The sequence below is a fragment of the Cryptomeria japonica genome, chromosome 10 (assembly GCF_030272615.1).
Source record: "Cryptomeria japonica chromosome 10, Sugi_1.0, whole genome shotgun sequence".
Taxonomy (NCBI): domain Eukaryota; kingdom Viridiplantae; phylum Streptophyta; class Pinopsida; order Cupressales; family Cupressaceae; genus Cryptomeria; species Cryptomeria japonica.
Window position 1 is genome coordinate 364,189,936 of NC_081414.1, and position 288,358 is coordinate 364,478,293.

Here is a 288,358-nt window from a genome sequence, read left to right on the forward strand (position 1 = left end):
GTGTTATGCATAGGTGATTTAGTGTTACACTAAAGACTATATGTTTACGCATTAGTTTGCATTGTAACGCATGAGTAATAACTATTTCACATTCACTTTAAGTGTATTGCATTCACCTTAAATGTCACACATACTTTATAATTGTCATGCATTCATTGTAAAGAATTGTTTTCTTGTCATGCGTATAATGAATTTTCATCGCGTTGTATGATATTTGACATTTTCGTCATTTTTACTATGCAGGAGAATATTGGAGTGCTATATTACCGATAGAGTAGACCCAGTATGATGCATGGTGGGCCAGACATAGGCTTGTTCCACCGACTGAACCAATGGTTCCTATCACACCTCAATAGATACGTCATCTGAAACACTAGAGGAGGGTTGATAGGGAGGAGAGGTGGGGAGATGACGAAGGAGATGAGGACAGAGGAGGAGATGAGGAGGGTGGTGTTGATGAGGAGGGTGATGAGGATATAAACATCGGTGGAGACATCGAGTCTAGCAGTAGTGGAGACGATGATGATTCTACATCAGGATCATCGAGTAGCAAGGATGGGGATGATGATGATATGCTTGAGTTAGAGGATGCACCAGCTGCAGAGGGTGGTGGGGATAGAGGACAAGGTGGTGAAGATGATGATCTACAAATTCTCAAAGCATAGATTCTGAGTCTAGATGATGAGGTGGTGAGACTAAGGGAGAGACGAGGTGTTGAGCGGGATCTATTTTGTAGGGATTATGGTGCACTAGAGAGAGAGAGGGATCATCTCCAGAGGGAGATATGATATTGTGAGGCGGATGTAGTTGGTTCAAGCCACTTATGACCATAATTTTGCTCTGGGTATAGATGCATGCTCACACTCAGACAGACTTTACTACGTTGCACAAGAGGCCTTATATTATAGACAACTCTATCATGGTTATGTACCTAAGGCACAAAGAGATCCTAGCTTTAGTGAGTTTAGAGGCCATTCAGGTTCTAGTAGGTCTACTTCACAGAGGACCAGTAGTGGCGGTGTCATGGGTCCACCTCGGACATCTTTGGGACATCCCAGAATAGGATCTAGCAGGCAGGAGACAGAGGCAGTGTGGGTTAAGACATTGAGACCATGTTATCTGAGCCTTTAGGCCTTTTATGATGATTGTATTCTGACACATTACCATTTTTGAGTTATATATATGATATGTAGTTTTTTGGCGGTGATCTATTATGCTTTGTGTTCTATGTATGATGTATGATTCTATGTGTTATGTGATCCATGTCTATATGATTTATGAATGATGTCTATGAATGCAATGATTAATGCAACACTTTCTATATGTTTTGGATGTAATGATTAATGCTATGTAATTTAGACTATATGATGAATACAATATATATTATAGCAAATTTCCTAAAATGAATGCAATGAATGCAATCTATATTATATGTAATATTATTTGAATGTAATGAATGTAATTTAAACTATATGAATATGATTTGAATGAACAAATGAATGCAATTTGTTTTTATTTGATAATGTCATGGTATTGCTTTATTTCTTTTAACTTAGATATATCTTGAAGAAATGTTAGTAAGATGAAGGAGAGAATAGATTGATGAAAGAATAATGTTAGATGATAGAAAATTATTTTAGAAAGAGATGATAAGAAAAGAATCAGCAGACTAAAAAAATAAGAAAATGAGATGAAATGAGAATGATTGATTCACGAACTTGTGTCATTATTTACTGTGCAATACATATTCATCACTGAGCCTTATTATGGAACAATGGAACTTAGCACATCAGGGTATAAGGAACCAAGAAGTAAAGATATCTCATTGAAGAAAGAAACACGTAGCAGACAAGGAGTGAATCCTTCATTCTGGGAATTACGCTAGGGTTCAAGGTATGTGTGGCATTCACAAGCTGAATGCTCCTATCACAGACACCCACTAGAGCAATTGCCCCAGAACTTCATTGGTTCACACCACAAACAACAAACAAAGAAAATGATAATGCCCATAATGGATCCTCTAGTCACTTGTGGACATCCTTGAGTAGCATAGGAACATGATTTATCGCCAAATGACAAAAGATAAAGACTAACTAGGACAAAATTCAGCAGCCATATCGATTTGTATCTTTGTTTTGATTTCTTGATGTGATAGTTGATAATGTCTGATCTCAAAAAGTTGCAGACCTTGTTTAAGACTGATCTATCTGATTTTGAGTGTATCCATCTCTATTTAAGACAAGATAATGATCACTTGATATGGATATTGATACGATTGATAAGACAGTTTAATCAATTGATTGCGGATGTTTGACTAGATAGTTGGTATCATTTGTTAACTTCATGCGAAGCGTTTGCTGGAAATTTACTAGGGTGTTTGATTCTTGCGAGACCTTTTATTGCAAGTTTTTTGGTTGATTTTTTTTTTTTTTGATTGTTTACTTCTTTTTTCAAAGCTTTTTTGATGTTTTGTGTTTTTTTTCAAGATTATATTTGAATATTTTTGGTTGATTTTTTCAAGACTTTATTTGAATGTTTTTGGTTGATTTTTTGTTTTTTCAATGTTTTTGAATTTTTTTAGGACACTATCTGAATGTTTTTGGCATTTTTTCAGGATCGTATTTGATTTTTATGATTTTTTTGTTTTTTCAATGTTTTTTGGATTTTTGAAAGATTTTCCAATGTTTTTGAATTTTTGTGTTTTCCCAATGTTTTTGGTATTTTTTTAGGACTTTGTATGATTTTTAGGATTTTTTCAACTATGCCCCTAGTATGCAAACCTATATGACATGATGATCTGCAGAATGCATGTGGAGACAATGAATTTTTGACATGACTTATGCTAATGCAATATGCATAATGAAGATGCATTTCCTATTCGAACAAGGATGACTGTGTTTGTTTAGCATTTTGTAATACACCAATTGAATTAGAGGTACAAAACATTTCATAGATAAGTGGTCAATCGATCCTTAAGGTTCCTTGGAACATACAAATTAACACACTTAGTGACTAGGATTTACAAATGGAGATGCAAAAAACTTCCCCATTGGTTCTTGAAACTTTGATCTTCTTTTGCCCATGTGTGTGCAAATGAGTTAATTCCCACTCTTGTGTTCACTAAAAATCCTTAGCATCATATATGACTAGCTACATGGATTATTCTAACTTCAAAAGCATCCCGAATAGAGCCTCCCTGCCAGCAAGCTTTTAGAGCTCCGACGAGGTTATAAACTACTCCATTACAAGCAGGCGTCCATAGCCTTGATGGAGTTACTCACATGTTCCCATAGTCAAGCTTTTTGTCGCACTTTCATGCATGATATTTTAGTTATATATCATTTCTCTTTTGCCTTGAGATGGATATTTGGCTAGCACTTTTCCTTTTTTATTTTCTTGCCTTGACTTGTAAGTAATGAAACCTCCTTGGGTGTGACAATTACAACGACGTTGAAGTAGAATTTTATATTTTTCACTAGTCATATGATCAACTAGGTGTCTCGAATGAATTAGAGATTTTGTTAGTATTTGAGATATAACAATTGATAGATTTTGGGTTAACAAGTCTCAAATAGTGAAATCACTACCCAACCATAAGTAAAGCATCGACATAGGGTAATGTTGAAAATGAATGACCTTAAGACCTCAAAGACTTCATGTACAAATATCTAAGAAAGGAGATGACCCTTCTTTCTCTTGAATGCAAATAGATGATAAAATTGGACAGATGCCTTTTTTTATTAATGCTTTATATGTAAATGCATAAACTATATGCCATGAAATTTGTGAATATGATGTGCTTGGAAAGAAACTATGTGATGTAGTGTTTTGAATAAAATGAGATGCAATGCGGAAAGAAAAACCTAAACTAACCCAACCCTTAGATATAATATCGTTTAAGGTGCATGTTGTTCATACGGTTAGGGAGTGGATCTTGTGAGATTTTGCAAAGATCAAGAGGCAATGGAAAGAACAAATAAGAGAGACAAAATATATGATAGAAATAAATTGTATTCTATCAAGATGAAAATACTGATCAACTAGATCATCAATCGATACATACAATGAATATGAGCCTGCTTATATAGGCAAGGCTATATGGATATGTGAGCACACAAACATGACATGTGGCTCAATAAGAAACAAGGGTAGGTAGGAAATAGATGTGGGTAGGTAGGAGAAACAATATAATAGTCCACATGAGGTGGATCACCCACTGAATGTGGAGTGTAACAACAAGATCACACCATAAAAGGTGGAAATTCTCCTACACACACTATCCCAATGTGACACAAACACCCAAGTGTCTCATACCCAAACTACTATGAAATGCATTTCCTAAGTAAACTTAAGTAAGGTGTAATAATATCCAAGATGAATAATTATTTACACTGACACCCCCCCTTAAGTGCAACTTAGGGGAATGCACTTAAGTCTACAATGCAACTAAGCAATGCAAGATGGGTCCTGGCTATGAGGCCATGTTAGGTACCCATGTACAAATGCAAATGCATGAAAACCAATGCAAGGAAATCTCTCACAAAGTGGGCAAAGAGAGAAAAACCCAATGGGAAAAAACCCTCCCCCAAAAGAGAGATGAAAACTAGATACAAAGAACTCTCATAGAAGTATGTGAAGGACAAAACCCCATGTGAGGAAAAAGTCCCCCCCATATGAGAGAAGAAGAAAAGAGACTAGGAAGCCCCCCCTCAATGTGGAATATGCACCAATTATAGAAGCTCGATGTATGAAGAAACTGCTCCACAAACGTTGAACAATATTCCTCCCCTTAGGAAGAAACAAAACCAAAGGTGTATCCATGAAGTCTCCCCAATCATGAAGGGAAGATGTATGAAGAAAACCCATGATGAAAGGAATCTTTGAAAACTGCTCAAGTGTCCCCATGTAGATGTTGAAAGATACCCCCTCCAAAGGTGGTAAACTATGCCACACTACTGAAAAAGGCACTCCAAGATCTAGTGGAGATGAATGTAGAACAATAATCAAAGATTCATATGTCTCCTCAAAAGATAAAGAGACCTCCTCCAAGTGTTGTACAAAAGTATCCACAATCTTGTCAACCTCTAAAGATTGATCATGTAGAGAATGCACAAGAGGGTCAGAGTGATCCCTCGCAACAATCAAATAAGGATCATCTTCATCAAAGAGAAGATGAATATCATCAATGGTGTCTCCCAAATCTACAATGTAGGAGTCCACAAACAAATCTGCAATGTCTGTCAAGTAGGCATCCCAATCAACTGAAGCTGGAAGACATTAAAAATCCTACTGCACTGAATCATAAGAAGGCAAAACTATCGCACTAGCTACATCATCAGGTGCAATAGGTGGTGTGATATCAATAGAAGGAGATGAAATGCAAGGCTCAAGAATGGGGCCACATGTGAGAATTCCCAAGTTCAAATTCCCAAAGTTCTCCTCAAAATCTAAATCATCAACATAGGAAGAACCAACCTTATCAATAGGACCAAAATCTGAAAAAGAGTACAACCGAGATGCATGATCAACCACCCCAGTCGCAATGATAGCTCCACTCTCCAAATATCTAATGATAACTAAATCAAGTGTGAACTCCACAATTTTCCTAGTTACCCCATGTGATTTGATAGATGGAAAGAAGATTATTTGTCAAGTGGGGTACACACAACACATCATTGAAGGAGTTAACCCCAATGGCAATAGATCCTTTCCTAATCACATCCATGTATGTATGATTGCCCATCAAAATCTGCAGCATGTGGCAAGACTCAAATGTAGAAAACATAGACTGCGAAGATGCCATATGATGAGAAGCCCCTGAATTTAGAAGACATCTCCCTGAATCGTGACTTGTAGTAGCACAAAGAGCTTGTCCCTTTCCTTTATCTATCCCAAAAGAGTGATCCTTTCCTTTATCCTTGGAAGAAGAAGGCGATGTAGACATTCTAGAAGGTAGGTTGATTCTGTTCTTCTCGAGAAGATTCTTCAACTCATCAATATCCTTCTTGTAACAATAATGTTCATCATGTCCTGACTTCTTGCAATATCCACAAAACAAATTGTCCTTATATGATTTCCTCTTAGGTGAGAATGGTGAATCACCTTGTTGTGGAGAGGAAGATTGTGCTCCATCTTGTTGTGGTTTAGACTTAGGTTGCTTTTGATTCTTGCCTTTTCCTTGATTACTTTGATTTCCTTTGTTAGCCACCAAAGCTTGTGACTTTGAAGATTTGAGAATCCCCATCGTGGTCAACTTAGATTGCTCAAGTATCAACATCTCCGTGAATGACTCAAGTGAGGGAGAAGTGTATGAGGAACCTTGAGCTAACCTATGGGTGTGAAAGCTAGATACAAAGGTTGCATACTCTGAAGGAAGTTTGTCCAACAAGTTATAAACCAATTGAGCATCCTTTTTGTCAATTCCATAATCCTTTAGATTTGCTCTTAGCTTAGTTGCTTTTGTGACATAATCTTGGATTGTATCAAAATCCTTGGGATCCAAAGTTGTGAGTTCACTATCAAACTTGTAGCCCTTAATCTCATCAACTTGACCATAAAATTTCTTTAAAATATCCCAAGCCTCTTTAATTGTAGTACACTTATCAATGTGAAAAATGAGGTCATCTGATACATACTTTCTAAGAGTTCCAAGTGCCATAACATTCTTAGTAAGCCATTCAATTTGAGCATTAGGATCAACCTTAAGATCAGGTGGTGTTGTAATTGTTTCATTTACATAATGAATGAGTCATTTTTCTATTAGTTTACTCCATGCCTTAATTTTCCATGATGCATAATTATGAGGAGTTAAAAGTGGAAATTTAGGAAAACCCATAGCCCCAAAATAAAAAAACACAAAGATAGAGAGAGGCACAATCACACAAGACACCCCCCCAAAATACTCAATCAAGAAATCCCCCCAAAATGGTGATTTTGGCACTTTATACTTAGTGTGTATACAATGGGCCACTTGAAAAACAAGGCAAAGTGGACTTCTGATTTCAATTTACAACTTCTCAAAATGAGATATAAGAGACTTCAACAAATACTACTAGTGATCTAAACTGAGATCCAAGCAAAATGCCAGTACCAAATATGCCAAAAATGGCAAAATACTGAAAATACAATTTCTACTTAAATTCACTGCAAACAAATGGTAGATTATGACAGTAGATGAAAAAATATACACAAAAAAAAAATGGCACCTGAAAAGGAGTCCAAATGAGCCCAAATGAAGCCTCCAAAGTTGTAAAAATTGAGATTTTAGGATTTTTGAAAAACCTGTATCTGAAAATCAGAAACCTCCTACACCACTGTACATATCACGAAATTATACCCCAAAACAAAAAAAAATTGCTCGAAAAAACAAGTTCGGATGAGTGAGATATCGCTATTTGAAAATTGCCTGCAAAACTATAATTTCTGGAAAATTTCCGCTGCAGCGTCAAACTTCAAATGCCTCTAGATTGGGCCTCCGAAGTCCAATTTGGATGAAACAAAAGGCAAAACTGAATTTCTTGGACCTCCTAAATCCAATGGTGACCTCAAATTTGACCCATCAAGCTTCAATAATAACATGCAATAGAAAGTTCCAAAATACACAATACCAAATAGCATCAATTTCTCTCAATTAGCAAACCAATGACACTCTAATGGCTCTGATACCATGTGAGATTTTGCCAAGATCAAGAGGCAATGGAAAGCACAAATAAGAGAGACAAAATATATGATAGAAATAAACTGTATTCTATCAAGATGAAAATACTGATCAACTGGATCATCAATCGATACATACAATGAATATGAGCCTGCTTATATAGGCAAGGCTATATGGATATGTGAGCACACAAACATGACATGTGGCTCAATAAGAAACAAGGGTAGGTAGGAAATATATGTGGGTAGGTATGAGAAATAATATAATAGTCCACATGAGGTGGATCACCCACTAAATGTGGAGTGTAACAACAAGATCACACCATAAAAGGTGGAAATTCTCCTAACACACTATCCCAATGTGGCACAAACACCCAAGTGTCTCATACCCAAACTACTATGAAATGCATTTCCTAAGTAGACTTAAGTAAGGTGTAATAATATCCAAGTTGAATAATTATTTACACCAATATATCTCCCTCCACGGTAGCCAAATTATATGCTCCATTTCTTATGAACCTTGTTATGATAAAAAGGACCTAGCCAGTTAGGTTCAAACTTCCCTAGCTTTTCACATTCTACTAGGTTCCTTTGGTTCTCCTTGAGAAGTAGATAACTAGATCTTCCACTTCAAAATTTCTTGGTCATACTCGCTTATTGTAACTCCTTCTCAGTCTGTTCTGGTAACCTTGCAAGTGATTTAAAGCATTTTTTCTCTTTTCATCGAGCATTTCAAGCTCTTGTAACCTCACAACTTGATAGTCTTCCTTTGATATGATGTGTTTTAACAAGACTCTTAAAGATGGTAGTTCTATTTCAATAGGTAATATTTCTTGCTTTTGTACAATAGACCAATGAATAGGGCATTTCTCCTGTAGGTGTGTGTACCCCTTTTCTATAAGCCCAAAGAGCGAGATTTAACTAGAGATATCAATCTCATCATGTGTCAGTGACAACTTTCTTTAGGATCTTTAATATTATCTTATTTGTTGCCTCGACTTGTCCATTACTTTGCGCATAATAAGGTGTTACAAATCTTTGTTGTATTTGGAATTGTTCACACAATTCTCTCATTTCTTAATTCTTGAACAGATTTCCATTGTCAATAACTATGCACATTGGAATCCTGTACCGACAAATGATGTAGTTAAGCATGAATTTTGCTATTTGCTTACCCATGGTGTATGTTAGAGGGATTGCCTCTACCCATTTAGTAAAATACTCAGTAGTCATTAAGATGAATTTGTGTCCATTGGAAGAAGTAGGATTAACTTTACCAACAAGATCTAACCCCCATTGTGAAAATGGCCAGGGTGATGTGATAGGTTGTAGATCCTATGTTGGTGCATGAATGAGGTCTCCATGCACTTGACATTGTCTACACTTTTGTACATATTTATAGGCATCTTTTTACATAGTAGGCCAATATTATCCATTTCTTAATAATTTCTTTGATACTATCAGGCCACTTGGATGTGCACCACAAATTCCATCATGTAGCTCTTTTAAGGCAAGTTGTGCTTCGTCAACATCAAGACATCAGAGAAGTGTTTCATCAAGGCTCTTTCTGTACAATGTGTCAGCAATAATAGTGTGTCTGGATGCCTGACAAATAAGAGTCTTCTTTTGATTTCTTGATAGATCAGGAGATATATAATGATTATGTAAGTATGTGTATATATCATTATAGTATGGGGATTCGGGACCCACAATTGCACATACATATTTTGATGAGGGAATCTCATATGTTGGTACCATCAATTGTTCTACAATAAAATTGAACTGAGTTTCATTAATGGGCATCTCTAGGAGAGACCCTACTATAGCCATGGCATTTGTTGCCTTGTTCTACATTCTTGGAATATCTTCAAAAGTGATGTTACTGAAGTGTTCTTTGCAATCTTCTACCATTTGTTTATAAGGCATCAGTTTATCATCTTTTGTGTTATAGTCATTATTGACTTGGTTGACAATCAATTGTGAGTCACCATACAGTTGTAGTTCTTTTATCCTCTATTGCATAGCGGTACGAAGTCCTATGATGAGAGCTTCATATTCAGCTATATTGTTTGTACAAAGAAAATTGATTCTAAATGACTTCGGGATAGAATCACATTGAGGGGTGATAAAAATAATCTCAGATCCTACTTCATGATTTGTGTAAGATCCATCAAAGTATAATTTCCAAGTGGTGGATGTTGTTAATGTAAACACAAATTCATCAAGAAAATCCACTAGTAGCATGTGACTGTCTTGCAAGGGAGATTCTTCTAATCTATCCACTATAATCTGCCCTTTGATGGCTTTTTGTCCACATACTCTATGTCAAACTCGCTTAAAAATCATGACCCACTTGGCCAATCTTCCAGTTAATGTTGCTCCACTCAACAAATATTTGAGTGGATCAAAGTGTGCTATGAGTTGAACTTTGTGACTTAGCATATAGTGTCTAAGCTTCTGAGATGCGAAGATCATTGCTAGACATGCTCGTTCTATAGGAGTGTAACTAAGCTCATATCCAATTAGGGTTCTACTTATATAGTAGATTGCTCTTTCCTTTCCTTTATCATCATGTTATGCCAAAAGGGCTCCCAAAGATGAGTTTGTTGCTAATATATAGTAAGAAGGGCTTTCCTTGAGTAGGTGGAACTAATATTGGAGTATTCAGAATATAATCTTTAAAATCTTGAAAAGCTTCTTGGCACTTTTTTGTCCATTTGAAGGCGATTCCTTTTCTAAGTAAATGCTTAAATGGATGACATTTATCTGCTAGTTGTGCTATGAACCTTCTTATAGACTGTAATCTTCCTTGCAACCCTCTTAATTGCTTGAGTGTTGATGGAGGTTGCATATCCATGATCGCTTTGACCTTTGCTGGATCTACCTCAATTTCTCAGTTAGAAACAATAAAGCTTGGAATTTTGCCCGTTGTTACATTGAACACACACTTTTTGGGGTTTAATCTGACATTGTATTGTTATAATCGATCAAATATCTTAGCAAGGACTTCAAGGTGACCTTCCCTTGTTTGTGATTTAGCTAGCAGATCATCAACATATTCTTCCATGATATTATGGATCATGGCATGAAATAATGTTGTCATAACCCTTTGATATGTTGCCCCAGCGTTCTTAAGACCAAATGGCATGACGTTCCAGCAGTATGTTCCCCATGGACAGGTAAATGTCATCTTGTGTTGATCTTCTGGTGCAATCCTGATCCAGTTGTATCCCAAGAAACCATCCATTAATGAAAGCATTTCATTCCTAGCAGTTAAGTCAATTATCATGTCTATGTTAGGTAATGGGAAATCATTTGTAGGACATGCCTTGTTTAGATCTCGAAATTCTATGCAGATTCTTATGCCCCCAGTGGGCTTAGTCATGGGTACCTAATTGGATATCCACTCTGAATAATCAATAGGTCTAATGAAGCCCACATCCAGAAGTTTTTGGAGTTCCACTTTTACCAATAATGCAATATATGAATGCATCTTTCTGAGTTTTTGTTTGTACGGTTTGATTCCTGGTAGCAATGGTAAGTGATGTAATACCAATTTTGGATCTAGACCTAGCACATCTGCATAGGACCAATCAAAATTGATCAAATGTTGTATGAAGAACCATATGAACGTGTCCTTTTTTTCCTGATTTAATGATTTTGTTAGTGGATATTATCTATAACTTCTCCTTCTGCTATATTGACTTCTTCAATCTTTTCCATGAGTAATACTAAATTCTCTTATTCAATAGGGAGGTTATCTAACTTGCTTCTGCCATTGTTATCACTTTCATTTGTATCTTCTGACACAGAGGCACTTGTCTCTCCAAATTATGTTGTTCTATCCAATTCTATAGCAAATCCTACCTTATGATCACACCGTGGAAACCCTTCTCTGACACCAAGGAATTTTGCAATAGCTTCATCATTCTCAAACCAGTGTAGAGTTGGTGTTTCTTCTCGCCCCCAATCAATTAAATGTGAATGCATAAGGGGTAAGTCATTGTTTCCTTTTGTTGTAAAAGACTCTGACAACATGCATACCTAGTTATTTTGAACATGTTTTACTGAATTTAAATGACATGGTGTATCCTCATAGGCAATGTCATCATCAATGGGTGTTTGGTTGTCATCTGTCGTGTCTATTTCTTGTGGGTTGCCATCATGGTTAGATAGGAATTCATAGTCGTGAGAATCTGTCACACTTTCTATGTAGGTTCCACTTTCTGAGGTTGTGTCACTTATCTCCTCTTGTTCTTGTAACTAAATTTGTTCTTGATTTATGGACCTCCTTTGTGTGGTGGATACCCTTCTCAAGCCTAGTATAAGTTGTTGCAGTCTTTCTTCATCTAACTCGTTTGGTAGAGCTTGTGTTGTTTCCCTTGGCAAAAGTATTGACATATGTTGGCATATGTGCAGAGTTTGATGACATGATGATATTGTATGTTGTCATTGATGTCAATATACTGAAGTATGAACCAGTATATTCAAGTAAGCAAACTGGCAAGAGAACCGGTATGATGATGTGAAATAGTAAATGTGAAAAAGTGAAGTGGTATGTTTGTTCAAAGTGAACCGGTATGTAGGAATGTGAACCGGTATATGGAAAGTTTTATATCGGGGTTTCATTTGGTATGACTACCGGTTGGTAGTCTCAACTTCAGGGTTTCCAGTTGATGCATTTTAAGCCTATGTGATTTGACTAATGACATTCTGTGAAGGGTTTGCATTGAGATGAAGGTTAGATCGTGTTGCCACATTAGCCTTATGCATGTGAAGAATTTTCTTGAAGATCTTGCATAAAGAAGATTGATCCTATCTACCTCGGGAATGTGTGAAGTCTCAGTAAACGGTGGAGAGCACATGATGGGTTATCAGCCTCTAGAAGCGGCAAAGAACAAGCGATGGAGAACATCTTGAGATTTGTTCAAGACTATTTTACTCAATGCAATGTGTTTTGAACAGTCAGGATTGGACCGAATGTATTGAGAACCTAAATTGTTAGGGTTTAGGGTTTATGCTACCGACCTATCTGTTTCCCATAAGGTCGATGACGATTTGCATTGTGAATTTGTTAGAAAATGCTATGTATGTATCCAAGTGAAGAGATACTTGATTCTTTCCAAGCCGGAGAAGTGTGTTGATACCTGCAGAGTGTGATTGCAAAAGCAAATGAGCAAAAAGTGGATCTATCATGGCATTGTGTGTTGTTATCATATCAGTGTATTACCTGATTGCTTCTAATCATTTCAATAGTTGGAAAATCCCTTAACTGGGTAGCTTTAGCAAGCTTTTATGTAAATCCTTTAACAAGGTGACTCAACTCAATGAGTCTTCAAATCCTCTTGCGAGGCAACCTTTAATAGGGTTCTAACCTTTAACCAGGTATTTAGCTATCCCTTAATCGGGTGATCCCTAGCAGGATCGGTTCCTAGTAGAACCTATTGTAAAAGTCTTTAATCAGACTAGGCTCCTAATAGAGTGGACTTCAGAAGAGTTCAAAGAACAACTTGTGGGTATTCATCCCCACCGTGGTTTTTCCCAGTTGGGTTTCCACATGAAAAATCAGTGTGTCATGTGTGGTGTTTTTCATGTGATGGTTTACTGTTTTATGTTAAGTGGTAATGCAAGTTGATTCAATGATCATAATTATTTTTGGTGTATTACTTGCTTAAGCTTTTGGGTGAAGTTGTGATAAGGTATTAGGTCTTGAATTGATCTAGGTGTTACCGGTTTGTGTTTTTCGCAGTCATATTGTGTTTTACCGGTAGTACCCTGTTTTAGATCGGTGATACTATTTACCAGCTAGTTCACTCTTTGCAGTCAAAATGGTTTGAGAAAGTTTTTGTCTATACTGATTCACCCCTCCCTCTCTCGGTATCTGTTGAGTACTTACTTTTCATCATTATTCATCAATTGGTATCAGAGCATCCTCTAGGTCCTCTATGTTGTAAGCTTGACCGCTTGAGGAAAAGATCCTATTCTAATGATGAAGAGGGAATGTCCTAAGTTTAATAGAGACAACTTTAAGATATGGAAGGACAAAATGAAAATATACATTAAAAGCATGGGTGCTCAACACTAGAGCTATGTTGAGAATACTTATGTTGTCCCTACCGGTACTCTCACCGATGATCAAAGAAGAGAAATTCAGGAGAATGGGCAAGTAATGGAAGCTCTTATCAATAGCCTATCTAATGTTGAGTTTATATATGTTTAGGATAAAGACAATCCCAAAGATGTATAGGATACTCTAGAGTATATCTATGGCAGTGATGAGCATGTAAATAAGGCTAAGGAAGAAAGCCTTATAGGAAAGTTTGAAGATATGTGAATGGTTGAAGGAGAGACCATTCAACAATATGGGATAAGGATTAAAACTATTGTTGGAGACATCAAGAGTGCAGGAGGCACAATGGATGATTCCACCATTGTTAGCAAAGTTTTGAGAACCTTATTACCGGTCTATACAATAAGGGTTGCCGCTATTCGGGAGTTGAGATCTATTGACAAGACAAAGGTGCCCCTTGATTCTAAAATTGCTAAGTTGACCTCTTATGAGCTAAACAGTTATGATGGTAGTGTTCAGAAGACTGATTCAGCCTTTAAAGTATCTATTGCACTATCCAGAAAGGGTAAATAAGTTAGTACCAGTTGTGAACCTAGACAAACCAGAGATATGGATGATAAAGAAATCCTGATGGAATTTGAAGCTCTTCTTGCCAAGAGGCTTCCTAAGGGAACTGGTAAATACTAAGGTAAGCTCCCTTTGAAATGATTTTCTTACAATAGAATTGGACACATTGTTGTTAACTGTCCTAATGGTGATAATAAGGACAAATCAGAGAGGTTCAAAAATTTCAAAGGAGGAAACAGGAGAAGTTGTCTTGTTGCAGTTGATGAAGGTGTCACTGATGATGAATCAAAAGATGAAGAAAGTGAAGACATAGTATTCCTAGCTGTCAAGGAAGATGTGTCAGACAAGAAGGCTCTTGTGTCCCGCTTTGATACTTCTAATGAATGGATTATTGACAGTGGTTGTTCTCACCATATGACTGGTGACCGAAGAAAGTTTCTATCTCTGGAAGAATATGACGGAGGTGTAGTCCGATTTGGTAATGATGCACCTTGTATGGTAAAAGGAAGAGGGTCCATCTCTCTAAATGGAAAAAGCAGTGCTGATAATGTGTATTGGGCAGAAGGTCTCGGGCATAACCTTCTGAGTGTTGCTCAGCTGAATGATAATGGACTCACTTTGGAATTCAAAGATGGAGTATGCAAAATCAAAGGAAAGAATGGTGAACTAATGGCCACCGGTATGCAGACCAAAGGTAACCTATTTCAGTTAAATACAAATATTAGTCAATGTCTAATGGCTAAGTTTGATCACAGTTGGATATGGCATAGGAGACTCTGCCATGTTAATTTTGATAACATTGTGAAGGCTGGTAAGATCAAGGCAATCAGAGGATTGCCTCTGCTAAACAAACTAGAGAATCCTCTATGCAGAGAATGCCAACTGGGGAAAATGTCTTCCTCAACCTTCAAAGGTAAATCTTTCGCAGCAGGTAATTTACTTGATCTTGTGCATACAGATTTGTGTGGTCCTATGAAAACTAGGAGTATTCAAGGAGATAGGTACTTTATGATTCTTACTGATGATTGCTCAAGAATGATGTGGGTCACATTCTTGAAAGACAAGTTTGAAGCTTTTGGAAATTTCAAAGCCTTCAAAGCACTGGTTGAAAAAGAAAGTGGGAAGAGAATCAAATGCCTTAGAACTGACCAAGGATGTGAGTTCACTTCTAGTGAGTTCGATAAGTATTGTGAAGAAAATGGCATCAAGAGGCAACTGTCTGCCCCCCGGACCCCATAGCATAATGGCCTAGAAGAAAGGAACAACCAAACTGTAGTTGAAGCAATCAGAACCATGTTGATTCAAGGAAAGGTTGCTCACACTTTTTGGAGAGAAGCGGTGAGCACTGCAGTTTACACAATGAACCGAGTACTCATCAAGAAAGGTAAGGATAAAACACCTTATGAGTATTGGATCGGTAAGACTCCTGTAGTAAGATACTTTAGAGTGTTTGGTAGCAAGTGTTATATCAAGAGGAGTGATCACCAGAGCAAGTTTGATGCAAAATGTGATGAGGGAATATTCCTAGGGCATTCCACCAAGAGCAAAGTTCTCAAGTGTTTCAACAATAGGAGTCAAAGAATTATTGAAAGTATCAATGTTAGAGTTGATGAAACCTATGAAAAACCAAAGGAAACCGACAGTGAGCAAGTGGTAGATGAACTAGTTGTAACCTTCTAGGAACTGGTTCCAAAACAACATAGTACTAGTAACAGTGCTCTTACACCGGTAGATGCTAATACTGATGAAGATGAGGATGAAGAAGAAAAGCAAGAGGAGACAACTAAGATCATTCCTAGGTATGTAAAGTTGAATCATGATCCAAAGCAGATCATAGGAGATAAGGATGTGGGAATTCTTACAAGAAGACAGGTCAGAGAAAACTCTTGCATGATCTCTAAATTTGAGCCTAAATCATTTAAAGAGGCACATAAAGATGAAGATTGGATCAAGGCAATGGAAGAGGAACTTGACCAGATAGAAAAGAATGGTACATGGTCTTTGGTACCCAGACCTGAGCATAAAAATGTCATTGGCACCAAATGGCTTTTCAGAAATAAGCTGAATGAAGATGGCACAGTGGTAAGAAACAAAGCCAGACTAGTGTGTAAGGGATATGCTCAATAAGAAGGAGAAGACTATGAAGAAACCTTTGCTCTAGTAGCTAGATTGGAAGGAGTTCGATTGCTTCTTGCATATGTAGCCTTCAAGGGATTCAAAGTATATCAAATGGATGTAAAATCTGCATTTCTGAATGGAATACTTGAAGAGGAAATGTATATAGAGCAACCAGATGGGTTTGCCCTATCAGAAGACAATGACATGGTGTGTAGGCTACATAAAGCCTTGTATAGATTGAAGCAAGCACCTAGAGCATGGTATGAACGTTTAAACTCCCATCTTGTGAAGATTGGATTTGAAAGAACAAGTGAAGATAGCAATATCTATCTAAAGTCAGAAGGAGATCAGATTCTAATCTGTGAAGTATTTGTTGATGACATAATTTTTGGTGGAGATGACAAGATGAGTTATACATTTGTAGATGAGATGAAGAAGGAATTTGAAATGTCACTAATTGGAGAGATTAAGTTCTTCATTGGACTACAGATTCAACAAATGAAAGATGGTATCTTTATCACTCAGTCCAAGTATGTCAAAGAGGTGTTGAAAACCTTTGGCATGGAAGACAGCAAACCGGTTGGTACACTTATGGTGACCGGTTGTAAATTGTCAAAAGAAGATGACTCGGTGTTGGTTAATGAGAAAGATTACCAATCAATGATTGGTAAGCTGCACTATGTAGTACACAGAAGACCAGACATTGCACATGTAGTGGGCATTACTGCTCATTTCCAGAAAAGTCCAAGAGAATCCCACTTGGTAGCAGTCAAGCGGATTCTTAGATACCTGAAGGGAACTGTAGACTATGGATTGTGGTATCCATACAGTAATGATTTCCATCTCAAAGTGTTTACAGATGTCAATTGGGCTGGTAATGTGGATGATCAGAAGAGCACAACCAGTGGTGCATTCTTTCTTGGTGGTAGACTAGTCTCATGAATGAGTAAGAAGCAGAGTTGTATCTCTCAGTCTACCACAAAAGCAGAATATGTAGCAGCATTTATGAACTACACTCAGACAATTTGGATGAAGCATGTTTTAATTGGTTTTAAAGTCCCTGTATCTAAACCGGTAAGTATATTTTGTGACAACACAAGTGCAATCAATATTTCCAAGAATTCGGTTTTGCATGCTAGAACCAAGCACTTCGAGCTCAAGTATCACTTCTTGAGGGAGAAGGTTCAAAACAAAGAAGTGGTATTGGAACATGTTTCTAGCAAGGAGAAGTTAGCAGACATATTCACCAAGCCTCTACCGAAGGCTACATTTACCTATTTAAGAGGTGAATTAGGGGTGCTTCCCCTTCAAGAGGTGAACTAAAGGTATGTGCTCCACATCAGTCAGGTATTGCATTAACAAATGTTTTTCAGGATTAGTGTGTTGAAGGATGCTACTCCTTAGGGGAAGTAGCATAGTGGACCATAGTTGTTTGTGCCTCCACTTTGGCATTGTTGTCAAAGGGGGAGAAGATGTGAAGTGGAGAAGATATCTACAGTATTGGGGAGAAGATGTGATGTAGAGAGATATCTTTGTGCCATCAATGCCAAAGGGGGAGATTGTTGGTATATGTGCAGAGTTTGATGACATGATGATATTGTATGTTGTCATTGATGTCAATATGCTAAAGTATGAACCGATATATTCAAGTAAGCAAACTGGCAAGAGAACTGGTATGATGATGTGAACCGGTATATGTGAAAAATTGAAGCGGTATGTTTGTTCAAAGTGAACTGGTATGTTGGAATGTGAACCGATATATGGAAAGTTTTATATCGGGGTTTCATTTGGTATGACTACCAGTTGGTAGTCATAGCTTCAGGGTTTCCGATTGATGCATTTTAAGCCTGTGTGATTTGACCAACGACATTCTGTGATGGGTTTGCATTGAGATGAAGATTAGATCATGTTTCCACGTCAGCCTTGTGCGCGTGAAGAATTTTCTTGAAGGTCTTGCATAAAGAAGACTGATCCTATCTACCTCAAGAATGTGTGAAGTCTCGGTAAATGGTGGAGAGCGTGTGATGGGTTATCAGCCTCTAGAAGTGACAAAGAACGAGCGATGGAGAATGTCTTGAGATCTATTCAAGACTATTTTACTCAATGCAATGTGTTTTGAATAGTCGGGATTGGACCGACTGTATTGATAACCTAAATGTTTAGGGTTTAGGGTTTATGCTACCAACCTATCTGTTTCTTATAAGGTCAATGATGATTTGCATTGTGAAGTTGTTGGCAAATGCTATGTATGTATCCAAGTGAAGAGATACTTGATTCTTGCCAGACCAGAGAAGTGTGTTGATACCTGTAGAGTGTGATTATAGAAGCAAAGGAGCTAAAAGTGGATCTGCCTTGGCATTGTGTGTTGTTATCAGATCAATGTATTACCTGTTGACTTCTAATCATTTCAGTAGTTGGAAAATCCCTTAACCGAGTAGCTTTAACAGGATTTTGTGTAAATCCTTTAACAGGGTGACTCAACTCAATGAGTTCTTCAAATCCTCTTGCGAGGTAACCTTTAACAGGGTTCTAACCTTTAACCAGGTATTTAGCCATCCCTTAACCGGGTGATCCCTAGCAGGATCGCTTCCTAGTGGAACCTATTGTAAAAGTCTTGAATCAAACTAGGCTCCTAACAGAGCGGACTTCATAAGAGTTCAAAGAACAGCTTGTGGGTATTCATCCCCACCATGGTTTTTTCCAGTTGGGTTTCCACGTGAAAAATCATTGTGTCATGTGTGATGTTTTTCATGTGATGGTTTAGTGTTTTATGTTAAGCGGTAATGCAAGTTGATTCAATGATCAGAAGTATTTCTGGTGTATTACTTGCTTAAGCTTTTGGGTGAAGTTGTGATAAGGTATTAGGTCTTGAATTGATCTAGGTGTTACCGCTTTGTGTTTTTCGTAGTCATACTGTGTTTTACCGGTAGTACCCTATTTTAGATTGGTGATATTATTTACCAGCTAGTTCAGTCTTTGTAGTCAAAATGGTTTGAGAAAGTTTTTGTCTATATTGATTCACCCCCCCCCCCTCTCAATATCTATTGAGTACTTACTTTTCATCATTATTCATCAACATAATCCAAGGATTAGAGTCATTTGTCGGTGCTAATCCCATTTTTGTTATCACATTTGCTTGTGCAGATATTTCAAGTACTATATTGTTAAATGATTATGTATTAGTTTCTTGTAGAAGACGCCTCATATCTTCACCATCTAATTCCATACTAGGATATGTTGGTGCTTTTTTGCTTCTCTGAGATGAAAGGGGAAATACCCATTTTGATAACTGATACTGAGGTATGTACTCTGACGGTAGCCTAGGTTTATTCAATATATCTAGTGTATGTTGTCTTTCCTCTATTATCTTTGGTACGTGTTTATATCCTAACCCTTGATTCTTTGGGTTTTCGTGAGGTAGAACAGGTTCCAATCTTCCTTGTTACTGTAGTCCCAAGCCTATGGCACCATCATACCCATGTTTTTGTAGCATTTTGAAACCATTCCCATACTGATCCAAAGGTAATCTAGGTATTGTCATGTCATCGTCTTCTCTATATATCCATTGATTGACATCTTCATTTAAGGATTCTTCCTGTAATAATGATTGAGCATGAATTTGAGTACTTTACTATCTCTTTTCCTTTATCTTGTTCCATCACAGTGTTCTGAGGTTTCCTAAAAGACTTAGGAGAAAGAGATAATTGTTTGACATTTGAGGTACTTGAAATGGAGTATTCCCCACAACCAACATCCTTAATCTATAAAGAATACGTTGTTGGTGTATCTTTTTGTGCTTCTATGATTGTCAATGAATCTATGTGTAGTGAGCGGTGTTGCTTGATTAATCGATACCTAGTTATCCACACTTGCCTTTAAGTGATTACAGTGTTGAAATGGGTTTGGATCACCATGGATGGTGATTTCAATGCCATTGTATGGAAACTTAACACATTGGTGGAATGTTGATGGTATGACCTGCATGGCATGAATCCATGGGCGGCCTAAGACCATGTTATACCCTAGTTCTCTATCCAACACTTGAAAGGTAACCTTTGTTGTGATAGGTCCTATTTATACTAGTTGTGTGACTACACCTTTTGAAGGGCATTCATCATCATCATATGCTTTATTATTTATTTTCTTTGAAGGATCAATGTGAAGTTAAGAATAACCCAATGCCTTGACTAGCTTTAGTGTATAGATGTTAAGAGTGGCTCCTCCATCTATAAGTACTCTTGTGACTTTCTTCTTATGTATGTAAGCTTCTAGATGTAGTGGATCATTATGGAAAAGTCTATCATTAGGAACATCTCATTCCATGAAAGAAATACGGGTAGCATTAGCCAGTTTCCCTACCATGGATTGGAAAGCATTTTCATCTATATCTTTGTCGACTACTGAATCTTGAAGTGCTTTATCTAGGATAGCTCTGTGATTTGGTGATATATGCAACAACTCAAAGAGTGATATCTGTGCTAGGATTTTCTTTAGTTGCTCAACCACATTATAGTTCCCTACTACTGGTGATTGATTTGATGGTACTCCTTGCAAGGTTACTTTTGATTTGCAGGTAACTATTGCACAATCTCTATCTCTTAGATTTATTATGATAGTAGCCACTGTATTATCTCTTGTGAGGGAAATTTCATCAACACATGTTATGTTATCAAGGTTTATTTCATATCCCATCCTATATTCATCATGTGCAAGTTAGACATCCATGATTTGTGCTATAATTTCATCTTCAAATCATCCTGAATAAAGTGGTTCTTCCTACCCCCAGTCCATAAGACAAATATTCTCGTCTTTATCATATTTTGGTGCTTCTGACATCATGCAAACTTGGTTATCATAGTTATTAGTCCCTTGATTTTGCTCATCATCATCAAGTTCTTCTTGTGAATCAACATTTAGTACATCTCCTGAGCTAATAGCATGAATGGTATAGTCATATGAGAATTTTGTGTAGTTGGCAGCGTTGTCTTATGTTCTTGATGTTGATGCCTTACCTTTGTCATGTTTGACAAAAGGATCCTTAAAGATGGTGTGATTTGTGTTTGCTGAAGTTTTGTTGGTATCAACTGTGATGTCACCTTGATCTATCAGGTCCTGAATTAAGTTCTTCAACTTATAACAACTTGCAGTCTTATGACCTTTTGTACAATGATAGTCACAAAAATTGTTATCATTCCACCATGTAGGTTTGAAAGGACCCTATTCATATACTCTAACCTCTGAAAAGTGATCATATTTTTCTGTATTAATTTCTTTAACGTTGATTCAATAGGCTCACCCAGTGGTGTGTAGTTCCTTCTTGGAGCATTCATCCTCAAGAACCTTGTGTTTGTAGCTTGTGCAGCATTTGCGTTTATTGAAAGTGTGTTATTTTTTGTATGTGGACTTTTATTCTGACTAGATGATTGAATTAGTCTTTGTAAAGATACAATCGGTTGAGCTTTGTTCACTGTATGGGTGTCTACCACACCATCATTGGTCACATTCTTATTTCTTGACCAAAACTTAGATTTATCATTGTTGGTGTTGTTTGTAGAATTTCCATACTGTATGATACCTTGTTCTACAATTCCCTTCTCACACTTTAAGGCCTTTTCAGTGATTTGTTAAAATGTGGTCAAACATTGCATTTGTATCAGGCACTTAATCTTTGGGATTAAGTTTTCTGAAAACATGTCAACTTGCACAGTTTTCAGGAATAATAGTCTTGCATCCTTTGTAGAGAGATCTCCATCTTTGTAAGAAGGATGCAAATGTTTCATTTTCATATTGTTTTGGAGCACATAGATCCATTAATGTAACTGGGGTATCAATGTTATGTGAGAAGATAGCAATGAATTGTTTAGCTAGTTCACCCCATGATGTGATCGTTGGTGGGAGATGTGAAAACCACTCCAAGGCAGAACCTCCAAGACTTTTTGGGAACATTCTCATTAGATAAGTGCCTTTAGTTTCAACCTTTATACATGCAATGAAAAATTATGTAAAGTGATCTCTACGATCACCTTTCCCTCGATATCTGTCAAATTTTGGTGTTTCAAAATGTGGAGGGAAAACATGCATGTATATTGTATGATCAAAGGGATAAGGATGTAAGTCCTGCATTGTATAGCTCTTTTTGTCATTACTAGTTTGCATAGTTGTCGTCTGTTGTTATAGGTTCTATATTTGTTGGGTTAAAAAAAAATTTTGAGTTAGTGGTATACCTTGTGCGTGTATATTTCCCACAAAAGGATTTGTGGTAGTATAAATAGGAGGTTGTTGGAATGTACCATAACTATAATTCTACATGTTATGGATTTTGCTGGGTACTATGAAATAAGTGAATTGTGAACCCATGTTTGATTGCGTTGTACTAATTGTATTAGCGGAACCTGGGTTTATGTTTCGAAGACTGTATGTATAACCTATTGAGTAGGAAATCGGAGGTTGAGTCGCACTTGTTGTATGATAAATATGTGAGTCTTGTGTTTGACTTGGTGTTGAAACACTTGACATTACTGGTGTAGTTTCAGAGGCTATGGTAGCATGTGTTTATGCACTAACGTTCATTGTTGAGGACGATGCACTCTATTGAGAACTTGTGTTTGACACCAAATTTGCTTGGGTTAATGATGTTGATGCATTTTGGGAGGAACTTGAAGTCATAGCTTGTGTTTGTGTTACATTTGGTAGTTGATTGCTATTTTGACCTAAAGTAATCCCTGGTGGCAAGATCATTGTGACATCAAAACCTTGAGGTAACTTGGCACCATTTTGCAATAACAAAGAAAGATATATATCCCTATTATTGTTTACAAGAGCGTTTAGAATCATAAGGACATGTGGGTCATGTTAAGATGATTCAGTTTCCTCACATGTTAAGTTTTGTTGTAGCTCGTGTATTGTCGGCATGACATAGGGATTTGACTGTTGAGAGTTTTGACTGCTTGACATGTCCATGATCCAAGAAGGATTAATTGGTGGGTCGTTGTTTGGGTCCATTTTACTCTTTGTCTTTTGTGACCTTGTGATGGGCATTTAAGACTTCTATATGAGGACACTTTAGGACCTAATGAAAGATGATGACAGACCTTGATTATGAATGCAATACTCTAGACCAAAAAGTGAGGTATGCAACACTAGACCTAACGCTCTACTGGGGATTTGGACATGGAACTTGTTGAGTACTTTGAGATTTTTGCAATGCAAGTTTTTCAAGTTCTTGTCTAAGAAGTTCTGCAACAATCTCTCTGTCAATTCTACGGGCAATCTTATACTCTCTATCTAGCTCAAACTCGACTCCTATGTACTGAGGTGCACTTGTCTTTAATTTCCAAGCCAAGTTATCTAAACCGTCAATGATTTCTCATTGACCGTCGTTTGGCACTAGATTAGGTTGCTCAGAGGGTAGCAAACCATCACCTGGTAGACCCATTAGGACACATGTTATGGCATTCTAGGATGAGTATGCAAATGACGATGAACTAAGACAAACATGTATGAGGTCTAAACAAGGACTAATATGAAGATTATCATGACACTAAAATGAACTAGGAGGTTAATGGGAAACAAATAAGGACTTATGAGAAGATTACAATAATGTCAATTATAATGAGGATGATAATGAGGACTATGCAAATTCGAAGGACGTAAAATAAGGACTATAATGAGGATGACAATGAGGACTATGCTAGGGACTATGCAAGGACTAAGAACTCTAAGAACACCTATGGTCACAAGTATGTAAAATTTTGGACTATTGGATTTGTCAAATGTTTCAAGGTATCTGTTTCAAATAACTCTATTTGTAAGACAAGTCTATTTTTTCAATTATGAGAACATTGTCTAAAGATAAGTATAGCTCAATGAACTGTGTTCTGACAAACTCTAAGAATTCATATATACACAAGGATGGACTTGAAATAGGCCAAATACTGACTCAATACTAGTTTAGCACAACGATACTCATAAAAACACAAAAAGACAATCTTAGGCTGGAAAGTGGAAAACATTCAAAGAGACCCTTACAATACAATACAAAAACAAGATGAACAGCTAGAGAGTCTGGCAGTATTGGCTCCACTCAACGACACACACTTCTCGGGCATGCCAGTCTCTCTTACCCTGAAGATCTGAAGATCTTATCACCGAGGTATTTCTATCTGATAATGCAAGGTACATGAAGTGTATCTATGGGGTACGATCTGCACTCTTGGAATCAATGAATGTGGGATTTGGGCTACTAAGTTGGTTCTTATTGTAAGTTTCCGGGGATCCCGATCCAACGATGGATTCTCAGAGCAATCCACTTAAGGATTTAGTTAAGCTTATTGGTGCAAGGAAGGCCCCCACATATGTCGAATTCACTCAACACTTTAGCCGCTTGACCAATATGTTTATATAGTGACTCAAAAAACCCGCTCGAGAGTACGCTATGAGAGATGATATCCCCAATGTATCCCAATTCGAAGTACCTCTATGGGATGATGAAATCCCCAGTCAAAGATACCCCTCACTACTGAAAAGAAAAAAATGAGTGTCGTTAACACTTTTCTCTTGCACCTAGGTCCACAAAAGCCAAGGGAGAGGATAGCGTGTGTTAACAGTAGGACCACTCCAAACAAAGAGAAAGTGATCGAGATTCCTTCCTTAAGATATAGCAATGTGCTATTTATTCTATTCATAAGCCAGATTCACGTCAATTTTAAAGCCCAAACTGAGGTGTTAGATCCGCATGTGCATGTCTATTTTAAAACACCAAATTGAAGTGTGAGATCATGCATGTCAATTTTAAACCCAAGATCAATTTTAAGCACCAAGTTGAAGTGTGAGAGCATGCATGTCAATTTTAACTAGATTTGTTTTAAGCACCAAGCTTAAGTGTGAAAGCATGCATGCCAATTTTAACCAGATTTGTTTTAAGCACCAAATTGAAGTGTGAAAGCATGCATGTCAATTTTAACCACATTTGTTTTAAGCACCAAGCTAAAGTGTGAAAGCATGCATGTCAATTTTAAACCCAAAATCCAAAAGTGATTTAACCCTAAAGGATCCTGCAATCAAATTGTTAGTGGTTTCCAAAATAATCTGGGATGATCAAGCCTTCTCTGTAATTTCGCCACACGCTGCAAACAAGGAATCGGTTAACCAGAAAACACATTAAAAAACTAGAAAATAGAAAGCCAAACTACCTATTGAACGAATGTGTGATTCTAACAGAGTGAATGCGTAATACTATCTATAAGATTTTGTTATGATGATTGACAAAATGCATGAAACTAATAGAGCGAATGTGTGAAACTGTCAAAGCGAATGCGTGACAGATAAACAAACAATTTTTTATTAAAAAACCAGAAAGCCTAAACTTCACCAGAAACCTACAAAATAGACTGTGAGGCCCTCGTCAGATCTCTCATCAATCATCCTATATTAAGCAAGTCATATTTCACTCTGTATGATAGAACTAGGTTGTTGTATCTGTCAATAGCTAGTTGGTCCTCTAGGTCTTGTATCCTTTTTTCTGCCTTTATAATTCGATGATAACGTCTAGCTTGCCTCCTTTGTTCTGATGTTCTTCGAGCACCTGAAATCTTAAATTTTACCTTATGTGTCATAAGATGTTATATTGAAAGCATCATATAGGGATAAAAAATCTTCAAATTTACAAAATTTAGACAGAACAAAGGATTGAAAATCAGGAAAACGAAACAAACAAAATGCCTAAATATGAATGGTGAATGCGTAATTATATCTAGGTGAATGCGTGAAGGTATCAACACAAATGTGTGACCCTGACAGGTCAAATGCATAATGTTGTCTTTGTGTGATGATGTTTACATGATTGCGTGATGTTTGTTTCTACTTTTGAAATCCGTACAAAACCCGCAAAAATTTTTAAAATCCATACAATCTACAAAAATCACACAGAAAATACAGAGGGTTAATTAGCTGTTGATTCACGTCGGGTTCACCAAAATGTTGTATATAAAATTAATGATTATTCAATTAGAATCAAAGGGAAATCACGAATCCCTATATAATCAAAGAATCCTAAATAAACCAATGAAATAATCCAAAGAAAAGTAATAGGAATATAAAATATTCAATTAAGACTCCCTATTCCATGACTGCATATGGCTTCCATTGTTCTTCTCTTCTTTGTGGTATTATGGCTCTCAGATATTATGCTAGCAACCTACAAATGACATAAAGATTCGAAGTTTGTGATTATTGAAAATGGAGATTGAATGCTCAATTTATATATTCTTGGAGAGGATTGATTGAGAGGTGGGACATATTGATTAAGAGATGGAACTCAAGTGAGCTCACATGCTGATTGATAGTTAAATTGATGATTTGGAGGTGGAATAGAATTGATTGAATAGTTAATTGAGTTAACTAATTGATAAAAAAGCTGATTGAAAGAATGAAAAAGAATGATTGGAGAATGATTGATGGACGATAAAGAAAACTTTATTTAGAATAAGCCAAGTGGAAGATAGAAAAAAAAAAATGATTGGAGAGAATTAAAGAAATTATGTAATTAATCAATTAAGTGAAAAGATCAATTAAATTAGATGGAATAGTTAACTGATTGAAAACATTTTGGGAAAAAGCAAAGTGAAAGATATAAATAGGAATTGAAAAGATAATGATTTAATTAATTAATTTAGCGTGTGCTTGCACTTTGACTTTGATTTTCAATTTAATCTTTGCATGAGATTTAATTCAAATATTGAATTTATTTTAAATTCAATTTGTCATTTGAATATATTTAGAACTTTGACTTTGATATTCAATTTGATTTTTGAAATCATGCACATATATTTGAAATTAGAAGAAACTAATTAGCTAATTAAATAATTTAAAGGAACTATTTAACTATTTAGAAATTGAATTTAATTAGATAATAAATATTATTTAAATTAAAGGAATTAAATCATAATAAATTAAATAATAAATATTTAATTAATATTTAGAAGAGGGTTAATGATTAAATGATTAGAAGATAGAATTTGAAAATATAATTTATTTAAATAATAAAGATTATTTACATTGAAGGATTAATAACCATAATTAATTAAATAATAAATATTTAATTAGCATTAAAAATTGGTTTAAATGATTAAACGATGATAGAATTGAAATTGGAATAATTAGTAAGATGATGAAGAAATATGAAATTAGAAGAATAAGATTAATTAATAAAAGAACTAAAGAATTATTTAACTAATTGGACTAATAATTAGCACATGATCAATGAGACATTTTTAGGTGTCTACATATTGAAGATGGAAAAAGGTACAAAAATGGTAGATCACATCAGCAAGTTTCACTCTCTCCTAAATCAGCTAGTTGTGATTAATGAGAAAGTAAAAGATGATGATGCTAAAGTAATACTTTTGAATAGTTTGCCTAAAAATATGTTGGAATGTTGTTCACATTAAGCAAGGTAACCATTAGTCTTGAAGGGGTAATATCTACTCTAGTTGACCATAATGAAGACTTAGAATTTGAAGAGGTCTTATTTGTACATAACAAAGCAAGAAAAGGCAAGTACAAATCCAAGCATATTCCTTCAAAAGGAAAAATCAGGTGCTTCTATTGTAATGAAATAGGACATGTAATTTTGAATTGTAAGAAGAGGGCACAAGATCTACTAAATGATAAACTGGATCATCACGCTTCCTTAGCTAAAGAAACTGATTGGGAAAATCATGACAATGATGAAGATCTATCATGTCCTACTGATGAAGAATACATGTTTTAGATAAATTCAAATATTAGAGGTAGGAGGTAACAAAGGAAAGAGGACACTCAACATCCTCTCGTCACTCACCAATGATAGGGTCGCTTATCAACTTTGGTGGCATTTCATTTTATTTTATTTTTTGGTGAAAGGAAAAAGCCTGTATATATATTTATATTAATATAAAAAGTAGTTACAGAACATTCATATTCATGGCTCTTGATTAGCCAAAATATCATTCAACTGTTCGTGTAAACCCAACAATATGCTCCTAAGCATGTACTAAAATGTAAACATGGATATACAATCTTTATCAAAATTGCCCGAATCTGTAAGAACAAAATAAGCTAGTACTATTAACGAGCCAAAAATTTCATTTTCTACATTGTTGCTACTCCTCCATTTCATCTCATTCAATTTCATTTTCTCCTTGATCCTCCTCGGGATTATCTTGTGCATGTCCATGATTGTGAGGAAGATTGTTTGGCAACTGTTGAGAAGAACCGAGGCTACTTGGAACCCCTGCACCCAAATGCATGGGAAATGCCTGAGCAGGTGTTCCTGGGGCAAAGGCATTATCTAGCTAATTATGCCTGATTGGAACAGGGGCGAGTGAAGGCTCATCATGTTCATGCTCCAAAAGAACCAGCATGGCCCTCACTTTAACTGAAATCTTCTCTTTTGATTCTTCACCCACCACATGACGATGGTGGAGTAGCGCAAACTTAAGCACCCTGAAATTTTATAATTCAAAACAATCCTTAATTGTAATGTGTGTTTCTATTTTGTATGTTTCTAATAATTGAAATTTTTACATAATGAGGGAAAAAATGTTTTGTCTCCAGTTGCAGTGAAAATTTCCTCTGTTGTTGGAGATTGAGTGGCATGATCATTAACAATTGCTATGTGTGGGTTATTTTCTTACGTAACCCGTTAGTGTAAAATATTGTAGTGAACAAAAGCACTAGTGTAATCCAGTTCATGGATCTTGAAAGGGTTTGTGGGAGGATCCAGAAAACCACATGAGGTGAACAGATGAGTGGGTTCCTATTCATGTCCATGTTTGTGGTAAACTTGTGTGAAAACCATGGAAGGTTGATGGGAGATGCCTTTCATTTTGAATCAATATCATAAGCCACAAGAGTTGGGCTTACTATAGATAAAGGCTATGAGTTTTTATCATACTCACACTAAGAGGGGGAATGTTGGGAATCAGTGTTCACATTGGACACATAAAAATAATAAGTTGTGAGGTTTGTTGAATAAATGATACAAATATATTGAGTTGTTAAAATAATTCAATATATTTAGATAATTTGTTGTAAGAGTTTCCTATATTCAGGAGATTAAACTCCTATATATATGTAATGTACTTGAGAGAAAAATGAAGACCATATTGATTATGTTTAATTTATTTGCAACTTCTTTGTTTATGTCCACCCATATGCTTAATAAATCTTGTATCTTGGCTAAAAAAAACTAGAACTCAATATCCTTATCTATAAAATAGTTTCTTGTTGCATCTAGGTGATATGGATGAAATATAATTTGAAGGAAACAAAATAGAGTTTGATGAACCGATTTTTATTCTTTGTGGTGACACAAGTGCTATAAACATTTCAAATAATTTGGTAATGCATTCAAGGACAAAACATATTTCAAATAAGTTTCATTTCTTAAGAGAGAATGTTGCATATAAAGTGAACTTAGAATATGCTAAGAGAAAAGAGAAAATTGCTAACATCTTTACAAAACCTCTTCCAAAGGAGGCATTTGAGTATCTCAGATAGAAGTTAGGAGTGGCAACTTGCTCCTCTTGATTCAAGAGGAAGCCCAAGTTAATGGGGAGTGTTGACTCCCTGCTATAAGCAATCTTGGTGGTTTTCTGGAGAGATTAAGTACTCAAATAGAGGGATCAAGAGCAATAGAATTTGTGTGTTGTCATTTGACATTGATGCCAAAGGGGGAGATAGAAAGCCAAAATTTTGTATTTTTAAAGAAAAGAGGTTTCTGAGTTAAGGAAGCCAAAAATGCTCAGAAGCCTTTTAACAATAGAAATGGATATATCTCATAGGGGGAGCCTTTGAAAAGCTTGGATTGTTTTGGTGTGTTGCTCTCAAGTTTGTGTTGGCAAACATTTGTTGTTCACCATCAATGACAAAGGGGGAGATTATTGAACATTATTTTGTCATTGATGTCAAAGAAGTCAATGATTATTAAATGCAAGTGTACTTGATTTGAAGTGTCTAATAGCTAGAACAAATTTAGTTACTTCAAAGAAGTAATGTCTAAGAATTTAAATTTCAGAAGGATAGTAACAAGATATGTGGATAGCTCTCTTGCAAAATTTTAATAATATCATCATACATCTATTCCAATTGTTGAAAGTGATCCAAAAATATTTGTGATATGTCTTTCAGGTCTGTTAATCAGACACTGTGTATCCAATGACAACTTTTATGGTACCACATTCTACTATAGTGATGTTTTATGGCCTCTAATTTGGAGGTAAAGTTGTGTTGTGTATGATGTTTTAGATTCTAGAGTGTACAAGCTAAGATTCAACCTACAATAAGAGATAAGTAATAAAATGATCATTGTGATAGTTCATAGTCTATAATGATATTTTGAATGTATGTATCAGAGTATTTTATTGTGCACATATTGCATGAAGTGTGTGGATGTTCATTGGGCTAGTTGAGTATGTGTTGAAACAAAGCATAACACGTCCTTAGTCCTACAAAAATGTTTGGGCTTTAGTACATAGTCGACTACACACTTGATTGGTGGTTTTGCATGTGGTCAACTTGTGGATATTTTTAAATATCTTATAATTCTAATCAATATTGGAATTCATACATACATTATTGATTAGATTCATTCCTTTGTGGTTGATACAGAAGTATGTGGGCGATGATGCTGAATGAGTAGCAAGATAAAAGTGGCAAAACTTGTGTAAACTGTCTACTTAGTTATTATTATGTGCAATTTAATTTAAAGATCTTATGTATAGTGTGAGAATGTTCTTAAGTTGATTAGATTGGGAAGTAGTTGAGTATTCATCCTTAAAGGTTTGCATTACATATATCTTGTATATTCTAATTGAGATTGGTGTCTCACATGATGAGTTGGTGCTTAGATATTGGATTAGGGGATTGGTAAAAGATTGAAAATTACACTACGCTCTCCATATAATTTTGCGTATGAAGCATTTTTGCATACTTTGTTTCATTTCAAAAGTTTCAATGAAACAAACAATATATACATGATCTTGTATATCAAAATACTAATCTAGCTCAATCACGAAAGCTCAAATGTAATGATCTATCCTAAATACACTCAATAAAGACATGAAACTGAAACATTCAAAAGTAAATACTATGCAAACCATATGCAGATCTGAATGCTTCTTTCATGCGGCTCCATTGTCCTTCTTTCTTCTCCAAATAGTTTTGTTGTGGATCTCACCTACTAGTGCATGATCATGATTGAAAGCAAGTAGACAAGATTATTGCTCAAGAGTACTCGAAGCGTGATTGATTAGAAATTCGATAGTCTGATTATTCTCATTATTATTAGATTGGGATTGAAGAAATTCATCCAATTTATAGAAAAATTGGAGAGATGATCAAATTAGCATGATAGTGATTCGAATGGAAATTCAAATCAAGAATAGCAAAATTATGACATGCGTATGACAAATTGCTATGCAAAGATTTATGACAATTTATGACAATTTATGACAAACTTCTATGTCAAAAAAATTGATTGATTGTCAATTATGACAAATTATGACAAATTTCTATGTCATTCCCATGAATTTAGGAGAAAAATAGGAGAGAATGAAATTAAGAATTTAGAAAATTTAGAAAATTAGAAAAAGAAGAATTAAGAAATTAGGAATTAAGAAATTGATGAAAATTAGAAATTAGGCATTAGTGAATTAATTAATAAATTTTCATTTATTAATCAATTCACAAAAAGAGGAATAATTAGCCAATTAAATGAACATTTAATTGCGATGAAAAGACTTAGGATAAATAAATAAATTATAAATGACAAACAAGGTTAAATGATTAAATCATGAAACCCTAGAAGATGAATTAGCCATGCAAGAATGACAATTAGGTCTTGACAAAAGATAATTAATGCCCATTCGATTTGATCATAATTTTGAATTGATAAATGACCAATGTGATAAAAGATTTGATTGATAAATGCACCAATTGACGAGGAACAATGACTAATTGATCCAAATTGACATAATTGAGACAGACAACGATCAATGACAAATCGATCGCAAAATGACAAGATCGACAACAGGACAAGAATCGATGATAAAATATATTGCAAGATGACAGGATTGAAAAATGACCACGATCGATGACAAATCAATCGCAAAATGACAAGATCGAACATGACAACGACCGATGACAAATCGATCACAAAATGACAAGATTGAAAATGATAAAGATTGATGGCAAATCGATAAGATTGATAAGAGGACAAAACCCTAATTAAGATTGACAATGTCCAAAATGATGACAAATGAGCACGCACATTGATGCGACAAGATAAGATCGATCAAAATCATGATTGGAGAGTGTTGTCGACAAGACCAAATTTGAGAGTGAGATGAATGAAGAATGTAGAAGAATGACTCGATGCTTGCAAATGATAAAGACCAAGTGCGAATCATAGGAGAAATGTTAATGCGACGCAAAAACCTAAAATGAGGCAATGCGCAAATGTTAAAGTATGACTCCGCAAGCGTTGACCATTTTTAGGTGTCTACATTTTGCCCCTCTTTGAGAAAATGCGATTTTAAGCATTGTTTCAAAGAACAATAATGAAAATGCCCCAGAAAATAATAATGACACATGCATGCCCCCTCGAGGAATTGGCCGGAAACATGCAAAAAAGAGGCCAATTGATCGATAAAAATGATAGAAAATGATAGGAGCAAACAGACTGACAATCAGATATCGGATGCATGAAGGACAAGCAATATAAGATGCAAAAGACCGCAACCAACATAAGATGGAGAGGGTGCACGTCCATCTATGCACTGACAAAGATCTATAAATGAGACCAAGAGATTGAAAATTTCTCATTTGCACTAGACAAAAAGAGATTGAAAATTGCTCATTTGCACTAGACAAAAAGGAGGATTTGTTGCTCTGGACAAGGACACTTGCAGAGAGATGGCGAACATTCCAATGGTGAATCACCTCGAGGAATGTGTATGCACATTCATATGACCGGACGACGTAGGAGCAGCAGTATGTATCTCAAAAACCCATGTTTTCAATTTGATGAATTTTGATTGCTTGCGAGACATTGCGGGGCCCACAGAGGATGCAGAAACTGACTTCTGCGCTTGTGTAGGGTGAATCCTGCGCTTGTGTAGGGTCTTCTACGCTTGTGTAGGGAGACACAGGTGCAGGTTACCTAACACAGGCACAAGTTCCTTGACACAGGCGCAATTGTGCAATGCAAACCCTAATTTTGGTCAAAATGACATGCAAAGGATCCGAAAGGGGGGATAAGGGTAGGATAGGTCAGATTAGATGAAAAACACCCTAATTGGACCTGAAAATGAGGAAATACAAACCGTAGGAGCAAACCCTAAAACTGACAAAAATATGCCCCAATTGTGATGCAAAGTCGACAGTATCCACTGATCACGCGGGAGAACCGACCTGACTGCTTCATGCTACGACATAGACTCAAGAGCACAGACAGAGATACATTAGCAGAACTTGGGATATACTATGTCACATTCATTCCCGAGATTAGGGAAAACACAGGACTGCTTACCGCATTGGCTGAGCGATGGCATTCAGAGACCTCCTCATTCCATCTGGTGACTGGAGAGGCGACGGTGACACTAGAGGATGTATGGCGGATCCTCCACATTCTAATACATGGAGAGATGATAGAATACGACCCAGTGATAGGGAGAGATGCATTGTACAGATTGTTTGAGTGCGATGCAGATGATTTGGATATTGTCGAGAGGGAGATTAGCTGGGAGACCATGGCATCAGAGTACGATCAACGATATGTAGTGATAGTCCTGGTCATAGCATGTCTACTAATAGGAGATAGACGAGGACATGGATTCCCTATTTAATGGGGAAGAGTGCTAGAGCAGATGGAGACAGAGGGGACAGTGTATGCATGGGGACCATGTGTACTGGCTATGTTGTATTTTCAGTTGCATCAGATAGCATATCAGGGAGTTCAGACTTTGAGCTATGGAGTCACATTGTTACAGGTATGGGCATTTGAGCACATAGCCATATGTCGATCGATTACAGAGAGACAGGTAGTACCACATTGACCATATGTGTACTGCTATGGGGAAGCACTGAGACAGGGTCCTTTTGGATACATTTTATATTGGCGACACGAGCTAGACAGACTGAGAGAGTTCACATGGAGGCCATATCATGATTGCCCTGGATGGTCAGATGATAGTGATGAGCTACCGTATTGTAGACAGGAGAGGTACTTGATTAGGAAACCAGTGAATCACCAGAGAGTGATTGAGATGTACCTACCAGAGAGAGTTAGATGACAGTTTGGAGAGAGGCAGGATGTACCTAGGAGGACTGCACACTTTGCCCGATCACACAGAGAGACGAGTCAATGGGGGAGTATGATCCCGCCACACATAGCATATGCTAACTTCTCACAGCTATAGCAAAGACAGTGGGATTGGAGATCAGATGTGGTGGATGTCGGGATGACAGAGGAATATGAGAGATGGTTTGCACGACGACGACTAGTGCCATTGACAGATCCGGACATTCCAGTACCTAGGCGATAGGAGGACTTCCCACTCACTAGAGAGGAGGAGGGAGATGATGAGGATGAGGAGGATGAGGGTGGTGATGAGGATGAGGGGGATGAGGATGAGGATGATGAGGGTGGGGAGCAGGAGGCATTACAGGACATACCCATAGAGCCAGAGATAGCTAGGACAGAGGAGATGGAGATATTCAGGGCTACCATAGCGAGTCAACAAGATCACATTGTGACTTTAGAGAGAGAACATGAGCAGTTCAGAGCAGAGATAGCTAGACTCACAGCAGCTTGGGATACAACAGTAGCACAGGCACAGTGAGAAGGACAGAGAGTCACTGAGTATATTGGGTCGATTCGGGATGCCAATGTACGGGAGCTAGCGCAGATGTTAGTAGAGACCGGAGAGGAGATACGCCATTGGAGGACACTATATGAGAGTCCAGTTCCACCAGAGTAGAGAGCACCTTCATATCGGGCACGATCGAGGACAGAGAGTAGGGCACGCTCTCGAAGGTCATTGAGCAGCATGGGGGTGAGTGGACCTATGAGACCACCACAGCCAGGACCAGGAGGGACATCATCTGTGAGACATTGCAAGGATGAGGAGGACAGAGGGAGCACCCAGTGACACAGGCACGTGCTCCTTAGGACAAACAATGGACATTATGTAGTTTGACATTTTGTAGTCAGCCTGCGGCCCATACTTAGGACAGACAGTCCAATTTTGTACTCCGATATTTTTTTGATATATGATATGATGGGATGCAATGTGTTATGACTTATGTTTTTTTCCATGTATGGATGACTTATGCATTGTTTATGTACCATTGTGGAACATGTATGGATGTATTTTTTTATGTGTTTTTGATGCATTTATAATATGAAATGGATAAAATTTTTGATGCTATGCTTGATGTAATGCAAATGTACTAACCAAATGGATGCAGGATGCAGCATATGTGTTTGGAGATCGGAGCACTAGACTGAACTGACTATCTGAACGGATAGAAGAAATGTTAGTAAGAAGAAAATGAAATAGAGGACAGTTAGAGATGAAGAAAAACTTGCTTTCAGTAATGCACTTTGTAGGTGAGAACCTTTATTTTAATGTAGCAAAACGGATGCGTAGCATCATGGCATTGAAGGCCAGAGCTGAAATGCAACCCCTTTTGCAAAAGACAGACACATCACAGACAAACAACAATCACAACAAAAAAGAAAGGGACCATGAACCATCCCGGTCACTCTAAATCACTCAGTGACATCATCGAGCAACATAGGAACATGATCGAAGCCAAAGATAAATCAGTAAAAAAAAAGATAAGATGCACAAATTCCAATAAATCAAACAAACACCTTGATCTTCGTTGTCAAAAGTTGAAAGTGTTGATAGGACGATCATGCTGTCTGGTTTCAGGACATGCGATACCCCATCTAAGACAGGACACAGTCTGGTTTCGAGTATACCACACCCTATATAAGACCCATGATAGTAGAGACAAGGACAAATGACTTTGAGGTTGATTGATATGACAAGTTTGATCAGGTTGAATGTTTGGTTTAATTGAAAATTTTCATCTGTTCATGCATGATTTCATTAAAGCACAGTGTTGGATTGCGAGTCGTTGGATTTATACTCAGTGAGTTGTCTATGCACAGAGAAGTTATTTATTTTGTTGCTTTGCCTTTCGAGGTTTTACAATTTTATTTTTTTTGTTCGTTTTTTCAAGACTTTATATGACTTTTTTGGATTATTTCAGGACGTTATTTGATTTTTATGATATTTTTTCAGGACATTTTTAAATTTTTATGATATTTTATTCAGGACATTTTTAAAATTTTATGAGATTTTTTTCAGGACATTTTTAAAATTTTATGAGATTTTTTTAGGACATTTATAAATACAAAAGTTCCAGTGATCGATCATGACAAGGGGAACACACCCAATGTGCATCTAAAAGACATACATAGACCGGGACCAAAACATATGTACAAGAAACTGGGGTATGCAAGACAATGATGTTGACCAATAACAGGCCTGGAATAGAACATTGGGTTAAGACTAAGATAGACATGATAAACCGGCCGAGAAAAAGCATAGCTTAGAGGTCATGACAGATGACGGAGCAATGATATCATTTTACACATGGCGCCTGTTTGCCAGGTTTTCACCAAGGTACCTGCCCAAAGCGCCTGTTTGCCAGGTTTTCACTAGAGGGTGAATCATTTTTTCTTTACTTTTGTTTTTTGCTTTTTTCTCTTTTTGCTTTTTTGTATTTTTTTTGTATTTTTTGCTTTTTCAATTTTTTTGTATTTTTTCAGGATCATACTTGAAGAAATGCTGATAGAAAATTATGCCCAGTACTTGCGAAGATGCATGTTGTTGACAGGATCAGACAAAGGTTCACCTTCTGGAGTGGCAAGCTGATATGCCCTCGAGCCATAGGCTGCAGTCACTATGAAAGGCCCAACCCAATTAGGTTCAAACTTACCTTTGATGATGTCACTAGACTGTGCGTTCTTAGGGTTTGCCTTTAAAACTAGGTCTCCCACTTCGAAGTGTCGCCCTTTGACCTTTTTATTATAAGAGTGACGGAGATGGTTTTGATATGCTTGCAAATGTGTCAGGGTTGCCTGACGTTTCTCATCTAACATCTCAAGCTGGTGCAACTAAGAGACTCTGTGCGTCTCATCATCAATCAGATGTTGCAAGGAAACACGCAAGGAAGGAATCTCCACCTCCAAAGGTAAAATGGCTTCCGCACCATACACCAAGGAATAAGGTGTTGCACCAGTAGGTGTGCGGATAGAAGTGCGATAGGCCCATAGTGCTGGATTCAACTGGACATGCCAATCTCAACTAGCATCATTGACAACCTTCTTCAGGATCTTGATAATGGTTTTATTTGACGCTTCGGCTTGACCATTCCCCTATGTATAGTATGGACTGGAGAAACGGTGTTGAATATGAAAATTTTCACAAAGCTCTTTAACATCTTTATTCTTGAAAGGATGACCATTATCTATGACTATGGCAAGGGGAACCCCACACCGGCATATGATATAATTCAGCAAGAATTTTGAAATTTGGACACCAGTGATATAGGTCATGGGGATAGCCTCGATCCATTTTGTAAAATATTTTGTGGCTGTAATGATGAACTTGTGTCCATTTGTAGATGTTGGGTGAATCTTGCCAATAAGATCCAATCCCCATTGAGAAAAGGGCCATGGAGATATGATAGAATGAAGCTCTTGGGCTGGTGCATGAATGTAGTTTCCATGAATCTGGCATTTGTAGCACTTCTTAACAAAATCATGAACATCTTTTTCCAAAGTAGGCCAATAATACCCAGCACGAATCAACTTTTTGGCTAAGCTTAGACCATTGAAATGGCCCCCACATATACCATCGTGAACCTCGTGTAAAGTCATTTGTGCTTCGTCAGAATCCAAACACCTGAGGAGGGTATGGTCAAAGGAACGATGGTAAAGGGTGTCGACGATGATGACATATTTGGCTGTCTGTCGGATAAAGGCTCGACGTTGGTTAGCGGAAAGGTTGGGTGGTAAGGTTTGGGATTTCAAATATTGATATATGTCATTGTACCACGGGGAGTTGGGACCAACAAGAACGCACATCACATCTGTTGTCGGAATGTCAAAAGAAGGAACCAGCAATTGTTCAACTAAAAATTCACATTTGTCCAAATTGTTTGGCATATTTAGCATGGAAGCAATTGTAGCCATTGCATCTGCCGACTTGTTTTGCATCCTTGGAACTTGACTGAAATGGATAGCCGTGAATTTGGTCTTGAAGAAATCTACCATGTGCTTATAGGGAATAAGTTTTTCATCTTTTGTTTCGTAGTCATCATTGACTTGACGGATGACTAATTGAGAATCTCCATAAACTTGCAAATGCTTGATGTTCCAGTGGACTGCTACTTGGAGTCTTGTGACCAGTGCTTCATACTCTGCAATGTTATTGGTAAGTGGAAAGTTATTCTATAGGACTTTGGAATAGCATCACCTTGAGGGGTGACAAACAAGATACCTGCTCCGGACCCGAACTTGGTATGGGACCCATCAAAGTATAACTTCCAATCATTAGAGGATGTGAGAGCAAAGACTGATTCATCTGAAAAATCGGTCAACATGGGATGATCATCAAAAATAGGAGCCTCTGCAAGTTGATCTGCTATGACTTGTCCTTTTATCGCCTTTCCCTCCATATACTCAATGTCAAATTCACTGAGAATCATGACCCATTTTGCTAGGCGACCCGTCAAAGCTGCTCGGCTAAGCAAATATTTTAAGGGGTCAATTTTTGCAACCAACAATGTTTGGTGGCTTAGCATATAATGTCGGAGTTTCTGCGTTGCAAATACCACTGCTAAGCATGCCCTTTCAATAGTTGAATAATTTAGCTCATAGCCTACCAGTGTCCGGTTGATATAGTAAATGGCTCGCTCTTTGTTGTTCTCATCTTGTTGGGCCAAGAGAACTCCTAATGTCGTTTCAATTGCAGAAATATACAATAAAAATGGCTTTCCTTCTATTGGAGGCATTAGAATAGGTGGTGACAGCAAATATTCTTTGAGAGATTGAAAGGCTGATTGACATTGCTCAGTCCATTTGAAAGCGACACCTTTATGCAATAGATGCTGGAATGGATGACATTTGTTGGCCAACTGAGCTATGAAGTAGTGGATTGATTGGAGCTTTCCTTGCAGACTTCTTAATTGTCGGAGGTTTGAAGGTGGAGGCATATCCATTATTGCTTTGACCTTGGCAGGGTCAACCTTAATGCCTCGGTGAGAAACAATGTATCCTAGTAATTTGCCAGCTATGACACCAAAGACACACTTCTTTGGATTGAGCCTGATTTTGTAGGTCTCCATTCGGTCAAAGATTGGGCCCAAGATGGCTAGATGACTATCTCTGGTGATAGATTTGCATAACAAGTCATCAACATAGTCCTCCATCAAAGTATGCATGAAATCATGAAAAATTGTCGTCATTGCTCTTTGATATGTTGCGCCTGCATTTTTAAGACCGAAGGGCATCACATTCCAACAGTAGGTACCCCAAGCACAGGTGAATGCTGTCTTATGCTAATCTTCAAGAGCAATGCGAGTTTGGTTATAGTCGGAGAAACCATCCATCAATGAAAGCATCTCATATCCAGCCATCATGTCCACTATAATGTCTATGTTTGGCAATGGAAAATCATCATATTCCTGATGCCCCCAGTTACTTTGCTAACTGGTACTAAATTTGAAATCCAGTTTGCATAATCAATGGGTCTGATGAAGCCCAAAAGAGCTACCTGAGGATGCATCTTTCTAAGTTTCTGTTTGACAGGTTTGGCATTTGCTTTTAATGTCAAATGATGAAGGACTAATTCTAGATCGAGGCCAGGCATATCTGCATAGGACCATGCAAAGCTGATCTTCTTCTCAAGAAAGAAATTGACAAAATCTACCTTTTCCTGTTGTGATAGAGAAGCAGCGAAATGAATGACCTTAGGGTTGTCAGGTGTACCCAAATTGATTTCCTCAGTCATTTCCACAAGCAATGTTGATTTGTCCTGACTTGATAGGGGTATGTCCACTCTTCCACCTTTGGGCGCCTCAGAGAGGTTTTCACCCACAGGTACGTCTTTTATTTTTACTTTTGTATGATCAGAGAGTGCCTTACGATTTTCACTCAAAGATCTATTCTTTTGATTTTTTACTGTTTCTTTTCTTTTTTCATTTTGATGACTGGAAGAGGGAGTTGACTCCCCAAAATATGCTATGGAATCCAGGTCAATAGCAAATCCTACCTTATGATCACCTTGTGGCATGCCTTCCTATAGTCCAAGGAATTCTGCAATTGCTTTGTCATTTTGAAAACAGTCCAATGTGAGTGGTTCTTGTTGGTCGTATAGGATAAGCTAGGGATAAATGAGGGGCATGTCATCATCGATTGTAAGGAGAGAGAGGGCTGATATGGTAAAAATGTGAACATCTATGGTGTCACTATCCAAACTGCTTGTATCGGATTCGAAGCTTGGATCCCAAAATGACTCTATCCAAGCATGAGGACATGTTTTAGGAAGAGGAGTTATTTCATGTTTGTCTTCCATAGGCAACTTATCAGGGTCAATGAAGATATTATCGAGGGCATAGGAGGTAGAAGAAAAAGAACTCCACTCCCATTCATTAGAATCAGTTTCGGGTCGGGTATCCTCAGGTGTTATTTCATCATCAGAATCACGCCCTTTTCGACACGTGGGCACTTTGGTAGATGTGGATCCAATTCATAACGGTACAAAACCTAACCCTAAAGTTGGAGGTCGCCTCTTAGGTATAACAGGTTCTAGCCTTCCATTGTTGTTTAGGCCTAAGCCACTGCAACCATCATATCCTTTCTTTTGTAGCGTAGTAAATCCTTTGCCGTAGCGTTCCACTAGCAGCGTGACAGGTGGGGTCTCAGTTGGATCTCTGTAAAGCCAATCTATGACATCATCATCTACAGTTTCTTTGTCAAGTTCACCCCATCTTGTAAATGTAGTGGGAGGTTGATATTGAATAATGACCTTAGGTTCTTTTTGCAATAAATGCAGTTTTCCATATGATTTTGGCGATATTGGTAAATTCCTGATGAGGAATGTTTGATCCATTGAATATTCTCCACATCCTTGGTCCTGTATCTTCAATTTCCCTTTGACAACATCTAACAATTCATTAGGATCCACATAGCTATGTGACTTGGCCTCTCTATTAACTGGGACTTGCTGTTGAGGGGTATCCTTTAGAGTAGCACAAAATTGAAATGGATTAGGATCTCCTGGAATTGTTATCTCAGTTCCATTGTAAGGATGTTTTAAACATTGATGATAGGTGGATGGAACTGCTTTCATTGCATGGATCCATGGATGGCCAAGGATCATATTATAAGGGAGGTCAAGGTCTAGGACCTGCAGGAAAGTGTTTTCTGTCACTGGACCAACTCTGATAGGTAATGTAATTATCCCTTTGGATGGGCGCTCAACATCATCATATGCTTTAATTGTTATTCTTTTGGAAGCATCAATGTCATTTTCTGTATATCCGAGGCCAATGACCACTCTTAATGTACAAATATTAAGACCTGCTCCGCCATCTATCAAGACTCGTCAGATTTTGCAATTATGGACAAATACTTCAAGGTGCAAAGGATCATTATGAGGGAGCTTATTAGGTGAGATATCATTATCAGAAAATGCGACATTTTGGGAAACAGCTAGATGTCTAATCCGGGCTTGAAACTGGTCAACATCAATATCTGTCGGGACAGTGGACTCAATTAAAGCTTTATCCAGGACTGCACGATGCATGGGAGACATTTTCAACAACTCAAGGATTGATATTTGTGCAGGTGTCTTTCCTAGATGATCCAAAAGATTATACTGACTTGCAGGATTTGGTTTGGGAGGAGCTGCAGGAGCTCCTTTCAAGACTATTTTGGATCGACGAGTGGTGACCACGTAAGAAGGATCTTGTTCCTTTATTTTCAGGGTGGAAACATACTCATTTGACACACGAAAACAATTAATGACATTGTTATAACCGGTATTTGCATAATTGGCCGTTTGAGCAGAGTTGGAAGAAGACGCTTTACCCTTGTCATGATTAAGCAAAGGAGTCTTGAAAATAGTATGATCAGTGTTAGAGGTCGAATGGGGTGGATCTACCTCAATTACTCCTTGCTTTAATAAATCTTGAATCATATGTTTCAATTGAAAACATGATGTAGTTTTATGTCCTTTAGACCAATGATACTCACAGTATGCATTGTCATTCCACCAATGCGGTTTTACCGCTAGTTCTGCCTTGATATCTGGTAGCTTAATAAATTTTGCTTGTATCAATTGTCTCATTACTGATTCAATAGGCTCTCCCAATGGCATAAATTGTCAAGGAGGCCCATCCCGCGATCAGAAGGGTTTGCGTTGTTGGTTTTGTTGTTGGCCTTGTTGTTGATTATATTGTTGAGTATGCTATTGTTGAGAATGTTGTTAGTATTGTGGCTGTTGAGTAACATTGCTCATTGGTGCTTGATTTTGTTCCATTGTTGACATATTAGGAACACTCAATTTCTTGATTGTGAATGGGGGTTGATTTGCATTCACCGCTCTTGCATCAACAACTCCATCATTAGTGACATTCTTGTTTTTATACCAAAATCTGTTTGTCCCCTGAATAATTTGTGTTGTCACTATCTTTATTGAGCTTGATAATTCCTTTAGCTACAAGAGTCGTTTCAATGCTCATTCCTTTCTTAATGAGTTTCTTAATAGTACTGGGACTTTTCAATTTTAACTCATACATCATTTCTGGGACCAGATTTTGGATAAACAGATTCACTTGTTGTTCTTCAGGTATATCGAGAGAAGCACGACTATACAAGCTTCGCCATCATTGCAAAAAAGTCACTAATGGTTCACCTTGCTTTTGCTTGGTATTGCATAAATCTAACATAGTCACGTCACTATCGATATTGAAGGCGAAATGAGATAAAAACTTTTGAGCCAATTCCGACCAAGTCTTTATATTTCCTGGCAGATGTGAATACCAATCCATGGCTTATCCCATGAGACTTTGGGCAAATAATCGCATTAAATATGTCTCCTCATAGCTCACTTCAGTACATGCCGCGAAAAATGCTCGAATGTGATCTTTTGGATTGCCATTTCCTTTATATTTCTCAAAATTAGGTGCCTCAAAATGCTTAGGGAATGGAGGCATGTATACGCTCTTGTCAAATGGATTAGGACATAAATCTTGATCTGTATACAACTTCTTTGTTCCTTTAGTTTCTAATGCATCAACTTTTCGTTGCAACTTCTCAAGTTGTTGCGCAATTGTATCAGATTTTAAAGGTCCATCGTTAATCCCAGTGGGTAGTCTTTGTTGATACATCGTGTTTCCAATCGGTTGTTGATATTCTGAAATGGCCGTTTTTGGTGTCTCTAGCATATAAACTTCTTGGTACATCTCTTGTTGTTGCGGTTGTGCTATGCCTTGATATCGACCTTGTTGTTGTGCTTCTTGTAGCTTGGGTTGATATTGCAATTGAGTATGTGGTTGATATTGCATAGGCGCCAATTGCGGTTGTGAAGTAGGATAGCTTGTTTTCCTTGGCACATATTGAGGCACATGTTGTTGATGCTGACGAATCAGAATTTGCTGCCTTTGTGCCAATTGTTGTCGCGGTGTATATCCCATCATTTGTAAAAAACTTTGTTTAGGTGGTTTTCATTGCTTCTCCTTAGGATGGGGTATGGCACTTGCATTAACTTGTTGTGTTGTTTGTCCAATCCATTGTGATGGTTGCAAGTTTGCATTAACTTGTAAGGGTGCCGAAGGCGCTGCAATTTGTTGTCGAATGTGAAATTGTTGTTGTTGCACATTGCTAGTTTGCACATTCGATTGTACCTTTTGTGTATTACTCAATTGTTGCAACAATTGTTGTTGGTGCAAACCACTATCCGTAGCTCTTTGTGTTGCCATTATCGAAGGATTTGTCGCAATAGTGTTTGGCAAATATATTGAACTTAATGGGACATAAGAACTTTGTTGCATCATGGAATTGCTTTGGACATTAGTGATATCAGGCATTCCAGTTGTGAAGCTTTCCTGCATCTTAGATTTTAATCCAACTTTATGCATGTAAGGAACCACTTCTTATTGAGGGACAGCTGTGAATACTTGCGTGTTCTTCATTTGATCTTGTGTTACAGGTGTTGTGTTGAATAATGGATTATTTATTGTCTCAAATGGTGACTTTTGAGGAATAGTCACTGTCAATGCCTTTGAAGCATGTTTGCTCATCAAGGTAGGTTGAGTTGCTTGTTGTGCATTTTCTTCATTTGGATGCGGAGAGAAACTTAACAACTCACCGCCTTGTTGTTCTTGCACATTGATTTGTTCACTTGAAGAGGTCACATTACTCATCATGTTAAGATACTTTTGTGGAAACATCTTAAAGACCTTGTTCAAGAACTTATCCATCTTTTTTGTTATCTTTGGATCTTGAAGGAACATGTCAACATCATCAGAAGTGTTAGAATTGGATGAAGAATCTGGTTGGACATTTGGATTCATTTCTTGTTGGATGCCTTGATCTGAACCAAATCCTTGCGAAAGAGTTTGTTCTTCATATAATGTTTGAGTTTGAATGTCATGTTGCAAGTTTGGTTGATTCCAATTGAAAGGTGCACTTCCTCTGGGAGTTGGTGGGACACTCCCATGTCCTGGTTTCATAGATACAAATACTGGTTCATATAATGGAGGTGGCCCAAGTCGAACCATTCCATATGGTGGTAAAGATGTATTTGATGAACCTTCAATTTGCATTGTTTGACTAGTTTGAAACTACGAATTTGCTATGTTGTCCATGGGTTGATATATTGGTTCGCCCATCTTTTTAGATTTTGATCTTGTCTCAACAGGCATGTCACTTATGCAAATGCAATATTTTTGGAATTTTTCAAAGACAATATATGGTATGCAACTAAATGCCAACTAAATAAATGAAGATGCAATCTATGTTTTTGGTTGTTTTTCAAGATTTTGACAAACTTTTGAAATGCAAATCTAAAAAGAGACCCTTAGGAAATTGAAATGATGTCTAGACCTCAAAGGACAAAAGGACCAAGTGACAAAAGGACAAAATGACAATGTCTCCCCTATATGCTTGGATACTAAGCTAGGTTTGACCAAATGACAATAATGACAAAAGGAGAAAAGGTTTGATAAGGTCTAGACTTCCTAACAATGACTTAGGGTTTATCAAAGATTTGGATTACTCAAGTATGAAAAAACCTAATTTTTGACAATATATGCAAAGGGACAATTACTATGCAAATGACCCTAATATGATATGATAATGACCTAAGCTTGACGAAGAGACCTAGGGTATGCAAATGCAAATGTATGACAATGTCAACCTAAGACAAAACCTAAGGTTGAATTATGAAATGGTGTTACTCTAATGCAAGAGGACACATGAAAATGGATGACTCTTATTGATATGCAAAGGAGTATGACCTAGGTGAAACTTAACCTTGGTAATTGACAATGACTTTGCAAAATGCAAACCTAGGATGAACCTAAATCTAAGTGACATGAATGTTGAGACAAGATTTCGAACAATGTTTGACAACCATGTTTGAAGATGCGTTTTGAACCTTGTTGAATGAAATGTTCTTGTGTTTTAACCTTGTTTTGAACCAATTTCTCTTGTTTTTGAAATGAGATGCAATTCAACTTTTGACAAGCAAAGAAGACAAGATATTTCAACTTAGACTCAATACAATCATGCTCATTCACACATTTCTTATGGTAGGCAAGGACATTAGGTACTTGAGAGGTAGACTTGTTATGGGATTCAAGGAGAATACATAGATGCTTGACCCCATGGGCTCCCCTCCACGACACTCACTTCTTAGGGCAGCCAAGCATCAGTCCCCATGGAAATCTCCCCATGGCGAACTTAGTATCTCTTCCAAGTATCCGAACTTGTCCTTCTCAAGCAACTAGAAGGATTTTTGGCCCCTAAATACAAGGTGTTTAGTAAGGATTTCTGTTAAGCGTTACTCCTTGATGTCACGCAAGCATGATTGAGACATTAAGCCCATCAAGATACCAAACAAATGTAGTCGCGCAAGCACGATTTAGACCATGAGGCCCTACTTAGATGTTGATATGAGAAAGAGTTCAAGGGTCATCACTTCCCAAGTAACTACAATTCCCACGTAACCCTTCCTTCAAATCTTTCGCCCATCAGGTATTTGTTTATAGTGAGTTAGAATGCCAAGGTATTCTAGCTGTACTCACTTTGGGTCGTTCCCTTCTCATGATTGTCACTTGCTTGCAAAAGCAAATGGTTGGGAAGGCAGGCCCTCTAAAGGTGACACACAATCAAAAACATGAGCATGGTATTGAAGATCTGGATTTCTGATCACCCTAGGAAGGATGAGAGCATACTCTCCTACTCCAATGTCAAACTCAACAATCAAGGCAAACATACATTCATTCCATCCTATTTAGAAATCACTAGGTGCCTAAATATTAATTGCAAACACAAAGTTTAGTTGTAGTCCAAGGCAACCTGCAAAAACCCAAGTCAGAAGTTTGATATGTTTGGTCTTTGACTAGCGAACCTGCAAACAATTCATTAGTAGTTTGTGAAATAATTCTTTGTCAAGTGTTTCCCTACAAAGCTACCAACAATGTTAGAGAATCAAGAGAAATGAATCACCATCAAAATTAATCCATAAAAGTTGTGATTCTTTGTCCTCTTAGATTAATCTATGTGAAATTTATCAAATTTACCACCCTAGATTAATCTAGATAAACTTTGCATAAATGCATGATTAATTTGCCAAGCTAAATTAATCTAGATGAAGGTTGCATGATTTTGTTTTTAAAAATTTTGACCATTTACAGCAGCATAATTAAAAATGTCATAACTTCCACAATATTTATCCAAATCACAAACCATAAGATGATCTGGAAAGGTAAAAACGTGATCTAATATACCCAGAAATCATTTATTTTAATTATGCATGAAATATTTTACGTGATCAATTGATTATGACTATCTATTTTTTAGAAGAAAAATCTGCAATTTCTCCACAAAAAATCTGCAACTTCACAAAACATTCAAAAAAATATTAGATCCAAGCATGTTCACGTCGGGTTCACCAATTAATGTAGCATAGGAAATTGGAAATCATCACAAACAATATCAAAATACTAATCTAGCTCAATCACGAAAGCTCAAATGCAATGATCTATCCTAAACACACTCAATAAAGACATGAAAAGGAAACATTCAAAAGTAAATACTATGCAAACCATATGCAGATCTGAATGCTTCCTTCATGCGGCTCCATTGTCCTTCTTTCTTCTCCAAATAGTTTTGTTGTGGATCTCACCTACTAGTGCATGATCATGATTGAAAGCAAGTAGACAAGATTATTGCTCAAGAGTACTCGAAGCGTGATTGATTAGAAATTCGATAGTCTGATTATTCTCATTATTATTAGATTGGGATTGAAGAAATTCATCCAATTTATAGAAAAATTGGAGAGATGATCAAATTAGCATGATAGTGATTCGAATGGAAATTCAAATCAAGAATAGCAAAATTATGACATGTGTATGACAAATTGCTATGCAAGGATTTATGACAATTTATGACAATTTATGACAAACTTCTATGTCAAAAAAATTGATTGATTGTCAATTATGACAAATTATGACAAATTTCTATGTCATTCCCATGAATTTAGGAGAAAAATAGGAGAGAATGAAATTGAGAATTTAGAAAATTTAGAAAATTAGAAAAAGAAGAATTAAGAAATTAGGAATTAAGAAATTGATGAAAATTAGAAATTAGGCATTAGTGAATTAATTAATAATTTTTCATTTATTAATCAATTCACAAAAAGAGGAATAATTAGCCAATTGAATGAACATTTAATTGCAATGAAAAGACTTAGGATAAATAAATAAATTATAAATGACAAACAAGGTTAAATGATTAAATCATGAAACCCTAGAAGATGAATTAGCCATGCAAGAATGACAATTAGGTCTTGACAAAAGATAATTAATGCCCATTCGATTTGATCATAATTTTGAATTGATAAATGACCAATGTGATAAAAGATTTGATTGATAAATGCACCAATTGACGAGGAACAATGACTAATTGATCCAAATTGACATAATTGAGATAGACAACGATCGATGACAAATCGATCGCAAAATGACAAGATCGACAATAGGACAAGAATCGATGATAAAATATATTGCAAGACGACAAGATTGAAAAATGACCACGATCGATGACAAATCAATCGCAAAATGACAAGATCGAACATGACAACGACCGATGACAAATCGATCGCAAAATGACAAGATTGAAAATGATAAAGATTGATGACAAATCGATAAGATTGATAAGAGGACAAAACCCTAATTAAGATTGACAATGTCCAAAATGATGACAAATGAGCACGCACATTGATGTGACAAGATAAGATCGATCAAAATCATGATTGGAGAGTGTTGTCGACAAGACCAAATTTTAGAGTGAGATGAATGAAGAATGTAGAAGAATGACTCGATGCTCGCAAATGATAAAGACCAAGTGCGAATCATAAGAGAAATGTTAATGCGACGCAAACACCTAAAATGAGGCAATGCGCAAATGTTAAAGTATGACTCTGCAAGCGTTGACCATTTTTAGGTGTCTACAAGAAGTAGTTGAGTATTCATCCTTAAAGGTTTGCATTACATATATCTTGTATATTCTAATTGAGATTGGTGTCTCACATGATGAGTTGGTGCTTAGATATTGGATTAGGGGATTGGTAAAAGATTGAAAATTACACTACGCTCTCCATAGAATTTTGTGTATGAAGCATTTTTGCATACTTTGTTTCATTTCAAAAGTTTCAATGAAACAAACAATATATACATGATCTTGTGATTAGTAGTATATTTAGTTTTCAAGTTTGGTTTTAATTTTAGTTTAATTCGCATAAAGCATGGGCAGCCATCAAATATTAGTTTAGAGACTCGACAATTGCACACACATAAAAACTAAGTAAATATCGTACACTTATAAAGTTATCATGCTTAAGTACACATGTTTCGAGTCTTTTATGCTTCAATTTCAAATGGGGGTTTAATTTAAAGGTTTCAAATTCAAATGCACATTTAATTACAAGGATTAAATAGATTCATAAGACATTGAATGCTAGGGATTTAACATTTTGACATTAATTATTTTAGATATTTCAAATTAAAATGGTATTTAGTTTTAGATGTTCTGATTAATTAAGAAAAACAAGTTTTCAAGACCTGAAACCTTTAACATGGGAAATTAAGATAAGTCATAAAAGAGTCTAGAGCATAGAAACCACTTACAAAAAGACTGGCAAAAAGGTCAGCAAACCAAAAAGACAGCAAAAGAAAGAAACAATAAATAAACTAGGAAGGCTCTACACAGTTATAGTCTTCAGAAGGTCCTCCGGCTTTTTCACCAACTGGTCATAGGTGGCCGCAACAACTTTGAGATCATCCAGGTCCTTATTAGGCTTCTTTTCTTTCTTTTTACCTCTGGTTCTATTTCTAGGTCCTTGAGCATCTCCTGTGCCTTCAGTGTCAGGGTCAATATACTGGGTGTCCTTCTTCTCGTCCAATTTGCTAATGAGAGTTTTAGTATTGCAAGCGGAAACCTTCAGGATGTCTAAATTTTGCTCTGCAATACTCTTGAGGCAATCCTCAATTTTGTTGACTTTACTGATAGTGCCCGATATAGTTTGATCCATAACGTCATGTTGCCCCCATATTTGGCCTGCATAAAATTTTAACTTCAAGTCGATCTCAATGTCGAGTAAAGGTCCAATGAGTGTTTACGCATAGGTAATGAGCACGTTATCCAAGGTCCTTGCTAGTCAAAATCTGAAAAAATGGAAGAATTTTGAGAATTACCATGAATTGAGGAAAACCAGTTGACAATTAGGATCTAAACATCTTTTTGTATCACATGTCCAACTTTCACCTGAACCCAGTTCATACTTTGTCGTATTTTAAACTTTCAATTTTTGGTGTTTATTGCTCCCAAATGATTAAAATATCTCATTTAAGGTTTCGTCATGTGGCGTAAATAATTGTGTGGATCTATTTCCCTACTATTGACGTGTGTTTCAAATTTCAGGACCTAACTCCCTACCGTTTGAAAGTTATGCCATTTTTTTCCTAGCCAAAGTAATAAATTTAAAATATTTTAATTATTTTTCAAATAATAATTTAATATTTTAAATTACTTTAATATGTCTGGTCATTTGCGATAAAAAGATGTTTAAAAATATTGATTGCATTCTTCCTTGATTCCTCTCAGTGACCAATGGTTTCCAAGATATACTCGATTGTTCGTTGAAGCGAAAGGTTAGAAATGCTCAAAAATTGAGCATTCTTAACCTCATTTTTCAACCTTTTGTCAAAAAGGTTAGAAATGCTCACTTTTTAAGCATTTCTAACCTGTATTTCTAACCTATCACAAAAAGGTTAGGAATGCTAAAAAATTGAGCATTTCTAACCTTGTTTCTTAACCTTGCGGGTCCCACTTTGTCAAGAGGTTAGAAATGCTCAAAAATTGAGCATTCTTAACCTCCTCCATAAGAGTTTAAAAAAAATGCTTGTAAGAAGATTATGGACATTCATCAAAGAATACAACGGATAGATGAGGTTATTCAGATGTTGTGGTTGCCACTGCTCTGGAAGACATGATTGGAAATTGTGAGGCATGGCAAAGGTTAGAACTGCTCGGGTAGACATAAATGCAAACCGTGGAAGCACAGACAATGCACGTAGATTGCCCCAAAGTGATATCATTTCATTGAATGCATTAATTGCAGAATATATGAATAATTTAAATGGCTTTATAAACTCCCAAAAAAGTGTGATTGCTGGGCATGAAGACATATTCCATAGCCTTTGCTGACATTCTCCCAGCAGTGAGAAGTATAGATTATTGACAGCTATCAAAGTGTTGTAAAAGGGAGATTTATGGTCACATATTATAGTTGGAAATGTTTTGCTTGATTCGTATGACAAATGTGGAAGGCAAGACAAGGCATGAGACTTGTTTGATAAAATGACTCAAAAAGAGAATGTGCACAGAATATACACAGGAATGCATTTCAGCTGTTTGACAGAATTCTTCAAAGAAATGTGGTCTCATGAAATGCACCCATGACAACGCATCTCAATCGTTTGATAGAATTCCTCAACACGCACGTGAACAGTTTGACTTAATCCCTCAAAGAAATGTGGTCTCATGAAATGCGATGGCTGTTAGATGTCACGTGGGCATAGGGAGAGCACAGGCAATGCACATGAACTGGCTTGTAGAGTGCTCCAAAGAATGCCATGTTTGTGGCAAGGGTGCGCAATGATGGAAGAACAGACAACGCACGTGAACGGTTTGACAAGATTCCTTAATGAAATGTGGTCTCGTGGCATGTCATGGTGTAAAGCCAAATTTTGCAGCCCTTTGCTAGCATTCTTCCTGCCATGCCAAAATGTAAGGAATGAGAAAATTCTTGTATTTGACGTCATCCCAAATGGAAGTCTTTCATGATCGACTGCACAAATATAGAGAGAATTCATCATCTCCATTGTCATGGTTATCTCAAGTGAACATTGCACTTCGGATTGCAATAGCTTTGCATCACCTGCATGTAGATGTTAAGCCCCCTATGTTGCACCACAATGTCAAATCTGCCAATGTTCTGCTTGTAGATGACAGCCATGCCAAACTTGTAGATTTTGGCCCGCCAAAACTGGGCCGTAGAGATGGTTGGGGTGAACCAACCCTAGTTAAGGGTAGCTATGGTATTGTCGGAGATGATAACAAATCGCAAAGCCATGAAAGATTTTGAGACCCTTGCGGAGTGGAGTGAAGATTATAGATTGAGCCAAGACATGCAAGTTGTGATGAACGCTAAGATTGATTTGGATGAATTTTAGCTAATAATAGGGATATCGAATGCCTTCCTGAATAAGAATGAAGAGTGCAGAACCTTAATGAAATATATTTTTAGAACCTTATCTTGTAAAACTTCAATTTCAACAAGATCGTATGCAACAAACTATGTCGTATATGGCTACAAATGCAAGTGCAGTTGACAGATGTAAGGCCGAATTCCACAACCTTTAAATGTAGATTCATCAAAGCATAAATATAGAGGGATTTTGTCAGGTGTTGTCATTGCAATTGCTCAGGAAGACGTGATTGCAAACCGTGGATATTGTGGAAGCTTAGATACGACAAATGAACCATTTGATAAAATGGCTCGAGAACATGTCATCCCAAGAAATGCGATGGTTGGAAGGTTGTTATGAAATAGAAAATGTATGAATTTCCCTCGAAGCATAAAAATATGTAGGATATATGGTTGATGTTGTAGGGTTATCCTCATTTGGGTTGAAATACATGCAAAATGTGGAAGCAAAAACTAAATTCCTCCAAGAGACATCTTGTAGAATTAAATGAAATAACCGCAGAGTGAGCAAGGCTCTATAACTCCAAATGGCAAGATGATGACAATTTCAGATGAAGCAAATGAAGATAGAGGCCACCTCGACAAAATTGACAAACGAATTATTTCTTCAATGTAATGGGTTTGATGTTATTTTTATAAAAAGTAACTTATGTTGTTGATTGTAACCAAAGGTTAGAAAGTTGACTTCTTTTGCACATAAAAGTGTAGGTTACTAACTCATTGAGATTTACGCATAAAAGAGTTAGTTGTTAACCTAGGATTAGAGTTAGTTACTAAGGTGGTTATTCTGGGAAGTCTATAAATACAAGGCTATTTGTAATGTTAAAAAGGGAGAACTTTTTACAGGGGGGAGACTTTTTACAGAGGAGGAAAACTCTGCAGGAATTCCAGGAGAAACTTGTAATGACATTTTCATTTGCACTATGTATAGAAAGGATTTTGGACTTGTATATTTCCAAAAGGATAATGAAGAATACGTCTTAGTTTGTATGTTATAAATGTATTCATGTGTTATTATTGCCAATTTCTCGTATGTCAAATTGGTAGTCTTTTTATGCATATGTGATTTGTACAATTGATGTGATGATGCACAAGCAACCTTTGGTATTTCAATTTGAATGTGTCGAAGTATCTTATCTCTGTGTATGTTGAGATTTGTCATTCTTCTTTGTCGTCATCTCATGGCTAAGCATATTATGTTACAAACTCCCCTTGTAATTTGTTGCGAATGTTGAGAAATCACAGTTGATGGTTGTATGTCTATTGTTGGGGTTTCTATCTTTATTTCCTTTTAGTTCTATGCTTTCTCCTTTATGTACTTTCAGGTTAAAAGTACACGAAAATCCTAAACACCCCTATCATATGAGGGAGTTGCCCCTCTCAAACGTAGAGGAAGATCATGTTTCACAGAATGATCTCTCCAACTATTGGAACATTTGTCACTGCTCATCGGGCAAATAGGGTCAGTTTCAGGTAAACGACCGCAATGACAAATCTGTTTACCAACACATTAGCAAGAGTATTCCTCTCGAGCAAATCTTTCTCTATTTTCTCAAATATGGGGTTGAAGGAGTCTCTTATTTTATCAGCTTTTGTAATAGTATTTTTCAGATCCTCAATATATTCAGCCATAGTCTTCCCTTCCCCAGTGTTGATAGTTTCCAGAATCTAAATTCTGTGGTTGAGCTTTTTGTTGACATCCACAACTTTCTTGTAACTAGTTATTAACCACTCCATGGTATCCATAAAAACCTTTCATGCCCTTAGGAGGAGGGTTCGGGGGAAGATCAATCTTACCAGAGTTGTCTTGTTCCTTTTTTGGAGTGTCACCAATAGTAACTGTGTCATCAACCCTATGAACCTCTCCAGTGGTCACCTTCTCCAAGTTCTGTTAAGATTCCAAAATCTTTTCCTGCTTATGAGCCTCCACCTCCTTCACATTCTCCACCTTTCTCTTATGCTTGTTTCTTGTCTGAGTATGGACTTTAGTTTTCTTTTTCAGAGAACCTTGGGGTTTCTCCTTCTCTGAGTCTTCAGAGAACTCCTCCTCCTCCTCCGAGGATCTAATCTGGAGGATTTTGCCTTTAGGTTTTTTGCCCTTTGAGGAAGAAGGTCTGGTTTGCATATATTTCCTCTTCTTACCAATTTCAAATTTTGAGTCATCCAAACTCTCCTCAGAGTCACTCGTTGGGTCACTATTGGAACCCTCGTCCACAGAAAAAATAGAGTCTGACCCATCCTCCTCAAACTCAATAGAGGGTTGTGGGCGAGCAATCTGATTAGCCTTGAGATGGTCGTAAATAAGAACCATTAGGCCTTGATGCATGGCAGTGTCCCCCACAGGGTTCTCTTTATAGGCCTTAATGGTGGCATTCATATAGCATAACCGAAAATAAGGAAAATTAACCTTCTCATCATGCCTAAAATGATTTAGCAAAACAAAATGGTAGCCGTATACTTTAGTAAATCTACCATCCAATGTAATATAGCGCATTATAACAAAGAGGACCTCCTGCCATGGTTTAACAAAATCCCTAGGGGGATAGCAAGTTTTACTTAGCTTCACCAAGAATTTTTTCTCCTTGTCAGTTTCAGGATATCTATCAATGGCCTCCTTACTCACTTTTCTGTCTCTATAGAAGTTTCTTCCTTCCCTTCGGAGACCCGTGGCTTGGGCGATAAGATCTTCATCTATGACAACAGACTGGTCTCCCATCTTCAAAGTGCCCTTTCTCCAGTTTTTGCAGAAGAAACTGGTGACCGTGCCATCCCGTCCATGGAGTCTCTCCATGAATTTCGAAAACCCTCCCTTCTGCAAAATATTCCAGACCTCCTCTTTCTGCTTCCATTCCTTGCAACTGCTAGGTTCGTATCGACGTCTGTTTTCGCTATTCAAAGTAGAAAAATGAAACTTGTAGAGAGTTTTAGACAAAAAGTTTCTCGGAGCTACCAAATTTACCCAGAAAGCATGGGAAGTGATAGAATGAGTATTATAATAAATGATGCTGACATTATTATAATAACTCATAGTACTCCATTTAGTACGTTTCATTATTGTTTTGTCCATAAAAAATCTTTGGAGTGCTACTATATCGGTCCTTAAAAATGATTAGTTTGACATCCTCAAGGAGTCCTTGTTCTCTCGTCCACGTAATCATTTCATCTTTATTGACCGCCGCGTTGGCTGCCTAGTCAGGAGACCCATTGGCTTCACGGTAGATATGGGATATGTAACTTTTTTCAAAAGTTCTAATAAGGTCTCTAGCAACTTTTATAATATTATTGATTGACCATGAGGGCTTAGAGGTCCCCTTGAGACATTTTATTATGTTGTTTGAATCCCCTTCAATCCATATGAAGGGGCAATTCCATCTTCTAGCAAGGAGAATACCTTGGAGAGCTGCCATTGCTTCTTCTTTGTGGTTTGTTTGACTCCCTATTGGGACCACAATCATTTCCTTGCATATACCTTCATCATCTCTAAGAATAGCTCCACAACGTACAGGGCTCAGATTACCTTTTGCAACACCATCAAAATTGACTATGAACCAACCATAAGGGGGAGTTTGCCATCTTGCTTCAAGTCTTTTGTTCTGCTTGGGGTCAGAGCTACCAACATTCTTCAAATTCCAAGAACATAAAATATTAGCTTCCAGAGTAGTTTTAGATGTTTGATATTTATAGAGCCTTCAACTTTAGAGGTTTACGATTTAGCAAGTAATTTATTTTTAATGTTCTAAAGTTAGATGGTATTTAATTTTTGGGCTTTTCAAATTGAGATGGTGTTCTATTTTAGGTATTTTAAATTTAACGAGTGTTTAATTTTAAGGGTTTCAAATTTAAATCAAATTTAAATGACATTTAGTTTTAGTGCTTTTAAATTTAAAGAGTAGTTTACTTTAGCGGTTTCAAATTTAAATGGTCTTTAATTTTTAGAGGTCTTCAATTCAAATGACCTATTTAGTTTAGGGTTTCAGATAATATTAGTTTTATAGAATTTAGGCTAGGATGATATTTATTTTTAGAGGTTTCAAATTTAAATGATTTTCTATTTGGGGATATATATTTAGTAAGCTTTCAACTATACATTATACCTTTGAACTCCTTGTCCCCATTCACGCCTCTTGTACAACACTTATTTGTTATCCATACGACTCGTTGATCTATCCTTGTCCCTCAAATATATTATGCATACTCCATATCTCTTATAGGATATACTTTCATATCTATTCTTCAAAGTTTATATCTTACATGACATCTACGTGTTTACATGCTTACTAATTACATGTCATTTATCTATTTTTATATGTTCATGTATAACATTTCAAATACTCCAACTTGCTCATCATCCCCATTATAGGCAATTTTTAGGGGCTTCTTAGTGTATCTTCTTACATCTTCTTTTGTAATTACATCTTTCTATATTATCTTATGTTTATCCCATGATGATATAAATGACATTTTTACATGATTATTGAGCTTATGTGACCATATCATTTTACAACTTACTTTTCTCCCTCTCCAATTCCTCACAATGTTTGCTTGCAACCAATTAGAGGGGGCATGCAATGTAACTTTATTTTGGTTATAATGACTCATTCATTACTCTACATTGATCACTTTTGATCATGGTTTCTCTTTCACAACTCTAAATTGATCACTTTTGGCTACAACAACTCATTCACCAACCCTATGTTTATGATGGCTCCATCACAACCCTACAATTTTGGATATTCTACAATGGCTCATTCACAACCCTACATCTATGATAAATCCTTCGCAATCCTAAATATATGATGGATCCCTTATAACTCTACATATAAGATGATGCCTTTGTGGACTTCTATTTTTATCTTCCTAGAAAAGTGATTTGATCACAATTGTACAACCATATTTTACAATTTCATATCATTTGTTGACATGGTTAAGTAGTTGCTTATGATTTTTATTAAATGTTTATTGATAATGGAATTTCATGCTCGTCGGTTTGAAGATTGAGCTATCATTACATGGAACATATGTAAATAATCATTTATGTTCATATCCTTTTTTATATTTGCTTGCCATTTACTTTCATATTGATTGCTTATGCATTTTAATGTGAATGATTGATAGTAGTTTACACATAAGTTGAAGTGGGGATAAAATTTAAGGGGTTAAAAGTGCACCCCTTACACTTTTTTCTCCATTCACATTAGATTCACTTTGATCCATTGTCCCAATAAATGGTCTAGTGTACAAATCAAAAAAATAGGTGTGAAAGTTGGCAATAAACCTAAAAGTGAGCTAAACTTGATTCTTTATACACTAGGGATTGAGATATAATCTTCACATTTCCTATTTATTGACTTGAATAAAATCCTCATTTTAAGACTTCAATTGAACAAAAAACATGTTGTATTGACACTTAAATTCCAAGATCAAAATTTTATAATGCATCTAAATTGACTCACCTTCAATTAACCCAACCTTGCCAACTCATGTGCAAAATATTTAAATTATCTTGTTAGGGTGTTATAGACAAGAACAAAATCCTAGTTCATTTAGATCATTTAATATGACTCCCTATTGAGCACTTAAAAAATCATTATTTGATCACAAAGGCATACATCAACATTTACATTCATATTTAGACATTTACATTTTACTTGACATGTCTACAAACTTGTTAGAAATTATTAACAAAGGGTCTAAATAGGTGTAAGATGGGAAGCTACTTGACCTCCCAATACTAGCATAACAAGATTTATGATGCTCTTTAGTACCACCCTACCCAGATTATCAAAGGCAAATATATTTTTTAAAAAATATTCAAGAAGTTCAAAAGCATAAACTTGAAAAATCATGATCAAGTTCAAGACTATAATTGCTCATGTCAAAATCATGATCAAGATTAATCTAAAAAGAAAAATGATTACTATTATAATTTATTAAGACTTAACATACACAAATCTTGTTCCGCACAGGTAGATGAGTTGGCTTGGGTTGTGGGTTTGCTCCCCACAGGGCTCTCAGATTTAAGAGGGGAGACTCCTTGCGGGTTAAAGAATTGAATTAACCAGAAAATGTGATCTACACCAAAATATTCCTCATTATTCTTAAAACTAAATATCTTTGTTCTTTTTATTATTTAAATATTTATATAAAATTTAAATTAATTATTTAAATTAATTAATAAACTTAATTATTTAAAAATGTTCTTTTATTCCTGTTTTGTAAGATACAGTTGCATAATTTCATGAATAATTATGCACAACAATCTCATAATCATAAAAATAAAAAATCGAAAAAGACTTCTTCAAAGGTTATTCATCATTTTTCTTAGTTGTCCATAAAATTTCCTAAAACTAACTGGCTACCCAAAATCATTTATTTTTTAACATTTGATAAAATTTCTGGTTGTCAATTTGAAACTGTAGAGGACGAAGCTCTCCGATGTGCATTAGTTTTGAAATAGCCGTGGAAGTTTTGCTCTGGTTGTCAATTTGAAACTCTAGAGGACGAAGCTTTACAATGTGCATCAGTTTTGAAATACCTGTGGAAGTTTCGTGTTTTCATTAACGGGTAAGCTTCACAACTTAGAGGCGCTGCAAACTGCAAAATTTAATCCGAAGACCTCCACGATGAAGTTCAAAATCGAAAATCTGACAGTCTACTTCCCTTACGAGCACATATACCCAGAGCAACACCAGTACATGGTGGAACTGAAACGAGCACTGGACGCGAAAGGCCACTGCCTCTTAGAAATGCCGACTGGTACAGGCAAAACTATAACCCTCCTCTCCCTTATCACCAGCTACCAATTATCCGACCCCTCTGTTGGGAAACTCATTTACTGTACACGCACAGTCCATGAAATGGAGAAAGTTCTTGCAGAACTACGCTTATTGAATGATTACCAGCAAAAAGAAATTGGAAGCGCAGCCAAAACTCTGGCCCTCGGCCTCAGTTCCAGAAAAAACCTCTGCCTTAATGAAATGGTCCAGAGCGCAAGTTCCAGAGAGAGCGTTGATGCGGGTGAGTCGGGATGGTTTAACTACCAAACTTCTTTTTTTCTTATAAGGCAAAAACTAGGATATTCATTCATAAAGATCTTCCGAATTTGAAATTGAACATTTCCCTAAAATTCAACAGAATAATAAATCCCAGATACTAAGTTTCTGTAGCAATTTAATACCTTTGCAAATGCTCTTTCTTATACAATCTTTAAGCTTTTGTCAACGGCTAAGGACAAATGTTTCTACGCAGTTTATTCAATAGGGCTTGGGCAAGGATATCTTTTCTGTAAGAAGCTTTTCAAGTGAAACGCACAGGATCTAAAAATATGATGTTTTTATTCGCCATTTGAAAATGAAGAAATGCCCACATATCTACAAAATAAGTTTCTTTTCAGGTTTTAAAGTTTGTAGAATTAAACATTTGCCAAAACCCTTATAGATGAACTGGATAGAAACTTTAGACCTAGCTGTAATATTTCTTTTATTTAAAAAAATGCCAAATTTTAATGCGAAAGATGTAAGATTTTGAAGGGATATTTTTGGATTATGATCCAACATAAGAAATTGAGAATCCAGCACCGAAGAAGATCAGGGAAGGTTTCTAAATATAATATTTTGTGCTTCAGGTTGCAGAAAACTTACAGCTTCTTGGGTTAGAGCTCTAGCGGTTGAAAATCCTAATATCGAAACGTGTCAATTTTATGAAAATTATGACAAGCAAGGGACTGAAGCAATTTTGCCCCCTGGGGTTTATACACTTCATGACCTAAGAAACTTTGGTAGGGCGAAAGGCTGGTGCCCTTATTTTTTGGCACGGCATATGATCCAGTTTGCAAATATTGTTGTTTATAATTATCAGTATTTGCTTGATCCCAAGGTATCTGGGATTATATCAAGGGAAATGCAGAAAGAGTGTATTGTGGTGTTTGATGAGGCACACAATATTGATAATGTTTGTATTGAGGCACTCAGCGTGAATATCAGGGAGCAAACTCTCACTGGAGCTACTAGGAATGTTAATAAGATGGCTGAGATTGTTGATAGGTATGTTGATTCTCTACAGGTTTCCTCAATTTACAAGGTTTCATTATGTTTAAAGTTGTTTTTTATATTCAATGTTAAATTTTAAATTCAGGGAAAGCATTTCATTTCTTTTTTTTTTCTGAAGTTTTTAAACCGAGGGAAAGTAGTGGACTATTTACAGCATAACGCTAGCAGGGAACCAAACATATATTTAGGTTAGCTATCATACCGATTCCAACAGTTATGATTTAATCATTTCCATTCAAATCATCAAGTCAGTTTTACTCTTATAGACTTATTATCAACAGGACGTTCCATTTTCTTATGGTGAGCTGATATTGGGTTTGTTCTGTATAGCTTACCTCCACAAATAATTATTCTGAAGGAGAAATTGTTTCTGACTGAAGAAGCCTGGTATAAACTGTTTTAGGTCATTGAGTCTACTCTCAGAAGTTAAGGGCGCCCTACCATCATGCATACTGTGCAATTCACTGAAAAACAAGGATGATCAATCTACCAGATGGCAGAGGACTTCAATCTTTGACCTTGCCTCTGGTAGATGTTCATTTTCTTAAATATAAGAAAAAGCTGTTTGTTTTAAAAAGTGTGTGATTTTCTTTTTTGTCTCCATTTAGTTTACCCAGCAGAGTAATGTCAAATGGATAACGAAAGATAATCATCTGTTTTAGAGTTATTTGAAACTTGATTATTTGCAAAATAATTAGTTAGAAATTTCTTTAGTATTTTCAACTGGGAAAGGGAATTAGCTGTCATAAGTTCATAACATAATTTGAGGGCTTGAATGAATGAATGAGTTTTAGTGACGTCCACGAGACTATCAGTCTATGGGACCAAGAGAAGCATTGTTAACAATTTTGAGGTTCTTTTCATTGTCAGCTCTTCTGTTGTGGATCTTGATCAAGAAGCCAGTAGTATTGTGAAGCCTAGCCTCTTCAAATAGCTCCTACAGACTGCACCCCTTCAAATCGTCCCCATGCTGACTATGAATATCCTCATATGCTGCACACTCAATGATGAAGTGCCATTCAGTTTCTACAGCGCCTTTATTGCAGAATAGACAAGTTCTTTCCTCCCATTCCTCCTTAGGGACTGTCCATCTACCCGTCTCACATCTAAGATGATAGGACCTGGTTTTGATCTGAGCAACAAGAAGTCTAGCTTTTCCCTTAATTGGCGCCCTTAGGTAGTCTTTTTCATCATGCTCGCCAAAAGGGTTAAACTATTTCATATAATGTGCTTTTTTTCGCTAACCTGCTTTGTCCACATGGCAGTTCTAAATTTTTTAAACACAAACTTTTTTATCTCATCATTATTATTTGGACAATCTTGCAACTTGATGTCCCACTTGCTGATCCATTTGTTCTGTGTCATCCTAGTCTTCTTCCTCTGTTTTAGTTCCTCCTCAACATCCTTTTTGGGCCAGCGCTGCTCATCCATGTTTTTAACTTTTTTTAAATAACCTATCAAGCAAACTATAGCTGAGGCCTCCAGTGAGAACATTCCCACTTTAGCTAGAATAATCTCATAAGGAACAATTGACTTGACCTTGAGACTACTAATGATTATATGCTTTTGGATTCTTTCTACTTGTCTCCATTTGTGGTTTGACGTGCTACTTCCCCAAATCTCACAACCATAAAGAACAACTGGCATAACCAGCAAACCAAAGAGGGTTTTCTTGGTTTTCCAGTCCCATAATTCTTCTTTCCTACATCTGTTTTGCAAGAGATAAGAGGCCTTCCAACCTCCTTGAATCCTTTTTGATCTGCAAGTCTCCCAGCTGAGCTTATTGTGGAAATCAATTCCCAAGTACTTGTATTCCTCCGCCTTCTCCAATGGGTAACCCTCAAACATGAAGGTAATTTGCTGTTTCTTTCTTTTCAAAGAGAAGATCATGACTTTAGTCTTGCTGGTATTGACTTGGATTCTGACCTCTAGGCAAAAAAGTTCAAGTGCCTTCAAGTTTTCCTTCAAACCATTCATAGTTTTCGCGATTAGGATGAGATCATCACTGTATAACAGCAGCTTCACAACATACCCTGCAAGCTGAATGCCTTCCCCAGTAGACTTATTTAGCCACTCTTCAAGTTTATCAATATAAAGGCCAAATAAGGTGGGGGAAAGAGGACACCCCTGTTTAACTCCAATGTCGCTGCTAAAGCATTCAGACATTCCTTCCCTTGTTCTGATTTTAGCTGTAACTTGATCATAAAGTTTGAAAAAAATGCCCTGTGGGTATCTGTGCTTGTTTTAGGATTGCAGTAAGGGGACATACATAGACTTTTCTGTTGTCTATTATGTATAATGTTTTTGTTACATGGTATATAATTGATGCTATTTTGTTGCTTGCTATCATATATGTAAAGAAGTTTGGACGTCTCAAGACATTCTTTCTTTGGATGCTTCATCTTACTTGCTGTAATTGATTAGGAAGGTTCAAGGCCTCAGATGCAGATAGACTGCGAAGAGAATATAACAGGCTCGTGGAAGGATTAGCACAAAGAGATGATTTGCCTAGTATGTACAACATTTGCTCTAAATAATATTTTGAGATTTAAGAATTCTAAATCTTAACAATATTTTTGACATTCTAATGATTCTTGAATTGTAAAAGTGGTTTTTTACCAGAGTAATGCAATAAAATTACTATGTAGGAGATCTTGTTGGAGAATTGCTTTGCCAATGTTCTGAAAATGTACTGATGTCTAACTTGGATATTTGAACAATTCGCACAAATGGGAATGTCCATTTTTGGTTGATCCATGCTCATATCTTTTTGTGATTACATTTTCAAAATCCTTTTTGGCCTTTTCAAAATACATATAAATCTTGCTCCAAGTGAGAAAAAATATATTGAATCTGAGCACAAACTTTGAGATCTAGAAGTGTACTAGTGCAAATAGGTTAGATCATTGGACATTTCTTACTCTCTGCTACAAATATGACATTTCTCTCTCAATGAAAATAGACATCTAGGAATGTATTTTTGCTTATCAGTTCTCTTCTAATTCCATTTCTTGGTGTTATGTTGTATTAATTTGTTGAATGTACTTGTTGTGCAGTCTCAGACACATGGATTTCAAATCCTATTCTTCCAGATGATATAGTAAGAGAAGCTGTGCCAGGGAATATCAGACGAGCTGAACATTTTTTATCAGTTTTAAAAAGGCTAGTTCAATACCTAAAGATCCGGCTAAGAACTGAGGATGTAGAAACTGAAGGGACACCTCAGTTTGTTGCTAATGTTACTACACAAGCTGGCATAGACCAAAAAATGTTGAAATTCTGCTATGATCGTTTACATTCTCTTATAGTAACTCTGGAAATAACTGACACAGATGAATTTCTGCCAATTCAAACTGTGTGTGACTTTGCCACATTAGTAGGGACATATAGCCGTGGATTTTCTATTATTATTGAGCCTTTTGATGAGAGAATGCCAGAAGTTCCTGATCCTATTTTGCAGGTATTCTAAAATGCACTTGGCATGTTGAATATAGATTATTCTTCTATTGCCATCACTATAAATTAATACTTGGGTCTTGTGGTGAATTCGAACTCAGTAGATTCTTATATGGTTGAAGCATTGTCTTTGATGTTCTTGTGGTAATGCAGCTTAGTTGCCTTGATGCTTCTCTGGCAATAAAACCAGTGTTTCAACGATTTCAATCTGTGATAATAACATCAGGGACTCTCAGTCCCATTGATCTCTACCCTCGTCTTCTCAATTTCAATCCAGTTATTTCTCAGGCCTTTACAATGTCGTTGACTAGAGATTGCTTATGTCCAATGGTGCTTACACGTGGCAGGTTTGTACAAAATTATTTATATTTTTTTTGTAATAACTGACACATGTATTTTTCCTTACTTTTCGATGTGACTGCATCTGAGAGAAATAGAATTTGTTTTTTGATTTTGGATAAATGTTGGCCCTTAAGATGTTTGCATCTAAAATGTAACATTTGATTCAGGCTAAAATCTTAATGTTCTGCACTTTTCATGATATGCGGCCCCTGCCATCATAATCATATATTTTATCTTGTGATTCCAGGAAAATAAAGGGTACTAATAACTGCATTTTTAAAAGCATGAAACAGAACAGCCGTGCTTTTAGGATATAAATTCCAAAGCTCCATGTATTTTTCCCATTTATATGTTCAAACAAAAATTTATCAATTTTTTCTCATTGATTTGTTCAAAGATAAGTTAAACATTTTACTGGTGCTTAATGTGGTTTAAAAATTGACGAGCAAGCCTAGTGACAGTTTTAATGAGTGTTTTGCTGCCACATGGTCAACAATCTGTAGTGTTACTTTAAGTTTTGGGTATGGGGAAAGTTTTCAGGGATGGTGATTTCTTTTTCTGGATTTTAGAGGTGGTGGGGGGCACCAATTATATAATATATAAAAATTAATACTTGAAGTTTTATTGCAAAAATAGTAAAAGAAGTTGAAATTTATTATGCAAACAATATGAGTTAATACATTGAAATTTATAAAGTTTGTCAATTCGCTAATCAACTAACCCAAATATTTGTATTATTCATCATGTTTATACATAGCACAATGGCTAATCTAATTCATTGTCTGATGTAAATGCCATGGTGAACTCCCCATTGTGGGAACTTTTTAACTCCTGCAACTAGACCCCAACCAATCTTGTATGCACAACTTAATTATATCAATCTGCGTTAGCTCCTTTGGCTTTACATCGCACTGTGCTTTTGGCTCTTCTTGCAACCAATCATCACAAATATCCACAATGGCCAAACTGTCTGTGACATAATATGGAAGAGGGTGAGGTTTGGTCAAAATTTTGTCTTTTCTTATTAGTTATTATAGTGGAGGACTCCCACAACAACCATTTATCATTCCTTCTAATATCCTCTTTCAAAAAATCAAGTAACATGGGACTTTTTGTGGAATGAACAGCTCTACAGACACGAGGAAGAAAATGGTTGCAAACTCTTGGTTTAGTGTGCTTGTTATTTGTGTCCATACATCCACTAGCCAAATATCACATGCACAGCAGCCATTGAAGGGTCCCATTTAGGAAAGAATCTTGTATCAAATGGCAAAGCATTCCACAATGCATCTATCAAATAAGAGAACATACAAAGTTTGCTGCAATAATGCTTCATTCATTGGCTTTACATTTTAAGAGATGATATGACTCTAGCTTGGATTGTCACATTGGTTACAATCATTCATTGGCTATATTTACTTGTTCAGTGATTGGGGCTCCATGTATATTTAACAAAATCGTTGCATCTTTTATGACTGGTACCAAAAACCTAACTGGAATTATAAAATCACTATGCTTCTTGAAGCTTTAAGGGATTGTACACCAGTCTTGAATTACCTGATATATGTCGTTTTTATTTGCTTGTAGCTCGGGAGTCCACTGATCCATTCTTTTATTATTTTATTTATAATTAAGGTCTGGGTACCTGAGCATTCTCCTAAATGCTAAACTCAAGACTTCCAATATTCCATCCCCAATTCTAGAGTATCCTATGTGCCATCGGTGCATGTTTACGCACATCGTTTTGTTAGGTCAGGAAAATACCTTTGGTTTCACAACAACTTGATTTAGACCATAGTTCGAAAACTCGGATTTGGACTTGACTTGGCAGCTTAAAATTTTGACTTAGACTCGAGACTTGGCACAAAACTCAACAAAAATAAAAAAACCTTATGATTACTCAAGAAAAGAAATTAATACATTTAGAGAACATAAAAGCCTCATCTAATTGACAATTCTTTATAATTCTAACATTACACGTCATATGATCCTCAAACTCTCGAAATTTGAAATTTCATAGTTTCAAATGTATAACAGCATTATAAATTTATAATTGTTTACAATTACATATATGTCAAAATGAAAAAAACAACCAAATGCAATCTACATCTTCCTCTTTCCTCTCCTATTGTAACTTAATTTTTCAGGCCTTGAACTAGAAGGTAAGTCGGTATCAAAACAATGATAGATTGTTTTTTTCAAAGTGTCTTTGTTTTCCTCCATTGCATCTGCATCTGCTGCTTTTATCTCCAATTTTGCTATATCTTCATTAATAAGGAGGACATCATCTTGTTCACTGACAATCCATTCACTATAAGGATCATTCTCATCCAAGTCGATGGAATCATGGGAAGTGCCCTCATCTTTCTAGTTTGAAGGCAAAGGTTGTACCAAATGAAGATAGGCTCATTGAGGTGCTCTTGGGTCAACCTGTTTCTCTTCTTTGTGTGAATGCTCTCAAATAGGCTCCAATTGCGTTCACACTTAGAAGCACTATAGGGCTGGGACAAACTACAAATGGCTAGCCTTTGAAGATTTGGCGTGGCAGCACCACAATTCTTCCACCATAAATCTACAAATAAACATTTGAAAAATATAAGAACTAAGTAAAAATTATAAGAATCAAGTTTCTAATTTCTACTTCTAGTATCGAACTAATTTTTTTTTCTAGTTGATTTTATCTCCTTTTAATTGCTTGAGTTGAAGAAAAGAGTCTCCCTCTGCACCCTTCAAGACCTTGAATAGATGGATGAAATATAATAAGTTAATTATTATGTATGTAAAATGGATGTTTCTAGAGAATCGACATTGCCTCACAAATAAGATATAGTAAATCAAAATTAGTAAATCTCACTTCCAACTCATCAATAACTGTATCTCTTATCCCAACATTTGGCACTATCTTATCAATGCATGTAATAACATCTGCCATGACCTCGTCATCAACCTTAAATGTATCAAAGAAGTAGAATTTTGGGTTCAGGTAGTAGGCCAAGGCATATGTCGGCTGATGGAGTTGGTTTGTTCATCTATGATCAATGATGTGCCAAATGATTTTTTTGGTTTCCACCATAGTACTGCAAAATGGTGTCTTTGGCCTTATCCATGGCCACATAAAGGAAATCCATCGACATGCTGTCTCCATCCACCATACCAAGAACCTTGATCAAAGGTTCAGTCACCTTAAAAAATTGAAAACAAATTTGAAATTATTACCAAATCAACCACTCAAAAAAAATAGCAAATAGATTATTTTGTATAAAGTTTATGTTTGTATTTGTTACTTACCCTGATTAAATCCTCTTCATTTTTGATGAATAAGTCATCAAAAACTATTTTTGCAGTCTTTTCCCCTTCATCATTTTTGAAAAATTGAGACTCCAACCAAGCATTAGGCACAAACATTTGCTTGAGATGAGGAATTGAGGCAAGAATGCTTTGCAAAGGGAGGAAATGGCTAGCAAATTGCTTACCATTTGTGTGTTTTCTCATCAAAGATAGGACCCAATTATTGTTATAGATAAATTTGGTAACCTATTGAGCATCTTCAACCATACTTTTGACCCACCTATCTTCTCAATGTCCTCTAACAACAAATTCAAGCAATGTGCAACACAAGGAGTCTAAGAAATATTATGATGCCTCTGCATGATAAGTCTCCTTATGCTGTTATGTTGTTCATGATTAGTTTGACATCATTCTCAATCCCAACCTCTTGGACCACCCCATAAAATAGATTGAACATAGTCTCAACATTTTTGACTTTATGCGAGGCATCTATAAACTTGAAGAACACCAATGTGTGTGCCATTAGGAGCATTAAGGAGAGTTGTATTTTGTCCATCTGATAAGATGCTACAACATGTTCTGCCATACTTTCTTTTGATCATCAACCACAAGTCATGTATTTTTATGGCTTCCTCTAGCAATGGCCCACTCAATTCTTTAGCTGTTGGAGTTTTAAACCCCTTACTCGTAACTGTCAATGCATTCACCAACCTTTCCCAATATGGGCTGCTCGCCACATTGAAGGGTAAACTGTTATATTACCAAAAGTTTTCTGCCATCCCAGCTTCATGGTGTTTTTCTTTATTCCAAGTGATACCTTCAAGTAAGGGTTGTGCTTCTCGAACATTGCGTGGAACAAAGAGATTCAGTGATGATGATGGAATCTGGCTAGAAGTGGAAAGAGAATCCTCATGAATCACCAATAGATGAATGTCTATGTTCCACTATATTTTGAGGACAGGGATGGGGGGATGCGTTTCGAGGACAACAGTCTGAGGGCCATTTTTTGGGGACGGCAGTTTGAGGGCCATTTTTTGGGGGATGGCAATGCGCGCGCGCGCGGGTGTGTGTGTGTGTGTGTGTGTGTGTGTGTGAGAGAGAGAGAGAGAGAGAGAGAGAGAGAGAGAGAGAGAGAGAGAGAGAGAGAGAGAGAGAGAGAGTATCAAATTTTCTATGAGTTGATGAAGAGAGAGAGTATCAAATTTTCTATGAGTTGATGAAAAACAATATAACATGACATTTGACAATGATAAAATGATGTGGAAGTTTTCTTCCTCCAAGATCAACATTTGGGTTTTTGTCCAAACTTGATGAGAGAGATAAGGGTTTTCGTCCTTCAATCCCTTAATGAACTTTAGTCCACCTTTGGAGGGTTTTCTACTCCAAAACTTAACAAGATTTGGGTTTTCATCCAAACTTGATAAGGAGAAATAAGGGTTTTCATCCTCCTTATTTGCAAGTCACTTCCTCAAATTCAAGACTGATTGCTTGATGAATTGATAGATTTATTGCTGATTGCTTGATTTGATCTTTTGTTGATTGATAGATTGCTTGATTTCTTGATGGATTGACAAGTGATGCTGAGTTGATGCTTGAATGATTCTCTTCTCAAATGAAATGATCTCCCCTTTATACCTTATGTTTAAGGGAGCCACTACTCTTCACCACTATAGCCTTTGTAAGAGTTAAACCTTTCATGATTAATCACTGCCATTTGGTAGAGTCACAATTTAATTTTTAATTAAATGCTTTTTATAGGGATTTCTGCCCACGATAAATTCTTTCATTTAATCAATTAGCTTCCTTTATTGAATCGCTGCCATCTTCATTTCAAACGCCTAGGTTATGAGTTTAAGGGTTGCGATCTTTAATGTTTGGCAGGGGCATGGCATTCCATGCAGTATCTTTCTTACCACTCATTTGTGTTGGAGTTGAGTTGACATTGCCATTTTAAGTTTAACATGGAAAAAAATCAGTAGGGTTTTGCAATAAATCAGCAACAAGAAAAATGATAAGCATTCATTTAAAAAAAGTAGAATCCAAATGGAAGCTTGAAGTGTTAAGAAATAAGAGATGAGTGGAATGGAAGAAATTTTGACAACGTTTCTCCTAATTTGTCAAGTCTTTTTGATATTCAAATCAAGAAAACAAAAAAAAAGGAAATAATAGTTACTTGTTTGACGATTTGATCAATTTCAATCCTGAAAAATCCTCTTCTCAATTCGTCTCCTTGCTAGATCGATGTTTAGGTTGGTGAAATGGACAAATAAGAGCTAAAAATGGAAAAAAATGATGTTTTTTGACTTCATAGTCAGTTTGGACGTTTTTTTTGTACGGTGAGAGTCTGAGCTCAAGACTTGAGAGTCCAAGCCTAAGACTTGGCCGAATACTCAGCCAGTCTTGGCAAGACTTGGCTTGTGAGCTTGGTTGACTCATTTCAGCCTGCCAAAAGACCCACAAGTTTGGTGAGTTTTGCGGAGTACTCGGTGAGTTTTCTAGCTATGATTTGGACAATGTTTTCTATAGTTTCCGAATGGGGGGTGTTGGGATGGGTTTTAGGGACTATTTTAAGATGGTGGGGGAATGGCAATACAAATCGTGTAATATTCAAAAAACCAATTATAAGAAAGGGCAAAAAAGTTTTGCAATTTATCTTCTTTAATGTAAATGGCAAACACAATCAATTGAACCAATATTATGTTGAAAATTTTGAATTTCAGTAAATTATTATTTGAATATCATGATCACAATTTTAAACTTTCAAGTACAATGGGCCAATGATTTAGGGAACTAATCATCTACTCTCAATGTTATGGCTCACTAAAATTATTTGACCTATTCAGCCAAAGCTCATGTTGTTAGACACCAACCAAACTTATTTGCGCAACCTGATCCTTATCAATTTGCGCTGGTTTCTTTTGGTCTAATCCCATTGTGTTGTTGGACTTTCCTTTTATGCAAGTGTCTTTTGGTCCATGAGATGCAAATCACCATGTACGTACACAAGCTTTTCCACTCTCCTTGAGCTAAGCTTGTTCCTTTTGATAGAGTAGGTGAAGATATATGTGGACTACTTCCTCTTAGCAATAAAGGAACTACAAATTTGTGAGAATAGGTGACAACTAGTGTGGTTATTAGTGATGAAGGTCCATGCAAATGCCACCATGGTCTCCCTATCCAACCTTTTGTAATGTCCCCACTTTGAAATATAATTTAATAACAAATAATAATAATAAAATTAAAATACAAAGAATAAAAATAAAAATAAAATTAAAACATAAAAGAATATAATTAAAATTTAATTAAGTTAATGAATGGTCAAAAGATATGGAATGAAAAGTTGTGACTCCCTCAAACACGAGATATAAAAGGGAGAAGAGAACCTCATTTGAGGGGGGGGATAATTTGGGAATCAGAAGTGCATATCTGACTTAGATAAGAAGTGCAGATCTGATCATGCAAGGTTGTGTCCCTTTCAAAGGGCAGATATAATGAAGAGTTGCCCTCTTTCAAAGGGTGCTAATGGTGGAAAGGGTGTGTCTCTTGCCAAAGGGTATACAGGATGAAGAGGTGTGACCTCTCCCTCACATCGAGAGATATGAAGTAAAGGAATTAAATCACCTGGTGACATCACCATCAATTGGATCAGATCAGATCAGAACTGTTATTAAGTTACAGGCAGTAACATCCTTGTTCTTGGTGGTATACATGGGGATGTGCTTAATAAGTATGCTTAATATATGAAACCTGATAATCTTTTTATGCAGAATTTAATAGTAATATTAATATAGACTGCAATATTAATGACAGTCATACTTTATTTCACAGCGAGATATTGACATATTTACAGTCCCAAGCTCTTGACCAATTCTGATTCTTTCTCCCGAGGAGTGGTGTGATGCTGTTAGGGAGAGGTGGAGTAAAACCATCTCATGATAGATGAGCCCCAAGGGTGAACTCATGATCCTGAAATCTGGGCTGCAGGCCTCAAGGGTGAATGGATTGAGGTTCCGGTAATCTGGGCTGCATTAGGGAGATGGTATCATCGTGCCCTAGACAAGCAAATCTCCCATCCAAGATTATAAATTAGAAGGGGATTAAGATTAGGCTCGAATAAGGACAATGCCTAACTATACTATTAACAACCCTAATCATTAATTCGTAATTACTATAACATGGTAGCTAGTAATTTATGTTTCCCTTTGGGAATTGACAGCCTATAAATAGGGAACGTTACACCTTTCCTCATCCACATGGCTCTTGAGTGTGACAAATTTGGTCCACTCATGATAAATAATTGTGGATTCCTCTACATTGTAAATTTTTTGAATTGCATTTGTGAAGCCTCTCTTCACCTCGCCATTTGCCATATGGACAACTCTAGCATGCCTTTGCATATACCTCTTCAGGTTCAGTGCACAAAGGAGTGTTGAGCTTCTCTCACCTCTATTAAATGATGGGTTGATTGTGCTCTCTCAAAACTATGGGTCACATTTTTCTATGATGACTTTCATTTGGCTAAGCATGCTATCAATGCACTCATATACCTCCCCAAGGATTGAAGCTATAAAGTCCTTGTATCTAGTCATCGTGAAAATTGAGGATATGATGGAGGTGATGTATTTTACATCAAACCAAAAAGTGTTACTCTTCACCATTTTCTTCACCTTCCTTTTCTTTGTCTTGGACTCGGCCCATAGATTCCATTCCTGAGTCATGATGATTAGTTATATGGGCTCTTGCAATTGAATCATCCTCTCCAAGAGAATGAAGCATGATGCATATTTGCTCGACATGGGTTTAAGAAATTCATTCTCGGAGAAAGACCAAAATAGTGCATTTGATGTGTGGTGGTGATTGTAGATAAATATTTGCACATTTGCCACATCAATACAGCTTGTTCAATCCAATCAATTTTGATCATGTCTTTAGTGCAATTTTAATGTATTGCCAACAACAAGAGGTCCAAACAATATGTTTGTAGGTAGCTTCAATTGACTTACTGACTACAGTACACATATGCCGCATTTTCCAAGTCTTACACCACGTTCTCAGGGTCAACATCATCAATAAAATCTCTAAGGATTTGAAACTAAAACTTTGCATTCTTGCAGTGCCTTGAACAATCAATAGCTCTAAGTAAGGACCCTTTAAATGTCACCATAATATTAATTAGTAGATACTACCTAATGTTTGTCCATCTATCCATAATAATATTGCATTCTTTTGAGACCCATGTGGCCTTCATTTCTTCCATAACGTATCTTAGAATAGTCACCATCCATGATAGTGGTCCTCAATTTTTGGGCAGCACATATGAGGGCCATGCTCTTGCCACATTAGGCTTGAGCATATTATAACAAGCAAAGCATGCAACATGGAATGGCATGCCATTAACAAAGAAAAGTTTGCCGATGCCATCATCTGCCTCATCTTTGGCTTGCATGTTGACCAACTTAGCCATTGGGTTGGGATTTTGAGTTGAACTTGTGATACTATGTCATCCTCGAGGCTCTACTCCACGTGACACAAAATGAGGAATCAATTGATCTCAAGAAGTATCGGTAACCCTTGGTGTCAAAGTAACATTTGTTGTGGAACTAGATTGCTCAACACGAAACAATTTTGTTAACTTTTCTTTTAGTTTTAATGACAAACTAATACATGTTCGAAGCCCTTTGCTAGTGATTCGAAGAAGATTCACATTCATTCTAGTAATGCTTCAATTGGATTCAACGACACAAAAATGACATTCCATAGTTGAGCTCTCCTTGCATTGGTATATTTGTTTGACTTTATCAATGTAGCAAATTGTTGTAAAGGATCCTTCTTATCAAATGGATCCAAGGCAAAGTCTTCCAACAACTTGGAAAGGGAAAATATATGTGCTCCCAATTGAACTAGTTTGAGGGCTTGTCATGGGGAAGAATCTACCTCTCCTTTTTTCTCTTTTTGGAATAAAGATGATTGCCACTTTTTCAATTTCCAATAAAGGATTTTCCAAATCATCAACAAGAATACTTTGGTCTTTCACCTCTTCCACTTTCTCAATAATTGAGTAGGCTCTTGCAAGAACACCTCTCATTCCTATTTCATTCCTATTATCTGTAGGGAAGAGGAGGTACTTGATTCTACTGGTGCTCCCCATTGACCCAATGGTTATCAGATTTGAAATCCATCCTGTGTAGCTGGTTTTCATTCTTCATTTTGTCTAGTTGTCTACTATAAAAAAAATGATACCATCAATGCATTGTAGGTGAACCCTGTTATGTTTTTAACAATCATCCACTATGTGTGCTATATATTTTTAGCAAAAGGGTAGGGATGGCTCAATTCCTTCTTGAGCTTGCGAAGAGTTGGTGGTGAAAAACATTCCAGTGTTATACTTTTGTAGTTGCCACCTTCAAAGAGGAGGAATATTTTGCCTACAAAAGCTCTTGTACTAACAACCTATCTTCACTCTCTCTGATTAGAGTACCTAATATTGAGCCACTGTAGACAAAATGCTCATGACATTTTGTTGCTTATATTCCCAATCTGAATTTTTTGATTCCCATCCTTCTCATCATCACTTATGCACTTAGAAATCATAATGATATTACAAGAAATAAAATGTACTGTTTCAGTTTACTATGTAAATGTCATGCCCCATCCTTGATCATCATATTCTTTTTTAATCAAAGAATATAACCTAATTATAGCGATTAAAATATTGTTAACTGTTTATTTATTAATTTAATATTTAATTTGAATATTCATTATGTACAAATGAAATAAATGTAGCAATCACTATTAATTAATTTATATTTTATTATTATTAACTAATTTTTATTTATTAATGAATGTTTGCTTGATATTATTATTAATTAATATTTATTAAGGAATGCTTGTCTGATATTAATATCAATTAATTAATATTTATTAAATGAATTTCATGTTTTGAAGAAATTAATAATATAAAAAAAGGGTCCCACGTAAGGGCAGCAACTCCTTGGAAAAGTCAGCCCCCTTTAAATAGTGACGACTCTTCCTTGAGTTACCACCCTCCCTTACTCCTATAAAGCATCGAGAGGGAGGATAGAAAGGGGGGAAAGGAAAAAAGAAGAAGATAAAAGAAGTATCGGAGAAATAGTGGGAGGAAAAGACACCCACTGTGGAAGTTCCCAGACCACCGCAGAAGCTGTAAGTTGCATTTTAGCCATAAAGAAAGGCAGCAGGTATGAGTACGATGTGCTGTTCACTCAATAATGTTTCTGCAATATGCATTACTATCCAGCAACATCTAAATTAACTTTAATCATGCTCACAGCAATACTGTCAAAATAATATAGGTTCAGCATTATAATGTCTGGGTGTGATCATATTCTGAAAGCAATGAACATCTAATCGAGGCTATAATAATATAAAAAGAGTCTACGTACAATCTACTAAAACATATTAATTGAATAAATATAATCTCTGCATCAATATAATTACAGTATATATATTAATGTTAGATAGAGCAATCATCTTTAGTACACCTTAGATTGTAGGCAATTGTGAATCTCTTCATGAGTGGTATGGGAAGATTTAGGCAAGAGGATTAAGGCTGCCATCAGAGTAGGACACCTTGGATGGATGCCAAAGTTCTGCCACCAAGGCCAAGAGGGTCAAAGTCCCACTCTTGGGCTTAGATTGGACAATATGAGAATCCCACTACTTTCTCCATACCATACCATGATGAACTATTAACTGTGAGGGAAGATGTAGGTAAGAGGGTTAAGGTTGCCATCTAAGTAGGACACCTTGGATGGATGCCAAAGTTCTGCCACCAAGGCCAAGAGGGTCGAAGTCTCACTCTTGGGCTTAGATTGGACAAACCAAGAATCCCACTACTTTCCCCATACTGTTCTTACCATGATAAGTTAGTAACAATAAAGGGATACGGCATGGATAGGAAGATAAGACCTATATTCTACTAAGTAGGCCACCTTGGGTGGATGCCAAAGTTCTGCCACCAAGGCCAAGAGGGTCGAAGTCCCTCTCTTGGGCTTAGTATGGATTGGCTGGGTCACACCTATCATGCCCCTATCTCAATGCTTTAAAATATATTCATATAGCTATAGTCATGTAGGAAATATGTTTACATGCTGTATCTAATAATACCATCAGCTTTATATGTATGCATTTGTGTTTCCTATGAGATGGTTGCAGGATTTATATTCAGGAACATAATGAAGAAATAAACTACCTGGTCTAATGTTCCCAACCCTAGATGTAGAGAATTTATGTTTAGTCATCTTTTATTATAAAATTTATGTTATGAATTATATACATTTCAATGGCTACCTATCCTATTGCAAGATCTTAATCAGGTATGCTTCTTTGTTCGATTATTGTTTTAAATGGAAATTGAAGTTTAGGGCAAAAATTTAGGGGTTTACTAAAGGGGACATTACAGTAAACTAAATGCAAGGGCCCTAGACAAAATGCAATATGCCCCTATTTTTTTTTGAAAATAATGCAATTGGAAGTGAGACACAAATCAACTTTCCTTCCACTTTCTGATCACCTGGGTTTTGGAGTGAGCAAGGTGATAGCATACTGTGTTCAGGATTACAATTAATTGAGAAGCAGCAATTGAAAGGAAAGCGCTAGGCAGCAAGGCATCCAATACCACTTATTCAATATACAAGATACAAGATTAGAGACACAAAATTACATTTTGATATAAGTTAAAGTACATAAGCTAGTAACAAGGCTAAAGGAGCATATACCTTTACAATAGACCACACGATCAAATACAATGAATACATAAAGAGCAAGTCATGAAGACCACCACGACAGGAACTCCTGACATATGTCTCCCTCGAACAAACCATGGGTGAGAACATTGTCAGAGCACGTTTCCACCCTACCACAAAGTAGTTACACTTCCCCAGAATCTTTCATGACATGAAAGATACCTAGCCCAACATGAGGAAGAATAGCAATGTGATATTGACAAGAGTAATGGAATTTGTATAGCATGACATATCCACATTTAAACACTAATGTAATGATATCATGGGCACACAAGATGCATAAACATAAAGATGAAGACAAAAGCAACAATCCTTGCTTGACTATCTAAAATCATTTTGAGGTCTCTATTCTATCTCAATCACATGGAAAACATAGTGATGATAATCACATTCACCAAAATACAATCATGCAACTAATCTTGAAGTCGAGGTCAAAGAACATTTGAGTCACATTTATTCCAGGGGATAAATGTAACATGAATTTATCTCATACATGGAGAAAACACAAGAATGCATCCATGAATTTCTAATTGATGATTTATGTAACATGTAGATCATTTCATGTACATTATTGTATAGATAACAATAAAGTACATGGGATTCTTGAAAGAGAGAGAGCGCACCATATCTAGACTTTGAAAAAGCATATTCGACATATCTTAAAATCAATCATGTAGAAGTTGACAAAAGTGCACTTAAGCATATAGTGTAGACATAAGCATATGACAAAAATGTTATTTAACTGGTTTTTCGTGTGACTAACTTTCAAGATAAAATATAACATCATAACACAAAGTAGTTACACTTCCCCAGAATCTTTCATGACATGAAAGATACCTAGCCCAACATGAGGAAGAATAGCAATGTGATATTGACAAGAGTAATGGAATTTGTATAGCATGACATATCCACATTTAAACTGTAATGTAATGATATCATGGGCACAAAAGATGCATAAACATAAAGATGAAGACAAAAGCAACAATCCTTGCTTGACTATCTAAAATCATTTTGAGGTCTCTATTCTATCTCAATCACATGGAAAACATAGTGATGATAATCACATTCACCAAAATACAATCATGCAACTAATCTTGAAGTCGAGGTCAAAGAACATTTGATTCACATTTATTCCAGGGCATAAATGTAACATGAATTTATCTCATACATGGAGAAAACACAAGAATGCATCCATGAATTTCTAATTGATGATTTATGTAACATGTAGATCATTTCATGTACATTATTGTATAGATAACAATAAAGTACATGGGATTCTTGAAAGAGAGAGAGCGCACCATATCTAGACTTTGAAAAAGCATATTCGACATATCTTAAAATCAATCATGTAGAAGCTGACAAAAGTGCTCTTAAGCATATAGTGTAGACATAAGCATATGACAAAAATGTTATTTAACTGGTTTTTCGTGTGACTAACTTATCAAGATAAAATATAACATCGTGGCATTATGATAAACTATATGAAGTGTTAACCCAAGCTAATGAAATGATGTTAAAGGCTAACTTGATAATTTAATACAAGTAATCATGCAATACCTATAATTTGTTGTATGGATAACTACATAGTCAAACTATCATATTTATCATTATGTATTACTAGTGTTTCAGTGGCGTTGGGGATGGGGGGATAGGGGGACGCGAGGACGAGTTTTGTGGACGGGGGACAAAGAGCCTAAGTTTGGGGATTGCGGGGGGATAGCAGTAGGGCGGTGGCAGGGTGGTGGTGCTGATATTCATATGGTACTTGAAAAACTAGTTGTGAAAAGATGTATAAGAATTACATTTAAAATGAAACTATGGAAAATTAGTAAAATTATAAAATAGCAAAATTGCAAATACTAAATACGAAGATTTCTTGAATGCTAAATAAAATTTGACAAATGAAATTGTCAAATTGGAGATTTCTATTATATTGGAAATATGAATATCATAAAGATGATTACATCATACCAATGAGTAGCAATAGCACTACAATTACTAGCATGGTATCAAAATAAGACCTCAAGTACAAATATCAAAATGTCAAATGTAGTGAAGGGAGGCCTCTAATCATTTGCAAACTCCTCATCACTGGAATTGTTGGACTCCTCATGGTCAAGATCCCTCAAACTAACACCAACCAGCCTCACATCTGAAGTGGTAGCATCCTCATCAACCTATGATGGCTCCTTTGGCTCTACATCCCATCGTGTTGTTGGACTCTCTTTGTACACAAGCATCTTGCAGTCAATGAGACACAAAGCACTATGTACGGCTACAAGCTTCTCTACTCTTGTAGAGATAAGTCCGTGCCTCTTAAGAGACTGGATGAAGCTATATGTAGACCAGTTCTTCTTAGCAGCTGAAGATCTAGAAACCTAAGATAGGAAACAAATTGCTAGAGTGGTATTCAAAGGTTTCTGACCATGACAATTCTATCACAAAAGTGGGTCCTCCTGTGTCATAGTTGCTATATCCATCTTTGCCACGTCCGAATAACCCCTAAGAGTGGCAAATTTCTTCCACTCAGTGTGAATTGTGCCAGCATCTCTAGCATCATACATCTTCTCTATGCACCTAAAGAACCCACCTTCACCTCATCATCCTGAATTGTTGTAACTCTACCAGGCCTAGCTTTGCACCACTTAGGATTCAAGGCACACACAATCACATGCAAGGGAGTGTTGAGCTTGTTGTCCCATCTACACTAAATGATTGGCTGAATGTGCTCATTGTAGAATGCTAAAGTGGGGTCCTTTACTCACACAACAACCCTCATTTGGTCAAGCATAGAATCAATGCACTCATACACCTCTCCAAGGTTAGGTGCATCCCCATCCCCATATCTAATGACTTGGAAAACTAGAGCAATGATGGAGACTATGTATTTTGCATAAGTCCAAAACACCACTCTTCGCTATCTCCTTCACCCTCCTCCCCTGCTCTGTCTTGGCCTTGGCCTACCTATTCCACTTTGTTGTCATAATCATGAGTTGCAGTGCCTCTTGCAACACAATCATTCTCTACAAGAGAATGAAATAGGATGCATATTTGGTCTCAACTGGTTTCAAGAACTCCTCCTTTGAGAAGGTCCTGAAGAGTGCATGTGAAGTGTGGTGGTTGCAGATAAACATCTACACATCTCTTGCATCCCTAACCACTCCTGTAATCCTACCAATCTTCCCCATGCCCTTGAGTGCATTGTTCATAGCATGCACACAACGTGGAGTCCACCAAATATGTCTGTAGGCTGCCTCAATAAGTTTCCTTGCAGCTCTGCACACATCTGTTGCATCTGTCACTACTTGGACCACATTTTGTGGCCCAACCTCCTCAATAGCCTCTCTGAGGACTTCAAATTGAAAATCAACATCTTTGCGATGCCCTGTACAATCAACCGCTGTGAGAAAGTATGAGCCCTCTGCACATGTAACCATGATGTTGATGAGTGGATGATGGCTAATGTTCATCCGCCCATCTGTAACTATGTTGCATCCAGAGTCCACCCAACATGCCTTCATCTTCTCCATCAAACATTGATCTTAGAATAGTTCTTATCCAAGATCGTGGTCATCAATTTGGTCTCACTTGGTAGCACATATGATGGTCCTCCCTTTGCCACCATTGACATCATCTCCTTATAATAAGGAGACCGAGCTACATGAAATGGGATGCCATTGGCAAAGAACTAGCCAATGGCATCATCTATCTCATCCTTTAGCTGCACATTGAACAAATCAGCTATGGGGTTACTTTGCAGCTTGTGTTTCCTTGTTCCCTTAACCTCTCGTGATTGGGCCATAGCACTGAAAGTGGATGAAGGTCTTGACATCACTCCTCTCGTCTGCAATGTATGAGTAGAAGTATGTTGCTGGCCCTGCTGAAGCTATGCCCTACCAAACATAGTAGTAAGAATTGCAACTGCATTGCCATCAGGAATGCCTCAAAGCTTGTTGATCTCAATTTTATATTGAATGTTTTTAGGATCTTCTAAAAAGCGACACAGATCTACACCTTTTCCTCTCCCAAAAAGAAATAGTGCATTGACTCTAGTTATGCTGCCAAACCATGCAAGACCACAAATGTTGCATTGGCACTTCCTTGTGCCACCACCTGTCCCTGATGTGCCTGCTATTTTTGATGCAAACTGTTTTAGAGGAGATTTAGGATTATAAGGACCCTTAGCATACTGTGCCAATAACTCGGAAGGGCAATCTGTAGTAGCTGCTGCACTTGCCATGGAACTAGATTGGGCTCCAGGATCAGCCCCATGGTCAACCCCCTCAGCCTCAGGTTCATATTCTGAATCATTTCCACTATGAGAATGGATTTCCATCTCATCCTCACTCATGTCATGAGAGCTCATTGTGATAGTGACACTGCATTTCACAAAATAAAAATAAAAATAAATTCAATAAGCATGTTGTTTCAGTGTAGTTTAACAAATTTCAAATTTGAAAACAAAATTTAAATTTTAAAATTTGATGTTGAATCATTCATCATTTTGCCCCTAGTATTCAACATCAAATCTGATTTTGAAATGAAACCAAGAAAAAACAAGTTTAAACAACAAAAAAAATTGGAAATCAGAAAATGAAACAAACAAAAAACAAGAAATAACCTACCTTGTGCTTGAAAAATCTCTTCAAAATTCTGTAGAATCCTCTTCCTCCTCTTCTTACTCCTTGTCACTCTCTTACACTTGCCTCACTCTTTTCACTCCTTCAATCACTTTTTTTTTATAGTTTTTTCTCTTCACCTAGTTGGTAAAAAAAAATCAGAAATACAAATGTGAGTGATCAATAATTCTAGGGGGTTTTGTAATGCATACAGGGCATGGGTGGGGCCCATGTTAAATTAGGGTTACCCACAAACCCCCAAAAATCTCTTAAAATATTTTTTTAATAAATTTAAAGCACTTTTCAACGCTGTCTGATGGGAGACTTTTGTGAATCTCCCCGACCCTCGAGGGAGGCTTGGACATCTCCAAGGAGTCTTGGAGACGTTGAGATGTCTCCAAGACTCCTTGGAGACATCAAGATGTCTTTGCGTCTCCGGCGGCGATGTCTGCATGTCCTGAAGACGTCCCCGTCTCGGAGACATGGGGCTCGGGGTGGGGGACGTGTCCTTATGGTTCACTGTATACAATGCATACTATCATATGCATCTCTAAGGTATACAATGCTAATAACACAATAGAATAGATAGATTGACCAACTAAATTGATAGGGTTCAACATTCTACTGAATAGTGCTTATATGAATTTTGCATATAAATGATTAATGATGATGACACTGTAGCCCTTCTTGAGTCAACTTGAATTTGATTAAATAGTATAATAGAAGACATCCCCGTCTCGGAGACATGGGGCTCGGGGGGGGGGGGGGGGGGGTGGGGGAGACGTGTCCTTATGGTTCACTGTATACTATGCATACTATCATATGCATCTCTAAGGTATACAATGCTAATAACACAATAGAATAGATAGATTGACCAACTAAATTGATAGGGTTCAACATTCTACTGAATAGTGCTTATATGAATTCTGCATATAAATGATTAATGATGATGACACTGTAGCCCTTCTTAAGTCAACTTGAATTTGATTAAATAGTATAGTAGAAGAATAATATATTTCTTTACAATTTGTAATTTTTCCAAATGATAAAAGAATTTGATCAAAGACTATATTTATCAATTCTTGTTAACAAATACTATTAAAACATTAATCTAAGAAATAATCCCATTTCTATTGTTTATTTCCTCTTTACTACAGTAAGTTAATATTTTAATCCACTAAGAAAATTATCATTGTTCTATTCTTATCTAGTTCGGGACATGTAGAAAGTCATTAGCTTTTTAAAAAAACAAGCAATAACTATCAAATATCTCACTTATTAACCGCTTCTTTGTCATGCAATAATATGACCTATCATGGCCTTGAGATAATTAATAGCGGAAGTATAAGAATTATCAAAGTTAACCATGCACCTTGGTTTGCATATTGTAAGCACTACCTACATGATATACATGCCCATAATGCAGAAAGCATGGATTCAACAAGGCATTCCATTATTCACATACCATAGGCAAAATGTAATAATACGGACAAGACAGACTAATGTTGGAGATTGTATACAAAGTAAGGAGACACAAACTACTGAGGGTAGACCTAAAGGTAGAAGCTCAAGATTGGCACATTGATCCGATATGGAATCATAAGTAAATCATATGAAAGATTGCAGGGATTGCACAAGGAATGTATTCCAAGGAACAGATTCACAGAGATACAAAAATAAAAAAAAATCAGGACTTCCTCATTTTTATTTTGTAGATACATAAATCAGGTATCTAAAAAATTCTCTCTTTTCATACTAGACAAAGAACTCCTATGACAAGTACTATATCAAGGCATAGAAGCATTATACTTTAGAATTTGAAAATATCAACGTTGGACGCCTAAGGACTGTAGTTTTTCTTTTTAAGAGAAACTGAAGCTAGATAAGGAAACAAGAATACTGATGGGTTTTAAAAATTGAATAAATCGCTTTAGATGCCTACCTACAGCGCCGATCTATATGGTATAAGATTTGCTTGATATAAAAACTCGAGGATCTAGGTAAGGCATGCAAACAGGTTGAGGTGAAAAAGAGATCAAAGCTTGCAGCAATGGAATATTACGACTGAGCCAAATCCATAGCCTAAACCATACCATAAACGCTGAAAAAAAGATTTTAGAATGAGTAAAGATTTACCAACAAAATCATGCTTCGATTTCATAACATTGGAAACTAAGCATTTTTCAGGAAATTTAAGAATCATTGACTTGAATTAGGTGAACTGAAGAAGTTGCTACGACATGGATTGAGTAGTAGTTTATTCTATAAGAGGGCTAAACCCAATGAAATAATTCAAGTAATTAGTAAAAGTTTTTACACAAACATGGGATGGATTACATACCTGCTATTTTCCTTGGAGTACAGAAAAGAGAATTTTCCCAACCCAATAAATGATAAAACTATCTCTCCGTCTGAATTTTCTAATTGTTTTGGAGGTCCGAGTTGATTTCCATTTCTAGCCCATGGCATGAAATCCAAACCCACAGCATGAGATGTGAGTTTAAGAAGACGGAAATGTTTTATTTTTTCATGCTATATCACTGTCTCCTTTAAAAGATCGCTTCTTTTTATTTCAGCAACTAAAGTTGCTGTTCACTTTATTGAACAGCCTCTAACATAACCATGTACTCTTAGTTTTAAAAGAAAACAAAGTCTTTCTCATGCATAGTTCTTATGCATGCTTTACTGCATAAAATTTCACTTTATTTGCCTTCAAACAAATAGATCTCCCTCCTTAATGATCTTTGCAAACTCATAGCTACACTTATGTGGAAAATAAGGAAGTGCTTCTTTTTAGTTTTTTTTTTAAGCAATCACTAATTTTTTGCATGTTTTGAACTTTTCTTAGAAGCTAAGTTTTATTAAAATTTTTTTTTTCCCCTTATTAAATTTTAGCTTTCCTTACAATATTCGATAGCCTTTCTTCATAAAATTTAGCTTTTTCCATTATAAAAAGATAACTTTTAATACTATTTCTAATATATGAATAGTTTTTTATAATTATTTTTAGTTATATATATATATATATATATATATTAGTAAAATCTTGTAATAATATTTATATATTTAATTATTAATATAATTCCTTATTTGGTTAAATTTAGAATTTAAAGAAAAAATCAATAAATATATTAATTAAAATATTAGAATCATACACAACCAATTAAATTATTAAATAATAATTTTAAAATAATAAGAGTTGTGACCTTAGGGATTTCAAGTTGCAGGAAAAGAGCATCAGGTATGTAGATTGGCGACGACTCTTTATGGCTTGAAACAGGTACCTTGGGCATGGTACATAAAGATTGATAGGTATTTGAATGACCATGAGTTTTAGAGAAGTCTTTCATATCCTTATTTTTATATCAAAACCATAGGTAATGATATCATTTTTCTTGTCATTTATGTGGATGATATTATCATTATGTAATGGGGCACATTTGTTTGAGCAGATCAAATGGAATTTGTGTTAGGCTTTTGATATGACCGTAATGTCCCCATTTTCGTGAGCATCGAAGTTCGAGGGATTAGCCTATTAGTTTGACCCTTGTAGGCTAGTATGGTGGATTCAAGGGTCTAGTTTGGGAGTTTTGGAGCTCTTCAGGTGGCCGTTGTAAGTGTTTATCTTACCAGATTTTTCATTTGTTCTGAGGCAGTGATATTTAGAGGTTTTTGGTTCCGTTTTGAGGGACTTACTATTTAAGTCAGTGGATGTTAGAGAGGGACCCTTACTATTTTTAGTAAGGCATCCATATCGACAGTGGGAGCAGTGGGCTAACCAGCGATGAAGTCAGAATCATTAAATAATGGTTATTAATGGAGTTATGATGTTTAATTATTATTAAAGTGTTACTTTAATAATAATTAATTATTTTAAGGGAATATCATATTGACTTCATGTGACTTTATAATTAAAGGGGATTTAATATCATAAAGTCAAATTATAAAGTGAGAGCATTTAATGACTTTATGTGACTTTATTATAAAAGGACATTTAATGATAATAAAGTCAAATTATAAAGTGCATATGAGGAATAATATGAAGTACCAATTTCGAGGGAGATATAAGTGATAATTAATATATATGCTTTATATTATTTTGTTTTGCACCAAATGAAGGGATCGGCCCTTTTGAAAAGTTATTATAAAGTTTTATTAAAACCCTAAATTGGATGTCAAAAGGGAATTAAAGGCATTTAAGAGTTGAGAGGATATAAAAGGTTTCAAAAAGCAAATCAAACTCATTATTGATGATCATTTGTCTTTGCTTTTGGGTGTTGTGCATTGAGACCTAGGGTTTCAGGCAACTTCAGCATTGGAGATCGAAATCTCTTCAGTGTTTATGCAATCTTGAGGCTGTGAAAGAACAGCTGAATCATTGCCTGACTGTGGGCTTCATACAGAGGTCTAGTTGGTGCTACATTGGATAAGATTTACATTTCTTTTAGAATCTTCAAAGGGTTTTCAGAGAATATCTTTTGCAGATTTAAATACATTGAAAGAAGACATTGTTGAAGATCTTTATTATTGCTGCTATGACTTTATATCAGAAGTTCATGCTAGAACAGGGGCGGCTGCATGAGAGGCATGATTTGGCTTCAAAGACACTTCATTCTTTGCACAAGGATCTGCCACATCTTCATCAATCATAAAAACTTCTTTACATCAGGTTCTTTCATGTTTTTCTTGTGTAGTTGGCATCATTTTTCAGTTGTATTAGTCTCTGTTCTTAAGCAGCTGAAGATGCACATTCATATCAGTTTGGTACTTGCATTGGATACAACATTGTAAGCCAAGAGTCTTGGCCTTTTGCTTGTCATTTCAGTTTGTAAGCAATCTCATTGCATTCTAATATCATTGTAGTCACAAGGAGTTTGAATGTCAAGAGTTGTCTCTCTCATATTTAGTTTGCATGCCAACTGTTTGTATTAATGTCTAGCTGCTGTAGGTGCATATTTACATTGTGTTGCTCATCTATATGCTTTCAAAAAGACAAAAAGATTTGCATTTGCATTATGGTTCTTTGCCTAGACATCTTAGTAACCATTTGAAAACATTTAGATCACATTTGACATCATTTCAAGCAATCATTATCGGACTGAAACATAGAAACAGCAAGGAAAGAGGTTGTATGCAAAGTGTTTGACGATATTTTTTGAGCCTCTAATCAGCATTTCGAGGTCAGAATTGGCAAGGCCTATTACCATGACAGACTCAGGCCTTCTTCATTATTGCCTGGGTATAGAGGTTTGGTAGATGGTCTTGGTATTTTTATTTCTCGGTCTAAATATGCTAGAAGCTTGCTAGACAAGTTCAGAATGACGAATTGCAAAATCTCGTCTACACCTACAGAGAAAGGGGCTGAAACTTTCAGTTAAATCAGACTCAAAGGTGATCAATAAGTCAAGTTTTAGGCAACTAGTGGGCAGCCTTATCTATCTTACAATCACTAAACCTGATTTGAGTTATGCTGCGAGGTACATTTCTCATTTCATGACAGCCCCTAAGTCAGTACATTGGGTTGCAGTGAAGCGGGTATTGAGATATTTGAAAGGGACACTTGACATTTGACATTCTCTATTGTAGAAGTAAAGATCCTAGGCTGGTTAGGTTCACAGATTCAGATTGGGAAAGTTTTGTTGATGACAGGATGTTTACTTCTAGATGTATTTTCAGTCTTGGTATGGGTATAGTCACATGGTCTAGTAAGAAGCAGCAGGTAATAGCTCTTTCCTCAATAGAGTCAGAGTATTTGGGAACTGTCAAAGCAGCATGTGAGGCAGTCTGGCTTAGGAGGATGCTTTCTAACATGCAAATAACTCAAGTAAGTCCTTCACCCTTGTTTTGTGACAATCATGGGGTGCTAAAGCTTGCCAAAAATCAAGTCTTCCACGAGTGTACAAAACATGTGGAGCTTCATTGTCATTTCATATGACAACTTGTAGAAGATGGATCAATGATGTTGTAGTATGTTCTAATTGAGGATTAGACTGTAAACATTCTTACCAAGTCCTTGAATCTAGACGAATTTGTAAAATTTCGGGACAAACTTGGTCTAGCTAGTAGATTGACCATTAAGGGAGGGTATTGAAATAATATTGTTATATTTAGTTTATAATGGTCAATTATATCATTCGGATAGTATTTAGAAACATTCTTTTATTCTTTTGTTAAGTTTGTTTTTCTTAGTTGTCGATCTTATCCATTATGGAAAGACTTGTGTAATCTCTTATTTAATATCGAAAATTTCAATCATTTTAGATGCAACAATTGCCTCACACTTTCAAAACCAATGTGTATGTGCTTTCTTTGGCTGCTTTTTTTCTGAGTTGGCTAGTTTATCATCCCTAACACCAATGGTAGGCTAGTAGCCACTAGTTATGTTGATCAGTGTGTTAACACCGTGAGAGATAAGAGATTATTTGTTTGCAGCGAAACACATGCCCCTTATGAAACACAAGATTTAGTAGAAACAAACGACTTCTTGTGATTAAAAATTCTGGACATCCTTAAAGTCATGTTAACTGATTATCCAGGGAACTGTATGGTAATGACGACTGTGCCTCTTCAAATCTCTAAAGCTAAAACACAATCTTAGTTTAGTGTCTTTATTTTTGAGGAAGCGCGAACCTTTCAATTAAAGTTATGATTTTTGATCCAATGTCATTGGTCATTTGAATTATTTATCAAATCCTTCCTGTGTGAAGTTTTTTTGTATGACTTTTTTGCTGAGTTGTAAACTGTGGTTAGTGTTATATATTATAGCTATAGATAATTTCAAGGTTGTACTCTGAAAGCTTAATTTGCATTTAATGCTTTCCTTCATGGAACTGAGATAAAATTTACCTTTAAATATTTTAATAACAATTGGTAAGTATTTGAGTTTGTATTGTGAAAACTAAAATTTCATTTAACTCTTTTCTCTTAGGAAACTGGGATATTATTTGTTTCACAGACATTTGTTTTGCATTGATGTATAACAATTCTTATATCTTCAATTTAATTTTTTTGGGATTTTGTAATAGAGATGGGATGACATTTATTCTGACATAAAATCTTACTTTTGAAATTCAGTGATCACTTGCCCTTGAGTACCAAATTTGATATGCGTAGTGATCCTGGTGTTGTAAGGAATTACGGACGTCTTCTGTTAGAGATGGTAGCTACTGTGCCTGATGGCATTGTTTGCTTCTTTGTCAGTTACTCATACATGGATGGAATAATTAATAGTTGGAATGAAATGGGCATTTTAAAGGTAAATCTAACCTTTTTAACCTCTAAATGAGTTCATGCTTTCTTGAGATATTGGGTGCCAATTTTTCAATGACTACCTTGTACAGCTTCCCAGGGCATGCTTACAATTTAAAATGTCACAAGCATAGGAGACAAATCAATTAAAACTGAATTATATAGGCCTTTAATCTGTTCAAATTGCATGGGCTTTTGTTTCATGGATTTTTGTGATTTGGAGGCCTTGTTTTGCAGTTAAAGATTTATTCTTTGTGATATTATTGATACACAAGAGGGTGACTGATGTGGCAGTTGAGATAACCATTTCCAAACAATCAGCACTGACCAAAAATTAATGATGGTTGTAGCTTAATTAAACTTAAACTTTGGTCAAGCACATGACTAATAATGACTTTGCTAGTTTCAAACAAGACATTATCTAGTCGTCATTGCCGACTTTGTACATGTGTAGGATCATGAATTGCAAATAAATAATATGCCTAAACTAATTAGGTTGCCTTAATCTACCTACCCTCTCTTAAAAAGATGGGTGGAAGAGCCAGTGTTTTAAAACTCAATGAGTACTTGCAAACTGAGTTTGCCAAAAAATTTGTAAGCTATTGATTATTTTTGTACATAAAAGCTTGTTTAAACTCAGTGAATTACATAAACAAACTTGCCTACTGAAAAATTAGAATAAAACCCCTAAAGTCTATTTTTTTGGTGATTTTTTGCCTTAAGAAATTTGAATCTCTGCTGTATGAAGTGACTTTTGGGTGAGGAAAAGGATTTTCAACAGTTGATGTGTGACTTGATAGGCATTTGCATGTTTTTTTAATTTTGTTTTTCCTTTCCTATTTTAAAACCTCACTGCTCTTTTTTTCCAATGTGTAATTCTTTACAATGTGCATGGTATTATACAAGGTTTAAATGACCTGGATGTGATTAAGGGCACAACGACTTGCAATATTCGTGAGTTTAATAAGAGAGGAGGTATTATTTGCCTCAAATACCACCTGTTAATGCATTAGTAGCTTCTGCAAGATAAGACTCTCCTAAATCATTAATCTCCTCTATTCTGTTATTGGCTTACTCATCTATGCTATTAGATTATCTGATTCATGCTTTATGTTTATCAGACTATAACATTGATCATAATTATGATATTGACATTGGATAAAGATGGATTAGATCGACGACTTGCTTAACATAGTTAAGCGTCGATCTAAATACTATCGGGCTCGTAACCTCATAGCATATTAATGTCGATTCATTTATGAATCGGCATTAATATACTATTGGGGTATTAATCTGATAGCATATGAAATACAATTAGTTATCGGGCTTGTTTACTTTGACACCGATTCACTATCGGGTGTGTTTATCGATCTGTTATCATTTACAATGATACCGATTCATTATCGGGTATGTTTATAGATCTGTTATCATTTACAATGATACTGATTCAATATCGGGTATGTTTATAGATCTGTTATCATTTACACTAGCACCAATTAGTTATCACCGAGTGGATCAGTTGATGTTTGTAAGAGTCACGACCAAGTGACATCTTGGTCGGACATGTCTAAAAGACATGTCCGATCAAGGTGCCGCTTGATCGTGACTACCTTACTATATATACATCATTTAAAAGAAAGGAGATGACATTGAAATCGATACATGTTCATCCTCTGACATTGAAATCGATACATGTTCATCCTCCATACCTGCAGCAAACGAAAGGAAAATATTATTGTCATAGTCATAATACCAAAACTTTAAATACACCATCAAACATATAACTTGTTTATTAAATTGGAAATTGCAATAACATTTACATGGTATCAGAGCCAAGTTGATCGAACTTGAGGCTATTCAATTTCGTGAAACAAATTTAAGAACAAGGTTATATACTACATCACATTTCTCCAATGGCCAGCGCTATCAGATTCAAAGATAGACTCGGAGGTGGCGATGATTTTTCAGCCTGGAAATTCAGAATTCAGATGATCTTAAAGGAGAACAAAGTGGATTCATTTGTTCAAACTAAAAATGACCAACCTGAAAATGAACTTGACAAAACAACATGGATTGAGGGAAATGAAAAGGCAATAAAAATAATAGTTGATGGGGTGAGAAACAACATAATGCCCATCATAAGAAAACATCAGACAACCTATAAAATGTTCAGAGCACTTGAAAGCACATTTGAGATATCAAATGCAAGTTGAACTCTAGCATTAAAACGAGAAATAAATCATATCACCCTGAACAAGGGGGAGACAATCAACACCTACTTTATGCGGATATCAATTCTAAGAGATGAACTAGCAACTCTGGATTGCGAGATCCAAAGCAAAGAGTTAACACTCATTGCTCTAGATGGGTTGCCTAGTGGATGGAGCACATTCATCCAAGGCATCAGTGCAAGGTCCAAGTATCCTAAGTTTGAAAGATTAAGGGATGATTGTCTCCAAGAAGAATCAAGATTGAACAAAATGGGAATGAAACATAAGAATATAGATGAAGACCTACAAGTCCTAAACACTAACTCCACTAAGCAAAACAAGAAAAGGCAATTTAGAAAGAGAAAAGGTCGTCAAGGCAAGAATACTTCAAAGAAGGACTTATCTCACATTCAATGTTACAGATGTGATTAGTTCGGACACTATGTTGCAAAGTGCCCGGAAAGAACCAAGAAACATGCTACATTTGCCAAAGCAGGAAAGACTAAAGGGAAGATGACTCTGGAAAATATGTATTCTACTCAGCACTCACAAGACAAGCTTCTAACAAGATCAACTCATGGGTGATTGACAGTGGTTCATCCAGACACATCACAGGGTTTAGAGAAGTACTTGACTCCATGACAGAGGAGAGTGATGAGGACGTAACCATTGGAGATGACTCCACACATCCAGTCAGAGGAATAGGAACCTGCACCATCAAATTGAAGACATGCATATCCTTGCGGCTTGAAGGAGTACTATATGTCCTCGACATCAAAAGGAATCTAGTCTCTATATCGGCTTTGGAAGATAACGGATACAGAGTGACATTCATCTCAGCACTCACAAGCCAAGCTTCTAACAAGATCAACTCATGGGTGATTGACAGTGGTTCATCCAGGCACATCATAGGGTTTAGAGAAGTACTTGACTCCATGACAGAGGAGAGTGATGAGGACGTAACCATCGGAGATGACTCCACACATCCAGTCAGAGGAATAGGAACATGCACCATCAAATTGAAGACATGCATATCCTTGCGGCTCGAAGGAGTACTATATGTCCCCGACATCAAAAGGAATCTTGTATCTATATCGGCATTGGAAGATAACGGATACAGAGTGACATTCATGGACAACAGAGTATTAGCTTGGCCAAAGAACTCTTCCATCAAGAAGGCAAAAAGACAGAGACAGGGCTATTTGTATGAGCTGTGCACGAAACCCAACCTAGCCCTAATCCATGAAGCCACTAATGCAAATGAAGTTTGGCATAGAAGATTAGGCCATCAGAATTTTAGGGCTTTATCTTTCCATGGGAAACCTTGTCACAGGTCTACCCAAGTTAAAGCAAGATCATTTAGGGGCATGCAAAGGATGTGGCCTAGGTAAAAATACCCAAGGTACATTCCAAAATAGTACTAGGAAAACTAGTAAAATTCTAGAGTTAGTTCATTCTGATGTATGTGGACCTATGTCCGTATCCTCTTTAGGGGGATTCTTGTATTATGTAATATTTGTTGATGACTACTCTAGGAAGACTTGGATCTACTTTCTGAAAAGTAAAGAATCAGAAGAGATCCTCTCTAGGTTTAAAGAATTTAAATCACTAATTGAAAACCACTCAGGAAACAAAGTTAAAACCCTAAGAACCGATAATGGGGGAGAATACACATCAGATTCATTTAAAGAATTTTGTAGAGATAATGGGATTAAGAGGGAGCTCACTATACCTTGTAACCCCCAACAAAATGGGGTAGCTGAAAGGAAAAATAGGACTATAGTCGAAGCTGCCAAGGCCATGATTCTAGATCAAAACCTTAACACAAATCTCTGGGCAGAAGCGTCCAGCACCGCTGTATATATACAGAATAGATGCCCTCACTCCCATCTTGAAGACAAAACTCCTGAGGAAGTATTCACTAAAATTAAGTCAGATATCAGCGACCTTAGGATATTTGGATGTCTTGTCTATATCCATGTACCTAAAGAAAAAAGACTAAAACTAGAGCCTTTTGGAAAACGAGGATTGCTTGTAGGATATAGTGAAACCTCCAAAGCCTACAAAATCTATGTACCTGGTCAAAGAAATATTGAACTAAGTAGGGATGTAATCTTTGAGGAGGACCTAGCCTTCAAAAGAGCTCAGAGCTTCATAAAACCTGAAATCTATGTCCCTACCTCTAACTTAGATGAAGATCCTGCTCCTGAGTTTCAGAGAGAGAATCTAAATGAAACTGAAAATGAAAATGAAAATGAACACTCACCTAGAAATCTCAAGAAAAAACCACTATGAGCCACCAAAACAGTAGAAGAAGCTTAGAGGTTTGCTGCTCCTTCAGGAACCTTCAAAGAAAGCAAAAAGCCTAATAAATTTACTAGCTATGTTGCTCTTATGAATGATCTATCTAAAAACGAACCTGACAATGTAATAGATGCCATTAAACATCAAGTATGGAAGGATGCTATGTCTGAAGAGTATCAATCCATAATGAAAAATGATGTATGAGAGATTGTTCCTAGGCCAACTAAGAAATCTGTTGTTTCTTCTAAATGGCTTTTTAAGATCAAACATGCAGCAGATGGCAGTATTGAAAAACATAAGGCAAGATTTGTAGCCAGAGGGTTCTCTCAAAAGGAAGGAATAGACTATGAAGAAACATTTGCTCTTGTAGCCAGATATACCTTAGTAAGGACTGTGCTAGCCATTGCAGCAGCAAAGGGATGGAAGGTACATCAAATGGATGTAAAGACAACTTTTTTTAATGGAGAGATATCTGAAGAAGTATACCTATAGTAACCTGAAGGGTTTGAGATTTATCATGCAGAGTCTCATGTGTGTAGACTCAAGAAAGCTCTAAATGGGCTTAAACAGGCTCCCAAGGCCTGGTATGAAAGAATTGACACATATCTATCAAAACTAGGCTTCTCTAAAAATGATGCAGATCCTAATCTCTACTATAAACAAAATAAAGGTAATATGCTAATATTGATTTTATATGTTGATGACTTATTAATCACAGGAGAAGATCACCTTATAGATCAATGCAAGAAAGAGCTATCCAAAGAATTTGATATGAAGGACTTGGGATTCCTTCATTATTTCCTAGGGTTGGAAGTATGGCAGAATTCTGATAACATTGTTCTAAACCAAGGCAAGTATACCTTGGACATCCTGAAGAGATTTGGAATGCTAAACTGCAAATCCATGACCGCTCCAATGGAAACCAATCTTCATAAACTTAAAGAAGCAGCAGCAGAATCACCTTCTATTGACTCCACTCTATACAGGCAAATGATTGGGTCTCTTATGTATCTGGTAAATACAAGGCTAGATATCTGCTATGCAGTAAATGCTTTGAGTCAATTTATGTGTGAGCCAAAGGAGATACACTTGGTTGCAGTAAAACACTTTATGAGATATTTACAAGGCACCTTAAATCTTGGTCTCAAGTATGAGAAGGTTGATCTTAATCTACACGGATTCACAGATTCAGATTGGGTTGGAAGTGTGACTGACCGGAAAAGCACCTCTGGGTGCTGCTTCAATTTGGGATCAGCCATGATATCCTGGATCAGCAGAAAGCAGTCTTTTGTAGCGCAAAGTTCCACCGAGGCTGAATACATTGCAGCCTCCATGGCTGCCCGAAAAGCAGTGTGGCTAAGAAAGTTACTTGTGGGATTGTTTGGTGATCCTATGAAACCTACTATCATCCATTGCGACAATCAAAGTTGCATAAAACTTTCAGCGAATCCAGTGTTCCATGATAGATCCAAACATATTGAGATCCCATACCATTATGTACGAGACATGGTAGACAAAAATGTGATCAAATTGGAATATGTTAGTATAGGAGATCAGACTGCAGATATTATGACCAAACCACTTTCCAGAGTGAAGGTTGATCACTTTAGAAAGGGTTTAGGTATGATAGAAAGGTAATTTGCTTTGTAAATAAGATGTTTAATGTGTAAACTTCTTTTGTCATGTTGAGACATTCTGGGTTTTACCCCCTGTGTTCATATCTAAGAGGTGACGATCTCTCAGATTATGAACACTTGTATGCAGACATCATAAGGTGACAATCTTATGATTCTCAAACCAGTTATCATGTTGGATCTCTGGTATGTCATGGATGTGCCATGATGGTGTTGTGATAAAACATTTGTATAAAATGTTTGTGCATGTATCACAACCTGGATAAGATGAGAATTTAACCATCCTCATATGTTTATCTTTAGTATTGCGTGTTTAGGCAATATTGATATCACGTGTTCAGGTGATATCTTGTCATAATAAAATGATGATTTTTTTTTATCACATGGATAGGTGATACTCTATGTCACATACTTAGAGTGATGTTTTATATTTGTATCTTATGTCCTGATGGTACTCCATATCATATGTATAGATGATATATATTCTTGGAGACTGACATTATGGAAAAGAAATGTGATGCAGGTTACTTTATCTATCTTCCAAAGCTAAGAGGGAGTGTTAATGCATTAGTAGCTTCTGCAAGATAAGACTCTCCTAACTCATTAATCTCCTCTATTCTGTTATTGGCTTACTCATCTATGCTATTAGATTATCCGATTCATGCTTTATGTTTATCAGACTATAACATTGGTCATAATTATGATATTGACATTGGATAAAGATGGATTAGATCGACGACTTGCTTAACATAGTTAAGCGTTGATCTAAATGCTATTGGGCTAGTAACCCGATAGCATATTAATGTCAATTCATTTATGAATCGGCATTAATATACTATCGGGGCATTAATCTGATAGCGTATTAAATACAATTAGTTATCGAGCTTGTTTACTTTGACACCGATTCACCATCGGGTGTGTTTATCGATCTGTTATCATTTACAATGATATCGATTCATTATCGGGTATGTTTATAGATCTGTTATCATTTACAATGATACCGATTCAATATCGGGTATGTTTATAGATCTGTTATCATTTACACTAGCACCGATTAGTTATCACCAAGTGGATCAGTTGATGTTTGTAAGAGTCACGACCAAGTGACATCTTGGTCTGACATGTCTAAAAGACATGTCCGATCAAGGTGCCACTTGATCATGACTACCTTACTATATATACATCATTCAAAAGAAAGGAGATGACATTGAAATCGATACATGTTCATCCTCCATACCTGCAGCAAACGAAAGGAAAATATTATTGTCATAGTCATAATACCAAAACTTTAAATACACCATCAAACATTTAACTTGTTTATTAAATTGGAAATTGCAATAACATTCACACTACCTTGCTCGAGTTGTTGGCCAAAATGTCAATTTTTTTGGTCAAGTAAAGAAGAATTGCAATGAGAGATGAAGTTCTACTTTCCAGCTATGAGGGCAAGAAAACTAAAGGAAGAGTTTAAGGGAAGCCATTGCATTTGTGATTAATTCAATGGGACTCTTTTATGTAATAGCCACCCTCAAATTCTTTTTTATTTTTTGCCCACATGAAACATCAACATACACATGACAATAAAGCTATTATTGATGGTGTTTTTACGCACTATGCAATACAGTTTAAAATACTAAGTATTCTATCCTCTCTTGAACAAAGACTTCCCAAATGCTAAGCTGCGTGATCAAGTGGGATGACTCCAAGGTTTTGAATGTCAGGTCATGACACGCTCTTGGATAGACTCGGTTGTTTGATGTGATATTGCTGGAATCACAAGGTGGATTTGCATTGAATGCTTGAATTCTTTGAATGTTGTTGAAACGTGGAAATTAACTTAATTTGAAAAAAAAGGAAAAAAGGATGAGGTTTTAGGAAGCTAATCTAACTATAGGAATGTAAGAGCAATGGACGATCTTTGATGAAATTCAACTAAGATTTGCTTTGACATGCAATGAATATCTCCACAAGGTTAGTGCAATCTCCTAGGGATAGCTTTATGATTTTCAAATCACCACCACAAGCATAGATACCTTAAAGGTGAAGCATATCAATGAAGAAGTAGCAATTGAAGTTAAGCTTGGATAAGATGGATCCAGTTGACTACGCAAGGCACTTTACAATGAACAAGGTGTTAGTAGTATGGATGTACAAATTTCACCATTGATCATACACAAAGTTTTTCCATTTATCTAAACAACATGAAAATCAAATGAGAAGTAGAGATCATGCAAATTGTTGAATCGACACATAAAGTCCACTATATCTTCAATGAAATTGATATGCTTCATACAACAATGTCTTGGCAACAATCTTTGCCTTCTCCTACTCTACTCTAACTGCTATCTAGTACTGAACTATTAACTATTCTCTATTAACTATCTTGCTTTACAAATGAAAGAGTGGAGGCTTTTATAGTGCTCTCATTACAATTGAGTGGCTCAGATTGATTCACAATCAATGGCCAAGATTGAAAGATATAAACCCTAATTAGGGTTTGTTACACCCATTACAAAACATTTAATGCTTGACCAAATGATAAAATTACATTCGATGGGACACATGTCCTTTCTTGAAAATTCAACCAATAGATGACGACAGTAGGTGCATTGGACTTTGTGCTCATGTGTGGTAGGTGCATTGAATCTGGATGCCTTAACTTGAAATGATGTGATTGGATAAATGATGACTAGGCACCACCTCAGCTTGTTCTTTGTAACTCATCACAAGTGTGAATGAATGAGGCATATCTCTTCTTGATCATTTCACCCTTAAACTCTTTTTTGGGAATTCCGCCTTAGTGTTGCATTTGATGTAGACCTTGTCTTGCTTATACTTGACCGTTCCTTCTTGCCTTGAATGCATTGATCTTCATTGTGCCTGGAGTCTTCTTGTGCTTCCTTTGATGTAGATGACTCCTACTCTTGCCCGATAGTCTGTGATGATGATCCCATCAGCTGCCTTGCACGAGCTTGAGGCTTGAAGTGCTGCAATGTCATCCTTGGCCTCTTGTCTTTGCTTATGTGGTGAAATCTTGATGTTGTATGTGAGTTGATGAGTCCTCATGTTGTCACATTCCTTTGCATGCTCATCCTACTTGCATCAAACTTGGAAACAACCATAACTTGAATCAAAACATTGTAAAAAGTACTTGATCAAGCTTTCCACTACCTTCTCTAAATCTGGAAATGAATTTTTTGATGGAAACATCTGATTTTAAGTCTGATTTTGTGTCTGATTTTGTGTCTCAGGCCTGGTTTATGTCTGATTTCTCTAAATCTGGAAATGAATTTTCTGGATTTTGTGTCTTGGGCCTGATTTATGTCTGATTTCTTGCTTTTCATATGCCTGATTTGAAAGGTTTCAGGTCTGAGAGAGGCCTGATTTGCATTGGTTTCAGGTGGCAAAGGAAGTCGGTGGATCTCATAGGGCAAACGAAGAGCTGTCATTGCCTTGGCTGGGCAAAGGAAATGCTGTCAATGGCTTGGCTGGGCAAAGGAAGTTCTCCAATCCTTAAGTTGCACATTTGGGGGGTCAAAGGAAGTACTCCAATCCTTAAGGTGCACTTTTGGGGGGTCCAAGGAAGTAATTTAATCCTTAAGGCGCACTTATGGGGGGTCAAAGGAAGTAACTTAATCCTTAAGGCACACTTCTAGGGGGTCAAAGGAAATCACTCAATCCTTAAGGAGCACTTTTGGGGGGTCAAAGGAAGTAACTTAATCCTTAAGGCACACTTTTAGACCCTCAAAGGAAGTGCCTTTTCACTGATTTGGAATGCAATCGCCCAGCTTGCTTTTCTTGCTCAGCAAATAAAATCCTTAATTTGCTGATTGGGGAGGGCAAAGACTTTAAGTTCATGGATTGGACTTGAAGTAGCCGATCTTCCTTTCATGTGATATAGTCTTAGCAACGTCCTTATCACACAATGATGATTTCCATTCAAAAGTACTGCTGTACGAAACCAGGGCAAGGAAGTGATTAAAGTGCTTAAGGTGCACTTTCAAGGTGGCAATGATTGGGCTTGGAAGCTTAAGGTGCACATTTGGGGGGTCAATGATTGATCTCCAAAGTGCAAACATAGAATGCTGACCCTTCAAAAGCGACCTGACTTAGCCAAATTCAAACCCAATTCCAATCAAAACTAATGAGCGATCTGAATTCATGGCCCTTAAATGTATTACGAACAAGTAATTGGTAAAAACTTGAATGATTTATTTACAAAGATCGAAAGATCTTACAAGGACGATGTTTCTAAATAAGAAACAATCGTAAAAATAGAAAGAATCTAATATTACAAGATATTTACATAATTGACCATTAATAATAAGAATATAACATATTCTAATACCCTCCCTTAATGGTCAATCTGTCAACAACACCAAGATGCCCCCTGAATTTAGCAAACTTATCTAGGCTGAGAGACTTGCTGAGAATGTCTGCAGTTTGATCCGCAGTTGAAACTGATCCGTCTTCAACAAGCTTCTGAATAAAATGATAACGTGTTTCCACATGCTTGGTTCTTTCATGGAAGACGAGATTTTTGGCAAGTTTGAGAACTCCTTGATTATCACAGAACAAGGGAGTTGGACCTGCTTGAGATATTTGCATATCTGCAAGCATCTGGCGAAGCCAAACTACATCACAAGCTGCCTTAATTGCTCGTCAATACTCTGCTTCTGTCGAGGAGAGAGCCATTGCCTGTTGCTTTTTACTAGTCCATGTGATTGCACCAGATCCCAAACTAAACACATACCCAAATGTTGATTTCCTGTCATCAATCGAACCTGCCCAATCTGAATATGTGAAACCACTGAGTCTAGGATCGTGACTCCTAGTGTAAAGAAGTCCATAATCAAAAATACCCTTCGCATGATGTAATGTCCCTACTAGGCAGGGATCACTATCTTGCAAAACAGACTGTTAGAATACAATAGACATTTATATATATATGTAATCTAAATTGCAATCGAAATTTAAAACACTTAATTAACATAATCATAATTTTAATCTAATAAAAGGGATACAAATGCCATACAAAGTATGTCCTTAGGCAGCTGTGAAGCTCGCCTTCTCGGAATCCATCTTGGTTCCAAGCCCTCCAGGAAGTCGAAGGTGAATTCGACACCTGTCTTGAATGTAATTCCTTACATCCAAGCCCTCTAGGAAATCGAAGGTTATCTCGATTCCTATCTTGGGTGTAACCTCTTATGCCCAAGCCCTCCAAGGAAGACCATGTGTCATTCCTTGCCTTGGGTGATGCATCCCATCACCCAAGTCCTCGGAGTGGACCGGCCAGATCCAACTCCTCTTGGTTGAACTTAATCAACCAAGCCCTACATATGCATATTAATAATCAGTATATATACTGCCCTAGGGATTTCATAATCCCTTCCTTAGACTAATGGAGTTTCCTCCCTATAGCCTCCAACATGGGTATACATTTGTATTTATAATGCATTTGATGATTTAGTCCTATTTTTATTTCCTAATCTTCATTTTACGTTAACATGTATTCCTAATGTGTTCTTTAACATATATACATATTAAATGTATCCTACCATTGTTGACATATGCATTACACCTTCCTTGATAACATCTTTATTCCTTAATCATTCCTTTTGTGCAGATTAGTATATTAATTAATTACCTTCCTTAATGCACATATGTTTTAACCTTTATATATTCTTACCAATGTTCAATGAAATATACATTACTTAATATTAACATCTTAATTATCATATTTAATTTAATGCTTAATGAAACATACATTAGTTAATGTTAACATATATTAGTTATCACACTTAATTAATGCTCAGTGAAATATATATTAATATATTAATCTGCATTAATATACTAATTAATCCTATTATATCCTACCTTACCTCTTACCTGCTGTCCGCGAAGGTCTGCTCCTGATTGCTCTCCCCCTCCTCCTCTCCTCTTCCCTTGTGGTGGCTGCTTCCTTTTAGAGCCTCGTGAAGGGCTGTGACCCTTCACGATCTCCTTCCGCACCAAGGGTTGCGGTGGTAATTGATTACCGTCGCACCTCTTGGTGCGGGGGAATCAGGAGGTTTATTAGTGTTTGCCTTTTAGTTTTTAAATATATAATAATATATTAAGGTTTGCTCTTTTTAATATATATTAAATATAATACTTCCTTCGTTGTTATATATATTTAAATTAATAATATAATAATTCCTTCATTTAAAATAATAATATAATACTTCCTTCATTTAAAATAATAATATAATACTTCCCTCATTTAAAATAATAATATAATACTTCTTTTATTATATGTGTATATTAAACATTGACATTTTAAATAATGTATTTCCTCTATAATATAATACTTATATTAAATGTATTTCCTCTATTTACAATAATCTTATTTACTTGATCCATACTTTACATTAGGTGCTAACGCGGGGTTATCCCAGTTCCTCAGTCTCAATTTTGCTTGTCCTCAAGCATCTTTAGGTCTTCCTCCTTTTTCCAAGTAGCATCCTCATTTGAGAGATTCTTCCATTTACTCAGGTGTTCGGTAATGGTTCTGTTCTTGAGCTCTTTTTGCCGTGTATCTAGAATGATCTCGGGGTACAAGGTGAGTTTCCCTTCGTCATCTAGGGGTGGTAGTTCACTGCAAGGAGCCAAGTGTTGCCTGAGAACCTTTTTGAGTCGGTTGACGTGGAATACATTATGTATTTTACTGTGTTTGGGAAGTTCTATTTCATAAGCTACTTCCCCAACACTTCGAAGTACCTTATAGGGTCCGTAGAACCGTGGTTTCAATTTTTCAGCCCCATTCATCTTGAGGGAGGATTGCTTATATGGTTGCAGCCTTAAAAACACTAAGTCTCCGGCCTCAAAAGTCCTTTCTATACGCTTCTTGTCTGTATAGATCTTTTGTTGATTTTGGGCTTGCTGTAAATTCTCTTTCAAGGTCTTCATGATATCCTTACTTTGTTGAACGAAATCTTGTGCTTTTGGGACTTTGCTTTCTTGGTTTATTATTTCTCCAAAACTTGTGGCCTCATAGCCGTACAAGGCTTGGAAAGGGCTCATCCCGATTGACATGTGGTGTGTCGTGTTGTAGCAATGTTCTCCTAGGTGTAACCACTTGATCCAGGCGGTCTGTTGCCCTATAACATAATTCCTTTGGTAGCCTTCTATCCATTTGTTCACTATTTCAGTTTGCCCATCCGTTTGAGGGTGGTAACTGATACTAGGGGTTAAAGTCGTTCCTGCCATTCTGAAGAGTTCTTGCCAGAATTGATTGATAAACTTGCTATCTCTATCACTTACAATATTCAGGGGAAGTCCATGGAGTCTGAAAATCTCTTTGAAGAATAAATCTGGTATTTGGTGGGCTTTGTATTCGGTGGAGACCGTAAAGAAATGGGCATATTTTGTGAGTCTATCTACTACCAGAAAGATGCTATCTTTACCTTGTGTCCTTGGCAATCCTGTTATGAAGTCCATTGAGATGCTCTCCCACTTCTGTTTGGGGATACTTAATGGTTGAAGTAGTCCGGCTGGGTGAGTGAGTTATGTTTTATTGCGTTGACATGTTAGGCACTCTTGTACATATTTCTGGATGTCTCTCTTCTGGTCTTTCCATGCATATTTTTCCCTGATGTGTTTATAAGTTTTATAATATCCTTGGTGTCCCGCCAAGGGGTTATCATGGAATTCTTTTAGAAGCTTGTTTTTGAACTTGGTTTGAGGGGTCAAGTATACCCTTCCTTTATACAATATGAGGCCTCCCTTAACTTGAAAGTCTTTATTGGGTAGGTTTCCCCCTAAGACTCCCCTTGTTTGTGGATCTTGGTTGTATTCATTAAGAATTTCTTCCCTCCAGTCTCTTGAGATGCTGGTAAGGGCATTGAGGTAAGCTCTGCGGGATAATGCATCTACTGCTTTGTTATTCACCCCTTTCACATATTCTATATTGAAGTCATAGGCTTGTATTTTGCTCACCCATTTTTGTTGCCTATCATTGAGGTCTCTTTGGCTCAAGAAGAAGTGTAGACTGTTATGATCGGTTTTCACACTAAACTTTCCACAGACAAGGTATTGACGAAATTTGGCTAAGGCGTGCATTATGGCTAGCATCTCTTTATCATAGATAGAGTAGTGTCTCTCTGCTTTGGTGAGTTTACCGCTCTCAAAAGCTAGGGGGTGTTTCTTTTGCATGAGGACTGCCCCAATTCCCTCCCCGGATGCATCACATTGTAGTTCAAAAGGTATAGAGAAGTCGGGAATGGCCAATACGGGACATGAGCTCATGGTTATTTTAAGTTGTTCGAAGGCTTGTTGGGCCTGGTCATTCCACGTGAAGGCTCCTTTCTTTGTTAGGTCGGTGAGGGGTGCTGCTATTTTGGAGAACCCCTTTACAAAGCGTCTATAGTAGCTGCATAGTCCCACAAACCCTCTTAATTGTGTTAAGGTTCTAGGGATGGGCCATTCCTTGATGGCTTTGATTTTTTCCTCATCCACACTTACTGCTACCTCACTAATTTTGTGTCCTAGGTATATGATTTCTTTCATCCCAAATTCACACTTGGAGGCTTTAGCATATAAGGATTCAGTTTCAAGAATATTTAATACCTCTTCGATGTGCAAGAGATGTTCTTCCCATGTCTTGCTGTAAATGAGTATATCATCGAAGAAGATTAGAAGAGATTTCCTCAACTATTGTCTGAATGTATGATTCATGCATGATTGAAAGGTGGATGGTGCATTTGTGAGGCCAAATGGTAGTACCAAAAATTCGAAATGTCCATAGTGACATCTGAATGCGGTCTTGGGGATGTTTTCCTTCCTCATTCTGATCTGATGGTACCCTGACCTTAGATCAATTTTAGAGAAATATTTTGCCCCGTGAAGTTCATCCATTAGCTCATCAATTCTTGGGATAGGGTATCTGTTCTTTATAGTCTTTTTATTCAGGGCTCTGTAATCTATGCACATCCTCATCGTCCCATCTTTTTTCTTGAACAATACTACTAAAGAGGCAAAAGGGCTGCTGCTTGGTTGGATATGTCCTATTTCTAATAATTCCTTTATGGTTTTTTCGATCTCTTCTTTGAATTTGTGTGGGTGGCGGTAAGGAGTGGTAATTACTGGTTTTGCTCCTTCTTCTAATTCAATGGAATGCTCAAACCCCCTTTTTGGTGGTAAGCCTGGAGGGATGTCTTCGAATACCTTTTTGTGTCTTGTAAGGATGGGTTGTATATCACTCTGAATGTTTGATCTTCGGATTGAGATTCATCCAAGATCATACATTGAGCGATCCACTCTCCTTGATCATGTCGAAGAATTTTCTCCATTTTATTGCAAGATACTATCTTTGGAGAACCGTCGGGAATTCCTTTTAATGTTATCTCCCTCCCTTCATGTTGGAAGCATATCTCTCGATTTGGACTATCCATGGTGAATCGTCCTAATGAATTTATCCATGGCATTCCCAAAATGATGTCATTCTCTAAGTTCACCATGAAGAAGTTCCTCATAATTGTATGTCCCCCTAGGGTGACTTCCAACTGAGGGATAACTTTAGTGCATTTGTCTATGACTCCATTGCCCATAACCACTTCAAACCCTTCAAATTCTTGAGTTTTTAACCTTCTCTTTGCTGCCAAGTGTTTGCTAATGAAGTCATGTGATGCTCCTGTGTCCACTAACGCAATTACTTTCAGTCCTTTGATAGTTCCTTTGAGCTTGAAGCACCTATTTTCATTCCCTTGAGTGATGATTGCCAAGGTACTTGGTTCATTGTTTTCAAATCTGGCTCTTTTGTATGGTCTTTCCTCACCCTGTATTTCTTCTGTGTTATTTAACTATCCTCTTTTACATTCATGGCCTCTCCCCCATGGGGCCTTGCATTTGAAACACAACCCCTTCTCCACCAAGTTGTCTCTCTCCTTACATTGTTGATTGTAACTCCAAGGTTTTTTGCACAAGTGGCAGGGTTTCTCTCTACGGTCATTTTGGTGTCCTTCTTTCCTATATGGTGTTTTGGTTGAGGTATTCTTGGGAGCACTAAATTCAACCATTCTAGTTTTCTTGATGGCTTCTCCTAAGTTCCGTGGTTCCAGGGGTTTCACAAAATTCTTAATAGAGTCTTTTAAGCCTTCTAAGAACATGTAGGTGAGCCTCTTCTGGGATAGGTTGGGAACCATTACTGACAAGTTTTGGAATTGGTCTATATAGTCCTCAATGGTTCCTAATTGTTTAAGGTGGGTTAACTCTTGGAAGTACCATTCGGAATCCTTCTGGTCGAATCGGCTAATGAGCTTTTGGGTGAATTCAGTTTAGGTGGGGACATTTTTGTGTCCTAGGGTAATGAGACCGTTGTGCGACCAATTATGGGCGGTTCCGGTTAAATGTAGTATGGCAAATTTAATAGCATCTCCTTCAGTCATGGGGCTGTATGAAAGATAGGTGTCTAGTTTTTGTACCCAAGCTTGGGCGACATCCTTTCCTGTCCCATCAAAGCATGGTAGGGACATTTTGTTGATTTTAGCTTTAAGGTCATTACCCATAGGTTTTCTTTTTCTACATGCCCTAGTTTTGGATTCACAGAAGTCCCTGAAGGATACCACTCTCTGAACTTCTGGCTCTAATCTAGCATAAATTTGGGCGATTTCTTCCACTCCAAGTGTGGCTGGTTCCTCTTCCTCCCTTACATGTTCCTCTCTAGGTAGAAATTCAGGAATTGTTTGTCTAGAACTTTGAGGAGATCGTTCGTTATCAACGTGATTAGAGTGTACCTCTCTCCTATGGTTTTGCATATCTCTATTGTGGCTGTTTGTACTTTGGAGGATTGGTTGGCTCATTCTTTCGAATTTCTCATTGGTCTGTTCCATGAAAGTCTAAAGTTGTATGGCCAATTGGTCGGCCATTGCTTTTCCTCCTTTCTTTCTCTGATACGTGATCATAAACTAAGAACCCTTCCCACAGGTTGGGAGGATTATGCTCTGAAACCACTGTAATGTCCCTACTAGGCAGGGATCACTATCCTGCAAAATAGACTGTTAGAATACAATAGACATTTATATATATATTTAATCTAAATTGCAATCGAAATTTAAAACACTTAATTAACATAATCATAATTTTAATCTAATAAAAAGGATACGAATGCCATACAAAGTATGTCCTTAGGCAGCCGTGAAACTCGCCTTCTTGGAACCCATCTTGGTTCCAAGCCCTCCAGGAAGTCGTTCGACTCCTGTCTTGAATGTAATTCCTTACATCCAAGCCCTCCAGGAAATCGAAGGTTATCTCGATTCCTGTCTTGGGTGTAACCTCTTATGCCCAAGCCCTCCAAGGAAGACCATGTGTCATTCCTTGCCTTGGGTGATGCATCCCATCACCCAAGTCCTCGGAGTGGACCGGCCAGATCCAACTCCTCTTGGTTGAACTTAATCAACCAAGCCCTACATATGCATATTAATAATCAGTATATATACTGCCCTAGGGATTTCATAATCTCTTCCTTAGACTAATGGAGTTTCCTCCCTATAGCCTCCAACATGGGTATACATTTGTATTTATAATGCATTTGATGATTTAGTCCTATTTTTATTTCCTAATCTTCATTTTACGTTAACATGTATTCCTAATGTGTTCTTTAACATATATACATATTAAATGTATCCTACCATTGTTGATATATGCATTACACCTTCCTTGATAACATCTTTATTCCTTAATCATTCCTTTTGTGCAGATTAGTATATTAATTAATTACCTTCCTTAATGCACATATGTTTTAACCTTTATATATTCTTACCAATGTTCAATGAAATATACATTACTTAATATTAACATCTTAATTATCATATTTAATTTAATGCTTAATGAAACATACATTAGTTAATGTTAACATATATTAGTTATCACACTTAATTAATGCTCAGTGAAATATATATTAATATATTAATCTGCATTAATATACTAATTAATCCTATTATATCCTACCTTACCTCTTACCTGCTGTCCACGAAGGTCTGCTCCTGATTGCTCTCCCCGTCCTCCTCTCCTCTTCCCTTGTGGTGGCTGCTTCCTTTTAGAGCCTCGTGAAGGGCTGTGACCCTTCACTATCTCCTTCCGCACCAAGGGTTGCGGTGGTAATTGATTACCGTCGCACCTCTTGGTGCGAGGAATCGGGGGGTTTATTAGTGTTTGCCTTTTAGTTTTTAATATATATTAAATATAATACTTCCTTCGTTGTTATATATATTTAAATTAATAATATAATACTTCCTTCATTTAAAATAATAATATAATACTTCTCTCATTTAAAATAATAATATAATACTTCTTTTATTATATGTGTATATTAAACATTGACATTTTAAATAATGTATTTCCTCTATAATATAATACTTATATTAAATGTATTTCCTCTATTTACAATAATCTTATTTACTTGATCCATACTTTACATCAGGTGCTAACACGGGGTTATCACACATGACGCGGCACATGCTTTGCTGCTACCCAATGATCAGCCTTGGGGGTTGTCATGAAGCGTGAAATGTTGCTCACTGCAAAACTGAGATCAAGTCTAGTGGTAGTGAGATAGATGAGACTGCCCACTAGTTGCCTGAATGTTGTTTCATCTACAGGAGTAGAATCAAACTTGACTGACAACTTCAGTCCTGTCTCCATAGGTGTGGAAGCAGGTTTACAATCCCGCATTTGAAACCTGCCAAGCAAGTTCTTGACATACTTAGATTCAGAAATAAAAATGCTACCATCAGTCTGCCAAACCTCAACACTTAAACAATAATGGAGAAGCCCCAAATCTGTCATGTCAAAAGCCTTGCTCAACAAGAAAGAGAACATCATCACTAGAGTGTTTGATATACAAATTAGTGTCAGAAGGGCAACACTGAAAACCATGAGCAACTGAGTATTGATCAATCTTGATGTACCACACTTGAGGAGTTTGTTTGAGTCGATAGAGTTTTTTCATGAGTCTACATACTTGATGTTCTTTGCCGGCAACCTTGAAACCAGGAGGCTGCGTCATGTAGACTTCTTCCTACAACTCACCGTTGAGGAAGGCACTCTTAACATCCATCTGATGGACTTTCCAAACAAACTGAGCTGCAATAGTGAGAAGAAGACGAATTATACTCATCTTGATAGTATGAGCAAAAGTCTCCTCATAATCAATGCCCTCCCACTGTGTGAGTCCTCGAGCAACCAATCTGGCCTTGTATTTATCCAAGGTACCATTTGCATGATACTTGACCTTAGAAACCCATTTGCAACTAATGGGCTTCTTCCCTAGGGGAAGATCAAAGAGAATCCAAGTGTTGTTCTTCAAAAGGCTTTGGTATTCTGTGTCCATTGCCTGTTCCGACTCTAGAATCCCTTTTGCCTCTGCATATGTTTGAGGCTCAAATACTATGAATGTTGGGCATGAGAGCAAAATTGATTGTAGACTGCTGTTTGCTCTTGTTTCTTGACAATCTACCCTCAATGAGCTCATTAGGACAAAGATCACTGATGGTCTTAGCCCACCATTTAGGCTGGAGAGTAGAAGAACCAAAATCAGGTGCAGGAGGAATAACTAGAACTGGAGGTGGAACCAGTGGGAGATTAGCGTCATCTGAAAGAAATTTCAGGTAGTACATCATCAAATTCAGAATCTGCATCATCCCTCCCATTAGGTGGACCAAATGGAAGATAGACACCTACATCAGAACCCTTCAAAGGCTGATCCTCAGAATTCTGCTTAGACGAGAAAAGCTGAAAAGGTCCTTGTTCTTCATCCAAGACAACATCACGACTGATGATCAATGTCTACATCAATTGACCGGTAAGCCTTGTGGTTGTCACTGTACCCGGAATCCAACTTGGAGTGCTTGGCATATGGAATCCATACATATGCTAAAGAGCCAAAAACTTTCATATGACTGATGATCAATGTCTACATCAATCGGCCGGTAAGCCTTGTGGTTGTCACTGTACCCAGAATCCAACTTGGAGTGCTTGGCATATGGAATCCATACATATGCGAAAGAGCCAAAAACTTTCAGATGATTGATCTTGGGTTTGCGACCAGTCCATGCTTCCTTAGGAGTCTTGCCCTTAACAGCATAAGCGGGAGACCTATTAAGGAGATAGACTGTAGTAAACACTGCTTCTGCCCAAGATTTCTTAGGAACATTCCTGTGTTCCAACATTGACCTAGCCATTTCTGTAATGGTGTGGTTGCGACGTTCTACAACGCTGTTTTCTTGAGGGGTGTATTGTGTGGTTAATTGACGTTTTATGCCATGTGCATCACAGAAAGTGGAGAAAGTAGTAGAACAAACCCCCCCCATTATTAGACCTAAGAGTAATAATAGAACAACCAGACTCTTTTTCTACTAAGGCTTTAAATTTCTGAAATACAGGAAACACATTTGATTTCTGTCTAAGTACACCCACATTTTACGAGTGAAATCATCAACAAAAAGCAAGAAATACCTGCACCTAGTAACAAAAGGTGTATTCATTGGACTACATACATCAACATGAACCAATTGTAGTACCTTAGAGGCTCGCCATGAGTCACCATCCTTGAACGGCGTCATGTGCTGCTTCCTAGCCTGACAAGCTTCACAAACTCTCTGATTCTGAGTTCGGATTTCAGGTAGGCCATGTACTAATTCTTCCCGATTAAGCTGAGCAAGGTAGTGAATGTTTTGGTGACCATATCGCCGATGCCAGAGACTGCTGATAGAGGAGGATTTAGCTGCAAAAGTATGCTCAAGGGAATCACCCATATCCACAAGTCTGTATAGACCATGATCCTCGATGCCAACAGCTACAACATGATCAACAATCGAATACTTGTGTGAACTGAAGATCACATCAAGCTGAGGAGAATCCCGCATAATCTGACTCACTGAGAGTAGGTTTAGGTCCATGCCAGGAACGTAATATACATTGAAGAATATGAGATTCTTCCCTCCAGACTGTATCTGAACATTGCCCTTGCCGACAACAATATAGTCTTCACTTCCTCCAAATATGATTGAATCAGTATAAGGAGAGAAGTGTGTGAACCAATCACGTTGATGAGTGAAATGTTGAGATGCACCATAATCTATATACCAGACAAAAGACTTCACATGGTTTGCAGGTCTTTTAACCATGAAGGCGTAGAAGGCAGACTCTTTCCGCTCTATTTGCTCAACGACATTGGCTTTAGGTTGAGACCCTCTCGGCTTCCACTGTTCGGAAGCCAAACGATTGCGACAATCCTTGATCATGTGGCCATGTTTATGATAGTAGTTGCATTGAACCTTCTTCTTCGAACCATCGTGAGACTGACTGGAGCCCTTGTGTTGAGATGACTAAGATTTGCCTTTATCCTTGTGAAAGGATTTGGCTGCAAAGGCTTGCTCTGAGGAGGACGAAGTGGCATTGCTACCAAACTGTTGTTTCCAATGATCCTGCTGTAGAAGTTTGGTGCACAACTCTGGAAATTTCAGATCAAGATTCGTTGAAGTAATGTTAATAGTTTCTATAAAATGCTCATAGTATTTTGACAAACTCTTCAAGGTGATGACTACCATATCCTCTTCCTTCATTTTTTGACCAATAGCTTTGAGCTGATCTCGAATGTCCATAATCTTCGTGAGATGCTCTTGTAAGGATAAGCGTTCATCCATCGTGATGGAGAACAACTGGTTCTTCTGGAAGAACGCTCGACTCTTGTTAGATGTCTCATGTAGTTCCTTCAGGTGCTTCTAGATCTCTAATGTTGACTTGCCAGAGGGAATCTGAGGCAACTGGTCATCTGTGACAGAGAGCTTGAGGAGCATAACGACTTCCTGATTCTGGTCTTCAAACTTATCCTGGTCTGGTTCGGTTGTGGTAGGACGAGACTCTTTTCCCCAAATAAGATCATTAAGACGACGATATTCAAAATCGTAAACATGCGCTACTTCCAGGTGTTATAATTCTTGCTGTTAAATCCCTGACTGCCTTCCAACATTAAGTTGATCAATGATGCCATCTTGCACGCTTCCCGATCACGAAAAACGAAAATCAAAGAAGAGGCGATAGCATGGAATTTGAGGCACGAATCCCAATTTATAAAACAAAGGCAAATGCAGGTACAAACTTCAAAAACAAATGAAGTTCGGCTGGCATGAATCCTAATGTACTAATTTTGCATACCCAAATTTTTTTGACAAAGACCCAAAAACTTCTCGAAAAACCCACAAAGAATATGTAGGTTAAATCTGGATCCGACCAAGAAGCCAAAGGATTTTGAAGAAACCCTAGTCGGCTGAAACCCTAGGTCGTAAAAAAACTCGTGCAGAAGCTGTAAAAATGCACAAGTTTGAAAACCCTAGTTGTTGCCCACACAATTCACGGAATGAAGAGGGCATGTAATATCGTGCAGGCTGTGAACATGAACTAGGTTGCGTTGGGTAGACACCTTAAAAAATTCCTCACGTGATTTTGTAAAACCCAAAAAACCATCACTAAAAAAAAACCATGAAAAAAAATCGCGAGTTTTTAATAAAGATACGACCTTGCAAGAAGAAAAATCGACCCAGCAAATGTTTTTCAAATTTCTTAAAAAAATCCTTTCAAATTTTTTTGAAAAACAAAATTAAATTCTTTCTGGCTCTGATACCATATTACGAACAAGTAATTGGTAAAACTTGAATGATTTATTTACAAAGATCGAAAGATCTTACAAGGACGATGTTTCTAAATAAGAAACAATTGTAAAAATAGAAAGAATCTAATATTACAAGATATTTACATAATTGACCATTAATAATAAGAATATAACATATTCTAACAAAATGCCCACTATGAGATCAACTCTAACTCACTCATTCCTAGAAAGATCGATTAACAATCTAATCTAACGAAAGCCTAAAACCTGAAAGCAAAAGGAGGGGTTCCCATTTGCAATGGGGTGATGTGTGAAAATGTCACAACAGCTATATTTGCTATTATTAAACTGATAAAGAGCATGCTGCTGTTACATCACGAAAATGCTACCAAAGCACCAAAATAAACAACAAAGTCAATGCCCAAGTAGAAAATACCTTAGATAAGTGATTACAAAAGATGTTGCAGGTCTGATATGGACAGAGCATACACTGCTACATTCAGAAGAGTGAGTGATATCGCCCAGCAAGTCACCAAAATCAAAACAACACACCTCCAGAAGAACTAAAGTGGATCCTATCAAATATAACACCAACAACACCTTCCAAACTCTCTGTTGTGAAGGTAAATGGGTCTAAATATGATTGACAGAGCTATGTCAGATCTGATGTGATACACTTGAGCAGATACAGAACTGCTGCCAGCAGTTGCAGGTCTAAATCTGCCATGTCAACACATCAACTACTAAGAAATCTTGCATAGATTGCTTTCCAATAACTCCCAGCAACTCCATTCATACTCAACACTCACAAAAAGTCTCCGAAAGGCAAGGAATATACCAACTTGTAGGTCTGATATGGTAGGAAATGCAGTTGCAGGTCTGCTATAATGTGATTGCAGGTCATAACGGCATTATAAACCCTTCAAAACCCTTCCAACTAGCAAGCACACTTCCCAAAGGTTACTAAACAGTCACATGCCCAACTCCCCTAAACATGCTCAAATAGACAGAGCTATTATGAGTTTCATCATGCACAGTAGCTATTATAATTCTGGAACTCTGAAAATGAATGCATTCACACACCCAACATTCTAACAATGGCCAAACTAGTAAACCTACACCATTCAGCTTCTACAAACTCCAAATTGCATGGAAGGGAACATATTTATGTGTGGAAATGATTTTACAACAAGAATAGGTCTGTCAAATTCCTGAAACAGCAAGTACAACTCACCAAAAAAACTCTATGGCTTCTTCAAGACCAAGCTAGCATCAAAAGTTCATTCAAATTCATGTACAACCAACTTCTAGGAGTCTTGACGTTCACAGCCAATAAGGGGTTTACCTCTGAAAGGCATTTCTTGAATTTTTAAGATCTCAGTCGATGCTTTAGGATACATTAATACATGGTACAGCACAATATTTGAATGAGTTACAGTATTAACAACCTGAAATCATTTCCTTAAGGGGACGAATTGTCAAGATACTACTGATAGCCCTGCACAAACTGGAGTTAGATGATGAAAAAGGGGTTCTCTTCAAATAAAATGATTAGATGGCCTCCTATAGGAAAATGGTATGGCCAGCCACTTGAATCTTCAAACACATTCAAACCTTCATGATACTCTGCAAAAGATCATCAGTCACACCCAAAACGTCTGTAAATTAGAAAACATCAAATACCTTCATTCTAAAATCCCCAAAAGTGAATTTCTTTGAAGAACAAGGGTGATTCCTGAGTAGAACCACTTAAAGCCTAGCTATGGATTGTCATTCAAATTTGAAACTAGCAATCAAATGAGGGTTTTCTTCTTCAAACGATTTTGGAAGAACTTGTAGGTTCAATCTAGCAGCATTTCAGTGAATTTTTTTTCAACCTATGCAAATGAGACCATAAACCCTCCATTTATAGCTTTTGGAGGGAAAAGAGCAATTTGAAATAATAAAATAATTCATTTTTCCCTCAAATGTCCTTGATGAAATATTAAAATGATTTTCATGTGCAGGTCCCCCCTAACTTTTCCCTAGGCATAAACTTTTGAGGGGACATGAAGTAACTTTTTAAAATATGACATTGAAGTAAATGATTTAACAGTAAACATTAGAAACTTAAGTATATATTTTAAATATTCCACCCAAGTTGCAGAAAGGACAGTTAAGGTTTCAAAATCCTAATCTAATCATGCCATGATGAAATTGAAGTAGTGGGATGATGGTAGGTGCCAACTTGAAGACTTACTAAAGATAGACGTTCTCTCCAAGAATTTTGGAGAACACCCCAAGAGGCAAAAAACACTTCTAGAAATGTCAATGCAATCCAAAATGCTTGATGAGCTCAATGCCATCAACAAAACCAAGAAAAAGTGAACTTTTGCTCTTGAAAAACTTTGGAGCTTCCCTAGCCTAATTAGAAGTGTACATGATAACTCGGAAATCGGCCAAAAGCTCGCAAAACCATACGGCTAAAAGTGGAATATAATCCTTCCTTCTAAGAATTCCTTGCCCTCAAACAATTGCTAGCCTCAATCAACCAATCAATCCTGATTCATCAGTATAATTCCTTGATCCCAAGCCAAGCTGGGAGGTTTGTAACTCCTGTGTGGTTTTTTTTCATGCAACTCATCATCAATTAAAAACTCCATCACTCTTCTTGTCCAAGAAACAACACTGTTTTGAAAGTCATTAGGAAGCCCCTAGGAGATTGCACCATTTGGATAGTTTCAAGAAACTTACCACTATTTCTTTTAATTTTAACTTCTTGAACTCCAACATGGTAGTCATAACTATATGATGGTTTGCTGCCCAAACCAGAAATGTAAGCTAGAGGTAAGAAATAACACATGTTTGTGTTAGAAATGTTGTTATTGATGTCAAAGATTGTTTTGTTCAAGCAAGAGTGAGATTGGTTGTTGATGTCAATGTTTGTTATATTAGCTTCAATTGGAGGCTGACTCATGGAATTTTTATTATTTTGAAAGAGGTGTAATTGGAGGCCAACTCGTGGAATTTTATTATTATGATTTAATTCTATAGGGCCGACTTTATCATTTGAATACAAAGTAGAGCAGATTTAATGCAGTATAGATTTAATGTAGAGGAGATTTAATATAGAGCAGATTTTGTGAAGTGTGAAAGTGCAGAAAAATGTTCATCATCCGTTGAAGAAGCAACATTTGGAAGGTGAATTTTACAAAAGAGGTTGGTGCCTCCTAAATGAAGAGATTCGTCTCTTATTGAGTTGGTACTTAGTTGTGGTGATTGGTGTCTTCATTAGGTTGGTGCCTACAAATTTTATAGTGGGGATTGCTGCATGCAAATATTCTAAGATCATTTTATTTTTGTTGTGTTTGGATTTGGACAATAGATCCAGCTTGTCTTTTGTGGTTTTTCCCTGACAGGGTTTCCATTTCCACGTAAAGCTTATGTGTTTGCTATTTTTGTGGTGGTTAAATTTAAAAAAACAAAACTTTTTCTTATATTGAATCATCCCCCTCTCTTAGTTTAAGTGTGTGCTCATTAATTGGTATTAGAGTTGGTTCGTTCAAGAATAGTCTAACTGCTAGAAGGTAGATCTCAGGAGCACACATGGCTTGTCTAGAAGGCTTCCCCTCAAATAGAGCTCCATTGTTAGACAAAACAAACTATGCATTCTAGAATATAAGGTTTCAAACTTATCTAATGGCTCTTGGCTTTGATATTTGGCAATAAGAAGTGAATGGTTATACAACTCATCATCTCCATTGACAGATCAGGCTGGAAGAAGGCTAGTGAAAACAATGCAAAAGCCATGAATACTATCTTGTGTGGTCTAACAAAATCTGAGTTTGTCAAAGTGATGCATTGTGGATCAGTTAAGAGATCTGGGACAAACTTCGCCACATCTATGAAGCTGATGACAAGGTCAAGAAGGCTAAGCTCCAAACTCAAAGAAGACAGTTTGAGGGCCTGAAAAGAAAAGTTGAAGAAAAGGTTGCAGCCTACCTCCTTCGTGTGGATGAAGTTGTCAACACTATCAAAGGACTTGGTGAAAAGATTGAAGAATTAGTGATTGTGGAAAAGGTGCTAGGTTCTCTCCCCTTAAGATTTGATGCAAAACTTTATGCTATTGAATAAATGAAGTATTTGAATTCATTAACAATGGATGAATTGCATGGGATCCTCACTGCTTATTTAATGAAGATTGAAAATGAGCATCTATCAAAGCTTGAAGAAACCTTCAACGCTTCAAAGAAGTTGAAGAATGAAGAGCTTGAATCAAGCAATGAGTTAAATGCAAAGGAAGTCTATTTAAATGCAAAGGAAGTCTATTTCGTGAGAAAGATAAAGAAAGGATCTAACAAATACAAAGGTAACCTACCATTTAAATGTTTTAACTGTGGTAAAGTAGAACATTTTTCTGCTTAGTGTCCATATGCCAAAAAAGGATGATAGTGATGATGGAGATCATAACAAGAAGAAAGGGAGCAAATATCATCTATATATGAAGAACTTCCATAAGCACAAGAAAAGCCTCTATTCCAAAAGGGATAGCAGCTCATCTGAGGAGCAATGAAAGCATCTCAAACATTGATAGAGATGAAACTCTCTTCATGGCAATAGAAGCAAGGAGTCATGTCATGAAGGGTAAAGACAACCCTGTAAGAGAAGGAAAGGAAAAGATGGATATAAAAGCGGAATGTTGGTGTTGGAAATAAGCCACACCCGGACTGACGATGGACTGGTCCAAGAGGGGCCAGTAGCTCAGTGGTAGAGCACTCCAGCAGCGTATGGAAGGTCCTAGGTTCGAGTCCTAGCTGGTCCATGTCTCAACATGGTATCAGAGCCAGATCCAGGCTAGGAGCCCCAAGCACACGAGAGGTGTGGCTTAGGGGGGGGTGTTGGTGTTGGAAATAAGCCACACCCGGACTGACGATGGACTGGTCCAAGAGGGGCCAGTAGCTCAGTGGTAGAGCACTCCAGCAGCATATGGAAGGTCCTAGGTTTGAGTCCTAGCTGGTCCATGTCTCAACAAGGAAGAATACTTCAAAATTGAAGAAGTGGATCTTGAAGAACAACTCATTTGTGCGTCGAGATTTCAAGAAGCTTAAAATTTTTTTGAAACAAAAGTTTCTGCTTTAGAAATATGAAAAAGAGGATTGTGATTCAAGAGCAAATATGTCGAAAGCCTCGAGGAATCAGAAAAAGATGATCATTAGCCTAAAGGTAAGAAGAAAATTGCGAAAATCTACAATTTAAAATAGTTTGCTTGAGTAAGGAACTAGAGAACAACTGTTCAATTGAACAAAAACTTGAAGTTTGAGAAGAGTACAAATTTTTTAAATGATATCATCAATTGCCAAAGGTCACCATTCATTAAGATTGGTCTTGGCTATGAAGAAAATAAAAAAGTAGATTAGAATCAAAATGATACAATACCACCAAAGATGATAAATGAAGAAAAGACAAAAGCCTATGCCAATGCACTCAAGGGATCCATTAATAATGAAAGCAACAAAAAGGAAGAGAACAATATTCTTCAAAAAACTAGCATTCCTCACAAAGACAACAAGGATAAAAATGCATTCGGAAGATCGTTTCTTTTGAGGCACTCTAACATGACTAGGTTCCAAAATTCTCCATTGGTTATTGTTATTTGTGTAATCATTTTAGTCATAAAGCAACGGATTGTAGGGCATGCGCAAGAAATAATTTTGTATGGAACAAGAACGGAAGCTCTTTTGGGTTCTTAAAGAGAAACTACAATTTATTTGCCCTTTTTTTGGATCACAATATTATTTTGCTATAAGTGCAACAACTATGGTCATACAACACGTTTTTGTAGAAGTGGTTTTGTGGGACCTCCTAGACAAAACAAGAAAATGGATACCCTTGGTAAGTGAATGGAAGAACCTACAAAAGTTTGGAAAAGAAAGCGAGAGTAGGAACAATAGGAGGAGAAATTTATGCTTGTGCAAACTGCATTTCATGCCCAAAGTGAAGGAAAGCAATGGTACATTTGTAGTGGATGCTGAAGCCATGTGATAGGGGACAAGAGCAATTTTCTCATTTTGAAGGAAGTAGATGAAGGCACTGTGAAATTTGGAGATAATGCTCAAGCAAGACATAGTGTGATCATTAGCAACCATGACTCTAAAGCCTTTAAACTTTTTTGTCTTAAGTCCTGTCTGTGCTACAATGTTTTTTTCAATGAAATTTTGCGTAGCTCTTGCATCAATAAGAGCAACAGTGTGCTGTCTTGAAAGAAACATTTCTTTTTAGACTTGAGAGCCTAGCAAGGGTTCCTCCACTTTTCTTCTCTTCATCAGACTCTTTTGCCGTTTTTTTTCATCACTTCACAAGATTCAGAAATATCAGCTTAATATGCCACCAATTGATGATTTTTCCCTTTCGCACAACACTTATGACCTGGGGCTTATGGCTTCTTGCATGTAAAACAGGAATTCTTCTTCCTTAGCTCTTTCTTGAGGTCTTCACACACTTTCTTTGAAGAGGGTTCCTTGGGTGGATTTGAATTTTTATGATCATGCTTCTTATCTTTCTCACACTGAAAGGCCTTTGAAGGAAACTTACTCTTTGGGCCTCTTGTAAAGTAAGTGGGTCAAAATCCTTTACCCAACCTTTGATTGGCTCCATTAGTCCTTCATTGAAAGAACTACAAGTCTTCTCTCGGTAATGTCTGGAACTATAATGGACAGTCTTTGGAACTCTGAAATATAAGCATCCATAGTACCATGTTGTCTCAATATGACAAGCTCTCTAAACCACACTTAGGGTCTTTCTTGTCAAATCTCTTGATGAGCTTGGTAGTAAAGTCATCATAGGTGGTGATCAAATTGTGGCTTAGTGTCACCAAGCCATGGTACCATCACTCATGTGTTGCTCCATCCAAATGCAACGTAGCAAACTCAAGGCGTCCTCCTCTGGAATGATTCTGAGTTAGAAATAATTATTCAATTTCTGTACCCAAGCTCTAACAATACACCCCCATCAAAATGTGCTAGAGTTACCTTCCCCAATGCATTATGGTAATCTCTCTGCACAGCTGGTCCTTTGTTGTTTTCTCTTCCACCACCTCTCTTCTTCCTTTGATTTAGAAATTGATCTAGAGACAAAAGGTCCCAAATCTCATCTGGAAGGGTCACATACTCTACATAGATAGCCAGCTCTCACTTCATCTTCCACAGGAACTTGAGCTTCTGGGATAACCTGTACTTCCTTCATGGAAATGAAGGTTGGAGTGGTCTAGGAATGAACCTGGATATTGCTGCAATAGTACATTCATTAGTGTTCTGCTGATTTGTGGTGTTAGAAGAGCTACATTCACTTGTCTAAGTTTGAACAGCTTGAGGTATATAATGATTGAGTTTTGTTAACATCTAAGACATCATATCCAACATGGCATTGAATTTCCTCTCTACTCTGGAATTAGGATTGTCAAGAGGGGTTGGTCCCTTGTTGTTTTCTGACATATTTCCTAAAGAACTGTCACTATTACTAGTAGAATTTTGATTTGGGGCAAAAGGATTTTCAAAAGGAGTTTGTGGTTTTGTCTTTTCCTACTCTCGGGTGTAATATTTCAACTCTCTCTCTCACTCAGATGAAACTGCAACTACACAATGTGATTAAAGACACAGGCTGGCAAGATCTCCAGCTCTGATTTCACTATAATAGCCACCCTCATTTTTTTTTTAATTATGTGTGGTATCCTTTTATAGTTACTTGATACAAATCAATAAACATTGTTGATATCCTTGTTGAAAAAGTTAGATCTAAGGTTTGCCCAAAATTGGGATACCGATAGACATGGGTGTGACTGTTGTGTACAACTCTAACCTTTAATTCATTGAAGTAATGTAATATGCTCACCTGTAAAGAGGAACATATATATGAAATGTTTCAGGGAGAAGTGATGGCGGAAACTATACTGGGACATAAGATGTAAGCTACTTACTAACTAAAAGTTTCAGGCAGTTCGAAGTTTTCCTACACAGGCTGGTCCACCAAAGCATTAACCTGAACTATGTGGAGTATAAACCATTATTGAAGCTCAAAAAACTAGATCTAAAGAATGTGAAACATTCCCTTTATTTTAGTGAGTGACGTCTATAGTAAAAGAAGAGGAAGTCTCTATGTGGGAGGAGAATGCTACTTGAAGGAAGAGATGCTCATAATGTGAGCAGGGTGAAAGGGTGGATTTTCCCCTTTATCTCTTCTTATTTACCTTTCTACTTTGACAGGATGGGGATCTATCACTCTATTTCTTAATCATTGAAAGAGAATTGATGATATCAGGATGTGTGCTTAGGGGCACTTCTGATTTTCAGTTAATTCATCCATATTTTGTGCCTATGACCGGTCTTCCTCAGGATTATTGTGCATCTACTTGAGATTGGTATTTGTGCTATGAAACATGCATGCTAAATGTAATCCACAGAATGTGTTTTCATAATCTTGGATAAAATAAATATAGCAGCTAAATTTAGATGCATTGGATTTTGGGCACTGTTGCTTTTGTGTTTTGGGGTTTGAATTAGCTTTGGATCTGTTAGAACTTATAAATATGGAATGAATGGTTGCTTGGTAATCATTTTAAAGACCAAGCGCAGGTTATGTTGAGCTTCAACTGAAACATCTCAAATTCTACTTTTTTGATTCATGGGTTTTGGTTTCGTAATACAAAATATTTTGAACATTCTTGCAACCGAGATACCACACTAAGCTTAAGTCGTGCATTTCTTGATGCAGGATATTATGCAACATAAGCTTGTTTTTATTGAAACACAAGATGTTGTAGAAACAACTTTGGCATTGGATAACTACCGTAGGGCATGTGATTGTGGGCGAGGTGCCGTATTCTTTTCTGTTGCAAGGTACATCTTTCTCCCTATTTCCTTATTTCAAGTGGGCCAGAGTGATATTTTTGAGTATACACAACATCCTTTCATCATGCATTATTGTGTTACCTTCTATTAACCATTTTTTGTTGGACTTGTTATGTCCTCATTGTTTGACTTGGCTGATTCAATGCTAATAGTGAAATTTAAAAGGTTATTTAATGGTTGTTGTTTGTGAAGTTCAAGTATTTTAAGCAAATAGTGGCTGTTTTACAAAAGAACGCAAAATCAGATAACCTTTGAAGTTAATATTTTTCATATTTGACATGTGTACAGTTAGAGAAGGGCAGTAATTTGTAAGATTGAAGAGATAAATCCCATGAGAAAAGAAACGTGTGAGAACAAGATAAGAGATAATGCTGCGGCAATGCTCATATACGAGAGAAATTTGTGACTGTTAGACTGTTAGTTCACTTAAGTTATGATTAGGTTTCTCAAATAAAGGCGAGAGATTTTATTTAACAGTAATGAAGTATTTCTTAACATTCTTTGGATAGGAGATCATGTGCCCACATTAAAGGCCGTTAGATAATATGAATAAATTTTCGAGGGGAAGAAAACTCAACCAAATAAAATTATAACTGTTTTTATTCCTTCTGGAGTACTTTATGACAGAGGTACACTGATATGAATTCTCTTTGGTACGCTTAAGTTGTTATTTGCCCTTTATATATAATGATGATACAATGGTCTCTTCTGTTTTTCTCCTTTTTCCTCTTACCTTCAAAAATAGCCTTAGAGAAGTTTGCTTCTTTTTGAGTAAAATTATACATTAATTAAAGCAAACGTGGACCATTTTTGTTGGTTACACCCTAACTGCTACCTCCAATTATTCTGGTTGGTTGTTTCAAGAATAATCTTCACATGAGGAAAAATTGGGGACTCTCTCACTTGGTTTTCCATAAGTTGTCCCCCTTAACTTTATTTCAAAATTTTCAGGTTGATAATTTTCTCTTCATCTTTTAAGTGGGAGTTAATAACGAGTAAGGGAAAAGATGATGTCTTGGTTGCAAAGTTTGGGGACTTTCTCATTTGGTTTTCCATAAGTTGTCCCCCTTATACTTTATTATTTTTTATTTAAAATTTTTCAGGTTGATACCTTTCTCTTCATCTTTGAAGTGGGAGTTAATAACTAGTAAGGGAAAAGATGATGTCTTGGTTGCAAATTTGCATGGACATGGCTATAGATATAGATATAGATATAGATATGTAATTGGATATGGATACAACCATTTTTGAAGATCCCCAATATGGATATGACATTCATAGAAAACACATACACATATATTTAACATAATTTTCTAAGTTATTAGAGAAGATTTCAGTGTTTTAAAAATTAAAAGCAGTATAGACACATAATTGCAACATAAATAATTATAAGTTGATTTAGCAATTTACAATAACAAAAAATAAAAAATGAACGAGTACCAATAATTAATTCTAGAATAATGCCAATTAAATCTAAATTGAAAATATATATCTAAATGTATGAAAAATTTAAAATTTAAAAATAAAGACTAAATAAACATTAATAATCTGAACCTCAAAAATAAAAAAATCACTTTCACATTTAATGTTTTAAATCTTAATTAAATATTAAAAAGTATGATAAAAGAAGTAAATATAAATAATAATAATACTAAAATTTAAATATTGATAAATTAGTAAAGAATAAACAAATAAATATATATATTAATAAATTTTATTTACATTTAACGAATAAATTTAATCTAAAAAAAAATCTCTAATGTTTAAACAACATAATATAAGTATACTCTTTCTATTGGTACACTCCAATACTCTGGTTCGCTACGTTTTACGTTTTTCATCTTTTTGGCACTCCTTTTGTATGAGCACACTCCAATACATTGAGACATCACTTCTCATGTTTGGACACTTTTTTTTTAAACCAAAAAGCATTTTTTGACCTGTTACACCACTTTTCCCTTTTCACTTAAGTACATTTTAAACAAAAAGAGCATTGTTTGACTTTCTATGCAACTTATCCCCTTTCACTCGAGCACTTTTTGGACTAAAAGAACACTTTTGTCCCGCTAAGCCATTTTCCTCTTTAGATAGCACTTTTTCATTGGCTAGTGTATTAGTGTAGTCAAAGTCCAAAGAAACGAGAATCACCCGGACTCGCCCAAAATCGGTGAGTCCGGGCCTGAGTCATGCCTCCCGAGTTTGCAGAGCTCAGACTCGGACTCGGTCGAGTCTAGGAGGCAAACTCGCCAGATTTGCCGAGTTGGGCCTAAAATTACCAAACTCGGTGAGTCCCGTGCTTGAAACTCGGCCACCGACTGGGTTAAACAAAATGACAAAAAAAAACATATTAAAAGGTTTTTATAACTTTTTTTTTTGTTATTTATCCTTTGCCCCTAAAAGTGAACTTAATTTCATTCACTTGCAAAAATAGGAGGAGTAAAGTGAGTTGTGAAGAAAAATAAGGGTGCATTGAAGAAAAACCAGCAAGGAGGAAGGTCAGGGTTTCTTCCATTTATCACATTGGGACTGCATTGTGTTTGGATTTGGTGCATCAAGAGCTGGATAGGAAGAATTTGCAGCTCATTTCAAGCTTGTTGTAAGAGGTAAGATTGTTTTTTTGAGGTTTTTTGGTTTCTTGTATGCAAAAATTCCATTTTGTATTCATTTATTTTGAAAGTTTTACATTTTCTTCCAAAATCTTTCGTATGTTTACTATGTAGGGTTGTATGTAGGGTTTGTAATTTTTTTTTTTTTTTTTTAAAGTAGGGTTTGACAAACCCTACAATTTAAAAAAAATAAATTTACAAACCCTACCTTAGTTTTTTTGAAAAAAATGTTCAATGAGAATGAATGTACAACAAAAAATGAATGTATTAATTTCTTTTTGTATTTGTAATGTTTTATTGCAGCAACCTGCACTTTCTTATTTGCCTCAAGTTTCACAAAACTATCATACAATGTCTTCTAGTTCTTCTAGACCCCCCATTAGAAAGGACCCTGCTTGGAAATTTCACGAGGATTTTCCAAGGCAAAAAAAGGGGTAGACAAAGTGTTTTTTTTTGCAAAACAATATTCCATGGAGGCATATATAGATTGAAATACCATATTGCTTGGGTGCGTGGGCATGATGCCGACCGATGCATTGAAGCAACGACTCAGGCCATACGCGAGTGCTATGGAATGGTTGAAGCAATTGAAAACAAAAAGAAGCAAAAGGATGATCTTGCAGCCATTAGAAGTGGAACAACTTTAGGTTGTGTTGGAGGGCCTTCTTCCATGCCTCCATATCGTCCCACTCACCATGCTACTGCTGGTGCTAGTGCTTCTGCTTCTGCAGGTGCCACTATTCATGTTCCTAGCACCGCCAGTGGTAGTGGGAGTGTTAGCATTGGACCTAGAATTCGTAAATCTAGGCTGGATACCTTCTTTGCGCCTCACACTACTCCTGGGTCCCAACAGTCACTTGAGAGCATGGGTTGGAACAAGGAGGTCCATGATGCTGCTAAAATGGCAGTTGGCAGGTATTGGGTCTACGACAGTGTTCCATTCTTTACAGCCAGGTGAATGTTTTATGTTTGATTGTTTTAATTTTTTATACTTTGATTCTTCGTTTTATTTTTCTCATACATACTACATATTACATACTTAACTTATCTCATTTAATTTATTTGTGACAAGTCTCCTTATTGGCAAGAAATGGTTGATGCCCTTACCATATGTGGGGCGGGGTTCAAAGCCCCTTCTGAGTCTGATGTGAGGGGACCCATTTTGACTCATTGGTGAATGATGTGAAGAAGGAATTAGGTGAACAACGCCAGATATGGAGCACTAAAGGTTGCACCATCATGTTTGATGGTTGGACGGATAGGAGAAATAGAACTCTCCTTAATTTTCTTGTTTCTTCCGCAGGTGATTGATTAATTTTAGTTTCTTTTAGTCATTAATTTTTTATTTTTCATTTAATGATTATTGAATGATCATTGATCTTGCTTTATTTTTTTATTTCAGGGGCACCGTTTTCATCAAGTCCATTGATGCCTCCGGCCATTGCAAGAATGCCACCTACCTATGTGAGCAGATAGAGGAGGTGATTGATGAGGTGGGTGAGAAGAACGTGGTACAGGTGGTGATCGACAGTGCAGCAAATTATGTTGCTGCAGGTAAACTTTTGATTACAAACTAATACTTCATTAATTTCAATGCAACAAATTATGTTACTGCAGGTAGACTATTGATGGAGAGGCACCCATCTATAGTTTGGACTCTATGTGCTGCCCATTGCATTGACCTCATATTGGAGGATATTGGAAAACTCTCATGGGTCAAGAGATGTGTAGAAAGGACGAGAAATGTGTGCAAATTTGTATATAATCATTCATGGGTGTTGGCTCTTATGAGACAATACACAGAGTAGAAGGAGTTAGCTCGTCCAAGAATCACAAGATTTGCCACAAACTTCATCACATTGCAGTCCATGCTTCGCTGTAAGTCGGCCTTGAGACGTATGATTGTTGGTGAGGAGTGGTCTTCCTCATCCTATGCTGCCACCCCTGCAGGGAAAGATATGGCAGACTACATTTTTGATGAGCTATACTTTTGGATCCCTTGTGATGAGATAGTGAAGGTAAAATTTTTATAAATTCGACAATTTAACTTTTTGTTTTATAACTTATTCATCATATTCTCTTATTTGCTCATTTTTCTAAATTACACAATATTTCCAATTTTGCAGTTTGTAAGCCCTTGGTGGTTCTGTTGCGAGTTGCGGATGGAGAAAAAACCGCAATGGGCTACATATATGAGGGCATGGATAGGGTGAAGGAGGGCATCAAATCCGTCTATGGAGGAGATGAGAGCAAGTATGGTCCCATTTGGGAGATCATTGATGGGAGATGGCATCATCAACTTCATAGGCCCATCCATGCAACAACCTATTAACTGAATCCGACATTCCATTTTAGCCCTACTTTTAAGGCTGATGTGGAGGTCCTTAATGTGCTATACTCAATCATGGAGAAGATGGCACCGATTGGTTTTACTCAGGCAAAGCTTATTCGAGAGCTACAGTTGTTCTCAAATGCACAAGGGGAGACCTTCTCTCGTCCTATCGCCAAAGAAAGTAGGACAACTATGATGCCAGGTAAAAATAAATTGTAAGGCTTAATTTTAGTTTTATTGTATATTGTTAAATGAGTTTATGAGTGAGACTGATTTTATTTATTTTTCTCATTTCAAACTCAGATAATTGGTGGAGCCTTTTTGGCCCAATGACACCAAATCTTTAGAAGTTGGCCATTCGCATCTTGAGCCAACCATGCAACGCAAAAAAAAACTCGCGAGTAATCGCGATCCATAATGCCGCGCGAGTTAATCGCAGAAATACTCGGGGCGATTTTTTTATATACTCGCCGCGATTTTTTTGGCAAATACTCGCCGTTAATGGCCAAAACCCGCCTGAAGCGCGGCACAAAATGCGAGTAAAAACGCGACTTAAGTCGCAGGCAAAAAAAAACCGAAGTCTTTATTCCATTTCGCGGCTCGCGCGACTCCGGAAGGCAAAAAATGCCACGCGATTTGCAGTAGGGTTTGCATTTGCACGCGCGACCAGGTTTTTACTTGTTTATTCGTGATCTTTTTGTATTGTTTTATTTCGAATACACAGTCATTTTGACTGTGTAATACACAGTCATTTGAAATGATTGTGTATGACACAGTCAAAATGACTGTGTATTGTTTGCATTTGCACGCACGACCAGGTATCTTTTTGTATTGTTTTATTTCGAATGACTAAGACTGTGTAATACACAGTCATTTGAAAATGACTGTGTATTACACAGTCTTAGTCATTTCAAATGACTGTGTATTACACAGTCACAGTCATTTCAAATGACTGTGTAATACACAATCATTAGTAATTACAGTCATTTCAAATGACTGTGTATTACACAGTCATCAGTCATTTGAAATGACTGTGTAATACACAGTCATTTGAAAATGACTTTGTATTACACAGTCACAGTCATTTCAAATGGCTGTGTAATACACAGTCATTTCAAAATGACTGTGTATTACACAGTCACAGTCATTTCAAATGACTGTGTATTACACAGTCATCATTACACAATCACAGTCATTTCAATTTTCAAATGACTGTGTAATACACAGTCATTTCAAATTTTCAAATGACTGTGTATTACACAGTCATCATTACACAGTCACAGTCATTTCAAATGACTGTGTATTACACAGTCACAGTCATTTCAATTTTCAAATGACTGTGTAATACACAGTCATTTCAAATTCTCAAATGATTGTGTATTACACAGTCATCATTACACAGTCACAGTCATTTCAAATGACTGTGTAATACACATTCATTTTCAAATGACTGTGTATTACACAGTCATCAGTCATTTGAAATGACTGTGTAATACACAGTCATTACAGTCATTTCAAATGAGAAATGACTGTGTATTACACAGTCATTTTCAAATGACTGTGTAATACACAGTCATTACAGTCATTTCAAAATTTCAATGACTGATGACTGTGTAATACACAGTCATTTTCAAATGACTGATGACTGTGTAATACACGGTCATTTGAAAATTTGAAATGACTGTGTAATACATAGTCATTTTCAAATGACTGATGACTGTGTAATACATTAATCATTAATGTACATTGTAATTAATGACTGTGTATTACACAGTCAATTGTGAAATACTCATAGTCATTTGAAATGACTGTCAATTGTGCAATGTCAATGTGTATTAAAGTATTTCATTTAAATTTAAATTTGAAGTTAAAAACTTAAAAAAATACACAACCAATTAAAAATTTTAATTTTAGAGAGTCATCTATTAATAGATGACTGTAAATAAAATACAGTTATACAGTCATTGTAATTTTTGGATGTTTGTGATTTTTTTTGGTAACAATGTTATTTATCTCTAAATGTTGCCTCTCTTTTGCTAGGTTCTTTTCCACATCTTTTTGAAAGAAAATGGATTCAGCTTCTACAGTTAAAGTTGGTGGCAAAAAGAGAGACCCTTGTTGGAAACATGGGAGACCAGGTCCAAAACGAGGAGATGTTTTTTGCAACCATTGCAAAAAAATTGTAAAAGGTGGCATTAATAGGTTCAAATATCACCTTGCAAAAATTCAATGCCGAGATACCACAAGCTGTACGGAATGTACTGAAGAGGCTACGAGAGATGCAATAGCAACGCTTGAAGCATATGATCAAAGGAAGGCAACAAAAAAGAGAACAGCAGAGGCAATGGCAGCCCCAAGGGCAGATTTGAGTTCCATGGGGTCACATACAGATGTGGGGACATCTGGTTCTTCCCTTGGGCCGCGGATACGAGCAAAGGGAACTTTGGACAGCAACATGGAAAACTTCTTTATTCCACGTAACACCCCTGGTGCACAACCTGGATTGCTTGGCACTGCATGGAATAAAGAGGCTCACCAACAAGCCAAGGTGGCGTGTGCTAGATTTTTTATCTACAACGATGTTCTGTTCAATGCTATTTCTAGTCCATCTTGGGACCAATTGGTCACCGCGTTGACTGTGGCAGGTAAGGGGTTCAAATCCTCAAGCCGTTACGAGGTAAGTGGACCGTTATTGCAGGATGAGGTCCAAAACACTCATGCATTAGTGGAAGAGCAAAGGACAGATGGTAGGAACAGGACACTCATCAACTTTCTAGTTGCTTCAGGAGGACAGTTAGTATTTTTAAAATCAATTGATGCCTCCAATGAAGTGAAGAATGCGGAGACCTTGTGCAACATGTTGGATGAAGTGGTGATGGATGTGGGAGTGCAGAATGTCATCCAAGTTGTGACTGATAATGCAGCTGCATATGTGGCAGCCGGCAAACTTCTAATGGCTAGACATCCGACATTATTTTGGAGCCCTTGTGCTGCCCATTGTCTTGACTTGCTCCTTGAGGACATAGGGAAACTAAGTTGGGTAAAGAAAGTGGTTGAAGATGGAAGGAATATCACCAAATACATCTACAATCACACATGGGTCCTGAATCTTATGAGAGAGCACACTGAAGGTAAGGATCTTGTGCGGTCGGGGGTCACACGCTTTGCTACCAATTTCCTCACCTTGCAGAGCATACTTGCTACATTGCCCAACCTGAAGCGGATGTTCGTGAGTGAAAGATGGTTGGGGAGTCCTTATGCTACAAAGCCTGAAGCAAAGAAGGTTGTGATTGCCATTTTTGATAGTAATTTTGCCAAGATAGTGGAGGAGATCATCAATGTAAGTTTTGAAACTTTAATTGATGATTTATTATTTAATTTTCTAATATTTCAATCTGCTGATTTTGTTAGATTTTTTATATCTAGGTGTCGGAACCGTTGGTGAGGGTGCTACGAATGGTGGATGGGGATCATAACTCCATGGGGTATCTATATGAGGCCATGGATAAGGCCAAAGAGGCGATTCAACACTTGTATGGGTCAAACAAGACCAAGTATGAACCCATATGGCGCATAATTGATCGGAGGTGGAACCATCAACTCCACCAACATATTCATGCTGCTGCCTACTTCTTGAATCCCAAGTTTTTTTACTCTCTGAGTTTCAAAGCAGATGCAGAGGTTAGAATTGGCCTTGACACATGCATTCGGAGATTAGTTGATGATGAGATCCTTCGAGACCTGATACTTGATGAGTTGTAGAGTTATAAGAAGGCCTTAGGGGAATTGTTTTCTTCACCTAATTGCAAACGTAGGAGAGCCACCTTACGACCAGGTAAAAAAAAACATATGTTTAATTTTTACCATTTATTTCTCTCTTTAAGATTATTGAAATCTTTACAAGTTATAAATCACATTTTGTATCCTTGCAGATTTGTGGTGGGAAGATTATGGTGCCACAACGCCTAATCTTCAAAAGCTTGCCATCCGCATATTATCACAGCCTTGTAGTGCTTCTGGTTGTGAGCGCAACTGGAGTGTTTTTGAGAACATCCACACAAAAAAGTGCAATAGGTTGACTCAACAACGCTTGAATGATCTTGTCTATGTGCGGTACAACATTCGATTACATGAGAAGAAGGTGCTAGGGCAAGATTCACATGAAGCACTTGACTTGGATGACATTGATCCATATGCAGCAGAATGGGTTGCTTCTCCTGATGATGTTGATAATGATTTGGATCCATTCCTTACTAATGAGCAGCTGAGTGAGTTGGAGAGGGTAGGAGAGGAATGGGATGCGGAAGTGGCAGCACGTGAGGAGGAGCAGGAGGTTGATCATGCAGCAGAGGCACCTGTTAGTGTTGAGGATGTTGCCACTACTTCAGCACCACCCACCCAGCGGCCACAATCTGTTTTGAGCTTTAGTCGTAGATGCAATTTATGATTTCTTATTTTCATTGATACCAAACTTTGAACTTGATATGTAATCAGAATTTCAGAGGTTCTTGTTTTGTGGTCTATGACTCTATAACTCTATGAGACTGTCACTATGATATGTTGATATGTATTGAACTCTTATACATATGTTGCACTTGGTTTTTGGTTTATGCTATGATACTTGCATTTGTTGCTATGTATTACCAAAAAAATTTGATTTATATATCATGGAAATCATATATGTTATACAAATTTGGTGTAAATGTGTGTTTTTGAATTATATATAAAAAAAAAATGTATTTTCAAATGTTCGATAAAGTTGCCAAGTTTTGCCGAGTTTTTTGCCGAGTTTTGGCGAGTCCCGAGTTTTAAATTTTTTTTGGCCTTGGCGAGTTATTGCAAAATCCGAGTTTTTCATCTATGGTGAGCGCAATTGGAGTATGTTTGAGCACATACACTCCAAGAGGCGCAATAGATTATCCGTGGAGAAGATGAATGATATCATCTTTGTTCACTACAACCTCTGCCTAAGAATGAGAAAGAATGCATTAGCTGACATCTCTCCTATCATTCTAGATGAGGTTGATCCTAATGTAGAGTGGGCCACTGAGACAGATCCTGTGGCTGTCTTTAGTGATGATAACATTGATTGGATTGACTAGGTAGATATAGAGGCTGAGGCTGTAGCCATGGTAGAGGAGGAGCGGAGAGCACGAGCAGAGACAGGAGATTCAGAGGCAGATAGTGACACAAATGTTCCTGATGTTGGTGAGCATGGCATGGTGTCACGGGGAGCAACTATGGCTGCTGAATCATCTAGGACCTACCTTAGACACCTTCGCAAGGGGCCGGGGCCAGAGGGTGCACGCTCCTTTGAGCCATAGGCTTATAGTTGTATTTACCTTTGGTATTGTATGGAACATTTGATGATGATCATATGATGACATGGATTTTTTATTCGATGAGTTTTGTAATATTGTATACATTGACAATATTTATATATCTATGTTTGTTATTTCCTTTAGCTACAATTTGCATTTATGCTTATGTGATTGATGTATACTTGTGTATGCAATCAAATGAGCCGAGTTTGATGATGTTATTGTGTCTTTAAGGTGTATTCAATAAAGGGTGCATGAAACAAGTTTTAAATCTTTAAAAATCTCTAAATTTGTTGAGTTTTTCACTTTCTCGAGTCCAGCCGAGTTTGAAGCCGAGTCCCGAGTCTGAGTCCGAGTTGGCCTTGCTGAGTCCAAGCCGAGTCCATGTCCCGTTTCTTTGAGTCAAACGCATGGGGTGCCTATTTTTTTTTTTCAATGTTTAGGACACTATTTGTATTGGTTTGCTCCATGGGTCTAGATGTCCCCATTTTAATGTAAAAACTGATTTGGTATGCTCTTTATATTATTAGCTCAAACACTTGGTTTGAGACACTGTATTGTGGTGCTCCAATACATTGGAATGCCCATTTTCATACTCAAAACCAATTGCATACCTCATTTTATGTCTGAAATTTCTTCATTTCATTTGATGCATAAGAGAGATCCTTTGGTTGCCTATGCAAAGACACTAATTAGAGCTTGAAATTACAACAATAATGACTATGATAAACAAGCATCCAACAATGACTCACTAGGTGAGGAATGACTTTCATTTGACTTGAAAATTGATACTATATGAAAAAATGCTCATGGTAGAATTATTGGCTTCTTTGGGCCTGTAGTTAGGCTATTCCTAGGCCATCTAAACAAAGGTTAATCTTAATAAAAGTATTGCTAAGTAAAACACAATATGTTATAGAATGGGGAATATATTACTCATTGTTGACACAAGACAGGAAAAAATAAAACCAACACTTATTCACATGCATGGGTGAAGGTAAACAAAGTAGTTTACATAAAATCATTTTTGGGTCGAGATAAGGAGCCTCCCCTCCTTAGAAGTAGTGAACATTGTTCATTTGAGAAGAAAAAAAATGTTTTCAAAATTAATGCCTTTTTGAGGATATCAATATTATTTTCCCTCTTCAACGATTTTCCTACTAAAATAATTAAAGTGCCTTCTAAATATATTTTAGACACTTTATGTATTACTAATTTCAATTAATTTGTTTCATTTTTAATTGAACATAAAGTTACCTTTTTGATGATTTTAATTAAACTATTAAATAAATTTTCCCTTTCAACATCCCAGTAGCCTACAAAAATATTAAAGATAGGCTAACGGTCTTTTGTTAGCATATGTCTGGGAAGGGGATATGACAAATGATGGGATGATTAACATAGCGAACTAAGATTACAAGTGCACCATCCTATCATAAGTTGTAGATGTTCAAATCTAAGTGACAATAATAGAATCTTGTAGAAATCAGGAAGGAATTTACCTTTCTATACCAAGTCTAAGGGGCTTGTTCGATGCTATGGAGTTTTTCCTAGTTTGGATACCAAAGAAGAATTTTTATTAAATCCTCATGGTTGCTCCATGCATATCTCCTCTCGAGGATCCCAATGTAGAAAGGCACTCTTCATGTGCATCTAATGTATTTAGAATTTTAGAGTCATACAAATGGAGTCTATTTTGGCAATAGTGGCAAAATTCTAGTGTAACCAATATTTGAAATTTGAGAGGAACCTCATGTAGCAGATTTGTATTTGTTTTTGTCATTGATGTTAGTATGTGATCTTATTTGTGCAAGACAAGTCTCTGTTGTCTCTTTTGTCGGATGTCTGTCTAGTGTCTTCATGCTATAAACTTGGTGACTTGACAGATGGATAGTTATTGCCACTTGAATATTCTCTGATCCGAAGTATTTTCAGCAAGCATCTTCAGTTTGTAACGCCTCTGTGCAGTTTGAAAGTTGTTTTCCTGGGATGTCAGGTTATATTCTTCTACGTCTGCTCTGAAGAGAATTTTTCTTTATGAGCCGTTTTCTTCTGTGTTCTGTAGATGGCGTTGGTGATCAGCTTTGTGACGTTTTTTGTGATTTTCAGTTGATCAAATAATATCTTTTTTGCATAAGGGCTGAATGATTCTTTCTGGGCATTTTTCTTTATGTGGTGCATGGATGATTGAGGTTGTTTTGGGCTCCAGCTGTGTGAAGCTTTCTTTTTGTCGATTACATCTTTGGCGCTAAACACTTAGACGTTTCGAATTAGATATGCATTTGTTTTTGAAATGTTCTTTTTTGGGCAGATGACAGAGTGCTTCAGAGATTGTTTTTTGGCAGATATTCTCAAAAGCAAAAAAAAATCTGACTGGTGATATGCAGTTATGGATATCATTTTGTGTGTTCGCGAATTTGCTTTTTACGAAGGCGAACATTTTTAATGAAGTATCTTTGAATGTACTTCTGTGACTATGGATTTGATGAGGCGGAGCTACTATTTTCGGTCTTAAACCTGGGGTGTTTAAGTCTGGTGTTTTGGAGTGGTTTGTAAAAGGGGAGATGCGACTGGAAGGTTCAATAAGTCAAGAAAGTTTTCTTGTTCGAACATAGCTGAATCAGATGTTTGGCATTTAGTGTTTGACTGGTATGAAAAGTGGTGTATACTTTCTATTCTGCTGCTGAAAGTTTATTTGGTGTTCTCTTAACATCGAACTGCAAGTTTGTTATGCTGATTGTGATCAGAGAAGTCAATGTTACTGAGATGACTTGTTCTTTTCTGAACAATGAGGAATTTAATTTATGGACAGTTGTAAAAGAGTCTTCTGATGAAAGGACAGAGTTTTTGTAAAAGAATGTATGCAGGTATGAAATGGAGAAAATTAGCAGCTATCAAGAGCTGTATTGTTTCTCAAATCTGATAATCTTTTGTGAAGGTTGAAGCCTTACTATGTGTAATAGAAGTTCTGAAGACAGTAGTTGATGCTCTTTGATGTATCTGGGTTGGATCCCACTCGTTTGCATATGAGTGGACCGTGGTTTTTTTACCCGAAAGGGTTTTCCACGTGACAAAATTTGTCTCTCTCTTTTTGTGTCTTCAGTTTTAAGTATTCAATAGTTTTATTTTATTCTAAAATACTGAGAGGATACTGATTCACCCCCTCCCCCTCTCAGTATTTTCTGAGTTTTTTCACCTTATGCTAGAAGTTGTGCTTTGAATTCATCAATGCTGCCATCTGCAACATACTTAGTCTTATAGATCCACTTGCATGGAGTTGGTTTTCCTCCCTTGGGAAGTGGGAATAAATCCTAAGTGTTATTGCAAGAAATTGTATTCTTCCCCCATTGTTTAATTCCATTCAACAATAATGAAGGCTTTTCGAAAAGATTGATGATTTGAAGTGGGGGCAATATATGTGTGAAATATATTAATACTTTGATCATTTCCTTTAAGTGTTAAAATTATCCCCAACTAATGAATCTACATCCTAGATTGTAATCCCAAAGCTAAACAAAAGTAGGCTAATGAGTTGGAGATGGTGAAGACAAAGTGTCCTCTTTCTTAGAGGTATTGATTGGAGGAGGAAGATAATCCTTTATCTTAGACTTGCAAAGTAGATGAAGAGGAGAGTGATGAGCACACAGTTATACTGAGAGGGGGGGTGGATCACTATAACAATAATCTTTTACTTTTTAAAACTTATTTAATCACTTCAAAAATTAATCAATATTAGCACATATGTAAGATCTAATAATAAGAGACACAATGAGAACCCAATTTACATGGAATCCTTGTAGGAGAAAACCATGGCAAAAATATTGCTTTATATAAACTTGTCTCTACAAACTTTGTAGGCACCAACCTACAGGAGATACCAATCTCCAATACTTGAGTACCAACTCAATAAAATGTCTTTCAATATGATGCACCAACTGCAATAGAAACTTCGCCTCAAAATTCTGCTATAATTCTGTTCACAAATCTGCTACAACATTACTCACAAATGTGCTATAAAATCTGCAAATTAACTCCTCATGATCTGCTCTACATCTGCTGGTGTATTTGTGATATAATTATTTATCTTGCACACACTTCTCTGACTCTCAGACAATGATCATTTTATATGTACATATCTCTATTGAAAGGGTGTGACTTCTCTTAAGAGAGATTCGTTTTCTCAATAGACAAACCCTTTTAATAGACAAATTGTTTCACAAAAGACAAACCTTTTGAATCATTGCCCTTTCATAGTTGCTGCTTTTACTTGGGCAATTGGTATTAATGTTTGTTTATATTAATCATACAAACCGCTGCTCTATACGTTAATCCTTTAATGTAAATAGCTTACCATAAGTCAATTTAATTAACCTGATTGTTCATTAAATTGGTTTTGGTCTATTAATTTAAATCGCTTACCATAGATGGCTATATATCACAACCTTTATGCATTACTGCCAATGCATGATTGCCGTTCATGTTTATGCTGACTTTAGATCACTGTCCATGTATGAACTCCGTTCATGTTTATGTTGACTTTAGATTGCTGCCCATGTATGATCATTGTTATAGTTTTAAGCATGGGGATTGACCAACCTAGATATATGGATTATGCTTTTCCCATATTTGACATCAGTGATAATTTATCAACAGAGAGTCCTCTAAAGCATTGCCAACAAGCAATGAATCCAAAGTCAAGGAAGAGTGGGAAGTGATGACGTCACTTGTGGAGTTCTCCTTCAACATAGAGAGATTAGAAATGAAGTTTGAGCACCAGGGGAAGAAGGTAGTACTCAGGGTCTATCAGATGGTGGGCCTAGAGTGGTGTCACTTGAGAGGATGGAGAGACTATTTAGTCATGATCAAGTAGAGTGGGCAGCAGAGTGTGTGATTAATTCCTCAGTTTTAGAGGAGGATGAGAGGTCCTATCATCCAGATATACAGGCTTTGATCACAAAACGCAACGAGGTTTTTAGTAGCATTCCACCAAGAAGGCCTCTTGATAGAGGCATTGAGCATGTGATTGAGTTGGAAGAGGGAGCAATGTAGTGTCGCCTAGTTAGTTATGTCTTTAAATTTAACCCAAATTTACCCAAATTTAAAATAAGTAAATTAAGTTTATGGGAATACCTCTGTTTACTGTTTCCTTGCATATAAAAACCAGAGAATATATATATGAAATGATACTTAATAAACTGAAACACATACTAAAGAAGTATATTGAGTGATGTATATCTTAATGCATTAATTACCATTAGTATGAGATCTATTAGATAAATTCAGATTGTTCTGATTAATTAAAAAAACAGGTTTTAAGGACCCGAAACCTTTTACAAAAAGATCTAAAGAAAGATCATCAAAGATCAACTAGACCAGCATAAAGACAACAAACAAAAGACTGGCAAGAAAGCCATCAACTCGAACGGACAGCAAAAAACTAGGAACAACAAAGCAGAGAAAACCGGAAAGAAAGACCTAGTCAGCTAGCAACACCTACGAAGACTTAAGAAGTTCAACAGCCTTGATGACCAACAGGTCATAATTCGACGAAGCCACTTTCAGCTCTTCGATTTCCTTGTTTGGCTTTTTCTCCCTCTTCTTGCCTCTGGTCCTCGTGCGTGGTCCTTGCACACCTTCCACGCCCTCCATGTCAGGTTCCTGCTCCAGGGATCCCTTCTCATTCTCCAGCTTACTGATCAGGATTTTGATGTTGTCAGCCGAGTCCTTTAGAATGTTATAACTGTGTTCAGCAATGCTTCTGAGACAGGTATCGATTTTGTTGAGTCTATTTTCAGCATCCACCATTCTCTGGTCCCTAACAGTGTCATTGTTTTTTATTTCCTCCAGGGCCTTCTCCACTTGCTCAAACCTTGGATTGAAGGCGTCCCTAATCTCTTCAGCTCTGACAATAGTCTCCCAGATCATCAACATGCTCAGCCATGGATTTACCTTCACCGATGCTAATAGTCTCCAGAATTTGAATCCTATGACTCAGGTTTTTGTTTTCCTCCATAGCTTTCTTGTGACTGTTTATGAGCCAGTCGAGGGTGTCCACAAACCCCTTCAAACCCTCAACAAAAGGGTTAGAAGGGGGGCTTTTTCCACCAACCTTGGCCTGATCAGTTTTGGGGTCTTCACCATCGGTATTCTATTCTGCATCACCACCAACACTCTGGTTGAAACCATCCCCAGTCTTCTCCTCCTCAACGTTTTGGTCCGCATCTGAATCCTTGCTCTGCTCTTTGTCCTCCGTCTCCGGCTCATAATTGTTATATTTGACGTAATCGATAAATTCAGATTGTTATATTTGTTAGATACAGTCAGATTTGTTAGATAAAATCAGTTTATAGGTTAGTTGCTTTCCTTAATTATCCAATTCCTTATTACACTAGGGTAGGCTAGTTGGATAGGGTGTCCAAGAAACCATCCCTCTTAGGCCGAAGGGCAGAATACCATATCCCCCTTGGCTCCATATGGTAGGTGTTAGGCATCCATCATGGAGTGGCATACCTAGCAAGGTGTTCTATTGCCGTTCCCCCTCATCACAACCACCCTCTCTCATAAGCCCAAGAGCAGATGCTTCACCCCCCTTGGCTCCATGTGGCAAGTGTTAGGCATCCACTATGGAGTGGCGTACTTAAGAGAGAGTCCCTCCTTTCCAATGAATCATTTGTGATATTCCAGTGAAGTTATATTCTTTCAATTTATCTTATTATGCTAAACAATTACATTTGACATAATTATCATATTACAATTTATGACTTTAGTGTCTTGTATTACTACTAATATTATCTGAATATTACTCTGTATCAGTATTGTTCATTGTCTGTGTTCCATTAGTTAATTTATCATTCCCCATATTATTATATGAATTAACAGTATTACAGTAATCTATGCAACCTGAATTTGATTGTTTTATATATCCTTGAATTGTGCAAGAACTTATATGTTATGTTTACCAGTACTGTACTTTTAATGCTGTTTGAAAGATATATATATACATAATTAGTCCTTTCAATTTACATCATATTAATTGTCATTAATCTTTTAAGAACATCCCTTTTAATTCTTTATCTATCGATGCATACATTTGGACTTAAACATATATAATGTGCTGCGTGATATATTTTAATGTTTGGCCCAGGAAACTGTGTATATATGTACCTGTCACTGTTTGAACTGCTTCTTCTTATCCTCGCTGGCAGGCTAGGAAATTCTTTCGTCTTGCTGGCCTGATTCGATCCTTACTCTTCGTTTCTTGCTGGCAGTCTGCATAAATTCCTTTCGTGTTTTTTTAACCTATCCACCAACGTGGAGAAGGGACACCTTGGCTACTATTGGTAGCGATTCCTTATGAAGGGTTGTCACCTTTTTCCCTAGAGGGACCCACGTGGGAGTTACTTCCAATTAATCCACCATTTAAAGAGGGTTATCTGGTCTTTGCAAACATCGGTCAACACGCTTAGCAAACGTTTTAATATAATGGTATTGTTCAACATTATTAGAGTATAGTATATATAATTTATGCTGCTAACATAATAACATTATAAAATGTAAATTAATATTTATTGCAAATATAATAACACCATTAATATGAGGGTTGATAATAGGGCATCATTTTTACATTAATGTAGTATAATACAAATTTAATATAATCTTAACAATTGTATGCGGGAAAAACAGGGCGATGAAACTAAAAATGTGAAAATTATGTTCAAAGAGGCTTGTCCACACACCCACAGGACTTCTTGGTGCAAGTTATGGAGTCATGAAGAATGACTCAACTTCCCAAGGTAGGTTCCATGGTTCTCTATCTCATAAGGTCCCTCAAGCCAATGCCTTTGCTCTCAGATCATTGAGCAAAGTGACTTGGGGATGACTAATGCAAGAACGAGGGATGCTTTTGATTGATTTTAACATGAATGCATCATATTTATGCATGATTCTACAAATGAGTTAAACTAGATTATAAGATGACAAGGTTAGTATAAATACTATCCTAACATGATATACTAGTTAATGATTTAAGCTAATGATAAAGGAAATATTCTAAAATGCTATATTAGATTAATTCCTATTGCAAAGAGAGGCTAAATGTATTGATAAAATTGAGCATAAATGAGATACTAAAAGCTTGGATGATCTTTGAAATGGAGGAAGGAGAGCTCTATTTATAGTGAAAATAGGACCATGGAGGGTCAAGATTGGAGGAGTTATCAAGGTCAAGATTGAAAGTTATCAATCCATGTTTGCAATTTTCACCAATGAAATGGTGACAATTGTCAACATAAGACTGCTTGAGAGGAGAGGTAGGAAGCATTAAATGCTTGAGGGGACATGATGGTTACCCTAGGGGGTTGGGTTAGGGTTAGGTTAATGGATTCTCCTTTTATCCAAGGGATAAATGAATATGCAAGGGTTAAATGGCTACCTTAGTCAAATAAATAAATGATTTGAAGAGACCCATGAGTCAAAAGGATGGTTAAGTTAGAGGAAAGTCTCTAACCAAAAGTAAAAGGTGAGTTAACCATAAATGGTTATGTAAGAGCCTTTAATGGTTTGGAAGACTTTAGAGGTTAACCATTTGAAGACATAAAGCCTTTAATGGTTATTGAAGACTTTGGAGGTTTTTGAGAATTGACTTCCTTTTATTTAGGAATGTGACAATGATTAGGATAGGATTAGGCTAATTAGAAGGAGTTAGAAGAATCTAGAAGGGATTTAGGCATGCAAGTGGATTTTGTAAGAGAATGCAAGTGGGAGGAATATTGAGATTTTCAATTGAAATAAAATCATTTATTTCAATTAAATGGTGTAATTTGCATTTGGATAGATATTTAAATAAATATTAATTTATTTAGATGTGAATGTGAATTTTGGATTTTATTTAAATAAATCTTAATTTATTTATATGAAAAAAAGGAAGATAAAGCATTAAATGCTTGAAGACTTTGAGGGAAACCATTAAAGGCTTAAGAAGACTCTAGAAAGAAGCCATTAAGTTTGAAGACTTTAAGGGAAACCATTAAAGGCTTAAGAAGACTCTAGAAGGAAGCCATTAAGTTTGAAGACTTTAAGGGAAACCCTTAAAGGTCTCAAGTGGGTGAGGATAAATAGGATTTTAAATAAATAATTTATTTATTTAAAATAGTTGTGCAACTTGCATTTGTAGGAAAATACAAGTGGGTGGAGGATAAAGGATTAATTAAAATAAATTGCTTTATTTCAATTTGGTTGCAAGTTGGAGATTTAAATAAATTAGATTTATTTAATTGGGGTAAACTATTTAATTAAAAGTAGAGAGAAGGGGTTTAATTAAATAAAATGATTTATTCAATCAAATGATATAAAGGGCTTAAGTGAATTTAAATAAATAAATTGGATAATTTATTTAATTAAATAGAAGAATGTGGTGATTTAATTAAATTAGATTTAACTAAAATAGAGGAATGAGAATAAAATGAACATTAAATATTCATTTAGGAATATGGTCATTTTTATACGTCTACAACAATTATATGAAAAAAATTATACCGATTGTTCCTACTATAAATGGGGGAACATGATAGTCCTCCCTTCATGAGAGCAATTTCAAATTAGGACGGTTAAATATCTTGGGTCTGTTGTGACGTTTTCACACATAGCCCCATTGCAAATGGGGACCCCCTACTTTTTAGGCCCTTTCGGTCTTTTGCCTTTGTTTTTTGGGTCTTTTTACAGTGGCCTCGTCAGTCTCTTTACTTTGCAGGTGTTTGGGGGGTTGAATTGGTCAAGTCCGCTTTTCGTTTGAGCTATAATTTGGTTAAGTCCAGGGCTCGTTTTGTCAGTTTTAGAGTTTATGCTTTCAGTCCTAGATTTTAGGGATTTGTTATAGGGTTTTGGAAAAACTGAGCTTAGAACTGGAATCAAGACCTTTCAAGGTACCTCCTAGTAAAATTTGAGCGAATTCTGAGCAACTTTCTATTTTTAGAAAGTTCCTATTTTTTGGGTATTTTACTGAGTCCCGGAATGTCTTCATCAGTGATGAAAAACTCTGCGCTTTTTTAAAAGACTCGTGAGTACTCGCGAGCCCTAGTTGGCCGCGAGTCACTCGCGGTTAAACTCGGCATCGAGTTTTGTAAAAACGCGCAGTGAGTAGAACCCCAGAAAATCGCAGAAAATCGCAAAAAATCGCAAAAACTCACGGGAAAAATCGGCGCTAAAAAGTAATGAAGGTTACTAAAACTGTCGAAAACCTAATTTTGATTTCATATTTTGTCTTTTGTCGCGACGAGGAAAGGATTTGCACTGTCGCCGACGCGAATAGGGTACGACAACGGGAATAGGGCATGACAATAGGATTTGCACCATCGCTGACGTGAATAGTTTTAATCAATTTCCAATAGATTTCAAACAAATTTTTATTGATCTATATTAAAAGTTAAACTCTTTCCCACTGTAAAATTTCTGTTAGTTTCCATTAGCGCTTGAGGATTTGTAGAGTTCATAGCTTTCACATATTACTTGCTACATGTTTAACAAAAATGCACGGTTTATGGGCTCACCGTTTTGTGTACATTTCAGATTTGTATATGTTATTTTAGGCTAAATTCACAAAATACCGAGAAGGGAAAATTTCTATAGGCGATATTAGCAAGTTTCATGCCCAGACACATTGCGATATCAAATACAATTATACAATAATCTATATTCTTTTTAATAATAGTTATAGAACAATGTAAATTTTTTTTTTAATAAATTGTTGTATTTTACATTTATATATAAAAAACAATCTATTAAAAAGAATAGAGATTAAATTATAAGAACAATTTATATAAAAAAAACATAGATTAAATTAAATATATATATTGTAGAAATATTAAGAATTTAAGATAATCCTGATTCCTAATAATGCAGCATTTAGAAATGTAAGGAAATTAGTAATATAGCTAGGAATTGTTTAAAGTTTAAACTTTAGGGTGTAAATGTGTTTTTTAAGAATATTAAAAAAAAATGTATTTTCAAATGTTCAATAAACTTGCCGAGTTATTGTCGAGTTTTTCTCCGAGTTTTGGCGAGTCCCGAGTTTTTTAAAAAAATTGGGCTTGCCGAGTCATTGCCGAGTCATTGCCGAGTCCGAGTTTTTCAACCTTGGTCTTCATTTTGCCAAAAATCAAACTTACTATTTTAGTAAGTTTCTATTTATAGTATAAGTCATCCTACGTCCTATTTTGGGCTGTAACTCTGACATTTTGAAAAGTTTATTTTTGGAAAGTTTATTTGTGACAGGCCCCGCAGGCAGAAGATGAAGACTGAACATTCTTGAAAAATCTGTCTAAATCTGGAAGTTTAGAAAGTAGACAAGATTGGTCAAAAGTGGCTAAGTGTTGGCATCCATTCCTGAAGTGGAAAGTGATAAATTTTTTTTTCTAAGTTTGACATAATTCACTTCATCCAGAAATGATCAAGTTTGGAAAGTCAAGGAAGTCTTGAAAAACTCCAAATTCCTTGCCTGAATGAAATCTACGCCCAAATCAGGAGAAGGGTGCCCAATAGGGGTGCTTGTGGAAAAATTAAAACTTGGGAAATTCCATCCCAAAGTGCATTTAGTGCCCAAAGAAGAGGCAAGTCACCAATCAAGAGGGAGCATGGAAGGTTTCAAATTGAATAAATTCCTTCTCCATGGCATTTTAGCACCCAAGAGGACTAAGGGGTGCCAAATTCACCTTGCAATGGAGGGGTGAAAATGTTTAAATTCCCTTCTCAAGTCCAAATAGCGTTCAAGAAGAAGTCATGGTGCCAAATTGAGGGCCTCAAGGAAAATGAACAAGGCATGAAATTCCACAATCAAGGCGAAATTTCGCCCTAGAAAGGAGTAAGGTGCTAAAACTCAATTGTCATGGAAAGTCAATGAAAATCAAAATTTCATGACTTAGTGAAAAATCCGCCCAAGGTAGTCAGGTAGGCGCTAAAGTCACATCTCCATGGAAAATCCTCAAAAGTCAATTCCTTCACACATGTAAAATTGCGCTCAGGAGAGGTTGGGCGCCAAAACTAGGGGTCCATGGATAATCATAGAAATCAAGAATTCCTCCTTCAATGAAGAATAGTGCCCAAACTCAAGGTGAAGCGTCAAATCCATATGGCCATGGAAAAATGCAAAAACAATGAATTCCTTCACAGAGTGGAATCAACGCTCTCATCTAGGGGAGGGCACTAAAATGAATGAAGCAAGGAAAACTCTCAACATGCCAAATTCCTTCTCCAGGGCAAAATGGCGCCCAAGTTGGCTCAAGGGCTCCAAAATCAAGTAGGTGTGGAAAACGAATGAAATGGGAACTCCATCACGAAGTGAAATTAGCACCCAAGTCAAGGAAAACTTGAAGATTGTAAAATTCCTCCTTCAGAACATGAATTCCATGCCCAAGTTTAGAAGACGAAATTTTCCAAGTCAAAGAGCAAATTGAGGGTTTAAGGATGGATAGAAAAAGCAGAAAATCCCCTCGAAATTTTTTTTTAGAAAAATCCATTTTTAGGCACCAAATCCATTTTTGTAGAACTTTCTCTCTCGACCAAAACCCTAATTTTGTGGAAAATCCCTAAAAAATAGGAGATGGTAGAAAATTGTTGAAAATCTCCTCCAAAGCAAGGAAATTTGAAAAAACTTTAAGAAAATGCTTCCAGAGTTGGATTCTCTCTCCTGAAGTTTTCTCTCTCCAAGGGTTTCTCGCCAAGTCACAGCCAGATCAGTGCATATTGAATAAATGGCAGATTCCTTTTGCATGCGGCCGCCACGTCCAGGGGATGATAGTGGCGCATTCATTGCTGAAATATTTGATCATGGTGGAGGCTAATTCATTGCATGGCAGCCGTCGTACTTAATGCAGTGGTGTAGCATCTTTCGCATTCAAGAGATGATGGAGCATTTACTACACGTTGGGCGGATTTGAAAGAAGTGGTGCATTTAATGCACAATGGATGCCATTTTGGGCACACAAAATTAATTGTATATGGGCATAATGGGCATTTATTGTAGATTCCCACCTTGTTGCATCATGTGTGGGGAATCTTTTAGGGAAAACCCTTTAGGGTTTGCATGTTTCAAGGCTTGAGGCCTATATAAGGGGGTCACCCCTTCATTTGTAAAACAGAGGGGAGATTGGTATTAAATTGTTGCGATAAGTTTTTGAGATAATAACAGTGAAACATTGTTCTTTGATGGTTTCCACTTAAGTTATTTTTTCCAAACTTGCATGGTTTCACCTTCCTCACTTAGAGTAGAATTTTATTTTCTTAGTTGTTAGATAAAGTGCTTTGATTTCAATGGAGAATGTAATGGTGTTTGATGAATTTCCATGGTTCATACTTTTTGCATCTTGCTGATTGTAAGTTGCAGTGCAAAGTTAGCTTGAACCCCCAAATTTATGCTAAGTTCGATTGTGAATAGTCGTTTGGATTGCGTTGTGTTGGGTATTCAAATGCACTTTCTCAATGTGAAAATCCTTCAACATCCTTAGAAGATTGCACCGGTTCTTGCAGAGTTGTAGTTAAACTTGGCAAAGCAGAGCTTGGTTTATCTGAAATTTGTCCACCAAAGCACTATTCATTGATATCATTGCCCTTAGGAGTAGATTTAGATCCTTCTAAACCCTTTCCCCTTTATTTTTAGTTCATTTTAGTTAGTTCGACGTAGAAACATCATAGAATCGCTCTATCCGATGATGGAGTTCCAACCATAGCAAATAAGTGAAAGAATGATCCAGACATAAGGCCCCTCGGATTACCAACATATCACATCTGCCAACTGAGTCACGTCTGTAGCATAAAGGAACCTTGGAGTCGATTGTTTGAACTTCTTGCAATCTTAGCATGCAATCGCACTTTGATCAAGAGAGAGTAAGGTGACTGTTGGTAACTGTTGTCATTTTATGGCACCCTTGATCCATTAGTGAGAACCGATCAGAGATATGTTCCATGGACCAGCGCTGTCTCAGTTGATCATGTTAGGTCCTAGGAAGGACAACTGAGAAGGGGGGGGGGGGGGGTGAATCAGCTGTTAACTAGTTCTCAGTAATTTATAAACCAAATGCAAATTATTCCAACTTAAACTTAATGTCGGTAAACCATAGTTAAGTGCCGGTAGAATAGTTTAATAGTTATAGCAATACCGGTATAACTTAATGCATGAAACAGAAACAAAAACACTATCCACAACAACGATTTTGACGTGGAAACCTGGTAAGGGAAAAACCACGGTGGGAAACCTTACCCACAATTAGATGATACTACTGCAGATAGTATGTGTATACAAATGGGGTCTGCACATGCAGAAAGACCAACTGCCTAGAGCTCACTGCTCAATCACAAAATAGGAGTCACACTGACTACACAATTGGATGGTTAAATCCAATGATAATGCACTGCTCAAAATAGCATCTCCAATGCTGGATTCAGTACCGGTTAAGCTCTGAACATGAGTGTCAAAACACCTTCATAACCTTCCTTTAACCTTCAAATTTTGTCTGCGTGATTCGCTTAAGGATCTGCTTATTTTCGCTCTTCAATATCCACACTCACTCATGACATGACCATGATCTTCAATAAGATCTTACAATATACAAAACCTAAGACCAAATGAATAGGTCGGCTCACTAAAGATATTACAATTAAATCAATTACAAATGAGTCTTGATGCGATACAACATGTCGTCTCAATACATTTACCATAATAACCAATCAATAAAACGATCTCCATGACATGCCGTGTTGATCTGGAGTACCGGTCCATAACCTAGACTTATCTGCCGGTAAAGGCAAATCTGTCAACCCGATTAGACCAATAAGCAAAACACTAAAACCAAACTTCCAATCCATGTCTTCGACATAACCAAATGATCTCCAAGTTATCATCGTTGCCAGTGAACAATATAACCGGCTGGTGAACGTATACCGGTGGCTGTGCATAAGCCACTAACCATACCGGTGAACCATAATGTAAACCTCCAAGAAGATAAGTGTTGACATCAATGACAAAACCAATGCAACACATGACAAAGTCATCCATAATACCAACAGATCAAAGAGGAAACAATGGAATCGTGAAGTGTGACGTGTTGTCTTGTCGGAAGGAAGTTCCTAAGTCTTCCCTTCCTCAACCCCAGAACCTCGGAACCCCCGGGTTCCCAAGTTCCAAAGTCTTCTCTTCCTCAACCCCGGAACTCCGGAACCCCCAGGTTCCCAAGTTCCTAGGTCCTCTTCCCCGGAACTTCGGAACCCGGAAGTTCCCAAGTTGCTAAGTCTTCTCTTCCTCTTCCCTGAAATTCCGGAACCTTGAAGTTCCCAAGTTCCTAAGTCTTCTCTTCCTCTTCCCCGGAACTCCAGAACCCCGAAGTTCCCAAGTTCCTAAGTCTTCTCTTCCTCTCCCTCCAGAATCTCGAAATCCCAAGCCTAAGTCTTCCCAACTTTGGTGACTAGTGTTTTCGAAGTCTTCCCAACTTCGGTGACTTGTGTATCCGAAGTCTTCCCAACTTCGGGAACCCATGTTTTCGAAGTCTTCCCAACTTCAGTGACTTGTGTTTCCGAAGTCTTCCCAACTTCGGTGACCCGTGTTTCTGAAGTCTTCCGTCTTCCCAACTTCGAGAACCCATGTTTTTGAAGTCTTCCAACTTCCTTCCGGCTTGCAACACTTCCAGATGGCGTGATCAACACTCAAGGCTCTTAATGCTCCAACAACTCTTGTGACTTGTACACCTTTTGTTGAGCTATAGGGGTGCATTTAATGATTTTTGCAGGATTTCCATCAAGGGAAGTTTAGGGCCATGCTTATTTGTGGTTACTTATATCATGCCTGCATGCTTTGACTTTGGAATGTCAGTCAATCCACCTCCTAGAAGTACCTTTCTTCTTGGTATTGCATTTTCAGGGTATGGCCAGGTTGCTTGCATGTTCACAATGTCAGGTGCATGCACTTCCCTGCATTCCCTGACTGACATTTCCCTACACACACAAGGGTCAAGGCTTCTCTCCCTTGACCAATGGTCTCTCCTATGTGACCAGTTTTCTATATAAGGCTGTTATGCCTTATTGTAAAGGGTTCTCTCCCAGCTAGCTTGAGCTATTCTATGCTCTTTCACTTCTCTTAAAGACTTGTATTTATTCTGCAACTGTAAGTTTGGCCATTGGCCTCATAATGAATTGAAATCATCATTCTTGCCTTACTTCGACTTATGTATGTTGTGTATGTGTTCTTACCTTCATTTTAAGTGTATTTTTGTGGCTTTCTTTCACATATATGTTGTGTTAACCTGTTTCTAGGTGTGACTTGTGGGAAACCTTTTCCCCTCTTGACATTCAACAAGTCCTAACCTCCATACGTTCGTTAAGGTCATTCATGCAACTAAAGTTTGTGCATCTCTTGGGTATTTCAGTTGATTCTTTGTGCCATTTCGGGTGGGAAGAGAAACATCTCTTATCTTGGTGGATCACCTCCTTTCATTTTAAGCATTTCTGTCTTCCCTTTTCCTTTGCAAGCTGTTAGGATAGGTTTAGAAGTAAGATTTGGAGTGTTGAGTTGGTTCAATACCTGCACTTGGATTGAGAAGGAAGTCGGCCTTCTCCGAAGATTATACCCCCTTGTGCAAGGTCCCACACTTTGGAATTGTTTCCATGTTTCACAAGGTTGTTGAGTTGATAGCTCAGCAAGGGTGCAAGCTTTTGTGATAACAGTAACTTTATTCTGTGTTAGACATTGTCCTAAAAGACACGTCAACAGGGTCCTTCCCAAGTTGCATCCTCCATTGGTAGTCTTTTCCACTTGATTAGATATTCTTCAATATTTTTGTTCCTTAGCCTCTTCTCTCGTACATTGAGAATAGTTTCTGGCTCCAAGATCAACTTCCCTTCATCATCCAAGGGTGGCAATTCGGGGCATGGGATGGTGTGCTGTCCCAACACCTTTTTGAGGCGGGATACATGAAATATTTTGTGAATTCTGCTATTTGGAGGAAGTTTCTAATTCATAAGCCACTTCCCCTATCTTCCTCAATAGCTTGTATGGCCCATAAAATCGGGGTTTAAGTTTTTCAGCCCCACTGACCTTGATGGATGATTGCTTATATGGCTGTAACCTCAAAAAAACCATATCTCCAATCTCAAATGTGCACCCTATTAGCATATATCTTTTGCTGATTTTGGGCTTGGTGAAGGTTGTCCTTGATTGAGTTCATGATGTCCACATTCTATTGCATGAAGTCCTTGGCTCCCGGGGCACAACTCTCTTTCCGAACCAAATCTCCAAAGTATGTGGCCTCATATCCATATAATGCTCGAAAGGGGCTCATCCCTATAGACATGTGGTGGGTAGTATTATAGCAATATTCTCCCAAGTGCAACCATTTAACCCAACCATTTTGCTGCCTTGTGACATAATTTCTCAAATACCCCTCCAACCATTTGTTCACGATCTCCAACCTGTTATTACTGCTCCTTACATGCATCCTAAGAGAGTTAAATATGAAATTGAGAAGGCTATTAAGGAGCTCTTAGAGATGGGACACATTAGGCCAAGTAAGAGCGCTTTTTCTTCTTCTGTGGTGTTGGTGAAGAAGAAGGATGGAACAATACGCATGTGTATTGTTTATAGGGCATCAAACAACAAGACTACTTAGAACATATACCCAATTCTATGCATAGATGAGCTGCATTGGGTGGTCTATTTTTCTAAAGTAGACTTGAAATCTAGTTATCATATAGAGAAAATTGCATTCAGATGTCACTTTGGCCATTTCGAGTTTCTTGTCATGTCTTTTGGTTTGACAAATGCACCTTCTACTTTTCAGTCTTGCATGAACATAATGTTTAGTAAACAGTTATGCAAGTTTGTGTTGATTTTCTTTGATGACATTCTTATTTACAATAGGTGATGGGAAGAGCACCTGAGACATTTGGATGAAGTGTTGAGCATTTTGGAGAGTGAGTCTTTGTTTGCTAAGGAGTCCAAGTGTGAGTCTGGGATGATCAAATTATTATATCTTGGGCACACAATCAGCGCTAATGGAGTTCGTGTAGACCTTGAAAAAATCAAAGCTATACTTGATTGGCCTCCACCTACCAACCTTACTCATTTGAAGGGGTTTTTTGGATTGTGTGGGTTTTATAGGAGATTTGTCAAAGGATTTTCATAGGTTGCTGCCCCACTTACAGATTTGGCAAAAAAAGGAGCATTCTCTTGGTCCGAATCGGCACAACAGACCTTTGATCAATTCAAGCGATTGATGAGCTCATGTCTCGTTTTAGCTATTCCAGATTTCTCTAAACCATATGAGTTGGAATGTGATGCCTCAGGTGAGGGTATTGGAGCTGTCCTAATGCAAAACAAACACCCAATTGCCTATGAAAGCAAGAAGTTAAGAGGAGCTGAAAAGCGATATTCCATCTATGACAAAAAGATGTTGGCTATAATGCATCCCTTGAATAGATTTAAACAGTATCTTGTTGGTGGGAGGTTTGTAGTTAAAACAGATCATAACAGCTTCAAATATTTTCTTAATCAAAGAGATCTTAATGAGAGGCAACAAAAATGAGTGAGTAAGCTCCAAGCTTATGACTTTGACATCAAATATGTCAAGGGGAAAAAGAACATAGTGGCTGATGCTTTGTCAAGAAGACCACATTTGTGCACAATCTCAGATATAGTAGCAGATTGGAAGGAGAAGATATAGGCTGAGTATGCAAAGAATGGTCTTGCTGACAACATTCTTGATGGCACATTACAGGATGAAAAGTACAAGGTGAGAGAGGGTCTTATTTTCTACAAGGAAAAAATCATGTTGGTGCCCGAAACTAAGTTCGAAGTGCAAATTTTTAAAACATTTCATGACATCCCCATGGCTGGTCACCCTAGTTACTACAAAACATACAGGTAGATCCGTGATAGGTTTTCTTGGAAAGGGATGAAAGTTGATATTCTTAAGTATGTTCGTGAATGCCAAGTATGCCAGCAAAATAAAAATGAACATACTTATGCTGCTGGTTTACTGCAGCCCCTACCAATTCCTACTCAAAAGTGGGAGAGTATCTTGATGGACTTCATTACATGGCTTCCCAAAGTGCAAGGGAAGGATTGTATCTATGTGATAGTGGACAGATTGATCAAGTTTGCTCATTTTTTAACTATTTCAGCAAGGTATATAGCAATATAGGTGGCCGATCGGTTCCTCATCATGGAACACCTAAGACTATCATTAGTGACAGGGACAACAAATTTATGAGTTTGTTTTGGCAAGAGTTATTCAAGTTATGTGGCATCGACTTAACAACTAGCACTAGTTACCACCCTCAAACGGATGGATGGATAGTCAACAAATGGGTGGAAGGTTAACTGCACAACTATGTCTCAGGGCAGCGGAAACCATGGGTTAAGTGGTTGCATTTGGGGGAGTTTTGCTACAACTCCACCTATCACATGTCTATCAAGATGTCTCCTTTCATGGCTTTGTACAGTTATGAGGCTCCCAGATTCATTGATTCGTTATTTGGAGATAGTAGAGTGCCTAGAGCTAGAGATCTCCTATAAGAGAGCCGGGATATTATGAGATCTCTGAGGGATAATATAAAGCATGCACAAAATTAGCAGAAGTTGTACGCTGATCAGCACCGTATTGAGTGGTAATTCAAAGTAGGAGACATGGTATATTTGAGATGGCAGCCTTATAGACATGCTACTCTCAAGAAGAGTGGAGCTGAGAAGCTAAAGCCCAGATTTTATGGACTGTTCAGAGTTACTTGGAGGGTTGGAGAGGTTACTTATGAGCTGGAGTTACCAGCTAACAACAAAATGCACAATGTCTTCCACGTGTCACACCTTAAAAAGGCACTTGAGCATAATGTAATTCCTTCAGCATAGATGCCTCCTTTTGACGAGGAAGGCAAATTGATATTGATACCTAAGGCAGTGGTTGATTTCAGGGAGTGTACAACCAGGAGAAGGGTTATCACTAAGTATTTAATTAAGTGGAAGAACTTACCAGTGGAGGATGCTACATGGGAGAATGAGCAGATTTTGCAACATCTAGAGTTGCGATTGTTTGGGGACAAACAATCTTGGGGAGGGAGGATTGTAGTGTCTCCTCCTTGCACCCAGTCAACATTGGAGTTCCAATAGCCTATTTTGAGTCCTCGTAGGCTAAGTGGTCATGGTTAAGGGACTTTTGTGTCCTGGTTGAGATCGTGTAGGTGTTTCTAGAGCTTTCTAGCAGAGTTGTTTTTTAGTAGGGAGCTACTTTGGGTGTTTACTATTTATAGTAAGTTAGTGGGTCACCAATCCTTCAGTTAGTGTAAAGTTTCTATTCATATCGTTGGTGAGTTAAAAGGATTTCGAGAAATATTTGTTTTATTGGCCTTATTAATCTTTAAAATATTGCCTTCTAAGTCTTTCAGTAAAATGCCACCATGTCCTAGTTAGACAATGTTGTTTTAAAAGGGGAGCCAATGTATTTTATGACTAAGGCAAATATTATGCCTTATAAGCTGGGCGCCTAGTTGAGAGGGAAGAGTTTATTAATTTTTTTTTAAATTTATTTTAAAGAGAAAAGTGATGCATATGAGGGAATAAAGTGATTTTAAAAATAAAAGAAAGAGTAAATGGAGTGAAACCCTAAAGGTGCCCTAACTCTCCCTCTCATTCTTTTAAAAAGGTGAATGAGTTCTCATTTTGGATATCTTGATTTTGGCAACTTAAGGAAGTGCTGCTGGAGTGTTTCCAGGAAGGACAATCTGCTGGTTTGAGGATGAAAACCCTCAGCTGGGACACCGGTTTTAGTGGTGGAAGACCCACTCAGACTGGTTACTGTTAGAAGATCGAAGTTTTCAGTATTTTGGTGAGTGTTTGGGCGTGTGAAGATGAAGATTTACATGGTGTTTTGAGTTGGGACTGCAGGTTATCAGTGTGGTGTGTGTTTTGTGGTGTGGTGTGAGTTTTGTATGGATAGTTTTGACTTCTTCAATGTGCTTGCGTGGTTTTTAGGAAATCTGTAATTTTTTGTGGTGTGGATGAAGCTTTTTTCCTACTCATAACTGCCAGAGGTCTGTGGCTATCATTCTGGGTTTTGGTCGGTTGTTTTCCTTACAGCTGAGCGCTTCATTTCAAGCTATTATCTAATTTATTTGCCGGAGATCTGAATTCTAAGAGGAAATTGCCCCTAGGGTAGTCCATATAGCTCCATCTTGGCATTTGGACATTATAAGGTGGCTCAATCTGCATTCACAGATGTCTGAAACCCTCTATTAAAGCTCCCAGATCTGCAGATTGGATGTTTGCATGCTGGAGCAGATTTGGTGAGGTCAAGAAGCCTAATAACAATCTATCAAACTGGTCCTGTAAGTGTTGGCGTCCAGTTTGGCCACTGTATACTTCTGAGCATTACTCTCATGACTGTAACAACATTCTCAGGTCTGAAGACATTGTCCTAATGTTCTGATTTCATACTGCTGTTAATCTGGATTAAAATAATGAGTTTCATGTGAAATGATTGAATATGTGTTATGCTCTCTTATTGCTGTTTTATGTTCAATGCCTATACAAACATGATGCAAACAAACTGGAACAAACCATCAACCAAATGCTAAACTGGAAAGCAAACACACAGCATGTCAACTTGACATTTTCAAGAAGAAAAAAAAATCAGGGGTGTTTACTACATTAAGCATATAAATGAAATCAGATTTGATTATGATTTTCAGACCTGAAAATAGCCTCTAATCATGAATAGAGTACTTAGAAATTGATCAGCACCAAAGTGGGTAGTAAAATGGGACAAGGGTGATTCTCTTGGAAAACTTATCAAGCCTCCAACCGACACCAAATCTACTGCAGCAACACAAACTCCACCAAAATATTCAAATAAACTATCAAAATGTGGCGCCCAGCTATGAGGAAGACAATGAAACAGTACCCATAATGATATCTCTCTCATTCTCTGAGATATGAGCAGAACTATGGTTTTCAGTATCTCTGAAAATGAAGACCAGGACACTGAAAAAGCATTAAATCTCTACCAAACTCGATCAAGACTCAAAATTAACACACCACACCAAAGACTCAATGCCCGCATAAAAAAAACCTCATAAACCTTCATCATTTTCAGACCCGTATCTCCAACACAAGCCAAAATCACTGTAAAACTGAAGTGAAACACACCAACCAGCTAGGGTGGATGTCTCTGCACTGAAACCAGCAACACTAGAGAGGGTTTTTCTCCTCAACCAGCAAAATAATTCTCAAAGCTTATTCTAGCAGCATCTCCTTAAGTTGTCAAATCAGTATATGCAAATGAGAGCTCAAAACTCAAATATATAATGTGGAGGGAAGAACTAGGGCAACACTCTGAAAATTGAACTTCATTTCCCTTACTTTTCACTTAATTCAAAAAATAAACATTTGCTCTCCTTGGCATCCCCTTTTGAGCTCATAGAATAAACCTTTAAATTATAAAAAATCCTCACCTTGCCTTGGTGTCACAAGTTGGGGTCAAACATATCTTTAAAAAACAACTTCAATTGACCCCTTTCCTAGGCGTAGCAATAGGGAACACTTTATGAACACTTTGCCCCTTTCACTTAAGTTATATAGTAACTTTATAAAAAGCACTTAAGTGAAATAAATAAAATATTATTAACCAACCTTAACTCGCCAAGGCACTGAATTTTGAACACCACACTTTGAATTGTAAGGAGACGAATCTTGAGACCAAGTGCCTAAAATGGCACTTACTAAAAATAGCCATATGCTAAAAATAGGAACTTTGCTGGAACACACTGAAATCACTTGCTGGAGCTCTCCAGAAGTCATTTAGTCCCCTAAACAAATCCACTTAGCCTATAGGAACCTGAGAATAGACTAATGGAAATCTTAAACTGACTAGGTGCAAGAAAGGGTCATTACAAAAACAAACCCAAATTCTCCCTGTTGGAAATATGTTAAAATTGTACCATAGGTTTTAGGTGGTGGGTGCTATATTTGTATTTGTAAGGATGTGATGTCAATTATTCAAGCTCATATCGTCAATTGAAAACCTATTTGTGTGGCATTCTTGGATGGGGCATCAAAGTTTGCCTATGAAATAATGGTATATCCATTAGATCCAGGTAAGTAATAACACATTTTATTGGGCAAAAGAAAGAAGATGGAGCAATGGGCTATAGATGAAATCATCCGTTGGCGAATGAAGGATCTCTAGGAATGAGGCCTTCTCTTTCTCCATCCAATCGTGAACTCGTGGTAGAAACCTACCTATTTCTAGCCATACTTGAAGGATAACTTGTAATTGTCACACATAAGAGGTGAAAGGGACCATTGGTGAGAATAGTTAATGAGGCTTCAAAAGGGTATAAGGGTTAGGGTTTTGAGATGGTGTGTAGCACCTTATTTATAAGACAAGGTGAAGTTTGTAGAGAATTTATTAAAGCCCATTAGAGATTTGTGGGCCAAGACATGGGTGTTCATTTCCAATGAATGGAAGGATGCAAAAATTTGACCACTGATCAATGCCATTGCAGTTGATCCTATAGGGCTAGTTTTTTTTACAGTATAGGATTGCGAGGGGGAGGTGAAGGATGTTGCATTAATTTATAACATCTTCATGACGATAATTGAGGAAGTGGGGTCTCAAACCATTGTTCAAGTCATAATGGACAATGCCAAAAATTGTAGAGTAGTTAGCTTACTGGTTGAGGAGAATTATTCACACATCTTTTGAATACACTATGTCGTCCACTCTTTCAACCTTATGTTACAAAAAATTGACATCAAAATTGATTGGATCAAAATGGTGTATGTTTAGGTTGAAAAGATCCAAATGTTCACTACTAACCACCAAGTCAGTGTGCATATTTAGATCTTTCTGAAAATTGGAGTTGCTGAAGGCAAGTTAAACATTAAGATTTATTTTAATATTTATGTTTCACTAATATATTTTTTAACTTACTATGTTTTCTTCCTTTTTAAAAAAAAAATTAGTGTTTCTTTTTGCATAGATTGTTGAGACCCATTTTGCATAAATTAATAGTAAGAGGGTAGCAAATATTAAGCATAGGATCCTAGATGACGTTTGGTGGGATTATGTTAAATAGCTCAATTTTACCGAGTCCATTGTGAGCATGATTTGTTTTACCAACATAGAGAGGATTTGTTTCAAAGAGATGTATGATGGCATCAACTCAATGGTTGAGAATATGAAGGGCTTCATAAATGAGAAAGAGCAAGATCTTGAAGAAACTTACTTCAAATAAATGAACAAATTTATTGAAGAGAGATATAACACAAGGACCACTCCTATACATCTTCTTGCCTCTACATTGAGGTTTAAAATATTGTAATGTTGAAATCTTTTTTGTGCCGATGAGGATTGTCCCATATAGATATTTTGAAGTTGCCAAAGGGTAAAAGGTAACATTTGGTAGACTCTTGATCTTGATTTGTAGGTTGTGATTAGGAGTGAGTTCATTGGATTTGTACACTCCAATTGTAGAAGTATTGAAGATCTTTGTGACAAGTTTAAGAAGGATGCTCACAATCGGTGGTACTTCCATCACCAACAATTCAAACACCTGCAACCTATTGCGATCAAAGTTTTATTGCAAGTATGTTATTTAAATAGTTTTTTATCTTTGAAGTTTCATTTATTATTTTTAAAATTTAAAATTATGATTCTTAATTCTCTAATTTTGTTTTAATAGGTTGCTAGTCCATTTACATATGAGAGGAGTCAGAACACATACTTCTTCATCCACTCAGTAAAATGCAACCGATTGCACTTAAGAAAGGTATAGGACTTAGTTTACATGCATTTCAACTTGTGCCTTACTTTGCTCAAACAATTCGGCTACAAGGGGACATAGGGAAGTAGGATATTGAGCCAAAGCATATTGACTTGCTTTTCAACTTGTTGCAGTTGATGTTGAGGATGAGGCAACTAATATTGATGGTGATGATAATATTGTTGAAGATCAAATTATGTTGAAGCTTGATTAGTGATGGCTGATTGTTGACATCAGCATTACAAGAATCTCTTGGACTTGCCCAAATTCAATGAGTTTCAAGGTGAGTAGGTAATAGGGACTCGTGATTTTGGTTCCCGATGAATTTGGTTAGATTTGCTAGGCTTGGCGAGTCCCAATGGATAGACCCATCTTGAGTCTTTGAAAATCAAGAAAAAGGCATAACATTTGAAAATGATTAAAAATAAAAGCATGAAAGTCAAGTGTTTTATGAAGGGTTTGGAGGACTTTTGGAGGATGGTTAAAAGTGATAAAATAATGAAAAATAGCATGAGCTATGACGATTTGTGTGCTCTCAAAGGCTTTAATGTGGGCTTGGTGATGGGGGCTCCACCCCTCAACCCCACACGGGGCTCTAACCCTTGACCCCACTAGGGGTACTACTCCTAAATCCTTGGTGTAGTTTAAAAAAACAAAAAATGAAATCTTTTTGGGTCATGTTGGAAGAAGAGGATCATTATTAACTCCTTTTGACTTTTTCCTTAATAAGTTTCTAGTAATTAAGTAAAGTCCTTCTAGTTTGCTGAGTCAAACTCTATCCTAAGTAATGCTCGGAAGGCTGTAGTAGCATTTGTAGACTTGTTTGAGATACAAGTGCATGTCTCCACATTAAGATAGTAATGTATGGGCTGAGGGATACAATCTCCACTCAACCATAGTTCATGACTCCATATTGTGATTTTTGTTTTTGATGCCATGGGTATCCTTATTCATGAGTTTTGACAGCTTAAACACTTGACAATATTTATATATTTCAAACTTTGTTTCATTTAGCTAATTCAGTTATATACTTGTGATTGATGTATGCTTGTATATGTGATCAAAGTAGATTCTATTTGATTAGTTTATTGGTTCTTTAATGTTTATTTATAGAAGAGTGCATTATACATGTTTTAAATCCTTAAAAATCTCTATATTTCATGGTTCTCTTAATTTGCCTATTCTTTGTTGAGTCTATGTTGATTTTGGGTTGTTGGCAATATGTGTTGCATGGTGTTGTCATTAATGTCAACTCAATATGTGTTGTCATTGATCTCAACTTGAGATCATGAGTGTAGTTGGAGAGGCTGACAAATGTTGTGTGATGAGACATTTGAGAGAGATGGTTTGATATTTGAAGGAGATGGTTTAATATGTGATCAGCATGATTAAAAACAGTCCGGTGATTCATCAGGTGTATCCATGGCAAAAAATCAGTCCGGATGATTAGTAAGTATATGATAGCACATTGTTACATATGGTTTATGTTTTGGTTATGAGATGCCATTACATTGATTGGTGGCTACATGCTCAAGGAGTCCGCGATTTAAAATTTTGAGTCAAATTCGTACATTTTTGATTAAGGGAATTTGTCGAAGGCATGAATAGGTGCACTTCTCTATGTCAGAGAATTGGTAATTTGGTCCACATCTTGCCACATTACGAGATTTGGGAATGTGGTTCTGGAGGTAAGATTGGTAGTTTGTAAGGTGTCTAATTCCTGGTTCTCAAGTCATAGCCACTTCTGCAGGAAAAGTTATAAGTGTCTAATCTCCAGATTACAGTTTAACAGTGTAATATGTCTTAGTTGACTCACTAGAATGCTCCGCATTCTTCCGCTGTGATTGGTATGCTTGTGTGGAGTTGGGAACACGTTCAGGTCGGTATAAGGATTCAGTGATATGATTTTTAGTTGAATTGGTGCTTTGCAATGCAATATCTTATTTGTTGAAGTGTCACTAATTATCCGGGTTGCCCTGTTTCTACCAGTTCAGCATGTCTATTCTTTTTGTACTTTCATTTGATGATCGATTGCTTCAAGAGATAATTATAGAGAGGTTGTAGATAGTCTGAATTGCATTCATCTTGGTCCACATGATGATTTTAGTTTCTCCCCAGTGATGTAAAGGTCGACAGTTTACAGTTTTGATAGTAGTGTTGATGTTTGGGCGGACAAGTTGAGCTCCTTCAGTTGCGGTTGATCCACACATTTTCTAATTGCTTTGAAGAATATGTTAAAATGTGTTTATGGCTCAGTGATACCTTGGGTTGATTTGCAACCTAATTTTGTTGATGTTACATGTGTTTGAAGTGTTAAGATATAGCCCTCATGAATCTAACTAATGGTAAATCGGTTATTATCTGGAGAGTGATATATTAACAGAGCATACAGTTTGGAAATTAAACATAAACAAACTAATTGTTATGAACGGTTGCCTCCGTAGGGACATGTCCATATGTGGCAACTGCCACATATGGACATGTCCCTACGTAGGCAACCTTTCCTCTTGTATTTAAACCGGATTCAATGATGGAGACGATCAATAACTCACGGCAATCAGTCTTCCAGAATCGCTGTCATTATTCTTTGATCCATATTTCACAACATGGTATCAGAGCCAGCATATTAAGAGAATAAATTAGACAGCCATATTACTCATAAGCATTTATCGGAAGTAAATAACAAATCAACGCAGAGGCTATATACGCAGAGGATATATCCGACTAAGAAAATATTCAAAATGTCAAGTAATATGAGAGTGGAAGATAGACTCGAAGGAGCCTCCAACTTCGTTTCCTGGAAGATATGAATCATTGCCATTCTTGAAGAACAAGAATTAGAGTCTTACATAGAAGAAAATCTAGACATGCCAAATGATGAACCAGAGAAATCTACCTGGAAAAGGTGTAATAATAAAGCAAAGAAAATAATTATTGACTCAGTCAAAGATCATATTCTTCCATCTATAGCCAGACTGCCTAAAGCATATAAAGTATTTAAAACCATTAAAAATACATATGAAGTTAACAATGTGAGCAGAATGTTAACCTTGAAACAACAACTTTTAAACATAAAGATGAATAAAGATGATACAATATCTACATACTTTTCAAGGATATCTGAAGTAAAAGACCAATTACAAACTATTGGAAATGAGGTAGATGATCAAGAAATATCTCTCATAGCCCTAAGAGGATTACCAATTTCATGGGAATCCTACATTCAATGTATTAGCAGAACACCCCCCTTACCCAAATTTGAACAACTTAAGAATGAGTGCATTCAAGAGGAATCTCGACTAATCTCAAGAGGATTAGGGACAAATAAAGAAGGAGAAATCCAAGCACTTAATACAAATACCTTCAACAAAAGGAAAAAGTTCTCCAAACAGAAGAGAGGAAATAAAAACCATCAGAAAAGAGATATGTCTAAAATTCAGTGTTACAAATGCGACAAATATGGGCACACTCACAGGAATTGTCCAAAAAGGAAGAAAACACAAGCTAGTCTAGCCGAAGTCAAAGGAGAAAACTCACTTTTCTTCTTAGCCCTATCAAGCGAAATAAATACAAATAAAAACACTTGGATCGTAGACAGTGGAGCATCAAGGCATATAACTAGATTCAGAAATCAGTTTGAAACACTTAACAGGCACTCAAGTGAAGAGGTTACTATTGGAGATAACTCCACATATCTTGTGAAAGGAATTGGGACCTGTACTATCAAACTAAGAAATGGAGTATCTCTACAATTAAAGGATGTTCTGTTTGTACTTGGAATAAAAAGAAATCTAGTCTCAATCTCAGGCCTAGCTGATCAAGGATATCGGGTTACCTTCAATGAAGATAAAGTTCTACTCTGGCCTAAAAATACAAATATAAAAAATGCCATAACAGTAGGTTCAAGAGATGGTAGCCTATACAAACTATGCAGTGATCAAAAGGAAGCACTAAATCTTGAAGTTTCAAATAATAATGAATTATGGCACAAAAGATTAGGACACCTAAGATACAGTGCTCTATCCAACATAAAGAAGATTACTTCAGGACTGGCCCAACTAAAATCTAAACACACAGGCATTTGCAAAGGATGTGCCTTGGGAAAGAATGTGAAAGTTTCTTTTCACTCAAGCGAGCACAAATCAAAAGGTATTTTAGAACTAATTCACTCAGACCTATGCGGTCCCATGTCAACACCATCCCTAACTGGATCCTTATACTACATAATCTTTGTTGACGACTACTCTCGAAAAACATGGATATATTTTCTAAAGTGCAAAGACTCAAATGAAGTACTATCCAAGTTCAAAGAATTCAAGGCACTAGTAGAAAACCAGTCAGGGAAGAAAATTAAGGTGTTAAGATCCGACAATGGGGGAGAATATACATCTGACAACTTCAAAGACTTTTGTAATTCTGTTGGGATTAAGAGGGAGTATACTGTACCATATAATCCACAACAGAATGGAGTAGCAGAAAGAAAGAACAGAACCATAATTGAAGCAGCAAAAGCCATGATGCATGACCAAAACTTACACACTTCATTCTGGGCAGAAGCTTCAAATACAGTAGTCTACATTCAAAACAGATGTCCGCACTCAGTTCTAGAAAACATAACTCCTGAAGAAGCTTTTACAGGGAACAAACCAGACTTAAGTCATTTAAGGATATTTGGTTGTCTCGTATATATACATGTTCCTAAAGAAAAGAGGACAAAACTAGAACCATCCGGAAAAAGAGGTATCTTCAATGGCTATAGTGAAAATACTAAAGGATATCGCATTTACATTCCAGGGAAAAAATCTGTTGAGATAAGTAGAGATGTAAAGTTTGAAGAAAACACTACACTCAAAGAACCTAAGGATGATAACATTACTAAAGAAGAAGAAGATCACAGAACTAAGATTGAGAGGGAGAATATCATAGAAAATTCCAAACCTTCAGACATTGAGAGGGAGGACATCATAAGAGCTTCTGAACCTCTTGTTGATGAAAATATTGAAACACTCAATAACAAGAAAAGACCTCTATGGGCAAGGAAAATGATTGAAGAGAATTATGTAAAACCAAATGAAATTTCCAAAGAAAATAAGAGAACAAGAACTCTAAAATGTTATGCTGTACTTCTAACCAAACTCACAAATTTTGAACCAACAAATGTCAGAGAAGCCTTATCAAAACAGGCTTGGAAAGATGCTATGGTTGAAGAATATCAATCTATACTAAAGAATGATGTTTGGGATATAGTGCCTAGACCAAAAGACAAATCAGTTGTCTCATCCAAGTGGTTATTCAAGATCAAATATGCATCTGATGGCAGCATTGAAAAACATAAAGCTCGCTTTGTGGCCAGGGGATTCTCTCAGAAAGCAGGAATTGATTATGAAGAGACATTTGCCCCAGTTGCCCGGTATACGTCAGTAAGAACAATCATTGCAATTGTAGCATCCAAAGGATGGAAAATTCACCAAATGGACGTAAAGACTGCGTTCCTAAATGGTTCAATTGAAGAAGAAGTATATATAGAACAACCAGAAGGATTCACCATACGTGATAAAAATTGCTATGTTTGTAAACTAAAGAAAGCTCTCTATGGGTTAAAACAAGCACCTAGGGCTTGGTATGCAAGGATAGACAATATCTCTCCAAACTAGGGTACTCCAAGAACCTAGCAGATCCCAACATCTACTTCAAGGCTTCAAATTGCAATATGATTATATTGGTCCTTTACGTGAATGATCTTTTGATAATAGGAGACAATAATCTCATTGAGAAATGTAAGCAAGATCTGGCAACAGAATTCGATATGAAGGATCTAGGGCTTCTACATTATTTTCTAGGATTAGAAGTATGGCAGAAGAAAAACTACATCTTCCTAAATCAAGGAAAGTACACCACAGATATTCTAACTAGATTTGGGATGATGGAGTGTAAGCCATTAGCTACACCAATGGAAACTAATTTGCACAAGCTGAAAATTGAGGCAGAAGATTCAGAACCTATAGATCCCACACTCTACAGACAAATCATCGGTTCACTCATGTATTTGGAAAATACTCGTCCTGATATTTGCTATGCTACAAATGTATTAAGTCACTTCATGTGTGAACCTAAGAAGATACATCTAATGGCTGCTAAACACATTCTAAGATATTTACAAGGCACAATCGGACTTGGCTTAAAGTATGAAAATGTTGAGATTCAACTTGAAGGATATTCTGATTCTGATTGGGCCGGAAGTACCACTGACCGTAAAAGTACTACAGGGTGTTGCTTCAGTCTTGGTTCTGCTATGATATCTTGGTTCAGCAGAAAACAGTCAGCAGTTGCACAAAGCTCCAACGAAGCAGAATATATGGCAGCCTCCATGGGAGCTCGTGAAGCGGTATGGCTAAGAAAGTTATTATTTGGATTATTTGGAAAAACTCTGGGTTCAACAATAATTCACTGTGATAATCAGAGCTGTATCAAGCTCTCAGTAAATCCAGTTTTTCACAATCGATCCAAACATATTGAGATCCCTTATCACTACATAAGAGATATGGTAGATTGAAACATCATAAAACTAGTGTACATTAGTACTGAAGAACAAAATGCTGATATCTTCACCAAGCCACTTGCAAGATTGAAGATAGAATACTTCAGAAGTAAACTTGGTATGACTAGATTATAATTGAGATTATTAGGATGAAATTCCTACCATGTGTAATTTGTTCATGAATAAATAAATAAAATGTATATTGCAATATTCTAACTGTGTTCAAGAAGATGACGATCTTCTTATGTTTAAGGTTACTATTTCAAGGTGACGATCTTGACAATAGTTGACCAAGTGTCAAGATTGACTACATTAAGTTGTTGCCCCAGATTGTGCCGGATATCTTGATCCTAAAGTATGTGATCATCTCATGATTGACTTCTTAAGTGATTGTCCCGGACTAAGCCGGATATCATGATATTGAGTTTATTGTCACGACAAGACTATATTAAATGTTGTCCCGAATTGTGTCGGAAGTCATGACAGAATATGATCCCAAGAAAATTACTTAGATCCACTCCTGCTAAGAGGGAGTGTTAAGATATAGCCCTCATGAATCTAACTAATGGTAAATCGGTTATTATCTGGAGAGTGATATATTAACAGAGCATACAGTTTGGAAATTAAACATAAACTAACTAATTGTTATTAATAGAGCAACCTTTCCTCTTGTATTTAAACCGGATTCAATGATGGAGACAATCAATAACTCACGGCAATCAGTCTTCCAGAATCGTTGTCATTATTCTTCGATCCATATTTCACAACATGAAGCCGACCTATATTGGGTCACTTTTTTTAGTTGTTAGGCTCTATTGCTGCCGACCTAAATAATGTTTTGGTGTGTTGCAAAGGGTATATAAGAAAGGATAAATCATTTGTGAAGGTGTTGTTGTGGTGTGATTTGTGAAATATTATGGTGATGTATTTTTTTTTTTTTTAGTTGTCGTTAGGGTATCCCTGCGGCCCCAACCCAGCGCCGACCTAAATAATGTTTTGGTGTGTTGCAAAGGGTATATAAGAAAGGATAAATCATTTGTGAAGGTGTTGTTGTGGTGTGATTTGTGAAATATTATGGTGATGTATTTTTTTTTTTTTTAGTTGTCGTTAGGGTATCCCTGCGGCCCCAAGCCAGCGCCGACCTAAATAATGTTTTGGTGTGTTGCAAAGGGTATATAAGAAAGGATAAATCATTTGTGAAGGTGTTGTTGTGGTGTGATTTGTGAAATATTATGGTGATGTATTTTTTTTTTTTTTAGTTGTCGTTAGGGTATCCCTGCGGCCCCAACCTAGCGCCCCGACCTTACCCTGGTTCAGGCAAGGGGCGAGCTGGGGGCGAGCTGAATCCCTGCGGCCACGGTTCCATCAGCACCGCCCCCAAGTGTTCGTGGCAGAATAACTCCGGGAGAGAGAGTCGAACCCAAGACCCCAGGGAGCAAACCCGAGACTTAAGACCAACTACTCTAACTTGTGGGGGCATATTATGGTGATGTATTAGTTGAGTATGAAGTGTGCAAAATTAGTATGACAGAGTAATTGTGCTACAACATCAACATATGTTAGATGCCTTTTCTACATCAGTTCATGTTATGTTCTTCATTTTAATCTTCATGTATCTTGCTCAGAGATAGTGTGTCTCCTCAGCAAGTCCTTTGTATCTTGCCTTGAGGTAGTGAACTTCAGCCTGCAAGTCTTTTTGGGAGTAGTGAGCTTCTCTGGACAGTGAGCTTTAAAACATACACTATAATATTTGTTTCATATAGTGTGAGTTATCTCTCATTGTGTTTTTTCCCTCCTAGGGTCCACGTTAAAATCTTGATGTTCTTGTGTGATGCATGTTTTTTTTTCGGCAGATCTGATTTAATTGTTAATTGGTTAATGAATGTTTAAGTTTTAATTATGCTGTGTAATGGCCCCACTTTGAAATATAATTTAATAATAAATAATAATAACAAAATCTAAATATTAAAAATTAAGTTAAAATATGAAATAATATAATTAATTAAAATTTAATTAAGTTAATGAATGGTCAAAAGACATGGAAGGAATAGTTGTGACTCCCTCAACAATGAGATATAAAAGAGAGAAGAGAACCTCATTTGAGAGGGGGAGAATTTGGAAAATGAGAAGTGCAGATCTGATTTAAATAAGAAGTGCAGATCTGATTGTGAAAGGTTGTGTCCCTTTCAATGGGCAGAAATAATGAAGAGTTGCATTCTTCTTTCAAAGGGTGTGTCTCTTTCCAAAGGGCATACATAATGAAGAGGTGCGGTGCGATCTCTCCTTCACATTGAGAGATATAAAGGAAAGGAATCAAAAGCCTCCAGTGACATCACCATGGATCAGATCAGATCAGATCTAAACTGATATTAAGTTACATGCAGTAACATCCTTGTTCTTGGTGATATGCATGGGGATGTGTTTAATAAGTATGCTTAATATATGAAGCCCGATAATGTTCTTATGCAGAATTAATAGTAATATTAATATGGACTGCAATATGTATGACAGTCATACTTAATTTCATATATATATTCATAATACATAAGAAATTAGTATACTTATAGTCTAAATCATGTTATTACTGTTAGTATTTAAGAAGATGGGAATGAGATGTTCCAAAGAGGGGCAGTCTAAATCCAAGCAATAGGTTAAGTTCCAAGATAGGGTTGGGATCAGCAATCCATAAGCCTTGAGGGTATAGACCCAAGACAGGTAAGGGCTTGGATCTGTAAACTTTGAGTGAACCTATTGTATTTGGTATCTAAGCTCTTTGGTAACATACATAAACCTTTCTCCCTTAAAACTGAAGTAGTAGTAGGGTCTGATATCTATATTAAGAACTATGAATAATGAAATTAATCATCTAATGAGGAAAATAAATAAGCACTTGTTAATAACTTATTGAAGAATATCAATCGATTGTAGTATATTGAAATAGATCAGGTAGGGGACATTACATGCTGATTCCAGTGAATGTCTAGATCGGCATCTTTATGCATTTGTATATGAACTGTTACCAATGAATCACATGAAAGTGAGGAAATACATTGCATTCCATAGGAATGAAAGCCTTATATAGAGACAGATTGCAGAATTCATTCTACAATGCTAATAGATGCTCAATTCTGGTCATTTGTGGATATTGTTTGCAACTTGAATTAATATCGTTGACAATCATGTCTATGTTTTGCAAATAATGAATTACAGCTTCTTATGCAAATCAATTGCTGTGGAAAGTCTTGTGTCCTTGGTATGAAAATCTTTAGATTTATGTTCACCTTTTCTTTATTTGGTAAGAAGAGGGGGATTTAATTTTGATGCTTAAGTCGAGTTTACTATATTTTTTTTAAGCGCACTAATGAAATATGCTTGCACTGGAAATTAGGCAGTATAATTCATAAGCTAGATTTTGATGTTCTAATGAGTTGTATTTCAATATGAGCTGTTCTCTGATTAGATTTGATGGTTCATTTGTGTTTCACTATATAGCCTTATCACTGACAAGAGAATGGAGATGTTTGCAACAGAGGAAAAGTGGCAGAAGGAATTGATTTTGATCGGCATTATGGGCGCCTTGTGATTATGTTTGGGGTTCCTTTCCAGTATACTTTGAGCAGGTTGTATTTTCTTTTTTTTTTAAATAAACTTATTTTATGTCCATGAATGTGTATATTGATGAGCACAACTTAAATATATGATGGGATATGCGAAAGGTATATGCATTTGTCAGTCATACCTATAAAATATTTGCAGATATTTTGTCTTTGCTGGAGTCATTCTTAAATAACATTGCTGTTCAGGATTCTACGTGCTAGATTGGATTATTTAAGGGAGACATTTCAGATTAAAGAAGGAGATTTTCTCACTTTTGATGCTGTGGTATGTGTTTTTTATTTTTGGTATTGTTTTTCTTAACTTCGTAGTGGTGATCTCATGCCCTAGTGCCTGAGCTTTATAGTCATGAAGTTAGTGTATCTTACATTTATTATGATGTTGTATGTGTACTATTCTTCATTTACTGAATGTCTTTGATTGCTCAGAGACAAGCAGCACAATGTGTTGGCCGTGTAATTCGATCAAAAGCAGATTATGGAATGATGATATTTGCTGACAAAAGGTGATTGGCTGGCCATTGGTTGTCCAGAGATACTGAATTTTTTCAATGGTTAAATTTTTTTACAGCAATCTTTTTGTTGCAGTAGGTTATTGTTGGATAAGCATAAATTCACTGTTTTGAATAAATTATACCATTGTGAGAAGTTATGAAATTGCTTTATTCAGTTAGCATAAATTGAAAGACAAACAATTAGCTAAAAAATCTTTATGATTCAGAAACATTGCCTTTTTGATTGAACAAATATGGCAGATGAAGTAGATCTTTTGAGATAAGTTTGAACTGGATGTAAGAAATTTAAAAACTACCTTTATGTTCTTGTAGTTTGTTCAGTATTGATATTATGATGCTATTTAACCCCAATCTTTCTGCTCCTATTCCAATTCGAGCCAAAAAGTGGGCCTAACCCCAATCCTTCTTCTCTTAATCCTTTTCGCGTTAGAAAGTGGGCCTAACCCCAATCTTTTTGCTCCCATTCCAATTCGAGCCAGAAAGTGGGCCCTTCTCCTCCTAATCCATATCGAGTCAGAAAGTGGGCCTAACCCTAATCCTTCTGCTCCTAATCCATTTCGAGCAAGAAAGTGGGTCTAACCCCAATCTTTCTGCTCCTATTCCAATTTGAGCCAGAAACTAGGCCTAACCCCAATCCTTCTGTGCCTGATCCATTTTGAGTCAGAAAGTGGGCCTAACCTCAATCCTTCTGCTCCTAATCCATTTTGAGTCAGAAAGTGGGGGCCTAACCCCAATCTTTCTACTCTTGTATGCTCATTGATGTGTCATAAACTTTCTCCAATACGCTTCAAATATTTTCTTAATATGTCCCATAGATCTTGAGGATGTAAGGGCACCATAATTACTAGATTGGCTCCTCCACAAAGCTCCATTTGTTTATTGTCCCTTCTTCTCTTGCTTGGATGCTTTTAAGATCTTTCTCATCATGCCTTGTTTTCTTACTTGGGTTTACTTTTGTTTCATCGTCGAACATTGCCTCTATATTACATAATTGGCTTTCTTCCTTTCTCTTTCGATAGCCCTTAAAGCTCGTTGACCTAATTGCATTAACTAATTTCCCTCAGGCTGGCAGGAACAGACTTTGATACCACTTGTAATGTCCCCTTTTGGGAGGACACTAAATCTTACCCAATATACTTGTAGAATTATTGCAGGTTATGTATTTTCAGTCTGTTGTCGCAATTTGGACATATTCAATTTGATGTTGTTTCCCTCTTTAAATGCACAAGTCTGCTGTTTATATCAATCTGATCTGCTGCCTATACTCAGATATATGTATGTGTGAATGAAAATCCTTTTATTCCATCAGATCTGATTCTCTAGTTATCGATTTAATGTTTCCTCTTCTTTTCCTTCAATGCCTGCTTTATTATTGTTTGCAGATTTGTATTTGTGTTCTGATCTCTTTGATAAATGTTCATATCTTTCTTCCAGATTTTTTTATAATTCTGATTTAGGTCTGCTCCTAAATCTGCTTTTAATGCTTCAGATATTTTTTCTATTCCATGGATCCTTCCTTCACAAATGAAAACTTCTTCATTTATATCCTCCGATGTGAGGGAGAGTTACACCTCTTCTTAAAGGTCACAACCTTTCACAATTACCACCCTTCGAAAGGGTCACAACCTTTCATTAGTGCTGCCCCTTTGAAAGAGTCACTTCCTTATCTACTTCCCATTAATGCTTCCTTAATTCCTTTGCTCCTTTTTTTCTTCCTTTTTCCCTTTTTCTCCCCAAATGAAGTTCTCTTCTCTCCCTTTTATATCTCATGTTTGAGGGAGTCACAACTTTTCATTTCATGCCTTTTGACCATTCATTAAACTTAAATAACTTTTAATTATATGAATTTTTATTTTTATTCTTTTATATTATAAATTGTTATTATTTTTATTAATAAATCCTATTTCAACAAGGGGACATTACAATCAAGGAAGGATTAGATGAAAGAGACTAGAAGTAACCATTATGGCTAACAAACTAGTTCGGGGATTACCTTTGTATGTGTTTACCATTTTTCTTGCTCTATTGTATTTCTTGAAGCTGAGAGCCCCTTTCATGCTGGTTCTTTGCTATTGTACTTGATGTATGTTCCAGTCGGTTTTGACCTATTCTTGATCATTCATGGAACATTAATATAATCTCTTTCTTTCCTCTTGTATTGAGAAAGTAATATGGGCTTCTGCTTGTTTTAAGGAGTAGTCTGCATTAATGACAGTAATGATTAGTATTTAACTGATGATGGGATAATGATATTGTTTCTTGATTGTGTAAAGGAACAAATGCCTTCATGAATTGTACCTGATGTACATTCCGGTCCCTTTTGACCTATTCTTGGTCTTTTGTAGACATTAATATAATTTCTTTCTTTCTTCATTATTTAGAAAACTATAGTTTTCAACGTCTTTTAAGGAATAGTGTACATTAATGATAGCCGTGGGTAATATTTTGCCCTTGACGGGACAATAAAGGAACAAATTCCTTCTTGAATAGTTGACATATATAGGCCCGATTGAAGAATTTGCTACTCACATTCTTCTTAATCATTTTACAAAATGGAACATTGTTGTTCTATAGAAGGTTTTGGGTTTACAATACTTGAATGTTGTAAAAATGCATGGTTCTTATACCTATTCCTAATCACCCTCGATTAATTCTCTCTATGGGGCTATCGTAATTTACAAATCCTTGTCTGTTGCCTATTCCACTTTGTTTGCATTTTTTGATCGGATATAGGTTCACATTTTTATGTATGTAATAAGTGCCTATCCTGCATTTAGCTGTTGTGTTTTTGTGTAGCTGGTAGAGGGTCACCTGTTTTTAAGGCTGGCCACCTTGTGGTTTCGACTTGGGCCTAGTTCTAGAAAATTATGCCTTCACAGCTTTTGCAAATTGCAAAAATTCAGTTTTTGGCATGCATGTGATTTAATTATCAGTTGCTTTTGTTTATAGGCCTCTGCCTCATTTATTCCTGTTTTGTTTGGGTAGCAATGATGGATCCTCTAGATCAGCTTCTTCAATGGTGGAGAATGTATTGATGATTAAGCTCAGAAATTGATTTATTTGTCTCTGAAGCAAAATCTCCATCTCTTTGCCACTCAGTGTTCTTAGCATGGTTTGCAAACTCTGTGAGTACTCTCCAAGTTGCCAAGTACTCTGAATTTTTTTTGCTGGGTGAGTTTTTACAAGTTTATCACTTGCATTTGTATAGACATAGGAAAAAGACGGATAAAAATGTCGACGCAGGTAAAATGCATTTTTGACAGTTTTGCCATAAAACCATGCATTTTCTCTTTCAAGATAGCAATTTTTAATTTAATACATTTTGCAAAAAAAAAAAAGTTTCTTTAAGAAATTTTTATTTTTAGTACTTTCTAAGTTGCCGAGTTTTTACCAAGTCAAATTTTTTTGGCTTGCCGAGTACTCTCCAAGACCGAGTCTGTAAACAATGATTCTTAGTCTTCCCAATTAGTGTTTCTGAATATATTTTTTCATTCTAGGAATAAGAAGAGGCTGGACGTTCTTTTCTCTGAATGGGGTTTGACATGGTCGATGCTATTCTTGGGTAGCACATTGTTGGTCTCATATAGTCCATGAGCAAGAGATCAAATTGTTTTTGGCCTTTGGTCTTGTTTGCATTCTCAAGACACCAAAAGGAAAGGAATTTGGGTCAAGGATAGAAAAATGACAGTCTAAAGGAAAGGAAAGTGAGGGCAAAGGTTTTTGCTGGGAGATGAGATGTTGGGAGAAATCAGCAATGGAGAAGGTGTGAGATTATGCTAACGATAATCTTCAGCAATATTCTTTAGTATTGGTTGTAACAAGAAAACTTAGAATGTATGGAGAGAGTGAGAGATTGTCATGAGTGTGTTGGAAATGTTGTCATTGATGTCAAGGGTATATGGACAGTTGGAAGTTGTCATTGATGTCAAAGGTATACAGACAATTGGATAGCCTGCCAATGATGTCAAAGAGTTCATAGGACAAAGATTGATAGACAAAATAGTTGCCATCATTATCATTGATGTCAAATGAGATTGATGTCAAAGGAGAATCATTTAGATTTAATGAGAGAAAATATAGTTTACAAGGGCAATGATTATGTTTTAATTATATTTAGCAAGGCAAAGATTAATATAATTGATCACCAAAGCAATACCAAAGACATCATGTAAAAGAAGTTACTAAAGAAAGTCAGCTTTATAAGACAAAAAGGTTGAAGGCAAAAGATGTTGATGTTTATAGCATCGGTCAGTATCCTTCTCTGAGCCGATAGAGCAAAACGAAATGTCTAATTGGCCTTCCGGCCTTAGACATTTTGTGAGATCGAGTCATATGTGTATTGATTTAATATTTATATACTCTTGCCATTTTTGTATTTGAAATTACAAAATGTAATCCCGCCATCTTTTGTGAAAAGTCGGGTTAATTATAATATAGCCGATGTCTAATAAATGAGACGTGTTGGTTGGTAAGAAGTCGAGTTTTGTTATAAGTCGTGTTGCTTGATCATGACGTGGTTGGGTATATAGATCGGTGCACTCCATCTCCTTTGGCAATTTGAATTCATCATCAAGCAAATCGTATTCTTCCTTGACAGTATAGTGATATTCTTCAGCAATTCGAATCTCCCACTCAGCAAGCAGATTGTGTTCATTCTTAAGCAGTGATATATTCATCTTTAGTAGATCGTATCTTAGTATATCTTCACACAACAGTTGCATCATAGATAGCGAGTGGACTGCACTACTCATACACAACAAATCGTATATATTCCTTATACTTTGTGAATTGTAGATTGAAGTGTTCAATAAATTGTTTGATGCTAGCTTCAAGGAGTGAAGCAAATTCATTGTAAAGAAATCTTGTATATTGATAAATACAATAAGGAACATCATTGTTTGGTTTTTCACCTTCAAGAGGAAGGTTTTCGCAGGGTAAATTCTGTGCATTTGAGTTTGAATTATTTCTATCTAATCTGAAACTCTTGGCGGTAAACCAGCCAAGGGAAAATAACAAGGAACTGAAACTCAATCACTCTACCACATATTTCAGCGGGAGGACATTACATTAAGCTATCACTCTACCGCATATTTCAGCGGGAGGACCATTGTATTAAAACTTATCACTCGACCACTTATTTAGTGGGAGGACTTCGTACATAAACTGAATTACAAGCAAGAAGGCGGTAAGCCAGCCTCTTCCACTTATGCAGTGGGGATTACAAATAAGAACAACAAGAATGGATGATCAGTACTACTGAAACAACCTTACAAAATAGAGATAAGATGAGAAGAGTAATGCAGATTTCTACGACAAGAATATAAATTTCTGTTACAACCAATCTGCAGGCTGAAAGTACAAATCAGCAGCCTATGGAAACACCAAAATGCTCATAACTCCCTCATTTTTCACCCGAATCAACTCAAATCAGTCTTAAACCCACAATATATCACTCACAACAGTAACCAATCCAAACAACCCCATATTTGTTTGGCATGCATCCCAATGCAAGTACAAAAACCCACGCTATGCCTAGGAAGTTCGATTTTGTCTAGGAAATTCATTGCTTAATGAAAATTGCTAAAAACTCACAAAATGAATCGCCATTGCTGGGAAGGAGGATAGAGCTGATACCCATAACCGTCAGTCGCTCTAGCAGAGAGGTGTGATTGAAAATGTGCTTTAGCCACAGGCAAAACCAGCAGTCTCTAGAATCACTTTAGCATCAAAAATGTCTACGGCCAACTCTGAGAATGTAAGATAACACAATGCACAACTAGGTACTGTATTTCAAGTACGAAATCCGGTAGCACTAGGGAGACGCACTCCGAAGCCTCAAGTTCTGTTGCCAAACCGACAGCCTAACATTACAATTTTTCAAGATGATCCAAATGGGAGCCCAAGTCTCATATTTATAACTTCACACACCTCAAACTCAAATGCAAATTCCTTCAATTTCAACGCCTTTCATTTGCATTTCATTCCACTACATGTGGACCCAAGTGTGGCGCCATTTCCCACAAGTCAAACCTCACGCCCAAGGCTTGGACCCATGTTATGCTTTGGCAAAATTTAGAGATAAGTCATAAAAATAATATCCCTCTCAAATATTTCGACATCTCTTTAATAAACATGAAATTTTGCAAAAACTTAGGAAAAATATAAACATTAATCCCAAATTCGATAATTAATAGCAATTAAACAAATTAATTAAATATTAAACCTTAGGATAAGGAAATAATATTTAATTATATCACATATGACTCCCGTACTGATTATTATCAAAACTAGGATGAGACTGAGCTAGGACGACCACAGAACTGCTGTAGAATCAGAACCCTGCCCACTGCGAAAAAAAAGAATTATGCCACACTGCCACTTACTAAAATTAGTAAGTCAAGAATTAATGCTCCGAAAAGCATGATCTTCGTGTCCAGAGGCAAAGCATGGAGATCTCAGTAGGACAACATCCCCAGAATGGCCATTCCTTGACTTACTAAAAATAGTAAGTCCTCGTTTCATCAATGTTGGACCCCTCATTCTTCATTCCACCTAGCCTACGAGTCTCAGGAATAGGCTAGTGGACCACTGGAAGGTCATCAATGAGAAGGGGACATTACTATGTACAAGTAGTTGATTGGATCCTTGATGTATCTAGTTAACACTAGACCGGATATTTGCTATGCAGTGAGTGCACTTAGTCAGTTCATGTGTGAACCGAGACAGATACATCTAGTTGCAGCCAATCATAACTTGAGATACTTGCGTGGCACAGTTGGATATGGCTTGAAATATTCTTTGAGTGTGGACCCGAATTTAGAAGGCTATTCTGATTTTGATTGGGCAAGGAGTTTTACTGACCGGAAGAGTACCTCTGGTTGTTGCTTCAGTTTGGGATCTGCTATGATTTCCTGGTGTAGCAGGAAGCAGTCTTCAGTGACACTAAGCACCGCAGAGGCAGAATACATTGCAACATGTGTGGCGACCTGCGAAGCAATGTGGCTTCGGAAGCTCCTTGCAGGATTGTTTGGACAATCGTTGGAACCTACTACTATTCATTGTGATAACCAAAGCTGTGTGAAGCTTTTAGTTAATCCAGTGTTCCATGATAGAACAAAGCATGTTGAGATCTAGTACCACTACATCAGAGATATGGTACAGAGGAATGTTGTTTAGTTGAGATGCATTTGTACTGAGGAACAGATGGCTGGCATTCCCACCAAGCCTCTTGCCAAAGTGAAGTTTGTGCATTTTCTAGACAAACTTGGAGTTGTGGAGAGGGAGTCTCAGTATCAGTGACTTTTTGTGATGTACTATAATACATTCTTCTCTGTGAGAGAAGTTTGAGGTGTAAGCCCTTGTTCCACCCTCTGCGAGTAGGTATGGTGGATCCACCCTCTGGGAGTAGCCATGGTGGATGTCATGTGAGAGACTCCATGGCTTAGCGCTTGTGCTTATTCACCCACTGGGAGTAGCCATGGTGAACGTCATGATGAGATGACGACATCACGTTGAGTGACTCCGTGATGGGCACTTGTGTTGACTTGCATTTCCATACATGGGAGTAGCCATAATGGACCCACCCTCTGGGAGTAGCCATGTTGGATGTCACTACACGACTCATATATCAAAAAGGATTCCTCCCTAGCTAAGAGGGAGTGTTGATGTTTATAGCGTCAATATCCTTCTTTGAGCCGACAGAGCAAAACTAAATGTGTAATTGGCCCTCCGGCCTTAGACATTTTGTGAGATCGAGTCATATGTGTAATGATTTAATATTTATATACTCTTGCCATTTTTGTATTTGAAATTACAAAATGTAATCCCGCCATCTTTTGTGAAAAGTCAAGTTAATTATAATATAACCGATGTCTAATAAATGAGACGTGCTGGTTGGTAAGAAGCCAACTTTTGGTAGAAGTCGGGTTGCTTGATCATGACGTGGTTGGGTATATAGATCAATGCACTCCATCTCCTTTGGCAATTCGAATTCATCATCAAGCAGATCGTATTCTTCTTCGACAACAAAGTGATATTCTTCAGCAGTTCGAATCTCCCACACAGCAAGCAGATCATGTTCATTCTTAAGCAGTGATATATTCATCTTCAGCAGATTGTATCTCAGTATATCTTCACACAGCAGTTGCATCATAGATAGCGAGTGGACTGCACTTCTCATACACAGCATATTGTATATATTCCTTACACCTTGTGAATTGTACATTAAAGTGTTCAATAAATTGTTTGATGCTAGCTTCAAGGAGCGAAGCAAATTCATTGTAAAGACATCTTGTATATTGATAAATACAATAAGGAACACCATTGCTGGGTTTTTAACCTTCAAGAGGAACATTTTCCCAGGGTAAATTCTGTGCATTTGTGTTTGAATTATTTCTGTCTAATCTGATCACTAAAAATTAACAAAAGACAACACTTATATTATGTTTTGCAGCGATCAAAATCTTCAAAGGCTGTGATCTTAGTTAAAGCTAGAGATTTTCAAAGGCATCTTTTATGATTTAAAGAGCAGCGATTATGTTTGGTAAAGAACAGTAATAATGTTTACTAAAAAGCAGCTGTAAAGTGAAAGACAGAGCTTGTGTTATTAAGATTAGAGAATTATTAAACAAAAGGTCATGTTCTCCATCAGCATTTTTAAAGCACATCTTTAAAGAGAGTTTTGAGCAGATTTTGAGAGAGCTTTGAGCACACTTTTGAGAGGGTGTTAAGGCCAATCTTAAAGACATCTGGAGCAGACATTTAAGGCAAAGTTTTAGCAGATTTTTGAAGTCAATTAAGGCTAATTTATAGCAGACCTTTCTTGGTGATTTTTTATCAGATTTTGAAGGAGATTTGAGCAGATTGGTTAGAAGCAGTTTTTGAGGAAGACAAAGACTTTGTTGTGATTGAGGTTGGTGCCTTCTATCATAAGAGATTGGTGTCTCTTGCTGAGTGGGAGCTCAGTTGTGGGGATTGGTGCCTCCAGTAGGTTGGTGCCTATGAATTGAGGGGATTGGTGTCTCCTGTGGGTTGGTGCCTAAAAAGTTGTAAGAAGATTTTATATATAAGCAATATGTTGATGTGGTTTTCTCCCATAAGGGTTTCCACGAAAAAGTTGTGACTCTCATGTGTTCCTCTTATGTTGCATGATTGTTGCATCTTATGTTGTTGATATTGTGCAATAGATGATGTTGTGTTTGTTAAGTTGCAAAAGTAAAAGTTAGTCTTATACTGATTCACCCCCCTTCCCCCCCTTCTCAGTATAATCATTGGCTCTTCAATGTGTAGAATGTGGGAGTTGATGTGAGACATATAGTGATAATCAGTTTTTATCTAGGCCCTAACCCATTCGAAAACATGCCAAGGCATCTTAAAAATTGGGATTTTGTCCATGTTTAAAGTTTCAAGTTTTCAAAGTTAACTTGGACGATAGTGTTTTTGATTGCACGAGTGTTGGTCATTGGTGTATTTGATTGCAGAGGTGCCTTCAAAGTTTGGGTCTAACCTTATGCAGTAGGTTTTAGGAGCTTAGAGAAAGCCTTAGGATGGTTGTAAATTAGTCTAATGATAAAAGAAGTTTGAAAATAGAGCAAATGTGTCCTATAACACACCCGTGGGAACAAATACTAAATGAGTTTGAAAACATATGGTGGAACTTGCAAAGTAGGCAATTTGCAACCTTACATTTGTTAATGCATGGTAGCTTATGCAAGATAAGACCTTCCTAACCTTCCTTGTTCTGTTATTCATCTACATGCTTCGTGTCTGATTTATATTACATATGATTATCGGAGTGTACAAACATTGCTTATCATTAAGTCATCGGGTTAAATTAGCCGATACATACTTGCTATCGGATGCATAAACATTGGCACCGATTCACATTTGTTATCGGGCTTAATTATATCGAGCATATTTGTTATCGGGTTTAATGAATACACTGCTTCATTTGGCATTAAACATTGGTTAACAAATGCACCGGTTGGATTATATTCATCGTGCACTTTGAATAATCGATGTTTATCTGAACCGATTCATTAAATAGATCAGTCATTATATTATGATATTACAATATGCTATCGAAGGTTTTGAACTGATAATCAGCATTGTGTTAATGGTATAAATGTAAAGGCACCGATCAATGGGTGCATTGATCGGTCATGCCTAAAAGGCATGACCGGTCAATACACCAATTGACCAGTTGCCTAAATGATATATATGCCAATTGAATTCATTTGGAGAAGACAGAGAAAATATTAAATGATCTCTCTCCTTCAGACCTGCAGATAAAAATCAGATTTATTAGATATTGACATAATTCCTCATATCCATATATAGCATCCATAGTTCATAACTCGTTCTTCAATTAAAATTGAGATAACTTTACAACATTTTGCACCCACTTTAGTTGGATGGTTCAACTAGGTGAAACAAAATGTTAAAGGACATGGCATAAATTTTTATACCTTGTAGAAAGGATATGAAAGAGTTCATGCTCTTTGATCTTCTTTCACTTCTCTCCTTCATTCCAATATGTGGTCCAAGCCAACTTGCTCGGGATTCGTGGTGGACCTCATAGACTAGTAGTAGAGAAGAGGAGGATGTAGATGAGCTGAAAATAGTATGTACAATGAAAGGCACCTTGGGAAAGGATTGGTTATGTTGTACTACTGAGATGTAAGAGAGAGATTTGCAATGTTGTTTCCATAGAACATGGGGGCGAAGCCTAGCCAAAAGGGTAAAAATAAAATGATGTTGTGATTGCCACCCAATTGGATGGTTGCCATCTAGGCAAAAGGGATCATGCTAGGTCTATAGTAAAAATGGTGATGCTGTTGCCACCCAAACAACAAAGGATGTAAGGCTAGGTGAAATAAAAGTACAGTTCTGGAATGATCATCATACAAAGGATAGCACAAAATATGCCCTTCCTTGAGTGGCCAAAAGAGAGGAACCAATCAATTTTAAGATAATGGATAATGGGAGAAAGAAAAATTGCTAAGGTATGAGATAGGAACACAGATTGAGTAGGGGGACAAGAGAAGGGGTTTGCCTCAAAAATTAGAGAAATTGAACACAAAAAATGAACAAATAAATAATGTGCAAGATGATAATCAAGGATTGGATAAGAGTAGTAAAATATTAACAAACATGACAAGACATGGTGATAATGACAAGGGGATACATGCAAATCGAGGTGACGACTGCCATAGTTCAGGCAGAAAAAACGCCTCCAAGGGATAGGTGAGAAAGGAAAAGGACATACTATAATGTGTGAAAAGATAAGTATGTAGACATAAGGGAATTGTAGCATGTTGTAGAGTAGAATAGGAAGTGTGTAGATAAGAGAAGAATTTAGAAAAATGGGATAATATCATTAACATATGTTTTTGTAAGTTCTTGATATATTTTGAAACCTAGCATATATTTATAGTGCATGCAAAGAATGTAAATTTTCAATTGGGTTCTTTATTTCAATATATTAGTTCAATCTAACTTAAAATTGCAACATATTATGAATTTATAATAGAGAGCAAAAATATATTTAGATTTCCCTAAGTAAACTGATCCAATGTACGAGTTGGGACAGGAACTGGTAAGAAAATGAGAATATATAGAAGAGGGAGTGATTTCGTTTCAGATTAACCAAATGAAAGATTTTGAATAACTGAGGTTAATAATTTGTATAATACAGAGGTTCTTTATTCAATACGTCAGTCTAATCTAACTCAGTTCCATACTATATTCTGATATTATAACAAATAGCTCAAAATATTCAGATTTCCTTAATTAAAGTAAGCCAGTGTAAGAGCTGGGAGAGGAACTAATAAAGGAAAGAGGTCCTTGAACACACCTATGGGAGAAATACGATAATGAGTTTGAAACTGTAAGGTGGAGATTGCAAGCAGGCAATTTTTGATCTTACATATCACAATTTATAATTTGGTAAATCTACCTTTCTCTCTTAGCCCTTTCACATGTGCATGTGATCATCAAGCATTGGCTTAAAGTTGTTTGTTGGAGTTTAAGGAGCTGAAAGCTGAAAATTAGTGAATAATGTTCTTTGCAGAATTTTTCTTCTATGACCCTCTTTTGCGTCTTGAGATTTCCTTATGGTTAAATCTTTTAACAATATTGTAGTCTGCTATCATGAAACTATGATTTCTATGCATCAGTGTGAAGGAGGGCTTCTTTGGTTGATATAATCTAGCAATAGGATTGCATGCAATATTATGCACATAATCCTAGGTTATAGTATTTTAAAAAAATGTTTGTTTTCTTGTACAATTTGAACAATCATCTTGAAGATGAAATGGATAGTCATTGTGGAGATGAATTGAATGGTCATGTGGTCAACTTTTTTAACAAGATTGTAATATACTTCATAAACTATATATTCTTTGAGTCATAGTTAAAGAGATCTTCTTTGATCAATATGATCTAGCAAGTGGATGGCTGTAATGTCCCCATTGTGGGGCCCTCTTGTAGTACAGCTAGTGCTAGTCTCCAGGTTGGTGCCAACATGGTTAGGGGAGTATTTTGATGCTGCAAGTGTATTTAGACGGCTTAGTGGAGATGAGTGACACTTTTTGGGGTGATTTTGGACAACTCGTCCAAGACTTACCTTTTACGGTAAGTTACTATTTTTAGGAAGTCTCAATTTCGACATGGATTGGTCAGTTGGGAGACTTACTATTATTAGCAGTTACTATTTATAGTAATCACCATTTTTGGCAGCTGGCCATGGCTTCAGTCTTCTCTCAACTTCAACATGCAGCATCTTCAGTTTCAAAGCCTAAATAGTTGGGCCTATGTTTAGCATATTACTATTTATAATAAACCTATTTTAGGGGAATTGGCCTTAGACTCAGCTTCAGTTCGCTGTAGCTGGTCAACAAATATTATCAGCAAATAATATATTATCTATTGCCAGGCAATTTGGGTATGTTTATATTTAATTAATTTAATTTTGGCAGGCAAGGCTTTTACTGTGAAATTTGTTGTTTTAAAATCAAATAGTTAAATTGCAATTCATAGTTTATTTCTAGCATTATATTTCTATTCCCGAAACATTAAGTAAAAATAAATAAAGAGTAATTAAATCAGAAGTCAGAAAATATCCCTCAACCAGATAATTAAAACTTCAAAAGAAGGGGGGATATTACAATGGAATGTAATATTATGTACACAATTGTAGGTTATAGTATTTTACATATTTGTTTTCTTATACAATTTCAACAGTCATTTTCAAAATGAATTCTATTATGTATCTCATTTTGATGAGTACAATCTCAAGTTTGCATGAATACAATTTCAATTCATTTTTAGTCCAAATTGTTAACCTTACATTGGTATTAGAGCCATGGCATTTTTTTTGTTCATGTGCACCAGGCTCATCTTTTCTGTCCCTATGCTTGCTTCCATGTTTGTCTAACCTAGTCCAAATCTGCTGGCGTCAAGATTCTCAAATAAAATTTTCTCCAAATAACCTTGCTGTTTTTTCCATTATCTTTTTTGCTTTTTGTTTGGCTTCATAACTTTGACCTTTTGCTTACAATTATTTTGAACTGATCTTTTTCCATATCCCCTCGAATGAAACCTTTTTAACCATGCTCAAAAAATGTTTGGCGTTTGAAAACAGATGTACAAGAATATTGAGTTACTATGGTCAATGGTAGAAAGAAGTGAGGACATGCAACCAAACCACTGTGAAATCTCATTGTGATCAGATTGTTTGTTCACACCATAGCAAAGCACATGATCCCTCTTTGTTTTATTAAGTGCGACGAGCATGCTGTTTTTTTGTATCCTGTGCCATTTGTGTTCATTAATCTATTCAATTTTTTGATCTGTTTTTATACAATTGCTAGTCAGGGTTATGAATATCAACAATTCATAGATCCTTTTAATGCGTGGTTCTCAAATCCAGGCAGAGTTGCTTTCAGGTTTAATGTTTAAAGTTATAAGTTTGTTATTTTGTGTTATACTTTGGGGAGTGTTTTAATTAAAAATCTTAATCAAGGGTTTCTAGTTTAAACCATTTTACCAAGGGGGGCTTTTATAATTCATATGAGGATATATTAGCTTATTAAGGATTGTTTTTTTAGATGGTCATTTTATCCATTTTAGAGTAGTTTTGGGTGCATTTTTAGACTTGTTGAACATTGCAAGCAATTAGTTAGTTAATATTTTTGGTGCATTGGATTCAAAAATTAAAACAAATTTAGCAACTTAAAACAAATCATAGTGTTTGGTATATGTGGTGCATTTGGTTCATGCTTACGAGTAATGCTTTAACACTTGAATTGTTGTATCCAATGCCTAACACGACTACAATAACAATATTTGTGGCATTGACCCTATAAATCGCTAGGGAGAAGTAAGGTCATTTTTCTTTTGAGAGACTATCCTCTCCATTTACTATGCATTTGTCTTTATCATTGGATGCAAATCCTTATAGTAGTAAATTCCAAGAATATAGGGGAGTTATACTTGCATACAAGGATCTCTTTTAGAGTAGGTGTTATTGATATGGCACGTCCTTTTCATGTACTAGTTAAGTACTTGATACCACTTTGCTCTCACATGCTTTAAGGTGTCTTTAACATACTGATGCGTATATTGAAGGGATTAGCTTCTTCCTTGTATCAGAAAGTGTATAAGAAGGATAAGCATATTGAGAGTTTTGGTATGTCAATTTAGTAGCATATGGAAAAGGAAACCTATTGGTGTGATAAGGAACCATTCCATCTCCAATTGACAACAAAATGCATTCATTCACATCAATAGGTGGTACAACACTAATCAAGGACACATGGTTAGAATGGTTTTAAGGCAAGTTGAGAATACACTCTTAATCAATGATTTATGGTTTTAACTTCTGTGATGGAGACACGAGGTAAACTGACAATAAAGGTAGGGATACAAATCTAGAGGCATAAAAAATCTGAGGCATTGGCTTTGATAAGGATCTCAGTTGATGGAGAAGCCTTCCATCACACACAAGTGTGTGACACACCAAGAGAAGCACTACACAAGTTAAAAATGATTTGTATGTTTTCCATTCACAATTAGAATTATACAATTGCAATGAAAGTTGTTCAACATTGAGTTGAAAAATGGGGATGTAATGAGTTTGGCTTAAGAAATCCGTGCAATCAAGCATGATGTGGAAGCTCGTAGACAAATTTATGCATACATGTTTTCCTTAATCAAAGCTTGTGTTGCCATGTATTCGTGGGACCAAAAAATGGGTCCATGGGACTTTGGGATGCAAAATAGGAGTTGAGGACCAAAAATGAGTGTGTGGGACAAGAAGCGGATTCTGGGACCCAAAATGTAGTTCCCAGACCAAAACCAACTCGGATTCAATCTATTTGGAAACTTTGCAAGCAAGCAGTCAATTGAAGTCACTCACTTCTGATCAATTGGTTGAAAATATGGCTGAAAGAGAAAAGGCCTTTGAAAAAAAGATTGAAATTATAGGAAATAATATTTGCTATGCTTATCAAAAAGGTAATTCTTTAATAAGGTTTCATCTTCTAAAAGCAAAGGAAATGAAAGATGTGTTGTGACCTAATCACACATCACCCCATCCCAGATAGGGGCCCCCCTTTGCTTTTTGGCCCTTTTGGTCGTTTGGATTTCGTTTTCGTGTGTGTTAGCGGCAATCTCTTCAATCTCTCCGCGTTGCAGGTGTTTGGGAGTCAGTTGGGGTTAATCTACTTCTCTGTCCAACAAATTCTGTGAGGTCTAGGGCCCGTTTTGTCCTTTTTCTAGGGTTTTGCCTTCTGTCCTAGATTTTAGGGGTCCCTATTAGGGTTTTTGAAAAACTGAACATACGAATGGAGTCGGGGCCCTTCAGGGGACCTCCCAGCAAAATTTGAGCCCAAACGGAGTAACTTTCTATTTTTAGAAAGTCCCTATTTTTTAGGGATTTTTCCGAGTCCCAGAATGTCGCCATTTCGCCAAAAATCAAACTTACTATTTTTACTAATTTCTATTTTTTAGTAAGTTTCTATTTATAGTAAGTCATTCCTGCGTCCTGTTTTAGGCTCTAACTCAGACATTTTGGAAAGTTTCTATTTCGGGAAAGTCTATTTGTGGTAGGATCAGGCTAGCAGACAGCGAAGAATCAACGTGCACAATCACTTCTAAATCTGGAAAGTTGAAAGCAGACAGGCAGGGGTCTAAAATGGCTAAGTTTGAGAATCATCCTTGAAGTGGAAGGCACAAAATTGTTCTAAGTCTGGAAAATCCACCTTCAAAATCCCAAAGTGGCATCTCAGCACAGACAGTGGTCAAAATTTGGCTAAGTTTGGATCTTCTATTCCAGAAGAGGAAAGCAAGCATGATCATCCAAGACTAGAAATTCACATCAATCCACCGATGTCATCCTGCTCCGAAAATGGCCTGAAATTTGACTAAGTCTGGAAATTTGGAAGATCTTCCAAAATCCAGAATTTGCATTATGATTCCTATGGACCTGAAACCACTCTCAAACATCCTGAAAGTATATATGAAATATAACTTAAAGTATAAGCACTTAAATGTTATATTTCATATATATATCTTGATGAAGAGCCTGAAATAGTGGAAAAATCCACCTCTCCATGGACATCTCCAAAATGCGCCCAGGTATGGGCTAGGGCGCTAAAACCAAGAATGCTTTCACAACTGCAATTTTCCTCCTCTCCTTGGACATAGAAAAAATGCGCCTAGGTCAGGCCTGGGGCGCTAAAACCAAGAAAGCTTTCACAAGTGCAATTTTCCATCATTCCTTGGACATGGCAAAAATGCGCCCAGGTTAGGCCTGGGGCGCTAAAACCAAGAAAGCTTTCACAAGTACAATTTTCCATCATTCCTTGGACATGGCAAAAATGCGCCCAGGTCAGGCCTGGGGCGCTAAAACCAAGAATGCTTTCACAATTGCAATTTTCCATCATTCCTTGGACATGGCAAAAATGCGCCCAAGTCAAGCCTGGGGCGCTAAAACCAGGAATGCTTTCACAACTGCAATAATCCATCATTCCATGGACAGGGCCAAAATGTGCCCGGGCATAGGCTGGGGCACTGAATCCAAGAAGCCATTCACAGAAAGAAAATTCATGAATCCTTGGCGTGGTAAAATTTCACCCAAGCAGAAAATTTGAAATTTTGCCTAAGGCACAGAATCCAAGGAGTCAAGGAAGGTTAAAAAACAGAAATTCCGCTCGGGCAAATTTTCAATTTTGCTATTTTTAGACATCAAATCCTGGCCAAATATGGAAATTTTTATAGATTCCGAATCAGGACGAAATTCCTCATCCAATGAACCTGACTCCTAAAATTTAGGAAGATCCCTAAAAAATAGGGATATGGAGAAAAGCTGGGAAAGTTCCTTCGACGGCACGAGATGACAAGTCGGAGTGGAATTGAGCAAATCACGAGAGAGATCCTGCAGTCTCCCTCCAAAATTGGAAAGAACAGAATCAATGAGTTAGCGGGAGGAATCTTCCAAAATATGACACATGACTGGGAGCTTTTAAGGAAGGTTCTAGATTCGAACTCACATGCATTGGAAACCGCCTCACATGTCATCATAATTAAAGAAAGTATGACGCGCCATAAATGCAGTTACTTATTTGGTACCTCTTGGGAATTGTATATAAGTTGGAAATAACATTTCATTTTTCACGTGCGAGATCCAAGAAAGAAAGAGTGAAGAAGTGAAAAGTTTTCTATACTTAGTCTCTATTTCATCATTTTGAAATATTCCCAGGATGGCGGAACCTAGCAGGACAGCTAACATTTCCAGGCAAGCAATGATTAAAGCAGAGATGAAGGGTTTTCTTCCCCATTCTCGGTTGAATTCGAGATGGGAAGAGATCAGTGATACCAATTTCGGCACGTTCAACTGGGCTGCATTCAAGATAAGAATGTTCAGAACTGTAGGACACAATCCATCTCCGATAGCTGTCAAGATTGTGAGAAGCGGAATAGTTGCAGCAGCTGGCTTTCCTCCCGCCATTCAATGCCCAGATCTAGTCTTGGAATGTGCAGCGCATTACAATCTGGAGCGGAAGACGATCTCAACGCCAGACGACAAGTTACTGGCAACATTGACTCCAGAGGCGATTGGTGAAGCCTTCAGAATCCCTTCACATTACTCCATGACATACAGGACCAGCAATGGAGCCCAAGCAGTCTATGAAGGAGGCCCCACCAGGTGTGCTGATTTGATCAACAAGCAATGGTTGCTGAAACCTAGAGTGCACGTTTCCAAGATGCCCAAGACTCTCACGATCTTCGAGTTCAAGCAGGAGTATGTGGACATGATAAAAATGTTGAGAAGAGTAATGGGATGCTCGCACACGGTAAACTTCGAGCCTTGGATCTTCTTCTACATTGGCGAGATCATGAATTCTAATACATTGATCGACTGGGCCAAATTGATCAGCCATTACTTGCACGAACAACTGAAGAACTTGTAGGAGAAAAAGTCTCAGTCCTTCTTCATGAGTTCCTATCTGTTCTATATGCTGACACGAAGGGGTGGATTCGATGGGCTACCAGCAAGAGGAATCATGGGCCGTGAGCCAGCTCAGCTAAAAGTGCATGAATGTTATCCTCAGCTACATCTCCACAACGTGAATTCCTACAAGTTGGCGAATGACACCTTCACCATGTACCTGACACGACTTATGCAAAATAAGTTGCACATGAGGTTGTCTCCGCAAGCAAGTGCTTTGGTCCAGAAATATGGTGCCGTGTCCCTACAGTTCCCCAAGTTCACCTACATTTGGACACAGGGTTTCTCCTTCCAATCTTACAAATTGCCTAGATATCCGTTAGATAAGCTTATATTGCTCGAGCTCATGAGGCAGTTGACTGCCTACGACCAGCTGCAGAAGAAGAAGAAGAAGCAGTCTATTGAATTTCCAGTTGTCTTGGGGGATTTCATGGAGATATGCCCAGGATTGGAGGCCGCTGAAAGTGCAGCAGGCGAGTTGGCATTCTATCGACTATCATTCTACACTTCCAGGGCCCAATATGATCCCTATAGCCAGATCAGGAAAGTTGCCGGTGTCAAATTCATACACAGATTTCACTTGGAGGATTACTGGGCCGGTGCCGAGGACGACTTTGAGGTCCGGAGAAGGATGCACTCCAGACTACCCCTCGACATCATCAGAATAAGTGAGATCCATCAGGTGCCAGACCAGGTGAAGGAAGACTCGGATTTGATGCAAGCCAAATTCAAGAGGATAAAAGATCAACCTATCTTGTTGCCAGATTGGTTGGAGCCGGAGGTAGATGATTTGAACATTTTGGCTAGGCCAGTGCTAAAATTCACTAAGCACTGGATTGACAGGCAGACAAGAAAGTTGGTTGAAAACCATGTCCCTCTGACATATCAGCTGATGGGAAATTTGGATTCTCACAGCGAGGCAACTGAGGACTCTTCACAGGGTCAGGCAGGAAGAGAGGCCTGGGTAGACAAAGGAAAGAGTGCCCCAAAGAGGCCAAGGATAGCAAAGACGAAGGACGTTCAGCAGGAAGCCCAACAGGAGGAGCCTCCACAAAAGAGGACGAGGACACGAAGGGAACATTCACCAGTCAGCTCCGCAAGCGTACAAGAAGTGGAAATGTTCCCACATCCCGCAGGCCCACTTCCAGGAAATGTTCTAGCACCTGATATACTTAGCATCAATGCTTCATAGGGCCGTCATCAGCCGAAGAGTCAGAGACAAGAGGTTTCCCCGCACCTGGAAGAGGTTCGCTAGGATAATTTCGTAGAGACTATCCCTGGTGAAATGGAAGAGGAATCTCAAGAGCAGATGCATGCAGGAGAGTATAGCCATTCCATCCTTGCGCCAGATTGGTTGGTAGGCAGATTGGGAAATGAAGCAAGAGGGGAGCCCAATCCTGCTCAGGAATTAGAAGAATTATTGAAAAGGATGGATCAGCCACCTGAAAGGAAGGCCCCCCGGAAGTTTTCCAAGGTAGTCAGGGAAGAATCCGGAGCCCGAACCTTGCACATTGCTGAACCTGCTGTGGATAGGGATAGGAGTGAGATCAGGCAGGAGGATTACGTCATCAGATAGGTGGATCTCGGCCATGCTTCCACCGGTCAAGTAATGGGAGATTTTGACGATTCTTCCTTTGCCATGAAGGAGAAATTGTTGAAAGCGAAAGCAAAGTGCAAGTGGCTGAAGGAGGAAAACGAACTTCTATGCGAGTATGTCAGGAGTTTCAAGAAGCCCCTCAGGGAAGCAGGTCCTTCAGCTACTCCCCCTCCCTTCCTTCCTAAGGAAGTAATTGATGATGCGGAACTTACAAAAGAAATGGCACAGAATTCCCGGGAATGGATAGATGATGTTTATGCTGAGGCAGGGAAATTTGTAGAAGATCTAGCTCAGCTCCATTCAAGGTTCGTGGCCCTTCTAAGTAGATTGGAAACGGCGGAAGGACTATGGGAAGACGTTGATGTCTACCAAGACTTAACCATTTCCCGACTCAGGGCTCTGATGAGGACTCCAAGGCAAACACAGGTAGACGGGAAGGTAATCCAGGAAAATGAAGCCTACGACTTTCCCCGATGGTTCTACGCCATCTGTTCAGGGAAAAAAACCCTTGATAAATTCAGCATTGATTCCGTCACCTTGAAGAAATCCATCAGAGGGATACAGGAAGAAATCCTTAGTGCCATGGAAGCTTTATTTTCAAGAAAACTCAACGACGGGGGAATAACAGTGAATTCTTTGAAATCCCAGTTGCATGATTTCTTCTTTGTCGGTTCGTTTCCCAAGGAACATTTTGCAAATGTTTCTTCATTCTCCGGTATGAAGAAGAAAACACAAGAAGCCATGACAGATTGGGAAAGTTTCTTTTCCAGAAGTGAAGAGGAGATTGCCTTGATGGAATTCAACATTGAGAATGTGCCAAGTGTCTCCATCGGAGAATTGGAGGCCATCGTTGGTAGGTTCATTACTTACGCCATTAATGAGCAAGATAATGGCCGTCCGTTTTTAGATGAAAGTCTTTTGACTGAACCATGATGGCGTATTTATGGCTGAAGGGAACAATTGACTAAGCACGGGACCGGTCAACGCATGCCACCGCAGGATAAGGGAATCTTCTTGCATGTCGTCCCCTCATAATGGTTTTATGACGGATTCTTTTTGCATGTTGCCGTCGCTTGAAGGATGATGGGTATTTATGACGACGTCAGTTATATTCCGGGCATGATCATCATCATGGGCGCTATTTTAGGCCCTTTTAAATTTATTGTAAATGGGCATAATGGGTTAGTTAATGCAGATTCCCACCTTGTTGCATCATGTGTGGGGAATCATTTGGGCAAACCCTAATTAGGGTTTTGCATGTAATCTGAGCTTGAGGCCTATATAAGAAGGTGACTCCCTCATTTGTAAGGAGGGGAGACTATGGTCAAAGATTGTTGCTAGGAGTTTTTGAAGCAAACACTTAATACATTGTTCAATTGTTGGTGTGTTTTTGTGTTGTTTCATAACTTGCATGGTCTCGTTCTCTTCATAGACTAGATTTGTTTTCATGCAATTAGATGAACTGGATTTGATAGGATCGCTTGTTGCCAAGTCCTTGCTCATACTTTTGGTGTGTAGCTGATTGTTGCATACCGTGCAAAGATAGTCTGAGCCTCGTTATAAGTGTATGTCTAACTTCGATTGTTAGGAGAGATTGTTCTATCTGATGGTTTCTTTTGACAATTTGAAAATCTTTAGCACTCCCCCTGAAGATTGCACCGCCTTTGTGTAAGTTGTGCTTTGCTGGCGAAGCGAAGCGCGGTTGGATTTTGCACAAGTTATCCCGTCTCCTTGTTCCTAGGATTAGATTACCTTTAGTTTAGCTTCCCTCTACCCTATTCCCATTTACTTTCTGCATATTTCATAGTCTGAAAATCTAAAACTTAGAGTTTCATTGCAAATCATCCGTCGATAAATTCTTGAGCTTGCATAGATTTCTTCAACATACGTAAGGCCCCTTCGATTACCAGCAATCACATCAGCCAACTGAGTCACATCCGCAGCATAAAAGGAACCTTGGAGTCGGTTGTCTGATTCTTCTACTATATCAGCATGCAATCGTACTTTGATCAAGAGAGAGTGAAGTGACCGTTTGGCAACTTTATTCTGTGTTGGACGCCGTTATAAAAAACACATCAACAAGATGCAAATGGGAAAATAAAGGCTGAGGAGGTAGAAACAATGGTCAACACAATGAGAAGTAAAATCACAGACAAAACATTTCTTGCAAACGATGTGGTAGAAATGGGAGTAATGAGGCTCATTAATGCAAAACATCATGGGATATATTGAGGCCTATCAAAAATTAAAATGAAACAAATAAGGGAAAAAAACTAAAATCTCCGAATCAAATTCGACTTAGTTTGTAAGTGATTATGTGCTTTCCATATGTCAAATATGCTTTAGTGAATTTAACCTACTATAATTCTTGGGTACTAGATATTGGTGCCATGCAACACATCACTTTTTGAAGGGATTTCTTTGAGGAGTTAATAGAGAAAGATGTGTTCTTGTATGTCTGGCAACCAAACAAGTTTGCAAATCAAATCGTGAGGACTTCCTTATTTCATTCTCCACAATGTCTTATACCATCCCCAATGAAATAAAATGTGTTGCACTTTTTGCTTATTTGATGACATGGCCAATCCATTTTGCTAGATGGTGGAGAGATAGTAATCAAAAGCAGTTTTTTACCTTATAGTCATCTTCATTGGATATCAGGAAGAAAAGTTGTTAAAACTCAAGAGGTAACTCTTCAATTTCAAGAAATGCTACACATCTAGTTGGAGTAATGACAAGGAGACTTCTGTGGCATTCAAGATTTGGGTATATCAACTATGATAGCATTCAAGCAATGCAAAATCATGATGTTGCAGGTTTGCCAACTCTACTTAAAACATTTAAAAAATGTGATGCATGCATCTTGGTTAAACAAAGATAGCCATTTCAAAAATTAAATTAGAGATCTGAAAGGAAGTTGTAGTTGTTCCACTCTAAATTTTGTGGCCCACTACAAGTTTCTTTTATTAGAGGAAAATAATTACTTCATATTACTCATTGATGACTTAGCAGAATGAACTAGATATATATTACTTTGCAAAAGTTTTGCAGTGGTTGGAAATGAAGCACAATCTCATATTGGCATATTGAGGATTAGTGATGGTGGTTAAATTATGTCAAAGGTGTGTGTAGACTATCTCATATGTCCTCATACTCAACAATGTAGTAGTTGAGAGGATGAACAAAACTTTGATGACAATGGTTTTGGCAATGTTGTATTTTAGAGTAAAACTCTGGGCAGAAGTATCTCAAATGACAATCTATCTCCACAATAGGTCACCTTTAGCAGCTGTTCAAATAAACACTCCATGTAAATTTTGAATTTTTGGATCCTCATGCTATGCATTGATTCCAAAGGATGAAAGGAACAAGCTGGACCATAAGAGTAGAAAATGTATTCTTTTGTGATATTCAAAATCCTCAAAGGTCTATAAACTGTTTGATTGAGAAGAACACAAAATTTCACATTGAGGGGATGTATTCTACGAAATCACAAAGGACACAAGCAGCATTGGTTGATAATTGAGTCCAATTGAGAAATTTGCAAAATTTGATGTTTTCCAAGGTATTGATATGGAGATTCCAAACATTAAGGTGGGAAAGGGCATACATTTTAGAATCTGTTGAATTTGTTTTGCCTGCAATAATTAAAAAAGAAACTCCCTCATAAGAAGAAATTGAAACTTTATTAGAAGATGAAAACTTTTTTCAAGGCGAAAACTAGAAGGTGGAGACATTAAAAGATGTTAGACTTGATGAAGTTGGAAAATCAAACACTAAAAGTGCACGCAAAGCTAGACAACAAGAAGAAACGTCCCTATTGTGACGTTTTCACACATCGCTCCATTGCAAATGGGGACCCCCACTTTTTGCTTTTTAGGGTAGTTGTTTTGCTTAGTTTGTTTAGCTTGGTATTAGTTGCTTAGTTTTTTAGCCTTTGCTTGTGGGAGGGTTTAGTTTTGTTAGTCCGAGGTGGAGTGAGTCTTAAGAGTGCAAAGTTCATCCTTAGGGTATGATTGAGTCAAATAATGTTGTTTGGTGATGAAATGGCAAGGTCTTGTTAATATTGCAATGTTGTCAAAAGTTGTTGCGAAGGTTGTTAACATGATAGAATCTTGTCAATATTGTTGATATGTTGTCACTGTTGTCAAGGCTTGCAAAATGTAAGAAATGTTGTCAAAATTCTTGAGGGTGCGAAAATGTAAGTTGAAATGTTACATTCAAGTGGAAAATTACTTGTGCTTCGGTCAAGAATTGCAAGTGTTACATACAACCTTGGTATTAATTGTTCAAAATTTGTTTGAAATTTTATTACAAAATGTTGCAATCTTTGGCAAAATGTTTAAATGTTGCATTCCTTGCAATTTCAATTAAAATGTTGATGAGGCCTTGATTTCCACCACAAACTATTGAATAGGGTTTGGTTTCCACTTGCAATTGTTATGCCTCCTTGTAATTCCGAATGAAAGGGTTAACAAAACAAATGTTGAGCAGCCTCAAACTCTGCCACCCTTTTGAGTACGAAAGTGGGGAAATGCAAAAAATCCCGCTATGTTGGTGAGGTGACAAAAATGAAAACTTTGTGAAACTCCACTACTTGCTGGTGTGGAAATGTAAAACCTTCCTAGACTCCACCCCTCTTGAGTGGAGAGTGTAAAATCTTCACAAAGTCAAGGCTCGGGTTTGTCTGCTACATGTGGTTTGCGGGTGATTGCATGTATCCGCAGGGGACTAGTCTTGCCTCAGCTCACCCCTTCTTGGCCTTAACTTGGCAGTAAGACCGACCAAGGCAAGGCAGACTGGGCGCTGGGTTGGGTCGCAGGGATACCCTTGAGTTAAAAAATAAAATAAAAATCTTCACAAAGTCTGCTATGCACAAGAAGGAAAAATGTTATCTTTGATGAGCTCTGCCACTTTGGAAGACAAAAATGGAGAAATTCATATAACTCCACCAAGGGAAAATGCAAACATGTCTCTAAGTCCGCCACCTTGGTGTGGGAAGAGTGTGAAACTTCTTGAAACTCTAATCAGCGAAAGTCTGGAACTTCTTGAACCTCTGATCAGCAAAAGTGTTGAACTTCTTGAAACTCCGATCAGCAAAAATGTATGGCACACCAAAGAAAATAAAAAATGCTTTCCCAAAGCTGCAGCTAGTTCCCAAGGTGAAGCAGCAGCTCCATAATGTTTTTTGACTATATTTGAGGTTGGCTACCCTTCATATAAAGCATTTCAAACAAAAGATATAATCTCCCTTTTGATTTGTATGACTACCAATCATATGTAAAACAAACTCGTGTCTTTTCGTACAGGGCACAATATGATAAACTATGACAAAATATTTAGATGAAGATTTTAAATCATTAAGGGACGATCTCCCCTTTTCAAGGTGTTGTGGTTCATTTTAAGTTTGTACAAACACCTTCCCTAGCTTCAACATTATTGTTCAAGAAATTTGTAGCTTCATCAATTAATAAATAACATCTTATCAAATAGTATGGATTGAATACGATAAGAATAGATGGTACAGCCAACTGATATATTTATCAGTCACATATGATATTTTATTTTGGAACCATCCAAAGTGATTAAAAAATATAAACTCATTGAAGTCTGAATATCACTAAACTGGAAGGAAAGACAATTGTAATTGGAAATCTTCAAGATCCTCAAATTTTTTGAAATTGAATACAAACTTCAATCTTCAGTAGAACTGTGATCCGTAAATGGAATCAGCAAAGGCTTGATGGGGGTTTTCATCATCCATAAGGAAGATGAAACAGAGAGGGTTTTTGACCTCCATAATTTTGCACCAAAGGCTTTTTCTCCTTGAGAGTGGAGATGGACAAAATGTTCAAGCTTTGAAATAGGGTTGTGGTTTCATTAATTAATAACCTTCTTCAATGATGAACTCCTTTTATAGGCAGTTTGAGGGAATATAGTATTATTATCTTATGACTTTATGAATAAAACATAAGTTGTTTTTGTGAATATAGCATAAAGTTACTTTTTTAACACTTCAATTATTAAATTAATTCCCTTGCATTGCCCCAATAGCCTACAGAAAATTAGAATTATAGGCTAAGGGTCTTCCAATGACTTATGCTTGGAAAGGAGCATGGCAATTGCCAACACTTTTCAATTTAGAAGACTTCAAAAAATGGAGAGACAAATTTAGCAATCTTTCGTAACACGAAAAATTTGAAATTTTTCTTTCATTGGGTTGAATTCTGGGAACTGGGTACTCAAAAATAAGGTAAGCATATCCTAGATCCACGGGCCTTTCTTTTCTCTGGAATCCTACCTGTATCATTTTTAGAATCACAAACTACCACAATAAAACCTTATGCATAAGTATAAAATATAATTTAAAATCAAAGATTCTAGAGAAGGCACTTAGTTATAATTTACCCAAGCATTGAGCTCTGGAAGACTGGGACACAGGGAACTAAATCCACAAATCAATGCCATACCCTTGTAATGTTCCAAATCTTTTTTCATTTCTTCCTCAAGCTTCAAAATGGGCATCTTTCATGCAATCTTATACCTCACGTTTCCACCCAGAAACACCTGGCAGCTGGATACCACCTTCTTTTAATGTCCGTTTCTAAGGTCTGCCCTTTTGCAGCTGCTGCATAAGATTTTTTGCTTTCTCATCCTAGTTACTTTCTGCATAGGATCCAAATCAGGCTTTGAGATCTCTCCATCCAGTTTACAGGGGGGGGGACCATGGAGCCACTTTTTCTGCTCCAGCAGTCCTCTGCAAATGACATGCCACTTTTTTCCCTTGTTCATTCTGATTTCCAGCTGTGCAAGAGTCACTACATTTTCCTTACTCCCATGCTGTGCTTTGCTCTGAGCATCCACAGCTTCTGCCTCTACCCATTTAGGGTTTCCATTATTCAAATCATCCATCTCTGCTCCTACTGATCTCACTTGTCACTCATCTACCAAGAGAGTTATTCCGTCTTTCTTACCTTGGAGAACCCTACAGCTAGTGATAATACTATGTTACTGCTTTATTTGCTTGTAGTTGCTGCACTTGTTTATTATTGTATAGGTATGTAGGAATTGCCAATCCTGTATTAAGATGTCAATGTGGGAATGTTTTAAATTTATTTGCAGATACAGTCGGCATGATAAGCGTTCAAAACTGCCAGGATGGATCTTGAAACATTTAGGCAATGCCCATCTTAATTTAAGTACCGACATGGCTGTGCATATAGCACGTGAAGTAAGTCATAAGCATTTTCTTCATGTTTTAAGCTTGGTTCCTATTATTGTTAGAACAAAGGCAAATACTGAATTCTTTTACAATTTTATTCTGGTTATTTCATGAAGCCACATTTTTGTACTTTTTGGAAATTCAATTTGTTGTTTGTTAATCGTAATGTTGAAATTCCAAAAATGTTGTTAACACATCAGATACTTTCAACATGCCCTATTTCCCAGATTTTGTTATATGTTGTTCATACTGGGCAACTGAAGGCACTAAAATTGACAGAAGCAGTGTGGCAGCACAGAAAAGCTAGATTTGAGTTAGATAGACAACAATCTAATTTTTGAAGTTGTTATTGTCCTACAATTATAATTTCTTGTGTTGAAGAGAAGCTTGCAGGTTGGATGAAATCCTGTCTTAAGAAGGAAAGAAGATGGCTTAATTTTGAGATGGACAAAAGTGTGTCAATGGGACAGAAATATATAGCCCACAGGGATAGTATGATAGTAGTGCCTTAAAAATCCTTAAAAAGACAAAATTCCTTGCATGATGGTATCATATTAAGTTAGTAACGTTCCATTTACATGGCATTGTAAAAGTATGAATGAGATTCTATTGTTTGAGTTTAAAATGAGAAAAACTTGGCAACTAAATAACAATGTACTAGTTGTAAAAACAGGCAAAAGAAACTAATTTTCTTACTTAATGTCAAAAATAATGCATATAAATAAAATAAATGTTAATCTTATAAAAATACTAATTATAAAATAATGCATAGGAATTTGAAAAAATGTATTTTACTTACACCTAAAAGAGTTTAAGCATCAGCTGGCCCTAAAACAGTGTCATTCCACCATGAAGCATAGGATTACTATTTTAGGGGCAGCTCTATGCTTTTACCTTAATCCTCATTGGAGTATGAATTTAAAAAAAGACTGGTTAATTAATTGACTTCTAAAAGATATCTATTTAAAGTAAAACAAAGAAAATTAAAATACCCTAACCGTAAACCCTATTTCAAAAACGTTCAGCCTACTTTGCCATTTGTATCAAAAATCCATTTAAAGTGAAAAGCGTGAAGTGTGCAATTTTTGACTCTACATCTTTTGCAATGTTATGAGTAGATTTATGTTGAAATTGAATGGTGTCCATTTGTACAGCATTTTGACTCTCTATTTTCATTTTGATATTTTCTAGTGGAATGGTGTTGTTAACTCACTCCAAATGTGCCGTGCAGAGCAACATTTCAATTACTGGTCCATTGTTTTTTCTGTTTGTCAAAATTTGGGCATACATTTAGCCCCATCCACCACCTTTTCTGAACTTGGTCTGTTGTTAGGATCTTTCCATGACTTATTGGCCAAAGGCAGTGTTTAGTTTTGAGCCAGATTTGGTTTCACTTTTAATATGAGGGAAAATCAAGACAATCGAATAGAGCCTAGGGAGAGGCAACAGCACAGATGCTGAAGGCTTTGTGACCCAAATCCATCTATTTGCTAGGGTTGACGTTAGAATGTGTTTATTCTAGAGAAAGTGGTGTCCATTGTTGTTTATCTTGTACCTTGAATGTTTTGCTGCAGTTGTGGTTGTGGAAGTGCAGGGAATGAAAGTGGCTATTTTTTGTTCCAACTCTGCTCCAATATCTGACTTATTTTCAATTGTTGCTTACGAAGTTAGTGCAAGTCAGAGCTGATGAGCATATTGTCATTGATGTCAAGTTTGTTAGATTATAAGAGACTGGTGCAGCTTGATGAGCTTGAGGTGTTTGTTTGTTCTCTTGGTTGGTTAAGGTACCTGTTTGTGTGTCTTCTTCAGCAAGTCTGTCAGCTTTTAAGACACATCAGATTTTGTAATCTGTATCGACAAATCTGTCTTCTTTGCTGGAAGCAGTGAATATGAATGGTTTCGTGCCAACTTTGATGTTCTTTCTCATTGTTTTTTTTTTGAAAGTGTCTTTCAAAGAACACGTGTTTGGCAGTTGTTTTGAAAATGGAACTGTGTTTTGGAAGCATCGTTTTTGTCTTGCTGAGAGGGTTGGACAGGTGTTTCTTCAACAGGTGCTGTCAGGAAATTTTTAAGCTCATTTGTGCCTCGTTTTTGAATGATGCTTCGTCTTGTTTTGGCAAGAGTTGTTTTTGTTTGGTGTCCATTTTTTTTGTGCTGGACATAGCCATGAGGTATACGTGTTCGATTCTTTTTTTTTTTTTTTTGCAATGAAACTCCTTACTATGCCTACAAGAAAATGAAGTGGCTAAGTTTGCAGAGGAAGTGGGATGTGCGGTGACGTCTGCTGCTAAAAGCCGTTCTCTAACACTGCTGGCAAAGCCGTTTTCTTTTCTTTTGCAATCTGAGGTCGTTTTTTTAATCCAGTTGTTGACTCCATTCCAGAAAGTTAGTGCAATGTTTTGTTTGGATTCGAGAGCTGTTTTTTGTGGAGACATGCCTTCAAATTCTTCGTGGTCAGGTGTTTGATATTTTAAACACATCGATGGCTGATCAGAATTTTGCAGGTTATTATGAGGGAATTACAGGTGAAGAAGTTTTTGGTAGGAGGCTCAGGAAATTTTTGTGTTGTCGATTTTTATGTAATCTTCAGTTTTGTTGAAGGTGGTGAACTGCATGAAGTGCATTTGAAGGAGTTAGTGCTGTGACTGGACCATTGAAGTATTGTTGATTGTGGGAAGAATTGTTTTTCTCTTATGCTTTTATTCCTTTGTTTTTGGAGAAAATCTGTGAACAGTAAAAGTTTGAGTACATAATTACTAGTTCGAAGAAGATGAAGATATTTTATAAAATGGCAAAGACGTTCTTCTGATTTATACATATATGCTTTCCAGAGTTAAAGCTGAATACTTCTTTATATACAGAACTTGTCTCGATATGACTAGAGGTCTATCTTTGAAGTTTTGAAAGTTTTTTTTTCAGAGGTTGGTATTTGAAACAAAGTTCTACAGTCATACCTATCCACAGATTTTTCAAAACCTGTGTATCGCAGTATTGGGAGTAAATGAATTGTTAGTCTTTGAAGGAGCTTAATGTTAATTCTGAGCAATCTTTTATCTCAGAAGCTGAACGATATTTTTTATTGCAGTATGTCATTGGTACATCTATTCATAGTATTTCAGAAAGATTTCATCAAAACTTGTTCTTGAACACTGTCTGGAGTTGGTGCTTCAGTTTAGCAGAGAGTTGGAGCTTTCAGAGAGTTGGTGCTCTCCATTGTATTTAGGGTTGGAGCCCATTTTTATTATAATAGACATTTTGCACCGTGGTTTTTTACCCGAGAGGGTTTTCCACGAGATAAAACTGTGTCATCTTCGTGAATGTTTGTTCAGCTCTTTCCTTTGATTTATTTGTTAAAAGAAATACTGATTCCTCCCCTCCTCTCAGTATTTCTTGATTTGTTTTTAAGAGCTTGGTCACTTCTTTTTTAATATACTTTATTAAAGACTTGGGTTGGTTAAACATTAAGGAGGATAAGATATATTTGGAAAATGAGAGGCACAAAGCTGATTTTCTGATAGTTGAAATCATCAGGCTAGCTTGATGGAGAATGCCTGATTGAAAGGTCTAATGTTTTTGATAAACCCCAATTTTTATATGATTTATTTATGTTTTCCATGCATTCAAAGAATGATAGAAGGTGTTCTCAGTCCCTTGCCATAAAAACTTTCTTTAGATTGCCATCAATTCCTCTTACATTGAGGCTGGAATTTTGAAGAGAGCTGTGAGATGATTAGGGACTGGATGGAGAACAACTTTAACTATTTGTGTTATCCCTAGTGTTTCTCCAAGTTTGTGAGATGGGGGAATATCCATTGCATCACCCAAGTCCCTAGGATGTATGGGACATCACTTGGACCCATGTCCTTGTGGAACACTGGTTCTCCTTGCAAGAGTGAGTTGTCTCTTATTCCAATTTATAACCGTTAAATAAATTGTAAGGGGGAACCTCCCTGAGACCTAATTAAATCTAAAATCAACCCTAGATTAAAACCATAGACAAGTTTTACAAGTATGCACACTATACAAGATTTTTGATTGGTGGGTTTTGCATGAGTGAAAATTGCTAACTGCTTATGCTTTTGCCTTAGATACCTGCATCAAACTAGTAATTTAATGCAAACAAGGGTTTGAAAGGAAAATGAATGGATGCTTACTAACTGGCTGAAATAAAGACAAATAGTTCTACATCAACATGGGAGAATTAAATAGATGAAAATCTCACAATTTTTAGAAGTAAATAATTAAACTGTAGTAACGCTACAATTTAAATAAACATACTTTGCCAATGCAGAGCTTCACCAAATATAATCTTGTTTTGATTTGCTTCATGAAATTACATACAATCATTTCAACAAAATGACAATCCTGCACCATAATCCCAACTTTTAACATATGTGCTCAAGGCACTTATTTATAGGCTTACAAAGGATAATGTTTGAGGATTTAAAGACAATAACAAAATACCCCAAAAATGTACTGCTTTAGAGTGGGTCTATCCTTATAGTAGGGAAAGTGGAAATAAAACTACTACAAAGCAAACCAATTTTTAAAACAATTGATAAAATACAACTAGCCTAGAATAGGCTTCATATCTATCCCCTAAAAATAGAATGCCATAAATAGCAATTGCTAGATGCATTTGTTGCAAAAATAGAAATTTACACAGAAGTGATTTTCAAAATTATGGAGCAACTGGTGGATCTTTTGAAATATGGCAAAACTTTGGATCTTTTGAAACCCTAACAATGATGAATCTGCTCTCACCTCAGTAGGACAATATGCTAATCCCTTGAATTTGAAAAACTCTATTATTGAAACCAGTGTTACAAGACTTGCCAGGACTCACCTAGACTCGATGACTCTAGGAGACTCATCTATTGAGTACTGGCTAGACTTGCTGATTCTAGGCAAGTCTAGTAGTGTAGACTTGACCAGTTTAGTTTCATTTTAATAAAAATCTTACAACCTTTAAATGCTGGTTTGGTCTATGACATGCCCCTCTATGATTTGCAAAATAATATGAAAATGGTGACGCCATGAAGGTTTATGTGGTTTTGAAGGTCTTCAGGGCTTGGTGGTGGGGGCTCTGCCCCTCGACCTTGCCTTGTATGCAGCAGGGAACACACTAGGGGCATTGCTCCTTGACCTTGCCTTGTATTGCAACAGGTAACACGCCAGGGGCACTGCCCCTTGACCTTGCTAGGGACGTTGCCCCTAGAACCCCATTAGGGGTGCTACCAAGAAATACCAAGAACATTGTTCTTAGTTTGATTAAGTTATGTTTGAGGTATTTGTCTCACTCTGTAATATCCCTTGGCTAATTTGACCCTGTTTTGCTTATTTGAACCCCAAGGAATATTGTCAAACACTTTGTATGCGAAGTTGTAGCTTGCTGATAGGAATTTCAGTTTGCTGTGTATGCTCTTAAAATCAAGTAGAAATGATGCAACTGCTTTGAAATGAATGTCAAAAGATCCAACAATGAGCTGAGAATGAAATGCACTTGTTTTTACTCTTTTCAAATGCAAATACATGAGTCCAGAGGTAAAATGCATACCTACAGCCAAGTAGCATTTTTACAAACACTTGGCATGTAAACTAATGTGCATTTACGGCAAGCTATTATGATTGATATGACAATGCAAACTACATCTAAAAGACATGAAGAACCTGATGTAAATAAGTGCCCATATCCGATGAAGTGGTGGCAACATTAACTCATGCAATGAACACTCCTTGATGCCAAAGTACTGTAGCGTTTTACTGTTCACGTGTCACTATAGCAGCAATAAGAAAAACTTGAAATCTGATCAACAATGGCTGCCAATGAAGAATACAGGTCTGCTTGTTAAGGAGTCTTCAATCTGCAATGTTTGCCCTTTTAATTTGCTCTCAAACCCTGCTGTAACATTCTGGGATAAATATGCAGCTGATAATATGAATTTGATTGCAGACCCTAGCTGCCATTATGCTAAAAACATGAATCAAGACTTGCAATAAACTCCATAGTGATTCCTGAGTGAAACCACCTCAGAATGGTGATTGGGTTTCCGTCCAACACCAAGAAATCCAAGGGACTTCATCCTTAGAACAATCCAGTCACTGAATATCAGAAACAATGGAGGAACAACTCAATATAATATTCTCATAACATGCCTCAAATGAAAGGATAGTCTTGCTTATATAGCTTCTCAAGTCGGCGAATGCTTGTACTTTTAGCAATGTGGGATAAAACATTCTTTACTTTTAATTCCTCCTTATGAAGTAGCTTCTCGAACAAGCTGGAGAGATTCATGAATTAAAGTAACTTTATATTGTCAATTTATAAAGTCACTTTATGAAAATGACTTAAATACATTTTAACCCCCACCTTATGTCAACATATCCTCACTCTTAATGACATTTTTTAAAGTTAAATAATAACTTTATAATATAATCATTAGCAAATAATAAAATTAAATGCCATTATAATTTTAATATCTCATCAATTACTCATTATCTCTCTGTCCCGTTTGAACTTGGAGGTCAACCATTGTTCCCACTATGCATCCAACTGCCTTGAAATATTAAGGGTCCCTCTTGATCAAATACTAACTTACTATAAATAGTAAGTGTGTCAAACAAAGTCAAACGAAGGCCAAATTGAACCAAACGAAGAGCAATCCTGAACACTTCTGACCTTTGGAATGGGAATAAGCCTCCTGCACTGCCAACTAGGACCCTCTAACCATCAGTCTTAGCCTACGAGGGCCAATAATAGGCTAATCCAATCATAAACCATATCATTCCAAAAAGGGGACATTACAGTCCGCCCTCCCTGAAATTGCTTGCCCCCAAGCAATCTCAGAAACAAAAAAAAAACACACTAGTCCATCCGAGTCCCAAGGGAAGAATTGTGTAATGTCCTTGCTGATACCAACTAAAAAAAGTACAAATACAAAATACAAAATAAAAAGATACATACTTGAGAGAGAATTTTAATTGCAAGAGGCTGCAAGAAAATGGAGCCTTGACCATATACATACCACCACAACATCCATCCCATATCTAGCTTGAAGAGCTACAATATCATGATATTTTGTAGATACGAATTGGCCAAACTCCCTCAAGACTATATTTCTAGTCTCCTCATTTGAATATATCTTTCTAAATGCAACCCTATATCCAGTAGCAACCTCCACATCTCTATATGGTGGCACCTTCTTTGGCAATGCAAGCATCTCTACGCTATAAAACTTTGGCATCAAAGCCAATCCTAAGAGATGTAAGGGGGTGGTCATCTTGTTCCAACGGTCAACAACAATTTGTTGCACAACTTTGAAAAATGTTTCCATTGGGTCACGTTCCTTGGCCTCTATTATTGCTCTTATTTTCTCCACCATCTAGTCCATGCCATCATAAATTTCACCCAAACATGGGTGATCAGTATTAGCATACCTAATCATGCTCATGATGGGCTCGGTGAAATTCAAAACCTATTCCACATGATCCCACCAATTATCATCAAGGATCAATGCTCTTACTTTTTGGGCTCTTTTTGTGTTTGACTGCTTCCATACACTCCACAAGGTGTTGATGACCATAGCACTTGAGGCCTCTCACACCTTCACAAGTCTTCTTAAGACGAGTGTGTGAGATGCAAATCGTATTTCAACAACCTAACATGGCATAATAAATTACACCTCATATATCAACTATAAAAGATAAAAATAAAATTTAAATTACCTTCAACAACTCCAACTTGGAGAAGGTTCTGAATATGGTTTGTGACATGTGATGATTAGTCACAAACATTTGAATCTCCTTGCCCTCTGTGTAAACTTGTTTCACTCAACCAATCTATGTGCCAATCTTTTGCACGATCAAATTGAGTGAGTGGACTACACATGGTCTCCAAAGAATGTGACGATATGTACCCTCCACTATAGACCCATCTGCCCTACAATATTTAACATTGCCCATTATGACTTGGACAACATTTTGAGCCCCCACCATGTCAATGGATTCTATGAGGATATTGGCAATGAAACATGCATCTTTCATTGGCCTCTCACAATCCATCGGTTTCAAAAACATCGCCCTTTTAGGGGACACTACTATAACATTGATCAATGGCCTATTTTCGCAATCTTTCCATCGACACACCTATTTCCGATCTTTGACGACTCTCAATTTTGTCTCTATGGAAGCTTTCTCCTTTCCCAATAAGGTGGTTTGTACCCTTTCGTACTTGGGATAAGCATAATCAGGATGTGTATTGCAAAGGATATGCACTATGTCTTGAAAATAAGGTGATCTAACAATGTTGAAAGGAAGCCCATTGCCATAAATGCAACGAGCAACCCTCTGATCTGCAACTTCTCTTATTTCATTTTTAAAGGCACTATCCAATGGGCCTCTTTTCATGTAACTACAATAGTCTTTGGTTCAGAAGGTGGTAGCATTGGCATGAAAGGATGTGGGCCAGACTGTCTTGTGGAGCCACTACTACTAGGAGGCCTCTTCAAGCTTGTTTTGTGAAGAGGATGATCGGTCTTTGGTTTGTTGCTTCTCTTGTCGGCTTCTTGTTGTTGTCTAATATATTCCATAATTAGAGCTTTTGGCAGCCCTTTGCCATCTGACCCCTTACAAAATTTTATTCCACATCCAGGGATGCAAAATTGACCTTTCACTCAATAGTATGAGCTGGTATACTCTATGCCACAATGGTTACATAGTCAAAAAAACTCCCATCACTAGGCATTTGCTTGATCATTGTTATATAATGCCAAAGTGGTGAATAATCATCAATTTTAAAAGTGTTTTGTTGATTTTGGGCTTGGGCAACTGAACTAGAGCTTGCATTTGTACTTTCACTTCTAGCCATTATGTATGAATAATAAACCTAAAATAAAAAATGGAAAACTTGATATTATAGAAAAAAAATCAGCATTATAGCCCTCTATTATGCATACAAAGTGTAAAAAAATATTCAAAACTTCTTTAAATTTAAAAAAAAAACTTTAATTTAACAAAAAACCTTTAACAAATCTTGAAAACTTGTAATAAAAATGAAGATTCACTCACCATGATGGCTAAATCTTCCTTCTCCAACGATTCCTATGCCTTTGATGCGTGTCTCACACCTCTGTAGCCTTCACCTTCAAAGGAATATGCAATCACGTTCAAAACCTTCTTGAAGAGAAAAAATGTGAAAAATGCAAGTAGAATGGGATGAATGAGTGAAAAGAGAAAATAGAGGCATCTTTAGGGCAAAATTAGGGTTTTGAAAAAATAAAATGTTAAAAAATTGTTTTTGAAGTTTTTAAAAAAATGTTTTTTTAACCTATGGACCCCGTTTTTTGGGCACCCACAAGCCTGGGTTACCCTTGGTACATCTAGGTTCGCTCCCATGTGTGCCCCGGGACGAATCCAGCTCGTATCAGGCCCAAAACTGTACTTGGCCTCAATTTCGGCACAAATATGTAGAACCTGGTAACTTACGTTTTGAAATGTGGGAAAGCCCTCATGAACTTGTTAGTACCTAGATCAGTAAAGTTTGCAAAATTGGTTCAATCCTTCCTTCTTTGTTGCTCTTCCCTTGTTTGTCCATCATAGATAACTAATTCTGATGGACCATTGGCCTTGCCAAATTTGGCCCAAAGTATGCTCTTTTGCCTTTCCCATATCTTCTTCATGTGTTTTGAGTGGTGAAAACTACTTAGAATTTTTGAATTTCCCAAGTGTTGGGGAAGCTTCAAGTCTTTGTCAACGGTTGGGAGTGGTTTCATAATCTCTATTGGCACTTGTTGCTTGGTTTTGAACTAGGTTCAAATCCTTGACATGAGTTTTGATGTAGTCACAAAAAGGGGACCTCATCCCTATATTACAATGCTTAGGTTGAAACCTGTGAGCACATTGAATTAGTGAAGGCACAAGCTTGGGATAACAATGGCCTATTGGGGGTGAACCTTGGTGGTCACAATAACAACATTATCACTTAACCAACATACTATGGGAAGAACCCCACAAAACTTTTGAATCTTTGACAAACTTCAAGAATTGTAAAAAACAACACTCCACTAGAGAAAAGGTGAAATCAGCTAAATGTGGAGTGTTGACAAGTTCACATTTCCTTGAACTTGTTGACAAGTTTAGGGTTCCTTCAAATCACTGACAATGATGAATTTTGTCAAAGAAAGAAATGATGTTAAGGAGTTCCAATGTTCACAACTCCTTTGATCTCCGATAGCATAGAAGCAAAGAAGATGGGTGTTAGTGAGTTTCGAGGTTCCTAAACTCGTTAAACCTTTGACAAGTGCAAAAGTGGCTTAGGAATTTGTCGTGGCTAGTGAAGGCTAAAAATGCAATAAGGTGTGATGTATGGCTGTCCCAGGTTTAAATCTATCACGTTCTCCTTCTTCTCTTTTCCTAGACCTATGCCTCGTGAGAGAACCTTGGATGTTGGCATCGGGTTCTTGGTGCCAAGTCCCTCCAATGTCTTGATCCCCACAATGCGCTTCTTCCCTTTCTCCACTCCCATTTAGGCCTTGGGTCTATAGGCGGACCTTTGACTTCAGAACCAAGTCCTTTGGTTCTAGGTCCATCTGATGTTCCAGTCCTTGTGGCTAGGTCTTCCTCATGCCCTTCTCTGTAATGTCCCCTTTTTTGTTCTTAGTGAGTTGAAAGGAAACAATTTAATTATTTAACTGAATTTGTCTTAAAATTGATATCTTAAGGCAACTTGCATATGATTAAATATTATCGTGAATATTTAATGACTTTAGTTGGGAGACCAAAAATAAAAATAATATTGTCATTTTGTGGAGAGAAAGAATTATTTATAATTATTTGAAAGTGATTTCTAAAAATATTTTTCCTTAAAGTTCCAAATGAGAATATAAAGAAGACGATGAAGGGATTCATTAGCCATTCCAAGCATTTAATATTTTGGTTGAAATCCCAATTGTGGAGTTGAACAGATTTTTACCACCAAGGATGAAAGCCTGCAGGTGAAGATTGGGTTTGAAGGTGCAAGATCCCTCCCTAGCCAATTACAGAGGTGAGCTTATTCAGAGTTCACATTTGGAGCAAATTGCTTTTTTGGAATTCTGGAGCTTTAGAGCATTTTATAAGTGTGCAGGATGAATGTACAAATTTAATTATTATATTCTATTTGAGTTGGTTGGTTACCAGCTGTACTTGTTGGAAGCCAAAAAGAGAAAGAGAAATATATTATTTCTATTTTGTACCAGTTGTCTATTTGTGTCCAGCTCATAAGGGAAGCCTTACACCTTGTAAAGTCCTTATAAGGAGTCAAAGCTTGAAGGGAAGGCTTTAAATCCTTAGAAAGTATTAGTCACAACTCATAAGAAAGGTTCAAACCACCTTTTTGGAAGTATACAGGCTGAAGTGGGATGCTGAAGGATTTTAAAGAAGTCAAAGCTTCCATAAACATTCATTTGCATTACAAACGGGGTCAAATGAATCATTAGAGGTTTAAATGCCTTGTGAACAGTACTGTGCCATTCATAGGTCTTTCCTATGACTTGCCGCAACATTTTCATAGGAGGTGCTATTGCTAGTGAGTCACTCCATGAGGGTGCTTAACTAAATGGTGACATATGCACAGTTTTAAAGGGAAGTTATGGTGCTGATTAGATGTTGAGTGGATGTTGAATATTTTGCATTTGAGCCTTGTCAAAGTCAAATGAGAGGTCGATGGATAGTCTGGGGTCCTCCAAACTGATTGATGTGCATATGCAAGGATAGATATTGGAAATTAAAAGGTAATTGATGCTTGTTTGGACTCATTTGCTCCACCATTGCAGCTAAAGGTGATTTCAATTGGGGGCACAACTGTTTGGGGCAGCTAAGGCTGCAATCTCATACTATATTCATTAGCAGGAATGTTTCCCAGAAAGCTACAATAGCTAAGTTAAGGTCAGAAACAAATTATATCTATCTCTTTTCTTTGGAGCAGCAAGATGTAATGTCCTACATTGTTATTTTCAGTCAAATTGAAATGAATGACGATCTTGATATAATGCCTCAAACATTTTATGAATGTTGAACATAAATTTGTAATGCAAAATACAACAATTTAAACAATTAGACAAACTGTTATAAACAATTGTAGACAAAAAATCTTCAGATGGATTGCATATAAACTGTTTGATGTGATGTCAATACAATAAATTTGTGGAAGTTGAGGTATTTTGGATTCATAAATTGGATGACATCAATACAGTTGCAGGTTTGATCAAAATATTCTAGTAGGGAATATTACAGTAGTATTAGAGCAATGTATCATGTTAGCCTGTGGGGATTTGTGCGAGTTAATGATAACAGAGATTTCTTATGCACCCAGGAGGGCCTCACTGGTATTATTTTAGATGAGGGCCAAACAATCCATCGGAATGGTTGGAGATAGAAGAAGAAATTGCTATTGCAGATTTGTTCGGTGAGAGAATTCCAGGAAATATGGGTGATAAGAATGAACCACAAAATCCTAGCATTATGAAAATTTTAAATGACTTGGCCAGAGGACAGCAATTGGTTCAACTGTTCTTTCAGACAATGCAAAACAATAATACCAACCAATGCAGGTAATAATGGCAACAATGGAAACAATGGCAACCATGGAGAGGCTAGTAACACTAATAATCTAGCCAACAACAACTCTAGGGCTGCTAGTAGAACAACATATAAGCATCTAATGCCTGATTTCTTAGAGACACAACCAAGAGGACAAGCAAGCTAGCATGGAGATGGTGAAAGTTTTGTAGACTATTTGAGGGAAAAATTTCGTACAGCCATTTTTTCTAGGTAAGTATAGGAATAGCCCTAGAGGAGATAGTGGACAAGGACCTGACCAGGAGTTGCAACATAAAGTGGTCAAGTTGTTCATTCCCAGTTATGATTTTTCCAACAAATATACTGCACTTTCGTGGGTGCATAAAGTAGACACATATTTCTAGCTTAACCCCATGTTAGAGACAAAAGCCATTAAGTATTGCACTCTTCAATTGGATTGGGAGGCTCACGAGTGTTGGTACCTGGTTTAGTGACCTGGGGACATGATATTATCACTATCACTTATGCGGATTTCACGTAGAGATTGATTGACAAATTTGATAAAAGAAGATTTGGAGCTGCACTTCTGGGAATTGGCACAATTCAGAAAGGTGGGATCGATTGACTCCTATGTATCTGAATTCTAGAAACTCTCAATTATGGTCACTGATATTTCTGAGCATAGATTGATAGTCCTTTTTATGGAAGGATCAATAGGGCCACTATGTGGTTGGTTTAAGCCTTAAGGCATTTGACTCACTTACTCTACTTGATGCAATAAGGAGTGCATGTAACTTGGAATTTTCTACCCCTAACAGTAAATTCAATTTAGAGGATTTACATGCAAAATAGCAAAAGAAGCCCTTTCAAAAAGAAGAATCTCAACTTCAGCCTTCGAGCTTACCATCCAAAACAAACAAAGAAAATGACTCGAGGGAAGAACTTAGAAGAAAGAAATGTTTCCAATGTAGGGAACCATGGACTACAAGACATAGATACCTTGGAAAGGGGAAGATACATTGTGTTGAGGTGGCTTTTGACGAGGAAGAAACTATAGATCCAGTAATTTTGGGAGAGGATCAAGGTCAACGATTGGATCTCATGGATAAGGGTACCAAGGGAGATACACTTGCTTTTCTTTCTGGTGCACAATCGTATAATTTCTTCGGGTTCCAAGGAGTTTTGTGTTGACGTAGAGTCATAGTACTTCTTGATGGGGGTGCTACTCATAATTACATCAATGAGGGCTTAGTGGTGAAAAGGAATCTACATGAGAATGAATTAGAAGGCTTTGATGTGGTAGTAGCTGATGGGTTTACCATCTCTTGTAAGAAGATCAGTAATCTCAACATCCTCATTGGTGAGCACACAATTTGTGATGATTTATATGTTATTGTTTTAGGTGGGATTGACATAATACTTGGAGTTCAATGGCTATATTTACTGGGTGAGATTTCTCAAAATAATTAGACTATGGAATTTGGTTTTTAGCATGAAGGGAAAGAAGTGACATTGAAGGAGACTCCTCACGCTCCACCTAATCAAATGGCAACTAGAAGAATGGAAGCTATAAGCTCCAAAGTTCCCATCATAGCTTTGGTTAAGCAAGCAAATTTTCATTTGCATAACGCTACAGGTGAATTTGCTGAGGGTGCTACTAGTTTATCTTTAAAACAAATACAAAATATCAAACGTTAAAACAAATATAAGATAGCAGACTTTAAAACAAATACAGCACATCAAACTTCCACATGATGATGGCTATTAGACAGAGACTCTAAAGGTGAAAATATAAATTATTTATGTGAGCTTGTCAGAGTTTATTAGTGTTGTGCAGTGGAAACAAGGGAGAACAAATCCTGTGTTTGGGGATTTCACTGCACACTTGTAGAAGATTGCTGCAATTTTGGTGAGACGTTTGGAGGAGGTTCCATTTGCAAGTGTGATACAACATAGCATATCTACCAAGAAGATTCACAAACCTTCTAGGCTTATTTGGGATCCTAGAATCTCAAAGAGTCACATCCAATGTTAGTTGGTGATGGAGTAGATATTGTTTGAGGACAAGAAATCTTTGGGAGGGGAGGACTGTGATGTCCCCTTTTTCAGCTTTGGTGAGTGGAAAGGAAATACTTTCATTAATTAAATAAAGTTGTCTTACAATTGATATTTTTTATGCAACTTGCAGTTAATTAATTATTGTCATGAATATTTTAATGACTTTAGTTGAGGGACCAAAAATAAAAATAATATAAAGTCATTTTGTGGAAGGAATAATTATTTATTATTATTTAAAAGTGACTTTTAATTATATTTTTCCAGAAAGTTTTAAAGGAGAATATAAAAAAGAGAATGAAGGTATTCATTGATCATTTTGAGCATTTAATATTTTGGTTGAAGTCCAATTGTGGAATTGATCATATTTTTACTGCCGTAGGATGAAAATGCTCAAGCAAAGATTGGGTTCAGATTTGCAAGATTCCTCCCTAGCCAGAGGTGGGATCATTCAGAGTTCACATTTGGAGCAAATTGATTTTCAGGAATTTCGGAGTTTCAGAACAATTATGAGTGTGTAGGACGAAGGTACAGATCTAATTGTTATATTTTATTTGAGTTGGTTAATTATCAGTTGGAAGCAAAAAAAAAAACGAAAGAGAAATATACTGTAGCTGGTTTTTACCAGTAGTACTATTTGTGTTCAGCTCATAAGGGAATCCGTACACCTTGTAAACTCCATATAAGTAGTCAAATCTTGAAGGGAAAGGCTTTAAAGGGTTATACAATATTAGCCACAGCTCATAAGAAAGCTTCAAATGACCTTTTTGGAACTATATAGGCTGATGTGGAATGCTGGGGGATTTGAAACAAGTCAAAGCTGCCATACACATTCATATACATTGCAGAGGGGGTCAAATTGATCATTAGAGGCTTAAACACCTTGTCAATGATACCGTGCCTTTCACAGGTATTTCCTATAAACTGCTGCAACGTTTTAATTAATAGGAGTCACCGTTGCTAGTGTGCTGACATACTCAAATAAGGAGCATCGTACTACTCCATAAGGGTGCCAAACTAAATGGTGACATCCACACAATTTTAAAGGGAAGTGATGGTGTTGATTGGATGCTGATTGGATGTTGAATAGTTTACATTTGATCCTTGTCAAGGTCAAAGGAGAGGTTGATGGATAGTGTGGGATCTGCCAAACAGGTCATTGAGCATATGCAAGGATCGATATTGGAACTTAAAAGGCAATTGATGCTTGTTTGGACTCATTCACTCCACCATTGCAGCTAAAGGTACTTTCAATTGGGGGCACAACTATTTGGAGTAGCTAAGGCTATAATTTCATGCTATCTTAATTAGCAGAAATGTTTCCTAGAAAGCTACAGTAGCCAAGTTAAGGTCAGAAAGCAAATTATATATATCTCTATTTTTTGGAGCAGCAAGATGTAGCGTCCTGCATTGTTATTTTCAGTTAATTTGAAATAAATGACAATCATATGATATAATGCCTTAATTTTTTAATGAATGTTGAACTTGAATTCGTAATGTAAAAAAAATGATCCAAAACAATTAGACAAATTGTCATAAACAATTGCAGACATAAATTCTTCATATGGATTACATATAAACTGTTTAATGGACTGTCAATATAATAAATTTGTGGAAGTGGTGGTATTTTGTATTCATAAATTGAATCATTTCATTGCAGCTGCAAGTTTGATCTAAATACTTGGTAATGGATCTTACACCATCTTTCTATGTGTCTCTTCCATTGGGTGCGAATCCCTTAGAATAAGGTCCTTGGAATGTAGTTCCGAGTCCCTAGTGACCCTTGCACCGTGGTCCCTAATCAATTCTCAGTCTTTGATTGCTTTCCTTTGTCATGTCCCTGCTATGATATCAAACCTAACACCCAATAAGTCTAAACCCTAGGTGTTCAAAGAAAGAGGGCAAAAATAATATTAATATTTTAATAAATATGGCTGACCTAAGTTAAGGGCTGACCTAGGTTTATTTGTATTTAATATTTGCGATAGGAAGGCTGACTAGGACAAAGGAAGTTAGGGCTGACGTAGGGCATATTACAAAGCAGCGCACCCTTTGAGATGAGATCAAAACAAATAAATAATAATTATTAAACTAATGCTGGCCGACCTAATCAAAGAGATGTGACTGTTGGGTGAAGAGGCATGTTGAGGGATATATAAACAAGTCTTTGGTGGACATTAGAAGGACCATTCATGGAAACATCATTCTAATTTCTGAGTTCAGAGAAGTTAATGAAGAGGACCAGACCTGAACCATATTCATCGACAATCAATAATATTCTAGATTTATGGTATGCAATGTGCATGGAGGGACAGCAAGAGTTCCCATAGATAGCAATCAGATCTGATCTGAGCCATAATATTCTAATTCCTTGTGGTATGCAGAAATTAATGTGTAATAAATATGTGTATCTATATCGATTGTATGCAGAATTAAGTACGTAAATTCTTATATGCTAGTATAACCTATACACTTGACAATACTAGACATGGGCGGAAACATGATTCCCAATCTGCTGCAATAGATCATGTTGGGCGAGGAAGGGAATTGAAGGAGGAGAAACGGCAGAAGATCCCTCACTAGGGACAGCATCTCATGATAATGGTTTAGGACCACATAAGGCCAAGGGGACAGAGTTTCCGCTCTTGGGCCTAGGGTTGAGGACCATTTAAAGGCATCCTATTGCAGTCTCCTCTATGAACCCTATATTGATCAATTATTGAGGGGATCCTCAATCAAAAGAGGAGAAGAGGATGTTATGATAGAGGGGAACAGTGTACAGGCCTCACTAGGTACACCACCTCATGAGAATGGTTAAGGATTGCATGAGGCCAAGGGGGACAGAGTTTCCTCCCTTGGGTCTAGGGTATGGGATATTTGGGGCACCTTATCATATCTCCCATCTCAATCCTCATTATGGTTGAACCTTATAATCGAACTTGGTTATAGGGTTCCTAAGCAGACTCACCACACCTTTAGTAAGGATTATATTTCTAACTATATTATGCTCTTTATTCTGTTTGGATTTGTGAATTAGGGCAAAGTATAAGGTTATCCAAGAAAGGAGCATTATATCCTTTCTCGATTTCTATCTCGCCTTAAGTTTTGGTCCTATTGCATGACTTCGCCTTCGCTTCTCATTGTTGCATGATCCTCTTTCTTCTTCGAACTCGATCCCCACTCCACTTCAGTTCCTTGTCCATTTTCCCTTTTAAGGTTCAGTTTTGATTCCTTCTCCGAACCCAATTCTTAGGGCAAAGTATAAGGAGATCCAAGAAAGGGACATTACATCCTTTCTTGATTTCTATCTTGCCTCAAGTTTTGGTCCTATTGCATGACTTCGTTTTGGCTCCTCATTGTTCCATGATCCTCTTTCTTCTTGGGACTTGATCCCCACTCCACTTCAGTTCCTCGTCCATGTTCCCTTTTTAGGTTCGGTTTTGATTCCTTCTCCGAACCCAATTCTCATGGTCATCTTGCTCTCAGTTTGTGTTCCTCTCTCAATCTTGGTATGCATTTCCCCTATGCTCCCATGACTCAATCCTTGCCTTGACCCTTTTTCTTGAGATTTTTTTAGACCTTGAATCTTGTTGGTTGAAAATTTTGTACACTTGGGAAAATATACAAAATTGTGGTTTCAACCACAGTGTGTGAGTATGATACTCTCCTAATTAAAGGAAGGCTCCCCCTACCTATCTAATACTAAAACTAAAATAGGATGGAACAACAATCTTTCTTCGTTTTTCAAGAAAGCCAATATCCTTTTCTCTCCACAAAAAAGTGATAGCAATTTAACGCAAAACAATAGTAACAACCTTTGAAATGAAATGAGAGAAAGGAAATGAAACTTCTTGAAAGCTCAAAGACTTTCGTCACTTCCTTCGGGACGAGACAACAATATCAAGCTCAAAGTCTTGAATATGTGAAGTCCTATCTACCCTTTTCTATGCTAATGATATCAAGAACAAATAATAGCAGCACAAAGTCTGAAATATCTTATTCTCTTTTACACAAAACAGTAAGAACTAGTATGAGCTCAAAGATTCACAACTATTTCTTATCGCAAAATCTATTTCTAATCTCTTTCAAGAACAAGTGTAAGCACAAAGTCTTACAGCTCTTCCTAGAAGAATGTTTACTCTAATTAATATTAACGTCCAATACTTGCAGCACAAAAACTGCAAATCAAATTCGATTAAGCTCTCTAAGAAACACTTGCAATAAAGATAATATGGAACACAAACTCAAGAATGTAGCACAAAGAGTTAAAACTTGAGCAATCTTCTATTCCTTTCAATTCTTCAATTTACACATAAAAGCTCAAAGACTTCTTTGCTGCAAATTTAGCAGATTTTTTGCTTGCTTTCCAAAAGGTAAAAACTACAATAGACCCCCTCAAGTATTTATAGGGGAGGAGTCTTGAAAAAAAGGTGGGAGAATCCTAACTAACTTGAGAAATTCTCTCAACCACCAAGACTTTTTCAATAACTAACTATGATTTATTCAAAGTCACAAGTCCTATTCTAAATTGACTTCTATCTCGTCTACTTGTAATTACAAAAGCGCAAGTAATGACTTGACTTGCAATTTACAAAATGTTCTTACAAGTAAACATGTTGAAAGAGAAACTACAATTAAGAGATTACAATTCTGAAAATGCAACTAAGTGTTGAAAAACACTTAGGTTGCAGCATGTGTAGACATGAATCCTTCAAACTTCTAGATGATCATTTGCAGCTCATTAGGATTCGGTTCATGGGTATTCTTTGCCACGATCATGGTTTTGACAATAACATCGCTGCAACGAAGGATTGTGGCATTATTCTTCTCAAATGAAGACTGAATTTCTTGTAAGAAGATTTTGTATGTAACCAAAGCTTGAATAGATGCAACTGAAAATGGTTCACTCTTCCACTCATGATGAATCTTCAACTGTAGATCTGAGAGAACCCTTTCTTCTGATAATAATTCCCCATTACGATCCATGATATTACAAGAAGATTTCTCACAACGAGAAACAATATCCTGAAATACTTCTACTCGCAGTCTCATGGCATCATCAATGTCTTCAACAAGTGACTTGAGAACAAGGGCTTTGTTCTCCAAGAGCTCCTGGTATTCTAGATACACAACCCTCGAAGGAATAACCTGATGTTCTAGAATAACACTCAACTTTTGCTGAGGAATCTTGAGCCATGTTGTCAGGCTATCTTCTACCTTTCCCAAGTTCTGTTTGAAAGTATCAGAAACCTGGTTCAATTGTTCCTCAATGGTCTTCAATTTAATCATCATTTGAAAAACCTCCTTCAAGACCTGTGCACACAAATCATGAAGCTGATCTACCCAAGATTCCAATGCTTGTAGCTTTTGAGCAGCTCTCTCAATTCCTTGAATTGATTCTTGTGGACCGGAAGAACTTGAAGGATTGCTCCCTTCACTAGCGAATTTGGTGATCTTTTGAACAACTGCAACAAGTTGCCTATTCTCCTCTTCTAGCTTGTTATTTTGGCTAGAAGCTCATCATATCATTTTACTAGTGAAGCTACGGACTGCAAGGAATCATGTTTGACTACTTCATGTGTTTGCTTACCCAACTCTACCCTTGTAACCTTGTAATCAGCAACTTGCATCTCCTCATGTGGCTTGTTTACAAGAGGTTCAACAATTTCAGCCACCTTCATCTTTTTGCTGTCAATAATTACCCTTGAGATTGTCTTGGCCCTTTTAGCAACCTTAGGCCTAGATTGCTTAAGCTGTCAATAATCAAAGACATCAGGAGAAATTTCCTACTTCTTTCTCTTGGGAGTGAAAGAACTGAGCCATAGACGTAAAGCCATTAGTTCTCCGTCAGTAGAAGTTGAAAGTAGAGGAGAAGCAGTTTTTGTTTGAACAACTGTGGTCATCCTGGGGGAAGTATCTGTCTGGATAGCAACCATGGCTTGCTCAGTAACCAAAGGGCATGAGGATTGTCTCATAAACTCCTTAAAGCCGGAAGTAGAGGTATCAATCTCTGACAAATGAATACATGCAAGAGTATCCTCGAAGATTTCCAGCAAACTCTCTTCTTGATGATCAAGAGGTGGCTCAACTGCTGAAATGGGAACGACATTCTGAGGAGACTCATCCACTACTGTGTCAGGAGGAGATAAAGGTAGCTCCATGGGATTGAGGGGACCTCATGAGGTGACTCCGGATCTGGTGACTTAGGAGCATCATCTGACTCTTGTTCTTCAGGATCAATCACATGAATGTGAAGCTGGGATTTCTCCTTCCCACGAACTGTCGTCTCTTCAGGAGGAAGTACCATTGCCCGACTCACTCGCAACTTAATTCTGGTGCCTGAAGATGATGCACCTTCCTTGTTATCTATCTGAATCTCGGTCCTGCGACCAAGGGGTCCTGTAGAGTCATCTTCCTTACCAATTTTGATCTTGATAAGTTTAACACCATTACCTTTGAGCCAAGTGTTGGTGTTAGCTAGGATAGGCTGAAATCTTTCAAGAATAGAAGTGCATTCTTTGTGTGACCGCTGAATTAATGAAAGTGGGGCTTTATCAACTCTATGTGAAACATATTCTGGATCAAGCACATTCCCATCATCAATCATTCCTTGCGGAATGTCCACTAGGTTCAAATCAATAATCTGCTCAAGGGTGAGCCTACAATAATCCATCTTATGAACCTCCTTTTCTATATGAAGATCCACCTAGATATCCTCTATCCGATGCACATGTATAAAAGATTTTTTGATTCTCTCCTTCATACCTCGGTAGTCAAAATTTGCTCGACTTAAACCATTTAAGTGTTATCTCCCACATTTCAGTCTCCATGGCTTTGGCTTTGGTGGATGTAAGGAGGGAGTACCTGCCAATCTTCAATGGGTTAGTTGTAGAAATCCCCATCCCAACCTTATGCCTGAAAGATTGATATGCATGAACAACCATGATCTGTCTTCCCAACTCAATAAGAATAATCTTATCAGTTGAGTATCTAGGAAGCATGTACGACTGCCCACTGTAACATCCAACTCTCATATAAGTGAAAGTCGGGAATTGAAGGAACAAGCAACCATATTCATTCATTCTTTCCCATGCCTCGTCTGATACTCTTCTATTCTTTAGAGTCTTATCAAACTGACACATGAAATAACCAAAGAATGCATTCTGAACCCTCCTGAAATGTAATCTACTGGGTCTCAAAGGTAGCTGATCATAGTACTCCCACACAAGTATAAGCGAGCGATCACCCTTGGTAGAAAGTCTAGGGAAGTGTCTAAGTGATGCTGCTAGATACACAAGATATGAGTTCATATAGAATGTCATGGTGAAAGGGACTGCCGCAAGTTGTTCACACAAAGCATCATTGATGATTCCAACCCATGAGATGTGATGGGATTGCTTTATAAACATGATAAACTGATACATCTAGGGTTCAAAAACATTAGAATGCTCTAGACCCAACATCCTATTGAGGAGAGTAATGATGTCTCCAATTTCCCACTTGAAGTCACAACAGTATAACTTAGCCCATCTTGTGAAAGCAGCTTGTGGCTCATGGATCCACCTGTTAATGTGGCGTTCGCAATCCTTTTCCCTCTTGACATAATAATCAAGTGCACTATCCTTGGAAATCTCCATGTACACAGGGGTTGATGGTATTCTGAAAACTTTGTCAATAGTATCTGCATCAAGACGAAATATTGCCTCCCCATCATCATTTCTGATAGTTCTTGTCTCTTTATCAAAATGGTGAGGACAAGCAAGAACAAACTCAGGTTCTAGGGTAGCCACCGGAAAAGAAGAAGCATGGTCAATGTGGCTGTCCAACAGTCGCTGCATATTACTATCTTGCAGATCTTCCACCCTTTTGATGAAATCTGACATGTCAACATGCCCTATTTCCGTATCCTTGATATGATCCATAGGAGAGGAATCTTATGAAGCAGAAACTTCATTTTGGTACTTATCAAATTTGCATTTCATCTTTTTTGGAACAGAAGATGATGGTAAATCTGACATTGAGGAACAACTTGGTACGCTGCGATGAAGGCTTAAAAGTGTCAAAGCAACATCAAGATCAGCTGCAACTATCATCTTCTCTTCTTCAAATGGGAAAAATTCTAACCCTTGCACTTCACAACTTTGTGATAGGAAGATGGGAAATAAATAAGGATGCTTGAAACTTGGCTTTTGACCAATTTCGGATCTTGGGGAATGTTTTACAAGTATATAAGTGGGGAAGAACAAATGTGCAATCGGACTTTTGAAACCCGAATGCAAGTGTACTTGTAAAAAAGAAAATGAAGAAGTGGGTGAAAAATGAGATTTTGACATGTAGGAAATGGCGGGAATGGTATATATGGATGATAGCAATGAGTAAGAATGAAAATGGGAAGATTTTGGGAAGATCATCTTTATGAAAATGAGAACAACTTTCAACTTGTAATCAAGTTTTAAAAACTTGATTTTGAAAGGATGAGCATTTTCCAACTTTGAAATTTGGAATTTCATCAAAAGATGGTTAAGATTTTTCAACCAAAGGGGTAGATCAACTATTTTCATCTCACTTGCAATCGGGTTTTTAAATCCCGAATGCAAGCAAAGAGGGAAAATGGGGAAAGATAATGCAATTCACAAATTGCTTTGCAAACTTGGAACAAAGGGGAAAATCTCTCACAAAACTGATTTTAGGCAAAAGAGCAAAACAAAACTAACATATATACAAATTGACCAAGGAAACTAAAACAAACAAAAACAAGAAAAGAAAACAAGAAAAAGAGAAGCGAACATACCTTGATCAATCAAAACGATTTCCCAAGAATAAGAAGCAATCCTTGAAAGAAGAGAGAAAATCTCTTAAATAGACAACAAACACACTCCAAACCCTAGCCATGTTTTTGAAAAAATGCCATATGGATCAAAACGCCCATTCAACGCATGAAGAATCGGTCAAGACAAGTATCCAACCTCCACGCCTAGGCAAGACAAGCCAAAACGACTTAGGAGAGGTAAGATTTGTGGCATTTGAATGAGGCAAATCGTGGTATTTCGAAAACACGTGTTTGCTGTCAAAACGCCATAAAACCAGCAACAACGTCTTCCAAATGGCATGAAAGGAGTTTGAAGATGCATGGGAATAGCAATGAAACCTAAACGCCTTCTTCCTGCTTGAATCTCTCCACAAAAGTCGTTGGAAATTTTCAACAAAATCAACCTCTATAGCTGGTTGGGTTCTTGAGGAAGAATAACAAGTTTAAAATGCAAAGAACAAAAGAAATCGGGTTTCTATAACCCATTTGCAAGTTAAAAATGTTCACTTTTTCATGCACAAGGCAAAATTAGGTTTGTGAGAGCAAACAAGTAGTTTAAAATGCATGTAAAAGGGAAATAAAACTCCCTTAACAAGTTTTAAACAACTCAACAAAACACTAGTAAAGGAAAAATAAAATTCCTTTAACAAGTCACAAAAATAACTTAAAAATAAAACATTGAATAAGGAAATAAAATCCCTATTAAACTTAAATTGACTTTATAAAACTTGTAATGGAGGAGAAAAACCCCTACCATAACTTAAAATCACTTAAGTGGAACTTTTTAAATGAATTACAAGTTTTGTTTTAACTTTATAATTTAAAGTTCACTTGTAATATGTTCAAAAAGTTCCTACAATGACTTAAAAAGCCAAAAAGCAACAAGGGGGAAATAAAAAGTAAGTTGCAAGTTCTATTTTTCATAAAGTGCACTTGTAATTAACTTAAAATTTCCCTACAAACACTAAAACAAAGGAAAAATTAAAACTTGCAACTTAAGGAAAATTTCCCACCTGCAATCAAGGAGGAAAAACCCGAAATTGAAAGAAAAACAAAGCAAACGAACTCAGAATGCGATGAAATTTGAAACGTGGTTTGAGGATGGACTGAGGATTAGTCCAGTCCAAGGGTAAGGCGAAATTCTGCGTTAGGAAGTGTGCCAGAGTAAAATTTTCATTTTTTGACAAAAAATTTATGTAATGATCCATCATTTTTGAAAACAAAAATGAGGACAAGTCTTTTCATGAACTTTGCACCTCCACGCTTAGTTCTGATTCCCAGTTCCTTTTCACCCCTCAACTCCCATCCATTCACTCATTTCTTCCATCGGATTAGTTTGCGTCGCCTGCACTCCTAAACTTGGTTCTGAAGTCCCTCTTAGACCTTAAAACCCTGTCAACTCTTTGCCACGTACATCCACAGCTTGCCTATCACTCCAATTGCAGCAAATTTGACCTTGCAACCACTAGATCATTAATTCCCACTTGAAGTCTCATTGTTAAATCTAATGGCATAGTTCCATATAAAGATCAAAATGGATATTGCATGGCTGAACATAGTGCAATTAGTGTGATTGTCGAAGTTCCAGCCGCACAATTGGACCCGAGTCTATTCTTTGATGCTCATTGTGTTGGTTCCATTGATTTGCTCACCTCTCACATGGCACACCTATGGATTCCATGCCCTCCCAATGTCCTCACATCTAAATTAGACTCCTGAAATTAAGAAAAGAAACTGTAAATACCAACTCATTTTACATTAAAAGGGTTGGTCTTTGAGTCAGTTCTCCAGGCAGGAAAATTCTACAGATGATTCTAGGGTATCAAATGCTGCCAGTTTGAGTTGCAAATGAAAGAATGCATCTGGTGAAAGTAGGAAGGGCCTGCAAATGGACATTTCCATGTACTAGTATATCTCCATGGCAGTTTGTAATGATTTAGGGGAATGTATAGTCATAGCTATGCATTTTCTTTCACAACATTTGCTGGGGTGATTGTAATAGAGATTATATGAAGATTGATAGTTTTTAATGCATCACAAATGCCTTTTGGTTTTCTCTCTTGGATATGGGTTATTGTAGGTCAGATATTAATTGTGAAATATGTCTACATGGAATACAATATTTGATTTGCATGTAAATGAAATCTAGTTCTCTTAATCCTTCACTTGATGGCATCTCTTTCCTCTTTGTTGTTCATGAATTACTTGCCCAATGGAGTAGGCACTAGTCTACATTGGTGAAGTGTCGATCAATCCATCATTTTAATCACCTCCATCCCTGTTAACTGCAGGAGTAGATTAAAGAGTGCATGATGTTCATGATTCGATGTTATAAACCAAGGAACAAATATTAAGCAACCCGACTGTTAAATTATTAATGGATCATGCTTAGCATGTCTGCACCTTGCCACCATGTATGAGGTCATAAACAAAATTATCTTAAGGGATCTATGTTACCCCGAGTTTCCAGGACGGGAACGGCAGGGGACGGCAAGTTTTTCTGCCAATTTTGGGGACGGTGGGGGATGGCAAAGGGGGCAGCTATATAAAATATAGGGAAATCTTAAATGTTCATATGAAAAATAGATAAAGAATGTATATATACATTATATTCATATGAAAACATGGATGAAGCATGTATATGTACATTATAGAACCTTAACATACCACATTTGTGTTCAAAATTCATTGTCAATACTCAATATGCATTCATAATTGAAAATTCATTGTCAATATGCCAGCAGTTGTTTGCATGTAGTTCGTTGTTTCTTTCTCGTTTGAGGATATTTTGTTAGTATTCCATTACTATTATGACCTACAACCACTTTTTTATGCAATACCAAGCTTAGGGTGTTTGTGAAACTCATTTCCAAGTTGTTATTCATATTTCTGAGTGCTTTTGGCAATGATTCAGACTTGTTTATCTTTCATATTAGTGAAAAGTCCAATATTGCAGACCTGCAACCACTTTTTTACACACTACCGAGTTTTGAGTGTTTGTGAAATTTATTACCGAGCTGGTCTGTGCTGGGAAAAGGGGGACGGCTGGCTGTCCCCGGGATGGTTAGGGGATGTCACAGACGTCCCCAACCATATTGGGGATGGGGGCATCACTGTCTTTCCCAAGTTTTTGGGACGTTTCCCTGAATTTTTGTAATATTGGGGACAGGGGGGGGGACGTCCCCTGGCCATCCTTGCATCCGCAAAACACCCCTGGGAAGGGGACGGGGGATTTAAGCCCAAGGATGCGTCCCCAGGTAACATAGTAAGGGATCAAAATACTGTTGCTACCTTTTGGTGGATATGCAAGGTGTAATCAGCTATATTAGAGGCTTTATGCAGCTAGTTTGTCCCGACCGAGTGACAAATATAGGGGTCAAAATTTCAAATATACATTTGGGTATAGCTGTTGATTGTTACAATCATTTTACATTTTATAAAAACCTATTAAGGACACTTCTAGGGATGTCCTCGTGGGTTTAGTTGAGTCCAAAGTGCAAGAGAGTTTATGCACTCTTGTTAGGTGGCTTTAAACTTTTCTCAATCTGTTGAGAACTCTTGTTTTACTTTCTTGACGACAAATGGTTGACCCTGAAGGTAAGAAATGTTCTAGGATTGTAGACCTGCATTTTTGGGAAGTAACAGAACCTACATATTACATTCTTTTCTTTGAGCATCTAAATTATGTTCTGCATTTTGTGATAAAGGTAGACTTCTGGCGGGATTGACATGTGAAGGTAGCATCTATTTTTTTTTTGTAGTGATGTTTGTTGTTTGATCATTCTTTGTGCACGATATTGGATAAAATCATAAAACCAAAGTGGATAAAACTGAAGTCACCCAGATATTTGTACCCTAACCTTTGGTTCTTGTCTCTTGTATTATAAGTGTCACCATCCCAGAGACCCATGTGGGGATGTCTCCAGACATCTGGAGATATTAAATGGAATTTCTTTTTGTGTCTATACATCTTTTAGAAGCATCTCTTTAAAAATTAGAGACTTTGAATAGAGATTTCTTGGATATATCATATAAATTACATTGGCTTTTCCTATAGTGCAGATATGTGGTTGTTAAAAGCTAAAATAATTAAATAAGTACACTAACAGATGTGTAATCTTCTATTTGTGACATCAAAATTTACAAGTTTTTTAGCAGAATGTTTAGTTTTTTAATTTAAATTTTTTATAATAAAAAATCAAAATAATGGAGGTAATAGTATGAAGAGAAATAATAATAAGGCTCAAGAAGTATACACGCTTTGAGTGAAAGAGTCATCCGTGGGCACTATGTTATAATTTTTTAAAATAATGGCACTCCCCCTTCAGTATGTCTGCCATCTCTAACTGATTATGGTTTAAAGTTTAATTTATAATATGATGACGATGATTATAATAAAATGATGTAATTAATGTTTTTCTTTTATTGACTTCTTTTTAGATAATTTAAAATGTTATATGCCTAATTTATAAACCTTTTAGTTTTTTACATGCTTTAAAGTTGCATGTCCATTTTATTATTTTTTTTCCCTAACTTTAAATTGTATATAAATCTTTTTTCTTTTTTCCTTTTTTTCTTTTAACTCTTTTTGCCATCTGAGTACCCGTCCCTATTTTGTTTTGGGAATGACATACTGGTACCTGTCCGTCCCCTGTATCAGTATTACTCAGTCACCTGGTAACTATGGATAAAATTGTTGAGTTCTTCTTCACTTGGCTAGCTTGGTTCTTGTGAGACAGCTGATCTGAGGGGTAATCTCGAGGTCAAACAAATTAGGCAGTTGTGAATGAGTCTTTTACTAATTATGATATTTCAATGTGGGCACAGTAAATGATATTTTCATTTTGCAAATCAGTTTTCAAGTCTAATCTAACACGAGCTTCTTTGGATGTGAACAAAATCAGTTTTTGCGGAAGATGGCTCAACCATATGACAAGGCAGGCAGTGGAGGGAAAAAGACTTTGCTAACACAAGAAGACATAGAAAGCATGGAAACTCAAAAATCAATGGCATTAGATTGATTTGCTTTTTCATTTGCAAATATCCTTTTAGCGTTCCAGCATGTCACAAGAGGATGTGGTAAGGATAGAAGATAATATGCCTCTCATGTCAAAAGATTGATCTTTCATATATTATAATTTTCATTATAGTATTTTAGAACTGTTAAAAATCTGCAATTGCAAGTTGAAGGAATTTGCACGAGGGAAACGGATGGATGGATGAGGAAATCAGTATAAAACTCACAAACTGAAGAGCCTTTCATCAAAGTACAAAGATATTATAAATTAACCTGCTTCTAGCTGGGGATTTTGAAAGTAACTTCAGCTGAAATCTTTTTGCTTTCCGATTCTTCTTCGTGTCACCTTTGGATGGTTGACAGAAATGTTAGACAATGGTGGAGTTGAACAGGTTTGACAATAGTAAAATTTGGTACGATATTTGTGGCAGCACTAAGAATGTTTCAAATTACAAATAAAAAATTACACTACATTATTGTTTTACAAATTTAATATTACAAGTTTTGGAAATCCTGGACATGGTGTTTTTTAACCTATATTTCCATTGCAGGCATTGGTCATTTCAAAAGTCAAGTCTATTATGTGTATATACTATGAATTGACATGGAATGTGTTTTCATTTTTCTGTAATGCAAGGCTTGCAAGACAATCTTTAGATTGACTTTTAAGTCAAATCATATATACACGTCACTTTCTTAATTGAATTGATTTTATGACACCATTCCTCTAAGAATTAACAATTATATAAGATGTAAATCGATAATTAGCAAAATAACTAGTTCTGGTCCTTAAAATGGATATTTCATTCATGTGTAAAGAATGGGGAAAACAAATATCATAAGAAAAACTGCACACTTTAAATGTCTGCAACTGTTAACGGTTGATTGGTGCCCTATATTTTGAAAACTAAAAGTTATGTTGATGTTTGGCCTTGAAAAATTATCTCCAAGATTTCATTCAAAATGGATGTGTATTATGTCATTGATAGTAAATTTTAATTGTTGCTTTGCAAATATATTTTTTGGAACTTAACAAATAAAACTTGGTTAACTTCATCTATAAATAAAACTTGTACAAGAGTAACTATGGAAATCCAAATAGGGAGTAAAACAACAAGAGATGGAGAAGATGTAGAGAAGATGTAGAGAGAGGTGACTTGGTATCGACAATCGCTAGTGACGGAGGTGGCTTCAAGTCTATTGCCACTTCATCTTCCTAGCACATTGGGTTTTGGGCTCCTTCAAATGTCGATTGCACAATGTGGGAGAGTAAGTTTCAATAGATGCCCTAGTTTTTTGTAACAATTTCTTTTGAGGAAAAGGTATGAAATAACTGGTTCTAAACTAATTCCTAACTAAAAACAAGTTGACCGTGCCTAAATGATCAATGTACTCCTGATCCATATATGTGTGGGCTTCTGAAATGAGGTGCCTCATAGTGAAATCCTTTCAGTAGAATTTGTTTGTGGTCACCTTCATATGATGCAAGATCTGTTCATCATCATCGATTAGGTTCAAAGCCTTGGGCAGCTCGCCAATAAGTCCTTTCCAGAGCTCTTGTGGCATGACCTCTCCATCTTCTCCATTTAGGACCGTTGGCAGATTCTCTGCACCCTCCTTATCCAACTGGGCCATATCCTCTTACAATTCCTCATAGTATTCTTTGTGTTTTGTTACTAACTTTTTTGCTTCCTTACGTATCTCAGCGGTGACATGATCTTTCATTTTCTCAACTTTCTCATTCAAGCGCTCAGTTAACCTAACATGCTCTTGGAAGGAACAATATGTTCCTGCATATGTCTTCCAATATTCATCAGCATGAAGCACCATCTCTTTATGTCTATGTGTGAGCAAATCAACCATCATATTATACACAGTTTTCTTTCCTTGTTCTTCCAATTTATTTGTCCTCTTCTCAAATTTCTCTGCTTTGTATTTCCAATAGTTGGTGTCTTCCAAGGCAATAGCAATTTTCTGTTCATGCTCATATGAGAACTCCTCATATGAGATTAATTTTATCCTCCAAGTTGCAGCCGGAGTTCCTCTGCCTTTCCAAAGGTGGCCTTGCATTTGTCTCTTTCTCTTTGAACATGTCTCATTTGGGCCATGTTGAACTGAGCAACATTAACGTTTAGGTCTACTATTTCCAAAGGGTTAATTTCTCCTACTTTCTGTACCATTAAATGTCCAAAAACTTTATCAGTTTCTACCAGAATCGACATTTTGTTTTTTTGGAAATAGGGCCCACTGCAAAAGTTTCTCCTCCTCAGGGTAAAAACTTGATCCTGAATATACATAGTCTTCATCACGATGAAGCAATATCTTTTCATTGTCGGTATTTTTAACGAAGCTGTCAAATAACATAGTTGAGCTCATGTTCCATCCTGGGACAATGAGTACTTCTTGTAACAATTGTCTTCCTATTTCAAGGGTAATGGATGCAATATCATGATCCACATCATGCTGAAGCTTAGCAAGAAGTTTAGGTTCATTCCGTGGAGTAATTTCTCCAACTCTTTTAAACTCTTGAGAATGAATAAAATCATCATCGGAAAACAAACTTCTCTCCTACAGGCAGTTTGACATCTTCCTTGTCATCCTCGTCTTCTACGTGTACTATTTCTTTCTCCTGAGGAATATGAGAAGGGGCGTGTTCTTTGACATCTCCTATGTAACTCTGAATTGAAGGGGAGAGTTGTGGCAATGTATACATGGGAGGTGTGATTGCTTGTGCTCCTCTCCTTAAGATCTTCCTTTCATCCTTTTCAAACACACTTGGAGGGACTCCTTCTAGAATATCATCTAAGTGAGCAATCTTCTCATTGGCACGGGCAATTGGATCTTGAATGCTATCATAAGCATTATCCTGTAATAAGTCATGGCTTCTTCTCCACTCTTCTGCCTTGTAGACCTTATTGTAGGCCTCTAACTTATCCATAGTCAGTCCTTCATCCAAATTCCTAATCAAGTCATCATTTTCTAGCGGCACATGCTCATAAGGGCGCAAGTTCTGCATATGTTTGGCAGATAAATCCTTCAGGGTCAAATTTCACCCTCGGCTCTCCTAGTGTCATGCCATAATAGGCTAATTTATCTTTAATTGACTCATAACCTTTAGTAGAAAATACTGTAAATTTACCAAAAGACAAATAGCTTGGCATAAGGGAATGTTTTCCATGTATCCCCAAATGGGTGTAGCTTGATTCGACTAGTTGTCTCACAATTTCCAAATAAGCAATCCTATTTGGTTCTTTTTTTGGTAATAGAAAAGGAGAACCCTCAAATCCAAATACCTTGATGTTGGTGCAGTCATTGAGTGCATACCAATCTCTCCAATTATGGTTAATTGCCGACTTCTCATCAAAGTCCTTGGGTCTCAAAAATTTCTTTATTTTAGGTGATAAAGTATAGGTACAAGGATGGCCAATAAGATTAAGTATGGGCTGAACAAAGTATTCTTCAAAGCACAAGTATTGAGACCATGGGCACCTTTGATCCCACACGATTGTCCATATTTGGACCAGTCTCCTCAAACCCTGTATGTCATATTCTATGACTCTTAGATTATCATACCATAAATTATTTTCCTGTCCTACATATAACAACATGTGCATCAATACAAAATAATCTTTGAAATGCATTTCTTTAGAGTCACCTTTTAATCTCTCCTCAACCATTAAAGACACATAATTGAACGACCAAGCATCATGCATTTGCACATCAACAACCAACACCATCGGTACCACATCCATCAGAACATCGACTTCATACCTCATGATTTGACATATGGCATAATAAGTATACCTGAAATATTTTTCAAATTGGTCTAGCCCGAAGGGAGGGTTTTCATTTTCTTAAAAAAAATATCACTTTGTTTCCCTCTTTCTGTCTGTGGATGGGCAATCTTCATCTTTTATTTGTATCTATGAGCCTGGTGTATTCATTAGTCAGAATTGTGGGGTCAATGGGTTGGTCCAATGTTCTATCCAAATCAAATACTCTGGACATGAAATCCCTTGTGATGGGTAACAATATCTGCCTAGCGGCATCCTTGATGATTTTTGTGTCTGGGTCATAGTTTTTTTTATGAATGCAGTCATTAAATCTATATTCATGAAGACAGATTGGGACTGCTAATTTGCCAATGTTGTAAGCCCATGGGTTGCAAATAGGTTTTGGCTTGTTCCTCTTTCTATAGTGGTAAAGCACTATGTCAAACCCCCTCATTGGTGTCCAGATATCTCCTAGATCCTCATTTTTATCTCCCAGTACGTATGAGCTTACTCGTGAGGATTGCCATAATCGAGAAATTGATCCATTAGATCCTAGTTCAGGTGTCTCCCCTCCTTTTTCCGCTTTTTATGTTTGGGTTCTTGGGAAACTTCTGTTTTAGTGGTTTTCTTTTTTTGTTTTTTAGCCTTAGTTTTCTTCGAAGTACCCTCCATCATGCAGAAATGTAGAAGTAATCAAAGAGATTTTCTCCAAAGATAAAAACTTACTTGCAATTTGGGAGTGAACTTTGATCCTTTGTTTGCTCGCCCAACTTAAAGCTATCTTTGTATGCATCATCTCAATACTTTGGTAGTTATGTTTCTACACAATTCGCTTCTTAAAAATCTCATGAAACACTACCTTGAATATAGTTGCAGAATGGTCATGGATGCTTTAAATTCAAATTCGTGTGATATTGGCATTAATTCAGTGTGCATTAATGTTGGAGAACTTTACCCATCGCCTTGCTGGTTCGTTAAAACTCCTAATCCTTTCTCAGTTGTTTGCAATTTCATCGAAGTGTAAATCCTTGTCGGTATAAATTTTTTTGGTTATCCTGATATGACCTTATTTCTGTGTAAGATTGGACTTTGGCATATGCACATTCTCACTATGTAGAGTCCCTTTGTTAGATTGATATCTCTTCTTAACGTCTTTATGTATTAGTGTAAGCTTTAGAGCTTCATTCCAACAACTTTCATTTTCGTTATAACATACACTTTCAGTATAACGTTTACATCCTTTCTCGTTTTGCTTCATTACAACGAAATCATAGAGTTCGTCATAGGTTCCTCACCAGTTTTGTCGACACTTATTTAATCATAGAAATGGGGCCCACCAGTCTTTTTGGTATAGAAGCAAACCTCGACATAACATTTCCACACACTATAAATATTTGATCATTATACCGAAAACTTGTATTTTCGACAAAGTGGCTAGACACCTACTCCGACATCGCCAAAAACCCTGATATTTTATGCTTTCGGTATGGCTTATATACTATAGCCCGATAAGTTTTTTCCTTTCGTTGTAGCTTACTCTTTTGGTATAGCATTATTATACTTGGCAGAACCACAACATAATGCCGATAAATAGATTTTCGTTGGAGATTTGCAAGAGTTATACCAAAAAAGGGCTTAGTGGTATAAGTTACCATTTCGCCATAGTGTTTCCTATTTTCACTGGATTTGTAGGTTATTCCGAAAAGTCACCCTTTCATTGTAACACTTAGTGAGTCTTGTCGATACAAAGGTTTTTGCACAAGAAACTTGATTATAAAGTGTTCCCCTTGGCTTCATGAATTGAAATCATGGATCATTGTTGATTCCTCCCTAGTGCTAAGTGTTGGGCTCAACTCTTGTAGGAGCCACATTTATCCCCATACATAGCATCCATGCCTCAGAGTATTCCTAATGATCTTGATTGCTTTTTTATTCATGTCTTTCATTAATGAACTTGTAACAATAATAACCTCACTTTATAAATAAACAATTCTTCTCAAACAAGTGTACATACGGATAGGCTAAAACATATGGAATTATCCATTTAGGATACACTTTTCCTCTTGTTTAAATACAAAAGCTTGGTGATGACAAAACAAGGAAAGTGATCTCAAGATTTTACAAGTCAAGAAATGCTAGATTTTGTCAGGAATTTAGGGTTCTAACAGTGGCTCTGTTTGGGGACGTATGCCCCCTGTGGGTATAACAAGAATTCAAAAATGTATCTGGGAAAGCAAACCAAGACTAAAATGGGAAATGGAATGAATATGTACATATGCTATGGTGAAGAAATGAATCCTAATCTACTCTGCATGGAATAAATCTTCTTTAAGAAAAAAAGTATTTCAAGAATTGTCCATGCATTGGCAACCCTTGAGTTTCTCTTGATGTATTTTGTAGATAGTATGAGTCCTCTCCTTCTTTGTCTACAATCACAAATGGTCCAATCCAAAGTGCTTCGAATTTGCCATGTTTTCCCTTATCTTGATTTCTTGCATTCCACATGAGGACCTAATCTCCTTCCTTAAATTTTCTCTCACTAGAATTTTAAATCATGTAGGGCCTTTGCCTTCTGCCGCATTTTAATGTTGCATATATATGCTTCATTCCCGATTTCATCCAATTCTGCAAGTTGTTCCATTCTTGCATCCATAGTGTCGGGGGAATTTAGACCTTCTGCTGTTATGAACTTGTATACTGGTAGGAGATTATTTATAGGAATTATAGCCTGGATGCCATATACCAATTCAAATGGAGATTTGCCTGTAGCCCTTTTTACAATGATTCTATCTGCCCATAATGCTAGCCTTAGTTTGGAATCCCATGATCTATTATTTTGTCCCAATATCTTCTTTATTATCTTCAAGATATTTTTATTACTGGATTCAGCCTACCCATTTGCTCGAGGATGGTAGGGTGATGAATACAACACATTTATTCCATAACTCCCACAAAATGAAGTAAATTCTTTTGATCAAAAGCACATCCCATTATCCACAATGACCCTTGTAGGTACCCCAAACATAGTTATTATACATTCCTCTATAAATTTGATCAGTAATTTACTTGTAGCTTGCTTGGTTGGGATTGCTTCTACCCATTTTGTGAAATAATCAGTAGCAACAAGGATCCAAATGTGTCCTCCACTTGATTTGTCTGGTATCTCACTTATGAAATCAATACCCCACTGTATGAATGGTGCTCTAGAAGGTACTGGTCTGAGAGGTAAAGCTCCTTGATATTTTATCTTTCTTGAAAACTTTTTACAAGGTTCACACTTCCTTACATAATTATGTGCATCATTGAAAACATGAGGCCAATAGTATCCAGACCTGAGTATTTTATGAGTTGTTGTCTTAGCAGAAAAATTTCCCCCACATACACTAGATTGCATCTCTTCTAAGACCCTTTTAGCTTGCCATTGATCCAAGCATAACAATAGTAAGCCATCTCTATTTTTCCAATACAAGTCACCATCGAGTATTACATATTTAGAAGGTCGCAATTTTAATGTCCTCTTCTGACTTTCTGTCATTCCTTCTGGACATGCCATATTTTTTTTTAAATATATTATATTTGTGTACCATGGTGTTTTCTCAATACTCATGATAGCATCCTTTAGCTCCACATTGTTTACCTGGGTTGCTTCCAAGTTTGACTCAGCCATTAGCTTAGCAAGTCCTTGTCCTCAAACTAGCTTAGTGATTTGAATATGAATGTTGAACTCTTGAATTTGGTTTATCCACTTGCACCTTCTTCCTATTACTTATGATTGCCTAAAGACATCCTTCACTGCTGCATTTGGAACATATGCTATTACTTTCGCACCTACCAAGTATGGCCTAAAGTTTTTAACAACTTTCACTAATGCATATGCTTGTTTTTAATTGATGTCATATTTTAGTTCAACATCTTGGAGGGATTTGCTAAAAAATGCTATGGGTTGTTCATATCCTTCCTCATTTTTCTATAGCATAACAACAACTATTGTGTTACAAGAGGCGAAAGAGAATATTTGAAATGGCTTACTAGAATCAGGTGATTTTAGCACAGGAACCTCCTTGATGGCCCTTTTGATGTCTACAAACACATCTATTGCTTTTGATGTCAAATCAATTTTTGCTCCCTTCTTCAACATCTTTGATATAGGCTTTACAATTTCTGCAAAGTTTGAAATGAACCTCCGAACAAAATTAATCTGCCCAAAAAATGACTGGATACCCTTCACTGTTTTTGGGATTGGGATCTTGTCAATGGCTACAACTCGGTCAAGATCTATTCTTACCCCCTCTTTTGATACTATGTGCCCCAAATCTTACCCTCTGTGACTGCAAATTGACACTTTTTGGGATTTAAAGATATTGTATATTCAAGGGCTTTGAGAAATATTTTCTCAAGGTGCGTGTGGTGCTCTTCCTCCTTTGAGTATGTAGTGAGGTCATCCTGGTACACCACCATGATAGTGTTGATGAGGTCTGCAAACGCTACATCCATGGCCCACTGAAAAGTAGCCCCTGCATTTGTTAATCCAAAAGCCATTCTTACATAAACATAGGTACCCCATGGTGTCGTGAAGACTGTCTTGTATTGTTTAGACTCTTTAACCTTGACCTAGTTGTACCTTGAGAATCCATCCATCATAGATAATAGCTCACATCCCGTAACTTGTTGTATCAAGGCATCCATGTTTGGCAAGTGGCAATTGTCTTTGAGAGATGGGATGTTCAAATTTCTGAAGTCTACACACAATCTAATGTCCCCATTTTTCTTCTTCACTAGTGCCAAGTTAGAGACCCAAGAGGAATGTCTGATTGGTTTTATTATTCCACCATCCCTCGGTTTCATGACCTCCTCTTGCATTTTTGGTGCTAAGGTTGGATTGATGGGCCTCTGTTTTTGCCTAAATGGCTTGGCATTAGGTTTGAGTGGAATTTCATGTTGAAAGAGATCTTATCTATAGGCTTTTAAGTCCTCATATGACCAAGCAAACACATGGCCACATTTTCTCAACAAGGCTATCAACATTCCCCTGACTTTGGGAGTTACTTTCTTTTCGATGTATACCTTGTTTGGGGCATGCTCTGTTCCCAAATTTACTTCTCCCAAACTGTCATTTTGCACTGTTGTAGCTTTAATTGGAGCATCACTCCCATCAAAAACTCTCTCCAAAGAAACTATTCCCCTTGGGATTTTGTTTGTCTTCAATTGCATCACCTCCTTCCCAAAAGCCATATCCTTTCCATCAACGTTCTCAACAAATGCATTGAAATCTATTTCTTGTGCTTCATATTTGCCAATGCAGTGTAAGAATTTCACTAAATCATCATCATCTTCAAATACCTGCCAATTGTAGATATTGTCTGGGACGGATGGCCTGTTTTTTATTTCAACTTGAGAGATATTTTCCATAGTAATATCTTCTCACCTAAAGGCTATGTTAGCAATGAAGTCCGCAGTTATGTTTTTAGACCTATCTATCCAATTGATTGAGAAAGCATCAAACATTTCAAGACAATCCTATACTACATTCCTGTACTATCTCAATATTTTGTGTTTTGATGAATATTTGGACCTTACTTGTGAGACGATTAATGCAGAGTCTCCAAAGACAATCAACATTTTTATTTCATGTTTAAGTGCCATATTCAATCCTATTAGAAGAGCCTCATATTCTGCAATGTTATTTGTGCACTCAAAGGATAGTAAAAAAGAATACCTAAATGTTTTGCCTTCAGGAGAAATCAAAATTACTCCTGTCCCATTTCCTTCTTACTACATGCTTCGTTAAAGAACATCTGCCAAACATTATCAGGGTTCTTCTGAGCATGATCTTCCATTGGATCATTGTTTTGTAGTTCAAGTTTTGTTATTTGTATAGTGAAGTTTCCCACTCCTGTATCATAAAAATTCACCATGGGACCATTATTTGGATATTCAATGATATGGGGTGACCTTGGTTCTCTTTCAATCCATACTTGCTTCCCATTAACTAGTATTGTGGCATATGATAGGTCTAATTGGATACTTCCCCCTACCAGACCCATCCATTGTCTTGAAAGTAACGTTCTATAGCTAGGGGGCACATCTATAGCTGCTTCATAACTCCTAAAGGCATTACATTTATAGCTGCTCCTGAATCAATCATGCAATTCCTCATCAGCTTATTATTTATCAATAAAGTCAAATAGAATGGATTTACCTGGGGTGGGTCATCAGGAAGGGTAGTTCCTAAATAAATTTCAGGAGCCTGTTTATATCCCCCTGATTCTGATGGTTTGTTTTTCTTTTCATGTTTAGTGCTTCTTGTACCAGAAGGAACTTCAGATATTAATGCCAAGGCACTGCTCTTATATTCAGATATCTTCATCATTTCTAGCAATGAAACTGATATTTTCATTTGTGACAATGTATTGGTGATGTCAAATGAATTGGCGGGTGATGTTGATACCTTGGTAACTTCTACCTGTGGTAGATCCTTCTTTTGAGATTCTTGATTGTTTGGTATGTTTGGAATTTGTTTAGTTATTGTCATTTTAGGTTTTCCTCCATTTCTAGGTTCTTTTGTACTTTTCTCCTTAATGAACATGCTTGCAGGCTTACCCTCATCATGATTAACAACCATGTTCCTTAGGTTGTAATTATTCTTGGCTTGTTCAACAATAACAATGATGGGGGCTTTAATTTCTTCTTCAGAAGGTCTTCTCCATGACATTGTGTCATTCCTTCCCCAAGTCGTTTTGGGAGTGTCTTCATCACAATCAAAAAATATTTCCTGTTGATAGAATTGTTTATTTTGTTTCTGATGGACAACGTCATATTTACAAAGGTTTAGTAAAGATATCTGCAAGCTGCTCCTTGGTAGAAACATGCTCCAAGATCACATCTTTACTCTGCACTTTCTCCCTCAAGAAATGATGATTCAATTCAATATTCTTGGTTCGTGCGTGCAAGACAAGGTTCTTTGAAGTATTTATGGCACTGGTATTGTCACATAATATCTTTACAGGTTTTGTAAACTTCATCTTGAAACCTTCTAAAATGCACCTCATCTAGATAGCTTGGGTACAATTCATATAAGTTGCAACATACTCAGCTTCAATAGTAGACTGTGCTATACAACTCTGCTTCTTGCTACTCCATGAAGCAAGTCTTCCTCCAAGAAAGAATGTTCCACTGGTTGTGCTTTTCCTATCATCAACATTACCTGCCCAGTCTGCATCTGTGTACACCTTCAAGTCCAAGTTTTCTTCATATGAATACCATAATCCATAGTCAACAGTACCTTTCAAATATTTGAATATCCTCTTGGTTGTTATCAAATGTGTTTCCTTTGGATTCTTCTGAAATTTAGCAACTAGACCAATTGCATGAGCTATATCCGATATGTTGTGAACAACATAATGAAATTTTACAATCATTGACCTGTACTCCTTCTCATCAACAGATGTGGCCTCATCTTCCTTTGAAAACTTACAATCTGTAACCATTGGTGTCCCAACTGGTTTATAGTCACTCATACCAAATGTCTTTAATACCTCCTTCACATACTTAGACCGTGTAATGAAAATACCCCTCTTCATTTGCTGTATTTGCAAACCTATGAATTTTTTATCTCTTCAACTAGAGACATTTCAAACTCACTTTTGATTTCATTTGTAAAGTCATTGCTCATGTCATCATTACCTCCAAATATGATATCATCTACAAACACTTCACTAACCATCATCTTATCTCCTTCAGATTTGAGATATATGTTGCTATCTTCATTGGTTCTCTGAAAACTTATCTTCATCAAGTGTGAAAGAAGCCTTTCATACCATTCTCTTGGTGCTTGATTTAATCCATATAATTCCTTATGCAGCTTACATACCATGTCTTTCTCACCAGTCATAGCATAACCATCTGGCTGCTCAATGTATACTTCTTCTTCTATTATTCCATTCAAAGATGTTGACTTTACATCTATCTAATATACTTTGAATCCCTTGTGTGCTGCAAATGCAAGTAAAGTTCTGACACCTTCCAGTCTAGCCACTGGTGCAAAAGTCTCACCATAATCTTCTCCTTCTTCTTGTGCATAACCTTTGCAAACCAATCTAGCTTTGTTGCAAACTACAACGCCATCTTCATTCAGCTTGTGCCTAAAAACCCACTTAGTACCTATCACATTTTACTTATCTGTCGGGTTACTAGGGTCCATGTGTTATTCTTCTCATTTTTTTCAAGATCCTCCTCCATAGCTTTAACCCAATTATCATCTCCAAATGCTTCCTTAGCAGTTCTAGGCTCAATAGTAGAGATCATACAATAATTCTCTCTAATTCTTCTTCTAGTTGATATTCCAACATCCTTATCTCCAATAATTTGTTCAAGATTGTGATTGAATCTTGCATACCTCAGAATAACATGATCATTATCTTTAGGTTCTTCTTCATTATTAACATCATCTTCTTCTGAATCTACCTATTTCGGTTGAACTGGTACAACAACATTCTCTTTACCGGTTTCAGGTTTCACAGGTTCTGGTTACAAAAACAAAATGCAAAGATCTTCATCCTTTTTCTCCATACTGGTTTCCCCTGAGACTTCAGGATACTCATCCACTCGAACATCAACACTCTCAATGATTCTTTGTGTCTGGTTGTTATAACATTTGTAGGCCTTACTCTTGGTGGAATAACCAATAAATATGCCTTTGTCACTTTTAGCCTCAAACTTGCTAATATAGTCACCTCTCTTAATAAAATATTTGTTGCGAAATATCTTGAAATAACTAACATTAGGTGATCTACCATACCAGTATTCATAAGGAGTCTTGTCCTTACCTATTTTTACCAAAATCCGGTTCATAATGTAGATAGTTGTGCTGATAGCTTCTCTCTAGAAAGTTTTTGCTACACCTCCTTGTATCAACATCGTCCTAGCTGCTTCAACAACTGACCAATTATTTCTCTCTGCAATACCATTCTGCTGTGGTGTCCTCGGTACAGAAAGCTATCATTTGATATCATTTTATTCACAATATCTAGTGAATTCCTCAGAAGTAAATTAACCGCCTTGATCAGTCCTCAGACACTTTATCTTCTTACCACTCTCCTTTTCAGCTAAGGCCCTGAATGCCTTGAATTTACTAAATGCTCTTTTTTTATCTTTCAAGAATGTGACCCACATCATTCTTGAGCAATCATCAGTGAAGATCATGAAATATCTGTCACCTTGAATACTTTTAGTTGTTATTGGTCCACAGAGGTTTGTATGAACCAAATCTAACAGATGTTCTACTGAAAAAAATTTGCTCTTGAAAGTTGAGGATGCCATCTTTCCCAATTGACATTCCTTACATAGAGCATTAACCAGTTTGTCCAACTAAGGCAAACCTCTCACTATCTTTGACTTACTCACTTTAACAATGTTATCAAAATTTATATGACAAAATCTCCTATGCCAAAGCCAACTATCATCTACTTTAGAAATTAAACAGTTGTTGACTTTAGGATTCAGGTGAAACAGGTTACCTTTAGTCTACTTGTCGATTGCAATCAGTTCACCTTTGCTCCCATAGATTTTTCACATGCCATTTTAAAAATCCAATGGATATGCTATGTCATTGAGTTGAGCAACACTCAAAATATAATGCTTTAGACCTTCAACCCAATAGACATCATTTACATTGCTCTTTCCATTAAGAGAAATAGTTCCCTTACCTTTAACCATGTAGGGTGTGTCATTACCAAATCTTACAACTCCGCCATCAAATTCCTTCAAAGAAAGAAATTTTCGCCGGTCATCGATCATGTGATGTGAACAACCACTATCAATGATCCAATGATCAGAATTATCCATTTGTGAAACTAAAGCCTTCTGATCAGATGTTTCTTCTTTAATGGCTACAAACACAATGTCTTCATTAGCATCACCATCAGATTCCTCATCAGTGATACAACCATCAACTGCAATAAGACAATCTCTTTTGCCTTTTCCCTTGTACTTCTTGAATTTCTCGTGCTTCTGCTCATTATCACCATTAGGACATTTAGCAGCAATGTGTCCAATCTTGTTGCATGCAAAACATTTCAAAGGTAATTTACCTCTATATTTATCGGTACCTCTGGGCAACCACTTGGCCAACAATGCTTCAAGCCCAACCAAACTGTCTTCATTGTCAACTTCTCTACTAGATCTAGATTCATAATTGTGACTGACATCTCTACTTTTCCTCATAGATGGGTTAGAAACAAAAGCTCTAAATGTTGATTCATATTTCTGAATACTACCATCATAACCATTTAATTCAAAAGTAGTAAGCTTACCAATGATGGAATCAAGGGTTACCTTAGTTTTATCAATAGATTTCAACTCCTGAATGGCTACAACTCAGATAGCGTAGACCAATAGCAGGGTTCTCAATACCTTACTAAATATTGTGGCATCTTCCACTTTACCACTTGCACTCTTGATCTCACCAACTATCTCTTTTATCCTCTGACCATACTGTTGGATAATCTCACCTTCAGCCATCTGCATGTCATCAAACTTTCCTCTTAGACTCTCTTCCTTGGCAATCTTCACATGTTCATCATTGCTATAAATCTCTTCAAGTTTCTTCCATACCTCATATGTAGTCTCTAGACCATGGACATCTACATACTCTGCATCAGACAAAGAACTAGTAATAGCCTCTAGTGCTTGATTGTTTTCTTGTTGCTCTTTCTTCTGATCATTAGTCATAATCCCACTAGGTGCAACATATTGAGTACCAACATGTTCCCAGTATTGATTTCCAAGACTTGATATAAATTTTCATTCTATCACTCCATATCCTATAGTTCTCTCTATTAAACTTCGGACCTTCCTTCTTCATCATGTTCTACAAGATCTTTACCTCAAGATGTTAGGATTAGACCTTAGAGGACCTAAGGTGCTCAGATACCAATTGATGGTATGATGAAAGAAAAAGGATCCGATCAACTACTGAGAGGGGGGTGAATCAGTAGATAGAAAAACTAATAAACTTCACCAATCTCAAAATAAATCTCTCAAAGTAAATTCAGAACTATCAATGCAATATCACTATCAAGATAAAACTGTGAAGTTAAACCGGTTGACTGTTACAACAGATTAATAGTAAACAACTTGAAAGTCACAAACATCCAAATAATTTTACTGACATAAGTAAAACTTCATTTCATATTGTTGTCGATTATCATGACTTATCAAAGTGGATTAAGTAGTTAAGAAAATCAGCCATAAAAAATATAACCACAAAAACATTCATCACTTGACATAATAATTTTGACGTGGAAACCCAAATGGGAAAAACCACAGTGAGATGAGACTCACAAGATAACTATTTGAGCTCTTCTGAAGTTCGCCCTGTTAGGAGCCAAGCCCGTTAAAGCTTTACAAAAAGTCCTATTAAGAACAACCTTGTTAGAAGCAAAACCCTGTGAGGAGTAACCTCGATAAAGGATTTGAAATCCAAGCTAATGGACCACCTTGTTAGAGGATTTGAATAACACCAAGCTTGTTAGAGCTTACCCAGTTAGGGGATTTCAATCTGTTATAATTGTTAGAAAACAACATGAGTTTTCTAATCTGTTTGAATAGAGCTACACTGGCTTGTTTAGATCCTTTTCATGATCCTATCTACCTTTACTCAAACTACAGATACATCATCTGGTTTGGAAACCACACACTCAACTAAAACTTTGCCAACTTTGAAACTAAACAACTCATCGACCTTATAAACAAATCAACTAGTTTGGTAACACACGAAAAACCTAATTCACATAGAGATTACAAACAAGTCGGTTCAAGTATGACTGTTGGAGTACATAACAATTTCTACACAACATTCAAGAAAGCCTCGACCGCTCCTTGATCACCGCTTCATCAAACATAGTAACTCATCATGCGCTTTGCATTACATGCAATATACTTGCTCATCCCCAAGACAAAAACTGTTACCTCAATGCACCAAAAACACTTTGAAACCCTCTTCATACAATATGCATATGTGTCATAATCATTACCGCTCACCATTAGATCATAAACTAATATAACCAATTCACCAAACTTAATCGGTTAGGGTTTATCAAATCAACAGGTAGGGTTTACTAGTTCAACTCTCCAATACTTAGCAATACCGGTTCACTCCACAAACTTACCTACTGGTTACAGTTCCCTTTCACTAACTCTTCCTACCTATTACAAAACAACATTACAATAATATTATTACTGGTTAATTGACATCAATGACAATATAACATATCATTAATGCAATCTTCATGCAAATGCCAACAAGTTAGACCTAACTTTTTAGGACTAAGTAGTAGAGATTCACCCTGGTCCTTCGAATTTTGCTCCGTCGAAAGCTAAACCTGTTCGTCATTGTCAACTTTATTGGAATCTTTAAGTATATCTTCTAAGTTGATTACTTGCACATGGAAAGAGAGAAGAAAGTGTTGTGGATAGGGGTTTGCCTTTGGTCAAACACCGGTTTAGGAATTGTCCTTGAAATTGAGATGATGATTGAAATGAAAATCGCAACAAGATGCTTTCCTTTTGAGGGAAAGACCAGATCTAAAATGAAATGCTTGTAATTGAAATGTATACCTTGATGGAGCTTGCTTGAATCCTCACACAAGGTTTTTAGGGTTTCATGTAAAATGTCTTCATAGAAGGTTGATCGTGGATGCCATCTTGAATGATTGAACTTGACTTTACTTCCTCTCCAATTCTTGATGAATATATGATTGCTTGCTCACTTGAATTGAATTTGCTAGAGTGTAATTTGGATCTTGATTTCACTTAGGAGGTTGCTTGTTCAATTTCAAATGAGAGGGGTAGACCTCCTTTTATGCTTGACTTCTCAAAAACAATTTGAATTTTTAGAGTAGGTTGACACTGGGTCAAATATCCCACTCACACGAGGTGAAAATTATGAGGACCAAGTTTGGGTCCTAATTAAGAGGACCAAGGTGTTAGACGCCTTGATCTTAAGAATTGGGACTTAGATTTGGGAGAGGGCAAGAAAGACAATGAGATTGCAAGTATGTGAGGTGACGTGAGCATAATCAAAATAGGCACTGGGCATCGAAAGAGGACACACCAATGTGAGGTCTAGGTGAGGATGAAATTGTATGCGGATACAATTTATGATGCTACAAGTACAAACTTGATATATAAAGAAAAAGATACTGGTTATGGTACATCAACTTGATGATGATGAAATGAGTTGATGGATTATGTGAAATGTGATGATGATGATCCTTTTGTTTTTGCTATCATTGTTATTTTTTGTGTTTAGTCTCTATTTTTGAGAAATTATGTTTTTAAGGTCTTTTAAGGAGAAATATGATACTAGTTCAACTTTAATTGGTAATATGTTTTTGTGCATGTCTTGCATCCTCTAAACTTATTTTCTAATGTGATTTAAAAATTTATATTAACACAGGTTTTTCTTTGAACTATGGAGCATTTAAAAAATTATGTATACAAATTTATTTGGGTAAGGCCTTGATGTAATGAAAGTCTATCACAAGTCCTCATTTATGCTGTGAATTCTTCTACTTGGTGGCATTTTGTGGCACTTCCCTAGTCATGGTTCATTATAATTGGTAAGATGTTTTTGAGTGTAAGCTATCCATGGGCATTGGTCTAAACACAATGTAAAGTCTAGGGTTCCTTTTCTAGAGGGCTTTTATAATGTACAATTTTTGAGAAGTATAAGTTGTAAAGTTTTAAGTTGTTTTTGTATATTTATGATCCTATTTTACTTAGATATTACAAATTTGCAACACCTTAATTTTAAGTAATTATTAAGGAATTTTATAACAATAAGGAGCTTTGGTGTGGAAGACAAACCATCTTCCTTCATGGCTCTCCTTGTGACTCTTTGGTGTTCTTGTGGTTTTTTGGTGGTTCATTTTATTTCTTTCTTATGTGAGGTCATTTCCTAATAGATTTGGTAATTTTGTTTCTAGTTGATTTCCCTTTTGATTTTTGAAGAAAGAAATTTAGTTTGTGGGTTTCCTTTCATTGAATGACACAAAAAGAAAATTTCCTTGTATGTTTGGAAAACAGTAGCACATAGAATGATAACATAGTTTGCTTCTTGTCATATACTTTTCAAGTCACCACCCTTTTGAGATAGAATTTGTACTATCTTTTATACCTAAACTTCTTTATATTTTTAAAGGTCTATTAAAGATGAATGATCATTATTTGAACAAGAAATCTTGTAGAAATGTGATATGTAATAGTTGGAAATCATCTTTCTTTCCAAGTCTCTTTGATTCAAAAAACTTGAAGTGGGACAAAAATGTTGAAGCTGTATAAAATTGTCCAAGGCTATATCGTAAAGATAAGTCTAGATCTAGGGTTTGGATAAATAACTCTTTATAGGAGAACCTTATTAATATGAAAATATTGTTGAAAAAAAGGATCAAACAAACAAAAAATTGACAGGGAGAGGAATGCATGGTAGGTTTAGGTGCTTGTTTAAATTTTGAAATAGTATATTTTAGCAAGATCAACTATGGCATACCGTGCATTCCAAATCATTTATGCTAATTTGGGCATTGGTGATTCAAGATAACTATTCGCCATGACCATTGAGATCCAAAGTTATGTAGGGACAAAGAAGTGAGTGTCATAAAAAAGAATTCACAAGGAAATAGAAGCCTCAATAGATTAAATTGAGAGGCCTATTGCTAGAAACTTAGGGGATACTATAACAAATGATTCATAAGAAAATGATACTCATGAATAGTGAAGAACAAGAACAATTTATAACCTTTCTAAGAGAGACAAAATGAAATATGAGAAGGGTGAAAATTATTAAAATAATATGAATAATCCATTGAGATAGACAAGAGAGGGTTTGGAACTAGTAATGCTTAGCTAGTTTGTGATTATCTACTAAAGAGTTGATTTCTATTCTAGATTGGTCAAATATCAAGGTCGTAATTATTAAAAGGTTTTAAGAATTTTTAACTCTAATTTCTCACTTGAAACCTCTAATTTGCAATCTAAATTATTTAGATAAGTTGTTTAAAAGGAATATTAGTTTGTAGACTAATGGATTGTTCCAAGAGAAAGATACGTCCAAAGAGTAAAAAATTGGAAGAAAATATTGTGTAGTGCCCCCTCCTAGACTTGCATTTTGATTTTACACATTGATAGACTTATTTAGACATATGGTTGATGCTTAGATGGTTACTTACGACTCTATTGTCATCTTAGATGGTACTGATGATGCTAGTTACTCTATGTGGATTTATGTTATTTGATATGACTCATGATGTTTGGTGATTTATATGATTGATGATGCTAGACATATTAAATGGCATATGGCATTTGATGAATCCTATGGATGTTGGCATGTACGATCACCATGATGGATGGATTTATGTGATTTCTGGATTCATATGTGGAATATATGACTTATAATGTTACGATGGTACTAACCCTATTTCATGATTATGGTTTATGTGATGCTTTGATGTTATATTGTGTGACTATCTTTGTGAAAGGGAAATTGCCTTATCACTCATTGCAAGCATGATATGGTGTTGTGATTCTTTTTTCACTTGTCTATTTATCATGATGGTTATATGTGGTATATGCATTATATTGTGGTTGAAAGATTGCAGGTACCGGACATCGACTCCACCTAGTTTTATAGGTCTGAGCATGTCCTATCCCAATGGCAAGTTGTTGGAGATGGCATGGGTTTTTTTCACTCACTCTAGGCTTAGTTTGTTCACTTTGTCGGATTGCACCACGATGCAAGTCGGTGGTAGAGTCTTGTGTCAATGTTCCCCTATTATCAAGTTGCTTGAGTATGCGAGTGTATGATTATTAATTAATTTATATTGTGAGATAATGTAATTTATTAAGGTTTGAATTAATTTATCCTATAATATGATTATTGGTTATTTTATCAATTGATAATTATTTATTGTTGAGAGTTGTATTTAAATAATTTAGTTGATTTATTATTAATTCATTTTTGATTTATTGTTGAATGGTTTATTTATTTATTATCTGTTTATTGTTGCTTTGATTTATATAATTGTTAATTTATTATTGAGTTGATTTATTCATTTTATTTAGTTGTAATATTTATTAATTGTTTATTATTGATTTGATTTTATATTTTATTGAGAATTCGTGTTTATATGGATTCACCCATTTAATGCATTTATTTGATTTCTATTGGGTATGATTTATTGCTTATTGTGTTTATACAACTATTATTTTATTGGTTATTGAACATAATATAAAGTTACCTACCCTTTCATGTGATTGGCTATTTTTGAATGGGTAAGTAAATTATATTAATAAATAATATATTCTTCGAAACTATACATGTTTGGTAAAATATATTGTTTCTTGGAATTTTCTGATTGGTCAAATATTTCTAAAGTTTGAGTTTGAATTTTTGTTTAATTGGTTTTCTGCAAATGTTGCCAGGTTGATCGTCGGGCAGAATTCAAGAACTGGTTTCAAATTTGGATTGAAGATTATTGGAATTTTGGATTTCTTGTGGATTTTGCTCTTCTTTGATTTCAATCATTATTGGATTTGCGTTTGCAGGTTAGTTCTACTTTTCCTTCAAATTTTTTATTTCCAGAAAAGCTTGTATGAACTATGCATGTACAAGATTGTTTGTTGGGAATGATTTAAAAATTGTTTTGGAGAAATTAGAATGGAATTTTGAAAGATTGAAGTTGGATTGGAAGGAATTTGGGAAAAGAGATTTGCAGTTTATTAATTTCAAGTTTTGAAAAGCTCTTGCTGGAAGTGTTTTTCCTATCTCTTCTTTGTGAATGTTTGTGTTTCCCCTTCTTGTGAATGAGATATGCTAATAAGCCTTACAAAGGAGATTACTATTCTTTTGTGTTGAGTTCTTTGCATCTCCCTCATGTCAGAGTTGTTATTATGTGATTTTGGGCTTCCTGTAGCTTGTCAGGAACCATTTTGATTTACTGTGGCTTGCATATTTTGGAGACAAACCATTTGAAAGGATCTGAGATTGTATGAGCCTTAGATAGATTTTGTGTTTTCTCTTTGAGGTTATTGTGTAGTTATTAGATCTTCCCTTGATGTTATGTATTCAAGGTGCCATTCTAAGCACTGTGGGAGAAAGCTATTTATCTAGTTTTCTGTATGTGAGTCTACAACTTCATATTTGTGTCTTCCCTCTTTGATTTTTGGACTTTCCAGGCCTTTTGTGTTGAGTGTTGGTGCCAGTTTTGACCCCTTTGTAGACCTGAGCAAGTACCTTTACTTTCTATGTCAATTTTGCATGTTTTCAGGCTCATTCACCCAAAATGCTACAAAATCATCCAGGAGCACTAGGGAATGAACCAGGAGAGCTGGGGAATGTGCCCAAAGAGATAATTTATGAACTCAAAACACTATCCAATGCACCCAAAACATTGCGATGCATACCAAAAATGCCACCCTACATACCAAGGGCATTGATCAGTATACCGGGAGCGTTGAACTGCTTCAAAGGTGCTAGAAAGTCAATTTTGAGCCTTGTTTGGTGTCTTTTTGAGATTGTGATTTCTCTAGAAGCATGTATAGGATGTGATGAGATTCTATGGGTTGTCCTTGATGTCTTTTGATCTTTCATAATGTTTTTTAATGCATCGGTAAGAGGATACATGCCTTACCATTGAGGTTTTTCATATGCATTGTATTACTCCAGCGAGAGGGAGAATTCCTCGATGTTGAGGATTGATTATATGGCTCCAGTGGGATGTGTTATGCCTCACTGTAGAGGTTTTGATATGGATTTGGTTTTATCGTTGGATTGCATTCATGCTTGGTTCTTCCTTTTTATTGATTTGGTAAAGGATCTTACCATGTGTATGGCTATATGCACTCTATTGTGATTAGTTTGTTCTCAGTATGTTATGACTTGTGAGCCTTTATGATGTTGTATTATGTTCTTGGATGTATGTTTTACCCTATGGTTATGGCCCATGGTTGGGAGAGTGAGCTCTTGCATGTGTAAGACCAAGGTCATGAGCATTAGATCTCTAGGAGGGGGTCTAGACCTATGGAACCACATGAAGAGTTTTCTTGTAATTGCAAGTAATAATATTAATAATTAATTAGTGGGTTTGGGTATTGCAGTGTCATAAATTGTACACCCTTGCTAGGGTGGTACAATTTCACACTTAGTTTAGCACTCAACTTAGTATGTTTTGCATCTTGCATTTCTAATCTCTTTTAAGCATTTAATTAATTAACTTAACTAAATATAAATTCATATTTCACCTCTTCATATATTATAAAGGTGGTCCCTTTAACCTAAATGTGCCCCTTTTCATCTTATTCCTTCAATAAATCATTTAATCATAAACCTTAATTATGTCTTATTTTGACCTTTAAGGCCCGATTTCGCATATCAAAACATCTCGAAATCAATTGTAACTTTGGGATTCGCTCTAATATCATCATATCTAACAACCCCAAAAATTTGGTGAAAAGTTGGTCGAACCATGTTGAAAGTGCACATGGTCCTCAACTTTTTTCTCTAAATTTTGGGAGCATAATCCTATGATATAATAATGCTTAACCCCAAAATATTGGCAGGAAATTCAAATCCTAGGTTGGCCTAAAGATGAAATTAAGATCTAGGGTTTCATACTTAAGAGATCTCTTTCTTCATTTGAAGGGGTCTTCTTCTAAGAATCTAAGAGAAGGTTTTGGGAGCATAAAGAGCCTTCTTTGTAGCAAAAGAGTAGATCTTTGAAGTCCTCAACAACATTCAACATTCATCCATCAAACCTTCATCAAGCATCATTTCATCAATTGGGGGCTTTTGAAGTTATAGAAAAGCAATAGGAGTTCACCGATTGAAGATTGGCTTGTACCTCTCCCTTGGGGTTGGGTATGGTTTCATGTTGTTTTTATGTCTTTGTATAAGCTTCGTTTTGATTCATCTTCATGATTTAGATCACTTTACATCATGGATTTAGAGAATTTACTTTGTCAATTATAAGCAATTAGGGTTTACTCTTTAGTTTTGCTCTAGATTGTTTGCTTTCATTTTAGGATCTTGCACACACATTTTCAGTACATTATCGACTATTTGTTGAGGTGGAAATCACCAAAATAGGGGTTTCACTAAGGCAAAACCCTATATAGCTACCCAAAACCCTCTTTTTCTGCTACAGGTATAGGTTCAAATCTGAGCGTCGCTAGAAGTTTTAGGACCAACAGAGTGCACAAAAGTTGTCTCCGGGTTCAGAACTCATCAGAAACCCCTAGGACAGGGGCGTAGCGTGCTAGTCCTGCCTATTTTTAGTAGGATTTGACAATGCAACAGGTTGCAGAGTTCAGATCCCATCCTGTCAGGTGCAACTTCAAACTTATAGAATCAGGATAGTGGCATGGCACCCTGGTCCTAGTCATTTTGGATCAGATTTTAAACACAGGTGCGCCTCTAATTTTTCTTCCTAATCTGTACTTTTCAGTAGTTTATTAGTTATTTTTTGTTCTACATTTCCAAATTAGGGTTTATTTGCTTACTTGCACTTTAGGTTAAATTGCATTTTCAATCATTCCTCTCCCTCATTTGCAACAGAGGAATGGAAACTCTAAGAGGTAATCCACAACTCTCTCTTTCTCACAAGAAGTAGTCAAAGTGCATTACCTCCCTAGGCTCTTTCATATTCCATTAGTGTGTGTGAGAGTGGGATTAGGGTTTCCATACTTAGTCTCACTTTTCCCCTTACACATTTTTGTGAACCCGACGTGAATCCGATCTCATTTTCATTACATTGCATTATTAGATCTAGATTTAGCATCTTTTAATTTTGCTTTATAAACAAAAAATTTATTAACAAAAAGTGAAAATTTCAAGAAAAAAAATAGATTTCCCTTTATTTGCTTGCATTGTGTGTTAAAAATTTCATTTCAATTTCCACTTCAAAATGTCATATTTTTATTTTCAAGATGTTCATGCTTTTGATGATGTATTAAATTTTGTTGATTATGAGTTTAGTAAGGATGAATTAGATGAAGCTCTAGATGAGTTTTTGAATCCTAAGCCTTGTAAACCCTCATTTTGCCAAAAACTAATCAACCTTGTTACTATGCCATTTTGTCGTGATGAGAAAGATAAGTTGAATGATTCTTCTCATGCGTACATTCCTATCAACTTCTCCACTAAATCTAATGACATGGTTGACCTTCGCAATTCCCTCTATGAGGTTATGTCTCCTTTTGAGTCCAAAGATAAGCCTTTCAATCACTATGACTATGCTTTATTGGAAGATGCCCTTGATGACTTTATGTCTTTACCTAAAACTCCAAATAAAAGAAATACATCTAAAAGGTTAATCAACATGATTAATGTGAATGAATATAGTAAACCTCTTTTTGTAGTCCAAGGTGTTTATCCTTCCACAACCTCACCTCTTTCTAATCAACCCCTTTTCACAATTCAAGGAGGGTATAGTCATGATTCCTTTAGCACTCCGATCAAACCTATCATTACTATGCAAGGAAGAAATCCCACTAAGAGTCCTTATAGCTATGCCAAATAATTAACTAAAGAGAGTTATAATGTGGTTGCCCATACCTATAACATGAGAAACAATAGGCAACCTGATCTTCCTTTGGTTATCCCAACTTCTCTTCCTAGTCCTCAACCTATTCTTCCTCAAGCACCTCGCATTTCACAAGCTCTTGGTAAGGAATATGATCTTGTTGAACAACTTAAAGCCACTCCTACCAAGATATCCCTTTGGGACTTGATTCAGAACTCTTCAACTCATCGTGGATTGCTACAAGATGCCTTGAAAATATTGAATGTCCCACCTGTAGTGAGATCTAATAATGTGGCCTCCTTGATCAATTCTATCACAACTCCTAAAGCTCAAATTGTGTTTACACAAGAAGAGCTACCCACTAGTGAAATTCAAAATCAATATGATCCCCTAATGATTGTGGTTATTATAAATGATATTGCAATAAGACGAACACTAGTGGACAATGGTTTTGGCCTTAATGTTTGTAAAATTAACTTGTTGCATAAGATCAATACTGATTCATCTCTTATTAAGCCTGATTCTCTCACTATATGAGGCTTTGATAATGTTGCTAAATATTCATTAGGTATCATCACCTTGCCTGTTAAGGTAGGTCCTATTAGTTTACCCACACCCATCCATGTCATGTCTGGAGAATTAACATACAACTTGTTACTAGGGAGACCTTGGATTTATAGCATGCAAGTTGTGCCCTCTACATTACATAGGCAAGTTAAGCTTATTTACAACAACAAGACATATACCCTACTAGGTGACACAAATCTCCAGGCTTGTCTGCAGACATCAACTTCCAAATCCTCTTCAATTGGTTCTTCCCCAACTATCTTAGATGATTCCTCTAAAGCTTCTAGTGTGTCCACTACATCAAATCAATATCCTACTTCTTAATCGCTTCCCAATACTTCCTCAAGCGGACCTAAAATTCTTGAGGAAGAGTCTTCTCAACCTGATTCTACTTTTAAGGACACTTTCTCTCCTAAAAAGGTTCTTTCAGAAGACAATTGGGGATCCCTTGATTTTAATCCTACCTTCATAGGGGAATATAAAATTCCCCCTAGAGAACCTAAGGTTGAAAGGAAGGAAGAAAGTGAAGAACCTAAAAAGCAATCCACTTTGTCTGGGCCTTTGAGTAATAACTTTGTGGCGGCTTCCCAGACTTCATCTCCCTTAGTTTCTGACCTAGAGGACTTTGAATTTTCACTTTATGAAAATCGTCCTTCTCTCTCGGAAATGGCTAACCTTTATGGTCCTGGTTTTCACATCCTAGCTAGGTGTGGATACCTGGTGCTCAAGAACAAGGGATAAAGGTTCCCTTGGAAAACAACTTTCGTGATATGAAATTCAGGCTTGGTTATGATCATTTTAAGCATACTAAAGCCTCTAAGAGACCATCAATTAGTGTTAATGTCATTTTCGCTTCTCTCTCAATAAAATATACAGAGTATATTGATCGTGACTCTTCTAGTGTCCTCGCCTTGGATGTTTTTCCTAATGATGATTCCTTAGCCAAATTCTTAGGAAAATATGATAACCTTCCTCCTTATCATCATAACCATGGCTTTCTCTATTGTCTAAATGTGGAAGCTTACTTTGGGAAAGACATAAATAACGATGAGATTGTTAAAGAAATTCCTCAGTTAAAAGACGCTCCTCAACAAAGCAAGAAAATTCAGCCCTAATTGGCTTGGACCATACATTGTTATCAAAGTCTAGTGATCGGGTGCTTACAACATAGCAGATGTGGAAGGTACGCCTCTCAAGGAACCTATAAATGCTATGCACCTTCGTCGATACTATGCCTAGCCTCTATCTTCTTCTTTCTTTCTTTCTTTCTCTCTTTCTAGTTTATCTTCTCTCTCTTTTCTTTCTTCAAAATTGGATAATGTGTTAGCATATCTTTATTAAAGTGTGTGGTATTGAATGATATCATATTGTTTAGTCTACATTACTTCATTCCCGATAAGCATGTTTCTTTACTTTATTGTTTGACTCTGATTCATTTATGTAAATTGTAACAGATTACATTTTATATGTGCTAGCATATTATACAATTTCTTATGTGTTAAGTAGGATTATATCATGTTGTGTTTAATTAGAGTTAATTAAATCACATTAGTCATATAGTTCTCAAGCTTAACACATTCTCTCCTACATCAACAAAGTAGCATTTAGTTAAATACTTAGTTATTTAATTAAATCACGCATGTATCAATTTAATCATGAAGCATTAAGAAATCAATCACATGGAAATTAAACTAGACATACATGTTCATCACCAAATGTGTTACTTTTAATCTAAGCAATGCATAAATTGTTTAAGTATTAAAATAACATGTTTGAGATATAACATGGACATAAATACATATATATCCATGAATGACATATACATCAACAAAAATGTTTTCTAATAAAGCAGAGTCCTATCCCTAGGACTAGTAGCTGGAGGATGGTGACTAGATGTCCCCTCCTAATCTGGTCGTGGGGGTGGGCCCATGGGTGTGTATCGTGATATGAAACGTGAGTGACTCTGCGAGGAGCTCCCGTGATCCCTCTTCATCATAATTCCGTGGTATGTGGCTACCTTTGTCTAAGACAATGCTAGATCATACTCTGTCTATTGTAATCTCTCTCGCAAAGATCCCTCTGTATCTCGCCAGACCTCTATCTCCATCCAAATGGGGGTGAATAGGTCCTCATGTCGTCTTGCCCTTCCCTATGATCTATGTGCTATATGCAATGAACTGGGGATGTGTGCAGACATGATGAGGTCTGTTACTGCATGCTGGATAAGGGAGCACCATTCCTAGACACTAGTTGCAGAGAGAAAGATAGAAGTTTTCATCAGTAACATTCCATTTTATCAAATCTAAGCAAATAAGATGCCTAAACTAGACAATCATAAAACAACTTACTTGGATTTCCCTCTCACTAGTAGGGGTTGTGGAAAGGAACCACCTAAGATTGGGACCCACTAGGCTCTCTGCTCTCATACTATCTCTGTACAGTAGGCATGGGCCAGTGGGGATTGGAATCAGGACCCCTTATAGGATCCTTCTCTACTTGCAATGGGAGGCTTTGTGGATCTAGTGCTACAGTGTCATCCCCGAAGTGATGAGGAACTACATCTGATTCATCCTCCTCTTCCTCCTCATCATCATCCTTGTCCTCTTCCTCTCCCTTTCCATCCTCATCATCTCCATCCTAATCTCCCTCTCTTGTATCAGGATCATCATCGTCAGCCTAATCATTTGTGCCCTCCTCGAATGTATCGGGTCCCTCCTCGTCGCCTGTCTGTCTCCATGGTCCAGGATTCCCTCTAAGATAGTTTGATGGAAAGATGAGTCCAGGGTATGTCCTCTGCCACCATGTGTTGTACTTTTGGTGCATGCCCACATCATCTCTATAATCCGTCGTGACATCTCGATTCGATCCATCTGAATTCGTGATGTCAATCTCATCGCTCATAGGCCTCGAAATAGCTCCTGGCCTAGGAGTCACACGTGAGTACCAGATGTGTAGGAACACACTGCTCAAACCCAAACTGTCACTGGACTCAGTCAAAGTAGAAGGGAACGACTATGTGACTAGACCATCCCTCCAGTAGATGGTTCCTCTGCATGCAAATTAACTACCTATGTATCCCTGCCCACATATACATCATGAGGTAGGGTCTCCATATGATCATACCTATTGTCAATCTATCCAGACTCAATCTCCAATGCAGTAGATCCCCAAACCACCACTCATGGGTAAGTGGATAAGAAAATACCCTAGGCTACTCTGGAACTAAGTCCGTAGGGACTCCAACATGCCTAGTGCATGTAATATGCTCAAACATCCACACCTCTAATAGTGTGTAGGTCTTCAGACTACACCCTTGTCCAAACACATACTCTCCAAGGTCATGATAGAGATATGCAAGCATGCTCTAACCCCAAGAGTATACTCTCTGATGTCTCTCCATGGCCCTAATCAAGTAAATGAGACCTCCATGCATGTGGGTGTCACACCCATTAGGGAACACGGCTAATGCAATGGTAGCGATCATGAGCCACCTCACCAATGGAACCTCGCTAGTAGGGTGTAGTAACCAACTGACCATGATGCGACCCCTCATCTCGTCGGGCATCACTCTCCCTACATAGTAGACCTGATCTGTCATGTACTCGGTAGCAAAGCGATCGACTCGATATCTAACAGTCTCTCCCCTGGTGGGAAGACGTAGAATACGGTATACATCCTCAAGGGTAATCATCATCTCCCCCATAGGTAGGAGGAATGTTGAGGTATCTACATCCCACCTCTTCATCAATGCCATCAACATCGCAAGATGAAACTTGATGGCGGGCATAGTCATCAAATACCATAAGCCTATAGTGTGGAGCAACTCTCTCTCCCTTGGTGTGAGCCTCAGAATCTGATTCCAAAGGCTTTGAAAAGGTGTGACCGACAATGTGCTCATGAATGTATGGACGAATCTATAAATCAAAACATCAAATCATCAGTAATCCATCATCGATCATAATCATCCAAACAAAGACATCATCAATCTATTCTATATGTCTGATGCCCTAGGAGACCATGGTGCCCAAACAGGGGGCATGAGCATGATCTTGGCGATGACATCATTTAACATCAAATTCAGTGCAAACATGAAAACCAAAGACAAGTCTATGACACGTCAACTCACCTCATCCAAGGGTCAGTTGGTGAGTACGGACTGGCACAGGGTCTCCATCCGCGTAGGTCACTCAGGTTGGCATCGAGGCATGATGGTGAATAATTGGGTTCCTCTTCAATGAATAGTACCGAAAAGTCAAAAGTGACAAATGAAGGTGTCACTTTCATATTTATGAGGTATGCACTTTTTCATTTTTAATATTTTAAGTTATAAACCCTAATTTCTGCACTTTTGCTTCAATCTATCATATCTTGAGCTAGAGAGCTCCAATTTTTGTGCCATCGATGGCATTGGAATCATGAATTTTCCCTCTTGCTCTACATAGGTTCCATGAAGCACTTGGATGTACACCCAAGCCTTGTTGTGAACATTTTCATCAAGGTTTTTATTGCAATTCGTTGTGGTAAACATGGTACTCTATTTCACCTCACTAATAAGCAAGATGAAACAGGGGGCACATAGCTACCCACAAATTTCATCATGTTCCTTAGTAAGCATTAGGTGATTTTGTGATCTAACATGTGGTTTTGTAGGGTGCAGGTCCTAAATGTGTACTGCAGATATCGTTGGGGGCTTTGTCCAACAACTTATGGATTATCTTTTTTTAAATGATGTTTTCTTTTTCTGTACTTTAGCTCACATATGCACGTAGTGTCATATGATTGCTAAAGTGGGGGCTAAATGTAGTGTCGTAAATTGTACACCCTTGCTAGGGTGGTACAATTTCACACTTAGTTTAGCACTCACCTTAGTGTGTTTTGCATCTTGCATTTCTAATATCTTTTAAGCATTTAATTAATTAATTAAATTAAATCTAAATTCATATTTCACCTCTTCACACATTATAAAATTGTGCCCTTTACCCTAAGCGTGCCCCTTTTCATCTATTCCTTCAATAAATCATTTAATCATAAACCCTAATTATGTCTTATTTCAACATTTAAGGTCTGATTTCACATATCAAAACATCTCAAAATCAGCTGTAACTTTGCGATTTTCTCTAATATCATCATATCTAATGACCTCGAAAATTTGGTGAAAAGTTGGTTAGACCATGTTGAAAGTGCATATGGTCCTTGACTTTTTTCGCGAAATTTCGAGAGCATAATCCTATGATATAATAATGCTTAACCCCAAAAGATTGGTGGGAAATTCAAATCCTAGGTTGGCCTAAAGATGAAATTAAGATCTAGGGTTTCATACTTAAGAGCTCTCTTTCTTCATTTGAAGGGGTCTTCTTCTAAGAATTTAAGAGCAGGTTTTGGGAGCATAAAGAGCCTTATTTGCAGCAAAAAAGTAGATCTTTGAAGTCCTAAAAAATATTCAACATTCACCCATGAAACCTTCATCAAGCATCATTTCATCAATTGGGGGCTTTTGAAGATATAGAAAAACAATAGGAGATCATCGACTGAAGATTGGCTTGTACCTCTCCCTTGGGGTTGGGTATGGTTTCATGTTGTTTTTATGTCTTTGTATAACCTTCCTTTTGATTCATATTCATGGTTTAGATCACTTTGCATCATTGATTTAGAGCATTTACTTTGTCAATTATAAGCAATTAGGGTTTACTCTTTAGGGTTGCTCTAGATTGTTTGCTTTCATTTTAGGATCTTGCACACACATTTTCAATATATTATCGGCTATTTGTTGAGGTGGAAATCACCAAAATAGGGGTTTGACTAAGGCAAAACCCTATATAGCCATTGAAAACCCTCTTTTTCAACTACAGGTACAAGTTTAGATCCGAGTGTCACTAGAAGTTTCAGGACCGATAGAGCGCACAGAAGCTATCCTGAGGTTCAAAACTCATTAGAAACCCCTAGGACAGGGGTGTGGCACCTTGGTCCTTCCTATTCTCACAGTGCAGTAGGTTGCAAAGCTTAGATCCCATCTTGTCAGGTGCAGCTTCAAACTTGGGGACTCAGGACAGTGGCGTGACACCCTAGTCCTGGTCACTTTGGCTCAGATTTCAAACACAGGTGCACCTCTGATTTTGCTTCCTAATATGTACTTTTCAATAGTTTATCAGTTGTTTTTTGTTTTGCATTTCCAGATTAGGGTTTATTTGCTTACTTTCACTTTAGGTTAAATTGCATTTCGAATCATTCCTCTCCCTCATTTGCAACAAAGGAATAGAAACCCTAAGAGGTAATCCATGACTCTCTCTTTCTCACAAGAAGCAGTCAAAGTGCATTACCTTCTTAGGCTCTTTCATATTCCATTAGTGTGTGTGAGAGTAGGATTAGGGTTTCCATACTTAGTCTCACTGTTTCCCTTACATAGTTATTTAGGAATTCACTAAACAAGATAATAATTGTTTTTGGTGCCCCACCTGATATCCCTAGAGTGTTGCTTGGGATGAGCTTGGGAAAACTGTTGGAGCGGTAAACCTATCTCCCTTGAATGGCTCCAAGGTGGAGAAGGTTCCACATGTCTATCAAGGTGAGGCTTGGCCCCTTCTATTATGAGGGTAGTATGTGATGACACTCTTCCCTACATGTGTCCATTATCCATATGCCTTTGTTGTTATCTATGTGTAGCGTCCTAAAATTGCGACACTTGCAATTTCGACTGCATTTCGGTCTTCACGATGGCGACGCAACACGCAACCTGAATGGAGACCCCGAAACCGGATTATGACACTGAAAACTGCATTTTCTTGCACCCTGGCCTGAACCTCCTTTGCACCCTGCTGTCCCAGGAGGTGGGACCAGAGCGCCTAGCGCCCTGGTCCCTGGGTCCTATTTTCGGCCCGGTCTCTTTTGGACTTCGGGTCTTTTTGTTTGCAAATTGGAAATTATTGTTTCCTGGTCGGCCTAAGGTCGGGAAAATTAGTCTATTAACTCTAATTGACAAGTATATAAACTACATTTTTCTCTCTCATTTGGCATGAGGAGGATATGTGTACAAGCGTGGAAACTATACTCAAGCATTCAAGCATTCAAGCATTCAAGTATTCCTTCTAAGTCTCCATTCAAGGCTAAGTGTTGCGTTCAAGACAAGGATTCAACCATTGAAGAGGAGATCACTTACTACATGCTACATACAACATACAACATACAACAAACAACAACATCTATACCTTCGCACATAAGGATACAAACATCCTTACAACAAGGTATTAGTACTTGTTTTACATTACAGACATTTACATTTTACAGCACTTGCTCATTTCTTGGTTAATTCCAAAACCGGGGTTTGACCTAAAGGCAAACCCCTAATCCCTAACCCCCCAATCGTCTTTGCTTTTCTGTGTGTAGGTTGCAGGTACGCGGCTGAAATTGAAGATCTGGAATCCTTGTGCAGAGACGAACAGATCCCCCTTCGTTTCGCAGATTTTTTGGAGGACCGTGGCGCCGGGCGCCATCGTCCCGACAACTTTTGCTCAAATTGGCAGGACAGCGCCGTATCGACATTTTATTGCTAATTCCAAGTCCGCAGCTTCATCCTATATCCCTATCTCAGTTTATAAAGCGAATCTTTGTCACTTTCTATGCATTCCTAGCTTAATTCTTCTATCAACATTCTTTACAAAAGAGGGTAGCCTTGCTTTCTTAACCCTTGAAACTCATTTAGCATCCAATCTTGCCTTGTGTGGGATTGGATCTTGTGGGTTTCAACCCCTCTTTTGAATGTAAAGTCTCTCCCCTAAGTGAAAACCATCAACCCTAGTAACCTCCCTTCTCTCTCTTTGGAGTTGGAAGAGGGGAGAGCAACTAGGGTTCGATCGCGATTTTCCGCTTTACACTATGCCTCTGGAAGTTTATTGATTTATGATTTAGCCATGTGTTGTGATTCGATCTTTGATTCTTGATTTTGTCTTGCCATGTTGATTCCCTTGGTTGTTAGGTGTCAGCCTAGGTCTTGAGTGTGACTTGGAACCCCATGTCATCTCCTAGCACGTGGGGTGGTTCCTATTTGGTTCCACATGGCTGGGTAGTTTGATGCCTTCTTCAATTGGGATCTTCTTGGATGCAAGTGTGCATGGATTGAATTCTTGGATTCTCCATTATGTGGATATTCTTCGAAGTTTATTTCTATATACTTGGAATCAAAAATATTATATCATGTTGACTTTTATATATATAAGAGATCATGTATCCTTGTTTTATGTATCTTCATGTAATTATAGATGGAAATTGAAATGGGATATGATGTAGTGTTTTAGGAGAAGTATTCATTGATCATTCCTTGATGTAATAAGAATTTATAAGTTCTATTTGGAAAAATAAAGAGCTAGTATTTATGTATTCGTATTGCATTTGAATTTGTGAGATAGAATTGTTGTATGTAATCTTATGGAATTTAAGTTGGAAAAAATAGTAATTGCTGCTATAAATCTTATTCAAGTGATTGGGAGATATCTAGGTGAAATGGTTAAATACATATATGATACATTTATGGTAAATGAAAGTATGGGTATTAGGAACATTTGGTTGGTGTTTTAAAATGAACCTAAGAAAATGTAATGTGATAGAGTTATGCATATGTGTAAATGATTTGTCCTAGTTGTATGGAAAGTAAATGATTAGTTGGGTGATAGTATAGGATGCTCTAGATGGATATGTGATGTGTTAGAATTATCTCAAGAAGAGACGTTGAGATACCCTAAGGAATGGATATATTTGTAAAAGTTTATTTGGTAATATGTTAATGATTAAATGATTTATTCCGCTTGCGTAATGTGGTACTATGATTATGTTCATGTTGAGTTATGTGATCTTGTAAATAGTTAATATTGCATTAATGTATGTTAGTGATAACATAGAAGTAATGGATGTTTTAAAAAAAAAATTATCTCCATTTGTTAGTAGATTATGGATTATTTCTCTTGGGTATTTTGGCAGGCATTACATATTGAAAATTTGGAAAACATGTGAATAATACAATAAAGGAAAAGAAAAGGAAAACTTAATTCATATTGATGGATAAAATATTAACTAACATGGAATTATCAAAAGACATCCACAAAATTGAAGGTACACTATGAGGAGAGCACGCCCCTAAATAAAAACTCACATATTGTGCTAAATAAGTTTTAAAGAGTGTGATGTAGTGAACCCTTTTGGAATGAACAAAAGACATTGATAAGTGAATTTGTAAGTGCATGAGAATAAATCAGTGTTCTACTAGTTATCAAATTTTCTAATTTAACTTTAAACCACCAGAAGCATAAGCATGAAACTAAAATGCAGAAACTCAAAACAACCAACCACAAAATCATAACACCAAGATTTTTACGTGGAAACCCAAATGGGAAAAACCATGGTGGGATTTGAACCCACGATATTATTCCGGTATGGCCACTAGCAAAACAATATTACATGAGGGGGAATGAAAAAGCATTCAGGCACACTGCCTAGAGCTCATTGCTCAATTACAATAAGGGCTACAAACCCGGAAGGCTCACTACCTTACTGATCAATTACAGAGATGAAATACAATGAAAGAACTCCAAAATAGCATCTAACAATGCCTGAATGAGTTCCGATTAAGTGCCAAATCTCTGACTTTATCTGCCCAGCAACTTTGCTCTGTTTTCTATCTCAGTCAACTACCAGATCAAGAGTGCACATGTGAAACTGCGCTATAAAGGATTCTTTATCACCACTCGCTCGCATATCAATCACACCACACACCAAAATGATCTTCTGTACCAGTCTTATATATCCATAATCACAAAATAATCATTTATCAAGTCGACATGTTAATGTAACGTGTAATCATGAGTTGGCTTGACCGGATCACCAAATCAATGATAAAATGATGTCTCTATGTCAGCCCTATCATCCCATTCATGATTCATAACACCGCAATCACCGGAAAGATTTCATACCAAAAATACTCTATTTAACCTAAAATACCGGTTAACGGGTTACCGGTTCACATCCATTTTCGGATATCAAGATCCATGATTACCAAATAGGAGTCTCAGGAAGAGTTGCCATCAATGACAACCCTAAACCACTAATCAAGCATCAAAATGCACCAGATGAGTTTCAATTGCCAACATGACTATTGTAGATCAATAGAGGATATAAAGAGATGGCACAAAGGAGGTGGGATGAAGTGGCACAATTGACAAGGTGGTCAAGTATAAGAACCAAAAAAGAAACACATAATATGCAAGAAAATATACCTAAGAAAAACAAGACACAACAAAAATGAAAGAGAGGAAATATAAATAAGGAAAGGAATAACAAGAGAAGAGAAAAATAAAATGTCATAAGAAAGAGAAGAAAAGCATTTAAGGAAAAAAATAAAACAATGAGAAGAACTCAAAACAACAAAGAAAAAGATAAGACTAAACTTGTGTGTGTGTGTGGAAATTTGAGGGATGAAGCCTTAAAGTGGTACATGAAAGACTACCCTCTATATAATAAATAATAGATTGATCTAAAGATTGTTTTTTATATAATAAATAATAGATTGATCTAAAGATTGTTTTTTATATAATAAATAATAGATTGATCTAATGATTATTTTTTTCTGAATTATTTTCAATCTCTACAGTTTTCTTTAAGTATTTCTATAAAATATATGAGTCATTCTGGTAGGTAAATGAAGCCTTAAAGGAGTATAACCAAAGGTTTAAGAGTATGATTAGAAAACTCAAGGAACTCTTCACAAAAAATAAAGAGTTGAAAGGTTTTGGTTGTCGTTCTTTTACTTTCAATAATTATCTAGTTGATTATTTGAAAACTCCTAAAGATTAGCCATATCTTGTTACTAAAGGTTTTAGGTTAGTGGCCAACAAATAGGAGACAATTATAGAGTTTCTCGACACTTTAGGTTTTGCAAGAACTAGTGAGAGCCCTATGACAATATCAATTAATTTTACCAATAATCTAGCAAGGTTTTGTATAACATAAAATCTCTCATAAGAATGAATCAAGAAGATGTAGGATCTACTTCTAAATTTGGCTTAATTCTTGGAGATAATCAATTATAGGCTCAAAGAGCATTTTACTTAGAAATAACTTATAAAAGACATAAAAACATTTGAAAGATTTGTCAATTAAGTATATGCTTTTGGACAATAGACTTAATATTTTCTAGACCAATGCCTTCCTAGGGTAACAAAGTCAATTCAAAGAATATAAATGTATCCTTCTAGCAACTAAAATCAAATCAATGGGTTCAAAGCATTGATGCTCTTCTTTTAGATCGGTAAGATACTACCCAATTCTTTACGTTATGTTTAAATTACTTTAATCCTTTCTTTGGAAAGAAGAAATGCACATACACGACAAGAAATTTGCAAAGATGAAATCAATGGTGGTTGATCATTTTATTAAAACGAACTCAATGTACATCTTGGAGATGGTTGCAACAATAACGTGTATTTATTTATTAGCATTCTGATAAGAAATTTGCCATACAAAGATTTTCTTTTATAGACCTTTATCTTCTCCTAAAACACTAACTTGATACTTTTACATAAGACATGCCCGAGAATCAAATCTAGAATCCTTTGTACAAGGCTCATAATTCCCTTTTATAGAAACAAGGGAGCAAAACAAACTTAAATCCTTGTATAAATGTCTCGTTTTCATTTCACTATCATTACAGCTGAATATGCCATCAAGGCATAACTTCTTCACTAGAAGACACAAATAAGCCTTGAGAATATGCTATAGAAGTTAGAATTGTTGGAGAGTGTGTTTGAAATATCTTTGGAGCATGTCAAAGAAGATGTAAACATTTCTATATTAGCTCCAGTAAGGCAAAAATTTGATTGATGATTTAAGTAGAATGAGATAAGCTAGCTGCAAGGTCATTTACCAAGCAGGATAAAATCATCTAAAATATGATAACCAATTGATATGTAAATATACCTTAGTCATTATATTTTTCAACCCATTTTGCATACATTTTCTTTGAGGATCATTGGAAAGCAAGCAATGTAGCAATTATGTCATTATGCATGGTATACTCGGAATCCGAAATTTCTCTTGCCCCCTTGATGAAGTTGTTAAGATTAATTTCTACGACAAATAGTTCATCTGCTATGATGTTCAATTGATTTGCATCTACATCTCCATCAACATACACAAAAGAAGATAGAGTGGGAACCACTATATTGATTTACTCCTTCCGTGCATCCAATGCCTTGCCATGATCACCTAGAATAGTTGTCATTATGCCTATCAGTTAGGCATTTTTGGTATGAAGCTTTAAGATTTGAATAGGCTTTTCATGTGTCATCAAACTTTTTACTATCTTGAAAGCCTATACTCCATCATATCTTTCACGATCCCATTTAATTCATTTGACCTAATCTCCTTTGAGCCTTCTACTTGCTCATTCAACTCATTAATTTAGACTAACAATGCCTCCCTTTCCTGTGAAGATAAATCTACAAAGCTTGGAGGAGACAATAGGCACAATGGTAGATGTTCAAGGCAAACTATCAATGCCTTCACATATTGGTCCTACAACTTATATCAAAATGTGCTCGTAACTTCTTGCCCCGCCTCATAGAAAAGAGTTGTATTTGTGGGGATTTTAAGGGTTTGGCATTTGGGGTTTAAGGTTTAGAATTTTAGTGATTTATAATTCATATTGTAGGCTAAGTGTTTGAGGGTGATGCTAATGGGTTTTTGGGGTTGAGGTTAAGGGTTTGAGATTTGAGGTTTGACTTTAAATATTTTAGTCTTTTGGGGTTATTAAGGGTTCTAATAATTGGGTGGTCTTTGTATTTTAAGAGTTGTAAGGATTTGGATATTTTGGTTTAATATTTAGAAGCTTAAGTTTGTGAGTTTGGGTAATGAATAAAAAAATTATGAAATGGAGTTTAAGGGTTTAGGTTTTGTGCTCGACAATTGAGATTTTAGGAGTTTAGAATTTAAGGGTAGTGTTTTATGAATTTTAATATTTCGACATTAGAAAATTATGTCAAGGTTTATAAATTTCATATATCTTTTAAGGGCTTGAGGGTGATCCTATGGATTTTCAAATCGGATTTGGGAGTTTTATATTTGAGGCTTTAGGGACTTGGACTTTAGGGTTTCTAACATAGGGTCTTTAGAAATTTTAACAAATTTGAATTCTTGGTTTAGTATACAAGAGAATTCTTAGGGTTTTTCAGATTTACATTGAGATATGGGGTTGAAATTTGATGGTTTTGGTGGTTTGAGGGTTTGTAATATTTACATGTTTCAAGATATTAGTTTTTAGGGAGTTTTCATAGATGAGGTCCTTTGGATTTTAATAGTTTGTGTTTTTGCATTCAAAGGTTTGAGGTTGTGAGTTTGGGGTTTAATGTTTGTTGTCTAGATCTTAGGCATTTATTTTAGTGTTTTAAAATTTTAGAATTTTTTAAAATTTTAATAGTTAGGATGATTTGGGGGTTTAAGGTTCCATCTTTAGAAATTGGTACTTGGGATTTTTAAATATTGGTCAATTTATAAGGGTTTTGGGGTTTCATAATTTGACCTCTTTTAAGGTTTTAAGGATTTAAAGGTGTGCAAATTGATAGGTTTTAAGTACTTCAAGTTAATGGTAATGGATTTTGGGGATTGAGTTTAAGGGTCTAAGTTTGAGGTTTAGGTTTAAATATTTTAGAGTTTTTTGAGGTTTTGGGTTTAGAATGCTAGTGATTTACAATTCATAGTATAGGTTAAGTGTTTTAGGGTGATGCTAATGTATTTCAAGGATTGAGGTTAAGGGTTTACGATTTCAGGTAAGTCTTTAGGATTTTTAAGGGTTGTAATATTTGGGTTGTCTTTGTATTTTAGGTGTTTTAGGGATTTGGATATTTTTGTTTAGTATTTAGAAGTTCAAGCTTGTAAGTTTAGGTAATGAATAACACTTTTTATAGGATGTAGTTTTAAGTGTTAGGTTTTGTGCTTAATAATTAGAGTTTTGGGAGTTTAGAATTTGAGGAGGTTAGGTTTTGTGCTTTTGAATTTGTGTCAAGGTTCATAAATTTGGTGTAGTTTTTAAGGGTTTGGAGGTTTACAAAATTTAATATAGTTATAGTCTTTGGAGATTTTAAGGGATTTGAGTTTATGGTTTAGTCAACAAGGAGAAGCTTATAGGTTTATTAGATTCATGATGGATATGAGGTTTAAATTTTATGGTTTCATTGGTTTGATGGTTTGCAATCTTTATGCATTTTAAATTTTTAAGACTTTTATTTTTAAGGCATGATGATAGTTGAGGTCCTTAAGGTTGTGAGTTTGGGGTTTAGCATTTGTAGTCTAGGTTTTAGGTATTTATTTATGTTATTGTTTTAAAGTAGAGATTCTTTTGAGGTTTCAATAGTTAGAGTGATTTGGGGGTTTAAGAATCATTCTTAAGGATTGGTGTTTGGGAGTTTTAAATATTGGTGGTTATTTTTTTAAGGATTTTGGGGTTTTAAAAGTTGATATCTTTTAGGATTTTAAGATATTATACATAGTGATGGGTTTTTGGATGTTTGGGTGTGATTTTGGGGTTTTAAAAGTTGGTCTCTTTTAAGATTTTAATATATTATATATATTGATGGGATTTTTATTGTTTGAGTGTGATGCTAATGGGTTTTGGGTTTTTTGAGTTTGAGATTTGATGTTTACGATTAAATATTTTAGAGTCTTTTGGGGTTTTTTTAAGGATTTGGATAAGGGGTTTAAGGTTTGAGGGTGATGCTAATGGTTTTTAGGGTTTGATATTTTAGAGTTTTTTGGGATTTTTAACGATTTTAATAATTGGGTTCTCTTTGCATTTTAAGAGTTATATGGATTTGGATATTTTAGAGCTTTAAGTTTGGCTAATGAATAACACTTTTTATGGATGAGGTTTTAAGGGTTTAGAATTTAAGTGCATTACTTGTGAATTTTTATGTTTAGACATTAGGAAAATATGTCAAGTTTATCAAAATTTGGTGTGCCTTTTAAGGGTTATGGATTTTCAAATTAAGTCTAGGGGTTTGGTATTTAAGGTTTTAGGGATTTGGAGGTTTAGGGTTTTTTACATAGTTATTGTCTTTATGGATTTTAAAGGATTTGAGTTTGTGGTTTACAAAGCAATGTTTATGGACACATGAGGTTTAGAATTTATGGATTTGGTGGTTTAAGAGCTTGCAATTTGAGGTCCTTTTGGGTTTTAATGGTTTATGCATGAAGTTTCCACAGTCCATATTGATATGCTTGTTATTTTTTTGGATTCGATTGTGTGAGTTTTTACACTGCCAACGTTTTAGATCAAACACCATGATCCATCATTAGGGAAAAAGAGCAAGAGAGCAAGAGAGCAAAAAAAATAGAGAGGATAGCAAACCTAGAAGATTAAAAAGATGAAAAGAGGAAGGGATACAAAAACCAAGGGGGGAGCAAATAAGATAAAAAAAATTAAACTAAAAAAATTAAAAAATTAAAATAGACTAATAAATTAAAATAAAGAACAATAAATTAAAAAATGAAAACAAGAGCATACACAAAAGCACAAAAAAACCCAATAAAAGAAAACCAAAATAAGGAAAAAATAAAATAAGAAATAAGAATAAAATAAAATAAAGAACAATAAAATAATAATAAAAACAAGAGCATACATAAGAAAGCACAAAAAATAAACTAAATATATATAAAACTAAAAAAAGAGCAAAAACAAAAAAGCCCTCCAAGTGGTACACAATTACGAAAAAGAAAACAACATGCACACCAAAGTGCAACCTTATATATAGAAATAAATAATTGGACACAAAAACATATGCAAGTATGTATATATGCAACTATGTACATATACACACTCAACACACAAATAAATAAGTGTATGTATATATGCATAAATGTGTGTGTGTGTGCCTGTGTGTGTGTGTGTGTAGATATACATATACATATAAATATACTACAAAGGAAAACACTAAAGATCAATCGAAGATAGGCCAACAAAAACCAAAGGCCAAAAAAGAGGGGCAAGAAAAACCAAAAAAAAGGTCAAGTGAGTAGAGCCAACACATTCACCAAGAAGAGCCCCACAGAATAGGAAGGAAAGGGGCCAAGGAATGGAGACGATAGAAGGACAAGGGAGGAAGAGGAATCAGGAGGAATGGAAGGAACAAGATCAAGGGGAAGGGGAAGGGGAGGACAAGAGGTGGGAGGGAGTGGTACAAGGAGGAGAGGGAGAACTGGGTATCTTGTGATGGTTTAGAAGGGGGAGCCAAGAGAAATTCAAATTCCAACCTCCATCTCGATTGAGGTTGGAGGGGTGATTGTGGATTTCAATGGCTTCTCTAAGCTTCCTTCTAAAGTAGTTGTCCTCAATCGCAACAATTTGGGTGTCCTCTAAGGGGATGTGGTGTTTAGTCTTGGAAGAGTGCTCTACAAGGGTTGGTTTGAGGATCCTTTCATGTCTAATGTCAACCCAATGTTCTTTGATTCTCGTGCAAATCGACCAACCAGACTCATTGATATACGGAGTACCACAAGAACACGTAACTTTATAGACACTAGAGATGAGAAAGAGGTCTTTGGGGTCTTTGGAAGGAGGGATGTGATGCCTAAGGGTTTTGAAGGGTTTGGAAGAGAAACACATGCCTCTTTTTTTTAGAATCTTGGCGAGTTTGTTGGAGAGGCTTTCCATAAAAACCAAAGAAGTGAGGAGAAGGAGGAGGGGAAGGATTAGAAATTGGGGTACTCCAAGATTTGGCTTGCTCAATGGCCCTAAAGATATGCTTCCTCTTGTAACCATTTAGTGTGAAAACATTGACAAGGTGAGTGATCTCTTGGTCAATGTTGTCAACATCACAAGTAAGAAAAGCATGAGAAGCCAAAGTCTTGAGAACACCCATTTTTTGGCTAGGGTGGTGATGAGATGAAGAATGAAGATATGAATCGGTATGGGTGGCTTTACGATAAACATGACAAGACAAAGAACCATTAGGTTTTTTGGTGAGAAGGATATCCTAAAAAGGAAGCTCGCCATTGGTTTCGTCTCTTTGGTGAAGGAAATACATTTGGCTACATTGTTCAAATGAGAATGGAACTCCTCCAATTTCTCACGACCATGGTGTTACTACTTATCAAGTTGCCATTAGTTTTTATATTCAAAGTCATACTTTATATTCTAGTCGGTTAGCACTACCGAATCATGCAGTTGGTATAAACAGAGAAGTTGGTATGCACAATCTAGTCGGTTACAGAAGAAAGCCGTCACAGAATGCAGTATTCACTGAGTTGTCTATCGAGTATCTTTTTATGGCTACCGAGCAGTAAAGGTAACACACCGAGTTGATATTCACCGAGTGAAACGTGTTACCGGATACATTGAACCTAGACATGCATATGAAAATGTGTTACAAGATCGAGGCACATCTAACCGTTATTACATTGGAAATTGCACTAGAAGATTGTGTATGATTGCGAGGTCAATCCAACCAATGAAATATTTTGTTTAGTTATTCATTCGAGGAATCTTGTTTGTAAGATTGAAGCAATGAATTAGATCACTGTTTTAAGAGATCTATATATACAACATTATTGAAGTGCATATATGTATGAAGGGAAGACTGTTACAGAGACACAGAGGTCACCGAGAAGGTTTTCAAAGAACAGTCGAAGAATAGAGTAAACAAAAGGGTTTACCGAGTTACTATATGAGTTACCGAGGTATGATATAAGCAAGGTAATCTTATCCTGAGCACATAGAATCTGCTATAACATTTCAGATGTAAAGTTGCAGATGTTTGTAATGATTTTATTGTAATATTGTGAAGTTGAAAGAGAAACCTTTAATAGGGTAAAAGACTCTAACCAAGTCTATAAATTGTAAAGCCTCTAACCAGGTGCAACATTCAGAATAAATGTTGTAAAATCCTTTAGCAAGGTAGATCTAAGAGATCTTGTTACTCCTAATAGGGTAAGCTATCAAAAATAGCTAAATGTAGCTCTAACCGAGCATTCTTTATTATTGCAGTAGTGAAGTTGTGGGTGCCATCCCCACCGCAGTTTTTCTCTCTAACCAAGAGTTTCTGCGTGACCAAAATATATGTGTTATGGAGTGAATCATGTATGATTGTTATCTGTTTGTTTTAACTTTATTTTATGTTACTGCACTATTATGTTTATGCATAACAGTAAGGTTATTATTAAAAAAAGGTTTTGAAGTATTGATTCACCCCTCCCCTCTCAGTACATTAGCTTTCCATATTGGGCCTAACAATTGGTATCAAAGCTTGAATCTTGGAAAAGGGTTTAACTACCTAAAGAGAAAGATCTTATCAATGGAAGGCTATAAACAATCTCAGAGGATTGTGTACCTGCAAGAAGAGTTGGATCATGCAAATCAAGTGATTGTAGACATGCAAAGGCAAATGCAAAAATCTTTGAAAGTAAGAAGAAGATTATTTGATGACTTACAGGATTCTCAAGAGTTAGTGGAACAAATTGAGACATCATCTGAGAACAGTATATCAGAAGAAACTGAAGAAATGATTGGAGTATTGAAAGAAAAGAACAAAGCATTGGCTGATCAACTAAAAGCAATGAAAAGAGAACATGAACATTTCAGTACACGGATGACTGAAAACCTAGATGCATTGAGGATAGCAAAGGATAAAGCAAAAGATCTACAAAGAGAGAAACAACAACTTGAAGTCTTAGTATCTGATAAGAATGATGAAATCATAAGGTTAATTGGGATTCAACAAAATATGACAGATCAACTAGGTTATGCACATCATGAAGCAATCCTAAAGAAAGATGAAAATCAAGCATTAAAACTTGAAGTATCAAGGTTGATTGATGAACTTGAAATAGAGAAGAAATCCAAAGGAACATTGAAGAAGAGTTATGATGCATCAAAGATGTTGGATGAGCAACTGAATACAAGAAGACACAACAAAGATGTAGGACTCAGTTACAAAGGAAAAGAATCAATCGAGAAAGGAATTCATACTACCGAGAGAGGAGAATCATCAAAGCAAGCTGGAAACAGGAATAACATCAAAAGGAAGAAGCCTATTTGCTACTACTGTGGAAATCAAGGCCATACTACCAACATATGCCAAATTAGAAAAGGTAAGCAATCAAATATCACTAAGTCCAATGGATATTGTTACAATTGCAATAAATATGGTCACACACCTAATCAATGTAGGACAAAGTCTGTTAACAACTATCAGAAGGCAAAATTCAAAGTGTTTTGTAGAAACTGCCATAGATATGGACATAGTACCGAGAAGTGCTGGTCTAAGCAAAAGAACTACATGTGGTGTCCACACTGAGCAAACACTAAAGGTTACTGAACTCACACAGATCCTTACCGACAATATGCAGCAGTACCATGGGATTACAATACAAGGATATGGTGCGAATGTTGTGGAAGATATGGACATATTAGTGCCAACTGTTTTATAAGGTTTGGAATGAACAACCGAAGATCATGGAGAAGTCTAGGTATGACATGTTTTCATTGTCACAAAGTTGGACATTTAGCTGGAGATTGCAGAGATCAACCTAGAAGAGACATTGAAGAGATAAAAGAAAAATTTAAGATGATTTGGACAAAGAAGGAAAACATGTCAGATGAAGAAAGCACCTTACCTACCAAGTTAGGTGCACCTATTCCAAATTAATCTGAAAAGGTATGAAGGGACTGCATTCTCTAAAGGTTAAATCTTAACAGTTCCTATTCTATTGTGTACAAAATTAAAAATCTGCATAATTAAGATGCATTAGTAAGTTTGAAATTCTATCAAAAGTACTTTACAGGAAACATGTCAAGTTGGTGTATATAGGAAGCCTGCCAAGTCGGTAAATGAAGGAAATTTGGTTACTCGGTTAAAACGAAAAAAAGGGAGTAAATTGGTTAAAGGTGAACCAAGTGCATTTAATGTTTTGACCTAACTCGCACGGAGCTCGATAAGGTATTTTGTGTACTTAAAGGTATTTTCGCAGTTATTTTCATTCACCAAGTTTTCAAGAGAGCAGAGCAGAGCGAACCAAGGCGATCAAACTTCATTCAGAGCGAATTTCAAGGTATTTACATCAAATCTCATCACACTGTTAAGCTGGTTTCCGATCTTGTCAAATTGCTATTATCTACCGAGTGTGAAGCGTCAGTCGTTTGTAAACCGTCAAACCCTAAGGATAGTTTGCTAAGTTTTTACCTGAAACCTTCAATGGTGCCCAAGATCCAAGATCCCATAGTTGTCAAAAATGTGGAGAAGCCCTCGCTGAAGTACTCTTTGACTTCTAAAGTCGCCTCTGAACCGGATGACAAAACTGCATTTTCACTCATCCCTGATCGAGTCTTGTTAGTCGAAGATGTCAGATTCTTCACCAAATGTCGTGTTGAAGAACTCGGTCATGTTGAGATCAGTGACACATATGATGAACTTTGTACCGATGGCAAAATGGATAGCAAGTACGAGCATATCAAAATCAAGGGATTAATTGAAGCCCTAGCCTATCCCCGTGTGTTCAAACCCCAGTGGGTTAAGTTTGTTTTAAGCATAGTTCATGATGATTTTATGTGGCTAGAGGAGCAACCATTCAAAATCACCAAGGAAATCATTCATGTGATCACCGAGTATCCTATCTATGATCATGCACGAGCACAGAAAATGATATCATAGAAGGAGCTAATTAGTCTAACTGGAGTAGAATCTAATTACCGAGGACTGAAATTGAACAATGTCACTGATGCAGAACTTAAGTTTGCAATTAGAGTAATTGGTTACTGTTTCTTCCAATCAGCAAGGGAAAATAGTGTACCATGTGCCGCAGTTGACTTAGCCTATAAAATAGTGAAAAAGGGAATGAAAGTAGATTTATGTGAAGTGCTACTGAAGAACTTGTTTGAGAACTTGAACACAATAAGGAAGCAAAAGAAGAACAACTCGGCAAACACACTGAAGTTTGGTTCACTTCTTGTATGCATGTTTTTCTACTTTGAGAAGTTCTTTCCCTCAGTCGATAAAGTAGTTTGGGAGCTACACCGACCTATCACCCATCAAATCAATGATTTTATCAAGAAATTGGGAGATAATTTTAATGATATCATGGATGACTATTTCAGCAAATTTCAAGAGAAGATGCACAATAGGTACCGGATTCCACCACAACTGGTAGAGAAATATAAGGATAATATATGTTTTGAGGTAGACACCGATTACTGTTATATGAATGATGTTGAACCAAGGACTCAATCTTTGCCACCAATGGGTTATGAGATTGACTATGATATAACACAACAACAAATTGATGCCTATCTATCATTGCCAAGGCATGGTACTGAACTAAGATATGGAACTTATGAAGAGGCGAAAGAAAAAGTAAAAATGAGCATTGTAGTACCCAAGGCTACAAGAAAAGCTACAAAAATGATAAAGGTTTTATCTGAGAAATTCAGAGAAGAATCCTCCTCTACATCTATCAAAGGCACTTTTGCCATTACTGAAGAGGAATCAAAAGCTCAAGAGGCAGCAATAACATTAAGTACCAAGTTGCCTAAGGGTAAAGTTTTGAAAAGAAAGAAACAAGACATTTCAAAGGCCCTACCGACTCCACCAACAAAGAGACCTAACACTAGAGCATCAACTACATCACCGAGTAAGAAACAAAAGAGTGTTACTGCACCCAAGGTAACCAAGACCTACAAGAAATCTACTCGGAGACTCATTTTGGCAAAAGAGTCTATGATACTGAATCCGATGATGCAGACAAATTTCAGATTGTAAAAAGCAAGAAGGTAAACATTCATAGTGTTGAAAATTTTTGTGCCAATCTTAAAGAATATGGTGGATTTGCAGGATTTAGATATGTCAAGTATGAGACTAGAAATAATGATGAGAAGCGACAAATTGAAGAAACTATCATCTGTACACTTCTAAAGTTTCGGCTATCTCCATTAGAACTGGTAAAGTAACTTCCGAGTGAATTATACTTACATATTGATAACAGATGGAAATATGCAATGGACTCAGAGAAACAAATAAGAGAAAGAAGTCTAGTCCATCTATTCCCTGATATGTCTGTGGCAGAAATTAAAGAACATTTGACAACATACAATTCTAAATTTCTTGTCAAACAGAGAGCCTTAAAATTGATGAATGGGCTATACATTGATGTGGAAAATGAGACAAAATCCAAGTGGTAGGAAATCTTCAAAATAAAGGATGTCGGTGAACAATCTCAAGTTGAAATTGTTGATGTCACCGAGCAAGATCCCGATGTCACCGAGCAAGGTCCTGATGCTACCAAGCAAGACCCGGCTGACACTATTCAAATTGATGAAGATGTCATGGATGAAGAAGCACCAGAGCAGGAAATGATTGAAGGCACTACCTATGCAAAACTTGTATCTAGTGAATCTGTCTTAGAACAAGTTTAGCCTTATCCACCAGTTAAGCCACCTGTCTCAACCGAAGCTCCTAAGGATACAAAACAAGGCATTGAAGCTCACAAGTCTGAAGCAGCAGAAGATACAACTAAAGATCAGATGTCTCAAGCACCATCAAGCACTGAAAATGTTATAGTTGAGACCCCTAGCACCGAGACACCCAAGGACACTACAACGGCTACAGGAATCAACCAAAGTGTTGCATCTACCGAGCAACCTACCGAGGGTCAGCAAGCCTTACAAGCACTTGTCTTAGTACAACTGATCAAAGCTAAAGAGAAGAAGGTGAGAAAGCATAGTTTCAAAGTTGATTTAACTAAACCGATAGTGTTGCCCAATGTGGATATCTCAAAATTAAAAGGGCAAGCACTTATTGATTTCGGTGAACTATGCAAAGCAAAGGCCGAACAAGAAAAACAATTGGCCATTCAAAAGAAGAATAAAGTACTACAAAAGGTAAAGACACTACTAACAAATATGCTACCTTCAGCAACAGTGTCAACTGATGTAGCCATCCACATTCAACTGGATGAAATCCTTACTCAAATAGAAACATCTGGAGTTGATGCATCTGAGTACTTGAGCAAGCTAAAAGATAAAGAGCTTCCTACAAAGATGATAGAAGAGGTACAAAAAGCTCTTGCTATAGGAAAAGTAAAGCTTGTCAAATTCATTGCTGAGTTGTCCCCTCAACTCAAGCATATTCTTTATTTATTTTAGAAACTTTGTACATTTTTCTTATTCATAAAAGATATCAAGAATAAAACTGATGCAATTGAGAAAGAGATCACCGATCTCTCAACTATGTTGATCACCACGCCTAATTCAGTTCAGAATTTTTATACCAAGCTTCAACAGCTCATGGCTCAATAGTTAGAACTCAGAAATGAAGAGCATAAGATCAAGATGGATATAATGACCCTCTAGACATTATTCCTTCCTCGTCTCTCATCAGTTCAAGAGCAGATTAACCAAGCTACACACCTATCTACTACATAAGAGGGAAACACTCTTGATGGCTTAATATCACTATTGGCTGATATTCAAGTGCAAAATTCTTTAATGGAAAGTGTAAAGGATGCACTCTCAGTTGCACTTACCGACGCTCAAAACAAGTATAAATCCATTTTTGATCAGTTATTGCCCTCGGATGGAAATTAAGTTTTTGATGTTTGTCAAAAAAGGGGAGTAATACTACACAAGGGGAGTAATATACTATATTTGGAGAGTGATACAATTTTGGTAATACAGTTTTGAGTATTGTATACATAATAGAACCGAGCATGCAAAATCTGAGCAATATATAGAATAATGATAAGGGGAGTATATCTGCATATACTATTTCATTGACTATTGTATATATTGTCAAGTGTAGTCATTTTGCAAAGTACATAGATTTTTGAGTTATGACTTTGAAAGTAGTTTTTGTCAAACATCTCAACTAATGTCAAAAGGGGAGATTGTTACTACTTATCAAGTTGCCATTAGTTTTTATATTCAAAGTCATACTTTATATTCTAGTCGATTAGCACTACCGAATCATGCAGTTGGTATAAACAGAGAAGTCGATATGCACAATCTAGTCGGTTACAAAAGAAAACAGTCACAGAACGCAGTATTCACCGAGCTGTCTACCGAGTATCTTTTTATGGCTACCGAGCAGTAAAGTTAACACACCGAGTTGATATTCACTGAGTGAAACGTGTTACCAGATACATTGAACTTGGACATGCATATGAAAACATGTTACAAGATCGAGGCACATCTAACCGTTATTACATTGGAAATTGAACTAGAAGATTGTGTATGATTGTGAGGTCAATCCAACCAATGAAATATTTTGTTTAGTTATTCATTCGAGGAATCTTGTTTGTAAGATCGAAGCAATGAATTAGATCACCGTTTTAAGAGATCTATATATACAACATTATTGAAGTGCGTATATGTATGAAGGGAAGACTGTTACAGAGACACAGAGGTCACCGAGAAGGTTTTCAGAGAACAGTCGAAGAACAGAGTAAACAGAAGGGTTTACCGAGTTACTATATGAGTTACCGAGGTATGCTACAAGCAAGGTAATCTTATCCTAAGCACATAGAATCTGGTATAACATTTCAGATGTAAAGTTGCAGATGTTTGTAATGATTTTATTGTAATATTGTGAAGTTGAAAGAGAAACCTTTAATAGGGTAAAAGACTCTAACCAAGTCTATAAATTGTAAAGCCTCTAACCAGGTGCAACATTCAGAATAAATGTTGTAAAATCCTTTAGCAAGGTAGATCTAATAGATCTTGTTACTCCTAACAAGGTAAGCTTCCAGAAATAGCTAAATGTAGCTCTAATCGAGCATTCTTTATTATTGCAATAGTGAAGTTGTGGGTGCCATCCCCATCGCAATTTTTCTCTCTAACCAAGAGTTTTTGCGTGACCAAAATATATGTGTTATGGAGTGAATCATGTATGATTGTTATCTATTTGTTTTAACTTTATTTTATGTTACTACACTATTCTGTTTATGCATAACAATAAGGTTATTATTAAAGAAAGGTTTTGAAGTACTGATTCACCCCTCCCCTCTCAGTACATTAGCTTTCCATATTGGGCCTAACACATGGGACCAACAAACATTAGTCTCGTCAACATAACACTTCCACCACTTGGGTTTAAGAGGGAAAGAGTGGAGAGTGATCAAAGTGGTCCATGTAAAGGTTGGCCACAATTGGGGAAAGAGGAGAGTCCATAGCAACCCCATCAACTTGTTCATAAATAACTCCTTGGAACGAAAAGAAGTTGGATCTAAGGCATAATTCAACCAAGCTAGCAATCTCATGGTTGGTCTTCTTTCTGGCCAACTCAATGGAGTCAGGGATGGGCACCTTAGTGAAAAGAGAAACCACATCAAAGTTGACTAAGAGATCATTGCTATCAATTTTTTGGTTGAGGATGAAATCAACAAACTGGGCTGATTTTTTTATGAAAGATGATTGACTAGAAAGAGGAGACAAGAGCTTAGCCAAGTGGGGAGCCAACTTGTAGGTGGGGGAGCTAATGGTGTCCACAATAAGTTTAAGGGGAACACCCGCTTTATGGATCTTTGGAACTCCATAAATGCGAGGGGTTACCTCCTTGGATGGGAATAAGCTCTTTTTTATGGCCTCATCAAGGGAGGAGTTAGAAATAGCCAATTTAACTTTCTTGAATAATTTGGAGATGGGGTTGGAAACCAATCTTCTATAGCTATTGCTATTTGATAGGAGGGCAAGCATTTTGGTCACATAGTCATCTTTGTTCATGATAACTATCACATTACCTTTATCAGCTTTAGAAATGATGAGGTCATTCTTGCATAACAAGCTCTTGAAGGCACAAAGCTCAACCTTGAGAACATTGCTCTTAGGGGCTCTAGCGTGGCGAAGAGAGACAACACAATCTTGTCTCACCTCTTCAGCCACATCATCAAGAAGAGATCTAACAACCTTATCAATTTCAATGAGAATATCAGAAACGGAGATGGAGGAGGGGGAGATTGTGAAACCTAGGCCTCTCTTTAAAAAGTTCAAAGAAAGCGGGTCCAAATACGCACTAGAAAGGTTCACAACAAGCTTGCTCTCCCAATCATGGACCAAGGTAGGGGTACAATTGGGGGAGGAAAGATGATTGAATCGAGAGTAGGCTTGAGAAATATACGACAGGTGAAGCAAGGAGGGCACATGATTCGAAAGGGACAAGCCCACGCGAGAGGAGTTAATGATTGGAAGGGAGCCATGATCAAGGTTAGGATTGGAGAGAGAATAATTAATGCATAAGTCAGCCACCGAGGGGACCGTGGGGAGGGGGAAGGTGACAAAAAGGTGATTGGAGGCTCGAGGAGAGATCGGATCAGGAAGAGAAATCAAATCGTCATAAATGTATGAAGAACATTGCAAGGAAGGAGAGAGAAGAGAGAGAGAGAGAGAGAGAGAGAGAGAGAGAGAGAGAGAGAGAGAGAGAGACTTGCAGCTAATCGTTGGATCTTGAGAGTTGCTGGAGCGCACCACAGTTCACTAGATTCGGCGAGGAGGAAAGATTGGTGAAGGAAAATAGGGGCACAGTGGTGCACTACGAGGACAGACTCAAAGAGCACAAGATAGGAGTGACAGTGGGAGAGGGAGGGGAACCCCCCATGCATGCAGAGGGGGAACATGCAGACATGGAGGACTCGGGGCCCCCTTGGGGAGAAGAAGGGTGGAGGGGAGTGAGGGAGCAAGGTGGGAGGGGAGAGGCATCGTGGGGTTGTGGATGGTGAGAGGGAGTGCTAGATGGGAGTGAAGGAGGGGGTCGAACGCCAGCAAAGATGAGGAGACCCATGAATAGGATGAGACATAGTCGAAGGGGATCCATGGAATGGTCTCTCAACAACATTCCAATGATGAGAACCACCCACTAAGGAGAAAAATTTTCTCTTCTGCCTACGCTCACAATCAGCTTTGATACCCATAGCCTTGCCTTACGATGCAATGTCTAACAAGATCCACAGATCAAGATGCAAGCATCGAGAAAGCTCTAAGTGGAGTGGTAGCAATCTGCAAGATATCTGATCGATGGACCTTGTGGATTGGATAACTTCACGTAGAAGGGACATACTGGCCCGAAGGAAGATGTGCTTCATCTCATCATTTGTGCTTCGTCTATCTTCAATTTATCTTTAGTATTTTCCTTTATAGTAATTATTTTCTTTAATATATATATATAGAGAGAGAGAGAGAGCTTCGTACCTTCAAGAGCTTGTTATGCAATAATAACCTCATCATTTTAAAAGTTGATAAAGGTAATGCCATAGTTATCATGAACAAAGATGACTATGTGACCAAAAAGATTGCCGTCCTATCAGATTGCAATAGCTACAAAAGATTGGTTTCTAACCCCACCCCCAAATTGTTCAAGAAAGTTAAATTGGCTATTGCTAACTCCTCCTTTGATGAGGCCATCAAAAAGAGCTTACTCCCATCCAAGGAGGTAACTCCTCGCATTTATGGAGTTTTGAAGATCCATAAAGTGGGTGTTCCCCTTAGACCTATTGGGGACACCATTGGCTCCCCCACCTACAAGCTGGATACCCACTTGGCTAAGCTCTTGTCTCCTTTTTCTGGCCAGTCCTTCTCTTTCATAAAAAATTCGGCCCACTTTGTTGATTTCATCTGCAACCAGAAACTTGATAGCAATGATCTCCTAGTCAGCTTTGATGTGGTTTCTCTTTTCACTAAGGTGCCCATCCTTGACTCCATTGAGTTGGTCTGAAAGAGTTGGTCAGAAAGAAGACCAACCATGAGATTTCTAGCTTGGTTGAATTATGCCTTAGATCCACCTTCTTTTCATTCCAAGGTGTTATTTAAGAAGAAGTTGATGGGGTTGCTATGGACTTTCCTCTTTCCTCGATTGTGGCCAACCTTTACATGGGCCACTTTGGAAACACCGCTCTCCACTCTTTCGCTCTTAAACCCAAGTAGTGGAAGTGTTATGTTGATGACACCAATTTTTGTTGGCCTCATGGTCGTGAGAAATTGGAGGAGTTCCATTTTAATTTGAACAACGTAGCCAAATGCATTTCTTACACCAAAGAGATTGAAACCAATGGTGAGCTTCCTTTTCTAGACATCCTTCTCACCAAAAACCTGATGGTTCTTTGGCTCGTCATGTTTACTGCAAAGCCACCCATACTGATTCTTATCTTCATTCTTCCTCTCATCACCACTCTAGCCAAAAAGTGGGTGTTCTCAAGACTTTGGCTTCTTGTGCTTTTCTTATTTGTGATGCTGACAACATTGACCAAGAGATCACTAACCTTGTCAATGTTTTCACACTAAATGGTTACAAGAGGAAGCACATCTTTAGGGCCATTAAGCAAGCCAAATCTTGGAGTACCCCCATTTCTAATCCTTCCCCTCATTCTCCTCCCTTTTCCTGTGCTTCTCTGCCTTTTATGGAAGGCCTCTCCAACAAACTCGCCAAGATTCTCAAAAAAAGAGGCTTTCGTTGCTCTTTCAAACCCTTCAAAACCCTTAGGCATCACATCCCTCCTTCAAAAGACCCTAAAGACCTCTTTCTCAGCTCGAGTGTCTATAAAGTTACTTGTTCTTGTGGTACTTTGTATATCGGTGAGTTCGATCGCTCGATTAGCATGAGAATCAAAGAACATTGGGATGACATTAGACATGAAAGGATCCTCAAATCAGCCCTTGCAGAGCACTCTTCCAAGACTAAACACCACATCCCCTTAGAGGACACCCAAATTATTGTGATTGAGGACAACTTCTTTAGAAGGAAGCTCAGAGAAGTCATTGAAATCCACAATCACCCATCCAACCTCAATCGAGATGGAGGTTGGAATTTGAGTTTCTCTTGGCTCCCCCTTCTTAACCATGGTAAAATACCCAATTTTCCCTCTCCTCCTTGTACCTCTCCCTCCCGCCTCTTGTCCTCCCCATCCCCTTCCTCTTGATCTTGTTCCTTCCATTCCTCCTCCTCATTTCGCTTCCTCCCTTGTCCTCCTGTCATCTCCATTCCTTGGCCATTCAATCACCCTTCCAACCTCAATCGAGATGGAGGTTGGAATTTGAGTTTCTCTTGGCCCCCCCTTCTAAACCATTGCAAAATACCTAGTTCTCCCTCTCCTCCTTGTACCATTCCCTCCCACCTCTTGTCCTCCCCTTCCCCTTCCTCTTGATCTTGTTCCTTCCATTACTCCTCCTCATTTTAGTTCCTCCCTTGGCATCATGTCGTCTCCATTCCTTGGCCCCTTTCCTTCCTATTATGTGGGGCTCTTCTTGGCAAATGTGTTGGCTTTGTCTGCTTGACCTTTTTTTTGGTTTTTCTTGCCTCTCTTAATTGGCCTATCTTTGATTTATCTTTAGTGTTTTCCTTTGTAGTATATTTATATGTATATGTATATGCATATCTATATGTAGGTGTATAAGTATACACACACATATATGTATGCATATATATACATAAGTATGTATATATACATACACTTATATATGTATTTATTTGTGTGTTGAGTGTGTGTTTGTGTGTGTGTGTGTGTGTGTATATATATATATACTCCTTTGTTATTTTCAGTTTTATATATATTTAGTTTTATTTTTTGTTTTTATTAGTATTTTATTGTTCTTTATTTTATTCTATTCTTATTTCTTATTTTATTTTTTCCTTATTTTATTTTTCTTTTATTGATTGTTTTTTGTGATTTTGTGTATGCTCTTGTTTTCATTTTTTAAGTATTAGTCTATTTTTATTTCTTATTTTTTTTAGCTTAATTTATTTTATCTTATTTTCTCCCCCCTTGGTTTTTGTGTCCCTTCCTCTTTTCATCTTTTTAATCTTCTAGATCTGCTATCTTCTCTAATTTTCTGCTCTCTTGCTCTCTTACTTGCTCTTTTGCCTTGATGATGGATCATGGTGTTTGATTTGAAATGTTGGCAACGTAAAAACTCACACAGTCGAATCTAGAAAAATAACAAACACATTCGAAGGTTTGTCAAATCTGGTGCATCTTTTAAGGGTTATGAATTTTCAAATTAAGTCAGGGGTTTGGTATTTTAAGGTTTTAGGGATTTGGAGATTTGGAATTTTTTACATAGTTATAGTCTATATGGATTTTAAAGAATTTGAGTTTGTGGTTTACAAAGCAATGTTTATGGACAATATGAGCTTGCAATTTGAGGTCCTTTTGGGTTTTTAATGGTTTATTTGGTGTCTAGTTTTTTATTTTAAAAGCAACGAGAACAAGGTCATTAACCCTTAATAAAAATTACTCGCAAGAAATTAGTGCTAGGAAATTTTAAATGTTTATAGTTATTTTTTAAGGGTTTCAAACATTGATGGTTAAGGGTTTGAGATTTGAGGTTTCAAAAATCAAGTCAACCTAAGGAAGAATTTTTTTAGTGGTAAGCAAGGGATCCAAGTAGAGCTGGTAATGAAAATCAAATGCCAACAATATCATATAGTTAAATTAGCTTGCAATTTTAAAAGTCGATGGTTATTTTTTAAGAATCAAATCAACCTAAGCAATTAATTTTGTAATAATTATTTTTCTATGGTAAAACATTATTGCCATTAATCTTGTTATGGATATGTCATTACACTTGTATAAGGAAGAGCATAGCAGGTTGGTTTAACACAAAAACACAATACCAAACCCAATAGCAAATTCCAATATCAGATAACTAAGTGAGATAAGTTAGTCAAAAGCTTTGAGCACCTAAATTCATCAACAGAGATGGTGAATAAAAATGCATTATTTTCAACAAACAATTGTTGGCTTTGTTTGCCACATACGGGTAAACGATTAAATGTAGAAAGTAAATGCACAGAACATAATGGAAATATATTAAAGAACCGGTCTCTGTATTAATTCAACAGTCCATGTACACCAAGTGCTTATAACATCACACCCAGATAGGACTATCATGATGCCACTAAGAAGGAAAGGCATACAATATATAATACTCGAAGGGGTGTGACCAACCGTCGCGTCCAACTGTCCTTTGGGAAGACTAACTGATTGTCGTAACCCATAATTACCAAAGACAACATAACATAATGATTATTCCCAACAACATCATCCCCCCCAAGAAAAGAAGTCGTCTCCGGATGACTCAATACAAATTAGAGATGTTCATACATTAAACAGAATCAAGGTATAGAACTGCAGGAACCGGTGATGCCAGTCGAGCCTGAAACTCATACACCTACTACATCCTCGCCTGAAAACCCTTTTCTGTTACTATCCGATGCTCAAGTGCGGATGTCACCATTATTGCTTCCGCAAGGAGTTCTTTTTTTCCTTGACATCAAAGTCCTTCGGTGCCTAAACCAAACTTGTCTACAAAACACACTTTTCAGTCTCAGCCTCCACCAACTGCTACTCAAATGATACTATCTCTCTAGCCAATTTGTCCTCGATAGCTACCTAGGCTGCCCTCTCGGCATCCAACTCCTGAGTATGCTGAGCTAAGTTTCACGCTACTACTACCTCCAACCTGGTGGTTAGCTCCTCCCGATCCCTCTATGCATCCACCAAGGCAACCTCGCGTCTAGCCGAGACATACTCTGATTTCCTCAAAGCGTACCATTAATGCCTGGAAGTGGCCACAACCCTTTGGCACAAAGGCTAGGAGATGCCTCAAATCCTCCATCACACTCCCAAAAGGTTGATAACTGAACGGAATAACTCTCTGGTGCCGTACAACTTCACGTTCTTGTAATGCATTCCTTCAAACTCTATTTGTTCGCAACCTCCAAATCCGTCTCCCTCTACGGCTTATGGCTTCCCTGCCAATGCTTAGCTTCAGGCTTCTTTCTCACAATGCGGAACAACCCCAACACTTACCGTGACTTCTCAGATGCCCTTCGCCCAGCTCCAAAAAGTGTATTGTAGCTCAAAAATAAACTAGGGGTCTTGGACAACGCCCCAGTAGGGTCGAGGGGTAGCGCCCCCGCCACCAACACCAATTTACCACCTTCAAAACCACACGAAAGTCCATGCCGCACATTATTTTTGTGATATTTTAAGATGCCAAAAACCTTCTTCTCCACTCTAATTTTTTCAATGTCTTGGCTCCAGACTCCATCTAATGATTTTTCGATCTGGTCGTCATTTTTTTTTTTTTCACGTGCCATCACCACTGTTTATCCCTGTCGTGTCGTGCTATTTTTCCTTTCACCCTCTTTTAAACTGTCGCCATCGTTGCCATGCTCCTTTAAGCCTATGTCCCAAGCCCGTACAAAGGTTATCTATCATATGGTGGAGTGGTGTGTCATACGATGGAGTGAACCTGTACGGTGGCTGAGTTGTACGACGACTGGGGTCACCCAAAGGCTTGGTGTCGTACGGTGATTGGTCTCCCGTATGGTGGCTGGGAAGGTCGCACAGTGGATGTTGTCCGGTCATACGGGTGTACGATATTGGTCGTATGGTGGATGAATACCCGTCGAGTTCCGCCCTCAGAGGCCGGTGACCTCCGTTGGTCCATCGTATGGTGGTCTCACCATGGTGGTTCCACCATACGGTGGTCCTACCACCACTTTCAAAAAAATATTTTGATTCGCAATTTCTTCCTTCAGTGCTAAATTGTTTCTCTTCGAATTACATACGACATCTTTCAGCCGATGGCAATTGAAATCTTTCTGTGGAGTCCGCCTCTATCCAACACCCTTCGGTAATATACCCCTTTGGCTTCCAAGACCCCCTTCGGTTGGCATTTTTATTTGCTCCTTTGTTAATTACTATCCTTTGGCGACTTCGTATCTCTCTTTTGCGCTTTTCCTACGACAAAATCTTCTTCTTCCCTATGACGTCGACTTTCCTTTACTCCCTTCTGCTACAATTTATTTTTCCCTCACGATTGTGTCTTTGGCTGGCGTGGGCATTTTTTCCCTTTTCGCTGGGCGTGGTTTTTGTCGAGCAGCACGGTGGTCACCTCTTTTCGGCTGGACATGGTTTTGTTAGGCATCCTCCGCTGTGGACAACCACCGCACGGTGGTCACCCCGACAGTGGCTCCATTGCATGATGATTCCACAGTACGGTGCCCCCAATGGTGGCTCCATCGCATGGTGCCCCCAACGGTGGTTCCACTGCATGGTGGTCACCGACGGTGGCCTTGTATGGTGGTTCCACTGTACGGGGACCCTGACGGTGGTCCCACTGCACGGCGGTTCCATCATGGCCATTGATTTTATTTTTTTTAATTTTTTTAAAAAAATTTTTAAAATTTTTTTTCCTAGAGAGTCTTCGACTCAATTCTTGTGCCTCTTGGATCGCCCTTTATTCTTCTTGGTTTGCCTCACTTGAGAGTCTCCCAATTTGGTCTCGTGCCTCTCAAGTCACCTGCCCAACCTCTTGGGTCCCCTTCCATCCTCTTGGATCCCCCTCTGGACTCTCGGGTGTCCTTCCGGCCTCTCGGGTCCCCTTCACGCTTCTCGTGGTAGGGTTTCAATTTGGACCCATTGATGGCAAGTCTATATTCAATGGCCATCCGAAGACCTGGAACCATAAATTCTACAGGGACCATGGTCTCCTTCTCGTAGATAAGAAGAAGAAGAAGAAGAAGAATAAAGATTTTGAAGGTTGCGGCCTTCCACACAGGGTTCCAATCATTGCCGACACAAATGATCTTGGGATTGTCTCCATCACCGAGGTTTGGGGCATCTCCCTTCCAATATTCTTTGTATTCCGATAGGTACACCTCCTCTGTTACTTGCTCTGGTTCCTCTACTTCGAGCCTGTAGCTCTGGAACATTTCGTAATCCTCCATCTACCAGTGGAAGAGCCCATTCAATGACCCTGTCTCATCCTCGGAGCACTCTCCTAGTTTGAGAATCCCTTCGTCGTTGGGTTCCTTGCAGCCCCGTCCTTCTTTCCTCAAGTCGCCTTCTCCTTCACCCTCCAATTCCGAAGATGATGTCAGTTCCTCACTAACCAACTGTGTCCCAAGGTCTATGATAAACTTCCTTCCTCCATTCTCCATAGACAGAGTGTTCTTCCAGTTGTGGGTGGCCTTGGCTGCCACCAGCCACCCTCTCCCTAAGATCGCATCATACCCTTTTTTCTTTAGTGGGATTACCACGAAGTCTAATATGAAGGGTTGTGCCTCGATGGTAACATGTTGGCCCATTAGTGTCCCGATGGGTTTGATTCCATGTTGATCTGCTCCCAGCAGATTGAATGTAGATGGCCATAGCGTTAGCTTCCCTAGCTTCTGCCAAGTTTGCTCTGGAAGAACATTCAATCCCGATCCACCATCGACAATGGTATCGATTAGAATGGTGCCAAGGATACCCATCTCCACAATGGTCAGGTTCCTTCTAGTGTTAACTACCAGTAGCATGGGGTCTATTGCAGAAACCCCAGAAACATCCGTGCGGTGGTTGGTATTGGTGCATGGTTGGGAAAGATTATTCAGCAACGCCATTCGTAATTGAGGCATCGTCTGGAGGAGGTCGTGTACCTTCAAAGGTACCTCCAATTTTAAATTTGATTTAGAATAGCCTCCTCCACCTCCAGTCAGCTAGAAGTACCCGTTGTACCCTTTTCCTTCACCCCCTCTCGTATCTCTTTCTCAATTTCTTCTCGTGCTTCCCGTACCCTTCGCTTCTCCGTCTCCAGGTTTGGGCACGTTGCTTGTCTGGCTTGGGCGCGGGTTACGGCCAACACTTCCTCTTCTTTGGTTTCCTCGATATTGAGCAAGTTGATGCCGGAATTCGGGCAAGTGGCATCTTCGTGGTCTCCTGGTCCACACCATTTGCACAAATATTGTGTGGCCTCTCCCTTCGGGCAGTCTTGGGCGAAGTGCCCCCATTGGCTACACGCTCTGCATTGTATCATCGGTCGGCCTTTGGAGTCGTATTGGATCCGACTCCTTGTATTGTTATTGTTGTTATTGTTGTTTCATCCTCCACACTAGTTATCTCAGTAGCCTCCCGATGTTGCATTGTTGTTCGCCTGGGAGCTACCAGTATCGCCCAATGTAGTTGGTTGTTCCTGCGTAAGCAATACTTGTTGGTTTCGTGTTTTCATGTTGTATGGGCACTCCTTGATGGAGTGTCCCATCACTTGGCAAATCTCACAAAAGGCCTTCTTCGGACAAGTACCCTTCGTATGTCCTTCCTCTTGCACTTCGTGCACCATACATCCCCTTCGGTCCGACTCATGCTTCTCAGTGCTTTAAATTCTCTCCTCATTCGCTCCATGTCTTTCTGGAGCGCTTGCACCTTTTTGTTGGACTCACCATCGCTGCTGCTTCTCTCAGAAGAGTCATCATCCTCAGACGAGCTATCCTTCTTCTTTTTCTTCTTGGATGTCTTGGTCTCACTTTCGAGATCCATCGCTCTATTTTATGCATCTGCGTACGAGGTTGGTGGAACAATTTTCATCTTCTTCCTGAGGGAGTGTTTCAGTCCCTCCACGAACCATCTCTTTTTCAACCCATCGGTTGGTTGACTCTCCATTTTCCCCAACAGTTCCTTGAGCCGCCGACTATAGGCTCGGACCGTCTCGTTCTTGTTCTGCTTCGTGCCATAGATTTCGGCTACTATTTCATTGTCATCTCTGAGGAGGTGAAACTCTATCTCGAACTCCTTCAGGTTGGGCCATGTGTTGACTTTGGCCTTATCCGTATCGAAGTACCAGTCGATGGCCACTCCCCTTAAGGTTGTTGGAAATTGTGTTACCCATTCGTCTTGGTCGGTAACACCATTCGCTGACCATATGGTTTCGCAAGTGCGGCAATGGCGTATGGGATCTTCCTTCCTGTCGCCGTTGAACTTTGGTAGCTTCTGTTTACTTGCCATCCCACCGCTGGGTCTCGCTCTTCCGGTGCCTTGTACACTTGTACTGGTGATCCTCTGCCTCTGCCTCCTGCACTTGACCCTCCACTCATGGGTCCTCTAGAGAAGGTTGCTGACCCCGAACCAAACAAATCACCTCCCATATGGTACCCTTGTGCTCCCCCGGCACTGTCGGTCATACCGTCACCTTCGATCGTGTCCCTCTAGTTGTCCTCCGAGATGGACAAGTTCTTTAGTAGGTCTCTGGTAGCATTGATCAGGTTTAGACTTCGCCTTGTTTGTTCCACCAACTCTTCACAACTTCTTACCCTACGGTGGTGTTCTGGCGAATTGTAGAGTTCTCCTTCGGCACCCTCTGTGACTCCTTCTAGGTTCCCTTCAAGCAACCCCACAACAGTGTAGAGAATGTAATTCTCTTCGTCTATCTCTGCCTCTGCAGCCTCTGTGACACCTCTTGGGTTCTCTTCGAGCAACCCCTCCGCCGGTCGTCCCTCGGCAAGCTACCTTAGCCTATGCCTTCGTTCTATCCGTTGTCTGAGATTCAACGCTCTTTGTGCCACTTCCCATTCGTCACTTTGTATCTTTTTATTTTTGTCCTTATTTAGTGTATTGGGCATAAATCACTTCCGTACATAGCAAGCACACACCATGTACACAAAACAAAAAAAACTTTTATTATTTTCCCTTTCGGCCACAATTTATGTCAAGATTGTGTTGGGATTATTACAGGGTTCAATTTCCCCTTCACCTCTTGCCATCATGCTCTGCGTCCCAACGACAATTGTTTTCTTCATATTGTCAGAGGACCTGTTGGCGTCGCTCCTCACGGGCAATCTCCTCCAGGCGGGTTCGCTGTGCCAGTGATGCCTATGCAAGCAACTGGGGGAGGTGGTTCATCAACCGATTCGCTGCGGGGCTAACTTCCAGTGTAGTCCACACGACACTTGTTGAGACTTCAGCCTCTGTGGCTTCTCTTCGGACGTAGGTCTCGATGGCCGCCTGAAGCAAGATTGAGAATTCCCTCATTGCAGTGTCCTCTCCATCGTAGAGTTCTATTTGTGCGTCGTCGGCCTCTGAGTTAATCTCACCGACGGTTAAGCCCATCGTGTATGTATGCCATTCGCTCCTTCCTTTCCCGAGTGGCAACGATGCCAGATGTTTGCCACATACGGGTAAACGATTAAATGCAGAAAGTAAATGCACAGAACATAATGGAATTATATTAAAGAACCAGTCTTTTTATTAATTCAACAGTCCATTTACATCAAGTGCTTATAACATCACACCCAGACAGGACTATCATTATGCCACTAATACCCGAAGGAGTGTGACTAACCATCGCGTCCAACTACCTTTCGAGAAGAATAACTACTGACGTAACCCATAATTACCGACGACAACATAACATAATGATTATTCCGGACAATAGGCTTAAGTCTCTATTACATAAAACAAGAAAACTTTTCTTGCCTTCCCCTCACCGATTGAATCTGACTTGCGGCGGAGCCAAGTCTTGTAACATACTATTTTATAGGCTCATCTTGTCGAGACTACAAACAAAAATCCAATATTTTAAAAAACAACCCTTTCAACTGCTATATGATCTTAACCCATGGCCATCTGTTAGTGGAAACTTGGGAAGAAATGTGCAATCAAGACATGCAATGCCTCCATAACATTTAATGTTATAAACATACAGACTGGTATACAATTTGTATTTTTTTGGGGTGTTTTTTATGCCCCCTGCATCCTCAAGAGATCTCAATTCCTTAAATTTTCTAATCTGGACATGCCTCTCCATGCCCATCTCTCCAACGTGGATTCCACCGGAACAGAACTAAGTAAAATACTCAGTAACATTACCTATGATTTCTATTTGTTTGGTGATTTTAATCAGGCATTGAGATGAGATACTATGGTTTAATTTGTGGGCAGATAAAGTTAGAAATAACACAATATGTTCAATATCGAGTGATCAAACGATAGAAGGCTGAGATGATTCGTGGGCAGATGAAAGTAAGATGGATTAGTGCAAACAATAGAACACAATATGTTCCATACGGAGAGTTCATACTAAAGCGGATATGTCCAGTAGGATACAAACCCAATTAGTATGTTTACCTACAAAATTATTGAAAACTCAGTCATTTATGGCGTTGTTATGGTTTCAGAAGCAAAGTTTGGAAGTTTAGCAAAAGATTTTGGATGGCACGAACCTGATTATGACACAACTTCTACCCTCATAGATTTGGCCGATCCAACTAGCAAAGGTCACAAAGGTCATCTATAGATTTGACTGTGGGAACCGATCTTTCTCTGACCCAACAATCCCACAGCCCTTGCGCCAAAGAGACGCTATGGTTGGTTTTCAGTTGAAGATTTCTCTAGACTACACTCGCGTGGATTCATATTAGTTATAAAAAAAATGAAGGATGCTTGTGACCAATCCAACTGTGCAAATTCTCAATATTGCCTACTTAATTAAATCCATTTTTATAAAAGAATGATAAAAAACAGAAATTAAATCTTGGCATTGTGTTGCAGCCATTAGGAGAAAAAATCAATCTGAAAAAAATACTTCTAAAATCATCATATACAAAACTAATGACACTCGACTGCAAACAAGAGGCAGTTTGAACTTCCTTATAAGAGGCAATTTGACCCCTTCCAATAAAAAAGAAGTATTTTATTAAACACTGTACATTTAGACCTAGATAACACTTTTCTGCACTGTATCTCTAGAGTCTCTGCAATTTTAAAATAGCACAATCATTGCAAAAGGAATAACAACAGAATACCTATGACATTTAGAACTTTATGCAAGTTTTCAACTTGTTCAAGCTTTGTAAACTGCAGCAAATCATCTAACAGGTGGATGGATGGTTGAAATGAGGCACTCGTTAACTCTCTAGTGCCTTTAGGAGGATAATATGTCTTTTTGAAGTCAACTGATGTTTCTAATCAAATAAAAATGCTGAAAACTTTTGTAGCTTGTTCAATGAGATGGTGATGGAGGTGGGAGTCAAAATGTTATCCAGATAGAAATAGACAATGGCATTTGCATATTGTAGCTAGTAGACTTCTAAAGGTAAGACACCCTAAAGGAATGACTAGGAAAAGGAAAGACTGCAGCAAAGCATCTAACAAGTGGATGGACATTTGAAATGAGGCACTCGTTAACTCTCTAGTGCCTTTAGGAGGATAACATGTCTTTTTGAAGTCAATTGATGTTTCTAATGAAATTAAAATGCTGAAAACTTTTGTAGCCTGTTCAATGAAGTGGTGAGGAGGTGGGAGTCAAAATGTTATCCAGATAGAAATAGACAATGGCATTTGCATATGTGTAGCTAGTAGACTTCTAAAGGTAAGACACTCTATAATGGAGCCCTATCTTGACAATTTCCTTGAAAACAAAAGGAAACTATGCTAAGTGAAGAATATTGTGGATGATGAAATGAATGTCATCAAATACATCTGCAACCACGCATGGATCCCAAATCTCCTCGCGATATACAGAGTATAGCTAGTATGCACACATAATTTGCATGTTTAAGAATGTTTATCTTGTGATACCAGATCATTTATGTACCAACAAGATTAGCTAGTATGCACACATAATTTGCATGTTTAAGACTGTTAATCTTTTGTTACCAGATCATTTATCCACCAGCAAGAAACACAAACATATATAGCCAGATCGTTTATGTACCAACAATTTGCCAGAATGCACACATTGCATGTTTAAGAATATTAATCTTGTGTTGATCATTTATGCACCAACAAGAAACACAAACATATATAGCCAGTATGCACACATAATTTGCATGTTTAAGATTGTTTATCTTGTGATACTAGATCATTTATGTACCCACAAGATTAGCCAGTATCCACACATAATTTGCATGTTTAAGAATGTTTATCTTGTGATACCAGATCATTTATGTACCAACAAGAAACACAAACATATATAGTAACTTGTGAAAATCACACACAAAACAACACATCAAAATCAATGAGCATCTAGAAATCAAAAGCATCTAGAATAGACAAACATGCTCAAAGCATCCTCACACACAATCATCTAAGTATGAAATGGTTAATTCTTCTAACCAAGGACGTAATGAAGAAAAAGTGAATCAAAACAGTGCACCCCGAAAAGGGTTCATATTTAATCTTTTATTAAGAAGACAACAAACTCACTTGAATAAACACAGTGGCCCAAACCATAATCATATAGAGTTTAAATAACTAATATAGCAATAGCCCAGACCTTAAACATATGGAGTTCAAGTAACTAATATAGCAATAGCCTGGACCTTATTAACATATTACAACTGAATCACGTCCCATAAAAGGAAGCTAGAACTCTAAGAAAAGTTAGGTTTCAATTTTTAAGTAAAAAAGGCTTAGAAAAGTAAAACAACAGATCAATAACCTCAGAATGATAATATGCTATATCTCTAGAGTCAACCAGCAAGGAAATAGCCCAGACTTTAAACATATAGAGTTCAAGTAACTAATATAACAATAATGGGGACCTTATTAACATATTATAACTTAACCACGTCCCATAAAAAGAAGCTAGAACTCAAGAAAAGTTAAGGTTTCAATTTTCAAGTAAAAAAAGGCTTAGAAAAGTAAGACAACAGATCAATAACCTCAGAAAGATAATATGTTATATCTCTAGAGTCAACAGGAAGGAAATATACCAGATTCTGTCCATAATCATATGCCAGCAAGAGCATATGATGTTGTTTTGCAAAATCGTTTTTGCATGCGGTACTCCATGCTGCATACAACCATATATGAATCATTACAAAGAATAAATTCTTCCTTCTTTGTAAGGAATAAACATTTTAATATGAAACAAAATTACAAAAAAATCCAAGCATAAGTCATCCAGATTAAAACAGTGAGTTACAGAACTCGACTTGAATTGTAGCTGCAAGCCCCTTCTTGACCTGTGCCTGCTAAGCAGCTGTTCAATGGCCTTCATCCTAGTCTGCAGGTTTTGTTGAATCTATTGCAGTAGAGAGAGACATTTGGCCTGGTTAGAACCTTTACAAGACCACAGAGCAATGGAAGGATGCAGAGTTATCATTTCCCAGGTAAAGGTGAAAGAGACTGGGAGAGTTACATCAACAGGAAGATCGATGGAAGGAATGGATTTGATTCTAGGAGGGGAAATCAGTAAAGCAAGATATCTGCATTTCTGAGACATACTGGGGCGATTGACATAGCTGATCCTGTTTGGCTTGACAGGTAGAAAAAACAGAGAGAATGGAGTAATTATCTTTTACATTTGGATTGTACCGAGCTACACCTTTTAAGATGGGAAAAGGGCAGGGATTTTACTCTGTAGAGCAAAACACTCCTAATATAATGATTTGTTGGGCACCATTAGCTTTCTATCTGCATCAGGACTGACAAGGTTGTGAACCTCCATAGCAGTGTTGTTGGATCTAGCAAGATAACTGCATTTCTGAGACACACTGAGGTGATTGACATAGCTGATCCTGTTTAGCTTGACAGGTAGAAAAAACGGAGAGAATGGAGTTATTATCTTTTACATTTGGATTGTACCGAGCTACACCTTTTAAGATGGGAAAAGGGCAGGGATTTTATTCTGTAGAGCAAAAACACTCCTAAGATAATGATTTGTTGGGCACCATTAGCTTTCTATCTGCATTAGGACTGACAAGGTTGTGAACCTCCATAGCCATCTTCCTGTAATATGTTTTCAGAGAAACTTACATAGTTGGATACATCAATATCTGCAGTAACAAACACTCCTTTCTACATTGAGCTAAAAGGCAGTTACTATTTATCATGTATATTGTTGATGCAATATGAGTAGCAAGGGATAGATAGTTGAATTGAAGCAATCTAGAGAAATTCTTGCATTTAATGCATGTTGACTGAGGCAAACAGTCCTTTTTGTATCAAATGAAAAGCAGAATCTAGATATCCATAGCTATCCATAGCTACCAAATCTTGCTGGATCCAGATATTTTCAGCAGGTTTTCAATTTTTATAGAATTTTTACTGTTTTTTTTTTTTTGAAAATTTTGGATTCCTGAACAAAAATCCATTTTCTCAAACCTGGTAACTATGCTTATTTTAACTGAAATAATTCT

General features: G+C 37.0%; 1 protein-coding gene and 1 long non-coding RNA gene across 5 annotated transcripts in view; one reads left to right on the plus strand and one right to left on the minus strand.

The window, feature by feature from the left end:
• Positions 1-58,941: 58,941 nt before the first annotated feature.
• LOC131079979 (general transcription and DNA repair factor IIH helicase subunit XPD) lies at positions 58,942-222,047 on the plus strand. Of its 4 annotated transcripts, none has more exons than XR_009114101.2 (13): positions 58,948-59,607; positions 60,215-60,632; positions 63,067-63,149; positions 63,695-64,098; positions 64,248-64,441; positions 88,201-88,381; positions 119,913-120,037; positions 165,169-165,258; positions 165,442-165,520; positions 165,682-165,758; positions 192,998-193,106; positions 221,421-221,595; positions 221,701-222,047. XR_009114101.2 is itself a non-coding variant. In XM_058018029.2 (12 exons), the coding sequence occupies exons 1-12, from the start codon at positions 59,214-59,216 to the stop codon at positions 221,535-221,537; spliced, it is 2,271 nt and encodes a 756-aa protein (XP_057874012.2). In that variant the 5' UTR covers positions 58,948-59,213; the 3' UTR covers positions 221,538-222,047. The 4 variants fall into 4 exon arrangements, 1 of the variants encoding a protein (XP_057874012.2); XR_009114102.2 differs by having other exon boundaries at positions 221,707-222,047; XM_058018029.2 differs by having other exon boundaries at positions 221,421-222,047.
• A 62,844-nt stretch (positions 222,048-284,891) lies between these two features.
• The window catches only part of LOC131079978 (uncharacterized), a 7,809-nt gene continuing 4,342 nt past the window's right edge, over positions 284,892-288,358 (minus strand). Inside the window, exon 3 of the long non-coding RNA XR_009114099.2 lies at positions 284,892-287,010. This is a non-coding gene — a long non-coding RNA (uncharacterized LOC131079978). The remainder of the gene's footprint in view (positions 287,011-288,358) is intronic.

Bases quoted from the DNA above. Each gene is read 5' to 3' on its own strand.
- LOC131079979 (XM_058018029.2), top strand. From the start codon at position 59,214: ATGAAGTTCAAAATCGAAAATCTGACAGTCTACTTCCCTTACGAGCAC. The intron at 64,099-64,247 runs GTATTCTAAAAT...GTGGTAATGCAG, and splicing joins TTCCTGATCCTATTTTGCAG to CTTAGTTGCCTTGATGCTTC. The intron at 193,107-221,420 runs GTAAGTCATAAG...GAACAAAATCAG, and splicing joins CTGTGCATATAGCACGTGAA to TTTTTGCGGAAGATGGCTCA.